Source organism: Primulina eburnea, chromosome 2, assembly GCF_022965805.1.
Source record: "Primulina eburnea isolate SZY01 chromosome 2, ASM2296580v1, whole genome shotgun sequence".
NCBI lineage: Eukaryota > Viridiplantae > Streptophyta > Magnoliopsida > Lamiales > Gesneriaceae > Primulina > Primulina eburnea.
This window is the reverse complement of record NC_133102.1, coordinates 44,221,179-44,487,088: the sequence shown is the minus strand read 5'-3', so window position 1 is coordinate 44,487,088 and position 265,910 is coordinate 44,221,179. Positions and strand designations below refer to the sequence as shown.

General features: G+C 34.7%; 30 protein-coding genes, 2 long non-coding RNA genes, 1 other non-coding gene and 2 pseudogenes across 55 annotated transcripts; 21 read left to right on the top strand and 14 right to left on the bottom strand.

Annotated features, from left to right (window-relative positions):
* The first annotated feature begins 7,825 nt into the window (after window positions 1-7,825).
* On the top strand, window positions 7,826-9,454 carry LOC140824777 (UDP-glycosyltransferase 83A1-like). Its single transcript, XM_073186329.1, has 2 exons — window positions 7,826-8,337; window positions 8,574-9,454. Exons 1-2 carry the CDS (start codon window positions 7,836-7,838, stop codon window positions 9,446-9,448), a joined length of 1,377 nt encoding a protein of 458 aa, XP_073042430.1. The 5' UTR covers window positions 7,826-7,835; the 3' UTR covers window positions 9,449-9,454.
* A 2,244-nt stretch (window positions 9,455-11,698) lies between these two features.
* Window positions 11,699-20,562, top strand: LOC140823541 (DNA (cytosine-5)-methyltransferase 1B-like). 2 transcript variants are annotated; one of them, XM_073184940.1, is made up of 14 exons: window positions 11,699-11,865; window positions 11,950-12,070; window positions 13,557-13,661; window positions 14,106-15,549; window positions 15,906-17,406; window positions 17,594-17,758; window positions 17,882-18,080; window positions 18,184-18,295; window positions 18,427-18,574; window positions 18,685-18,882; window positions 18,971-19,249; window positions 19,382-19,543; window positions 19,640-19,858; window positions 20,194-20,562. In XM_073184940.1, exons 3-14 carry the CDS (start codon window positions 13,559-13,561, stop codon window positions 20,326-20,328), a joined length of 4,665 nt encoding a protein of 1,554 aa, XP_073041041.1. In that variant the 5' UTR covers window positions 11,699-11,865; window positions 11,950-12,070; window positions 13,557-13,558; the 3' UTR covers window positions 20,329-20,562. The 2 variants fall into 2 exon arrangements, with proteins under 2 accessions (XP_073041041.1, XP_073041040.1); XM_073184939.1 differs by having other exon boundaries at window positions 11,700-11,865; window positions 14,100-15,549.
* Window positions 20,563-21,662: 1,100 nt separating this feature from the next.
* Window positions 21,663-24,107, top strand: LOC140823539 (uncharacterized). 2 transcript variants are annotated; one of them, XR_012116230.1, is made up of 4 exons: window positions 21,663-21,856; window positions 22,520-22,594; window positions 23,310-23,586; window positions 23,971-24,107. It is a non-coding gene; the product is annotated as an uncharacterized lncRNA (long non-coding RNA). The 2 variants fall into 2 exon arrangements; XR_012116229.1 differs by lacking the exon at window positions 23,971-24,107 and having other exon boundaries at window positions 21,675-21,856; window positions 23,310-23,876.
* Window positions 24,108-25,288: 1,181 nt separating this feature from the next.
* Window positions 25,289-27,977, top strand: LOC140823537 (uncharacterized). The gene is made up of 2 exons (XM_073184936.1): window positions 25,289-25,703; window positions 27,299-27,977. The coding sequence occupies exons 1-2, from the start codon at window positions 25,383-25,385 to the stop codon at window positions 27,833-27,835; spliced, it is 858 nt and encodes a 285-aa protein (XP_073041037.1). The 5' UTR covers window positions 25,289-25,382; the 3' UTR covers window positions 27,836-27,977.
* Window positions 27,978-30,108: 2,131 nt separating this feature from the next.
* On the bottom strand, window positions 30,109-32,861 carry LOC140823538 (pentatricopeptide repeat-containing protein At3g29290). 2 transcript variants are annotated; one of them, XM_073184938.1, is made up of 3 exons: window positions 32,730-32,861; window positions 30,833-32,589; window positions 30,109-30,551 (listed from the first exon to the last, which is right to left on the bottom strand). In XM_073184938.1, exons 2-3 carry the CDS (start codon window positions 32,513-32,515, stop codon window positions 30,390-30,392), a joined length of 1,845 nt encoding a protein of 614 aa, XP_073041039.1. In that variant the 5' UTR covers window positions 32,516-32,589; window positions 32,730-32,861; the 3' UTR covers window positions 30,109-30,389. The 2 variants fall into 2 exon arrangements, with proteins under 2 accessions (XP_073041039.1, XP_073041038.1); XM_073184937.1 differs by having other exon boundaries at window positions 30,833-32,858.
* Window positions 32,862-34,086: 1,225 nt separating this feature from the next.
* Window positions 34,087-36,641, top strand: LOC140824776 (uncharacterized). Its single transcript, XM_073186328.1, has 6 exons — window positions 34,087-34,210; window positions 34,343-34,462; window positions 35,401-35,474; window positions 35,583-35,662; window positions 36,036-36,187; window positions 36,499-36,641. Exons 1-6 carry the CDS (start codon window positions 34,207-34,209, stop codon window positions 36,576-36,578), a joined length of 510 nt encoding a protein of 169 aa, XP_073042429.1. The 5' UTR covers window positions 34,087-34,206; the 3' UTR covers window positions 36,579-36,641.
* A 493-nt stretch (window positions 36,642-37,134) lies between these two features.
* Window positions 37,135-39,797, bottom strand: LOC140823536 (uncharacterized). The gene has a single exon (XM_073184935.1). It carries the CDS (start codon window positions 38,843-38,845, stop codon window positions 37,493-37,495), a length of 1,353 nt encoding a protein of 450 aa, XP_073041036.1. The 5' UTR covers window positions 38,846-39,797; the 3' UTR covers window positions 37,135-37,492.
* A 701-nt stretch (window positions 39,798-40,498) lies between these two features.
* TRNAQ-UUG (transfer RNA glutamine (anticodon UUG)) lies at window positions 40,499-40,570 on the top strand. The gene has a single exon. It is a non-coding gene; the product is annotated as a tRNA-Gln (tRNA).
* Window positions 40,571-42,081: 1,511 nt separating this feature from the next.
* LOC140823535 (uncharacterized) lies at window positions 42,082-43,590 on the bottom strand. Its single transcript, XM_073184934.1, has 2 exons — window positions 43,337-43,590; window positions 42,082-43,059 (listed from the first exon to the last, which is right to left on the bottom strand). Exons 1-2 carry the CDS (start codon window positions 43,437-43,439, stop codon window positions 42,314-42,316), a joined length of 849 nt encoding a protein of 282 aa, XP_073041035.1. The 5' UTR covers window positions 43,440-43,590; the 3' UTR covers window positions 42,082-42,313.
* A 7,598-nt stretch (window positions 43,591-51,188) lies between these two features.
* Window positions 51,189-55,320, top strand: LOC140823534 (cyclin-dependent kinase C-2 C-like). 2 transcript variants are annotated; one of them, XM_073184933.1, is made up of 9 exons: window positions 51,191-52,042; window positions 52,137-52,421; window positions 52,585-52,902; window positions 52,975-53,202; window positions 53,284-53,381; window positions 53,584-53,692; window positions 53,771-54,262; window positions 54,568-54,700; window positions 54,856-55,320. In XM_073184933.1, the coding sequence occupies exons 1-9, from the start codon at window positions 51,533-51,535 to the stop codon at window positions 54,861-54,863; spliced, it is 2,181 nt and encodes a 726-aa protein (XP_073041034.1). In that variant the 5' UTR covers window positions 51,191-51,532; the 3' UTR covers window positions 54,864-55,320. The 2 variants fall into 2 exon arrangements, with proteins under 2 accessions (XP_073041032.1, XP_073041034.1); XM_073184931.1 differs by having other exon boundaries at window positions 51,189-52,042; window positions 53,584-54,262.
* Window positions 55,321-56,751: 1,431 nt separating this feature from the next.
* Window positions 56,752-61,982, bottom strand: LOC140823533 (uncharacterized). 7 transcript variants are annotated; one of them, XM_073184924.1, is made up of 11 exons: window positions 61,744-61,982; window positions 60,434-60,527; window positions 59,561-59,855; window positions 59,233-59,316; window positions 58,620-59,105; window positions 58,246-58,381; window positions 58,001-58,163; window positions 57,796-57,924; window positions 57,495-57,689; window positions 57,285-57,407; window positions 56,752-57,194 (listed from the first exon to the last, which is right to left on the bottom strand). In XM_073184924.1, exons 3-11 carry the CDS (start codon window positions 59,832-59,834, stop codon window positions 57,078-57,080), a joined length of 1,707 nt encoding a protein of 568 aa, XP_073041025.1. In that variant the 5' UTR covers window positions 59,835-59,855; window positions 60,434-60,527; window positions 61,744-61,982; the 3' UTR covers window positions 56,752-57,077. The 7 variants fall into 7 exon arrangements, with proteins under 7 accessions (XP_073041025.1, XP_073041029.1, XP_073041028.1 ...); XM_073184928.1 differs by having other exon boundaries at window positions 61,952-61,970; XM_073184927.1 differs by lacking the exon at window positions 61,744-61,982 and adding an exon at window positions 61,396-61,543.
* A 4,528-nt stretch (window positions 61,983-66,510) lies between these two features.
* Window positions 66,511-69,736, top strand: LOC140823532 (uncharacterized). Its single transcript, XM_073184923.1, has 3 exons — window positions 66,511-66,612; window positions 67,542-67,858; window positions 69,443-69,736. The coding sequence occupies exons 2-3, from the start codon at window positions 67,582-67,584 to the stop codon at window positions 69,520-69,522; spliced, it is 357 nt and encodes a 118-aa protein (XP_073041024.1). The 5' UTR covers window positions 66,511-66,612; window positions 67,542-67,581; the 3' UTR covers window positions 69,523-69,736.
* An 840-nt stretch (window positions 69,737-70,576) lies between these two features.
* LOC140823531 (SNF1-related protein kinase catalytic subunit alpha KIN10-like) lies at window positions 70,577-76,040 on the top strand. 3 transcript variants are annotated; one of them, XM_073184919.1, is made up of 11 exons: window positions 70,577-70,732; window positions 71,917-72,107; window positions 72,459-72,643; window positions 72,751-72,933; window positions 73,059-73,190; window positions 73,741-73,926; window positions 74,248-74,337; window positions 74,406-74,489; window positions 74,658-74,792; window positions 75,028-75,273; window positions 75,504-76,040. In XM_073184919.1, exons 2-11 carry the CDS (start codon window positions 71,921-71,923, stop codon window positions 75,615-75,617), a joined length of 1,542 nt encoding a protein of 513 aa, XP_073041020.1. In that variant the 5' UTR covers window positions 70,577-70,732; window positions 71,917-71,920; the 3' UTR covers window positions 75,618-76,040. The 3 variants fall into 3 exon arrangements, with proteins under 3 accessions (XP_073041020.1, XP_073041021.1, XP_073041022.1); XM_073184920.1 differs by lacking the exon at window positions 70,577-70,732 and adding an exon at window positions 71,018-71,210; XM_073184921.1 differs by lacking the exon at window positions 70,577-70,732 and having other exon boundaries at window positions 71,982-72,107; window positions 72,298-72,643.
* A 5,321-nt stretch (window positions 76,041-81,361) lies between these two features.
* Window positions 81,362-83,250, top strand: LOC140823530 (tetrahydroberberine oxidase-like). The gene has a single exon (XM_073184918.1). It carries the CDS (start codon window positions 81,457-81,459, stop codon window positions 83,062-83,064), a length of 1,608 nt encoding a protein of 535 aa, XP_073041019.1. The 5' UTR covers window positions 81,362-81,456; the 3' UTR covers window positions 83,065-83,250.
* A 5,120-nt stretch (window positions 83,251-88,370) lies between these two features.
* On the top strand, window positions 88,371-92,824 carry LOC140824775 (uncharacterized). Its single transcript, XM_073186327.1, has 15 exons — window positions 88,371-88,553; window positions 88,635-88,750; window positions 88,841-88,949; window positions 89,023-89,087; window positions 89,761-89,799; window positions 90,035-90,131; window positions 90,307-90,394; window positions 90,618-90,681; window positions 90,758-90,834; window positions 90,933-91,014; window positions 91,245-91,324; window positions 91,505-91,589; window positions 91,668-91,804; window positions 91,878-91,926; window positions 92,181-92,824. The coding sequence occupies exons 1-15, from the start codon at window positions 88,487-88,489 to the stop codon at window positions 92,538-92,540; spliced, it is 1,515 nt and encodes a 504-aa protein (XP_073042428.1). The 5' UTR covers window positions 88,371-88,486; the 3' UTR covers window positions 92,541-92,824.
* A 1,758-nt stretch (window positions 92,825-94,582) lies between these two features.
* Window positions 94,583-95,347, top strand: LOC140824774 (oleosin H1-like). The gene has a single exon (XM_073186326.1). It carries the CDS (start codon window positions 94,649-94,651, stop codon window positions 95,177-95,179), a length of 531 nt encoding a protein of 176 aa, XP_073042427.1. The 5' UTR covers window positions 94,583-94,648; the 3' UTR covers window positions 95,180-95,347.
* A 1,013-nt stretch (window positions 95,348-96,360) lies between these two features.
* On the bottom strand, window positions 96,361-102,467 carry LOC140823528 (zinc finger CCCH domain-containing protein 41-like). Of its 3 annotated transcripts, none has more exons than XM_073184916.1 (6): window positions 102,267-102,467; window positions 99,739-101,921; window positions 99,334-99,403; window positions 98,234-99,231; window positions 97,568-97,813; window positions 96,361-96,979 (listed from the first exon to the last, which is right to left on the bottom strand). In XM_073184916.1, exons 2-6 carry the CDS (start codon window positions 100,489-100,491, stop codon window positions 96,623-96,625), a joined length of 2,424 nt encoding a protein of 807 aa, XP_073041017.1. In that variant the 5' UTR covers window positions 100,492-101,921; window positions 102,267-102,467; the 3' UTR covers window positions 96,361-96,622. The 3 variants fall into 3 exon arrangements, with proteins under 3 accessions (XP_073041017.1, XP_073041016.1, XP_073041018.1); XM_073184915.1 differs by having other exon boundaries at window positions 99,739-100,624; XM_073184917.1 differs by having other exon boundaries at window positions 99,739-100,609.
* A 13,009-nt stretch (window positions 102,468-115,476) lies between these two features.
* Window positions 115,477-116,602, top strand: LOC140823527 (sirohydrochlorin ferrochelatase, chloroplastic-like). The gene is made up of 4 exons (XM_073184914.1): window positions 115,477-115,542; window positions 115,671-115,781; window positions 115,858-115,950; window positions 116,217-116,602. The coding sequence occupies exons 1-4, from the start codon at window positions 115,489-115,491 to the stop codon at window positions 116,319-116,321; spliced, it is 363 nt and encodes a 120-aa protein (XP_073041015.1). The 5' UTR covers window positions 115,477-115,488; the 3' UTR covers window positions 116,322-116,602.
* A 140-nt stretch (window positions 116,603-116,742) lies between these two features.
* LOC140823526 (pentatricopeptide repeat-containing protein At2g13600-like) lies at window positions 116,743-119,117 on the top strand. Its single transcript, XM_073184913.1, has one exon. It carries the CDS (start codon window positions 116,886-116,888, stop codon window positions 119,043-119,045), a length of 2,160 nt encoding a protein of 719 aa, XP_073041014.1. The 5' UTR covers window positions 116,743-116,885; the 3' UTR covers window positions 119,046-119,117.
* Window positions 119,118-121,162: 2,045 nt separating this feature from the next.
* LOC140823525 (isocitrate dehydrogenase [NADP]-like) lies at window positions 121,163-125,099 on the top strand. 2 transcript variants are annotated; one of them, XM_073184912.1, is made up of 16 exons: window positions 121,163-121,488; window positions 121,580-121,623; window positions 121,737-121,846; window positions 122,271-122,308; window positions 122,392-122,469; window positions 122,566-122,619; window positions 122,696-122,797; window positions 122,881-122,969; window positions 123,067-123,170; window positions 123,250-123,318; window positions 123,414-123,529; window positions 123,718-123,752; window positions 123,838-123,980; window positions 124,274-124,396; window positions 124,663-124,744; window positions 124,871-125,099. In XM_073184912.1, the coding sequence occupies exons 1-16, from the start codon at window positions 121,275-121,277 to the stop codon at window positions 124,874-124,876; spliced, it is 1,407 nt and encodes a 468-aa protein (XP_073041013.1). In that variant the 5' UTR covers window positions 121,163-121,274; the 3' UTR covers window positions 124,877-125,099. The 2 variants fall into 2 exon arrangements, with proteins under 2 accessions (XP_073041013.1, XP_073041012.1); XM_073184911.1 differs by having other exon boundaries at window positions 121,164-121,488; window positions 124,663-125,099.
* Window positions 125,100-125,965: 866 nt separating this feature from the next.
* LOC140823524 (ATP-dependent RNA helicase-like protein DB10) lies at window positions 125,966-132,832 on the bottom strand. The gene is made up of 9 exons (XM_073184910.1): window positions 132,667-132,832; window positions 131,558-131,895; window positions 130,565-130,705; window positions 129,121-129,189; window positions 128,115-128,384; window positions 127,454-127,804; window positions 127,035-127,312; window positions 126,459-126,821; window positions 125,966-126,377 (listed from the first exon to the last, which is right to left on the bottom strand). The coding sequence occupies exons 2-9, from the start codon at window positions 131,882-131,884 to the stop codon at window positions 126,257-126,259; spliced, it is 1,920 nt and encodes a 639-aa protein (XP_073041011.1). The 5' UTR covers window positions 131,885-131,895; window positions 132,667-132,832; the 3' UTR covers window positions 125,966-126,256.
* An 8,234-nt stretch (window positions 132,833-141,066) lies between these two features.
* LOC140824773 (uncharacterized) lies at window positions 141,067-142,207 on the bottom strand. Its single transcript, XM_073186324.1, has one exon. It carries the CDS (start codon window positions 141,762-141,764, stop codon window positions 141,258-141,260), a length of 507 nt encoding a protein of 168 aa, XP_073042425.1. The 5' UTR covers window positions 141,765-142,207; the 3' UTR covers window positions 141,067-141,257.
* A 2,709-nt stretch (window positions 142,208-144,916) lies between these two features.
* LOC140823523 (cinnamoyl-CoA reductase-like SNL6) lies at window positions 144,917-148,729 on the bottom strand. Its single transcript, XM_073184908.1, has 4 exons — window positions 148,327-148,729; window positions 147,022-147,203; window positions 145,830-146,024; window positions 144,917-145,589 (listed from the first exon to the last, which is right to left on the bottom strand). Exons 1-4 carry the CDS (start codon window positions 148,673-148,675, stop codon window positions 145,143-145,145), a joined length of 1,173 nt encoding a protein of 390 aa, XP_073041009.1. The 5' UTR covers window positions 148,676-148,729; the 3' UTR covers window positions 144,917-145,142.
* Window positions 148,730-151,971: 3,242 nt separating this feature from the next.
* On the bottom strand, window positions 151,972-168,433 carry LOC140823521 (serine/threonine-protein kinase BLUS1-like). 6 transcript variants are annotated; one of them, XM_073184903.1, is made up of 23 exons: window positions 168,096-168,432; window positions 167,672-167,853; window positions 166,334-166,454; window positions 165,982-166,155; window positions 165,157-165,411; window positions 164,124-164,248; window positions 163,965-164,009; window positions 163,796-163,877; window positions 163,640-163,708; window positions 163,393-163,563; window positions 163,249-163,314; window positions 162,882-162,950; window positions 162,645-162,788; window positions 162,411-162,484; window positions 159,893-160,156; window positions 158,959-159,050; window positions 158,793-158,869; window positions 153,214-153,336; window positions 153,096-153,138; window positions 152,880-152,926; window positions 152,668-152,729; window positions 152,536-152,587; window positions 151,972-152,348 (listed from the first exon to the last, which is right to left on the bottom strand). In XM_073184903.1, exons 4-23 carry the CDS (start codon window positions 166,147-166,149, stop codon window positions 152,295-152,297), a joined length of 2,082 nt encoding a protein of 693 aa, XP_073041004.1. In that variant the 5' UTR covers window positions 166,150-166,155; window positions 166,334-166,454; window positions 167,672-167,853; window positions 168,096-168,432; the 3' UTR covers window positions 151,972-152,294. The 6 variants fall into 6 exon arrangements, with proteins under 6 accessions (XP_073041004.1, XP_073041007.1, XP_073041006.1 ...); XM_073184906.1 differs by having other exon boundaries at window positions 159,893-159,971; window positions 160,050-160,156; window positions 165,982-166,454; window positions 168,096-168,430; XM_073184905.1 differs by lacking the exon at window positions 166,334-166,454.
* Window positions 168,434-175,684: 7,251 nt separating this feature from the next.
* LOC140823520 (probable phospholipid-transporting ATPase 8) lies at window positions 175,685-183,518 on the top strand. Its single transcript, XM_073184901.1, has 11 exons — window positions 175,685-176,693; window positions 177,771-179,131; window positions 180,143-180,253; window positions 180,353-180,629; window positions 180,801-180,889; window positions 180,997-181,105; window positions 181,179-181,388; window positions 181,509-181,634; window positions 182,161-182,259; window positions 182,513-182,704; window positions 182,790-183,518. Exons 1-11 carry the CDS (start codon window positions 176,301-176,303, stop codon window positions 183,378-183,380), a joined length of 3,558 nt encoding a protein of 1,185 aa, XP_073041002.1. The 5' UTR covers window positions 175,685-176,300; the 3' UTR covers window positions 183,381-183,518.
* A 14,359-nt stretch (window positions 183,519-197,877) lies between these two features.
* Window positions 197,878-205,121, top strand: LOC140823519 (homeobox-leucine zipper protein HAT5-like). Its single transcript, XM_073184900.1, has 3 exons — window positions 197,878-198,351; window positions 203,467-203,840; window positions 204,612-205,121. Exons 1-3 carry the CDS (start codon window positions 198,270-198,272, stop codon window positions 204,975-204,977), a joined length of 822 nt encoding a protein of 273 aa, XP_073041001.1. The 5' UTR covers window positions 197,878-198,269; the 3' UTR covers window positions 204,978-205,121.
* A 2,751-nt stretch (window positions 205,122-207,872) lies between these two features.
* Window positions 207,873-211,482, top strand: LOC140823518 (uncharacterized). The gene is made up of 7 exons (XM_073184899.1): window positions 207,873-208,155; window positions 208,249-208,329; window positions 208,425-208,601; window positions 209,728-209,898; window positions 210,010-210,222; window positions 210,313-210,401; window positions 210,642-211,482. Exons 1-7 carry the CDS (start codon window positions 208,071-208,073, stop codon window positions 211,353-211,355), a joined length of 1,530 nt encoding a protein of 509 aa, XP_073041000.1. The 5' UTR covers window positions 207,873-208,070; the 3' UTR covers window positions 211,356-211,482.
* A 2,640-nt stretch (window positions 211,483-214,122) lies between these two features.
* LOC140823517 (RING-H2 finger protein ATL46-like) lies at window positions 214,123-215,917 on the bottom strand. The gene has a single exon (XM_073184898.1). The coding sequence runs from the start codon at window positions 215,400-215,402 to the stop codon at window positions 214,266-214,268; it is 1,137 nt and encodes a 378-aa protein (XP_073040999.1). The 5' UTR covers window positions 215,403-215,917; the 3' UTR covers window positions 214,123-214,265.
* Window positions 215,918-221,789: 5,872 nt separating this feature from the next.
* LOC140823516 (ubiquitin-conjugating enzyme E2 5-like) lies at window positions 221,790-225,272 on the bottom strand. Of its 2 annotated transcripts, none has more exons than XM_073184895.1 (7): window positions 224,952-225,272; window positions 223,872-223,939; window positions 223,679-223,758; window positions 223,343-223,457; window positions 223,117-223,169; window positions 222,466-222,594; window positions 221,790-222,106 (listed from the first exon to the last, which is right to left on the bottom strand). In XM_073184895.1, exons 2-7 carry the CDS (start codon window positions 223,913-223,915, stop codon window positions 221,964-221,966), a joined length of 564 nt encoding a protein of 187 aa, XP_073040996.1. In that variant the 5' UTR covers window positions 223,916-223,939; window positions 224,952-225,272; the 3' UTR covers window positions 221,790-221,963. The 2 variants fall into 2 exon arrangements, with proteins under 2 accessions (XP_073040996.1, XP_073040997.1); XM_073184896.1 differs by having other exon boundaries at window positions 225,226-225,253.
* Window positions 225,273-225,403: 131 nt separating this feature from the next.
* Window positions 225,404-239,052, top strand: LOC140824354 (DNA repair protein UVH3-like; annotated as a pseudogene).
* Window positions 239,053-242,105: 3,053 nt separating this feature from the next.
* On the bottom strand, window positions 242,106-248,094 carry LOC140823515 (CRM-domain containing factor CFM2, chloroplastic). Its single transcript, XM_073184894.1, is given in 14 exon segments — window positions 242,106-242,625; window positions 242,704-242,834; window positions 243,028-243,244; window positions 243,353-243,595; window positions 244,067-244,171; window positions 244,270-244,326; window positions 244,415-244,474; window positions 244,861-245,153; window positions 245,264-245,420; window positions 245,504-245,815; window positions 245,939-246,069; window positions 246,401-246,458; window positions 246,460-246,930; window positions 247,327-248,094. Coding segments are annotated over 14 exon segments (3,171 nt in total). The 5' UTR covers window positions 248,023-248,094; the 3' UTR covers window positions 242,106-242,385.
* Window positions 248,095-250,729: 2,635 nt separating this feature from the next.
* Window positions 250,730-253,394, top strand: LOC140823513 (uncharacterized). Of its 2 annotated transcripts, none has more exons than XM_073184893.1 (9): window positions 250,730-250,935; window positions 251,097-251,266; window positions 251,426-251,488; window positions 251,642-251,661; window positions 251,731-251,775; window positions 252,041-252,108; window positions 252,242-252,372; window positions 252,493-252,581; window positions 253,064-253,394. In XM_073184893.1, exons 1-9 carry the CDS (start codon window positions 250,863-250,865, stop codon window positions 253,176-253,178), a joined length of 774 nt encoding a protein of 257 aa, XP_073040994.1. In that variant the 5' UTR covers window positions 250,730-250,862; the 3' UTR covers window positions 253,179-253,394. The 2 variants fall into 2 exon arrangements, with proteins under 2 accessions (XP_073040994.1, XP_073040993.1); XM_073184892.1 differs by having other exon boundaries at window positions 252,218-252,372.
* A 221-nt stretch (window positions 253,395-253,615) lies between these two features.
* On the bottom strand, window positions 253,616-255,570 carry LOC140824353 (type I inositol polyphosphate 5-phosphatase 4-like; annotated as a pseudogene).
* A 943-nt stretch (window positions 255,571-256,513) lies between these two features.
* LOC140824772 (uncharacterized) lies at window positions 256,514-257,950 on the bottom strand. The gene is made up of 3 exons (XR_012116456.1): window positions 257,817-257,950; window positions 257,232-257,291; window positions 256,514-256,712 (listed from the first exon to the last, which is right to left on the bottom strand). It is a non-coding gene; the product is annotated as an uncharacterized lncRNA (long non-coding RNA).
* Window positions 257,951-261,867: 3,917 nt separating this feature from the next.
* Window positions 261,868-264,290, top strand: LOC140823512 (inactive LRR receptor-like serine/threonine-protein kinase BIR2). Its single transcript, XM_073184891.1, has one exon. The coding sequence runs from the start codon at window positions 261,939-261,941 to the stop codon at window positions 263,739-263,741; it is 1,803 nt and encodes a 600-aa protein (XP_073040992.1). The 5' UTR covers window positions 261,868-261,938; the 3' UTR covers window positions 263,742-264,290.
* The last annotated feature ends 1,620 nt before the right edge of the window (window positions 264,291-265,910 follow it).

The window sequence follows — 265,910 nt, the reverse complement described above, 5'->3', positions numbered from 1 at the left end:
CGTGTTCACACGGTCCAGGGGTTCTATAAATAGAGCTCATTCTTTCATTCTGAAATTATCCCTTCTTCGAGTTTTCTCTCATCTTATAAGCATTTGAGTGCTTAGTTCTATAATATTTGTGAGGTGTTTGTTCTCCTGTATTAAGAGAGTGTGTGTTCTCTTTGGAAACACAGTGAGTGAGTTGTACACCACAAAATATTATAGTGGAAATTCTTTTCATCTTGCCCGTGGTTTTTACCCTAATAATTTTTAGGGGTTTTCCACGTAAATCTCGGTGTCCAGTTTATTCTTTATTTTCGGGTTTTACTATCTCAAATTCCGCACGTGGGACCAACAAGTGGTATCAGAGCCTTGGTTTAAAATTTCTTAAAATTCTGAGTATGCTCTGTGGTTGCAGCCTAGACTGATCTTCCACATCAGAAAAAGATTTTTTGAGATTTTTTATTTAAGGTGAGATTATTTTGTCCAGTCTATAAAATTGTTGTAGACATAATGGCGGGAAGGTACGAGATAACAAAGTTCAATGGAAGTAATTTTCTGTTGTGGAAAATAAAGATGCAAGCAATTTTAAGAAAAGAAAATTGTTTGGCGGCTATTGGAGATAGACCGGAGGAAATGGCGGACGATGTAAAGTGGAATGAGATGAGTGATAATGCTGTTGCCAATTTACACTTGGCTATAGCTGACGAAGTTTTGTCAAGTATCTCTGAGATAAAAACAGCCAAAGTTATCTGGGATACTCTGACAAAGATGTACGAGGTCAAGTCGCTACACAACATGATTTTCCTAAAGAGAAGGCTTTATACTCTTCGGATGGCGGAATCTTCATCGATGACCGACCATATCAACACACTAAATACTCTATTTGCCCAACTCACTTCCATGGGGCATAAAATAGGAGAAAATGAACGTGCGGAGCTTCTACTTCAAAGTCTACCAGATTCATACGATCAACTTATCATCAACATTACCAACAATATTCTTATGGGCTTTCTAAGATTCGACGATGTCTTAACTGCGGTTCTCGGAGAAGAAAGCCGGCGCAAGAATAAGGAAGATAGGTTGGTAACTTCGAAGCAGGCAGAGGCTTTACCGATGATAAGAGGAAGATTTATGGACCGTGACTCCAGTGGGAGCCAAAGGAGAGGTAGATCAAAGTCCAGAAGTAAGAAGAAAAATATTTACTGCTTTAAATGTGGCGGTAAAGGGCACTTCAAGAGAGAGTGTACGAGTATCGAGAAAAGCTCTCAAGGAAATGTGGCTAGTACTTCAGGCAGTGGTGAAATATTATTCAGCGAAGTAGCAACTGTTGCAGAAGGCAGACACAAATTTTGTGACACATGGATTATGGATTCAGGAGCGACGTGGCATATGACGTCTCGGAGAGAATGGTTTGATCATTATGAACCAGTCTCAGGAGGATCTGTATTCATGGGAAATGATCATGCCTTGGAAATCGCTGGGGTCGGTACTATCAAAATTAAAATGTTTGATGGCACCATTCGCACCATACAGGAGGTACGACATGTGAAAGGACTGACGAAAAATCTTTTGTCCTTGGGGCAATTGGATGACATCGGGTGCAAAACTCGTATCGAGAATGGGATCATGAAAATTGTGAAAGGCGCGCTTGTGGTTATGAAGGCGGAAAAGGTTGCTGCAAATCTGTATGTACTTTTGGGAGAAACACACAAAGAGGCGGAGCTAGCTGTTGCATCAAATGGTTCAGGAGAAGAATTAACAGTGTTATGGCATAGAAAGCTCGGGCATATGTCAGAACGGGGTTTGAAAATTCTCTCAGAACGGAAGCTGCTGCCGGGACTTACAAAAGTGTCGCTACCCTTTTGTGAGCACTGTGTTACCAGTAAACAACACAGATTAAAGTTTGGCACTTCTACTGCCAGGAGCAAAAGCATATTGGAGCTGATTCATTCGGATGTTTGGCAAGCACCGGTTGTATCCCTAGGAGGAGCGAGATACTTTGTCTCGTTTACTGATGATTTCTCTAGGAGATGTTGGGTGTATCCAATCAAGAAGAAATCAGATGCTTTCCAGATCTTCAAAGAATTCAAAGCGCGGGTTGAACTTGATTCTGAAAAGAAAATCAAGTGTCTGAGGACTGACAATGGAGGAGAATATACCAGTGATGAGTTTGATGCATTTTGTCAACATGAGGGCATCAAAAGACAGTTTACGGCGGCTTACACACCTCAACAGAATGGAGTGGCGGAGCGGATGAACAGAACCTTGTTGGACAGAACAAGAGCTATGTTGAGGACTGCAGGTCTAGAAAAATCATTTTGGGCGGAAGCAGTCAAAACCGCTTGTTATATTATCAATCGTTCTCCTTCAGTGGCGATTGATCTGAAGACTCCGATGGAGATGTGGACTGGGAAGCCGACAGATTATTCTCATTTGCATACATTTGGAAGTCCGGTGTACGTTCTGTACAATGAGCAAGAAAGATCGAAGTTGGATTCAAAATCCAGAAAATGTATCTTCTTGGGTTATGCTGATGGAGTAAAGGGGTTTCGCTTGTGGGATCCTACTGTTCACAAGCTTGTCATCAGCAGAGATGTTATCTTCGAGGAAGATAAAGTAAAGGGAGACAAAGGCACACAGAATTCAGAAACTACTATTTTTCAGGTAGAGAATAAGACAGACGAAGGTCAAGTTTCTTGTGAAGCAGTACCAGAGCACGAAGAACAAGAACATGTTGAGTCTGAGGTTTCCAATGTGAGGCAGTCAACTCGAGACAGAAGACCACCAGGTTGGCTTTCAGATTATGTCACTGAAAGCAACATTGCATATTGTCTATTATCAGAGGATGGTGAGCCATCGAGTTTCCACGAGGCTACTCAAAGCTCGGATGTATCCTTATGGATGATAGCAATGCAAGAAGAGTTGGAGGCTTTAGACAGGAATAAAACTTGGGATCTTGTTACACTACCACGAGGAAGGAAAGCCATTGGAAACAGATGGGTCTATAAGATCAAACGTGATGGCAATAACCAAGTGGAGCGGTATCGTGCTAGATTGGTGGTAAAAGGGTATGCTCAGAAAGAAGGCATTGACTTCAATGAGATATTTTCTCCTGTGGTTCGGCTTACAACAGTCAGAATAGTGTTGGCATTGTGTGCGGTGTCTGACCTACATCTAGAACAGCTAGATGTGAAAACAGCATTTCTTCATGGAGATCTTGAAGAAGAAATCTATATGCTCCAGCCAGAAGGTTTTGCGGAAAAAGGCAAAGAGAACTTGGTTTGCAGGTTGAAGAAATCTCTGTACGGTCTCAAACAGGCGCCGAGGTGTTGGTACAAGAGATTTGATTCCTATATCATGAGCCTTGGATACAACAGACTGAGTGCAGACCCTTGTACGTATTTCAAGAGGTCTGGTGATGATTATATCATTTTGCTGTTGTATGTGGACGACATGTTGGTAGCAGGCCCCAACAAAGATCAGGTCCAAGGATTGAAGGCAGAGTTGGCTAGGGAATTTGATATGAAGGACTTGGGACCAGCAAACAAGATTCTAGGGATGCAAGTTCACCGAGACAGAAGTAACAGAAAGATTTGGCTTTCCCAGAAAAATTATTTGAAGAAAATCTTGCAACGCTTCAACATGCAAGATAGTAAGCCAATTTCAACCCCTCTTCCTGTTAACTTCAAGTTATCCTCCGAGATGTGTCCTAGCAGTGAAGCAGAGAGGATGGAGATGTCTCGAGTACCGTATGCATCAGCAGTGGGAAGTTTGATGTTCGCTATGATCTGTACAAGACCGGACATTGCTCAAGCAGTGGGAGCAGTTAGTCGGTATATGGCGAATCCTGGACGAGAGCATTGGAGTACTGTTAAGAGGATCCTTCGATACATTAAGGGTACCTCGAATGCTGCATTATGTTATGGAGGATCAGATTTTACACTCAGGGGCTATGTCGATTCAGATTATGCAGGTGATCTTGATAAGAGGAAATCTACTACTGGTTATGTGTTTACGCTTGCAGGAGGAGCAGTAAGCTGGGTTTCAAAACTGCAGACAGTTGTGGCGTTATCTACAACAGAGGCAGAATACATGGCAGCTACTCAAGGTTGCAAGGAGGCAATATGGATTAAAAGGTTATTGGAGGAGATCGGACACAAACAAGAGAATGTTCCTTTGTTTTGTGACAGTCAGAGTGCCTTGCACATCGCAAGGAATCCAGCCTTTCATTCCAGGACTAAACACATTGGAGTACAATTTCACTTTGTGCGAGAAGTAGTAGAAGAAGGAAGCGTGGATATGCAGAAGATCCATACAAATGACAACATAGCTGATTTTCTGACCAAGCCAGTGAACACTGATAAGTTTGAGTGGTGTAGATTCTCAAGTGGTCTAGCGAAAACGTAAGCAGCAGGGAATGGCAAGATTGAAAGGATGTGTGGAGATGTGTTTGATTCTCAATCAAATCTCCAAGTGGGAGAAATGTCGACCAAGTGGCCAAGTGGGCATTTAATGTTGGTGCAGACTCTTTTGATTGGATGAGCCGAAGAATTTGAATTGCAAACGTGTGGTCTTCAAAATGAATTGGCAGGGAACGTGTTTAAAAAGAATACGCGTTTTTAACGCGTGTTCACACGGTCCAGGGGTTCTATAAATAGAGCTCATTCTTTCATTCTGAAATTATCCCTTCTTCGAGTTTTCTCTCATCTTATAAGCATTTGAGTGCTTAGTTCTATAATATTTGTGAGGTGTTTGTTCTCCTGTATTAAGAGAGTGTGTGTTCTCTTTGGAAACACAGTGAGTGAGTTGTACACCACAAAATATTATAGTGGAAATTCTTTTCATCTTGCCCGTGGTTTTTACCCTAATAATTTTTAGGGGTTTTCCACGTAAATCTCGGTGTCCAGTTTATTCTTTATTTTCGGGTTTTACTATCTCAAATTCCGCACGTGGGACCAACAGTGTTAGCATAACTAAAAGTCATTCACTTTGGGATGAACTTCTATAAGCATCATTGTTTCTCAAGCATGTGCATTTCATTTGATTCTCTTATTGCGGTTCACACAATTCTCCACATATAATATAATAGGTGTTATCTGCACAATTTCAACATTTTAAATCATAAAGTAGCTCAAACGTTATTATCTTATTGTTCTTCTAGTATGAATAATTATTAAATTTCAACGACCATCTTTTCAATAATTCCACTATATGCAATCAATGATAATCGAACATGTGACTTTGACTATGATACCAATTTTGTAATCAAGCACATACCATTTTATTAAAAATTGTAACTTGAGATAACAATACAACTCCGATATTTTGAACTTTACGCCATCTATTTTATCTCGTCAGATCATAAGGACGACTCACTTTGATTAATGCCAAAAAAATACTTGGAACTTTTATCATGTATATCCGACTCCAAAATCCAATCATATGTATATGTATATATGCATATAAAGTGGCACTTTGGTGATGAATGTACGGTTTTGTCCTCATTTTCTATCATTTAATAATTAATTTTATTGGCAATTTCAAGGCTTTCGAGGTTTCCATGTCATTTATAGCATAACTCATGAGTATTGATTCTTCTAATCATGAGTGTTGAAACATTTTCAAGAACCAGTTTCTATGCCAACACAACATCTACTTATCACATATCATTGTTGTTGTCGTTGTATAATATTAAGTAATATACGGTTCTCTAGCTAGGTAGAGACAATGGTAATTTGTTTAGAATAGTTTATACATTGATATGTCGAGGTCACGTAAACGAATCATAGGTATCACGTAAGCATCACAATGAACTAAAATTGTAAAAAAAAGGAAAAAGAAAGAAAGATAGAAGACCCAAAATGATATTCGACGACAGTGATTATCAGAAACTCAAATAAACGAATATATAAGATCAATATTACAATTTTCCCAAATAAATAATTCTCTTGCAAAAGGGTTTTATGAAATAAAAACAGATATGAAAAAATACATTTTTTTCATCAATTGTAATAATTCGATTAGATATTTTCACTCGATAAAACAAGTCTCTGATTGGGTTCAACTATGTGTTAAATTTGATGAGCATTAATTTACTCTTGGTGAGTCGTGATCTGATTGAGAATTGTTTATAATTAAATATACTAATGAGTGAAATTTAAGCTTGAAATATGAAGTTCAAACATCTTGATATTATTTTATATTAGTTATTATATTTGGGAATTAAATGTTGAAGTTGAAAAACCTGTAAATTATGACCACTTGACTGTTGATTCTCACATATAGACAAAAATAATATGTCTTTGACCCATAACCTTTACCAATAAAATTACCCAAAAAATGATTTAAAAAAAAACAAGGTTAGTTTAGAGTTGATTCGATATTTGATACTCCATCAATAATGATACCCCGGACTGGAGATGGGTTCGGCCACTATCGGAAGCCCAAAAAGATAAAGCCCACAGAGGTATTCAGAAAGTCCTAGAAGATTATCTTCATGACAGAGCTCTTCAGGAAGTCACTTCATTCACACGAAGTTTGGGGGAGGTCATCTAAACCGATCTCCCAAACGTCCATAATCTCTTCAATCAGAAAGAGGTGGCTGACCTCCCATCACGAGTCGAGCAAACCTCCCAGATTAGGGTAATGTGTTGATTGGAAATATCTGGGCCGAGCTCCCACATGTTCCAGACTATAGACGGACATAGTAGAGCTTCTACTCAAACATTAATGGGTAGTCCACATAAATAAATCCCAAAAAGATACAACCCACAAAGGTTCATCTAATCTTGTCCGAGATTCTGAGAATTTAGATCTGTCCAAATCAGGGCTTTGTTCTTATGCTATAAATACCAAGTTCCATTAATTGTTTATTCATTCATATACTCCTCACTCTACACACAAGTATTCTCTCTGTTTTCTATTCTTGACTTGAGCGTCGGAGGGGCTACGCCGAAACAACCTTCCGACCGCCTTTTAACATTCTCGTTTCTGCTTCCTGATTTCGAAGGTCCGATCCGAGCTCCCCAAATGAAGATCCGACCTTCCCAGCTATCATCCCGAATTTCAGTGATATCAAATAGTATTTGGATATCCTCCATATGTTGACCTTTTAGAATGGCTACAATATCATCAAGAAGTACATTGAAATTATAAAATTAGGAAAATTTATATGTACGTTGTCTTTTAAATGTCTCACATCAACTGAATTAAGTCATTAAATTTGTATAGATATATTTGTACCATCATCTACCTTGAACTAGTATTTTGGGTTGAGTTAGATCTAAATCCCAATATTAACACATATCCTTGTCTTTTAATAACAATTAAATATAAATATATAATCCGCATTTAAAAGAAAGTTACAAATTAAATCCAAATCGCATTTAAAAGAAAGTTATAAATTAAAGCTTAATCAATTTAATTTGCAGTTTTAGTCCACTGTCATTGCTAATTTTGTCATCATAGAACAAGTTATAGCTCCACATTGATCTAACCTCCAAGGAATTAAGATTTAACGCCCCGATCGAGATCCTGTAGGAGATTAAACAGACAACTGAAACCTTGATCATTCCAAGAACTAACAACAATACAACAGACAAACAAGTGAAATAATCGATCACAAAGATGCAACACCTTTAAAACAAAAGATGTAATACCAACAATCATATAAACGACGGAAATTATTCGATCGATTCCATCCTAGGCATCCTCGTTTAATTCCCTGAGAAAAACAACTGAAGTTCTTGATCCCAAACCATTCATTATTTTCGTCGCCCCGTGTATGCCGGCATGCACCTATTCTATAATTTAGATTACACGGATTCGAACACCTATATATCGATCAAGCACGAATGGTTTTCGAGCGAAAAATGGTGAAACCCCATGTTCTAGTTCTGCCATATCCAGCACAAGGCCATGTTATTCCTTTAATGGAGCTTTCCCAATGTTTAGCGAACGATGGCATCAAAGTCACGTTCGTGAACACAGAATTCTGTCACCAACGCGTAGTCAAATCTATGTCCAACAAAGGGAATCACATACATGAAACGATAGATTTGGTTTCGATCCCCGACGGGATGGAACCTTGGGAGGATAGGAGTGATCTTGGAAAGTTGACAGAAACTTCCGCGAAGGTGATGCCTGGAAATTTGGAGGCTTTGATCATGGAGATCAACGCAAAAGGAAGAGATGAAATCACATGTGTTGTTTCAGATTACTGGCTGGGTTGGTCTATGGAGGTGGCCGAGAGATTTGGAGTGAAGAGAGTCGGGTTCGTCCCTGCGTCTGTTGCAATGTCTGCGTTAAGCATGAATGTGCAAAAGCTGGTTGATGATGGGATAGTTGATAGTAACGGTAAGTCCATTACGTAGAATTTTGGCTCGAACTCGATTTGAAGTACAGATAATTACATATTTTTGCTAAATTTTGAACTCAAATTCCTAAATGTTTTCCATGATTCTAACTAATTAAGCTTATTTACGTTTGAAGATTTTTTAACTCAAATTACAGAGTAAATAAAAAATATTATTATTATTTAAGTTGCTGTTATTAACAAAGGAGAATTCGTTACAATATTGCATAATGTGCAGGAACACCCTTCAAGAAACAGGTAATTGAGTTAGCACCAGGCATGCCTGGAATCAACACAACGAACCTAGCATGGATGACCATCGGAGATTTCACCACACAAAAGATCATATTCCAGTTCATGAAAGATAACATCAAGTCGATAAATTTAGCAGAAAGGGTGATCTGTAACACATCCCATGAGCTCGAACCCGCAGCACTCGCCTATGTCCCGAATTGGTCGACCATAGGCCCTCTTCTCGCAAGCAAACGTCTCGGCAGCACGGTAGGTCATTTCTGGACCGAAGACTCCGCCTGTCTGGATTGGCTCGACGAACAGCCACCACGTTCCGTCATCTACGTTGCATTCGGGAGCTTCACCGTCTTCGATCAAACACAGTTCCAAGAACTGGCGCTTGGCCTCGAAGGCACCAACAGGCCATTCCTATGGGTCGTAAGGGAAGACACGGCTAAATCCTACCCGGAAGGATTTGAACAAAGAGTCGAGAATCGCGGGAAGATAGTTGGTTGGGCGCCTCAACAGAAGCTGCTGGCACATCCTTCTGTGTCATGCTTCGTGAGCCATTGTGGATGGAATTCGACGATAGAGGGCGTGAGCAACGGGGTGCGGTTCTTGTGCTGGCCGTACTTTGCAGATCAGTTCATCGATGAGAGCTACATCTGTGATTACTGGAGGGTTGGATTGAAACTAGATAAAGATGAAAGTGGGATTATCACACAAAAAGAGATTAAGAATAAGGTGGAGCAGCTTCTGAGTGATGAAATTATGAAGAGAAGGGCTTTTGAGCTTCAGAAAAAGGCTTTGGATTGTGTTGCAGAAGGGGGTAGCTCTCACAAGAATTTTCAAGATTTTGTGGATTGGATTAAAGGAAAGTGAAGCGATTCAGAAGATTTCAATGCGTTTCATGATATCGCAGTAAAAATTATAAGTTTCTTAAAATATTTTAAATCAAAGATAAGCAGCCAAACAATTTGGAGAACTGCGTGTTCATAATTTGTCAAATGGAGTTTGGTGATTATTCAAGTATCTATGCTGTTTCTTAGCTTTTGAAATAGTCCGCATCTTTTTTTTATATTAAGTTTTTAAAATTTAGTTTTGATACACTAACTTTTAAATTTTGATCTAAATATTGATGTGACATTAAATACATTATGTTGACAGGACTGATTTCACGAGGAAATATTGATAGATATTATGAATTTGAAGTAAATGGTTTTACACACAATAGTGGTCGCGGATGGTATTGGACTTTGTTTGGGTATAAAATCCTATTTTTTATTGAGCATAATATTCTTTAATGTATTTTTCAGAAAAGTTGATGTTTGTTTGAACTTTTATGATTTTAGAAAAAATTAAACCGAAAAGTAAAAATATATCATTTTAAGGTCTCTACCGTCTCTTTAGAATCACCTGAGGGTAATTTGAAATTGTTTCGTCCGAATATGAAATTGTTTGACTTTTTTTAAAAAATAATTCAAGAGATAAATATCAAAGTATTAGTTTTCACTGTAAATATAAACCAAATCGACATGTCTCACCAATAGATTAATGAGACGAGTTGACTTATTGTATGAGGAGATTTTGTGATTTTTTTAAAGTTTTTCTCAAATCGATCTGTCTCACAGATATAAATTAATGATACGAGTTGACTTGATTGTATTAGGAGATTTTGTGCTTTTATAAAAGTTTTTATTTTGGCTATGTCCTGATTTCATAATTGAGATGCTAGCATTTACATCTAAATATCTAATTCTAATTTGACTATGTGAGGCTCATATGAATTCCCCATGTCCGAAATAAATTTTGGAACTTTTGATTTTCTGTCGGTGTATTACTTTTTAGAGTGGGTCTCATGTGAGAACGTCTCACGGATTTTAATCTGTGAGACGGGTCAACCATAATAAAAAGTAATACTCTTGGCATAAAAAATAATAATTTTTCATAAATGACCCAAATAAAAGATCCGTCTCACAAATACGACCCGTGAGACCATCTCACACAAGTTTTTGCATTACTTTTATGCTAGTTTGAAATTTATATATCATGTGAAGAATTTTCTTGAATCTAAGTTAAAAAAGTTTTTATTGAATTTGAAAATTTTATTTTGGGTAAATTACATCATCTTTGATAAATATTAAAAAAAGTAGAGACCCATGTGCAAAATCAAAGTGCAAATTGCAGTATAGTCATTCGTTAGTTTTACAATTTCAAATTGCAATATGATATTTCGTTGATTTTTATAATTAGTAATTACGATATTACCTTTATTTGAATATAAATCAAATTAGTTTTAAAAATTGTATCAACGTGTATACCTATGCATTAATGTCATCTTAAAATGTGTGAGCATGATGGAGGAACATGTTTTAATTGGTAATCATTTTCTCGACGAATATTTTTTTGTGAGATTGATCGACTCAGTGCATATTAGAGCGGATAATAATAAAAAAATATTATTTTTTATGTGTCTCATCAGATAAAAAATATATTTTATAAAATTAACTAATGAAACAGTCTATCGAACTTTTGTATTGTTAAATATTTATATCATATCCTCTCTTATATTTTTAAATATTTAGTCACATTTGATTTTTAATTAATATATTTATCATCAACTGTAGCGATCCCACCATATATATAGATTGCAATTGCATATGTCATCAAGTATTTTGTTGTATTCTCTTTTATTTCATATCCTACAATTTTATGCTTTCATATAAGTCGAGGACATGTCAATAACTTATATGACATCAACGTCTCAAATTTAAGATAAAGTCTCACGTTCGTAACCAATTAATAATAAATTTAAGAACTATATGTTGGCGTGCTCAACACATTTTGACAGCTCTACGAATACATGATTTATCCAAGAAAAAAAGTGAATTAAACGTGACATGCAGTTGTGAATACAACGATAATAAATTAGATGATTATGATGGAAAATTTAAAGAATTTAATATAATTTATTTAGCTTTTAAAATTACCAAAAAGTGACGATTTGACTCTTTAATATTATAACCTGTAGTTTGTGAATTTTTGCAATAATGTGATAATTGATTAATATTTATTTATGCTTTGAAAACCATTGGAATAAATACCTATTCGAGTAAAATATATTTTACAAAGAAAACATAAATTCGGAGAAATCCCGCGATGGAAGATGCCGTTTGGTTTTTGGCGCTCATCCAAATTGCCTAAATTTTTCATTGCTTTTCAAAATCCTGACGCAAAAGCCCTTAAAAACCCACGAAAATTCATTTTTTTTTTCTAACAGGTGTTGGATTTTGGAACAGGTTCTTCTCTCTCCCACCTGTCGTCTCTTTGACAACCTACAATTTTTTTCCTGTTTTTCTAAATATTTTCATCGTCTATTGCAGCTTAGTAAGAAGATTTTTGTGCCCATTGTTTTGGCGAGAAATTGGTGCATTTTGGCCTCAGTTGTTTGATTAGACCGGAGGGGTTGAATCGGTATAACAAGCTATAGAAGGAGGTCTGGGGGTAAGATTTTGGGCATTTAATGTTTGCTGATTTTGGTTTAATTCTTTTGTGGGTTTAATGATTTCAGCATTTGATTTGAAAACAATCCATTGAAGATCTCGATCTATCACGCTTTGAATGATTCCGGATTACCTTGATACCCGAAGCTTGCGTTTTCTTAATTTTTTTTGGAGTGTGATGGTTGAATGAGGGCTCTACTTTAACAAATCTCTCTTTTTTGACGCATGACCATTCTCCATTAACGCCATCAATCTCCTTTATCTCTCTCTATGTTTCTTTTCTTGCTTTTATCTTTTAATTGATGCTGATTTGTCAAACCTTCTATAGAAGAACAAAAGATTTATCATTCCTGGAATATAAACCCATGTATGAAATCCATTGGAAGCATGGTTTGCTGGAATGTTGTGGCTCGAATTTAACGGTTTTAGTCGCGGGGAATACCGTTTTAGATCCAATTTAACGGTCCGGGCGCGCAAATTTTAAATAAAGAACTGAAGAAAATCAGAAATTTAGTATAATTCTTGGTCATTAAAAATTAATTCATCAATATATAATGTCTTCCAAAATATGTAATGTATACAACTCCTTCATACGGCGTATATCATCTAAAATCTAAAAATATTAAAACAAGAAGCTTCAAATTTTACCTATGTTCTATAGATCAATTCGTTAAATGTTTTAGCATGTTAACTTTATTTAGTCAAAAATATCAAACTTGATTAGAAAACAACGATAGTGGAAGTCTTGTGCAGAGTCAGTCCGAACCAAGAAAACAAGTGAAAGGATAATTGGAGGCGTTTCTCATCACCGTTTTTTGTTTGCTTGGTCCTAAAAAGTTTACAAATCTGTAAAAATCTTGCAAAATTAGTCTACAAGAATCAATAAAAATCTTTTACAACTCCGTGGGGATTTCCGTGGTTAGTTTAATGATTTACCATAGTTATTTGTTTTCAATTGTGTACCAGATCTTTTACTATGTAAGAATTGCTTAGTGAACTAACGGCCTATCATTTTGATAATCGTTATTCATTAATAGTTGGCAAAGTCGAGGTTATTGAATTGAGTATAACTATGCAGTAAAGTTTGATAGATATAAGTGTGGGTGGATAAATTCCTAAATTTTGCATTTTTACAAGGTTTAATGGGATGAATTATGACAAGGGTAAATTCTATGAACCAGTGCAAAAGATAAAAGACGTAGTTAAAGTGCACTTAATTTGTGGTTATCTTCCCTGGGAACACAATAGTTGGTTTACACACAGCGATAAGGTATTCCTGTGCACTTGCATCAGGACCAGTAAAAGCAACTTCTGGTTTTTTTATGTTGTTCAATTAGTTTGCTTAGAGTTTGAAATGTGAACCAATATTTTTTGTTGCATTGTTATTTGAACTTTTGAAATGAACAATTTGAACGTATCAAATTTCTAGAATCCTGACTGACAGCGTTGGGCTTTTGATAAATATTTTTAGTATTATATTTATGTAGCAATGGCCACGCAAACTCAAAAAGGAAGGCATGAGAATCAGTCAGATGATAGCCAACAAATTCAACGCCCCAAAAATCCACAATCCAGTAGGAAGTCGACTTCAAGTAAGCTCGTAACCTTATGAATTAGACATTTGCATAAAGTTGGTTATTTTAGCATGAAAACAAGTAGATGACTGGTTTTTAACTTTTTATTGCCAAAAATGTTATTCGTACTTTCCAATATATGGACCAGGCCGACCACCTCTATTTTCGCAGTTCTAGAGATATCTCAACTGTCTGTTGTACCTCATGCAACCTTAGTTTTAAGCATTAAGTGATATCAATTTTTTTTTCTTTATCGCATTTATTTCATTCAAACTCATTTTATGCTTTCAAATCTAGATTGATTCTGATGCCAGCTTTCTATTTTGTTAACTCACAGCTAAGTTGTTGAAATATTTCATGATTTATGTATATTTTTATCATTTGTGCCCAACTTTATTTGTGATTGATCTTGATACTGTTCACATAAGAAGAACACTAATGAAATCTTTTCTTTAGATAAAGTTAAAGTGGCAACCGAGCAAAAACAGAGAAAGAGGCCTGCCTCACAAGCCAATGATGATTCCATTGTTTTGCGAAAAATGCCAAAGCGATCTGCCGCATGTTCAGATTTCAAGGAGAAATCGCTTAACATAGCGGAAAAAGACTCCATAATTGAAACAAAAAAAGATGTTAGTGTTGAAGATGAGTTGTTGGCTGTTCGTCTGACAGTTGGACAAGAAAATGGCAGACCATGTAGGAGGCTCACTGATTTCATCTTTCATAATTCAGATGGGGTACCCCAACCTTTTGAAATGTTAGAAGTTGATGATATTTTTATCACCGGTCTCATCTTGCCGCTTGATGAAGGTGTTGACAAAGACAAAGCAAAAGGAATAAGATGCGATGGCTTTGGGCGCATTGAAGAATGGTCCATATCTGGTTATGAAGATGGGTTGCCAGTAATATGGATCTCCACGGAGATAGCTGATTATGACTGTCTTAAACCGTCTGGAAGCTTCAAGAAGTTCTATGACCATTTCTATGCCAAGGCTGTTGTCTGTGTTGAGGTTTACAAGAAATTGTCCAAATCTTCTGGAGGAGATCCCAATGTAAGCCTTGATGAATTGCTTGCTGGGGTTGTGCGTGCAATGAGTGGGATGAAATGCTTCCGTGGTGGTCTATCTATAAGGGATTTCATTGTTTCACAAGGAGACTTCATCTACAACCAACTTATAGGACTGGATCAGTCATCAAAAAGGACTGATAACCTATTTATTGAGCTCCCTGTCCTGTCTGCTTTAAAGGATGAATGCAGCAAGTTAGTAGATCTTGTCCAAGCTCAGCCTGGCTCATTGCCTGGGAGTCTTAGGATCGGTCCAAAATACGGAGATGAAAACAGCAAAAGCTTATCTGCTATTTATTGTCCATTGGAAGAAACTGAAGATTCAAAAATGGCAAGGCTATATCAGGATCAAGAGGTCTGGTGCTCAATGAAGCAAAAGAAAAGCCAGGGTTCTGCCTCCTTATCTAGCCAATACTACATTAAGATCAATGAGGATGAAATTGCCCATGACTATCCTTTACCTGCCTATTATAAGGCATGCAGTGAAGAAACTGATGAATATATAGTTTTTGATAGTGGTGCTGGTGTATATGATATAGATGACTTGCCCAAAAACAGGCTCCACAACTGGGCTTTGTACAATTCAGATGCTAGATTGGTTCCATTAGAGCTCCTACCAATGAAACCATGCTCTGAAATTGATGTGACCATATTTGGCTCAGGAGTAATGACTGTTGATGATGGATCTGGTTACAACTTGGATGGTGAATGTGCTCATTCTTCTAGTGGTTTGGTGGATTCTGAAATAGAAGGGATGCCAGTTTTCTTGAGCGAGATCAAGGACTGGGTGATCGAGTTTGGATCTGAGATGGTCTCTATTTTTATACGGACTGATATGTCCTGGTACGATCTCTCTCCCCTCCACCCCTCCACATCCAACCATCCATAACATTTGTGTGTAACATTGTGAGTGCAAAAACACTTGCATGCATCTGTTAACTATGCATTGTAATACTTGAACTGAAACACCAAACACTTTTGTTGTCATCGGCGTTTGGTTTAGACTGCGCGACGTAATTGTCCAAGATGTTTGTATCTTAAATAAATTAATAAAATCCATTAATACAGTGGATGCATTTTAGTGAAGGCATAGCTATACTGTTTTTTTTTTTTTTACTTGGAAAATTTAAAAATCATGAAGATTTTGAAACTCATGAAGCTTCTTCACTCATAACTGTTATCTTCCTTTAACTCTCCAGGTATAGGCTTGGAAAGCCCTCAAAACAATATGCTGCTTGGTACGAGCGGGTCTTGAAAACAGTAAGGGTTGCAGTTAGCATCCTTGCTATGCTAAAGGATGAGATTAGGCTGGCAAGGCTTCCTTTTAATGATGTTATCAAGAGAGTTTCAGATTTCACCAAAGATCATCCTGCCTTCATATCATCCAATAAGGAGGTGGTGGAAAGATATGTGGTTGTGCATGGTCAGATTATTCTGCAGCACTTTTTAGAATTTCCTGACAGAGATATAAAGAAGTGTGCATTTGTTATTGGCCTCGTCAAGAAGATGGAAGAGAGACATCATCGGAAATGGCTAGTCAGCAAGAAGAAGGTTGTGTTGAGGAATGGACAAAACTTGAATCCCAGATCTGCAATTGAGCCCGTTGTCTCCAAAAGAAAGCCCATGCAGGCAACAACAACCAGGCTAATCAATAGACTCTGGGGTGGTTATTATTCAAATCACTTACCCGAGGAATCAAATGAAGGAATCCATAGTGAAGTAAAAGAGGAAGATGAGATTGAAGAGCAAGAAGAAAATGAAGAGGATGATGCTCTTGAGGAGAAATTCGCATTTCAAGACAAAAGTCAGATACACGGTTCAGCACAACGGCAAACCAAGTCTTGTTCAGGTAGCAAGTTAGTGAAGTGGGATGGGAAGTCAGTGGGCCAATTACCAACCGGGGAGGTTTTATATAAAAGGGCCACAGTCCATGGATATGAAATCGAAGTTGGTGGGACTGTCCAAGTTGATGAACTAGGAAACGATCTGGCCATCTGTTTTATTGAGTACATGTTTGAAAAAATTGATGGAGACAAAATGTTTCATGGGAGGTTGATGCAACAAGGCTGTGAAACTGTGCTTGGAAACACTGCAAATGAAAGGGAGCTATTTTTGACGGAGCACTGTATGAACTATCAACTAGAAGAAGTCAAACATACTGTACATGTGAACATCGGATCAACGCCATGGGGTTATCAGCATAGAAAAGCAAACGCCAACACTGAAAAAATTAATAGGGCGCGAGCAGAAGAAAGGAAGAAGATGGGATTGCCCACTGAATATTACTGCAAAAGTTTGTATTCACCCAAGAGGGGTGCCTTCTTTACTCTTCCCTGTAAATCGATGGGGCTGGGGTCTGGCTCTTGCCAAGCATGCAAATCAAAGGAAGCTGATGTTGATAATGAGACGTTTATCCTGCATGATTCTATGAATGGTTTTATGTACCGAGGAAATAAATACTCAATTCTTGATTATGTCTATGTGAGTCCTAGTTACTTTTCAGCAGAAAAGGAAGGTGAAAGTTTCAAAAGTGGAAGAAATGTTGGATTAAGGGCCCATGTTGTTTGCCAGCTGCTTGAAATTTGCAAGCTTAAGAAGTCTCAGCCACGTGATGCCAGTTCAGTTCAGGTCAAAGTTAGAAGATTTTTCAGACCAGAGGACATATCAGTGGCAAAGGCTTACTCTTCAGATATTCGAGAGGTAATAGCTTGCATAACATTGAAAACAACATATCTACTCCAATATTATTCTCAATCGCATAATCCTTTTATATTTTTCATATTTATACTGGAATAAAGATTCATATCAGTAATGTGTTAGTTAATCTATTCTGAATTTGTATCTTATGATGGTTTTTTAAATCACTTTTTTCTGGAGAGTTTCTCAGCTCTACTACAGTGAGGAAATGCATACTGTACTGGTTGATGGGATTGAAGGTAAATGTGAGATCAGGAAAAGGAAAGACCTTCAAATTCAAGATGTCCCTTGCACCTTTGACCATGCTTTCTTCTGTGAATGTCTGTATGATCCCTCCAATGGATCAATCAAGCAAGTAATATTTTGCTTCTTTTCCAGTTACATTTATTCAAAATTGTTGGATGCAATAAAGTTAAACCGAGTGTGCCACCTCCTTATTGACGCTTTTTATTAAATGTTCTAATCTACTTCACTGCAGTTGCCATCTCATATGAAAATAAAATATTCATCTGGGAAGCCAAGTGACGATGCTACATACAGAAAGAAAGGAAAATTCAAGGAAGGAGAGGATGACTCAGAAGTTGGTAGACTAAAAGAAGAATCTCAGCGGAACCGCTTGACTTCATTAGATATATTTGCTGGATGTGGTGGCTTGTCTGAGGGATTGCAGCAATCAGGCACTACTTTCACTTGCTTTTGTTTTTGTGAACGTTTTCAAGTTTATAAGTTACTTGCATCTAGAAATCTGTCATTTGGGTTCTGATGCGTCTGATTTTTCAGGTGTCTCTTTTACTAAATGGGCTATTGAGTATGATGAAGCTGCTGGAGATGCGTTTAAACTGAATCACCCTGAGGCTTCAGTGTTTGTTAGCAACTGTAATGTAATCTTGAGGTATTTCTTTAAGAAGATTAAATACTGTATCACACTCGTACATGCATATACAAATGTGTGTGCACCAAACTATCTCTGACATGCCATCAACAGAACTGATATGATATTTACTGAAACCGTTTTATATACAGGGCTGTGATGCAGAAATGTGGTGATGCAGACGACTGCATTTCAACCCCTGAGGCCACTGAATTGGCTGCATCATTGAACCAGGAGGATGTTGATAATCTTCCACTGCCTGGGCAAGTTGATTTTATAAATGGAGGACCTCCTTGCCAGGTTGGTTAAGCAATATAATCTTTTCATTGTTGTTTAAACAATCTGCTGTTAGAATTTCCAAACAAATGAATTAATCACGTCACTAAAAGTGGACATAATTTCTCCTGTAGGGTTTTTCTGGAATGAACAGATTCAATCACAGTGCCTGGAGTAAAGTTCAATGTGAAATGATTTTAGCTTTTTTATCTTTCGCTGACTACTATCGACCAAAGTTTTTCCTTTTAGAGAACGTGCGGAATTTTGTGACTTTCAACCAAGGTCAGACATTCCGCTTAACTCTAGCTTCCCTTCTTGAGATGGGATATCAGGTACAACGTGTTACTTTTACTAGGAATATGAGGTTCTTGATTTATTATATCTGCTGAAGTATTGTGTGTATTTGTTGCTTATGGATAGGTGCGATTTGGTATCCTTGAAGCTGGTGCATTCGGAGTACCTCAGTCGAGGAAGAGGGCCTTCATATGGGCGGCCTCTCCTGAAGAGATGCTTCCCGAATGGCCGGAGCCAATGCATGTCTTTGCGGCACCAGAATTGAAAATCTCACTGTCAGGAAATTTGTATTACTCTGCTGTTAGGAGTACCGCAAGAGGAGCTCCTCTTCGTCCTCTTACTGTCAGAGATACAATTGGAGATCTCCCGCCAGTGGGCAATGGCGCATCTAACCCAAGCATAGAGGTACTAACGATGGAATCATCCAGAACAGAAAAAGCTGTATGATGTAATAGTATTGGCCAGATATTCCATAGATCATATATAACAAATTGAGCGCAATTAGCTAATTATATTTTCTCACACCTTGAAATGCAGTATCAAAGTGATCCTATGTCATGGTTCCAGAAGAAAATTCGTGGAAACATGGAGGTATTAAATGATCACATTGCAAAAGAGATGAATGAGCTTAACCTAATTAGGTGTCAGAGGATTCCCAGGCGTCCTGGTGCAGATTGGCGCGATCTTCCAGATGAAAAGGTATCATTTTAACTAATTGGTGTTGGATTGGATTTTAAATCTCCACCGTCTGTTCTAGTATTTTATCTGATAGTCTTGTCTTTCATTGCCTTACAGGTCAAATTATCTACTGGCCAAGTTGTCGATCTGATACCTTGGTGCTTACCAAATACTGCCAAGAGGCACAATCAGTGGAAGGGTCTTTTTGGAAGGTTGGATTGGGATGGAAACTTTCCAACTTCCATAACAGACCCTCAGCCAATGGGTAAAGTGGGAATGTGCTTTCATCCAGAGCAAGATAGGATTGTCACTGTTCGTGAATGCTCACGTTCTCAGGTAAAACTTCATTGGATGTTGACTCAACTCATTTATACTAATGAATACACCAAATTTATGCATGAAATGACCATCTATATAAGATAATTCAGTATTTATTCGATATTACGTTGTGGATAATTTGTTGATTGTATTATACTTGTGGGACGAAAGACTTAAGGGCTTAAACTATCGAATGGATCTAATTGTGTATCATGCATTTTTCCATATGCTAATTATTGCATGCTCCTTTAAAAGACAAACACTTGCTGGTAGAACACGTGAAATTTTGCTTTCTAGATAGTGATGAATATGGATATTGTTTGCTAAAACCAGATTGGACTTGTTTATTGCAGGGCTTTCCGGACAAGTATAAATTTTCTGGCGCTGTTCTTCACAAGCACAGGCAGATTGGGAATGCTGTTCCACCTCCTCTAGCATATGCACTGGGAAGAAAACTCAAGGAAGCTATTGAGAGAAAGTCATTGTAGCTAAACTTATTTGGTGATGTCGAGGTTAACTTTTTCCGACTCCCAAAGAATCAGAGAAAAGTTCGCCAAAGAATTACTTGTTGACCTGTCCCCTCCCATTCAGTTTACATTAAATTTGTATTCACTCTGATGGTTAACCAATCATCAAGATCGGAGAAATTGCTTTGGTCACTCAAAGTCTGTGTGAGTTTGATACTCTAATTTTGGGAGTAGTCAGCCCCTTCATTGACATTACTTGAGAGAGGATCACTGTATTCTAACTGAGAATTGGATGCAGGTGAACTCATGGGCAACTTAATCCCAATTTAGTCCAAATTTAATCTTAATATTTACTTGCTCGTAAAACCTCTAGTAGATATTTTTAAGAAAAATAAAATTTAGAGTATAAAACTTAGCAGGATATCATATTATTTCCAAGTTTAAATTGGTTCGAAAAATTTATCAATGGATTAGATTAAATTCAGATATCAGTTCACTCTTTTCTTTGTAAATATCAGTGGCTAAATATGCTATTTTGAATATTAAATACTTTTTTGGGTGCAGCGGTTTTTATCTTTGGGTAAATTTGTGAAAAATACGTTTGTCAATGTTTGCATTAAAATTCAGTGCATAATCACAATTTTTAAGAACTAGTATTTGACAATACTACAATTGTAATTTTAACTCCCTACAAATCAATTTACATTTTTTTCCTTTATTATTTAAATAAATGTATGATTTTATCCACAAAAATTATACATGTCTTCTCCATCTAAAATATAATTTTTAAAAAATATTGTTTCTCAATTATCATGAAATAACCATAAATACTTATTTTGACATACAAAGTATTTATTATGAGATTTCAGATACATGATTTCGCTCTTTTAGTACTCTAAATGTATAAGAAAATACTATATTTTCGAGTAATCACCACAAATTCAGTCATTGTTGGTCTTTTCATTAAAAGTGCATTAGGATGACTTATTCATGTTCTTTTATTTTAAAAAAATGGATTTTTGAATACTCTAAATGTGTAAAAAAATACTTGAGTTTCAAGTAATATTAAGTGAGTTTTCTGATCTAATCCATAACCCGAAATCATTCAGAACCCATGACCCGGGCCTCCCCAGTCCACATCACGCTCTTTTTCTCAGGCATGGAAAATTTTGGTCGTTTGATATTTCCGAATTGGTAGGACTGATGTCATGATGACATATGTCCTAGAATTTGAACGGCCCAAAACACTTCGAATTACGAAAAAGTAAACAATATGAGGCGCTTCGAGTTCCAAATATGTCTTTTCTTATCTCAGCACGATTTCTAATATGTATCCTGACCGTCCTTTTATCTTTAGATCAACGGCCGAGATCAATTTTCTTCACCTATGTGAAACAATGACCCTTCCCACCTATCACTTTTTCGCTCTCGTTTTCTCCGCAATCTTTCTCTGTACCTCCGGCTTACTGTGCTTCAGTTCAGGACTTCAGGTGTGTTGTTCTTCTCCTCTGACAACCGCTACTATCTCCTTCAGACCTTCAAACGACTGGTAAGTTTTTTTGTTCCTCACCATTTTTCCAAAATATGTCAGAATCTGAATTCTGAATGACTCTGTGGCATATAACTTTGTCAACATTACCATACATGATACATGCAATCCCGTAAATTCATTGTTCTTTTCTGTGTATAATGGATGAAGATTTCTTGTAATCTAAACTATCAATTATTAGGATTTCTGAACTTCTTATCCATGTTCTACGTGTTCCAAGTCTTTCAGTCACATACGAGTGCATATGTAAATATGAAGTCTTTACATACGAGTGCATCCATATTGTAGCAAAAGATATTTGCAGAATCACAATATTTTTTCTTTTAAATTGACTCAAATGCCGCTTGGTTTGAAAAACAAGATCAGTTTCCTTTAGGAGCAAAAGAATTCTCGTGCTTCTAAAAATTAGGAGGAACGAGAAACATTAATATTCAGTCATTCTCCTAGGAATACATTTTGTTGAGGATTTAGTGGCAGCTTTGTGTATGAAAAGAAACACACTTTGAGACGGATAATGAGATTTCTGGTGTTGTTGATATAAGGAAGAGAATTAGTACTTAAAACTTTCAACTGTGTACATCTACCATAAGATTTTTGATTGTACACTCACTTAAGATGCCAAAAGAAATGAATGACCTGTTTTTTCTCTATAATTGTCCTTAGGTCATTGGGGAGATTAGGAGTTGGTCATACAGTCTACATATCTGGTTTAAGCTCTTCGATGACACGTCGGAAAAGGTAATTGCGTACTGACTACATTTTGAGTCATGCAAGTACTGGAGCTGTTTAAGTGATTTTTTTTTCATTTTCTGGATTTCGTTGTTTTTTTCTTTTTGGTTTGCTCCATTTCAGAAGTTTCCATTATTCAAGATTTGTGCCATGACTAATTTTTTTATCAGGCTTGAATTAATATGGCATGAGAATGACACTGAAGCCTCAGTCATCAATACAAGTTGCTTTCTGGCTTTTCTTAATTCATTTTGTCTCCACAAATTATCGTGTCTCTCTGATTTATCTCTCCATGAGTGGTGCACAGGATTGTGACCTTCATTTGCATTTGGCATGAAGTAACATCGGCGAACATTAAAAAGTTCCTATTTTATTCTTCTAGGAGAATTTTGTTTCAATCACAGCAGTTTTCCAGATAGTTTCATATGACAATATTTTTCTCAGGAAGAATAAGGCTGAAAAACAAGTTTGTGGAATAAAGTTTAGTTTTGGTGGTGCTAGTTTAGGTTTCTTGGGTAATTTTGGAAGACTTAAAACATGCCGGTGATACTTTGTTTAGGTCTTGTATAATTTTTTTATGCATAATATTGATTTGGTCTAGGGGATTTACCTTTTTATTTTTAGTAATTCTATCCAATCTCATTAACTTTCCGGCATTCTGCCACTCTGATCTTGATGTGTAAGTAGAATTCAGAGCATTTTTATTTTCTTGATAACCACTCAGGTATGTGGAGTATGGATAGATCAAATTGAACATTGTCACATAAACACGAGATTTATACATGTCCCTTGCGGTCATCTTGTCGACTTGGCATCTGGTGTAGATCTTGAATGCAAATTCTGCTGCCATATTTGCAATGCTGAAGTACAACGAACCTTCCGTTTAAAAATCACTCTTGCAGATGATGCTGCAAAGTTATTTGCTTGGTGTGTTGGTAGGACTGCTGCTGAGTTGCTGCAGATAACTCCAGATGAGTTCTCAGTTCTATGACCTTCCTGATGTAATATCAAATAAATGTTTACACGTTTTCACCCTTCCTATAAAGGGAATAAGAGATACAAATGTTTACTATTAGGTGTAACGGAGGACAAGAAAACATAGTCAAAACAGTAACTTTTAACACAGTTTTTTGAATTTCAAGTACTTTATTTTAGTATCATGGAAAACCAAAGAATAAAGTCGACATTCAATTTATACCAACCTTTATTTCGCATTTTCTTTTGAGGCTACGTGATCGAAAAAGTGTTTTTCCAGTGTTTATTTTGTTATTTTGCTTTGATACAGAATCAGGTATGTGCATAGCATGTTTTGAATATGCCGTTTGACAAAACATCCCAGATGGATGCTCTTACTAAGAAATCTTTTGTTTTTCACTATCCTTCAGGAAGAACAAATTATGTATCCGTCTGCACTCGGACAGGAAAAGTTTATTATAACAGTCGTGAATTGTGCAAGGCAGCAGGGCTGCAATGCACCAGCTGAGCAAGACTCTGGCACGGTTTGGGAAGTCACTTGTGCAACGAAATGTGAATGAAAGATGCTTGTTTTACGAGGCAGTCCTGATGCTAATTTTTAAATCTAGGTACATGAATCAGCGTAGTCGGTCTAAAAGAAATGTGTAAGTATTTTGAAATCTTTTCCTTCACAATTTCTTTTTTGTAATGAATAATGTTATTGCATTCTGTTACCTTATAAACTCAAAGTTGAAGGGCATCTGCACGTTTCTTGCTTTTGTCATTTGTGTCTAGATATGCTACCGCAACAATATTGGTAAGAGCATGAACGTGACAGCCATTACATAGAGCATGAAAGTGACAGCCATTTCATAGATTGGGTTGATTTGTAGTATCGTCTCATAAAATTTATCAACGAGACGGTCTCATAACAGGTTATATTATATGTATCTATATATTATAAACAATATTCTGGAATGCCAAAAAGAAACTGCGCTTGTGACTTAAGCAGTCGGTAGTGGTGGTCCTGGTCATTGAAGATGTGGAGGGAAGGATTTTGCCATTTAGTACAATTTTACACCACAAAAGAACAAACAAATATCTCTATATAGTTTCCTGGCATGTTGCTCATCAAATTTCAAAGGATATTTTGCAATGTTAGTACAACTTTATGTTGTTGTTTCAATTTGTATACTTAGACTTTCTAGTAAAATTATGCATTTACGATTTTTGAAAATTTTGAAACTATCTCCAATTATCATGATCAATCAATAAATAGAAAATGGACGTTTTCAAGCCAAGAGAATTCAAGCACAAGCAAAATATCTACGGTGGGATGAGATGACGAATGAGATGGGATAAATCTTGAATTCATCAAGTAAATCCTTTTGCATATAGTATTTTCACTTTATTAAATGGAAAAATAGAATACAAGAAAGTATGATAGAATTAGAAAATATATTTATGATCAATTTTTTTAAAAACAAACAGAATAATAACAAAAACTTGTGTGAGACGGTCTCACGGGTCGTATTTGTGAGACGAATATCTAATTTGGATAATCCATAAAAAATATTACTTTTTATGCTAAGAATATAACTTTTTATTGTAGATATGAGTAGGGTTGATTGTCACACATGAGACTCACCTCCAGAATAATTCATAGTTGATTATTGAATTATTTTTTGTTAAATGAGTAATAAATAAATAAATCTGATTAGATAATAGAAAATATATATAAATTAAAATTTCCTCAAACTCCGTCGTTAACCTCGCACGGGGTTTCTATAGCAACCGCTACTCCACCGTCCCTCCGCTTCTCCACCGCCCTTCCATCCTACAAATGGGCTCAGCTTACCCTAATTCAGACCCATCATCTTCCCATTTATACAATACCGCCACCGGTTACGCTGCGTATTACACTCAAAACCCTAATTTTAATCAACACCAAACCAGCTTTTATCCCCAGATGCAGCCACCGGGTGCTGAAACGACCTCGTATGTTTCGCAGCCACCTATGGCTGCGGCTGCCGCGTACGCACCGGCGCAGCATGATCCCAATGTTGCTGTTGATGCTGCCGCCACGTCTTACTATGGAGATCAAAATGTTATCGTGCAGAATTGGATTGCTGCTCTTAAGCAAATGGCGGTTCCTTATGCTTCTGTACGTGGATTTTTGCGTTGCTTGATGTATCAGTTATGTTTTCTTGGAAAAAATTAACGTTGGAACTTCTTAATATACTGGATCGAGTAATATGTTTGGTCTCTTCTTAATCTTGGTGCATGCTTAGGTTTTAAAAGCTCAAGAATGCTGAAGCCAATTTAGAATGTAGTTGATTTGCATTCTCGCGTGAAGTAATCGTTTATAGGTAGGTGTGTGGGTGTTTGTCTCTGAGTACTAGTGTATTTCATATATGTCGGCTTTAAATTTAGCTAGATGCTAGATGTTCTTTGATGAGCGTTGATATGTTGAGCTAACACGAGAATTTAGAGCCTGAGGTACTTTTAGTTTTCTTGAATTCAACTTAAGACGCACATTGACAATTGAGGGATTGCCGTATTTATGAATTGCCGAAGCATTGGTCCCTGATGTTGTCTCTGATATACCGGTGAAATATTCCAGTTGCTTGGCTGAATGAATCTTCAAAAGTTCGGTTTGTTTGCAAATCTAGAAGAATTGCTTACGAGGTTGATAAAAAAACTCCTAATTTTATTCTTAACAAATCTCTTCTTTCAGAACTTCTGCAATCGGCATTTATATATGCATAGGCAACTTAAAAAAGGAATAATGGGTTAAGCTAGCTCATAAAAATTCTAATAAAAAATTATCTGAATAAAATAACCAAGTCCCATAAAAACTAATAATTGGTTGACTATGAAATTGAAATTTGTGATATTAGACTTTGATTATGCAGATCCACTCTTAAACTTCCGATCATGATCTTTACAATGTCGGCTTTCCTTCACAAATAAATTTATCTTGAATTGCATCTATTTTATCCAAATGATGAACACCAAAACCCTCGATTGGTCATTTAGTATTTTTGTTTGTGGATCATGGTGAGGGAGGATCACATCAAGAAGCCATGACATTGTTTACGTATACATGTTCTAATCTTTAATTTAGAAAGCAATGATACAATGCTCCAAAGATGTGAATACATTTGATGATAGGGTAAAAGTATTTACATAAGTGCAAAACATGTGTAGTGTACTAGATTTTTACTTGTTTGTAGATCGTTGTGAGGGAGGATCACATTAAGAAGCCATGGCTTAGTTTACATTTTCAGGTTCTAATTTAGAAAGCAATGATAAAATGCTCCAAAGATGTGCATACATTTGATCGTAGGGTAAAAATATTTAGATAAGTGCAAAAATGTGCAATGTAGTAGATTTTAAATTTGTAATCTTACAAGGCATTCCATGTATTGGAAAGTTGTTTTCTTTTATAATGGTTTGGAGCTTCTAATATGGCATTAAAAATGTGACTCATTAACGACCTAAGAGTGGTGTAACATGGTATTTTTTTTAATCGTGGATTGTTTGGTAATTTTGCTAATAGATAGGTGTAAAGGTATCGCCTAATGTAAGTGTAGGGGTTCAGAGGTAAGAGCAGAGTTTGTTTTTCTGTTGATATATTTTTCTGTATCTAATGTTCATGCAGTTTTTCATTGAGTAAAATTTGTGTTCCGAGGTTGAAGTAAGATATCATTCTTTCTTTTTTGGTTCTATTCTACTAAACTAGTGCCTTTTTTTTAGGGCATAACTGCAACTAATCCAGTCACTCAATCTAAAAAAAGCAATGCTTGGATAAAATACCCCAAGAAGACTAAGATTGTGCAATTTACATGGTGTGAAGTTTGCAAGATTGATTGTAACAGTAAGGGTGTTCTTGATCAACATAAATTGGGGAAAAAACACCAGAAAAATCTTGAAAAGTTAAGGGCAGCAACTACACCCGTCCATGTCAAGCATGCTGCTTCAGCATCTTTGCTTGCTCCTACAGTCGCCCCATCAGAAAAACCAGTAATTGGACCAGAAGAGAACCCAAACAAATCAAACGCTGCTAAGGGAGAAAATTCCGAGAAGAAAGCAGCTGAGAAAACTGAGGATTTGGAGACAAAGAAAAGAAAAGTTTTGGATGGAGGGGCAGCAGCTGCTGCTGTGCGCACATGCATCATTTGTAATGTGGTGTGCAATAGCGAGACGGTCTTCAGATATCATCTATCCGGTCAAAAACATGCTTCCATGATTAAGAAGTACGCATCCATGACAGGAGTTACTTTGGCAGTCTGAAAATGGGGATTTTTGTACATTTTTCTTTCTTTTTACTTTCAGTAACTGTTATAAGTTTATCTTGCCAAACAAAAAAAAAAGAATTGTTTTATGTTTATTTTGCATTCTGCTTTCCAGGGATATTAACGCTATTCGCTTTTCATGACCAGTTCTAAGTTAGAAATATTTAACCCTTACGTTCTGTTCTTGAATCTTATGAATCATCCTTTCTGAAAGGGATGTTTGTTTGAGTGCAAAATGGAGAGTAATAAAATCCTTTAAATGACATGATAGATACCAGAGGCATAACGGGCTGCACTGAAAAGAATCTTTGGCAGTATGTTTATATAAAGTTAAACGAGAACGAGGGTGACTCGGAACCTATCCTAATCCTAGTATGTGAGATAGTTATTTGCTGCTCCCCGCCAATTCTTGAAGGATAGAATATGTATTTGCAGTATTGCTGTTGATGGTATGCAGTTCATCGACTTAGCCGAAATGGCCTTGGCACTTTACTTTTTCTTGGATTATTCTTTTCTTGATAACATAATCAAATGACAACTTCTTACCTAGTCTTAATCAGTTTGCATATATTCCTTCTTATTTCTTGTTCTAAAAACACACTAATAAGTAATGAGTAGTGATTAAGAGTCAGATCCAATCACATGGAATTAAAATTATCCGACCATCTTCCTAAAAAAATTATTCAACCATCGTTCTTTATTTATAGCTCATATGACATCTATGTGTTTAAGATGAAGTATCGGAATCTAAATTAAATATTACTGAGCTAGACCTTTAGTTTCCGACGCATGGTCTGATTGCCACACCGTCAGGCTAACTTGGGTTTAGGCTACAGTCTTGTGGTCGTCAGTTGTTGGGAGGTCTTTCATTCCAAAAAATATTTTGTTTCACTCTTTCCTCAACTTATTATCTCTCTCTGAGACTTGTTCCCTCTTCAATTCATCGTTTTATAGATAGACATTTTTATTGAGAATACGGTCCCACATACTTAAAATATAACAAAATCCTCAACGGGGAAAAACCCATATGTCAAGGGATAATCACCTCGACCAAACATAATAACGACTATATGTCACCGTAAACAATCATGCCATGTGGATTCAGATGAACTTTTTGTGTGAACTTTTCAAATCTTTGAATGATTCATGCGTTATGGGCCTTTTTGGAATTACCTATTAAATTTAAAAACTCATTTACAAGCTTTTAAGTTCTTATTCCTTGCTAATGGGCATCAAATAAAATGTTTTGTTCTTAAACGCGCTTAACTATTGATATTTGAATTGATCATTACGCGTAACTTCCACTATTAGTGAATGAATCCAACTGTCAACCAAAATTTTAGACTTGACTGATTCTGAGGGTAAATCATGTCCCATATATGCACAGGGGAGAGGAGGAGTTAGATAGGTTTGTGGAAGAGACAATTGAAGATAATTGATGTTTTATTCTACATAGTTTCTGGAAAAGTTTTAAAGATGTCTTCTAGAGTAAAACATCAGCTTGCAATCAAGTTTAGGCTGAACGATGGATCGGATATTGGCCCGGAAAACTTTCCTTCGGTCACAAGTGTGGCCGCCTTGAAGAAGAATATCGTAGCTCAATGGCCTAAAGATTACAGAACTCTTGCTACCAACTACCAAATATGATCTTGTTTGCAATTGCACCTGCCCTTGAAGTTAACAATAAATATGCTGCACTTCTGATATTGGCTTTTGTACCACAGTAGCTGTATATAATCTTGTTTTACGTTCCTATTTCTTATATGGTACATTTTAACAAAGAAAGAAAACCACGTACAGTAAAAGACTTCAAGTTAATCAGCGGAGGAAGAATACTAGAGAACAGCAGGACTGTTGCGGAGTATTGCAGCCCATTGTGTGATATTCCAGGCGGAGTCATCACCATGCATGTTGTCGTTCAACCTACGCCAAACGAAAAAGGTATGAGTTTTACCTTGGCGCAGTTGCCCTTTTCCTTTCAATTTTTTTCTTTTTAGTCGTGTGATAATTCCATGTAACAGCAGGACAGAATAAATGCGTCTGTATAATATTATGAGATACAGCTTCAGATGAAAAATGGCCACTGTTTGCTGGCTGGGAAATTCTTGACTCCATTTGCAATATGAAACAACCAGATGAACGGTTCTCATCCCTTGTTTCCCTCTATCTTGGGCAAAGAAAAAATACAGGTGGTTGAAATCAGGGATTTTCCTGAACTTATAAGGATACACAATTAAGCAAATAGTTGTTAAAAATTATACCTTGTTGGAGCACACATACACCCATTGGTTTCACATCCATATACATATCTTGTGTTTGATACTACTGATTTCCTAGAAATTAGAATAATCCCCTCAATTCATTTTCTTTTTCCGGTTTAAGATTGAAATGAAAACAATTCCATACTTCAGAATCTGATTTATAACTTCAATATATACAGTGATAATGATTCTTGATATTATTGTCTGTGTGTTGGAAAGTTTTGGCATCTCATATGAATCTACATATCTCAGAGTAAATGAAAACTAACGGAACTAAGCTCTCCTTGCTGGTCAATCTTTAGGTAAATTTTGCAGCATTAAAGCCCGTGTCTTCCCATCTGTCTTGAGGCCAATATCACGCATTTGCATGTATAGTTTTCTAGCCATATCACCCTGGTTCCTCAAACACATACCCTGAACAGCAGCATTATAGAGAGATCCATCTGGTCTAGACTGCAGCACAACAAAAAAAATAAGAGTAAAAAACTAAATCTCCATGAAAATGAGAGCACTCCTCCATACATATAAATCAAGATTGTTGTTTGCCCTAGTGTGGTTTAGATCGCTCTTTATGATTTTCATGGGTATTCCCAGTGTATTTGTACTAGACATCTCTTTTACCTAATTTTAATGAATTTTCATTAAAAAAAAAAAGAAAAGAAAAAAATCGACAGATAAAAATGAATTTTCGAATAGAGGATCTTAGAAACACAAGGGACTGGTTGAAAGCATACATTTAGAATTTCTTCTACTTTACTCCAAAGCGAACCCCAGATAAAACTTCTTATTAGTGACAGCAAGGTGAATGTGTCGGGAGATATTGTTCGTTGGACCATACGTTCGTAGACTTGTAATGCAATCTCTGGCTTTCTCGCTCTCTCACAAGCTGCAATGACAAGGTTGTATGACATAACAGAAACAGGAAGCCCATAAGTTTCCATCTGCCAGAGTAGCTGCAGTGCTCTGTCCCATAGCCCAAGCCTCTGGCAGCACATCAATCCGGTGTTGTAAATGTGCAAATTTAGAACAGATTTATGCTCTTTTTGGATGCTTTCAAACAAGCGAAGAGCATCAGCATGTTGATTTGAGCAGTACAAAGCACCAAGAAGTGCATTCCATGAGTATGCATCAGGAACATAGCCTAACGATTTCATTAAACCATAGACCTTAAATGCTCCTTCACCCTTCCCAACTTTCCCTAGAGAGTTTATCAGAGCATTACACGATGTTAAACTTGGTTTCTGCCCATTGTTTATCATACTATGAAAGACACTCAGGGCCATTTCCCACTGCTCTTCTCTCACGCACGCTCCAATAATAGCTTCCAATGAATCTTTACATGGACTCAACCCATTTTGAACCATCTCTTTATATGCATCAAGAGCGAGCTCATTTTGACCAGAGCGAACAAATAAGCAAATCAGCAGGCGATAGGTAACAACTGTCCCTACACGGCAATTTTTCTGCAAAGTTCTCCACATTCTTTCAGCCTGAACCCAGTCGTTCACCTTTCCAAAAGCAGCTATCATTGTGTTATAGACAACCACATCCAAATATTTCTTGGTGTCATCCTCCCGTTCTGCTTCCTCAAACATAATTATAGCCGCATCACAGCTCCTGTAACTGGCAATTGCTTTTAACATCAAACTATAACTATGCCCACTGACAATCTCCTTTGCTTTCATAAATTCAAATATTTTTAAGGCATCATGAATTCTACCATTCCTCAAGAGACAAGAGAGAAGTGAATTACAGGCATGTAAATTAGGCAAGAGACCACAAAACTCCATTGATCTGTACAATGCTAACACACTTCTAGCTTTATTTGATCTGCTGAGTTTAATTATCCTTTCTGATAATATTTCTTCATTTCTTTCCTCCAAATAATGAATTTTATCGTGACCTGCATCTCTTGTTTTCCCAGGAACCATTGAAATGTCATCGATTTGGGGTTGATCTGCCAATTCTTTATCATCCAAACTACCCTGAATTGGCAGCATATGATGAGCAGAAACTTCAGCAAAATCTCCATTTTGAGGCAGAATCGATGCTTTAACCTCTTCGCAAACGGGCTCAAACTCAAGACTCGTAGCAACCTTACATGGGCTAAAGCAAGAACTATCAATTTCTACAGACTTAGATAACAAACCCACATCTGGCATCCTCCATTTTGCACTTCTAAACCATTTTCCCGAACCATCGGCCAAAGTTACCGCACTAATGCCAAAACATCGGCTGCTGCTGGTCCTTACTTTCGAATCCAATTTGAAAAACGCACGCCACTTAATAAACTGATGATGAACTCCAAAATCACGCCTTCTTAAACAGCGATAGAAGTGATTTTGCTGGTCGGTCTTATATAAAGAAACACTATTTGCTGGTGAACTCTTGGGTATCTCCATCATCATCAGCATCATATTAAAACCCAGAAAGCCCAAAAAATTGTATATTCACTCCCTCCGCCAAAACTATAAAAGTCGCTAAACGGCGCCTTAAACAAACCGAAATGGGTTTAGGTTAATTCACTAAAGAAATTTCAGACAAAGTTGGTTCTTAACTCCAAAACATTCAATATTTTAAGATTCCGCCATGGTCAGAAAGTTCAAAAACTGAACAAAATCGAATCCTCACCTCGATAGAATGGATGAAATTCCACGAGCAATCAAATTTTTGAGCAAAACACATTACGGATTCACGGGATGGGAATTAAGTTCGATGAAACAAACTGGTGAGGCTCACGGCTCACCTCGCACAGTTCTAAATAAATCTAGTAAAATACTCTTAAATTATTATTATTATTATTATTATTATTATTATTATTATTATTTTGGAAAACTAAAAAAAACCAAAGTTTATTTTCAATTAGGCATAGTATTAATTGCTATTTCTTTATAATTATTCCTTCATTTTTTTATATTCATAAGTAATATTATTATCCATATTACATATGATTTTCATTTATTATTCTATAAATTATTTCTTATTATAAATAATATTTATTCTTCTTCTTATTATTAAATTTTTATCATCATTTACTATTAATTTAGTCTTATTACTTATTTCATAATGTTATTAGTTTGGATCTTATTTTTCTTATTAGTATTAATTTATTCTTTGTTTATTCATCTTATTATTAATAATATATTTTTCTGACACGTTTATCTTCTTCAAATTGAACCTTTCTTTTTTAATCATTTAATGAAAATTTGATAATAAATTCAACATTATTCTTTCCCATCCATTTTTTAACCCAAAAAAAACTTATTTTGGCATCTTATTTCACTGTACTAATAATCTTTATTCCGTGAATTTGATCATATTTCTGGATAATTGATGATCAGAGCATTAGTGTTGATGATCAAATCTCATATGAAATAGTAAATAATCCTCAAGTAGATTTCGTTATCATGAACAAGTATTAATATGAAGGTTTATAACATGTTCTACCTCGTCCGTCGTCCGCAGGATCAACGATCAAGATTTGACCAGTTTCTTGTGAGATCCACATTTAGGTTAAATGGATTAATCTTGATTTGTTATGTAGCTGTTATTAATCAATTCATGACATATAACATGTGCTAAAGTGGAACAAGAGCACTACAATCCCTAGAATATTCTGAGATTTGATACATAATTTTGAATTTCTAGAAACATGAAGAGACATGAGATGTAAACATATCCTCAATTTATTATTTATGTAAGGAATGTCAGTAAAATATGATTTCAGGATGAAAATTGATTGCATAATTTTTTAGATAAAAAAATAATCCATAAATTTTGTTTATAAAATTATTTTCAATGTGTGTTTAAGAGAAAAAGATGAAAATTAAGCGGATAATTTTTGTAGAGAAAAAATAATAATCAATAGAATATTTTTCGATGTGCATTTACTATTGAAGAAAAAATTTCTTCTTCCCTTTATCTCAATATTAGCTCTATTTAAAAAATTTGTGCAAAATTTATAGTAAAGAACTAATTAAAGATCGAATATTTATCCCTTGCATATCTAAAATTAAACCCTCGTGTATTTGTCAATTCCACGCCATTGAAACAAAGAACCAACACCCTGTTGCTGCAACAATCCGGAAAAGATCACAAAAAACCTCGAATGGGTAAGTTTTTGTTCTGGAAAATGTCTACGTTTCTTGAATGCGGATGAAATAAGTTCCCTTCTTGTGTTCCCATGTCAAATCGATCCAGTTTTTGTGCTGTACTGCTTCAATCTTGATGCTTTGTCGTTACAGATGAAAATGGAGAAAATGTGATGGAAGGTGTGGCTTCAATGGCTCTTTTGCCTAATGGGTCTATTTCAGGCCATTTTATCCAGCTTCCCCAATCCATCTGCTATGGATTACATGGCACCGGTACTGTCTTATTCTTAAGCATTATTCAAAGGTGAAACATTTAGTCATGGCTCTATGTTTGTTCTGGTTTAGATGTTGAATGCGTTGCCTTGATCATCTTGATTTTTCTGTCCGGTTGTTGAAAGTTAACCAGGTTCTTAGTTGATGAATTTTATGGAGGGTGGCTTACTACACTCTGACTTCAGTTCTTTTTATTCAAGCGTCGCGCTTCGCTCGTCAGTTTGGTTTGTCTGCCCTTTTGTGTAGTTAAATGCTGTGTTAAGATTGGAACTTGGACCTAACTCAACCCCAAAAGCTAGCTCAAGGGGGGAGGATTGTCCAAGCCAATATATACAACTCGGCCTAATTATAGGCAGTCCAACACATAACGGTGGAACCCGGGCTCTGATACCATGTTAAGATTGGAACTTGGACCTAACTCAACCCCAAAAGCTAGCTGGGGAGGATTGTCCAAGCCAATATATACAACTCCCAAGTTATCTATCCAACCGATGTGGGACAATTAACATGCTGGGTTTGAATAAACTCATGTTGTACATGTTGAAGACTTGAAGCCGGAGGGGTGACGGTGGAAATAAATTCTCTTATTGGATGTTTTGTATCATATGAATGTTAACTGGCAATATAGTTATAACCTATGCCAGTTCATTTCCTCTAAAAAGTTTTTATTAACTTGTTTTTGACTCTCGAGAATCCTGTGGGAGTTTTGGTGGTGTATATCAATAGCATCAGCTTTTAGATGTGCTGCTTTCTTTGGAAAACCTATCTTAGACTATACATGGAAATTTCCCTGTGATGTAGACAGTGCATTTTCGCTAGTGTATACTCATGGTTTCTCGTTCTCAGCTATGTATCATATTCTTCATATACGCTAGTTTGCTTTTACAATGAGTTTATGTCGTTGTATATCTGACCATCTATGTTTCCATGGTAAAAAGAGATCGAATGTGAAAGGGAATGCAGCCGGGGAGAGGATTACCGTCTGATCAAGCTCACTATAACAGATTACAATGTAATCATCATTCTTCTCATGTGAAATTGTTTTCTTTTTCCTTCAATTTTTTCTGGCAACACTAGACTCATGTATACTGTTTATTCAATAATTTTTGCTACAATAAAGAACAGGAGTGAAAGGGATATAGTGGTGGAGTGCAGAGGACACGATGCAGCCAAGATTTGTAACGTTGACCATGCTCATGGGTAAGCCATCAAATAGTTTTGCTGCCTTTCTGGTGAAACTCCCAAGTGTTTTCAGAAAAGATGTACTTCCACTGTAATTAAAATCGTATTCATGCATAACGCTTCCACCAGATGTGGTTTAGTACCATCCTCCAGTTATACTATTATCCTTTTACGATAAGTGAGGAAGATGTGAAAAGTTTTCATATTGCTGTGATATATAATTGAAAGTTCTGTTTTGGCACGATAACTCGTGAGTCATGGTTCCAATAACTGCATAGAGAATAGAGATTGGACGCACCCGTTAATTTGGTAAGGGAAGACTCGCCCGTGAATTCGGCGAGGTTCCTTTGCCGTGTGTTGACTGATTCTCAGGCATTTCAATTTGTAATAGGTGGCAGGAGGACGTTATGGGAATGCTTGAAGAGAAGCATGCGAAATGCAAGGTTTCCATTTCTTTTGAATGTGAGACATTGAAAGCTGATGAAGCAGCCGAGGACCACATCAAGAAGTTCATGCCTAAGTTAGCTGGAATGGATGCTGTAGGTAATTTCAAGGTCTTCTATTTCTTCAGCTCATTTTATTCAAGGCTGTTTATTTTTGGACAACAAATACTAATTTGGAAAGAAGGATGAGGTAGCAACTGCTTGTTTTATCATCTTTTGGATGTTTAATAGCAATTCCTGGAAAAGTCCACGATATTAAATATCATATCTCAGAGCTTCCTCGGTGGGCTGAGTTTATCCTAAGTTCTGCATTTTTTGTTGGGATCTTGTGAATACATCTTTTTTTGACTTCACAAGCATGGATCGTTTGCTCGAATTACCACAGATTTTAACATCGCTTGGAATGTGCAGTAAACATTGGCAAAATGAGAATTGTGGGATTGGACTTTGAAGCAGAAGAGCAGCACGAGCATATTGAGAAGAACATATGAATTTGTTATGCTCACAACAATTCCACCTCGAGGAGTGTCTATGTAGTTGGATTAAAACTTATATAGAGTGCTTCTAATTAAAGTTCCATTGTAATTTACTATTTTACTTCTCTTTGGTTGTTGAGAATAAATGATACCTGTTTTTTTTTTTTTTTGGTAATTTGTGGTGGAAATTTGTACAGATGGTGGTAAAACATAAAACTGTTCGTAGTGGTCTAATGATGTGGTTTTTGTGTAGCGATACCAGGAAACATGAGAACAAACCGACTCCACGTATTAAAATATGAAGAATCATTCAAGTTTTTATGTAATTTGCTTTCTTGAGAGGTCTTGGTTAAATCCCACTCGCATGTGTTAGTATTTTTTTCTAATATAAACATAAACGCGTTGGGACCTGTCAAACCTCTTGTCACGGCACTTTCGGTGTTTCTTGAAAAATATATATATTGAGAGCAAATACAGTTTAAGCAAGGAAACTAAAAGATTTCAAATAGTAAAAAAATCCTTCTACCAAAATGCAGTATCCTCATGATTTAGAACATCAGCCCAGAAAGAAATAGCAACCGATAAGCCATTGTAACTATAATGGTTACAAAAAATTTCGTACCAAAAATCGTTTAGAAACTCGCTTGAAACATGTGTGTGTATCGGTGTCTGAACAACAGATTAAATACTTTAAATGTGTAATTTTGCAACTCAAGGATGACATCTCAACATGTCCAAACCTTGTCGTCCTCCCCTAGCAGTCTAAATAATTTGAGAAAGAAAGATCGAGCATACCCTGTAAACTTGTAGGCAGAAGCACACAAGGAGACGAGGTATACCAAGCTTTCCAAAACTGTACTCCATTTAACAATCCTACTTCATGTGCTTACACTATTCTCCTAAATTTACTTGAAACTGTGTATGAGAAGTTACTCGTCGGTCGACTTTACTCTGTGCGAAGATGGTTTACCATCTTGGAGAGAGATCACCGTTTCAAAAGCTCCCACCAACGCTTTAACCTTACTTTTCCTGCTCTCAACAAGTTTACTGGCTGTTTCTTCAATAACATTATTGAATAAACCTTGAGCATCTTTCCTACCCTGCACATCCCCGTGCTTTAAAACAACCTTTACAGAGGAAATTCCCACATTTGTTGTGTTATTTCTTGCCCCCTTAAATTTGAGTCTTCGAGGAATGTCGTTATCAGACTGAATGTCCGCCACCTTTCCACTCTTGAACTTTAATTTCACAGGCGAGCGATACTTATCATCAGAAACAATCATCCTACTCTTTCTCGGAGTCTTGACGGCATTCTGTATCAGAGAAGGTGCCTTGCCGGTCGTAACAAGTTTATTCTTGTCAAGGACAAACTTACGAGTCGCCCTATCAACATCTTTTGTATGAGTGGACAAAGGTGGTGCCTTTGCATTTGATCTCGTCTTGACGGCATGCAAGGTTTTCCCAGAAACCTGTTCGTTTATCGATGTCTTGGCGTTTGTCCTGTGTGTCTTATTTTGATGATTTGGAAGAGGCACCAGGTTTGTTGCTTTTCTTGACTGAGTGGATATTGTCTTGCTCAGAGAATTCTTGGAGTGCGCATTAGAACTAAGAGGTGCCGTTGCTTTCTGTGCAGATGTTTTGATTCCTGTTGCCCTTTTTACTGGCGTGACATCGCTGTTTCTCCTCAATGTTCCATAAATACCATCCGAAGAATCGGAAGGAGATTTCATTTTATCCTTGACTGATTTCAAATGCACGGTAGAATGTTTCTTTGTTAAACAACCTGTTTCTTTCTCAGTTGTCAACATTTCAGCATCACTCAAACAACCATGTTCTATTGGAATTTCGAAGTTTCTACTTGGCGACGATGTTTCCCTCTTGATAACTTCAGTGGGATCTGGTGAAGGGGTTTTCCTGCTGGGTGAAATCTTGTGCTTTGTCAAAGGAATCTTGTTGCCAGATGATGCCTTTTTCCTCGAGGAAACAGGATAACGATCCAAGGATGTCTTAAGTTTCGGTGAAACAAATTTAGTATCAGGAGAAGGCTGCAATCCAGGAGAGTTCTTTTTGCCAACACCATTTTGCTCAGTAGGTGAAATTTTTGCAATTCGGTTTCCTAGAGGGGTCCTAGTCTTTTCTTCATATGCATGCTTTCTTCCATATTTACATAATTCATGGCAAGAACCAGTGGAAGCTCTGGGATAATGGGGAATCTTTTTCCTATCCGCAGACTCCAATTTTTCAGTAGAATTACATCTAGAATCATCCCCCTTATGGTACATCCCTGTGGATCTCTCTCATGAGGGGAATCAGTAGAGTCTCCGTTATTCAGCAAATCCGAGTACTCTGCGGAGTTTTTTCCTGCATTCAGGGAATCCAGTTCATTTTTTTCAGGTGTTAGTAGCATAGAATCAGTACTTTCTTCAGCCATGACAGAAAATTGGATACCTCAAAGTCCTGGAAAAAAAGATGAATACTATGATCAATCATCTTGATGTCATTGGATAGACTGAGAGTGCGATTCGACTTCGAAGCATATGTACACATTTATGCAAATTTCATCTTCCCTATAAAAATTCTTGAGATTATGGCTAACCCATGTGACTTGATGCATTTTACATGATCGAAACTTGATGAAACTCGAAATCTATTTCAATGGAGAGCGACCATTTCTGCTCACCCCAAAGGGAGCACCAACAAAATCATGCCTGACTGAAATGGTTATGAATACTTTCCTACCCAAAATAATGATGAGAAATTCATTTCAATTACGAAATAAATAGCATTTCATAACAAGACTTGGCAAGTTATCTTCTGCAAGAAATCCAGAAACCTTCACCAATACCATAACACAAACTTCAGACCTCTTTCTTAAAATCTAATCAACAGATTGATCAAATGCATTGAAAGGCAAAAGGAAACCCAAATTCACGGGAAACCAATCTCCAAATCCATGAAAAAGCTTGCATAAAGAGATTACCAATCACCCACATGATCATAATCTTTGGGAAACCAAAAAAAGAAAAACCAATTCAGAACAAGGAAAAAGAACACCTAAAACAAAAAAACAATTTACACACAACAAAAGAACACAAAATAAAAAACAAGTTGTTCCTGAAACCAGAAAATCTTCGTTTTTATGTCCCTTTTCCATTAAGAACAAATGGATAAAGAATATAACGAGGAATTTTCAGGAAACAGGATGAATTCAAGGAAGCAAAGGAGTCGGAGAAAGAACCCCACCTCTCTCTAGCTGTCTATTTTTCCGGTTCACGGAGATCGTAAATAAGGTGACAGAAAGATCATGCAAATTGGTTTTTTTTTTTTTTAACAAGAAACAAGCTTTCCATCATTCAATGGAACAAAATAACATCGTACAGTAACCGATCTTCTAGAAATGATGGTGGCTCATGCCAAATAGATGGATTTTAAATGTAAACAACATTTTCTAGTTAGTAGATGAGCTAACTCATTTGCCTGTCTTCGAATCAAAGAAATAGAAAATTGACTATCCCGACTTATCAGCTCTCTACATCTTCCAATTATATCTCCAAACTCTGAAAAGTCATCTACATACATTTTAATTGCATCACCGACACTTTTACAATCAGTTTCAAAGATGACTCTATGTAAGCTCATTTGCGTAACCCGATTAATAGCTTCTAAAAGCCTATAGTTCTCCTTCTCGGATACTCGGCAAACCTTCTTTGAAGGCAGTTCTAGCGGCCACAAACTGCCCTTTATCATCGCGAATAACCATGCCAAAGCTTATTACTCTCTGATCCTTAAAGAAGGCTACATCAGCATTGCACTTTACAAACGTTGGTGGTGGTAATTTCCAGTGAACTTTGTCGTTCCCATTGAGAAAACAAAAAACAGATCAATTTTTTTGTCTGAGTTTCTTAAATAAATGTCTTAACACACAACCATAACATGGTTCTATGGTGTAGTGGTTAGCACTCTGGACTTTGAATCCAGCGACCTGGGTTCGACTCCCGGTAGGACCTTTTTATTTACCATTTTCTTCTGGGATCTCTTCAAGCCCGTGGGCTTATTAATCTCTCCAAAAGCCCAACATTTCCACTACCACGACCCATTTCAACTCGGGCCATTGTTTATGATATCTATATTTGGTTATACACCGTTTAAAAATTTAAGATGAAATTTGATGTGAATTGATTTAACTAATTATCACTTTTTTTTTCTAGATTTCATTGCATTTGAGTTGTAGAAAAAAATTAATTTTTTTATATTAATTTTGTACAACTTACTTTCATAGTCTACTTTTCAAATTTTATAAATATAAAATAATATTATTTTTAAATAAAATTTCAAAATTTTACTAAACACCAAAATGGGTTCTAAATCATTTCGATTGATCCCAAATCCATCCTAATTCACAATTTTTATTCAGCCAAACATAGTTGGATCAGGTTAGAATTAATTGATTTTGTTTATAAGAAACACCACATGTTAATTTCTATGGGAGATGTAATCACTTAAATAATCGCCTAATTAGTGAAAAATATTAAATAAATTAAATATAATCAATTAATTAATTATATAATATTCTAGAAATGTGCGGTTTTGGCAAAGTTGTAGCCACTTGTAATTTGTAATGTAGTTTGGCAACTCTTTCCGGAAGGAATAATTTGGTAACAATTTTGGCCTCGTTTGATTTGTTTGATTCTAGAAGAATGCAATTAGCCACCGGGCTTTATCTAGTTTTGTGCTACTTTTCTTCCCTCAATTATTTATTGACACTAGCCAATCACACGTACACTTTATGTGCGTGACATAAAATATATTTAACGAAAATTTATTCGTAAAACAGATCAATCATATCAATATTTATAATAAAAAATAATATTTTTCATTAATGATTCAAATAAAAAATCATGTCTCATAAAATAGATAAGTGAGACTGTCTCAGAAGAGTTTTTATGATATTTATATTGTTATATAATTTTGATATTCTACAAAGTTAAATATGACATGAGATGTAGTAAAATAGTTTTTTTACATTCTAAAATATGAACATTTCAAGCATACTCGACAAAATAAAATAGAGACAGATACGCACATATACATAAATATAAAGTAATTTAGGTACATTTTATCTTTTAGTACCATAAGACATGTTGCCCTGAAATTTGTATACAAGGATTTTTTTAAAAATAATTTTTTAATAATTTATTTTACATTTATGTGGTTATTTTAATTTATATATTTACTTAATCCAGTTTTACATTATATATATATATATATATATATATATATATATATATATATATATATATATATATATATATATATATTTGTTATTCTACTTATAAGTATATATATATATACATATCTCGAATAAAGTAAAAATATGTAAATATTAAATAATACACAAATTAATCAATAGTTATCAAAGTTTTAAAAAAAATTTGTATATTTAAATTATTTTAATAATATTTTCATACAACTTATTTTCTTCTTAATACATATTAATATTTTTAATGCACGACCAAAGTATACTTGTAGAGACATTCAGAATTCGCAAAGAAATTATATTTACTCAAAATTTTACATCAACAAGAGGGATTTTTCTCTATTCTGGCTCACCAAAAAATGCAAGCCTCATTTTACATTATATATATATATATATATATATATATATATATATATACTGACCTAAAATCTAAAGAAAAAAACTGTACACACACAAAAACCTTCTGCCTGCCAGGAAAAGTAGTAAAAAAAACCTAGCAAACTTTTCTATGGCCCATTAGCTCGTTAACTTCCTCCCAAAGACCAACATTGCCAGCACCACTCTGACCAATAACGCTTGGGCTGCAAGCAGATACAGCCCAATAACCAGCCCTAATCTCCTCTTCCAACTCTTCAGTCTCCCAAGCACAATACCCATCAAAGAACCTAAAATCCCCAACTTCACCCAAATCCCTTTTCGTTTCAATCACACAATCCAAACTTTCCATTGTCCCATAATACAATCCCTTCATTACTTCATCCAAAACCCCTCTTTGCTTCTGTTTGCCGTTTACCAAGAAAAGCCCCTCAAACAACGGGCCCCCAAAGTGAAGAGGCCCGTCCGGAACCGGGCCGGATATATTAGAGGCCCACGATTTCATCTCCTTGATGGACATGAATGATGGCCTGTTGAGTATGAGGCCCGTCAGGCCTGTTGGGCCGGCGGATAGCACCAAGATGACGGTTCTTTTGTATATGTGGTTTGTGTCGAGCTTCTCTGTGGCAATCAGTAAGCAGCCTTTCTCGAGCTTGGATATGGGGTGTGCCCATTTTCCCTCGACCGGGTCGGTTTGATCCATCGGAGTGAAAGGATCCGGATCCGCCAGCGGAGAAGGGCATTTCGGAGCTGTTAGGGTCCGTTCGCTGGCGACTAATCTCGCTCTAAATGCACGCCAGTCGGATTTGAGAAGTGACCCTTCTTCAGCTTGGAGCGATTCTGATTTTAAATTTGACTGGGAGCCTGAAATCAAGTAAAAATAAAATTGGGTAAATCTATCTGGATTTTGGTGGTGTAATCTGCTGTAAGTCTAAGTATATCATCCAAAAATCATCCAGAAAACAACATAGCAATTTCAAATACAGTTTCTCGTTCATAAAAAAAAAAATCAGTAGATCTTTGCAGCTTCTCCTTTAACGAAATTACCCTTTTTGTTAAAAATCATGAAAATGGTTTTGATTCAAAAGAAAGGTGACGGATCTGAGAGAAAATTGAAAGAACAAGAAGCCCAGAAACTTACATGATACGGAGAGTGGAACTCTGAGTCTCTGAGAATGAATCAAATTAGGTCTAGGCCTTGTAATCGTAGGAATCGCTACCTTCATTGGGTGAATAACTTCCATTGATTCGGTGAAGGATCTCGTTAGAAAACCAGTTTTGGAGTGGGTGCCGATCAAAGAGTAGTGGTGAGGCAGAGGATAGGAATACAAATGTTGTGTATAGAAATGGAGAATCTCAGCTAATTTATAAATGGGTGAAATGAGATGTAATGATATAAATCTGCATCTTGGGCCCCATCGAAATTCACCAGTAAAGATATAAAACTTTACATGATTTTTCCCGTTAGAAAAATCTGAAAATTATTATATATTATGTAAAATATATATATCAGTGTGCGCGCTTAAGTTTGAAATTCGATAAAAACGTCTTGAGATAAAAATGAAAAAAAATGGTTAAATTATAGTTTGATCGAATTAAACGTAATTAGATGTTTAATTAAGTATATTTAAACACAATTAATCACATCTATTTATTTTTAATTTTTTTATTTTGAATATATGTCTTTTTATTTTAAAATTTTAAATTAGGTTTATAATTTAGATGTTTATTTTTTAATTTTAATTATGATATAAGCATGTATGATAATTATTTGACAAATATTTAGCATTTTTTAACGTGTTCTAGTTGCAAAAAAAATAAAGATTATAATTTTAAGATTTTTATGCTTTTATAAATATGAGAATTAATGTATCAGACTTAAATTATCATATTTATGTATTATTTTATCTATTTATTAGTTTGAGATAATTATAATTAAACTAAAGATAAAAACGATTTTCACGTTTAAACATGTACTAATCTTGTTTAAGCTTGAAACTCGACATCCGTACTTCACGCTTTTTAGATCCGTACTTCACGCTTTTTAAAACTTTGATATATATAGATTTTTATACTATACTCACTCGTCATGAATATTTATATAAATCTGGATTGAGATAACCTCACATAGATCTAATAAGTAAACGTCTATCAAAAGTCTATATATCTATCTATAGATAAGTAGAAGAAACATCTAAAAATAAAATTTGAAATATTGATTTATGACATACTAAGTAAAACAAAAAAAAAAATATAGACTCGTGGGTTATTTTGTAATATTTGTTTTTTGAAGGAAATAAATTTCTAATAAAAATATTATTTTATATTTCAACTCTCAAATAAAAATAAGTCATAATTATTATTTCGTAATTTTAAGATCAAGGATATGGTAAGAGTCAATTTGTATTTTTTTTCCTTAAAATAAAAGGATATAATATATATCTTAAACTATTATTTGAGATTATTATATCTAATTTTATAACAAACTCATGTATTTAATATGTGAGTGAGTCTCATGTGAGACCGTCTCACGGGTCATAATCCGTGAGACCGTCTCACGGGTCATAATCCGTGAGACGGATCAACCCTACCCATATTCACAATAAAAAGTAATACTCTTTGCATAAAAAGTAATACTTTTTCATGGGTGACCCAAATAAAAGATCTGTCTCATAAATACGACCCGTGAGACCGTCTCACACAAGTTTTTGCCTTAATATGTCGTATCACATAATTTTTTTGGCAAAAACTTGTGTGAGACGGTCTCACGGGTCGTATTTGTGAGACGGATCTCTTATTTGGATCACCCATCGAAAAATATTACTTTTTATAAGAGTATTACATTTTATTGTGAATATGAGTAAGGTTGACCCGTCTCACAGATTATGATACGTGAAACGGTCTCACATAAAACTCACTCAATTTTTTTTAATGTTTTTAAGTAAAGAAGTATTTTTTTGCCCTTATTTGTCGGATCAACTTGGAATTAATGGCATTTGTTTAGGGATCACATGTTATTATTTATTCAATAAATAATTAAATGATTCTAGAATGATTGGTTTAATAATAATTTGTTTGGCTTTCTGGAAGGAATGAGTGGTTTGGGTAACATTTTTAAGCCACATATGAATTATGTTCGATTCTAGAATATTTTGGTTTGGCATACTTTCAGCCAGTCGTGCTTCGTTAGTTTTGTGCTGTGCGTGTCTTTTTGTAAGCCTCTTGTTTTCTAAAATAATTTTAATTTTAATTTTTTGTGTAGATGCCTAGATGGAGACAGGAATGCACCTAAAAAATAGTTGGTAGTACGTACACGTGCACGATCATATCTAGTAGAGTTTGATTTTTTTATTTTAATTAAAAATTATTAGTTAAAATTTCAATCCCAAGTCATGGTTGAGATATCGTACCAATGTGGAGATAGATATACGGATTCCATTGATTCTAACATGTGGTATCAGAGCCATGGTCTAGATCGAGCCGCGTGGGTAGAATCCTCGATACCTAAACGAAGGAGGTGAGGGCTCCTGGTAAAAATCCTTGATTAAACTCTCGGGGTGGTTTATGCTCCCAGTATTCATGTAAGGCGTACGCTCCAACGCAGTGAAGTGGAGTAACCTCGAATCCTCGATTGGAGGACGAATAAGGCTTGAGGGGAAGCTCGGACCATGAAGATAATAGTGGAACTTCGTTTGAGGGGAGGATTGTTGGGATGCAACCAAAGTCCCACATTGGAAGATCTAGAGAGATCATGAGTTAATAAAGATGGAATGATGTCTCAATTGATATGAGGCATTTTGAGTAGTTCCAAAAGCAAAATCATGATGGTTAAAACTCAAAGTGGACGATATCATATCAGTGTGGAGATATTCGTTATCTATTTGTCCTAACACCGAAGATTGCATAAGAGTCTGAATTTTAGATATGATATTTCTTTCCAAACGTAAATCATTTTTTGATTGAGTTACTGCCCGAACCGCTGCCAAGAGAGAATCTAGTTAAAAAAAAAATTGACATATATCGTTCAATTAGGTGGAGAAGTGATTGTTTAATATTGATATCCATAATCAAATATTGTATTAGTTTACTTAGAAATTTTAAGTTTTAATAAAATTTTACTTTTTTCTTACGAATAATATCTATATTACGTGTGTGTGTGTTTATATATATTAAAAATAGATATTAATATAGGCTTATAGTTTGTAAATAAAATACAATTTATTTAAAACAAAAACTCCTAATTTAATATTTTTTATTTGATCTCTAAATTTACGTACAAATTAGATACTCTTAGATTATAATAAAGACAATAAATTATTGCAGGCATGTTTTCACTTCTATATTTACATAAAAACATACACAACGGTGAAACTCACATTTTTCTGGTCGTACAACGACTCAATTGTCACGGTTCAGTGATCTTCTTAGTACGAAGAATTGTTACACGTCGATACATACATACAAACTTACCTTAGTTACATATATACAACTTCAATCTCTAATTTTTCATAAATGCTGAATTTTAAAAATCACTTTAAAATTTCATTCATAAAGCATATTAAACCTTAATAATTGAACAAACCTTAAGATTCCATCCCATTTGGAAACCAGAAAAAGGCCAAGTGCATTGTTTTCTTCAAATTTGAGTTTTCACACGCAAATGGACAACCTGTATCACACGTGGCATCCCGTGATTGGTGGTAGGGCCTTTCACAATGTGAACGGGAGATCTAAGAAGAATAAAAAACTGTTGAGAGTCTTGATATCCCCTTCGATGTGACCGTCGGTACAATTCAATATTCAAATCCGTATTGAATTTTTCTTCTCCTCCTAAAAAATTTACAACCAAAAAAAAGATATGGGCCAATCCAGATTTTTTTATTATTTTGATTTACTATTTTATTCTTATTTTTAAAAAAATATAATTTCATCATCTATATTTATCCACGGTAAAAATGTGTACGAGACAGTATCACAAATCATATTTTATAAGACAACTCTCGTATTTGAGTCATTCATGAAAAAATATTGTTTTTTATGCTAAGAATATAACTTTTTATTGTGAATATCAGTAATGTTCACCCGTCACACACAAAATTTACAAGACTGACTCACAAGAGACCTACTCATTTTTTTTAACATTTTATTTTATATCCCCTGGTTTCAACTTTTAAAAATAATAACTTTCATTTTAATTTTTTTTTAAGAAAACTACCTTATTATTTAATTCCTACTGAATCCATTTATCGTGTGTGCCATGATCAACCGCTGATTTCTATTGTTATTTTTTTTTTGTTTTTTTAAATGTGAATTTGTATTTGTGAAGAACATAATTAGTTGGAAAATGTGAGAGAATTAGAGATCGAGGCAACATGTCATGTCCACATGTTTGCATCATTTGGGTTGACCTCTATAATGCCAAAAAAATAAAAATAAAAATATAGTTAAAAGTAATAATATTCCTGATTTTAAATTCCACGAGTCTAGAAATTTAATTTAGAGATATTTGGCTAATTTCTCAACCTACAAAAAAAAAACGAGTTGATTTGTTTTGATAACTCAATTTAAAGCTTAATGAATTAAATCAATTTCTCTTTTATCTTTTTTTTTTAAAAAAAAATCAGAATTTATATAATTAAAAAAATTAAAATAAAATTGGATGTTATCTTATGGATAGAGTTTAGCCCAAAACAGACGTGTATCATTTAGCTATATATATATATATATAAAAAAAAACCTTGGGCAAGCATGGAAATGCGAAGCGGATAAGGACCATGTAAACGATCATCTTGCAGAAATGTACCAACCTTGAATAACATTGTTTAGGTAAATTAAATGTATTTATTCCGAATGTCAACTATCTTTCTTTTATAGGGAAATGTTTCCAATTATGGTAATATTCATATCCCGAAAAACAAAATTAGGTATATATATATAGAGAGAGACGGAGCCTCCGGGCGAGTGGTTGCGGCCGCCCCCCTTTAATTTGTCTTAGAAGAGGCGTTTGGGTACTGCACTCAACCAGTTGCCCACCTCATTTTTTCTTCTGATATCGTATTTGGGTTTTGTGCTTCTTGGGTCCATGAGATCTTACTTATGTTAGGACACCACCCTCATTTTATTTCAACGGGTAAGATTTTGTCACACATACAATTTTAAAAAAAATGGGTCCTATGTATGAATAGGCAAATCTTGACCATTCATCCTATCATGGGGCAATGTCCACATGAGTATGATGAAATAAACCTGCTTTTCTTTGGTGGAAATGAGAGGATTGTTCTTTTCAAGTTTCCTTTTTTGGGTTGTGCAAATTGGCCAGAAAATTGTTTTCATTGATAATAATAGAGGTTATATACCCAATCCAAAATGAGTTAAAAGAGGACTAATTTTGTATCATTATTTTTGTATATATAAAAATATATTGTCTCATAGGTTAATTTCGTGAGACGGATCGAACTCAACTCATAAAATATACACTATTTTTACTTTTTATCAGTATTTTGAAAAATGATGAACGGTAGACGAAAATCTACCAAGAGTCTTGGTTTGAAGTGGAAAGATGGGAACTTATTTTTATATATATATAAAAGAAACCTGCACGCGTTTAACTATAATAGAAGGACCAAGTAGAATAGGAAAAACCCAATGGACTCTAATATTAGGTCCAATGGGCATTTATATTTTAATTCTAAATGTTATATTTACTATCTTTAATATCTATATTCTATATTATTATATATTATTAAATTTGAGATTTTTAGAGTAACTAATTTTTTATGTCATAATCTATTTTGATAATTATATATATTGATAAATTGTTGATTTTAATGCAAGTCACGTGTAGTTTAATGGATAGAGTCTTTGTTTCTTAAGCATTATGTTGTACTTTTCTTTTTTCTATTTATTTTTTAATTTATATATCAAAATCACAGTGTAACCCCTCTTTATTTCTTATAATTATATTTTGATTCTCATTTAATATAAACCAAATAAATTATAAAAAATATTGTACAAGTATGCAACGCGTGCGTCGATTTATTAGTATATTATAAATGACGAAGGCGCAGAGTAACTGATATTTTTAATACGCAATTTCACGTGTTTCGGTGTGCACATGGTGAGACGATCTCACATATATTAATTCGTGATTTTTTTTTTTGTGAAAAATTCTAGATCATATTTTTCAATACGCGATTTCACGTGTTTCGGTGTGCACATGGTGGGCTTGTGAATGTTTTCCTTCTAAATTTTTTTGCTTGGGTAGTTTTTGCTTGTCAATGAAGTAGATGAGTGTGGTTGGACTTTTGGAGTATATTTTAAGAATTTCAAGTAATGTTTCCATAATTGAGTTCAAATCTTGAGTTGCGGCCTTTGCGAGAATTTGATATACTTTCTTGATTAATAGGAGCTGACCTAAGATCCTAAGGTGGGTATTTGATTGGAAAAGTGGGCGATTAAACGAAATTAAACAATGAAATTTAAATTATTCTAATTACTCAACTTGTACAATATGGAAGCTCTTTTTATGGGCTTTTTTTGAAAAAAATTATGTTTCTTTTCTTCTATCTTGAGATTACCAGTAGACTAGTTTGTTCTTTGAATCCGTTCTTTTTATATTGTTCTAAACCTCGTACATGTAAGTACATATTTTTCGAAGAATTGATGTTTGCCTTGGTGGCATGCTCATAGAAAAAAATCTTGTGACAACTTCTTGTTTATTGATATGTTTATGTCTGTCTTGTGGAATGGGTTTTTACTATTTTTACGGATGGATTCTGGTGGAGTTAACTCCTTTTTCTTTAATATTTGTTTCCCCGTTACCGATCAAAGAAGATGTTAGTTTACTGGTGCTAGTTTTACATGCAGTTTCTATTCGAATAAGATGAGATCGTGTGGGTTAGTATTGTCGAGGTAATCTATAAATTACAGAATCCATCATGCTGGTCTTGATCTTCCAGATCTATGTGCTCTTTCTTTGATAGAATCATTTAGTTTATCTTCAAAACTATTTTCTTAATGGGAGAGAGAATAGAGAAAGTGACAGCGCGAGATCCGAGGACCGTGACCCTTATATATAGATAATAACCTTTTCAGGAATGGGACTTTTGAGTTACTCTATAAGCGTTCGGTCGTGTTGCTGGATCGAGCCCCGACTGATGGATTTGCTAACATACCCTTCAGTTGAAGAGGTGATCAAGAAAAGGGTTGAAGTAAAAATTAAACGCGAACATAGGAGCAAGAGATGAATGTGAACCAATATATTAAATAAATCCAGCCCTGGTTGGTGAATTTGTTTGGGGACTGGATCATGCTATTGACAAAGGAAGTCCAGGTTGAATATCTACTGAGAAGACTTGACTGAACTCAAACTGATTGATTCGTTTTTCCAGATATTTAACCTTTTCAGGGTGTCTATGTTTTGTTTAGCAATACTACATACAAGACAATGTCATGCGAAAATAAAAAGGTTCTACTCTTATAAACTAACATCTTATGAAAAAAAATTAATTTGTATATCAAAATTAGTATTTTACATTATAGATATGAGTTGGATTGATTCATTTCATCATCTAGATATATAAGACGATGTCACAATAAACTTACTCAATAATTAATAATATATATGTTTTTATGGTCGGACCAGTATTCGAACATCCCAATAGATATAGGCAAAAACTTGTATGAGACGGTCTCACGGATCATATTTGTGAGACGGATCTTTTATTTGGGTCATTCATGAAAAAGTATTACTTTTTATGCTAAGAGTATTACTTTTTATTGTGAATATGGGTATGGTTGACCCGTCTCACAGATTAAGATCCGTGAGACGGTCTCACATGAGACATACTCATAGATATATGCATGTGTGATAAAAAAAAATTAAAGTTAAAATAAAAACCACTGCTCACATTTTGCTCTCTGTTTTCATTTCATCTTTGTTATTGTCATTGGACCGTTGAATGTCAATAAATCAAGAAACAAGCGCCAAAGAAACCGCGACCCAATCATCGTACACACGAAATGCAAATAATTTCTTCCCTTTGCGTCCGCATATCTCGCAACAGAAACATTCGCGGATGTGACAAAAAATAATGCAAGAAAATCTTCCGCTCTCCCTCTCTCTCTCCCCCCCACCCTTCCGCAAAATAGTTCTGTTCTTGAAGAATTTTTTCAGTTTTTTCTCTGAGCAAATTCTTTATCCAACGCAACCGCATTGATGCGGTTTTAGGGGGTGAAGCATTTCCATTCAACCCCGACAAAATTTGGCCCTTTTTTCCCATCAAGATCGGTTTGGATGTTAGCATTATCGGGTTCTTTTAATGGGTTTTAGTGGGTCATGGGTTGCGTTAGCTCCAAGAATATAAAGGCCGATTCTCCTGAATTTGATGATTCCGCCTCTGTCATCGCCGTAGTTGGATCGACTGCCCCGAGTCATAGGCCGGGACGGTTGAGTTCTTCTGGACCTTTACATGTCAAACCAGGATTTGGGCCTTTGGAGAAGATAAAGGAGGAGCCCGAGGAGGAGGAGGAGGAGGAGGAAGACGATGAGGAAGATGAGGATGAGGATGAGGATGAGGACGAGGATGAGGACGTGGTGGCGGATAACGCGGGGGAGGATGAAGAATCTGGGAACAAAAGACACGGTTTTCTGGATTCCTCAAGAAATTTGAAGGCATTAAGGAAAGGGTCCTCTGAAAAAAAAGTTGTTTTTAGCATTAAATTCGGAAGGTTGATAGAAGGCGAGCAAGTGGCTGCTGGATGGCCGGCATGGCTCTCGGCTGTGGCTGGTGAAGCCATTGAAGGATGGCTTCCTTTGAAATCGAACAAATTCGAAAGATTTGAAAAGGTAACGTAATAGCTCAGGCGACATATTTATATTCATGAAAGTTGGACATATTTCTGATCAGGGTTTGTATACTTTCTGGTTTCCCTATATGTAGATTGGACAAGGTACATACAGCAGTGTTTACCGAGCTCGTGATGTGGAGACTGGTAAGATCTTCGCACTTAAGAAAGTACGGTTCGACAATTTTCAACCTGAGAGTGTGAGATTCATGGCTCGAGAAATTACGATTCTACGCAAGCTTGATCATCCAAATATCATTAAGCTTGAGGGTGTCATTACTTCCCGGTTATCCTGTAGTATATATCTTGTTTTCGAATACATGGAACACGACCTTTCCGGGCTGCTGTCATGCCCTGACATAAAATTCTCTGATTCACAGGTTAGTTTGTAACATATTACCACTTGATTGTTTTTAAACTTAAGCAACTTTGGTTTTCAGAGTAAAACCGCGATTTTGTGCAATCGTGGATTGTTTTGGTGATCTTAAGATTATGAAGAAACACAATTCTGTCTTCTGATTGGAGTTTTTGTTCTGAGAGTAGATTAAGTGCTACATGAAACAACTGTTGAGTGGATTGGAGCATTGCCATTATCGAGCAGTGATGCATCGCGATATTAAAGTATCCAATATCTTGGTAAACAATGAAGGGATTCTGAAGATTGCTGATTTTGGTCTGGCAAATTTTCTGAGATCGAAAAACAAGCAACCCTTGACTAGTCGGGTGGTGACTCTATGGTACCGCCCACCTGAATTGCTTTTGGGCTCAACGAGTTACGGGGAATCAGTTGATCTGTGGAGCGTAGGCTGTGTTTTTGCTGAGCTTTTTCTTGGAAGGCCTCTCTTTAAGGGCAGGAACGAGGTTTGAATGTTCTCAATATGGAGTTCGATTCACTAGAAATTCAGGAAAGTGCTTAATCTTTTGCTTCTGCAGGTTGAGCAATTGCATAAAATCTTCAAACTTTGCGGATCTCCACCGGATGAGTACTGGAAAACATCAAGACTTCCTCTCGCACCGATGTTTAAACCCCAGCATCCTTACGAAAGTACACTTCGAGAAAGATGTAAAGAATTTCCAAAGAGTGCAGTTAGACTTATAGAGACATTTCTTTCAATTGAACCTTACAAGCGTGGAACTGCTACCTCTGCTCTTGATTCGGTGGTAAGATTTCCAATAAAGCAATTGAATAAGCTAACTTTATCACACAAAGTTCTTTATTTAGGCTTTATTACTTTTTCTCAGTATTTCAATACAAAACCTTATGCATGTGATCCATCAAGCCTGCCTAAGTTCCCACCAAACAAGGAGATTGATGCGAAACTCCGTGAAGAAGCACGAAGGTGAAAAATCTGTTTCGTTTTTCTGCACTTAAATATCTAGATTTGATTCGAGTACTATTTACAGGTGCGCGAAGATTAGTTTAACCAAAGTTTGAACAGTACTAATTGCACGAAAATGATAGACTAAATACTGCAACATTCTGCATAAGCCATTTACAGTGACCATTTTTAAATATCAAACTAAAATTTTGCCAATTGTCAGGAAGAAGACGGGTACCACTGCACGAATCTCAGCTGGTTCAAGAAATTCAAGAAGGGTCCGCAAAACTCTGCAAGAACCAAGTGATTTTTGCAGAGTTGTTCCGACCGAGGTTCTCTCGCTTTCTGAGCATGGCTTTTTCCGCACTTTTAGATGGTCATTTGTACTAACTTTTGTTCTTGTTTCAAAGGAGGTTGAGACCAACATGCACGGTGCTCGTGGAAGCCACGGTGGCAGCACAAATATACATCGTAGAAGAGGTGGAATCGATCCTAGGATGTCACTGAACATATCCTATGATACAAAATCAGAGGCCTTGTCTGAAGCTTCTCAGATGACACATCAATCTCAAGGATCCAGCATCCGTTCTGTACCTGTTGAAGCGACAGGATCCAGTGGTTTCACATGGGGCACTGGGCAAAAGCAGCAGGATGTATTTAAAAGATTATATAGCCAGCATACCAGTTCAAGAAGTAAAAAGTCCAACGCGTTAGAGCCATCCAGCGTACTTTATGCGCACAATTATTTGGAATCAGATACGCTAGATACCAATGAATTTTCAAGAAAATTTCACAATGATGCAGCAGGAAGGCTTCCATTGAATAGCGAAATAGTGCAAATTCATCATCATCGCGATTCCTTTGACCCGTCTGATAGCTGTGACCCACAGGAATTATCATTGGTAAGGCGATGGTATATGTAAATACAAGTAGATAGGCTTTCACTGTGTTTTTTGTGTCAGTCTTTTTTATGCAGACTTTTGTGGTGGAAGGTCCACAGGCGTGAGGGGTGGCGATCAACCCCTACACATGAAAATAAAAATCAAACCGTACATGTAAATTTCTATTAAGGAAATCCAGTTTTTTGGCCTGGCCAAAATATATGAAATTACCTCCCTCACTCCCTCCCTCAATTTGTGAATCCCATTGTCCAGAGACAACATACTCTTCTGACAGGACGAATCTAATTCTCCCTTAATCTTGACAGGACTATAATCATAACAAGAAGAAGAAAGGCAGGATTGGATATTCAGGGCCTTTGATTCATCAGTCTCAACAGATAGATTCAATACAGCATAGCCAAAATCGAGAAATTATTCATAGATCCCGGTTTTACAAAGGTGAGAAAGCTATGCCATCATGGCAGATCCGAAAATATATTAAGTTGCCCCCCTTGGTTAAATTGTTCTACTCCTACATGTCATTGCATCTAGTTAAACCGTAAAGCCGATTTTTCTTTCTCAATGTAATCTTCGTTCTGCTGTCTTTTCTGCAGATTTCTGATTCAAGGTTCCAAGAATGTATGGATAGAGGCTGCATGAGACTTCAATGAGTTAGAACTTCCCGGGGGGAGCTCCAACAACGGTGCTAGCTTCTCGAGCTTTTTTTCACTCAAATATTGAGTGTTGCACCAATTTTTGCTTGGATACCAAATCTAATTGCTCGAAAATTATTAGCTCGATCCGTGCTGGCCTGACATAAAAGAAAGTTAAACACGAATACAAATTGATCATTTGTGATAAACATTCAATATATTTGTAAAGCCCACGACTTTTACTCACTGTAAAAGAATACTACACTGACTTTGTTCATTTCTATACTTTTTTTTCCTTCCAATACCTTTGTTTATGTACACTGTGAAATACGGACGTTGTCTTTTCCATTTTCTAGTTGTTTAATATGGTAGAGTTCAGTTACCATTTTGTTAAAAAGCAATGGTTTTAACATGCAATTTTTATGATACTGTGACTTCTATGTTTTCCCTGTTCTTATATTTGTTCTGTGTATTACTTGCAACTTTCGACATTACTTTTTTTGCTTTGTCGAATCTTTCTTTCTAAGGATCGATGCAATAGAATAATGGTCTAAACGGGTTGTCTTGAATTTTGTTTATAAATCAACCACTAAAGATTTTAAATCACTGGTTAGAGAAGTGTTGCAATAACTCAAGTATTCCTGAATATTCTCACAAGTACACCGAGCAGAAAAGTAAATTGCAAAATTTAAGAAGGCACGAGAATCTTTGTAGTGCTTTGGACTTAAATTTTGGAAGTTTTCCACATAGTTTCATAACTACATGATTTTGATACTTTCTCGCTTCTTCACAGTCTATAAATTTAATTATCTTTCTATATTTTGTAATGACTCCCTAAACAAAATTAGTTATTCCGAATATTTTTTAAATTTTCAGTGCATGCAATCTATTAAGTTCGATAATACAACGATCAGAATTTTTTTCAATAGATTTCTATTTAATATGTTTCGATTCATTTTCGCAATAACAATTATAGTTACTATTATTTATTAGTTTATTTACTATAATGTTAATATGTAATTATTATAATTATATACATGATAGCTAATAATAATTATAGATGTCGATTTCTATAACGAAAATTATAAAATAATAATATTTATTATTACAATAATTATTATTATATAGCAGTAAATAAATCAATTATTCTTAATGTAATTATAACTATAAGTATAATAATAATTATACTTAATCACTGTATTTTGTTATCATAATAAATACATAAATAATAATAACTATTATATAATAATAAATATTATTATTAATATATTATATAACGTATATTATTATTATCACTACTAATTTTTATTACTATTATAGTTTTTGAAATTAACTTACATGGTATATTAATTATGCAAGGCTAGATTTGCCATATAATAAGATTTAAAAAGTTTTAAAAAGATTTTTTTCAATTTTTCAAAACAGCTTATAAGTTATCAAAATTATATTATCTTATAAGCTCTTTTTTTTTTAAAAAAAAAAAGATATAAGTTTTCAAACAACTTAGCTAAATCAAAGTCTAATTCAAGTCAATAAAATCGCTTTCATCTTACAAAATCTGTATATAAAATTATGTAACAACTTGTTTTCTTTGTAGTTATCTGCTGATTAACTGTTTTCTGTTCAAACTGGAAAAAAAAAATATTAATGCTTCCCTTTATGTTTAGAACGATTTAAATCAAGAAAGAGTCTGGCTAATAATTGATTGTTCAAAAAACTTCGTCATATTAAAAAAATGATACCATTTACAGTACTTATTATGAGTATTTTTATATTTATGTTATTTTCCTTTCATTCAAATGAAATTAATTATATATGATAACAAAATAATAACAGAAGTCATAAATATTAAGTTAATGCCCTTCAAGATGATACCAATTTTCATACATAACAAATGACATCCTTTTTCATAATAATTTTGTCTGCTGGAACAAGACAAGGAGAAGTATATGAAAAAAGTAACATACCATAATTATTACAAGATGTTAATTATCAGAGGGTACATTTTAGATGTTAAAAATGTGATTGAATCCAATCACAAAACAAGATTCTTTTTTATTTTGATAACTGGTTGCGGGATTGCTTGGACTTGGACAGGGAAGAGGAAGACCATGGTAGCCTGGAAATTTTCTCTAGCCTCAATTGAAGGCCAGATAATATGGGTACAGACAACCTCAGTCATCTCAGTCATCATCATCAAGACGTACAATGGTGGGTATTTGGCCATGATTAACAAAGTCGATCTTGTTCAATCTCAAACAGCAAAGGACTTTTTCGGGTAATTCTTCTGGTTTTTGTGCCTGTTTTTCAAGAAAATGGCTTCAGTAGCGATTCCAGGAAAAAAAGAAGAAGAGAGAAATGGGAATGAGTGCTGGTTCTATGTATTGAACCTGAATAGTCAATCCCAGATCGAGTATTCCATTCTTCAATCGCTCACGAAATGCATCAAGTCCCTTTCTTGCTATGAAGCTGAAGCGATGGATATCCAAATCGACCTCAAAGTAATTAGGACCCTGCGTAATACAGGAAGGCAAATATTGGTAACCACCATGTTACAAGTATTGATGATTGTCTTGCTTTCTTTAGAAGAATTTGGTCACCTGATAAAAGCCGTGTTGAGGACGAGAAAGAACAGGTTTCTCATTGTAAGCATTCAGAAGTTTTCTCTCTGTCGAATTTGATACAAGGTCTTCTGGATTAGCCACCCCAACCATGATTTTTAGCCTCTCTCTGAAGGGAACCATTGATTCTTTAGCAAAACCTTTAACCTTTTCCATATCATCATCAATCAATCTCTGCAGAATAAAAGCATTGATTTCACTAGAAGAATCAAACTCAATTAAAATGCAGGCCCTTGGGATTTTCTAGCATTGATTTCAGTGAATGAACCGATATAGTTACCTTGATACTGTCTTGAAACTGGGGAGATACGTCTGTCTCAAAACTTTCCGAAAGTTTAAAATACAGGACAAGGTTCAAGCCCTCTCCATCACCATCACCAAGAAACATGGGTGCCGGATAAGTGGGCAGCTGCATGATGAAATTTATATCAGATTAAATTGGTCTCAAGCAGAAATTTGAAAGTTTAAACCGGACATCAAATTACCTGAATGTTAACAATTAGAAGTGGAGGAATTTTCCCATCTGCTTTTAGAGAGGGTAACTCGAGATGCTGCGCAATGTGGTTAATTTTCCTTGGGGACGCGAACAAATCAACACCAATGGGCATGTAAGGACAAACATTTGGTGCAGGAGACTTCTTCTTATCTCTGCAATGCTTTAATTTGTCAAGAAATTGATAAAACCACTTGAAACTTTTTAGAGGCCAACAGATGGAAGAAAAAACCGTACTTGAAATAGTTGTCTCCACGGAGTTTAAAAGTCGAAGGCTCAATGTCAGCCCATGTTCCTGAAGTTGGCTTCACCTCAGAGCAACATGGAATCATTAGTCCCGCTCTTGGACGATAAAGGAACTTTGCTGCTGCACCTGGATATATCAAAGTTACTTTCAGGTTGAATAAGATCGATGATCTATTCAAAAGCAATTATGTGTAGAACTCAGTATTTGTTGCTACACCAATATCTATCATCGGTGGTAACTATACAATTCAAATCTTTTGAACTATATAGTAGTGCAACTATCACGGACATCACAGAGGATCACAGAGGATTGTTGTTATGTAGGATAATATTTTATCATGGTACAATAAATAAAAAGTACTCACGAAATTCATTCGTTTCTTCTCCATCAACAGATTTCCTCTTGAAGGATAGCCTGATGACAGTTGTCGATTTCTTTCTTTGAGATTGTGGTCCGGAACTCGAGGCAAGGTTGATCTTGTCATTAAAACTTACTGAGGGGACCAAGCGTGGAAAGACGGACTTCAACAAATCCTGTGGAGTTTTCTCGTCACCATAAATTTTGTCGTCTTTTATCCCGTTAAAACTCACAAAAGCCCGATCTAAGTTTTTCTTCTTCCTAGTGCCAGATTCTTCACTCTTCACAAAACCTACAAGTTCTTTTCCTTGTGTATTTACAAAAGTAAGTCCCTTCAAGTCCTTGACTCCATCATTGCTTAAGAACTTCTCGGTTTTACTTTCAACTTTCAGATATTTGTCATGGTATTCTTTGAAATTGCGCTTGTTATCCAAAAAGCATGATGAAGTTTCGTACTGCATAACTGGTACATTTGGAATGTAGGGGAAAAAATCTGCAGAACAAGGGAATACATAAATAGAATTACTTGAGAATGAACTTCAAAACAGACCGGCAAAAGATCTTGGACATGAACGCCAAAGCCTTTGGTTAACCAAATAAAAAGGTACCGGTTTTTTTACCTCCATGTACACTGCTAAAGTCATCATCTGAGTCAGACTCTAGTATGCTTAGTGTGTCGAACCAGGCATCGTCCTGGCTAACTCCTATAAAAGCACAACTATATCGGATCATTTTCAAGAAGGTAATCTATCTTTAGTCAAAGTAACTTGATAGTTCTTGTTGCTCAAGCTATTACTGGCTGACATAAATAAAACAAGAAGCTTGTATGACCAAAACGCGTGGAATATAAAAGAAACCTGATTTTTTCTTCTTTTTTTAGACTCTTGATGTCAATTGTTAGCATAGCCCTTTTTGTCAAAATAAAAAATTCAATAATCATGGACATACCATTAGCATCAATTTGACTATGGTGCCACTGCAACTGAGTGAGATGGAACGTGGAATTGGAGACCTCTGATCTTCTGCAGGTGGTAGTTGTGTGAACAAACTCACTCAGAGCAAAATCTGTCACCCGAGCTCCAGCATCACTAGCCCTTTTTCTGTTTCCATCCGGAACAGAATTGACATGATGCTTTTTGGAACGGCCATGATGCTTCTTCCTCACTTTGGTGATCTTCAATGGTTTACTAGTTGTAGCTGGTATTGATACGCAAGCACCCATTATGATAACTTGGTTCTAAATCTGTGTCAAACCATAAGCGGACTTTAATGATATATTATGTAACACAATATAGAACTCCATGTGCTTTCAGTGAAATAAAAGAAGTGCCAAAAATTGCACTTTTCAACTTCCAAGAAAGAATCAATTTCAACCATCAAAACCATTTCCTAAATTATAATTTCTATGTTTGGTCTACACTAGAATGAGAGAAACACTTTCTGTGTGGCATCAACCATTAGATACATGTAAACATGTGTGGGTTCTCCATGAAATACTATGAGGCGGCCGACACATATAACAATATATGCTACAAAATGAATTGTTTCTCTCGATTTAATACGAACTAAATCAGTATTTCTACTACCATCTTAAGAAAGGACATAACTTTCCATAATTTGCAAGATAAGATACATAAAGGTGGAAATGTCCAGTAGTACAGCTGCAGATAGAGCAATAATTATTGTTTCTTGTATTATTTGTTCCAACTTCGACAGCTATGAAATGAATATATATACACACACACACACACACACACACACACACATACTGACACTTAGGACTATTGTGATCATAGCTTAAAATGAGTTGAGCATTTTTACCAATAGTTGAACTTGTGGGTCCCCTTTCTTATGGTTACCACAATATTTTCAACACAAAGATCGATCAACTGTATGCATCACTTCCCCTTAGGACCTGTGTAGGTGTCAAGAGAGAGAAAAAAAGTTGGTTTCAGGAAGAGGTGAATATCAGTCACGAAATCCACATAACATCAGAATTCCAAATATGTTAAGAGGAAAACCACGGAGGATAAGGTTAAACATCTCTACATGATCACAGAAAACACAAAGAAAAGCTCGAAATTTTTTTCTAGAAAATTACTTGATTTTAACACACCATATTGTGCACAGCTTGTATTCTCTTGTAATTTGTTAGCCTTTTCTGACCTTAACAATGTGGATTCCATTCTACACGACTGGATGTGATGGGGCTTGAATTCGAGACCTCTACTTGATCGTACTTCATCAACAAGTTTAAACTATTAAAATAACATATTAATTGAGTTCCTAACACATACAACTTTTACAATTGCCTTTCCAATGTGTTCTAAAGTTCTAAAAAGTAAAAAAGAAAAAGGAGTGGGTGAAAATGACCTAGGAATGCCACTTTCTAAGATCAAAATAAGAATGAAAAAGATAACAAGACAATACAAACAAATAAAACTTCCCATATGGACTGGGTGGAGCCCGGGCTAGCGGCAAGCAATTACAGTCCACACCTCAAACGCAAAAATAATTAAATTTCAAAAGTAATTTTTCCAACATTGTGAGTTTGCCCATCCCCGATACCATACTCCCGCCCTCCCCGTTAGATTTCCTCATGCTAATCTTGATATGGATCCCTATCATATGATCAATACAAAGACAAACCACAAAAAGGCCCGAGAAAAAATTCTATGGGCTATGGTGTCCCCCTGTATAATGAATGCAATGCAGTACACACAATGATACAAACACAACAAAACTAATAGTCACCATCAAGAACGTATAAAATAGAAACCCACCAAATCATTCAAGAAACTGGAAATGTGAAGACAAATCCACAGCTCACACGCGACAAGAAGCGGAATACACAAATTGCTAAACAATGTCATCTCAAGAAATATATAAACCCAATTCAATAGCTGTAAATCACCAAGAAACGATAATTTTTTAAAAAAGCAAGTAAATCTATTAAATACCATCAAGAAAAGCATACACATTTTCTTGGGAACCCGTTAATAAAAAAGACAACATCAATCCAATCATCGATATCCATACGTAAACAAGATCACACATACGCGTGTAACCGAATACAATTCAAGGAAACGCGTACACACATAATGCATAAATACGCGTATTTATTTACGTACATTCAAATAGGAAACTGCGGAAAAAAGGGCTTCCTGGGCGTGCCCCCTCTCCCGGAAGGATACACAAAGATGAAGAGCAATTTACAGAGCTACGAGAGAGAGAGAGAGATGGGTCCGACGGTGTCGGATCCAAACAACAATTCGAATCCTTTTTTCGCTTTTTCTCCAATAACGACTGTTTCTCTTTATAGATTTTATGCGTTCTTACCAAATGTACAGAGAAACAGAGCAAGCAAATTCGGAGGTCCTTTTTGGCGTCATGCCCCCACTTTTTTCTCGTTGTCATCGTTAATTAATTATATAACATATTTGGAATGACAAAATAATTTTAATGTAATTTATATAATTTTATAATCAATTTTGTATTATAAATCTAACATTCAACTCGACGCATAAAAAATATTATTTTTTATGACAAAAATATATGATATCGCCTCACGAGAAACTGACTTCGATTTAAATTGATTTATTACCAAGATTATCATTAACAGAAAATTATGTGAATGAGAAAATGACATGATTATCCCGAATATTTGATATTTATAAATTTAATCAATATTTGGTTAAATAAAAATTATTAGACATTGAAAAATAAAATATATGCTTCACATGTCTCATTTATTTATTTTTATTTTTTCATTAATCAAAAAAATTATTGAAAACCATTTTATCGAGAAAATCATCATTTTACACTTATTTATTGAATATTTTATATGATATAAAAACTTGTTGTAAATAAATAATATATTAAATGAATATAGATAGAAAGATAAATAATAGATAAAATAATACTAAATATAAATATTGTATTATTATTTAAGATGGATGAAAAAAAAATTATATTTATATTTGAGCCAAATAAAATATATTTTAATTTTAAACAATGTTCATTCCCATGAGACTTGGTGTTATTTGCGTGTAATCAAAACCCCCATTATTTAAATGTACATTGACTTTGCCAGTTTGAATTGTTCGAAATGTCTTAATTTATTTCTTTCGAGAAAAGTTTTAATTTATCATTATTATTTGTTGTTCGTTTGAGAATCCAAAACATATGGAATTTCTAGGAATTTTCGATGGGAGAAGATATTTAAATGTACATTAACTGATGTAATAGGCTGCAAATCACGTTAGTCAAATAATGCAATATGATGTAAATCACGTTAGTCAGGTAAGAAACACTTGACGAGTCATGTGTAACAAGATCGCGAGCTAAAGTGTTTTTTGGGATAATTGAATTATTGACCAAACATCTACCTACTCCACCAACTCATACATACATTTGAGGCTTTATATCCAAATTCTTATTTGTTTATCTTTTGTTTTTGTAAAAACAAAAATTTTTTCAGAAATTAAATTTGGTATATATCATAGAGAAAATTTGTTCTTCATTTAATAGAGTGTTTTTTTTTTCCTTTTTTTTGGACAACATGGTATTTATTGATAGGGCATAATAATTATTCAAAGAGTTGGTCTCATGTGAGACCGTCTCACGGATCCTAATATGTAAGACGAGTCAACCCTACCAATATTCACAATAAAAAGTAATACTCTTAGCATAAAAAGTATTATTTTTGCACGGATGACCCAAATTAGATATCTGTCTCACAAATACGATCCGTAAAGCCGTCTCACATAAGATTTTGTCTTATTCAAATAGAATAACAATCAAAAATGATGTTTTGATGTATGATTTAAAAAAAGCTGAGTTATTTATGATTATCACAAGTTATAAGTTTTGATGAATCGATCAAATACTTTATTATAGTAAATTCATTCAAATACAAAAGAGTCTCAATCTTTTCCAAATTTAATTGTAATATTGTTCTAGTTTATCTAAATATAAAAAAATATTATTACATATCATAAATTTAAGAATAGCTAAGATTATCATATTTAAATTAATTATTAAAATCATATAAAAACAAACTATAATTGTAAAAAAAAAATTATTATAATTTATACATTTGTGTGCACTAATTTTTTTAACAAAAAATGTTTTGATACATAAGATTACATCGTGTACCAATCGGACAAGGATTAATAGATATATTGTGTCCGTAACTTGTTATTTAGTTCCTTAACAAATGACGAATTAATTTGCAATCGACGATCCCGGCGTGCAATAATATCAAAGCATATTATAAGATAGTGACAAATTATTGAAGTTGGTGGGACATAGACAGCTCGAGTGGGTGTCCAAATTAATTATTTAATTTGTATCTTTCTAGTGTCCGAACGAATAAAATAATAATAAATATATTAAACAAATACTTTATTGTTATTTTTTTAATAACATGAACATTTAATTATAATTGAATCTCGAATTCGAGACATGTTATCTCAAATGTAAGATCTTAGTTTCAGCCTTTCAGATCAGTTATCCATCGGCAATCACCTTAAATTTATTTAATAAAAATATAATGGGTTAAATCTCGGATTTTGTGATCTGGTAAGTCCATTAACCAAGAATCCTCGAAAACCGGAGAAACCAATCAAAATGAATAATGCCTCGTAGGGTTGTGTCCATATATATATATATAGATATATATATATATATATAGATAATTCTTATGAAACTTAAAATTGAATATATAAAAATCTCGCGAGACATGTAATTTATTTTGATCGTTCTTGAAAAAATATTATTTTTATGTCAAAAATATTTATTTTTGACAAAAGTTTATGTGAGACGGTCTCACGGATCGTATTTTGTGAGACGAATATCTTATTTAGGTCATCCATGAAAAAATATTACTTTTTATGTTAAAAGTATTATTTTTTATTGTGAATATCGATAGGATTGACCCGTATCACAGATAAAGATTCTTTAGACAGTATCACAAGAGACATATTCAATATTTTTTTATTTTAAATACGGATATAGTTGAATCGTTTTATAAATAAAGATTCGTATATCACAAAAAACACTCTTACTTCTACAACACAAGTCTCTTATCTAATCCGACTCTATGAAAGATATTATTTTTATATCAAAGTAATATTTTTTACTCTAAATATAAAACGTGTTAACCGATTTCAGAAATAAAAATACGTGAAATCGCTTTACACAATATCTACAAAACAAATGTATACACACATATATATATATATATATATATTGTTTTCATTTGTAGTTGTCAGTATTAGGGTTCTCGTAGATCTTTTAAAGCTGAAACTCGCTCGATTTTTTCATTATTAAAATCCGTGATACCGTGTCATAGAAGATCTATCTGACATATATAGTATATAAATAAGATGAGAATATTTCACCCTACTTTGTGGAGTACTGTCTCCATGAGAAGATCAAAAGTTCAATTTTAACCACATAATACGGGGTCCACCAATTTCTTTAAAATCAACTGTCCAAATCCTTTGGGACACTGTCCCACAGATAGCATCGAACTTTCCATTAAGATGTATATACACTTGCTTAGTATAATTATTGTGTTTGGTTTGATTAGGATTGTAATAATTCATTCCTACTGTTTTTATTTGTAGTTGGCAGTGTTGGGGGGTTCCTTTTTGCTGTTTAAAGGTGAAACTTCCTGCACTTTTGCCTTCTCAAGTACCCCAAACACATTCCAAATGTGTGTGTTATTTTGATGTCAAACGTTACAGAAAACACATTTTATGTGTACATATACACATTACATTGTAGAATTTACTAATTCAAATGTTAGAAATTACATATCAAAATGAATTAATGGAATCCTCATTATTCTTTAGCACGAAAACGATTAAGAGAGTGCCGATATTCTTTCCCAATGGAAACTTTTCTAAATTTAAATCAAAGGAAAAAATATTTGATTAAGGCCAATGGAAACTGAGTTTTCTGGTTTATTTCTGAGCTGATGAGGAAAGTTATACTTATATGTCTATGATTATTTTACGAGAGATCGAATGTGTATTTTAAAATGATAAAAACTTATGTGAGACGGTCTAATGGATCGTATTTTGTAATATATATATCTTATTCAGGTCATCCATGAAAAATATTAATTTTTATGCTTTGAATATTACTTTTTATTATAAATATCGGTAGAGTTGACACATCTCACAGATAAAGATTCGTGAAACCGTCTCTCAAAAGACTTACTCTTTTAAAACTTGTTCAAGAAGAACAAAATGGTACTAATGAATAGCTTGCGGATAACAAATTAAAAGTTATGTATAACAAAATATACATAACTCAAAATATCGTACAACTCGAGCAAAATATAAGATAAAACAAAGATTTGAAAATAATAGATGTCTTGCCCTATACAACAAATGTCGACCCAAAGTCTCTTCAACAAAAATTTACAATTCATTTAAGTTGTGTTTGATTGGATCGGTTTTGGTTATAATTTATTGTTAATAATAGAATAATAGATGAAATATAAACTTTATATATTATTTATTTAGACATTAGTTACACAAAATAGAATATATTTCAAATATCTTAATTACTAGGTGAACTTGAGATGTATATAATATTTAACATGAAACAATATGTAAATATAGAAGAGATGATTTGAAATTTATGATCTTATTTTCTAAAATAACATAAACATTTTTGAAATAAATGAATTTGATTTGTGAATACAATTGAAAGTTTCAGTTACAACTGAAGCAGAGGTAGCTGGCCCACGGGCCATGGTCTTTAAGAATGGCATTTTATTGGTTAAATGGATTGGGCCTCCGAATACAGAACTTAATTCAAGGCCCAAATGTTACTCATAAGATTCGGCCCATATATATTTGCTCCGACTGGATCGGCTAAAACACGCCGCTGTGCTAGTTTGCTCAACTTTGTCTGCGTGAGACGTCAACATTCTGCTCCTAGAGCTTGGCGGCGGCGGCGGCATTGGCATATCGTAATCTGAGGTTAGATTTATGCATGAACAATTGAATTTTCACGTCTATCGTTATTGTGATGTGTTGGAGATGCCTTCTGGATTTTGGATTCTGAAGCTTACTGGCTACTGATCGGGAATTGAATTGTCATGGTGGGAAAATTGACGATTTTTGTTTGGAGTTTCTGTTTAATTAACTTGATTCAGGATTTTGGGGGTGGAGGCGTGTGTGTTTCACAAATTCGGTGATATTCTGATTAACCTGCCTCTTCATTTGTTCGCTTTCACTACGATATTAGCTTTGAATTTGTTGAACATGTGTGCTTCGTATGGTTTTCCAGTGTCCTTTGTTGTTTTTGCTCGATAAAAAAAACATGATTTTTGTGTTGTATTGAGTTCGTATGATTGACATCAATGGGTGAATGTAGAAAGTCGGTTATTGACTTATTTCTGGCTCATTGGTATTGAGTTACTGATGTGCTTGCTTCATGGGACAGTTCTCTTCTGTTAGCACTCGAGGGGACACCACGCTCGTCACTTCTTGGGAATTTTTTTACTCGTTCAACCACTATATTTTTTTTAGCAACTCCGGAATTATACATGGTGATTGGTGATCCTGATCTGAAAAGTGTAATCATTGGTATTGAGAGCAGGTCTTGAATCTTTGCGGGAGTGATATTCACAAGTTGAACGAGATCTAAATGACTCTTCTTTCCATTTTCTTGGGAAAGGGGCTTCAATTGTTTTATCTTAAGTGTTGTTCTTGGGACCAATGTAGAAACCTTAGATCATGACTCTATTGATTTTGATGTCAGGACGTGCTATTCTTTTTTATTTTATTTTTGTTTTCAGGGATATCATTAATCTATTCAATACTTTTTATGTTATTTTTTTGTGGATGATGAGAAGTTAACAAAATTATTGATGTTGCTTTTTCTCTTTTGTGTGCTTATCCTGAAGCTGTGTTGCACAAACCTGTGGTGTTTCACAAACAGCTAGTATGGCTTCTAGACGAAATGTCAACTATAGTCGTCTTGCTGTGGATGAAGATGATTATTATGGTGATGGAAACAAAAGTCAACATGATCCTAGATTCAACTACACTCCAAAAACCTTCGATAAAATTCCTTGGAAGTCCATCATCCTTGCAGTTTTCCTGCTCCTCCTCGGATGTCTGCTTCTTTTGCTCTCAGTCTTCATCTTCACCGGTCACATGGAAGGGGAATCATCTCAAGGATATGGCCTCTTAGGACTCGGATTTCTTGCCTTCCTTCCGGGTATGTTAAGATCCTCTTTTTCATCGTTTAATACCTTTGTTTTGTCTAAAGGTTGGTTAGATTATCCTGTAATATAGATATAGTCTTCCTTACACTACAAAAAAAGTACGGGATTACCGTCGCTAAAACCGTCGCTAATCCCGTTTGGCGACGGTTGTAACGACGGTCAGTCAACCCGTGACCTGCTGCTCCGTCGCCAAAAAAAGTCGCGGTTTAAAACTCCCGTCAGTTATATAGCGACGGTTTTTATGAAGAACACCGTCTCTATATTGGCGACGGTTTTGAAAACCGTCGCAAATATAGCGACGGTGTTTATATAAACACCGTCGCTACTTTAAGCGACGGTTTTTTAAAAAACCGTCGCTATATTAAGCGACGGACATAAAAACTCCGTCGCCAATATAGAGACGGTGTTCTTCATAAAAACCGTCGCTAAATGGTACGGTGGTTTTTTAAAAATACCGCCGCTTAATAGCGACGGTATTTATCGTAGAAATCTTTATAACACGATGTTTATCCGTAAAAATTAGAAAAAACCTATACGCAAAACGTAAAATCATGTAGTAAAATTTCTGTGTAAAAAAAAAATTGAAACCTGATTTGTGCGAAGATTTGCAGCTCCCACGTAGTGTTCGAAGATCGGATCGATCAGCAAATCTACAAGATAAATACCAAAAAATGTTAGTACGAAATAAAAAAAACGAAACTTCGAAAAAATGGATAAGAGTTTAACATCTAACCTGATATAGACGAAATTGTTTAAGAAAATGATCGGGAAGGGCAGTATAAAAAGAAACATAGCGACGGTTTTAACAAAAGATCGGCGACGGTTCTATAAAAACCGTCGCTCTACGATCGGCGACGGGCTATCTTAAAACCGTCGCTATTATAACGACGGGTATAAACAAACCGTCGTTATATTAGCGACGGTGTATTAAAAACCGTTGCTTATCTATATAGGCGACCGTTTTATAAAAAACCGTCCCTATTTTTTAGCGACCGTGACACCTAACCCGTCGTTATACTATTGCGACTGTTTTATAAACCAGTCGCCATTTTTTAAATGGCGACGGGTATTTTACCCGTCGCATAAAATAACGACGGGTTTTTTAAACAGTCGTTATATTAGCGACGGTTTATCAAAAACGGCCGCTAAATAGCGACGGTGTAAATTTAACCGTCGCTATTTTAGCGACAGTTTTGAACTAAACCGTCGTTTAATTAAAATAGCAACGGTTTATTAAAAACCGTCGTTATATAGCGACGGTTTAGTTAAAGCCGTCGCTAAAATGGCGACGGTTTTCGGAAAACCGTCGCCATTTGGTCCGTTTTTTTGTAGTGTTACGTGAGTGCATGATCATCACTCTATCGAAAACCGTCGCCATTTGGTCCGTTTTTTTGTAGTGTTACGTGAGTGCATGATCATCACTCTATCGATGTTTGAACTCCCTTTTGATGAACATTACTTCCACGGGGTATCATGTACTCCTTTCCACGTTTTGATTAATGTATTATTCATCTTTACCACATCGGTTTATTTCGCAACTGCCAGCTTATATTTTACCTCTTACTTCACTATTGCAGGATTCTACGAGACTCGAATAGCATACTATTCATGGAGAGGTGCTCAAGGCTATCGCTTTTCATCAATTCCTGATTATTGAGCCTTCTGTCTCTTCATCCCCGTTTCGGCATCGTGTTTATCTTCCTTTTTGTGTCATGTGTGGCTTTTAGACATTCTTGTATAAAAAAAACCATGCAACATATTAAATTTTTCGACGAATGTAGGATTTTTTTTTAAAAAGTCTGTCTCGATGATGTATGTTGTAATGTGCATTTGTAGTTTTGTAGATTCAATTTTATCACCATTAGGATCTAGTTGGTTGAGATGTTTATTCACTTATAAAATTCGTAATTTTGCAATTCTACCATAATTTTAAAAGACTTTTGCAAATTTTTTTAAAACAATTCTAATTCCATCAAATTCATTTACAACCATCTCCATGAATTTCTGTTTGCTGGCCAAGAAGTATATGATGTATATCTGATTCCGGCGTTGCGTTGGTATGACAATAACAAAATAATTTTCCAATTAGAAAAAAAAACATATTTCAAATTACTATATTATTCATATTCCACAAAATAAATTATACATATATTTGATATATAGCGAACCTATTCCGGCAAAAGGTGAAAAGTTCACATATTACTTATACCAATTATAAATTTTTTAATATAATTGCATCATTATATTTTTACAAAAAATGACATATAGTTCAAACAATAAATACAAATTATAACAAAATATTTACAAATATTTTCAATATAATTAATAGTATTTTTTTATAAAAAAATATTAACATGACTTCAAAAATAATTTTAAGGTACACGAGTATCAGATATATGCAAATAATGAGTGGAATTCATTGTTAAAAAATTTAAAGGAAAAAATGGTTCCTATCAATAAAATAAAGTAATTGGCTTACTCAACCAAAAATAAACTATTATAAGATTTTTTTAAAAAGTCAGAAATAATATTTACAATGACATATATATTTTACTCAACCAAAAATATAATATAATAAGATTTTTTTTAAAAAAAGTCAGAAATAATATTTACAAATGTTATTTATATATATAGACATTGCGTGCTAAAAATATTAATTGTATTTAAATAAAGTATTCGTGAAAATAAAATAAAATAAATGATAAATTACTTCCACAACTCCGAGGTTGAGGAAAAAATATTTTAAAGAAAATAATAAGAACTACGGCGCCTAGCTTTCTCTCAACATCAGCAAAGAAATTCCCCTTTCTTTCCCCGCATTGGAGGAATCCATCAACCACGAACTGAATCGGATTTTCTCGAAATCTGTGAGTTCAAATTTTCTTTTTTTACCTTTTATATTTGAAATTCCCCTTAGCTATGCAGTGGGTTTCTGTTAGTTAGTCCGTACTTCAACTGGGCCCCTTTGCTTTGTTTCAGTGTGTGTTCCTTGCTGATATTTTGTGAATCTTTTTTCGGGCAGGCTTTGAATTTATTCAATTTCTTTTACTTTAATTGTTGGTGGGTCAGAAGTTTAAATTTTGATGTTTGTCGTTTTCCAATTAATTTTTTAGATCTGGGACGGGAAATTTTCAAGCTAAAGTAGGTGTACATTTGTTTTTTGAGGGGAATTGTAGTTTAATTGTCAAGATTCGAGCCTTTAAGGGTGAAATGATAAAGTATTTGATGTAGATTTGAATAAAATTGGGATATTCCGATGAACTCCGTTTTGTGATGTTTACTTGGTGAATTTGGCATCGATAGCTTGGTTTCGCTATAAAACAGCTGCGTTTTACATGTTACAGAGTGTGTTCCTTGCTTGTATTTGCGAATCCTTTTTTGGGCAGGCTCGGAATTTATCGAAATTGTGTTTACCATGCTTGTTGATGGTTATGAACTTTAAATTTTGTTGTTCTGTAGTTTTTCCCTTGAATTTTTTAGATCTGGGATGGGAAATAGTTGCAAGTTAAAGTATGAGGGGAATTGTAGTTTAATTATCAAGATTCAGGCCTCTGGGGTAGAAGTAAAGTATTTTTTTAATAGACTTGGGATATTCTGATGCTCTAGTTTTTTTTTTTTTGGTGATGTTTACTTAGTGAATTTGGCATCAGTAGCTTGATTTCGTTTTAAATTAGTATGCTTAATGTGTTTTTCTTTAAAAACTATTTTGTGTTTTAAGTTGTTTAGATGATGTCTTAAATTTGATCATTTAGGATAAAAGTTTGAATCTTGATGCATGTTGGAGGATTTGTAGGACATTTTTTTTCAAAATTTAACCTCGGTGGCATATACTGGCTTGTGAATCGGATTTAAGTTTTTAGCTAATAAATTACTATTTAAGGTTTTTATTTTACTCGTTAAAACATGTTTTTTCTTCCCAAGGCACATATGGATCATGTAGTGTGTTTCACAATTTCGCTAAACACATTTTCAATTGAAGGGTAAAATAGACAGGCGACAGCCAAATAACATGTTTGTGCTGGTTTATATCTCACATTTTTCACATGTTCAGGAATATGGATGGATCAATCCAAGAAGGTAGTAGCGTAGATTCTTTCTTGCAGAACTACAAACTTGGGAAAACTCTTGGGATCGGCTCATTTGGTAAAGTTAAAATTGCTGAACATACTTTGACAAGGCACCGAGTTGCTGTCAAGATCCTCAACCGTAAGAAAATAAAGAGCATGGATATGGAAGAAAAAGGTTGGTCTAATCGTTTAAGCAGAGTATATACGCTTTACCTTCTGGTAATGGCATGACAAAGTCTAGGGCAACTTGCATCTCGTAGAAGTTAGCTTGGTCATTTATAATTCAATGGTTTCAAGATAAATCAGTTTTCTTGGCTATAATATTCTGCAGATCTGAACCGAAATACCGATTCTTCATTTTGCAGAAACAGATTATATTGTGGAGAACTTTTTTAACAAGCTGCAGTTATATACTTATATTCTTCTTGTTTTGAAATGCTATAACGTCTAAGAATTCCAATTTTTGTTGTACCAAGCTCAGTTGCTGACCTTATCAACTTCTTAATGTCGATTTGTCTTTCCATAGTTAGAAGAGAGATCAAAATTTTAAGATTGTTCATGCATCCCCACATTATACGTCTATATGAGGTTGTGGAAACACATTCGGACATATATGTTGTGATGGAGTATGTCAAGTCTGGGGAGTTGTTTGATTATATTGTGGAGAAAGGCAGGCTAAATGAGGAGGAAGCTCGCACCTTCTTTCAGCAGGTAGGATGCCTCTTCTGTGTAGAAATTCTTAATATCTTTTGCTTAATGTGTGAATCAATGCTTTTATATGGTGTTTAGAAACTTTGACAATATACTAATGATTGCAGATAATATCTGGAGTTGAGTACTGCCACAGAAATATGGTTGTTCATAGAGATCTTAAGCCAGAGAACTTACTTTTGGATTCTAAACGCAATGTCAAGATAGCTGATTTTGGTTTGAGTAATATTATGCGTGATGGCCATTTTCTGAAAACAAGCTGTGGAAGCCCCAACTATGCTGCTCCTGAGGTACTAAATAAAATGTATTGGTGGCTATCATGAATTAAAAATTTCCTTTTGATCACTAAAAAATGCATATTGAGGTCATTTTTAGAGGAGGATGGAAAGTGGGTGGTTATGATATTTGTTCACAGGTTATATCTGGGAAGTTATATGCGGGGCCAGAGGTGGATGTTTGGAGTTGTGGTGTCATCCTATATGCACTTCTCTGTGGCACCCTTCCTTTTGATGATGAAAACATTCCTAACCTTTTCAAGAAAATAAAGGTTTGTTCACACAACTCTTTATGTCAACTTTGTTCAAGATTATTGTGTTTATATTGGACCCTTGTCGAAATTCTTGTTCGATTCCTGCAAGACGAGGTGATAAAGTTGACCAAGATATTGTTTATCACAATTATTTTGACTATTTCTTTATCTAAAACAGTTCAAGCCTTCACAGGTGTGAATATGCTAGTTTGAGCTGATTTCTAGAGTGCACAAAACAGGTTGCCATCACCCCAACCTTAAAAAATGCTCTGGGTCCGAATTTCCAATTCACTATTATAGGATTCACAGTTTGATACCAATTAGCATAAAATGTAAAATGTGGTTTCTTTACTTCAGTAGTAAACTTCACAATTTTTCTCAATCAGTGAAATGATTTATAAGAATTAGACCTCAACTCCAACTGTCAACTCATCAGTCTCCTTGATGGTTTGATTTCTAATAGTGCAAAGACTATCTCTAGCTGTCTAATATCTATAATTGTGAAGTGATGTGTAATTATTAATATTATGTTCTAAAGTAACTCTCACATTCTTCGAATTGTTTGTAGGGTGGAATATATACCCTTCCCAGCCATTTATCTGCTGGTGCAAGAGATTTGATTCCAAGAATGCTTATAGTCGACCCTATGAAGCGGATGACTATACCTGATATTCGTGCACACCCCTGGTTCCAAGCTCACCTGCCACGTTATTTGGCTGTGCCACCACCAGATACGGCACAGCAAGCTAAAAAGGTTAATGGAATTTGCAGTGCTTATATTTTTCTTTTGCTCGTTGAAGTTTCGGCATCATCTAATTTATAGTCTTGTCATTCAAAGAACTGGCTTAACATAAAGAGATGTAACTTGTATTTCCGGTATCCATTCGACTTCTGCATCTTGCATGTGTGTCTCGTTGTTCTCTGGTGCAAGGGGTTCACTGACCCTTGTTTAGTAGTTTGTTTTCCTTGTTACTTTGATGAATCCATGGGATTGTTTGTATGTCTGGTGCCATGCATTGAAATTCTAGCTGGAAAAACCTCTTTTTAATAACTCAAGGATTTTTATCACTTGCAGATTGACGAAGAGATTCTTCAGGAAGTAACCAAGATGGGATTTGACCGGAATGCCCTCGTTGATTCGCTTCGAAACAGGGTTCAAAATGAGGTGAATTTCAGGACACTATCACCTCACCTATTGAGGTTGAAATTTTCTGATGTCTTGCCATATTTTAGGGTACTGTAACATACTATCTGCTGTTAGACAACCGGTGTCGAGCTTTCAGTGGCTACCTTGGAGCTGAGTTCCAAGAAACCCTGGTATGCTTTTCAATTTTATGCCAATGTTATGAAGTTTGACCTGTTTCTGATCTATGTTTTTCATTTTTCTTTTTCTGAAATCCATAATCTTGGTGGATGATATTTTATAACATTCTCGGATTTCAGTTTACCTGAATATTTTTGTATGATCACACCTGATTTCTATAGGAATTTGGGAATAATCGGATGAATCCTAGTGACACCATACCGTCTCCTCTCGGGCAACGGCTATCAGGAATCGACTATCAGCAATTAGGAGGAAGGCAGTTTCCTGCCGATAAAAGATGGGCGCTTGGACTCCAGGTTAGTTGGCATCTCTATAATTCATCCCTGTCTTTGGGGGATATTCACGAAGCTTTCTTGCCTGAAAGAAAACGGGTTAATAGCATAAGAGCAGGTGATTGTCTTAGTTCATTCTCACTCTTTTTCTTTTTTGTCGGGAGAAGAATCTTTGGTTGTGACATTCCCCCATATACTGTGCATTTGATTGTATTTTTATATTTCATGATATTTGTTGAGCTTTGGATTTTTCCTACAGTCTCGAGCCCATCCTCGTGAGATTATGACTGAAGTTCTCAAAGCTCTGCAAGAATTGAATGTTTACTGGAAAAAGATTGGACCTTACAACATGAAGTGTAGGTGGATTCCAAGCAGTCCTGGTCGCCACGAAGGAATGATTAACGATTCCATGCACGACAATAATTATTTTGGTGACGATTCAGCTATTATAGAGAATGATGGTGCTGTTAGGTCGGCGGCCAATGTCGTCAAGTTTGAAGTTCAGGTGATGATTTTTCACTTTTTTTACACGATTTATTTATGTTGGAATCATAATGCTGAAGTAGCCTTAAAAGAAACCTACCGTTCACCAATGTATAAAATCTTTAGATTTGATTTGTTTGCATGCATATATAAACAAGTAGAACTTGTTAAACCATTACATAAAACTGGCGCCTTTTCATGTCGACTGTATGTCAAAGATCGGCGTTCAACTTCTCAAATATTCTTTTACAGCTTTACAAAACTCGGGAAGACAAGTACTTGCTGGATCTGCAGAGAGTTCATGGGCCGCAGTTTCTGTTTCTTGATCTCTGTGCCGCGTTCCTTGCTCAGCTTCGCGTCCTTTAAAGTTAGATCGCCAGCTCCATCAAACTCTATCGTGGAGGGTGTAGTTGATGCTGTATATAGTTATTACCACCACCTAAGTCCTGAAGTCGTCGCCTAAAAGATGAACGTCGTCCACCGCCTGTAATTTTTTATCCACTCTCTAGGAGTTGGCTTCTGCAACGACACATTCTCGATTCTTAATCTCAACTCTTCTTCTCTTATTTCATTTATCCATTGTAAAGACCAAAGAGATGCAGGAATTTCCACCCTTTTCTTTTGGAACACATAATTTAATCTAAGCTCATCTTCATACGCAAGTATATGCGGCTGACATCAGTGCTGTGCCGAAGGGTTTGGTGGAACTCATCTGTTCATTAACACAAAATTCAGTGTAAACTATTCCAGATGTAAGAAATATCTTGTGGATAATCTGCCATTGAATTTGATTTTCCTCCATAATTTTTCATTCTCCTTCTCAACTTAACACCTGGGATTAGAGGTGCAAGATGAGTTGAGTTACTCGCGAGTTGTTTACTCAAGCTCGATTAATAGTAGCTTATTGGTTTTGCTATCTAATTTGTTCTCAAGTTTGAATCCGATCAACTAAAAGTCAATTTCTTTGGATGTACTCAACTTGAAAATTCATCATAAACTTGAAAAAACTGTTACAAAATTAGTTTTTGGCATTATTGTTGGGTTTAGAAACTTTAAACAAAGATATTTTGATGATAACAAAATTTGTTATTGTGTTTTTAAATATATATATACTCAAAGTGTGAATTTTTTAACTCAAGATGAAAGTTGAAACTCGAATTTAACCAATCTGAGAATCTGACGAGCTGCAGTATTTTGATGATATAACATAGCTCGGAGATGCAAATGTACATCTGCCAAAACCTTGAACAGAAAATTCAGTTTGTCCGGTTATTGAGACTATAGAGACAATTAAAATGGGGAACATAAAATTCAGTTTGTGACAAATCGTATCTTATGTTAGTTGGATTGCTTTGAATGTTATCTATGTAAACTGATGGTTGCAAGATCAAACTGATTGCAACAAAACAACAATCAGTTGGACTTAAGCTGTTTCGGTATTTTGACCAGCTCGTTTATCCAAATAGAAAGATTCAACATGTTTAACGAAGCTAGTACAATTATATACAAATCATATTCATAAGTCGAAATCTGAATTAATGTTTAAGATGCTGATAAATGATGATGAATCTACTAGTTTTGCACAGCTGATTTCGTAAAACTCGTCAGTTTGGTTCAGTCTAGTTGATGAGCTCAACTGAATGATCAATCTAGCTGATGAGCCTAGCTGACAGCGGACCTTAAAATCAGTCAGGCTCAGGAAAAGCATCCAGCAATGCGGAAATGACCGTTTAATGTCATAAATGTTCAGAATCTTTCCAGACGATCATATTTTTGTGTCTACATGAAGAAATTAGCTAGAGATACATTTGACATAGACAGCCTACATGAAGAAATTAGCTAGAGATACATTTGATATACTTACACTGTAAAAATCCTCACACACAATGATTCACGTATATACATGAGAGTTGAACTTCAAAGCTTGGATCATGTATGAATGAATATTCACACAAAGATATTAAAGATTGTTATTGAAATCTTGACATAAGATACGTTATACATTATACAGATTGTGAGGTTATACATAAGATACTTTATATTCAACTTCCATATCTTTAAATGATTTACCAAAATGTTTAATCAATTTATTCGAAAAATAATTTTGGGTGTCCTAGCTGGTTTGAAATTCAAACTAGATTTAATTATTATGTTCAATATTTAAAGAACCGAGCTAATAATTGTTCATATTGGGTAGAACAATCAAACTATGGCGCTTGGCCCGCTATGCAGTTTATAAGATTTGAGTTGAACCGTTACCACCAGCTATATGTTTTTTGTAAAAAAACGAATGTTTGGTATTACAATTATATTTATGGATAAATTAAAAGGCAAAGGCCTAATTTCGACATATTTTTTAAAATTTAGGAACCAAAAACGTTAACTCGAAACAATTAGGGATCATAAACATTTTAGTTTCGTCCATCCTTTAGTATATTAAAATGACCATTGGAGGAAAACAAAAATGATTTCATAACCTAAAGTTCATGCCATCAAATCCCTTTGCTCCAAATTATCCTCCTCTCTAACAACTAAGTTCAAGATTTTCCAATTGGTGAGCATAAATTAACTTGATGCATGCATAAACACGTACTTAATGAACATTATCCAAATTACAAGTCATATTATCAAACAACGGAAATATCTAATACTGTAATTATCATACAACTCCATCGAGCGGTTAACTCGATGTTGTGCTTCGTGTTGTGCTCGATTCGACACCTCAACAAGTGAGCGGGATCGAAAACTCCAAACTTACTTCCGAAGTTCCGAACTTTTCAGTGGTTACAAACCCGACTTCAGTAATTCCAAACTAACTGCTGATTAATAACTCCAAATTTTTTAAATCATGATGCATTAATCCAATTTTAAAAAATTTAATTTATTCACAATCAAAACTTGGGTTATTACAACTGACTTAAACTAACTCACGTAGCAAAGGTGGGTTTTTGCCCGAACGAATTCAACAAGCTTGTCCAATACTAGGGACAATAATGTAACGAGTTTGAAACGGGGTAGATCAATCTCAGGACCCCACCCCCAAAGGAAAAATGGGACACTGTCCCATCTAGCATCAAAACCCAGCGGGTCCGGTTCGGATTGGACTCCCAAAATATAAATATTTTTTTGAGCATAATATAAATATTTTCAGGCTCAAAATAAATCAGATGCTAGGTAAGATCGTTCAATAACGATTCGACCAAGTAGTTTTGGAACAAAGGCTGCTAACAAGTAAACAACTAATTTGACGAATGTTTCTATAATATATTTAATTTTCTATAATATATATATATATTATATAATATTAGATTTGGGAACAAAGGGCCGCTACAAAGTGATTCCCACGACATTAGGTTCAAATCACATTTGTGACCCTGGTCTATCTCGAACCAAGCTGGAAGGCTAACACGGGCCTAAGTATTCTTTTATAAAATCAGGTTCGGGTGTATAAATCAGATATTCAATATATTATTTTTGAACAGTATCTTTAACTGCTCTCTACTTATATTATCATTCTCTGACTTGAGCGTCGAATGGGCTACGTTGGGACACCTCCGGCCCCCTTGTAATGGTCTTATTCGTGATTTCAAGCTCAGAGCAATTTCAAAACCTACGTATGGACTTAATAACACTTGCAGGAATCAACCTTAAATTTCTCGTGAGTATCACAAGTAATAACTAATTTGACGAATTATATATATATATATATGATTTAAATAATATTTGTCTAAGGTTAAACATTATTTAACATACTATACTATATAAATAAACAGGGAGGGTTGTTGCGGTTCCACTAAAACCCGGGATTTGTCCCAAACCCACTTCCTAGAACCTGTTGACTTGGTCTAGACCCAAAATTTAGAAACTTCGCGTAAGCTACCACAAGTTACTAAGAACATAGTCTCTCGTCGAATCACAAGATGTTTAGAAATTTACACTCACTTGTGGTAATATTAAAAACCATTAATTTCTCAAAACGAGAGTGTTGGAGCTCTATGCCCCAGGCTTAATGCGTGTTTGACTTTTCGTTGTATCAATTTATTTCATGTTTGTCTCCTTCTATTAATGAATACAAATATTTTATATCTGGATTTACTCTCAATGATTGTGTTTTCTTGTTCATCAATTATTTGCACTCAATTATTTATTTTCATTTCTGGTGATTTCATTACTATTTTGTTTTTTTTAATACTGTTCTATTATTGTTTGAGCAAAATTTAATTTATATTTGTACAAAAATTGGCAAAACTTAACATCTCAATAAATAAATTATTTTGGTAAAAGTTTATCCATCATTTTATACTCCATTACAAGTTTAATTCATACATATAATAGTAAATATAACAAAAAAAAAAATTGCGTCATATTTATCGTCTTTAATTGCTACAATACTTTAATTTATACATATAATTCTTATTCTTATTTTTTTTTTGAATTTTCGGAAAATATAATCCACTATCAACTTCATCATTCGTAATATGAATACACTAAGGGTGTGTTTGATACAAATGATGAGATAAATAAATGATTAATTATGTTATATATAACAAGTTGATATATTATTAATCAAAAATTATGTGATACTATTAAGATTGTTTAGTTCAACATTTTGAATATGTAATTAGCTTTTAAATATTAATAATTTACTATTATAAATTTGCTAAGTTTACTTATTTGTTGCACACATCTGGAAGCAATGCATAATATTAGATTAAAATAATAATAATGTTAATAATAAAGATATTAATAATCTTTGAATTAAAACTTGTAAATATCATAAAATTAAATATAATAAAATAAAAATATTATTGGTATGCATGACCAACATTAAAATTTAGTTTTTATTATTTTATTAAAATATCTACAAATAAATTATTTTTTCAAAATAAAAAAATATCTTTATATTTTTTAAAGTTTAAATCAAATTAAATATTAATGATATATATTAAATATCAGGATCGACATCTAACGTACAACACTCTAAAATAAACTTTTTATCCAATAAATAGCTTTAACGCTTTAAGAAATTAGAGGAGAAAATGGTAATTTATTGAGTTTTGATAGTGTATTTCACTTGATTTGTTAGATTAATAATCAAATAATTATCCACAAAATTGGATCTTAAATCGAGTCAAAATAAATATTAAATTAAAACATCTTAAAATTCTAACCAAACATTGAATAAGTGTGACTACTAATATATTCTTATTTAATCAACTCAAGCAAACACACCCTAAAAGAAATAACAAGAGCGATGGATGTATCTTTGAACACCATCAACTATTAATCAGTAATAGCTCATAAATATCATAAACCTGGAAACCCGTATTTTAAAATTGACTAATAAAACGATCTGACGCTACCATATAGTTTTACACCAAACAGTCAATATCTAGAAACGTGTTCAGTAGTTGGTCATGGCACGCTTTTTATTATTAGTGCTATACGTATTTTTAAATTTTACTTTTCAATTATTACATGATGATTATTTAACGACATGTGAACTTTGCATTAATATATTCATTTAAATTTATTTTGTTAAAACTATTCTAAATCCTTGAAATTCGTGAAACAAATTTCAAAACATGAATAATAATAATAATAATAATAATAATAATAATAATATGCGAATCCTCGTCGAATCATTTGACCAAATCAAGTAAGTTGATGAAAAATAAAATATAGTATCGAATATTTCGCCAGTGATAATAAGTACAAATTTCAATGCAAGAAAAAAATAAATGTCGACCTTTAGGATTTGAAAATCCATAAATATATTTTAGAGGAAGGTTCATTATGGCCTTCGTTTCTTTCTAAATGTCTAAAATATTCGGCAGAAAAACCGTATGTTAAAAATGACAAAAATGAAACAGTCTCTCAAGTTGTATTTTTTGAGACGAGTTTCTTATTTAGATCATCAATTAGAAAATATTATTTTTTATGCTAAGAGTATTACTTTTTATTGTGAATATCGGTAAGATTGACTCGTCTCACAAGAGACATACTCGTTAAAAAATTATGCAATATGTCGTATTTTCCCTGATTTAAGGGGGTTTTTGTAAATAGTTTTAAAACCACGAATGTCAATTATTTTTTTCGGATAGTTTTTATTAGTGGACACAAAATGAATACATTTTGTCACTTCGCACTGCTATAAATTGAGGGGAATTCTTAGCTTGTTCTCATACACAAACATCTCAAAATCATGAAGTTTCTAAGCATTTTGGTACCCTTTCTTGTTATCTTTTCGTGTTCACTTGTTGTTTCTGCCGAAGAGCATTACCGTAGTTTTCTTGAATGTCTGGCACATAAATCCAACGACGACTCCTCGTTCTTTGACGATGTTTACACCCCAAGCAACTCCTCCTACACGTCCATTCTGAGGTTCTCCATCCAGAACCTTAGATTCGAGACACCGTCTACTCCGAAACCGTTGGTGATCATAACACCACAGCAAGAATCACAAATCCCACCGGTCATTTGCTGTGCCAGAGAGAATGGAATGGAAATTAGAACCCGAAGTGGCGGCCACGACTATGAGGGACTTTCTTTCGTGTCCAAAGTCCCTTTCGTGATCCTTGATTTGATCAAGTTCAGTGAAGTAAGTGTTGATGCTGAGTCGAAAACTGCTTGGGTCCAATCTGGAGCAACTCTGGGCATTCTATATTATAGAATCGCAGAGAAAAGCCAAACCTTAGGGTTCCCCGCCGGTGTGTGCACGACCATTGGCGTTGGTGGACACCTAAGTGGAGGAGGATACGGCATGTTGATGAGGAAGTATGGCCTCGCCGCTGATAATGTCGTTGATGCAAGAATAGTAGACGCCAACGGTAGAATTCTAGATAGAGAATCCATGGGTGAAGATCTTTTCTGGGCCATTAGAGGTGGTGGAGGCGCAAGTTTTGGTGTAATTCTTGCATGGAAAGTACAATTAGTGGATGTTCCCGAAAACGTCACTGTTTTTTCTGTTGACAGAACTTTGGAGCAGAATGCAACTCAACTCGTCCATAAGTGGCAATATATTGCTCATAAATTTGAGAAGGAATTACTCATCAGAGTCATCTTAACTAGGACGAACGCCAACCAAGGTGGTAGAAACTACACGATTCGGGCTACGTTTAATTCTCTTTTTGTTGGTGGAATTGATAGGTTGCTTACAATTATGCAAAAAAGTTTCCCTGAATTGGGTTTGGCGAGGGAAGACTGCACCCCAATGAGTTGGATTCAATCGATCCTTTATTTCAATGGGATTCGGATAGATTCACGTGAGATCCTACTCGACAGGAAGCAACCTAGTGTTCGATACTTCAAAGCAAAATCAGACTATGTGCAGAATCCTATCCCTGAAAATGGCCTTGAAGGGATCTGGAGATTGTTTTACGAAGCTGAAGCAAACGAGGCAGTCATTATCTTTACCCCTTATGGCGGAAGAATGGATGAAATCCCCTCATCCGAGATTCCATTTCCTCATAGAGCTGGTAATTTATACAAAATCCAGCATTTGGTGTTTTGGGAAGCGGCAGAAGCACAAGATTCAGATAGTTACATAAGCTGGATCAGAAGACTTTACAGTTACATGACTCCTTATGTTTCGAAATTACCTAGGGCGGCATACGTCAATTACAGGGATCTTGATATTGGAGCCAATAGAGATCATGGAGCCACAAGTTATCCACAAGCCAGAATATGGGGTTTCAAGTATTTCAAAACCAATTTCGACAGGTTGGTTCGAGTGAAAACCGTCGTCGATCCTGAGAATTTCTTCAAGAATGAACAAAGCATTCCTTCACTTCTCTGGCAGCGGAAAGATTAGATTGTGGGAAATAAGATATGTTTTTTATGTACTACATTAATAATCGTTGCATGGCTTGTTTATGAATAAATGCTGGGGAGAAAATTATTCACTAACCTGATTTGGTAATGATCCCAGCACGCCTTCAATAGATTCATTTCTCTTGGTGCAAAATGAACAAACTAGAACATAATCAGCTTCATTTCATATGAAAGAAAGCCCCAAATATTATGCATTATTCATTCATCAACATTGGTTCGTACTAACTCATGTAGTGATTATACACAACTATGGCGAACATTGGTAGAAATCTGTTGGTACGACGTCCTGCAAGAATATTAACATCCTCGGAGGGTGCTCCTATGTTACAGCAAACACATATACATGTTATCACCTTTCTTCCAAAACCCAGAGATAGTTTTCCGTGATGGAAAGAAAATCCAGAGTAACTAACAGATGAAGATAATCAAAGGAAACATTACGAATAAAATCGACATCATTTTCATCAAATAAGGAATATACGATGGCAAACACATGTGTTGTTCTCCAGTTGATCCTCTTAATTTTGCAATAAATCTTCAAGATCATACAGCAACACATGCATCTTCCCCACATTGAAAACAATACATTTTTGTATTAGAAAAATAAAGAAATTTTATAAAATGTTTATTTTTAATTAGGTTGATATGATCAATTTATTTGTTGTTTTTTCCTAAATAACCGATTAATTCTCTTTTCAAATAAAAATCGCACGACAAACCCAACCGAATTTCTAATTACTTTAAATTTTAAAGCCCTTTTACTACAAGCCGAGAAAGTAAGGGCTCGAATTTTGAGTAAGTCTTTTGAGACGGTCTAACATACATAAACTGCTTGAATGGATTCATACATGGGATGAGATAATATTTTTGGCAAAAAATTCATCTCACAATATCGACACCCGTGAGACAGTGTCGGGTTAGTCTATGCAACACCAATTGTTTCGTCCTCTATTCTAATATCATTAGATATCGTATCGTGAGTTTTTCGCATTTTTATGGAAGTTAAGTTATGATCCAAGAACTACCATCTCACAATATCATAATGATAGAAATAATTCAGTTGTTGCATAAATAATCTGACAGTATCATAGTAATTTTGTGATTAATTTATTTTAGGAATAACCATGAATCGACCATCGTTGCTTAGCCGGAAAATTTTATGTCAAAACCAACAAAATAACACAATCTCAATAAATACAAAGTCGTATATGCCAAAACCATGATACCTAACATTCTTTTTTCACAAATAAACTCAAACTCATGTAAAATGCACATCATAACTCGATTTATGAATATAAATTTTTCAAAAATAGTGTGTTAAAACTGGAAATCTGACCAACGAATTCAGAAAAATACACCTACAAACTGAAACCACCAGTATTTTAGAACAATATGTATTTTAATGCTTTTGGGGCCCATAATTCAGAAGCCCTACACCATGTTGTATCAACACAGGCAGATTTTATATTGCTACAAGGTGGTATAGTGCTCCAGAATTGTGGGCGGATTAACAAATTCGTCGAGCAAAGAAAATCGATATGACATTCTGTTGAATAGAAGAAATTTCAAGAAACCAGATATTTAAATCAGCAGATAACTTACATGGGCTCATCAAGAATCTTCAAAAAAATATTCTTCGAGTTTCTAGCTCCGATCCCACCAATCAGCATATTTGCGAGACATTTTCAAGAGAAAGAATTGAATCATGAAATCAACGGAAAGGGTTTTAAGGGAAGAGAACAACCTTCCCATCTTCGTCTCTGGTTTTTTATTCTACGAGAAAACCCAATTTATAGGCTAAAACAAACTTTTTTCCCCCGAATTACTCCTTCCCCATAATGTGAAATTACTAAAATATTTTTTTTTACCTTGACTATTAATTTTTTAAATAATCATAAATTTTCCAACTTATATTTAAACCCTTCTTGAATTATTTATGTTTTTTAAAATGAAATGAACCCATTTTACATGGTGTATTAGAATATAAAAAATTCATTTTTTCCGATTTGTATATGCTAATTTCCTTTTAATATCATGTTCAATCCTATTTATATATACTAATTTAATTTAACTTCTCTTAAAAATATGGTTGATTGTGTAAATGAGTGATAAAAAAAATTAATAAACATAGATTGATGGATCGGTCAGGACATTTTTTAAGGTGCTTCTAATACAATATTCTCAATGAGCTGCAATAGCTCGTGTTATAAGAATGTAAATACCGATTATTAGATCGAGATTTATTTTAAATCAAACGAAAAATACTTGAAATAATTATTCGTTAAGAAAGCTAATCAGTTTAAAACATTTAACTTGTGTAAACTGAATAACTGAAATAAGGGGATCAGTTCTTGCTTATATCATTTCAGTTATGGTGAGAACTGAACTGATAACAGCTCGAACTGATCAAATCAGTTTTAAAATCAGAGTTAAGCAGTTAAATATATAATATACGTTTATGGATGTTCGGAGATTTCAATTGCTCCTACGTCATCTCTTCTACCACAGCGGGTAGATTCCACTAGAAGGCTTTGATTTATACAAAGATTTATACAAACTCACTCAGCTTAGGACTTACCCTACTGTATAACTGAAATCCTAGTCTAGACTGAAGGCAGCACCTTCCAGCCAACACTTGTTTAACGTCTATGTGTCAAATACTACATACACAAGTTTATTTTTTTTGTACAAGACTCACTTAACTTATCAGTATGCTCAATTTTCTGTATGTGTGAGTGATTGTGTGTGTGGTGTGTGAGAACTGAACTATGAATACAACATGAAAATGTTATCACACATTGAGAATTTTTCTTCTAGACTAAGCAGTTGGCATGTTATTTTTCTCTTCTTTCGACACTCACACACTTGTATTGATAATCTTGGTCTGGTATTTATAGAGGTAATGAGATCGTACACCAAGACACATCAAATATGTTCGTTGCAATTTGAATTCGTTCCTCGAAATGTGTCTGTATTTTCCGACCGTCATTCTGGAACGTTTTGGCTTTAGCCATTGCTGCAACACCTATTATTGTCCTTTGACTGGACAAAGCTTTTCCTTAGTGCGCATAGCTGGATTCCATTGAATAAGCTTGTCGTGTTCTGTAAATTGATCGATTCTTAACTAATGTTCTGAACCGGTCAATTGAACTGATCTTGAACTGGTTTGGTAAAATCAGTTGGTTCGTCAGCTGAAATGATTCCGCTGCTTCAGTTGAACTGGTCAGTTGAACTCTTTATCAGCTATTCGGGCTTCTGAAGATCTTCTGCTGAACTGTCTATCAGCTCGACAATCAGTTGAATTGGTGTTTTGATATTTCAGCTGAACTGGTTTAGTTTGGGCGATCAGTTGGCGCTTTCAGTTTGCGTCTCGATAGCTTCAGTTTTGGCTCGATAACTGATCAGTTCGAATCCTGATCGGTGCGCACTTAGGTAAAATCATTAGAAATAAAATAAAAAATTCTGTGAACATCAAAATCAAGATTGTGAACATGAAATGTTCTAATACAGATAAATTATGTAGTGTGATTGATGAATATGTCAAATGATTTAGATAAATATGAACAATGAACAATCAACATATAAAACAATAACTTATACATTAGATACATGAAATACTGATTTTTAAATCGTATAATATAGTTTATGATAGAAAGAGGGTGCAAATTAACAAATACATCAAGATAATCAAGGCAAATCAACAAACCTGACATGTGGTCAACCGTTCTGGCACAAAACATGACCGTAACCAACTTAAGGCGGGACAATTACCGTTTTAGTTTTAAAAATCTAGATAGTCGTCAAGTTGGAAGGGTCGAACTCAGCGAGTTGGATTTGTTTAATTTTTTAAAATTGTACGGTCAATCAATCACAATAAACAGATCAAGTGTTCATTGGAGATCAACGGTCACAGTCAAATGGTAATTTATCAATCCGACGGTTTTGAACTGTTGGGTCGACCGTTGTTTGAGTTATATTTTTTTTAAAAAAAATGAACGACCACGATTTTGTGGTTATTGACGATCAACGATCACGATGATGTGACGGTTGTGCAAAGGTCGCCTGTTTGGTCGAATTGGACTCGGACCGACGGGTCTGCCATTGAAATATTTTTCCTCGAATTAAACCGTGTAAATATCTCCACCCTTTCATTTTTTCTCAATCAACGTTCAATTTCTGATTTTCAATTCAAGATTTATTTCTTAATTCTCAAAAATCAGTTTGTCGATTATTGTCGATTAACCAATGTTTTTTTTTTGTTTGATTTATTACATTATGTATTTGCCTACATTGAACCAATATCATGAGTTCACACTCAGAAATAAAGAAAAGCAAATATTGTGGATTATGTATTTGATATACTTGGAGGACAACACACAAATAAATGTTGATATACTCGAATCTGAGATGGAGTCAGTACACCAATGTGTCCACGAAGAACCGAGCGACGAACCTAGCTCCAGGTTTACAGAATACAGGGAAAAAAAATAAAATAGGTTAACGCATAGCACCATGTCGTAAAGTAAAAAACACAAGAACACTGAAATTCGTACCACAAAGACCAATTGAAAAACCAGATCAGAAGAAATCATTAACGTACCAGCTCATTCTTAGCAGATCTGGTGTGGAGATATCTTGTGATAGGTTCTGTTGACAATAAGCTTGAAGCCTAAGAGACGATATGTATTTGGAGAAAGCAAATCTACGAAAGTGAGCTCCAGGGTTCTACCAGAAGTATATATTAAATGGTTAGAAGGGGTAATGTGATAATTTCTCGGGGTAATCACAAATTTCTAATGCAAAACTTGTGTGAGACGGTCTCACGGGTCGTATTTGTGAGACGGATCTCTTATTTGGGTCACTCATGAAAAATTATTGTTTTTTATGCTAAGAGTATTACTTTTTATTATGAGTATGAGTAGGGTCGACCCGTCTCACGGATTATGATCCGTGAGACGGTCTCACATGAGACTAACTCAATTTCTAATCATCACATAAATCATACCAAACAATATAACAAATTTATCTCATCTTTTCATTATCCTTACTTTATCACTAGAACTTGATAAGTATTATTAATCTCATCACACGTACCAAACACAGCCTTACTTTAAAATTAGCTATTCAATATAAATCACTGGATAGTTTTTTTAGTCAGAAGTACTTTGAGATATTGGGAGTTTATACTTTGGCCCCGTCAATCAATATAATGCACTTTGACCCCGTCAATCAATATAATGCGTACGAGGAGCCAAATTTTTTTGAATTTCCCGGCTCGCACAAGCACAATATGTATCGCGCCAAATCGAAACCTATGCCCAGGTCTCCCGCCATCGCGGAGCAAACCTTCATCAACGTGAATGTGCGAGGGTTTACAGAAGTAATCCACACACAGCGCGGATATGGAGATCTCCAAACCTAAATCATTCTTCCAAGACATCAGATCCAGAGAAATCAATGGATTTCGAGGTGACCTTTTAATATTTCTTCGGAAATTCAGTGCCATAGATGGGCGTGAAGTTTTCCGTGTTTAACATTTGTAACTTGCAGTAAGAAAGCGTCCCTATGTGGGCAGCAGCGATTTACAAGATCTCGAATCAATCGGAGCTGTGGCAGTCGAGCACCTCGGTGAACCCTCTCCTCCGATGGCCTTGTCGTTCTGCAAGGTTGATTTTGTAGGATTCTTGTAGTAATTGCATGCACGTTTGTTCTTTTTGCGGAATTTTGTTGTGACGTTGTATTACTGTGTGCTACAGACGAGTAGAAATGCTCATATTCTAGCTCTAACCGATGAACGAGGTTATGTCAACCTACTTCATACTCGAGGCAAATTTTCGGATTTATCCTCATTATATGAGAACGCAGGCAAGTTAAAGTGTGGATAGAACATTAGTGGCGTGATAAGGTTTCGGTTTTTGATTCCCCTGTTTTTCTGCAGAAAAATCCAAGGTTTGCGAATGGGTTGCCCATGATAATGCCATATTTGATGTATGCTGGATCAAGGTGCCTGCCTACTCACTTCTGCATTTGCCCAACTATTTATTCTGTTATTCTTACATCATTTAAATGTTCACCACTATAATGAAAGAGTTCAAGTAGATCATGTACAACATTAAGCCATGAAGCAAAGTATATTCAGCCCTTTAAGCTCTCATACAATCTTATGTATGAAGAAAAATATATTCAATCCTTTAAGTTCTCTTGTAAATAAACTCCTAATTGTGCGTTTGTATGATCAATCAATTTGAAGATATCAAAATGACCACGTTTGTATGGACATCTGATTTTAAAATTCAAACTAGAAAGACTATATGGTACTTCTATTTGTTCAGATCTCTACAAGAACGCTTCCAAAGAAGGGACAGACCCATACAGTCTAGAAACATTAATTTGAAGTTTTGGGCATTAGAATAGTATTATGTTATGTGAACATAAGATTGCAGGACACCAATACAGCAAGTGAAGTGATTCCCTGAATAAATCTAAAAGTTGCCTTCAGCTGGGCGGCTTCATATTGATGATTGACAACAATTAGAAGATAATTTATTGCCATAATTGAAGTATTAAATAAGATCTTGAACAAAAGAAGCTAGCTTATCTCTGTAGTTCTTCATATCTGGATATTAACTGGCATAGATTCCTTCAGAGTAGTGAATTATTGCTTGATTTTCTCCAGGAGGATACAAATATCGTAACTGCTTCAGGAGATCAAAGTGTGAGTCACCAATCTCTTGTGAATTCTATTATCATTTGATCCTTATTCCATAATAGATGGTTTTAATATATAATGTAAAGCTTTAGCGCCCTTCATATGTAGTTAATCCTGAAAAAATGCACTAATTTTGTCTCCATCCTCACAAGTCTGTTCAAAGACTGAAGAAAAAGAGCTCTCTATATTTTTATGGTTACTTGAATTGATTATCGTGGCACAAAATTTGCCTTTTGAGCAGATTAAAGTTTGGGATGCACAAGATAAAAAATGCATTAGAGCATTGATGGGGCACACTGGAAGCATAAAGTCAATTAGTTGTCATCCTACTAATCATGGTAAATTCATGGTCATACGGTCCTGCCTCATGCTTTAGTTTTGTAGAATCTCTTCATCTCTCCTTTTTTTTTTCCCTATCTGACATTTAATTGTTTAATATAAACAATGGCAGTTTGCACTCAGTTTCATGCGTTCAATTTCACTGGATTATCCATTTAATTTTCTGTTCAACAGATATTGTTGTATCTGGTTCAAGAGATGGGTCATTTGCTCTATGGGACATCAGGTCCTCCAAAAACACTCATCAGAATTTTCGCATGTGGTAATTCTCAGCATCTTTTCATCCAGCCGAATAAAATAGAAACACTTGAACAGTATATTGTTCTTTTTTGCTTATCTATGTATTCCAGTATGCAACTCGTGATTAACATATAAAATAATTCATTGTTGGTCTAAGATCGGGTTCACAATGAAATTTCATTACTAATATGATGTCAATGGAATAAACTTGAGCCTTTAGTTTTACTACCCCGAATTATTTGCAGGCCCACTTCTGTAGTTCATGAGGCTCATATTTCTCCTGGTAGAAGACGACGTAGGCGCACAAAGGTAGGTTTGCTTATTCATTGCTCTGTTTGTTCTCATGTTCTACCTTTTCGTCATCTGGAGTAAGTTTTTTTGCCAGGCTGAGTCTATGAGCATCACATCAGTTCTTTTCCTCAAGGATGAAGTTTCTGTTGCTACTGCTGGAGCAGTTGACAGGTACATGAGGTTTTTGATGATTCATAACCATTTGGTTTTGTGTGTTTGGAGCTTTATATTAACGACAGTGTCTTTCTCAATTTCCCTAAAACACTCAGCGTTGTTAAATTCTGGGACACCAGGCATCTTAAAGCTCCAATTACTCATGCATGCCCTAAGCTGGAATCATTAAGTGAGAGGGTAAGGTCTTTCTCTACATACTGAGTAACTTCATTTTTTCTGTCTTGAACTTTACAGTATTTGCACTGAAGTAGTATAAAATAGATGATTCTCTGCGGCAGTTCAGATATTTATTTGGATTTCCAAAATGTGCCTCATTTGAAATGCCATAAATATCTCCCATTTATCTTGTAGTTCCTAAAGATTAAATTCACAATGAATTTCAGAGTAATCAAACTATTCTTTTGCAGGGAAGACGTTCGAGTGGCATTTCTAGCTTGTCTCAAGATTTAAATGGAGTGTTCATTACAGCCTCATGCATGGATCACAGGTGGAAAAAGCAAGAATTCTCGAAGAATGTCTTCATTTCACAAGCACCGCCTCTAGAATGATATCATACACTGCCATATAAACATCCTGCATGAAAATAAATCTCGAGTTTCATTTATCGTTTCTTGATGTGACCGCACATTCTTGTTGTATTCAGCAATGCTGCCTTTTGTTATTGCAGGATATACCTATATAATGTACTCCAACTTGAAAAGGGACCAATAAGAGCTTTCTCTGGAGGTAGAATCGAATCATTTTTCGTAAAGGTACAATTATTTAAACATTTTGGCTTTAAACTCAGTTGTTGATACTTGACAAAAATATGACAATTACTCTTATTACAGGCTGCAATCAGTCCCAATGCAGCTCACATTCTCAGTGGTTCTAGTGATGGTAATGCCTATGTATGGCAAGTGAATAATCCTCATCTGGATCCTATCATTTTGAAAAGCCACGATGGAGAAGTCACAGCAGTGGACTGGTAAGATTTAGAATAAAGATTTTTGCGTGCTACGGCGAAAATCTAACTTCTAATCGTAATTTACTCCCGCTAGGTGTCCTTCCGAGACGGGGAAAGTAGCTACTTGCTCAGATGATTTCACTGTAAGCTATACAATTATTCGATCTATTTTATGTTATTCTTAAAATTCTCGCCACCAACATAGAGGTGAACCAGACTACCAGAGGGGGAAGGTCATTGGCCTTCTTCCCGGTTGATTAAAATCTTGGGTCACCCCAGTAAAGATATACTAGATTCTGACATTGCATTCACAGCATACTGTTTTTTATTTAAATGTTGGTGAGAGCAACCTCAAGCATTCTTGAAACATGCATCTAAGTTTCCAAAAATCTGTTAGGTTCGTTTTTGGAACATTCCGAGCAGTTGTTACTCAAACACACGATCTCCTTCATCAAGTCGAAAGAGGATCATGGCATTTCCGAGCATGAAACAGAGAAAATTGTTTGTGGCCGATCAATACGAAAGAGACTGTAGACTCTCAGATGAAAGACGCCATGTCAACTCACCCGCAGCTGCACTCATTCTGCCTGAGGTCTGCACCCCAAAATCCCATATGAAACCATTTTCTTTGAGCTTTGAGGTAAAAGAACATTTAGAAAAAAACCCCGAAACCGACACAAATAGCCCTTCATCTGTTCTTAATCCTCCATCTTCATTGAAGAGAAAGACAATCCGAGATTACTTTTCTGTTTCCTGATAAAGTGTTCTTTTTTTAGATGAATTTTAACTGTTGTATAGTTTATGCCTCTGTTTCTGTTGCTGTATGTGCTGGCACTCTGCGGCAGGCTTGATCGATAGAGTGATTAGATATACTTGGGATGAAATCACATTTTTGTCGAGCATTATCTCTGAAAGATTATGTATTTTTTTTTATTTAACAGAAGATGTTCATTCCCTTCTGTCTGAAAATAGGATGCATGCATGGAAACTCTAGTTTAGGCAGTTTTAGAATTGATGAAGGTTTTGCATTCTTTGCCAATTCCAAATGGATTTATCTCAGTAAATGTTGTGAAGCGTGGCAAAGTTCGAACGTGAAAAACATATTAAACTTTCAATATAATTTTAATTATCTTGAGCTAATGGATAGATAAGATACCGTAAAAAAAGAAAAATCTAAGCTAATTGTATAATTTGATATTGGGGTTAAGTGAATGAGATTGGGTTTTCTGTGAAGAATTTGAGATGGTTTGAAACAATCTAAACAGTGTAATATCATAATTTTTGTAGGGACTTGGACACTAACTCATTTCTTAATCATCATTGGGATTAAATAGATCAATTACACAAATTTGGTCGATTTTTTTTTTTAAATGCACTAATGTACAAATTGTTACAACATGAGATAATCCACCTTATTTAATTTACAAGATCAAGTTTAATATCTACAACATGATCTAAGGTACAAACTCATTCAAAACAAAATCGTAACAAACTAGTGTTCATTAACTATCTCAAGTATTGAACAACTAGCTCTACTTCTAGGTCTGGATCTCCACTCTAATCTCGTTCTTTCATCCTCTTCTCGACCTTATCCTATCCCACCTGTTGTCATGCACACATACAAACACAACAATAGCCGGATAACTCCGGTGAGAAATATAATTCCCAGTATAAACAACGTATACATGCATTTCATATAAGCATATACAAAGGCATAACTATTTATCAAATAACATGTATCATAATCTGAGAACATGAATCGATATAAAACTGTAAATCAAACTCTTAAACTCTTAGTCTTTGACTCAACTCTTATCTAGTCTAGGGATCTCGGTTTGAATAAAGCACGTCTCGCGCATATGCGCGTTCAACACCGGCGCATATGCGCGAGACTCTCTGTCTCGACAATTTCAAATACACCAGCTCGCGCATATGCGCGTCCAATGTTCGCGCATATGCGCGAGACCTACTGTCTCCGCGCTTAAACATTACACTTGCTCGCGCATATGCGCGCCTCTTCTCGCGCATATGCACGAGATCTTCTGCTTTCGCGTTTGTCTGTTCACGCATATGCGCGCCTCGTCTCGCGCATATGCGCGAAGTGTTCTGCCCTCACACATATAACATGCTTTCCTCTTGTCTCCCTCGGGCTTTCATAATCACATCAAATAATTATCCTCAGATTAAATGAATACTCTCGAGCATTACAATTTCAATGGTGATTTAAAAGTAAGTGTTTTCTCTCTCATTTAGCGCATTTGATATCTTTTTTCCTCCTTTTTTTTTACCAAGCTGCATTTTGTTTTGGTGTATTCTGAAAATAAACATTCGCACAGAAACTCTACATAATTGAATGGTTTCGTTAAATATGCATAAATTGACATAGTTTGTGATTTCTATCCTATAATGATTTTATAATTTATAGTGATTGATACAGAACACACACTATTGTTTATATGCATGTGTCGTGTTTGTATAGAATATTATTTTCAGAGTAAAATTCATTTTCGACTTGAAATTAAAATATTTATAGAACATTTTAGAAATTATTGAAAATCATAATTTGTTTAATTTTAAAATTATATCTTCGAAGTAACATTTTTTTGTTTGAAAATTTAAGCTTAGTTTGTTTGGAAAATGCCAAAAGAAGATTCAACCCATACCATAGCATGTGATGAATAAAAACAAAAAATACACAAGAAACTCAGGGGTGGCAACGTATCACGCAACATGTAATCCATGCAAGCCCTCGGCTCAACACGTTTCAATCCCCTTCTTCCATAAATCCTCGCTCCCAACTCCTCACCTCTATCCATTCACTCATTCATTCCACTCCTCTGGATTCTTCATTTCTCCATAATTGTCATGGCAGATCGTGATCGTGATCGTGGTCAACAGTACCAACTCTATCCCCAGCAGCAGCAGCAGCAGCGCTACGAAGGCGGCCTCAAGAATATCCTACCACAAAAGGGCCCCACCGCCTCCCAAGTGATCGCCATAGTCACCCTCCTTCCAGTAAGCGGGACCCTCCTCGCCCTCGCGGGGATCACACTCGCCGGATCTCTCATCGGCCTCGCCGTCGCCACCCCGGTATTCCTCATCTTCAGCCCAGTTCTGGTTCCCGCCGCCATACTCATAGCCGGGGCAGTGACCGCGTTCTTGACATCCGGTGCATTTGGGCTCACAGGACTCTCGTCACTCTCATGGGTCTTGAATTCGTTCCGCCAGGCCACTGGCCGTGAGCCGCTGGACTATGCGAAGCGGCGGGTGCAGGAAGCAACGGCTCAAGTGGGAGATAAAACGAGGCAAGCGGGAGAAACAATCAAGGCTAAAGGTCAGGAAGGAGGGCGAGAAGCTGGCCCAACTGTGGGTGCCGGTGCCGGTCGACCTGCTTGAACCAACCGGGCTCGTAGTAGTAATAATAATAATAATAATAATAACACAGAAGTGTGTGTGTGTGTTTTGTTGAGTGTATCTCTGCTTGTTTGTTGGTAAATGTGATTGAAGAACATTTGCTTTGTAGCTCCAACTGATATCCCATTCATCCAAGTTCTATTTCGTTTCGTTTTGTTCAAGTGTTTGGAATTTGGAAAGAAACTAATAAAGATTATGGAAATTTGGAGAAATATTAAGGATGTGTTTGGATTTATGAATTTTAAATTTATTAATTTTAATATTTCAAATATATTTTCTTTGTTTTAAAGAAATTCATCTATTTCTAGTTTCATATTAATTAAGTTAATAATAAAGATATTTGAAATTTATTTTATTTGTTTAACTAACTGTTAAATAATTAAAGTTGATTATATCAGATTATTCGTTATAAAGAGCGTAATAGTGAGTCTCATGTGAGATCGTCTGGTCAACTTTACCTATATTTACAATAAAAAGTAATATTTTTAATATAAAAAATAACATTTTTTCGTGGATGACCTAAATAAGAGATTTAAACACGATCAGACTGTCTCACACAAATTTTTGTCTTAATCATAAACAATATTAGTTGTAGTTTGCGAGCACTACTATGAATATGAAATAATATTACATAATGATATTATATTTACGACAAACTAGGTTTTAACTTTTAACTACCTATTTTCGGTACAAAATTTACCCGAGATATTATTAAAAAAAAATAAAAAAAAAACCAAAAAATATAATTTCATAGTTTCTCAATTTATTTTTTATTTTATATAAATATCATAAATAATTAAATATATGTAAAAAATTGAAAAATATGATATAAATTGTTGCTATAATTTTTTTATTAGAATTTGTTGAAATAACCAAAGAAACTTAAAATATGAAATTAAAAAACTAAAAAAATCATAATTAATTGATATTCAATTGTCACTAGGATTATTATTATTGACAATGAATGAGAGTAAATAATTTCTCAATTACGATTTTTTTTCCAATTTTTGACCAAAACATCCATGTAATAGATTACCCTACAAACAGGTTGATAAGGAGAATTAAACTCGTGATTATTTAATCACGATTTATATATTCTATCGTATATTCTCAACTCGTCATATATTCAAACAAAATACGTCGACAAAAAGAATTAACCTTCTAACCATTTGACCTCGTGTTCATATATTCTATCAACTCTCGTATAGCTGCAGAAGCAGAAAAAAGACGTAAAACAAAACATACAAAAAAATGTGCATGTATTGAATAAAAAACAACCGAATCACTATCTCTATACACATATACTAATTTCACATCAAAATTTTCTCTATGTACCACCGCCTCAAGAATTTCAAGAAAACATGTAGTTATTTTGGTTAAAATCGAGGTTAAGCAGACGTCGAATGTTTACTCGAATAAGCAGATTCAACACCACTTCTGGCTGTTAACGTTTTCTGGTTCACCATTTTCTGAGGCAGCAGAATTCTGAGAATGAATGGCTGCAGTTACTTCGGGCCTTTTCAGATGAGATGAAGGATTACCAGGGGCATCACCTTCTTTGGCAGAAGTATTAGATTTGAACCATGTGAACTGCAAAGGGTAGCCTTTCCAGGACTTACCATTCACGAATGCTTTCTCAGCTGATCGACGAGTTGCAAAAGAGATTCGAGCTGAAACACCACGGGCTGATGGAGCATCATCACCCTCTTTGGGCTGCGATTCTTCCAATTCCACAGAAGAAAGATCGCCATAAGTATTGAAATGTTCTTCCAGAGAAGCAGCCTAAAAAGACAGATTTATAAATGACTATAAGCTGGAACAATGACAAGGAAATGCAGGTCTAACCAAAAAGAAAATACACAACCAAAGCACTGTATTCAGCACAGTTCTTGTCTTCTTGAAGATAATTATCATACAATTCTAAGTTCTAAACTCGTTTGGTAAGTTACATTGATCTCTTTCTTCTCCACTCTCTCTGCATCTCCAAAATGATAACAAAGGCAATCGCGTTTTTTTGGACCAACGAGTGTTACAGAGGCGGAGATAAGGCAGGGAGCTCTACCGGTCACTGGTCTTATGATCTTGGAAGGAGACAACAAGGGTTCCTTTGGGTTAAAGGATTTGAACTCGTTAGAATGGTTTTGAATTCCATGAATTTGAAATTTCTCACCTCACTATGAGCTTGGACATGAGTAATTATAATAGAATTCAAATTCTCCACTAATGGGAAATTCATATATCAAATCCTTCTCTCTCAAATTCAGATCACTCGATCCAATGCAGTTTAAAAGTTCAAAAGCAACACATTTACATGTACTAGCCAGTAAAATAATCCAAGAAAGAGAAACAGACGAGAATGATAGGATTTACATTTGTCAGGCCGGCAGGCAATGGTGAGACAATTTTGAAAGCCGTAGGGCGATTGTCAAGTTTGAATCTGTTTGCTACAAAAGGTGCCCAGGGATGACTTGAAGGTCTCAAGCTCAAACGTTCACGTGCAACTGCAGTCGAAGTTGAAGAAGAATGTGGCAAAGCATGTTCAGCCGGTTCAACATTCTCAGCAACTGTGTTAATTCTTGGCGATGATATAGCAGTTTCCGCTTTTGAAGTTGTAGACTGCAAAACATAAAATTGTTAATTTTTGGTGATGATACAGCAGTTTCCGCTTTTGAAGCTGTAGACTGCAAAACATAAAAGTTTTAGGGAGCAATAACTTATTCTTGGAGTCACATGCTCTACAATTTTCACCATGATTAAGTTCCGCCACGGAGTTTTACAGACAAATACAAAAATAAGTGTATTTATAACTTTGCAAGTAATACTGGGGCGACAACATGTCCATTTACAATCACAACAACCAGAGAATATAAGAATATTAAATATACAATCACACACAAACTTTAGCCACACGATACATGTTTACTATTTAGAAATAATTTACGCAAGGAAAAGGATAAATAACAAGGCAAGGATCCAAAAACTTCTTCAAAACATTTTATTGTATCATGGCCTGGATGAAGAAATGTGGCTGCTTACTTGTTTATCAAGTTTGTCTAACTGGAGCCGGAATTCATTTCGTTTCTGATCAAGCATCTCCTGCTTTTTACGAAGTTCTTCCTTTAAAAGTTCCAAGTCCTCCAGCTTCTTTTGTTGTATAGAACAGGTTTTGGGACCATTATAGCTGACAGGCCTAGGATGATCATAGACTGTCACTTGAGAAACAGACATGTGGATGCTACCATCCTTGATACCTGCAGAATAAGGATATTCTTCCCGCTTGTCAGAAGGGTAGGAAAAATCAGGACCAATCGTCACTCCAAGAGGAGTTGTTGACAATCCAACACTGTTTATTGTATCATTCGGAATGTTATCTCGATTTGCCCACTGGAGTTTGATGAAACGATTCCCAATTACAGCATCAGGTGCCTTCAAGGCAGCTTCTGCTTCTTCTGTTTTTGAAAATTGAACAAAAGCCCGTTTACTATGCATTGGAATATAAATGTCAATGATCTCACCGAATTTCCGGAAATGGGTGAGAAGAGATTCCCTTTTGTTGTCTTTCCAGGGAATTCCATTGACAAACAGAGTACAAACTGCCTTATGTGATGGTTTTTGGGCGTCACGAGCAAAATTACCATATGGTTTAAGAGGCACTTCTTTAACTTGTGGACATTCATCAGTTACCTTGACCTGCTTCTCCCATGGAGAAACACCTTGAAGATCTGCGTTTAGTGCCTCCTTTTCTTCAGAATCCTTTTTCTTCTTCACCCCTAATCTATTTTTTGAGATACCTATTCTCCTCCACACCGATGTACTTAGAGATCCAGAAGCAGTGGCACTTCTGACTGGACGCTCATCAAATCCTTCACATGGTTCAATGTGTGGCCTATCAGCAGGGTACATATCCAGGAAAGGCTCTGTTTTATCAGCATTGAATTGATTAAGTGATGGGAGTGATGAAGTTGCAGGGTTATCACTTGTCCATAAAGGCTGATCAGGATCATACACATCAGATCCCCCTACCAACGAATCACCTGCAAAACCACATGTAAGGCCCAAACCATCTTGATTTGATTCAGGCTTGCTACTTGTATTCACAAAAGAATCTGAAGAAGCAGCAGTTACAGGTAAAGTACCTTGTCCAGAATAAGTCCCCAGAAGCTCCGAACCAGGAACTGAAACAGGGAGATTGAACTGAGAAAGGCTCTGCAATTTTAAAAACAATTGTTAGTGAAGCAGTTCAGACATGTCAAGCCCATATAAAATATGAGGAACAGCATGAACCATTTTGGATATAAAAGATCATGGGCATTGAGACAGACAAATTAAAGAATTATCACTAATTAGAAGTGGCAAATTCTACCCATGTATACAACCAGTGAGCACACATACTATGTTCCTGAACACAGACATTTGAAACACCGTAATCGAGTAATCAACTCTTGAATAATAAGTAAAATTTCCAAAAATTGCATCAAGCATTTCAAAAGTTGAAGTGAATTCCCTGTAATAAACATTAAACAACTGGATGGTACACACACCTGAACATCATCAATAATGATACGATTAACACCATGCTCCATTGGGCATAAGTTCCCTCTCAAGCAAAACCCAAGCTCCTCAAAGTCTCTACAATGTTTCCGTGGAATGCCAATATTCACACAAGGACTAATGGATGGCCTGAGAGCCGCTTGCAAGCCACATGAATGAAGTGCATCCAACCCACCATTAGGTGCACCTGCAAGCAATCCAAATGCATTCCAAGACAAACTCTGTGCATTAGCGATGTTTGTCATCCCCCTACCTGCAACCAGACCAGAAGGAACAGCTCCTAGTGGAAACATATGAGATGTAAGATCCACTGAGCCAAGCCTATAATCATGTGGGACCCATGCCCCGAATTCTTTTCCCCTACTTCTAACAGTGTGAGCTTCACGAGGAAGTGGCTGATTTTTACTTATTCTTTGATTTAAATCCATGTGAGCTCTGGAAAATGAGGCCTGATTTGGACATCTCCTCTCAAACCTTGACAGCAACTCTCTCCCTGAAGTCATGTCATTGCCCTTGTCACAATAACCATTTTGAAAAGGCTTACCCCTTTTTCTACAAGGCCTAGTAAAAAAATGATCAAGAGAATCCCCATCTAAAGATTGAGAATGTGCTGCCCGTTTACGATGTTTATGGTTCCGCTCAACATCCTCACCTTCACCTCCACTGGTTTCTTTCTTCCCAGTATCACTGAGTACATCAGAAGCCAAAATTCCTAAGTTTTGAGAAGAAACTCTCGCTTCCATGAAATCCTTTCGATGAGTATAATGTATTATTGATGTGTCGTAGCAAAGTTTATATACTTATTTCTATGAGGAACGGGAGAGTTAATTAACTTGCATAGTTGACTAGAATGGTGGTCACCTGAAAGATGTAAGCCTAAATAGAAAGGCGGTTAGATCCACAGTCGGATATGAGTAAAAAATATATGATTAAGCAGTTACTAATTTCGTCAACAGTAACAAATAAATAAATAATGGAAAACTATTACTATAGTCTATGACAAGAAAATCTTGTTAACATCGTGAATTAACAAGTAACATTCAAAATTTATTGGTATTCAAAAAGTTATAAGCTGAGAATGCGTAAGCACAAAGACGAGTTATACATAAGCTCTCAATATAACTGCAAACTTTGCAAAACAATAACACAAGACAAAAAGATAGAGAGGACTAAAAAGAAGAACTGGATCACGAATATACCGGGATTGTTAGTGGCAGAATCTCATCGAGATCTGAAATGATTTCCCCCCCCCTCATATTCAGTTAAGTTCAAGCTCACTATTTATTAGAATTTCAATTCAATATATTTCAAAACATCACGCCCTTTTGGTTACTACCCCCTTTTGGTTACTACCAAATCAGGAAGTCTATAGGAGCAGAATCTCACCAAGATCTGAAATGATATTTTTTCTCGTATTAAGTTAAGCTCAAGCCAGCTATTTACTAGAATTTGATTCAATCTATTTCAAAACATTGCGCTCTTTCATTTATACCAAATCAGGAAATCTATCAGAAAAACCTTTTCTTTTTGACAATTTCGGAATATCGGGATATGCTTGATTGCCACACTCGAAAGCAACAGAGTAGGTTTCTGTGGCATATCAATAGTTAAGAACAGACATATGTATTTGCTTCAGATCTATGTTTGGCATCGATACGCTACTACAGTAATTCAGACGAACCAAGTAATTGATTTCAAGCACATGCTAAAGCGTGGCAATGGATAAGTAAAAACAACATTAAAATTAATTTCTCTCATCATTAAATTTTGTGAAATGGAAAATTAATCGAAGAATCTCAAAATCTTCTTCAATCATTATTCCATGCGTAAGTCTACTCAAGTTGGATACTTGAAAAGAGCTCGAAGGAGAACTCTCTTGTCAGTTGCTCTCCTTGAATGATCTGTCTTTACTCCATTTACTGTTATGGCTTAAATTATATTTGAATTATTTAGATGGTCTAATTATAGGACTATCGATACCGTTAACATGCATAACACAGAGAGTTCAAAATAAATGACATATGATGTAACTCATACCCGACATATAGCTTTCTAGAATCAGTCTTTAAAACACAAAATCCAAGCTCAATTCTTTCGAAAAGCAGTTGCACCTCGACCAAATCCGTTCTTGTACAGCAGAAAATTTGTAGGAGGTAAAAACAAGCGTGCAAAACTACATTACAGAAGATTATGCTGAGAAAACTATTTATATTGATCCCTGGCTGTCCAGCATTGCATAATCACAACCAAACTCAATCAAGAATAAAGTGAAGCCCGAAATTCAACAAAACTTGGGAAACTTCTCTATTAACAATCCACAACAACAACAGAAACACATATCTCACTATAGTTTTGATTTGACAATCCAATCACAGCAAAAAGAAATAAACAAATAGATAAATAATCGTATAAACCCACCATAATCAAGAACCAAGCTGATCACCGCAATAAAAACTCATACGAAAAACCATCATTCACACCAAAAACGTTCTAAAATCGAGATAGATAAAAGCAAAACCTGACAAAATCTGAATTGGGTCCTAAGGTTTCGATCCCTTTGTTTCGTCTAACTGTACAATGCAAAGAAGTTTGTTTCACCTACGATGTGTGCGTATTATAAATACGCACGTTTTGCCAGTTTTTCTATTCTTAAAAATATCTGAAATACCAAGGGAAAAAAATGCAGAGCCCTGTGGGATAGGAGGGTTTACAAGAGAAATTTGGTAGCAAGTACCAATTATGGGATTAAGCAAAAACTTTATGAGATTGTCTTATTATTCATATTTTTTGACACAAATATTTTATTTGGATCATTCATAAAAAATAATATATTTTTATAGTAAATATCGGTACGATTGACTCGTCTCAGAGATAAAAATTCATAAGACCGTCTCATAAAGGTCAATACCTACTCAGCTACTCTTATGATCATTATTATAATTTAAAAATTATGATTATTATTCTCAGCATATACCTAAAATCGCCACATCTCTAGTTTATAAAGCAGAATAATACTAGAAAAAAATAAAAATAAAATTCTCATGTCAAATTTTTTTTTTAGTCTGTCGATAATATTATCATTTTGTCAATGTCTAAAAAATTCTTTATTACTGTAATTATAATTATTGCTTTTCCAGTGTGAAGCAATATTGATAATAAAATTAGATCAAAATGTTACCTTCGTTTTATGAGGTAGACTAGTAATCCAGCGCGTGTTTTACTAACATCCGAAGAAAAATAGATGATGTCAGTTATTAAAAAAAACATGGAACTAAATTAAATTTAACGTTTGAGGTAGTAGTACATATTCTTCATATGAATCACATGCTTTTTCTGTAATTCCAACCATTGTTATATGATTTCAAGCAATCATATAGGGATTCAACGACACACTTTGACAAATAATTAACACATGGTTTGAGTTAATAAAAAATGATTGGTTTGATTATGTAAACAATGATATTTTATTTTTTGTTTTCTTTCTTAAACTTCACATATAAATTACTCATATTCTTCATTTCAAAATCACATCAAAACACAAAATGTGGAACCTTGACCCGTTACAATAAAATTGTGGGGACCCGGACGCTAATCATCTTCTTAATCATCGTTGGGATTTAATTATCAGTTCTGATAAACAGGGTCTAAAATTTTTTTTTTAAAATGCGGAACATAGTGAAATCAAACTCATATACATATCAGTATAAAATACAATACGAGTCTTGTACTGCATGCATTCAAAATAAACTAAGGTTTAACAACTAATGTCAAGTGTTCAACCCTATCTCTAATCCAAGTCCGGAGCCTCCACTCTAATCACGATCTCTCCTCATCTCCTGGACCCTGATCCTGTCCCACCTGTTGTCAAGTACACATACAGACAAGACAACAGCCGGATAATTCCGGTGAGAATATAATCCCAGTATAAATCAATGAAACATGCAATCATATAAACAATATAAAGCATGTAATCAGGTAACATGAATATGTATCAAAATCTGAAACATAATTAATAGCAATCCGTCGACATAATTCTACACTTCAGACTAGACTCAATCCTAGTCTAGAGATCCCGGTTTCCAGATGTGGTGTTCCTATATCGAATTCCGTAATAGAAGGAACCGTATTCCTATTACTCGATATAACCAATATCCTGGTATTCCTATATCGAATTCCGTAATAGACGAATTCCCATTTCCTATTACTCGATATAACCAAACATCCGGTGTCCTGACCTATCCGTCATGGACTGCAGTTCTATCTTTAATAACCTATCTTGAGACATCGTGCAATGTGCCGTGGCGATACCACCACTATCCGGCACTTCTGTCACAAGATAAATCGTCTACTACCTGTCATCTAAAATCAAGAGAACAAGTATATCATCAATTCAATGCAAATATCAATGCAATAAAGTAAAGTATGTGATTTAGGGAAACCCAAGTCCAAACCGACTCAAGTCCATCTCCCAATACCACATTGACTTATACCTTTGTCTTCTCCGTCTGACGAAGACGATGATCTGTCCATATCAAATCTGAAATGACAATAACAAATACACTGTATCAATGTGTAACTCAATTCAAAATCTGTTCTGATCATACTCAACTCAGTATATAATCTGATCAATATCTGAGCAAGATACAATTTGATTCATAACAACAATATCCCGATATAATCGAAATCATAACTGAATCTGATCAATCTGAATCAACTGATGTTTCGACGGCACAATAACACAGTCTTGTCACCCCGTCAATCTCAACATCACAGATATCATTTCTAAATGCGTTATCAATACCATATCATCATTCTTCTAATTCTAGTATGTCAATATCTATTGAATTCACTCAGGATCTGTTGAAATTCATAAAACAGACATACAGTATAATTTCTTCGATCTGACTTCACATATATACTGAATAGTCTATTCAGAACATATCAGAATAATCAACTCTCTATTCTTGAATCAAGAACAATACAATTCCAGTGTTTAATCTCAGATAATATCTTCTGAAATTCATAACAATTGTATAAACAGTCTGTTCTTAAATCTGACTTCGATTATACAATACCTACTGTAGCAGAAACACCATATCTGAATCATATTCAATTCTGACAATATGATATTTCTAAAATATCTCAAAACGTAACGAAACTTACGTCCTTGTGTAGCTCGTGTCGAGAGGAACACGATACTGCTTTCGGATTCGAATTCTGATACACGGATTCTTCGAAATCACAAATCTAAAAGGCGTAAGGATTTTTCTCTCAACAGCTCGGCCCTTTCTGAAGTTTCTGAGGAATTAAGTGTCATTCGCTTATATATATACTGCATGCATAAAGGAAAACGTGGCACGCCTCTTCGTGCAGCACGTCGCACCGCGGGTGCGGTCATACATGCACCGCGGGTGCGCTCATGCCATGTCTATCACTACATTTCTCGGCAGCTCAGACCGCGGGTGCGCTTCCTACAAGACCGTGGGTGCGGTGTCATTAGCGCAGGTGCGCTCCGTCTAATACCGCGGGTGCGGTGTGGCTACGGGATCACCTTCGAAATTTCTTCACATGCACCGCGGGTGCGGTTGTGCTGGCACCGCGGGTGTGGTCTTACAAACTTCTAAATTTCTAATTTTTGATCTTTGCAACACCTTATAATCTTGTCTTTTCTTCCCTCAATGCATGTCATGCATTCTCATATCTTCCGAGTCTCACGTTAACGAAGATTAATAATCTTGGTTTATCAATTCGATAATTCTCGGGCATTACATTTCTCCCCCTCTTAGATCTGAGTTCGTCCTCGAACTCATAAGTAATCAATTCAGATATATCAGGAGAAGTGTATACGAGCGTTTAACTTGAAACTCAATCCCTGATTCCAATCTAGAATAAGAATTCACTAAGTATATCATCATAATACTTTTCCAATTCTTTCTGACAGAATCAATCTTATCTTATTGGCTATACAACATCCGTATATGCCAATCCACAGCTTATAACATATCAGTACTATAAGTTGTTATCAATTCTGTTTATCCTAATCAAGGACATATGAAATCTTCAGTTTCAAATATCAATCGTCATCATCCGACGTTGGTTTCTTCAATCTGTTCATTCTGAACTTATCTTAATAGCTATCGTCATGCAGTAAGTCATACAGTGACAATAAATCATCTCAATTAGTGCTAACATCCAGCACTAAAGTTCTACCAATGTCTTCTAATATCTGGATAGTAAACTCTGACTATCTATCAGTCAGTGAATCATCTGCGACATAATTTATGGGGTAATCTGCCATAAGTGCAAAATAAATCAAAAATCACAATCTGATATAATCTACTTCAACATTCTGTTTAATCTGACCTTTTCTTGACATCGATCTTGTCATTTGGTCATGTTTGTACATCATCTTGTACAAACTAATAGATATAGATTGAACAATCTGTCAATCATAATCATATTATATCACAATCTGGAAAATATTGGGATAATCTCATTACGAAATTCATCGAAATATACTCCTCATGTCGAATCAGAAATATACTAAGTCTGTAATAACTCTTCTGATTTCTCTCTTTCTGTCTTCTCTGTTAGCGATTCAGACATATCAGTACAATTTCTGCCAACATTTCTGTACAAATTCTGTTATAACTGATTTAATCTATCTATATCATACCTGTCTGTTCGAATCTCATACATTCTCAGTCAGCAAAATGAACACTGAATCCACTACAATGCATTTCTGACACGGTCTGTAATTTCAGATTCAAACTATTCGGTATAAACAAATCAGTTAATAATAAAATTTAAAGAAAAATACCTACCTGGTATTCGGCTCTGATTATAAATATCAATTCTGTTATACAATTCTGAAACACTCTGACACATTCTGATCTCATTTCTGAACTGCTGTAATTCTTTAAATTAACTCTGATACAATTGAACTGTATATAATCTCAACGGTTCACAACAATCTGTATCATATACGGATTCAAAACAACAGTAATATCCAATCAGATACGAAATAGCAGTAACCTATACAGATCTAGTGAGTTCAAGGAACTCATAAACGGTAATCTCTGGCAATAAGATTGCTTCTGTTTAATCAAACATGTCTTCATGTCATTCTGATCAACTGTTATATCTCATCTGCAAATAAAATATGATCCCCCAAAACAATATAAAATATCTCAAATACTGATTTAGAACAATAACAATACCCAGCAGATATAAAGCAACAGTCGAATAAAATAATCTGCCCAATCAGAAAAATTACATTTCTGAAATTTCTGATATTTCTGAACATTCTGGTCTTTCTGACATCAGTCTCGTTCTCAGTTACTGATCTCTGTCTCAACTGTATCAAAATCTATCTGTATACTAACTTCAGATATCGCATATTCTGAATACAATCTGTTTCAAGCGGAATTCTTATCTGAATAATTTCTGTATACAATACTCACAATTCTCAGAATATTCAACAAAATCTTTAAATATTCAGTATAATTTCCAACTACTCGAGTCAATCAACCAGACACTGCAAATATATCCATATATCATAGATATAACGAGTATAAATCTTCAGAATATCTCTAAACATACTGAGACATGCCAAAGAGAAACATTACTCCAATGTAACTCATGTTCTGTATTCTGCTGTTAATCTTTCAAATCGTTCAATTCGTTCTGTATCATTCTTGATATTCAATATCATTCTGTACTGAATCTACCATACTATCAATATCTGATCTTAATTCAATTCTGCAATCTATCTTTCTGATATAAAGCAATCTGAAATCTTATCTGGCAATATCAGCCAACTCGTACAATACTGGCAGATCTGCCAATATTAGGCTCGATTTCAGTATATCTACTGAATACATAAGGATACCATCTGTTCCTTTCTGTATCAATCGAGTCATAAACAACACAGATATCAAAGGAATTCGAATCTAGAATCCTTACTGTGAATCTCTACTCATCAGCCCTATCTTGTCTGACTCTTACCATTTCTGGAAAAATTCTACAATATGTCTGTACTTATTCAGCATATGCTTATCAATAATGCGTTCAAATCAGGAACACAAGTACATCATAAGCTATTTCTATTTCATTCTCATCTTACTGTAGTATACAATATATACAGAAATCTCTGATATCAACACTTCCTCAACAAGCAAGGACATCAATACTACAGTACATACAAACCCAACAGATACATCATATCTCCATGCAACTCAGTCAAAGATATTCTTAACAAATGCATTAGTATATATCAATACATATGCAATAGAATCATAAAGACTAGTACCGGTTGTGAATTCTGAATCTGTGGTTTCAAGTGAACTCTGTTCCCTACGATCTTCGGGAACGCTTCTGGGGACAAACTTTAGCAAAGTGTCCCGGCTGTCCACAAATATTGCATCTACCAGTTACTCCCTGGCATTGTTCAGTGGAATGTCTTCCTCCGCAACTTCTGCAATACACTCCAGTATAACTAGGACCAGAAACACTAGAGCTAGATGAATCGGTTCCTAGCTTCTTGAATGGCTTCTTTCGAGCTTTCAGCACATCTTGCTTCCCACTCGTACTGCCGTGATCATATCGAAGAGGGGATTGCTGTGTCTGAAGTGGCTTCACACACAACCTTGTCAATTGTCTAATCAGACTCGTCTCAGCTCTCTTCGCTCTACTCAGGATGTCAGCAAAATGGTAAGGTCGCTGCAAATTCATAAATGCAACTACCTCTGAGTTCAACCCTCTGATGAACTGATTTACTATAGCTTCATCATTTCCAGCTAAATGAGGAGCAAAATGCAGTAGAGTAGAGAATTTAGCAATATATTGGTCAATATTCAGCGGCCCTTGGCTCAAATTCTCAAACTCTAATTTCTTGTCCTCTCGGTACGAAGCTGAGAAAAATCTTCGATAGAATTCAGTTTTGAATATTTCCCACGACATCACTGTACCTCTCTGTGCCCACATTCTTCTACTGGTATTCCACCAACTCCTGGCGGCTTCTCGTAACTGATAAGGCACCATTTGAACCCTCTGTTCATCTGTACAGTCGAGTAAATCGAACAAGATTTCTATATCATCAAACCAGTTCTGACAATCTTCAGATGTCTCGGTACCATTCAGAACCGGTGGCTGTAATAACTCAAATTCCTTCATCTTTTCTTCTAACTGAGTTTCTGATACATCTCTCTGTTCAGACGAAGTACTGCCCTTTTCTGAAATTCTTCGAGGCGGTATATCTGAATATCAAACAGATTAGTACACCATCTATACAATCTGTCTCAGCCCTCCTCTGATCATATACCTCTGATTCAGACTCGGTTCTGATCCAGGCTTAGTAATTACATGCTGCAAACAACTCAGATAACAAGCAACATGTAATAGGGAAAGCAATAAATCATGCTAGCACACACAATGTAGTCAACATTGAAATAAATCTCATGCTAGCAATCACATGCAAGGACAAAAAATTCAATCTACCCCGGTCATTCTCTGCTGTCTCAGTCTGAAGAATCTATCAACTCTGATTATCTCAATCTAAAGGATCTATTGTTCTGATAATCTAAGTCTAAAGGAACTATCAGCTCTGATACCACCTGTTGTGGGGACCCGGACGCTAATCATCTTCTTAATCATCGTTGGGATTTAATTATCAGTTCTGATAAACAGGGTCTAAAAATTTTTTTTTAAAAATGCGGAACATAGTGAAATCAAACTCATATACATATCAGTATAAAATACAATACGAGTCTTGTACTGCATGCATTCAAAATAAACTAAGGTTTAACAACTAATGTAAAGTGTTCAACCCTATCTCTAATCCAAGTCCGGAGCCTCCACTCTAATCACGATCTCTCCTCATCTCCTGGACCCTGATCCTGTCCCACCTGTTGTCAAGTACACATACAGACAAGACAACAGCCGGATAATTCCGGTGAGAATATAATCCCAGTATAAATCAATGAAACATGCAATCATATAAACAATATAAAGCATGTAATCAGGTAACATGAATATGTATCAAAATCTGAAACATAATTAATAGCAATCCGTCGACATAATTCTACACTTCAGACTAGACTCAATCCTAGTCTAGAGATCCCGGTTTCCAGATGTGGTGTTCCTATATCGAATTCCGTAATAGAAGGAACCGTATTCCTATTACTCGATATAACCAATATCCTGGTATTCCTATATCGAATTCCGTAATAGACGAATTCCCATTTCCTATTACTCGATATAACCAAACATCCGGTGTCCTGACCTATCCGTCATGGACTGCAGTTCTATCTTTAATAACCTATCTTGAGACATCGTGCAATGTGCCGTGGCGATACCACCACTATCCGGCACTTCTGTCACAAGATAAATCGTCTACTACCTGTCATCTAAAATCAAGAGAACAAGTATATCATCAATTCAATGCAAATATCAATGCAATAAAGTAAAGTATGTGTTAGGGAAACCCAAGTCCAAACCGACTCAAGTCCATCTCCCAATACCACATTGACTTATACCTTTGTCTTCTCCGTCTGACGAAGACGATGATCTGTCCATATCAAATCTGAAATGACAATAACAAATACACTGTATCAATGTGTAACTCAATTCAAAATCTGTTCTGATCATACTCAACTCAGTATATAATCTGATCAATATCTGAGCAAGATACAATTTGATTCATAACAACAATATCCCGATATAATCGAAATCATAACTGAATCTGATCAATCTGAATCAACTGATGTTTCGACGGCACAATAACACAGTCTTGTCACCCCGTCAATCTCAACATCACAGATATCATTTCTAAATGCGTTATCAATACCATATCATCATTCTTCTAATTCTAGTATGTCAATATCTATTGAATTCACTCAGGATCTGTTGAAATTCATAAAACAGACATACAGTATAATTTCTTCGATCTGACTTCACATATATACTGAATAGTCTATTCAGAACATATCAGAATAATCAACTCTCTATTCTTGAATCAAGAACAATACAATTCCAGTGTTTAATCTCAGATAATACCTTCTGAAATTCATAACAATTGTATAAACAGTCTGTTCTTAAATCTGACTTCGATTATACAATACCTACTGTAGCAGAAACACCATATCTGAATCATATTCAATTCTGACAATATGATATTTCTAAAATATCTCAAAACGTAACGAAACTTACGTCTTTGTGTAGCTCGTGTCGAGAGGAACACGATACTGCTTTCGGATTCGAATTCTGATACACGGATTCTTCGAAATCACAAATCTAAAAGGCGTAAGGATTTTTCTCTCAACAGTTCGGCCCTTTCTGAAGTTTCTGAGGAATTACGTGTCATTCGCTTATATATATACTGCATGCATAAAGGAAAACGTGGCACGTCTATTCGTGCAGCACGTCGCACCGCGGGTGCGGTCATACATGCACCGCGGGTGCGCTCATGCCATGTCTATCACTACATTTCTCGGCAGCTCAGACCGCGGGTGCGCTTCCTACAAGACCGCGGGTGCGGTCTTACAAACTTCTAAATTTCTAATTTTTGATCTTTGCAACACCTTATAATCTTGTCTTTTCTTCCCTCAATGCATGTCATGCATTCTCATATCTTCCGAGTCTCACGTTAACGAAGATTAATAATCTTGGTTTATCAATTCGATAATTCTCGGGCATTACAAAAATACAGCGGAATTTAGAATTTTCAATTGAAGGATGGAAGGATTACAATTTCATAACATAAATTCATTTACAAAATTTTTTTAACCAAAATAAATACATGATCATTCAAATGACATAACAAAAATACAAAATATCATTCATATGATCATGTCCAAAAATGTCATCCTTCCAACTTCGTATGCATATGACTTCGGGCCACAATCACTGTCCTGGTCCGTCGCTCTTAGCTGCATCACATGAAATAACTGAAATGAGTATAAAACTCAGCAAGTGGAACTCTTACATAGCAATGAACATAGCATAATCTGTAAAACATGACTTTAAAACATTGAATAACATCAATCTATGAATCATAAATAACATAGCAATAACAATAACAATGAGATGATATTTCTCTTTTCTCTGGTATGGATTGATATCAATAGTAACTCTGTCTGTGGTGCTCGTATCCCATCGATATAAATCGACAACTCTGAGGGATATAAGCCTATGGTCGTTGATCAACTAATTGCATGCAATCTCTGACTATATATCTATCAATCCATAAAACATTTAAACTCTTTCTCTTTGGCATTTAAACAACACTTTGCAATCACTTGCTCTTTTGTATTCCCTTTTCAATACAATTGAGACATACAATGCCTCCAATAGATATACAAGTGAATCAATACATAATTATGAAGCCAATGAAGGGAATAACACATTAAAACCTTTGAAATACAATACATATACATCATGTGAGCACAAGGGATGAAATTCCACTTACAAACCACAAGAACATCTCAATCTAAGCTCTTGATACACCACCTACAACAATAATCCATAAATAACACCATCATCAACTCAATAATCAAGAACCCATGCCAATTAATCCATAAATCCAACATAAACATCAAACCCAAATCATCTCTTCTCCAAAACCAAGAAATAATACAACCAAAAGCTTACCTTAACTTCTTAGAGCAACCAAGAACCTCGATCTCAACTCGAAAATCCAACTAGAAGCTTGAATCAAAGATAGGAGGAAGCAAAAGAAATGAGGGAAAACCCTTGTCTACCAAGAGAGAATTCGAAATGGAGAAGAAGGAAAAGGGAAAAAGTGAAGTCAACTCATCCAAAAAGCACTTTAAATCTCGACCATACCTCTACTGTTCATCACCGCGGGTGCGCTACTCTTTGTACCGCGGGTGCGGTAAGCTCACGGCACACCACCAATAATTCTGAAATCGATGACCGCGGGTGCGGTCCTGCAATTACCGCGGGTGCGGTACTAACATCACCGCGGGTGCGGTGAAGCTACGGGAAAAACACCAAAATCCAACAATTACGACCGCGGGTGCGGTCCTTACACTGAGTGCTGGTGCGGTGCTGCCACGGCAGAAACAAAATCTCAAGCAACTAAAATCTAACCAAAACTCTGAAACGAAATAACCAACACCAACTAACAACATCAAAACCACCAAGCAACTATAACCAGTCATACTATAACCCATAAACACAACTCTTAACATCACTACTAAACTCAAACTTAATCAATAAATCCATAACATACGAAAACTTAAACCGTACCGTACACCGGGCTCGGCTATTACACAAAATCCTATCATCTATAATAATAAGTGTAGAAGTGAGATAAAAGATTTAATGTGAGATTTCCTAAGGAGTGTATATCTTTGGAAAAATATGATTAGTGAAGAGAAATTGACTATTAAAGTCAGACTGTTCTGACTGAAATATTTTGTTTTTCCAGTTCTCTTGTTTACTTTGCTATTAATAAAAATTGATATCCCTGAGAGATTTAGAGTGTATGCAGCTCAATCTTAAGATGAACCATTATAAATATTGATGTTCTATCTTATTCATTGTTGATATTACTTATTGTTTTTCTCGTTCTCTTGTTTACTTTGCTATTAATAAAAATTGATATCCCTGAGAGATTTAGAGTGTATGCAGCTCAATCTTGAGATGAACCATTATAAATATTGATGTTCTATCTTATTCATTGTTGATATTACTTATAATGTTCTGCTACAATGTTACCTCATTTATTTATCTGATACATTAATCAGTAGCAGTCCGGCTCCGTCTCTCGTTAATTATGTCTCACAATAACCACAATTGGGCTTTAATGGAAGAATAATCAAGAAATGAGGTGCTCAAATCCAGCTACCAAACGAACTCCTTAGCAAAACCAAATCTCCAACGTGAAAACCCACCACAGAAACAAACAGGTTCCACCATAAGGCAAGTTTGGATGATGAAGATTTTGCCTAAAAAAAAAAGATCAGTATACACAGGATCGGGTGGTGGAGCCTCTGGATGCAAAGAATGTTGTGGAATCGTTTGGAAATGAATCGTTAGTGAAAATTGTTGCTCTTCGACAATCCACTTTACAATAATTTTGTGTGACGTTGCAATTCATGATAATTGAATATGTAATCTTGATTCGATATCAAAGATAAATACATGTATTTATCGCTTTAATAGGAAGTAGAAACGATACAATTCAAATATTTAAATCAAATTGAAATTTAAACACCATGTCTTGATTGTTATATGCTTACATTGTATTGCATAAAATCGTTGGATTATGTTGACTTCAGTTGATGTCCACTTGTCTAAGTTTTTCGTTATGCATGGGTGTGTAAAAACGCAGAATATGAAATGCCAAATTCGGCGCGATATAGAATCATTGAATCATGTTGACTTCAGTTGATGTCCACTTGTCCAAGTTTTTCATTGTGCGCAGGGTGTAAAAACGCAGAATTTGAAATGCCAAATTCGGCGCAAATTATTTCTATTCGAGTTTGATCTCGATTCGAAATCAAAAAATTTTAAATTTGTTTTTAGTTCGAGTGCGGCTCTAAAGATTCGAACAAGTTCGCGAATTATTGTTCGAAAAATTCTAAATTTATTTATTTAATACATAATTATATTGTATTAATAAAATATTAATAATTTCAACTCGCAAACCTGCTCGATTCTCCCCTAGTCGTGAACTACACCACGGTGCTGGGTCTCGTTACGTTGTGCCTTTCTCATGTTTAGTAATTACTATAGATTATTTGCTTTGAATTTTCAACGTTGAAATTAGGTCTATAAATTCAACGAAATCATTGAAAGGAGTTCCGGAGAATCGACAATGGAAGCAGCAGCATCGTCGGCACTCGTTTTCCCGAGGTTAATTCACTGCTCTTCGATTTTTTATTCGTTCTTTAACATATTTGCACTGCCACATTGTTTAGGGTACTTCAGACGTCTACCACATTCATACTCTAATCCCCATTTTCTACGAAATTAAATGCGGACATAGTGAAATTGGGAGAGTCCAGATTAGGACTCTTCGTGGTTTTGTGAAATTGCGTCTAGATGCATTGAAAAGAGAGAAATTACGATCGGGATTATGTTTGGCCACTGCAAATGGTGGCTTCAGGAAGGCGCTGAATGGAGTTGCTGAAGGTGACGGAGTGATAATTGTTGATCATGGCTCGCGTCGGGACGAATCCAATCTTATGCTAAGTAAGCTTCTTCTTTATTTTTCTTCGTGATTTAGTACCGTCGGTTGTGAATGTGAGTTTAGCAATTTAGATTCTGATCCTTTGTTCATGGAACGGTTTAAAAATTGGCGAACAACTAGTGAAAACTAATTATGTCACCATGAAGTCAGGAATCATGCTGATTTGTGTCATATTGGGATATGAAGACGAAGCACAAGGGGTCGAGCGTGGTTTGGAAGTAACAATTTAGAGACTTTGTGACAAAGGCAATTTTTCATGATTATTTCTTAAGACTTTTTGATTTAGAGGTTGGTGTTGTTTCAACTGTATGTTTAGCTCAAGTAAAATGGCTTTTTATCTTTCATATTTTAGTTCATCACAACTTCTGGAGACATAATAGGGAAATTGCACTTCACTCGATTTGTATCCCTATTTTTTTACTAACTGGTTATTGGAAGTAACTAATTGGTTATTGGTTATTGGAAGTAGCTTGTCTTAGTAATTTAATTTAACTCTATTCCATTTTTACAGGCGAGTTTGTGGATGGATATGTTCAGAGAGAGAACCAAATATCCTATTGTGGAGCCTGCTCACATGGTATAAATTTCACTATACTTAATTAAGCGAAAGATTGTAAACTGCAAAAGAATTTTCCATATATGAATAAATGATGGCAGTAAAACTTTGTGTTTCAGTTCCTAATAATTTATTATTTTACAAATTAGGAACTTGCTGAGCCATCTATCAAAGATGCCTTTGATTTATGCATTCAACAAGGAGCGAAACGTGTTATAGTGAGTCCATTTTTCTTGTCTCCTGGAAGACATTGGAACAAGGTAACTATATACTGGTTTTTGATACCATCATATGCATTGAAACCAAGTAGTTGAACCTGACTATGGGATTTGACAGGATATTCCATTTCTAACGGCGGAAGCTGCAAAGGAGCATCCGGGGGTATCATACATTGTTACTGCTCCACTCGGTCTCCACGAACTGCTCGTGGTAGGATTCTTGGTTTTTCTTGTTTGTGTTCAATGTATTCACCTTAATTAGATTGTATTTGTATCTAGTACTTCGTCAGAGTGTAAATTTTCCTCTCGAAGCTGGCAATAAGTATGTGCCACAGTGCATAAAAACCTTGCACAAAATGGATTTTTTTGCCATGTTCAGCTCCACATCTGAATCCTTTCGCTTGCATTTTCCCTCAAACCTCCCGACGACAGGTTATATTATCAGTATAATGGCCTTATGAGACCTCTGTATTACAGGATGTCGTAAATGACAGAATAAACCATTGCTTGAGCCATGTTGCTGGCGTCGCGGATGAGTGCCGGGTTTGTGCAGGAACAGGAAAGTGCCGGTTGTATAATTAGTATAGCCAGTGGCTTAGAAAGTCGAGAAGGCGAAATATCACTGGGCTAGTGGTGCATTTAAATTCGTGATGGCATAACTCAATCGTCCGTGAGCTCGAATGAAGGCAAAATTTTCAGCGGTACCACAGTGGTCCTTCTATATCGTGTAAAAACGTGCCAGACCAAATATATGTTACACATAATATAATGAGTTTTTGATAGGTTCCAGTCAAAGCCTAAGATTAAAGTACGAAGTAAACAATTTCTCTTCGGGTGAGAACAAACCACAATTGCTTGAGAAATTTCTCTGCTGTCATCTTTATTCAATCGAGGAGTTTGAATACAAAATATTTCTTAATCGCTCATCTAATTTTTATCACTAAGCATTTACTAATAAGTTAATTTAGTCTATCCAAACAAGAGAATTTTGAAATCAGTCGACACAAACACAACTCTAGGGTGACGAGGAAATCAGCTGGGTTGATTTTTTTGTCATTTTCAGACATGGGAGATGCATGCAAAATCGTGTAATTTTGCATTGCTACAATCTCAACGTGGAGTGAGTATAAGCTGCCTATCTTCAGCATGACAGGTCTTTTGAAAACAGGAAAAAGGCTCAAAGCCTACGTAAGCAAATGCATTTCTCAGCTGCAGCATTTGACAGAAGAGAGGTTAATCAATCATGGAAATGCCCTCCATGGTCACTTGATCAAAATGGGCCTCGCATCCCAGAAATACATTGCGGTAAAGTTGCTGATCATGTATTTAGACTGGAGAAAATCATTCGAAATAGACCGGATGTTGAAGGAGTTTAATGGGTTCAATTTAGTCGTTCATAACTGTTTGATCAACGGGAATCTCGAGTGGGGTGATATTAATGAAGCGTGCCGGTTGTTCGATGAAATGCCTGAGAGAAACGAGGTCTCCTGGACTGCCTTGATTTCGGGATTACTGAAGCATGGATATGTTGATGAAGCTATGTGGTATTTTGGGAGAAACCCTTTTCTGAATGTGTTTTCATGGACTGCAGCAATCAGTGGATTTGTTCAAAATAGGTTGAGTTTTCAAGCAATTGAGCTGTACAAGAAAATGCTTCGATCTGGGGTTTTGCCTAATGAAGTTACGTTTACTTCTGTTATTAGGACTTGTGGAGAGTTGGGCGATTTTGAATTAGGAAAATGTGTTCTAGGGACGACTGTTAAGATTGGTTTTGAGAATTATTTATCCGTTCGCAACTCTTTGATCACTTTTTATTTGAGGTTAGGTGAAGTTGACTTGGCAAGGAGAGCTTTTGACCGGATGGAGGAAAGGGACGTGATTTCATGGACCTCCATACTTGACATGTATGTTGAAATGGGCGATTTAAGTGGGGCTCGCCGAATTTTTTATGAGATTCCCGAGAAAAATGATATTTCTTGGAGCGCAATGATCGCAAGGTTCAGTCAGCATGGCGATGCAGAAGAGGCATTGAGTCTATTTAGACAGATGATACATCATTCGTTTAAACCAAATGTGTCGTGCTATTCTAGTGTGATTAATGCATTAGCAAGCCTGGAGGCTTTACAGGCGGGGAGGAATATCCATGCTCATGTGTTGAAAATGGGTATGGACGTGAATATATTTGTTGGCAGCGCACTTGTTGATTTATACAGTAAATGTGGAAATACAAAAGCCGGGCGCTTGATGTTCGACTCACTTTCCGAAAAAAACACCGTCTGTTGGAATTCGATGGTCTCTGGTTATAGTTTAAATGGCCAACTTGCCGAAGCAAAAATGCTCTTCGATCAGATACCTAACAAGAATAGCATCTCTTGGAACTCTTTGATAGCTGGTTACGTAGAAACTGAGAATTTCGTTGAAACATTTGAAGTGTTCAATGAGATGATTTTGTCCGGAGAACAGCCGAGCAAATCTACTTTTTCAAGTGTTTTGAAAGCTTGTGCAAGCTTAGCTTCGTTAGAGAAAGGCAGGTATGCCCATGGAAAAGCTGTAAAACTCGGGTTCCAGCAAGATGTTTATGTGGACACTGCTCTATTAGACATGTACGCTAAATCTGGAAGCATAGAGTGTTCTAAAAAGATCTTTGCTCGAATGAAAATGAAGAACGAGGTAGCCTGGACTGCTATGATACAAGGGCTTGCAGAAAATGGATTTGCAGAAGAATCACTCGCCCTGTTCCTGGAAATAGAAGAAACCTCATGTGTTGCTCCAAATGAATTAATGCTGTTGTCAGTCCTATTTGCTTGCTCTCACTGTGGTTTAATCGACAAAGGTCTTGACTATTTCTATTCTATGGAGAAGATTTACGGGATAAAACCAAACGAGAGACACTACACGAGCGTGGTGGACATGTTGGCTCGGTCAGGACGACTTTCTGAAGCAGAGGAGTTCATCGAAAATATGCATTGTGCCCCTGAAGGGAACGTTTTAGCTGCCCTTCTGAGTGGCTGTAGGATGTTTGGAGACGAGAACTTGGCAGATTTAACGGGTAAAAAGATGTCGACCATGGTGGAAACCAAGGCTGGAGGATATGTGTTGATGTCGAATATTTATGCTTCTAGTGGGAGATGGATGGATGTTTTGAGTACAAGAAGATTGATGGATGAGAAAGGAGTGAAGAAGAGTGGGGGTTGTAGTTGGATTGAGGTTAGGAATGGAGTGCATGTATTTTATTCACGCGATGACACACATCCTCAATCTGCTCAAATTCATGGGCTGTTACATTTACTCAATTTACAAACATGAACTTATCAAGCTTTTGTCATTTTCATTTACGTATAGTTGGAGAAAACGTGTTGTTTATACAAAAATTAACTATAAATTCATATATTTGAGGCGGTCGTAGTTTATTTACTGAGACGGTCTCACGGGTCGTATTTTGTGAGACATATCTCTTATTTGAGTCATCCATGAAAAAATTATTATTTTTTATGCTAAGAATATTACTTTTTATTGTGAATATCGATAAGATTGACACGTCTCACAGGTAAAGAGTCGTGAGACCGTCTCACAAGAAACTTACTCTCGTTTATTTGTGTTAAATTGAACAGAAATGTGATTGTTTATCTTGAATGGAAATTTGAGTAAGATGTAGATGAATATTTAATTAAATTTGTGATATATTTTGCCTTTAAAAAAATTGTAATATACTTTGCCTTTAGAGAAAAGATAAGAGATGATTTTCGAAATTTTAAAAAAGGTGCTGTGTTTAACCATTAAACCTAGTGAACTATTATATAAGTAATGCGATGGTAATATTATTTTTTATTTCACTAGATACTCAATTTTATGTTTAATTTAATAATAATTGAAAACTGATTAAATTTGAGAAAGGAGTAAAAAAAATATAAAAAAATTAGAGAAGAAAAAATAGGATAATTATTAATTTGAAATTTAACTTAGAAAAAGATGAATTAAATTTTTGAGAGAAGAAATTTTGTTTCACACTCCAAAACTGTTACTATGAGGTGTATTTAAGTTTGTAAACGAATCGAGCCGGTTTACAAATTTTTTGAGTCGAAATTGAACATATTCAAATTTCGAGTCGAACTCGAGCTAAAATTATTTTGTTCGATAGTTCATAAGTTGCTCGTGAGCCTTAATATTTTATTAGTATAACATAATTATATATCAAATATTCATACATTTCGAAATTTTTGGACGATTCGAGCTTTTGAATATTACTTCTCGAACATTACTATCCGAACAATAGTTAAAATAGCTCATGAATAGATTAGAAGATTTCGAGTCGAACCCTAACTCAAATTTTTTTCGAATCGAACTCGAGCAAAAAATTTAAAAAATCCGAGTTTCGAATTAAGCTCGAACTTGATTATACTTAATTTTAGTCGAATTCGAGCTTTACATTTTTTTTAATATCGATTCGGTTCGTTTAAACTATAATGTGTAAACTATTACATATTAATATAGATACTATATATTATATATTCATTTCTTGAATTTGTTTTAAATAATAGATAAGCTCTTTACATATTATAATCTATCTTAATAGGTTACTAAGATATTATTTTAAAAATAAATTGTTAGAATATTTATTTTGTTTTAAGATAATAGAGATGAAAAATATTCATACGTTCAAGGAGTGTGTGTCATTATTAAAACAAAACGATTCTTGATTTTTGGCTTTAAAAATTATTACAAGATTTTATTTTTATCATAAGACCAAGAAGATGTAATATTAATAAAATAATGAAAATATTACCAAAAGAATCGAACTCTTAATCACTAATCAATCGCTTACATTTTCCACTAATTTTGACAATCATTTGGAGCCCCAGTATGGTGGATTTTAGAATATTAATCATTCGACCTATTCGGAGATATTATCATCGACATAAATTTAGTTATACATGTTATACAATTACAAGTTTCGACCTATTCGGAGATATTATCATCGACATAAATTTAGTTATACATGTTATACAATTACAAGTTATCAAATATATTATTTCCACATTTTGATGCACCTTCTAAGAAATTATTTAAGCTTATAAACTTAACCAAAACCATCTTCAATATAGGATGAACAATCGGTATATATTGTGTAATAAATATTCGACTTTTAAATTATTTTTAATAAACTTTAGAATTATAGTAGAAAATTGGCAAAAATTTGTGTGAGACGGTTTTACGGGTCGTATTTGTGAGACGGATCTCTTATTTGAGTCAATCATGAAAAATATTACTTTTTATGCTAAGAGTATTACTTTTTATTGTGAATATGAGTAGGGTTGACCCGTTTCACAGATTATGCTCCGTGAGACGGTCTCACATGAGTCCCACACTAGAAAATTTATATATTTTTTCCTTATAATAATAAAAAAAAATTGCTGCCTTGACTTGAAAATTGTCTGTAATTAGTTTGGCATTCCGCTGTGGTTAAAAGAAGGGAAGTCTCCAGCAGCTTAAACCCCGCGAACTCCCTATAAAAGCCAAACGTCACCGCCGTCCGCCATGATATTGGCAACTGCAACTCTATCGTCTCCGCCATTTCTCGCTTGCAGAAACCGCCTAAGCTCGCTAATCTTTTCGAATCCGAGACTTTCCGCTGGAATGTCGTTCAAGGACCCCCGTGCTGTCTTCACTCGCCTCCCGAACGCCTCAGTTCGCTATTTTTCGGCCGCTGTCAGTAAAATCCAAGTTCAGAACCCTATCGTCGAAATGGACGGTAATTTTTCGATTATTGCAATCTATTCACCGATACTATTGGATATTATTGATGATTGATTGATGTATTTTTTCATTGTTTTGTTGTTTAGGCGATGAGATGACGCGAGTCATCTGGAAAACGATCAAAGATAAGGTATGAATTGCAGCACTGCTTTGTATTTGGTGTTTTGCATTTATTTTTGTGTTTCTCGTTTTTATGTTTAGTTCTGGCTATAACGAGTAGTTGTTTGATGTTGATTATCACAGTTGATATTTCCGTATCTGGAACTGGATATAAAGTATTTCGATTTAGGTATATTGAATCGCGATGCGACGGATGACAAAGTTACTGTGGAGAGTGCTGAAGCTGCTCTTAAGTGAGTCTGTTTATATTCTTAATTTTTAGTCGGGAGTTCAATTTTTTGGAGCATCTTATGTTTATCACATTTTCAGTTTGTATTAGTTAAGTCAATGAAATATGTGGAGATTAGGTTAAAATTGAGCTGTAATTTTATTTTTCTATATGTTGAGTGTGAGTTTTATTGTTTATCATAGTCGTACACTATTTTTTAATGATCTCAAGGACCGCAACATTGGAGGCGTCATATCTATGAATAGTACTGTAGTCATGAAGGAAGAAGCGACCAATCAAAGATTCCAGAGTGACTGGAAGCTTCATGTTATGAGATCCATTAGATAAACAGTTGCTTGTCGCACTTTTAAGGATTTTATATTGGATTATAGTACAGATGAATTTCGCTATGCGAACACAACTTGAGTGCTTTTATGTTTTGTCTTTAGGTACAACGTTGCCGTAAAATGTGCTACGATCACTCCAGGTTAGCTATTCTATTACATATTCTATGCATTAACCTACATGTTTTATGGCGATTTTAAAGTACAAAGGTTTGACGACTTTCAGATGAGACCAGAGTCGAGGAATTTGGACTGAAAGATATGTGGAGAAGTCCCAATGGAACAATCAGAAATGTATTAAATGGTCTGGATGTAAAACATACTGTTATGTTCTCCATTATCAAGGCATTATTATTTCTTGTCCTTACTGACTTAGAATGTTCCTGATGCCTTTATCTAGGAACCGTTTTCCGCGAGCCTATTTTGTGCAAAAACATTCCTAGAATTGTTCCTGGTAAGATATTTCTTCTTATTCCATGAGTAAAAGTGTAAGATTTTGAACTGTTGTGATACTGTTACCCATTTTGCAGGTTGGAATAAACCCATTTGTATTGGTAGACATGCCTTTGGTGATCAATATCGTGCTACTGACACAGTCATTAGAGGTCCTGGAAAGCTTAAAATGGTTTTTGGTGAGATGATAATGCAATATTTCTATCAAATACTGAATTTCAGAATGAGTGGTGACATTGAAACTCTTCTGTTTGGTTATTAGTGCCAGAAAATGGTGATGTACCGCTAGAGCTGGATGTACATGACTTCAAAGGTCCCGGAGTTGCCCTTTCTATGTTTAATGTTGACCAGGTACGTCTTTTTGTTGATTTCCTTGAAAAATGCTACCTTTTCATGAGGGCCGTATGCAAATTTTTTCCACCTTATAATGTCTTTGATTAACTTTCAGTCTATTCGAGCATTTGCTGAATCATCATTTGTAATGGCCTTGGGGAAAAAGTGGCCTCTCTACTTGAGTACAAAAAATACCATCCTTAAGAAGTATGATGGCAGGTATTTGAAGATCATAGCATACTGTTCAACTTTTTCACTTGTAAAGAGTCTGGATTTGCTTAACATTTTGACATATCAGGTTCAAGGATATATTTCAGGAGGTATATCAAGAAAAGTGGAAGGAAAAATTTGAAGAGCATTCTATATGGTTTCTTTCTCTCTCTTTTAGGGTAGTCACTGGCTTAACTTCATTGTTCTCTGTATTATTATTATTTAATTAACAAAGACTTTACTCTTTGATAGGTATGAACACCGATTGATTGATGACATGGTCGCTTATGCAATGAAGAGTGAAGGTGGATATGTTTGGGCTTGTAAAAATTATGATGGAGATGTCCAAAGTGATTTGCTTGCCCAAGGTGATTTTCATCTTGAAAAAGAATAAATTCTTATTATTTTGCCATGTTTCCAATGTGGTTTGAATCAAAGGTCACTGAAAAAAATAGGTCCCTCAATTCATATTATTTTGCCATGTTTCCAATGTGGTTTAAAGATGCATAGAATATCATAATATTGGAAGAATTACTGACGTCCATTTACTTTGCAGGATTTGGTTCATTAGGACTTATGACTTCTGTTTTGGTTAGTTCTGATTTGGCACAAGTTGTAGTACCTCATGAAATCTGTTTGGTTCATGGATTGGGTGATCTATCTTTCTGCCTTGCAGCTCTCTGGTGATGGTAAAACTTTAGAAGCAGAGGCTGCTCATGGGACTGTGACCCGGCATTTTAGGTTGCATCAAAAAGGTCAAGAAACCAGTACAAATAGCATCGCATCCATATTTGCCTGGACACGAGGATTAGAACATCGGTTAGTTTAGCTCTGGATATTAGTAGTTTATTGGGTGTGGGATCCCTGTTTTTGAGCTCATAAAACCTTGTCAATCTGCCATGGCTTAATTATTTTTCTATTCAGCCAGAGTCTTGACGCTTGCAGTTGGATGCAATTATTTGTTTCTGTTCTGCTTTACTTGTGATTAAACTCTGAAACCAGGTTTAAAACGTGAAAAACATTATAGGAAGCATGTGATAGAAAAAGCCTCATGTATTTTATAATTCAGTTACTGAACTAAATATGGTTTTGCATTTCTACATCTCTCCCAGTGCCAAGCTCGATGGCGATGAGAAGCTGTTGAATTTTGCTCACAAGTTAGAAGCAGCATGCGTTGAGACAGTGGAATCTGGAAAGATGACTAAAGATCTCGCCATTTTGACTCATGGGCCAAAGTAAGTGGCTGTTTTTCAATGTTAATAACATACTCATCTAATGATTGACAGAAAGTTGCTATAAACGAAATCTTGAAAGGTATTTTTTCTCTGTGTTAATAGTGTTTTCAGTAATGTTATATTACGGATTCCACTGTCAACTGTGGCACTCATGTTGTTGCGACAGAAAGTAAATGCAGTTGCATAATACTTTACTAATAATATACTACTTCTGTTGAGAAATAATATATCTTGTTACGGTGCCTCATGTTCTGATTTTTGTTCAGGGTGTCAAGAGACATGTACTTGAACACTGAAGAGTTCATTGATTCTGTCGCGCACAGTCTCAACTCAAAGCTTCATGATATGGTACCCGTTTAAAACATCGGTTTTAGTTATGAGCATGTATCCTATTTAGCGAGCCGATAGAGAGAGGTGGGGTTGGTGTTTATAATTCCTGCTTGGTTCTGAGAGAGGTGGATCTTACTCTTGTAGCTTTGACCTTCGGCTTCTTTAACCACGATGGTGTGTATCCGACGAACTTCAGTGAAATTCTACATTCACCTAGGTATAAAGGCTTTGATAGATCCAACTACTGTGTAGCCAATCAAGTGGGTGAGAACAAGATGAAGATTTTGTTGGATAAAAATTTGATGATTTGATGTGTGTGTGTGTGTGTGTGTGTATTTCCTACTAATGATCTTAACTGCATTTGAAAATTTTATTGACGTGTGAAGGGGAAAAGTAAATTGACTTGTAGCTTTGTTAATGCATTTTTCAAAAACAATTGTGTGCAATTGTGCCTTGGTCGTGTTATCTCAGCCACTCAGAGAATGGGAGAGGACCGCAGGCTAAATTCGAAACAGTCAAAACCAGGCGATGGCTGAATATTTACTATTGATTTCTTAATTCTTTTTTCGGAAATAAATATAAAATAAAAACTTATGTTTCATTGCTTTTATATTAAAAAAATATATTTGGGTTATGAATTATTATTATTTAACCAAGGGGTTAGAACCCATGACTGGGAGAGGTGATGCCACTTGATTGAGATTAGTCATTGGTGTTTCGATTTTAATTATATCTCATCCAAACTTGAGTTTCTAATTCTGCTGCTGATACGAGAATTATTAGACTCGATGAACGAAATCCTTCGGTGATAATTCATATGGATCGCAACTAATTTGTTTCAAAACAGCTTAAACTATACAATCCCTATAGATCTTTAAATTTATTGCCTAAAAGTGACGATGACAGTAAAGACAAATAATATAATAACTTTCTCAAAAATGAGATTGAAGACTCAAGGCATAACGCTAGAGTTGCGAACCCAGTCAAAACCAAACTCAAGAGGAGTCTTAACCAAGCTGGCTCCCAAACAGCTCGGCTCGGGTTGAAATCCTTGTTTTTTTTAAATGAACATTCTCATTAAAATTGGGTAAAAATTTGGAGTACAGAAAAAGACTGGCATCCTAAATGGGTTGAAATCCTTGTTGGTGTTACAAATGTTGCAACAGAACAGAGCATCAGCCACAACTTACGCATACGTATATGTCACTTTTTTGGGGTCAATTTTCTCAACACACACTGAGAAACAACACTACACATTTTTATATGAGAAATCGCACAATATTTGTCCACCTCCTGTCTCTATGGTAAGCAAGTGTACAACAAATGATTAATAGTAATGTTTTCGAGTTGAAGTTGATTAAAGTAATCGAACACAAATACTTTGCAGCTACGAAATGCATCTATGATCCACCCCCAACTGTATTCAGCCCCATCTATCAATATCACTGACGTGCTATCAAGCCCTCTTCTGGTTTCTGGTGACACCTCACCTTCCCTCCCTTTCTCTGTGAATGGGGAGGTTTAATACTCTCACTCCCATCTTGACTTCCGGTTTGGGGATCTACTGCGACTTCTGCCTCTTCTATTTTCATCAGCCATTTTGCCATTAATTTGAGAGCTCTTGTATTGATGGCTCCCAGCGGCACCAGTTCTGTTGATTATATCAACAGCTATCATATCACAAGTTCAACATACATGACCAAGATTAAATGAACCATTCAATTATACATACCTATCACGTCTGTGGTCAGAGTCACGACCACCACCACTGTTATCCATCAATACTGACATTCCAAAAGAACTCTTCGCCCCGTTTCGTTCACCAAAGGTAGAATCATTAACCCTTCTAAGGCCTGAACCAAACTGGTGCCTGGATTTTCCTGCTGCACCACCCCGTGAAGTGGCCATATCACGAATTTCAACTGAGACATGTTGATTTGCTCCTTCCAAAAGCTTGACTAAAGCAGCCGCATGCTTAGCATCATCGCTACAGAAAAAAGTATAAGCCACTCCAGTGGCACCTGCCCGCCCAGTTCTTCCTATTCTGTGAACATAGTCCTCTATTCCATTCGGGAAGTCATAATTTATCACCATCCTGTGACAATAAATTTCAGGAAGGACCTAATTTCAAACTTTTCCAAAATCCACAAAATATTCTTCTGTATCTTAGTTGATTAATTTTTGTTGTCTATATTATTATTAATTATAAACAAATTATTATTATTCAAATAACATCCCAAAAAACCACATACTTGTATTGTGTTTATTGCCCAAAAATCATTATAAGATCAATTTAACAGCCACCTACTTGATATCCTTGATGTCCAGGCCACGGGCAGCGACATCAGTGGCTACAAGCACTGGGGTTCGTCCTGTGCGAAACTGAGTCAAGACATGATCCCTCTCAGCCTGAGATTTGTCTCCATGTATTGCCGCAGCTACAAATTGTTGGGCTAGAGCACCAGCAAGTTGGTTGCACTTTTTCTTTGTAGAACAGAAAATAATAACCTTCGATCCTGGTTCTTGAGATCTTAGTATCTGTTCTAGGCGCCTCAACTTATGCCCTGATGACAGAACTTCAACATGCTGTGGCAGACACATAAAATACATCAATATTCCAATACGTAACAAAAAATTGCAACTAAAAAGAAAATAGTAATCATAAAGTTCTACTTGGTCAAAAAGGAAACTAATAGTATGGAGATTACAAATCAGTCAAATATGGACCTGTGTTATTGCACTGTTTGCAGCAAGTTCGTCGACGCTGCCAATGTTAACCTGAATAGGGTTAACCAATAGATTAGCAGCAATTCTGCGCACCTCCTTTGGCCATGTAGCAGTGTACATCAGGGTTTGCCTCTGAGAAGGAACTTCCTTCACAATTTTCCTTATCTGGGGTTCAAATCCCATGTCCAGCATTCGGTCTGCCTCATCTAACACCAAATATGAAACTTGACGAAGACTAATTTTTCTCGATTCCAAAATATCATTCAAACGACCAGGAGTAGCGACCACGATATCTACGCCCCTGAATAGGTCTCTCAGCTGAGGGCCTTTTTGTGCGCCTCCATATAAGCACTTAACAAGTCAAAAATCAAAACTAAAATCAGCAACAAACTCAAGGAACGCTGGTCTCTAAAATAATATGCGGGCATTGAGAGTCAGGAGACAAAAGGTCTCACTTTTCAAACGATGGGAACTTCGTGGATAAATGGCAAGGAAATAGGAATATACAGGTAAAATAATATGGACAAATAAATCATACAAATTTATATGCCACCTCAAATAGTAAAGTTAGATGCACATCGTAGCAATCGACCACATACTAGTAAGACACTCATTCTAACTGAACAGAAGTCAATAAGAAAATCCAGCATCAAACACATACTGTGCAAGTTATCTTAGATGATCTTCCAAACTTCACAGCTTCATCTAGTATCTGAGTTGCCAACTCTCTTGTTGGAGACAACACCAAAACTGTTGGTCCTAATACAGGATTGTTACGCATTTGCTTCAGATGAATAAAACCTGGAATCAAGTAACCCAAAGTTTTTCCCGAGCCTGTCTTGGCAATGGCTACAATATCACGACCTTGCAGAGCAATAGGCCATGTCTGTGCCTGGATGGGAGTCGGCACAGAAAAACCAGCATGTCGTACCTGAAAAATGAACGAAGGGGAGGGAAGATTCCCATAATCAGATGAGTTTCCTTAAATCTTCTGACTGGTTTCATTTGAATTTAAACAAGGGGCCGAGGAAAGAAGAAGCATCATCTGTCAGAAAAGACATGCACTGCTTGCTGGTACCAACAAGAATATGACGCATCTTCTCTTCGTACCAAGGGCAGACAGAATCATTTCCAACAGAAGTCACAGCGATACTCGGGTGATTCAAAAGCCCTTGTAAAAATTGGACAAACTATAGGGGTGCACCAAATCACAGGTACTACTTCAAATGTACGGATTAGTTTCATTTGGACTTATGCAACTGGCCAAGGCAAGAAGAAGCGTCATTCCTCGGTGTAGAAATGCAATGCTTTCTGATGCCAACAAGAAAAGCAGGACACTTCTTCTCTCTTCAGACCAGGGGGCAGAAGTCCCAGCCAAGTTTGGATGATTCGGAACGCCCTTCACAAAAACTTGTCCACCGATAAGGGAGCTCCAAACACATGCAACCCCCGACAGGACGGCACAGTGTACGACATTTGGCTCCTACCTGGAGCCAATATCGCACCTGCGACAACAAAAAGGACAGATGGTTCAAGTAAGGTTTGTTATTCTCCACAATGGAACTCCGGTAGGCACTGAACCTTACAAAAAATTACTTGACTCATGGTTAAGACTTCAATTTTTTCTGGCCATCGAAAGATCTCAAAGATAAAAAATAAATCCATACCTCCCTTAAAATCTCAGGAGGAAAACCAGTGGCTTCAAAAGTGGTGAAAGGTTGGATTTCCAGATCTCCCTAGTAAATTGAAGGGTCAATCATATACAACTTACAAAAATATTATTTTTCACACGGATAATGTAAAGAAACTTAAATATGCATATGCTAGACATGCAGAGGTATCAGAACAAGACAAAGCAGAAATCGAAATTTAACAAGAATAGAATGCCATAATTCAAAATTATTACAACTGGTGATGTTGATCTAGATCTAAAATAACATCATTTTTAAGAAAACTGATCCTGATATCAGGATGTTTCACTTTTTTAAAAAACAATTGCACTCATGCAAATGACAAATCCATATCCACGTGTTAGAAACCAACAGCTCAATCAATCGGCTATCTTGGTTGGCCATAATCCTAATTTGACTCAGTAGCTCAAAAAACCTCATTATAATGCCTAGATTGGGTATGGTAGAATTGGTTGAAAATTGAACGAACATTCACAAACTTGTTCCGAAAAACATGGACGGTATGTTTGGACACAAGAATGCACATTCCCTCCCTGTTTAGATAATTATGTTCCTTCATTTCTTTCTTTGACAGTACAATCCTTGATTATATCATCTTTATAATATATAATAATAATTAATAGCAGTAATAATTATAGTAACAATAATAATTATAAAATAATATAATAATTATTATTATAGTAACAGTAATACTAACAAGCTACAATAATCATAACTATAATGATGATAACCTTCAATTAGTCTATGGAGTCATTGTAGAGAATCATGATCATAATAATAACAAAAAAATCATAATGATAATAATAATTATTATTTTTATAATAAAAAACAAAATAATCATACAGTTAAAATGTTATTAATAATAAATATAATATACTGATAATAATAATCAAAATAATAATAATAATAATACTAATAAATTTCTTGAATATTTTTATTTTCATTTTTTAACTACACTCTGATTTGATCATTAACAACATTTCCATTTATCCATACCATGTAGTTGTTTAAAATACCAGTACAATAAGTATATCCCATTCCTTTCTTGAGGCAAGGTTTCTCCCGCTCCTTCCTCACCCACGTTACATCACAAAACTGATTCCATTTTCACCTTATTCCACTCCTATATACCAATCCAGGCCTAGGTGTCAAAAAGTTCTCAAATTCTAAATTGACTCGACGGTCAAAAAACAATCTAAGCTTCGAAAGCCATTTATCAAATTTAAATTGCCGCAAAATTGGTCTTCAAATTCAATTACATAACTGAGGCTCTCCATCATCAACTAAGCAAGACATCCATTTAGCTAAAGTCAGAGTCAGAATAAATGTAGGCCCTTTTAAAATTTTAGATTTATATGATTAGATTTTAAAAAAAATGTCTCTATAAGAGAATTATGCAAAGAGAGTCATAGATGCTTACAGTAACTGTAATTTCATGTTGGATGCGAAAAGACTCAGCAGACAAACTGCCATCAGCACCATTAGAAGTATATGATCCATGTCCAGCATTGGTTTTCCCATTTGACGAATTTTGCAAATAATCGGATCTGATCCTGGCAGTCTAACATAGATAGGAAAACACAATGAGTTTATCCAACAAAGCAAATTAGTTTCATAAAAGAAAAAACAAACTTCAAGATAACTTATTTTTTTGTCAACCGAATACACAGATAGATCACCAGCATCAAGTCAAAATTACAGGGTCTTTGAGTAAGCATGGCTCATGTATTGTAAAAATGAATAATCATCCTAACTACATTAAACTAAAAAGGGCAGCAGCAGAATTGGAAAGAGTGAACAAGTGCTTTCATTTTTCACTTTACAAAATGGAATTTTTAGAATTAACCCATTAACTGAAGCTAATGACAAGATATATTCTCATCATAGTCAACCCAATAAGGCAGGAATTAAGGTTTTAAAAATTGATCAGGCCAGATTATACAAAAAAAAATGTTCAGTTTCGCTGGTAAAAAAATACCATATGAAAATAAAGTGCTGATCCTTCTGTGACTAAAACCAATCTATTTCTACCAAGAAAGACAATTAGAAAATAAAAACAGATGGTATTCTTTGAATTCAGAATGATTAGTAAACCATCATCAAAGAAAAAACAGGTCTATCAATGTCATCATGTTAATTAATCAGAATAAAAAGTAGAGATAGCTGAATATTAGACACTTCACGAATCACGACGTTTATATAGCACCGAAAAAGTCTGAAAACGTGACCATAGAAAATAATGGAGCACTAAAAATGTGAGTGACTAAACCTATCTTGGACGTATAGACTAATGCCATACCCCACCAAACAGGACAACCCCACAACCCCACCTAAACAAGAGGGTCCGAAATACTAGTTACCAAACAAGGCATGTAATGATGTAAAGCATTCAAAAGATAACCACTTCATATACCTGATAACTTCCAGAGCCGGTGGCATTTTTTACTGGACCATTCCCACCATTGCCAACTTTGATATATTTACCATCAGCAGCATCCCCATTATTGTGATTGCCATGGGACGACTTTTGAACCGATGAACTCAAAGATTTGTGAGGTGGAACAGAACTTGCCAGCGAAGGAGCTACAGGTCTCTCATACTGAGTTACATCAGTCTCTGGATTCCAAAAGTAAACATAACCTGTACTGCCATCAACCAAACCTATCCATGGTTTTGGGAGAGTGGGATCTTCTGGTGCATATCGTATACCAGTTGATGAGGCAGTTGCAGCGGCGACCATATCAAAGTATCCTTTAAAATCAACAAATGCAGATACTCAGGAATTAAGGGTAGAAAAAAAGAGAAAAGCTGACCCCTATCCTCCATGGGTTAAATTATATGATATATTACTCAAATTAGTACTCATTCCTATATTCTAGACTCGCTCTATAGTAAAAGAAACAAAAAAACCCACAGATGTGAAGGAAACATCAAATACATACATAGCACATAAACACAATGGCGAACGAGAGAACTCAATTAATTACGAAATCTATAAATAACAGACAGTTAATTACCGAACCCAAAAGCTATGCAGTGGTGGTCAGTGGTCACCAAAATATCTTAAGAACAGAACCAAAACAAGATCATATCATAGAGGCATTCGTGTCTGCTCAGATAATCAAATAACTTATACAGTCAACATTTATCCGGGTATAAATCATAAAGATATACAGAAGTATTAGCATCAGCACAACTAATTAAAACATAAATTACGGAAAACGCCGATTTCATGCAATTATAACATATATAACCCGCCGTAACACAAAAATTGCAGATCGAACCAATAAAAAAACCAGAGCAACAGGAACAAAACACGGAAAAACAGCGAAGGAATATCCCAAAAATCAAAATAAAACACGCGGCATGTTCTCTTTTAGAAAGGACCTTAAAAATCCTGATCCGAAACCCTAAATATCTGATTGCGCAAATATCCAATAAATCAACATACGCACATACTCGGATCTAGAAAAAGAACAGAACCAATCTAGAGTGTCTCAACTTGTAAGCGAGAAACCGTACCGCGTCGGTTTTACAATATGAACGGAGGAAACAGGCGCTCCTTTTCAATCCTACAAGATTTTCAATCGTGAATCGTGCGCGAGAGAGAGAGAGAGAGAAAAGGGGAGAAACAGCCTCGCTTCCCAGAATCGAGAAACCTAGGCAAACAAAGAGGGCTTATTCTATGGTTGATCTGGGTATTTATATTACAAGGTCGGGCCATCAGAGACGCGTGGTTGGTTTATTCTTACGGCATCTTTGGAGTGCAATTGCCCACGCAAGGATAAAACATTTTTTCCAAACATTTACAAAATAACACGTTTAGTCCTTTAAATTTAAATAATACAACGCCATTAATTTCATAGATAAATAAATGGCAAAAACTTATATGAGACAGTCTTACGGGTCATATTTGTGAGACGGATCTTCTATTTGGGTCATCCATGAAAAATATTACTTTTTATGCTAAGAGCATTACTTTTCATTGTGAATATGGCGTCTCACAGATTAAGATCCGTGAGACAGTCTCACATGAGACCCACTCTAAATAAATATAATTGTAATGACTAATTTATAATATTCATTAAATTTTAGGGACACAAAAATAACAAAAAAAATTAGTAAATAGAAATATTATGGAAAGTTGAAAATATAAATATTCTTATTTTTTTGATAATTTTCTTATATAAAAAAGAGTGGGTCTCATGTGAGACGGGTCAAATTCATTGATATTCACGATAAAAATTAATATTTTTAGCATAAAAAGTAATATTTTTTCATGGATGACCCAAATAAAAGATATGTCTCACAAATACGATCTGTGAGACCGTCTCACACAAGTTTTTGTCACAAAGAGTAGGTCTTTTGTGAGACGGTCTCACGAATCTTTATCCGTGAGACGAGTCAACTCTATCGATATTCACAATAAAAAGTAATTTATGATCCAAATAAAATATATGTCTCATAAAATACGATCCGTGAAACCGTCTTATATATTTGATGTATATATGTGTGTGACTACGAAATTTTTTATTGATTACCAAACGACACCAAAGACTGATAATTTAAACGCGTTGATATTTTGTCGTTTCCTAAATCGTTGCATCTTTCCACGGATAAAAATTAGTTGAGCCAAAACTGTACATTCAATGAATGGTTTCGTTCTATTGGGCCATTTTGCCTATATATTTTTCTCTCTGGTCTATTCAGCACATTTCTTAATTCCAAAGGCCCAAGCTGAAATTTCCCACCATGTCTCTGATAATTAAAGTTAGAAAACTTCTCCTTTCTCACATTTCCTCTTCAATGGTAATCTGAAGTATTTGCATTTTATCACTTATTTCTCAATTGAATAAACTCTATGAGTTAGAACAAATCTCCAGTTCTTTGAAAATGTTGCTTGAGCAAGAGGTCCACCAATCTCTTCACTATTTTTTTAAGGATATGTCGATTCTTTGACTTGTGCAATACAAATTTCTCTCCATGTAATTATAAATGACGATTTTTTTGGATGTTGTGGTTCATTGACCTTGGGAACATAGTCATCCAACCTACTTGTTCCCTGGCCTAGAATCTAACAATCCTCTCCAAAGAGATCCCACGTTCCCTCAACTCAAACCGCTTAGCCGGTTACTGCTGTTGTCATATTTCAGACATGTCAAAAATGATCCCTTGAAAAGTAGTTGATCTCTCAACTTTATAGTCCATGATCCCCCATAATATTGATGGTTTCTTGGCCCAGAAAAATTATGTAAATTTTTTAAAATTATATACTCTTATAACATATTGTCATAAATGTAGTAGTTTTACTCACATTTAATATATTTGTTTAACTTAAATAATATAACTTGATTTCATTCATATGTTCTTCGAATCGGATCTATAATAAAACTCATCATTTGATTCAATAGTAGGTCTTTTGTGAGATGGTCTCACGAATATTTATCTGTGAGACGAATCTTTATCTGCTAGACGTGTCAACCCTACCGATATTCACAATATAAAATAATACTTTTTCATAAATGATCCAAATAAGATATTTGTCTCATAAAATACGAACCGTGGAACATCTCACACAAGTTTTTTCTCTGATCCAAACATATCCCAAAAGAAAACAAACGCTTGTTATCCAACCCAACACCCAGGTAACTTATCCAAACCCACTCCAAATACTATCTGGATCCATTTTCACCACTGGAGCCGAACCGACAGGCTTCTGCCAAATGGACAGCGGGCTCAGGATCGGGTTTGAATTTGGGTCAAATAGAATATGCCCGGATGCAGTAGAAGCTGGCCCGGCTAATAAAGCCTCTACCGAGCTTAATGCCTTGAGTAGAATACAATAATTTTTTCAAAGGTTGGCCTGGGAAAGAGATCAAAACCATGATTAACCAATTTCAATGCTGGATAAAATGGGATTTTTTTTATTACAATAATTTAATATTTGTTAATAAAATAAAAATATTGAAAATTTTATATCAGTCACTAGCCAATTCAAAATTCTTTATGTTAAAAAATTGTGGGATCCTTCATTTCCCTAAATAGAAATTTTGTGCGCTTAGTCCTAACTTTATTAAAATTATAAAATAAAAAAAACAAATATATTTTTTTAGGCTATAATCTCGGTTAAACATGCTTAACTAAGTCTGTGTTATTTAGAGAATGTTTGAGAGAGTTTTTGTTTATTTTAAAGTGATTTTTCTAGAGATTTTTTGAAAGTAAATAAGAATCAAAAGTCGGGAGTGTTTGAAATAAAATATCTAAACTAATGTAAAATAAAGTTTGATTGTTTGGAGAAAAATGACTTTCAAATTTTTTTTTGGTAAAATGACAACAATATATATGCTTAACATACATAAATTGTCTTTTTATTTATCTAAAATTTTATATTCACAACGTGAACAGTGTATTTATATAATTATTATTAAATATAAAATATTTTTTATCAAATTAATTATATTTTTATAACCTGAATTCTTGAAAATTTATATAATTTAATAAAAATAAAAAATGAAAATATTTGTATGAATGGCCAGGTAAAAAAATTAATCAGTAAATTATAAAAAACATTAATTTTTAAAATATAAAATGTTTGCGATAAAATATAATTTTGAATTTAATGGATTTCATTCGAAATTTTTAAAAACTCAGATATAAATAAAATTTAATATTCTAACAAATCCATAAAAATATTTATAAAAATTAAGAGTAATTGTGGAATATTTTTTAAGATTTCAAATGTCAAATTGTAATTTTAAACCATTAACAAAAAAACAGAAACAAAAAAGCAACTCAATCTTTTTTCAAACTTTTGGTTAAAAGTTATGCAGGCTCAAGCCGAAGTTGTTTTTCACAAACACTCCAAAACACTTCTACCCAGCTAGAATTCAGAAAATACTTCTTAGAAGCTCTCTCAAACGCTCTTTTATGCTTGACGTCGATGCTTCACCAACCTTCTTGCTTTTGTAGAAAAACGAGTACATGTAACAATGTGGATTGTTTCAAATTCTACCAATTGATATAAGCTTGGTACTTCAAAAAAAAAGTACCAAAACCGTTTCATCAAAGTTTTTCCAGGATGTTAATTTATTGTTACAACTTTAATTTTAAAGCGATGAATATTTTTTTTTATTTTTAATTTTTTTTTTTTGAAGGGGGAGTATTCATTTGAGTCTTTATTTCTCAGCATCTGTTAGATTTCCGTAATTGGAAAAATTAATTTTAATTTTTTTTGTATTGTGAGATATCCATAAATTGTGCTAACCTGCGTGCCCCAAATGGGATTGCTCATTTATGGGAATTTCACGGATTGGGCGTGCAACGTGAGAAATGTACAATGTACCCAAGCATGACTTCATCATCCCCAACTTCTATATCATTAATAATGCATGCAAGAGGGCCTAAAGGTGTAGTTGAGATGGAAGGCTATGACATATAACTTTCAAGAGGTTTAGGCCATTTTCGACGGCCTGAGAGAAGTCGTGCCCAATATCTAGGTAACCCCGATAGGTCATCTTAATGGACAGGGTATCATCTCATTCATCTAAATCCATCAGGTCATCTAGAGATTCACATTAGGGTTGATTTAACTAGAATCGCTGTGAGGTCATCCGAGATATCAACACAGTCGACTTCTTATATCATGATTTTATCGAGTCACTCACCTACTGATCAAATCCGATCTCCCACCAAGTATCATGATTTTCATCAACATCACTTACCAATGATTTGAAAACAAAACTCATGTTTTGGATTCTAATTAGTTGCTAGTAACACAATCATCTTGTAGGATTAAACATAAACCAAAATATATAACAAGTGATAATGTTACAAGTTAGATATTTCAATTTGTACAGAATATCAAGTGCTACAAATTTGACAATTATTGCTAGGTAATATAGTTATTGTGTTTATAATTGGTGATAATTATATATTTCAAATATGTAATTGTAAAGCATATCAACTGTTATGATCCAAACACCCTTTTAGTTGGGCAATTATTGTTCTCTGATATATTGGATAACGACGTATATGAAAAAAATATGAAGGATCAAATTTGGTAGACTCAAGTTCGATTTCGATTCAAATCTCAAAAATTTAGTGTTTTTTGCTTGAATTTGGTTAGAATGAAACTTCAAATTCGAGTTCGGCTCGAAATATTTGAACATATTCGCGATCTACTCGAAATAAAGACTCAAAATTTTTTTATTAAGTATATAATTACATTTTACGAATAAAATATTAAAGATTGCAACTGGCTCCTAAACTATCGAATAAAATAATTTGAGTTTGATTTGGCAAAAATTTAGAACATGTTTGAGTTCAGCTGAAATTCAATAATTTCAAATGTGCATCAAATATAATCAAGTAAGCTCGAAAAATTGAATTTGGTCGAACCGATTTCTTTGCACCTCTAGGAGCAATAATCGTCCCTAATGCGAAAGCGATTGAGATCAATGTTCTAAAAGGAGCCATCGCCTAAGTGATGGGTTGTCGCTCACCTCCTAGATTTTTAGAAGTCGCGTAATGTAATATACATGATTTTTTTTTAAAACTTAATTTTGTAAAAAAAAAATTCTTTATATATTTTTCAATCAATTTGTATTGTATAAAAATGAAGAATATGCCACCGTTTTTGAATTTAAATATGATAAAAGATATATTATTTGAGAAATACGGAGATAAACAAGAAAATCATTTATTTAAGTAAAAAAAAATGGTATAAACGTTGTCAAAGCGGCTGCCTAAATACCCATACGGTAGACAATAGGCGGTGAGTATCTGTCCACCTACCGTTTTTTAATACATTGATCGATATGTATCTCATAAATATTTAAAATATCTAATTTGTGTAATTATTACATATTTAAACTTTTAAGCAAAAAGCCCAGTTTGAGTTTAGGGAAAAAAATATTTCTGTCATGCATGTTTATTTATATGTGGTTTTGGTATACTATTTATAAATTTTATTATTATCCTTATATATTCTCATTCTCTTTTAATTTAAGTCATTTTTTTTTATCGGAATTGTTAATGTAATGACACACGTCAACGTTTCATTTGTATCCGTTTACAATTTGTATAGAGTAAAAATAAAGAAACATTGTGGTATGGTTATTGAGTAATAATAAAGAAAATCCCCAAAAACATACCAAAAAAAAATTGTCTAGATGTCGTCCAAACGGCTGCCTAAATACCTAGACGGTAGACAATAGGGATTATTTCACACGCCTGAAGGGGTACATCCAAGTGCCAAAATTTTTTCTGGTCCAATTTTTTTTTTTAATTTTTTTATTCCCCATGATATGAATCTCAACCCTTGATCTTGGGTGTGGGCACTGCCCCCACACCCAGGATCGAACCTTCCAGACAATAGGCGGTAGGTAGTTGTCCACCTACAGCTTTTTAAAATATTGATCGAGAAAATATCATAAATATTTAAAATATCTAATTTGTATAAGACAAAAATTTGTGTGAGACGGTCTCATGAGTCGTATTTGTTAGCCGGATATCTTCTTTAAGTTATCTATGAAAAAATATTATTTTTTATGCTAAGAGTATTACTTTTTATTGTGAATATGGGTAGGGTTGACCCGCTCACAGATTATGATCTGTAATACGGTCTCACATGAGACCCACTCTTTGTATAATTATTGTCAATCACATATTTCAAATTTTAATCAACAAGCCCAATTTGAGATTAGGAAAAATTAAATTTTTGTCATTTATATATTCTCATTTTCTTGCGATTTAATTAATTTTTTTTATCAGAATTGTTAATGTAATGACACAAATCAACGTCTCATTTGCGTCAAGATAGAAAAATATCTAAAATTTAAATATTTAAAAAAAAACAAAAATAATATAATAAATTTAAAATGTGACAACATACAAAATAATTACAAAATATCAATTTACTACGAAAACAAAACTGCCCTTTTCCCTTGCAAATTACAAGTTTTCCGCAGAAAAAATAATGCTGAAATGATTGGGGTAAAAGATGGAAGGTGACAACACCACATAATCGGTGCTTTTGCACATTTACATTAATTAATTAATTCCCAAGAAACAAATTCCCCTTAATGCGGTGCTTCCCACCAAGCCACGAATAGAACCGTACCATTTATTTATTCAATTTTAATTTTCTTTTAAAAAATATTATTTTTTTGATAATTTTCTTCTGAAAATAAATTAGGTCAGACTCAATAAAAGAACTGTATCTATTTTTATTATAATTATATTATTATTATTATTTCGAAGTGGCTTTTTAGTTCGCAATAAGTCACCAACAGTAGGAGTGAATAGATTAATCAACGGATGCTATTAAAAAATAAATAACAAAATATAATAGGAGAGTTGTAGATTTTTAATTTTTTCACCCCCAAGTTTTATATATTTTTAAATATCCGGAGAATTATAATTGCGATGCAGTAAATTTACATTTTTGGATTAAATGATTGGATTTTGAAGAATGAATTTGATTTAAATTAATCACTCAAACAATTATATATAATGTACTGTATCTTTTAAATTTCAATATCAAAATTAAATTTTACAATATCCATTTTAAATTAATGTTAAAGCTTCATTTAAGTAAGAGTTAAAAGATGTTTAATTGATAACTAGTAAACGTGGCACACATAAATTCTTGGTAGAAATTTTATATCTTTTGTTCTTGTTATTGGACCTATTATTTAGAACAACTTCTATCGAGTCTTCCCTTATGAATAAGATAAATTCATATATGAAAGAAGTTGACAATAAGTTATTCTATAGAGTTCAATAACATCCGAGCTCATTAATTTACCCCATCAATCTGAATGAACAGTCTCAACTCAGGAATAAGAACCGGTAATAGACACAAAACCATCCATTTTGGGTCTATATTTGTTCGAACTTGACTGCATACGATTCCATTGCGTGTGCTCGGGTTTTTGGATTATAACTAGAACTTTCCATTTTCTGAAAAAACACACTTTTTTGCAAGAGTGAGTCTCATGTGAGATCGTCTCACGAATCTTAATTTGTGAGACGGGTCAACCCTACTCATATTCACAATAAAAAGTAATACTTTTAGCATAAAAAATAATACTTTTTCATGGATAACCCAAATAAGAGATCCGTCTCACAAATACGACCCGTGAGACCGTCTCACACAAGTTTTTGCATTCTTGCAATTACAAGGTTTATTCGAATATGAAATCGAATATATATTGAATAAATATTATGTCTAATGTAAAATATATTTTCAAAGTATTTGATTGGGTAAACATTCCATAAAACTAAAGAAACATAATATATATTTATATTATTATAAATAAGTGTTTAGTTAGATTCGAGAATATTATTTAGAATATTTTCTTAATTAGATGCATTAAAAAACGTCAAGAATTCCAAATTACCTATATCACCTTCACCAAATAAGAGTTTTTTGGGCTACTCGAAGTTAAGATATCTAAATAAATTTTGCATTTGTACCAAGTATTTGATTTCGGGGATTTCAAAAAAATTAATATTTGAAATTACATCGTTGTTTCAAGTATTTCAATCCAAATACATCATATATCGTCCTACATTGCATTTTCGAAAAGATGCACTTGGGAAAATATTTCGCATCCATCCAAATATAAACAAATGATAATTTTGCATTGATGTGAAATTTTAAATGTATCACTTAATCAATGAATTTACTTGACTTTTCATTTTGAGCCTTTTATCTTAGTCATTTAAAAAAAAAAGATTTAAAATTTGGAGTAGATGAATTTGAAATCTTCCCATGTAACAAAATGCCATCAAAATCTTTATTTTTTAAGGTAGATTTCTTTATACAATTGTGAAAATAATATTGGAGTATTTATTATTCATGCATGCATTAATTTGTGTCATGAAAAATAAACCCTATGCAAGTCATTTTCCCCTATGCCAAGAAAGTGACAAATTTATTCATCAAAATACTTCACATACAAAGAGCAATCCATCCAACTTCCAAGCCCAAGGGGTAAAATGGACACTTACACTCACCCTTGAAGCCAAAAAAAATGACCAAGTACCAAATTTTGCCTAGGTTTCGACATAAAAACTGATTAAAGGAACTTGAATTCCCTCTTCTGCCCCTACCCATTCAAAATATTTCCACTAAAAGAAACCCTACCAAAGGCCAAATGACCAACCTCGTACAGCTCCAACCAGATCTCCTCTGCCGAGAAAACTGCGCCAAGATTGTCCATTGCCTCTTCTTCCCAAACAATTCCCGATGTACGTTCATTAACCCTCTCTTTTCTTGAAATCCCGTCAGTTGCACCCCCGCCGCATCGCCTCTCCTTGTCCATTAACTTCCGGATCTTCTCCTTCTTCCGCCGGCGGATGCATCTACGCGCCACCGCCCACGGGAGCTTCAGGAATGTCAGCGTCAGCAGGTTCACCACCGCGCAGGGGCAGCAGCAGAGGGCCACGCAGTCGGCTATCACCCACGCGGTGCAAGATTCGCATGACTCCCCGGTGCACGCGACCAAATCTCCCTCGTCATCCTCCACCATGTGCCGTCCTCGGCGGTGGCGGAGGCTTCTGCCCACGGCGGCGCTCGGAGAAGACGAAGCTGGAGATGAGTTTTGATCGTCCATTGATATTTTTATATATGCTTCAGAATGTACTCGATCTAAATAACTTTCCTGCGAAAAGCACCAGAACCAAAAACCCTTTTCCTCTGAATTCCTGATCAATCAAAAGAAAACATGTTAATTCTTCATCGATTAACAATGGAGGATTGTGATGATCGCAGAAGGGTGGCCAATGATTCCCTTTTCTACGACCAAATTAGTGAAAAAGTGAGGAAAACGATGGGATTTATTGGGTTTTTGAACGGAGTGAAGGATTCAATAAATACTACTCGTACGTACGAAATGTGGAGTTGTTTTTTTCGAAATATTGGAGTTTTTCAACGTAATTATTCTTGTAAAATTCCAAAGAAATGCATCTGTTCATGTATTTAGTGCTGCGAAGGTTGACATTTTTGCTGAAAAGAGAGCACGGAAACCATTAAGACCACGCGCACAAAATCCCCCGTGGAGTACACTCCAACAGAAGGTATTGTACGTTTTGGCAGTAATAAATAGACATAAACATGAGAAATACTATAAAATAGCCTCTTCTTGCATCTTTTGTTGTCTTGTTTTGTATTGATACAATTTGGATAAATATTATAAATATCTCGTCCTTGAGAAAAATAAAATTAATTTCATAAAAAAATTTGTGTGAACGATCTCATGGATCGTATTTTGTGAAACAGATATATTATTTGGGTCATTCATAAAAAATATAACTTTTTATGCTAAGATATTACTTTTTATTGTGAATATCAATAAGATTTATCCGTCTCACAGAAAAAGATTCAGTGAGACTGTCTCACAAGAGACATACTCTCTTAAAATAAGTATGTTTGAGATTTTGATTCTATAATTAGTTATATTATAATTTGGGACGACCGTGAAATTTTGGTTTCTCTTGCATTTTTAGTCTTTTTTACCGAAGTATTTATGATGTCGCGTTAATTAGTTGAAATTTGGTCATGGTTTAAGAGTTTGGCTTCTTTCAACATTTTACATTTTTAATCCTTTTTTATTTAAGTTTTTATGAATAATGATATTATACACTGTCAGCGACAATATCGATGTCCCTCTTGAGGAGGGCAAGGGAGGATCTTCATCATTACCTTCCGTGTCGTATCGGATCGGAAATAAAAAAATATTAACAATTCAAATTAAAGAAATAATGTTGTTATATTAAGACCAATTTTGAAGAAAAAAAGATTATTTTTAATTGAATCTCGAAAAAAAAAAAAACAAGTCAATTCAAGCTCGGATTTATGTCTGATTTGGAATTAGTAAATAATATAACTCAACTCGAAATTAATTTCCAATTAATGGGAGTGAATTGCTAATTTTCACTCTTAAAAATTACTGATAATTTATTGACCAACATAGAACAAAATGCAAAAGCATTCGACGACGCGATTACGCTATTATTCTATATAAATGGACGTAATTATTTATTGTAGTTTAACTTATCGATACGAAATGAGTTTTTAATTTCTTCTTCCGAGACAGAATTTTTCAATAAAATTATCAAATATAATCACGCCTTAATTCACAAGATGTTGAATTTACTAGTATATTATTATCTCCTCCAATCCCCTTTTAGTGGCCTTTCAACGATACAAGAGTTTGTCCTTTTTTTTTATATGGCATGAAAGATCATGTCACATTAAAATAATTGTACTTAATGTGATGTTTTAATAATATAAAGAATAATGCTAAATGTACAACAACAAAAATATCGTACAACGATATTTACAACAATTAAATCGTGAGATTTTGTTATTATATAATTTCATAAGATGTTGATAAATGAAATTTTTGTATTAGATTTTTTATGTCGTAAAAATTATTGTACAAATTTGAATGATACACTGCGAACTGAATAATCAATTTGAAAAAAAGTTCTTACACCTAAAAGGTAATTGATATTTTAAAATTATAAGTTGTCTAGTAAGATTTGTTGAATTGATGTGGAGAATGGCAAAAAAATATGAAAATGTAATATAATAAAATAAAATAACAAGTTCCAAAGAGAGCATGGGGATTCCACATGTGATGTTACCTATAATTAATCTTCAATTATGGCTTTATGGGTCCATTCCTGGCTGGCCAGACGTCACACACACTCACCTGACCATGGCCTGATATCAAGACAAAAAAGGTTATATTTAACTATTTAACTCTTAATTAATTAGGTCATTGAGAGAGTGTGTGCAATTTTTTTTTTGTTTTAAAAAAGTAATTAGATTTGGAAAAAATCAGTTTTGTGTATTTTTGAAACTCAGTTTATAAGTTGGTTTCTGTTTAATTTAATTGAAATATAAAAGTTGATCATATGATTTTAATAAAAAAGTTAGTATAATAATCATCTGTTTATCAAACACTAGCAACTTCTGATTTTCAGTTCTGTTTTCAAATACGACCAACTTTTTATGTTTCTTCGCTTCTTCGTAATCTATAAATTTAGTCAATTTTACGAAAAATATAGTGTTTTGCTAACACCTTAACTAATTTTAGATATAAGCTTATTTCATTACATCATATGCACAACTTTGAAATCAACTTTGATAGAGTTGAGATTCTTAAATGCAAGTACAAGTGTCTTGTGAGACAGTCTCGTAGATATATTTTTATAAAACGAGTTAACTCGATTCAATACTTAAATTAAAAAATAATATTTTTAGTATAAAAAATCATACTTTTAAAAGAATCAGGTCGGGTTGGATCGAAAGAACTTCTGGTGCATCATTTATACGTTCGATACATTTACCGAGCTTCATTCATGTAATTGGTCGCTATATATATATACGCTAATTGTCGAAGCACATGCAGAAATTAACGATAAATTTACAGATAGAAATTTGAATTGTGGTTATTTTATTTGGGTGTGAAATTGAAAATAAAGAGTTGTAGTTTAATTTTGATGAAAAATTGAATAAGAAGTGAATTAAAATTAAATTAAATTTATAATACATTTTGCATTCAAGAAAATTTATGAGGGATATTTTTTGAAATTTTAAAAATGTTTAACTCACAAATCAAAATTTAGTCAGTTGAAGGTAATTTTAATTAACAGTATATATCTTCCAAAACCTTTTTGCTTTCAATGGACTTCTAGCTCCTTTTACCCAAGCCCAAAACTTTGTGCATAATATCAATAATCTTTGTCAAAAAAAGCATTTGAAGCTGACTTAAAGCTGTAATCTCATAAACAAACATTATCGTTTATTTGGAATCTCATTCTCCTAACATAACATCTTCTAATAAATGTTCGTCACTTGCTCATGTCTAAAAATGCTTGATCAAATATGGTATTCGCCATCGATGGAATAAGCGCAGTAGATGACGCTATATCATGCACCTTTCAAAAGATCAAGAAAAACTCAGAATCCTAACCTCTATGACTTATTCATCATTGCATCTTCGTGTTCTCGACATCAAGTTAACAAGCCTTCCATTTGAAAGTTCAAAACAAGCTCCATTGCTAGAAGAGGCACCACCTGCAATCGAGCTCATGTTTAAGCCCGTTTCTCGAGCCAGCTCTTCTATCCCATCTATGTTGTCTAGTACTTGATCAAAGCAAATATATCTCCCACATGCTGCTTTTTTCATTTCTTGAAATACTCTTACGTGCGCCTTAGCTAATCTGTTAATGTCGACAGTAGCTAGCAATCCCTTGGTATACATTTCTTGGATTCCTTTGAGATAAGCAAGTGTGGGGGTAGGATTTCGATGGAAGAATTTGGGACCCGTGATAAGTCCCGGGCAAATGGTGGCTAGTTTCAAGTTATGCTCCTTTGCAATCTCCCAAGCAGCCTTTTCTGCTCTTAATTTCCCCAGAGCATACCAGAGCTGTATTGTTTAGAAACAAAATGCTTGATAGTTAAACAAGTAATTTCTTATTCGGAAATGTGTTGATGATTAAAACTAGTGGTAGTGTTGTAATCTCAGAATTAAAAAATGTGTGAAATTTTACGTGTAGTTTTTCACAAATTTTAAGTTTAAATCCACACTATAGATCTACTCGTCCATATCGGTCCATAATGGAGAACTCAAATTGAGAGGGAGGAGCCATTAATGATTTGGGAGTACCTTCTTTTTCATGCAAACAGATTCATCACTCCAGCATTTGTGATCGATTCGGTTAAAAGATTCATCCCAAGAATCATCTTTCCAGATGCAGGTCAAAAGAGAGGAAGTTAGTACACAATGTCTAACAGAAGGCGAAATCCCACACGCCTTTATGACGTTATTGCTTGCATTCACTTCAATATTGGACATTATTTTCTACAAAGAACAAAAGAGGGTTCAAGTAAGATTTTGAACAGTTTCTTCAACTGGTTATTTACCTGACAGGCTTGTATTGGCTAAAAACTTGATTGCTACTCGCTATAACCATTTCCCAGGACATATTCAAAAAGTACAAATAAAACAACCATATGGGCAGGTGCAGAAACTTGAAATTCCAACAATTTTTTTTTCTCCACGTGCTACCCTGATATGATCCTTGGAAAACCAATTACACTACCATCAGGGTACTGTGATTAACACTTGATTGGTTAAACTAACGAATAAATGTTCGATTTCTTGCCTATTTACATAGATAGTGAAAACAGACAGCATCATTATCAACTTCAATCTTATCAATAAATTAACATAAGTATGCAATTTAAATCTGATGCTTTTGGTCTAGTCAAGAACTGTACTAGTGCTTAAGCCAACTTGATTGTTCAGGTCTAGTTTTTGCTTTTATTTTTTGTCATCTTATCATCCTTCAATAATTAAAATTTATACATTTTAATTGATCTATACGGCGCTATCTAGTTGCATTAATACTTGCATGACATAACCACACAAGTGGTTATCTAAACATGCATCTCATTTTCGATCTTGCCATCGATCACTTCCCACTAGAGGAATATATCTAAAAAGTGTCGGTTGACACAAGAAATGCTCAACAAACCAAATCATCACTTAATTCATACTATGTCGAAGAAAAACTTGATAGTTCAGGAGTTAAATCTGAAGCTGAAGATTTTGCCGAAGTTCCATATTATAAACGTTGCTTGGTTAACTATAGTCATTTTAGACGTGCCTCATGAGCCCTCGGGGATTCTCACGAAAGTAGAGTACTGTGCATGACAAATGCAACTTTCACAAGCTTATTATACGAGAGTCAAGATTAACAGGGGAAATGAGTGGACAGACTCTGGTAAATAAGATGTGCATTAGTGTGAGGAAGGGAATGAAGAGAAGTTTGAATATGAAATAGAAAGCAACTCACAGTATAGCCGGATAAACCAGCAGGGTCAACAAAACCAGCGGTATGAAACACACCACGACAACCATCAAATGCCTCGGTTAGGCTTTCAACATCAGTAAGCTTGGCCGTGACTACTTCAACGATGTTGTTGATTAGTCTCATTTCACCGGAATTTTCCATTTCCTTCAGCTTTTCAACGTCTTCTGCTTTTTCCATTCAACGCCATTAAATTAAATTCACAGGCCAACCGTAAAAACAGACTCGAACACAGAACATACATGAAGATAATGGCATGAAGATTTTTTGTATGCGATAACCTATGAAACTAAAAATTAAGATGTAAAGTCCGTTTTTTTTTAAAACAAGAAACACATGAAAAGATGAAAATTAGTGCTATTTTCTGTTACTTGCATGCTAACTCAGTGGTGCCATCCCCAAACATGTCATGTGCATTCCAGGAAACATATATAAAATGAGTGGTTTTCAACACGTGGGCTGTTAATTAGGACGCATGAAAAGAAACTCCCATCATTTTTGGTGAAATGCATTTTAACCTCGTGTTCACAGGAAATTAATGGCAAGCACCTCCATTTTATGCAAAAGTGACTAATAACTACATGAAAATTAAACCTGAAAATTAACTTCCAAAATTTCCAAATGGTTGAAAATAATGCTCACGACAGTTTTAAAAACATTAACTATAGTCGGTTATTTTACCAGTTTAACTGCGGTATAAATTTATAAATAAGATTTTTGAGCAATAGGGAAGAAGATTCATCACTCTGTAAAGTAATCTAACACGAGGATGTTATTCCAGAAGGACATAAATATATATAAACTGGTGGGCACATATTATTATGAAATGATTGAAACAGCATGAAAAAGTTGGATGAAAAAACTATAAATTAATGAACAAGTGGGCATTTATCACGCAAGACGGCCATAGCATGTGGAGCACCAGAAACTGAAAATTTTCAGTTGACGGGCGAAAAGCTTTTCACAAGTAGCAAGTACAACGGGAAATTCAACTGGAATTTGTACCAGTAAATGAAAAGATCTATCACCAGTTTAACAATGGAACATCGAGAAACCAAATCTTGGATCAATCATCGGCACTAAAAACACGGGCGGAAATCACAAGAAGGAATCCCAAAAAAGCAAAAAGGGGGACCGGGGGTGATTGCCAGAATTATCGCGCAAAACTGGCCTAAAATTCAAACTACTACTAAAAGTCTGGAAATCAACAGCTTGATTCATCTGCAACACGCGGTAAACAGATGGAACCAACTATAAGCAAAAAAAAAGCTCAAGAAAAGCATAATTTACCTTCGTTATCAACGATAATCCTCACGGAGTACCCATCAACCAGGAGCTGGTTCACTATAGCGATGCCAAGATAGGATACGCCACTAGTGACACAGACCAGCTTGTCCAGTAATACGTCGTCGCCCGAAGCTCCCTCCAACGCATTTTCTCTGTCCTTAAGCCCATTCTCGTCCTTCCGGCCGTGCACGGCTGCGCAAGACAACAGCATCCGCCGGAACTCCTGAAGCTCCGCCTTCTGGGTCTCCTCCAACCGCACAAAACCCATTTCCAGAATCACAATGATTATTGTCACTTGTGATTTACGTGTGGGTTTTATTGGATTTTGGATGGAGAAATTAGCGGAGATCATCAATTTAGCGCCGCTTGCTTTACTAGCTCTTGAGCTTGGTTAGCTTCATTGATATTTAAAGAATAGCTTTCGATAATTATATATAATTAATTAAAAAGCTTTTAATAATATTAAGTTATGTATCATAAAATAATATTTACATTTTGTAATTTTCAAATTTTAATAAATTGAATATCGTGCGATTAAAGAGAATTTTGATCGTGTGTTTTTAGCAAATGTTAAAAAGAAAATATTTTTTTCCCACCAAATCCGAAATATCAAATGCACATTTTTTTTAAAAAAATTAAACAGATATCTTAAATCTAAACTTTTTATAAATGCTGCACAAACATCTCCTGCACCAGTTGCAATCTGACAAGCTGAAATATTTTGATGATATCTCATATACAAGTGATCAAAATAATTAACAGTCAAAACAAATATAAATAAAATCCAATTTTACTACAAATCATATATCAGATCGACTAAACTAGTATGGATGTTATCTAGGCGCTGCTGATTGTTATATATGTGTCATCCAGCTTGATATTTCAGCGTCCGTTTAACATAGATAACTTTCAAACTAGTCTAACCGGCCTGAAATATAAATTGTATCAAATATATTTTTCTTTCTAATTGTTTTACCCATTGATCATTTGGTCAATGTCTATGAGATATCATTAAAATACTTCAATTCGTAACTGGTGTAGAGAATGTTCATATAATTTTTATAAAATGTTAAAGTCCAATATACTTATTTAAATTTTCTTAAAAAAAGCGTGAATTTATGATATTTTAAAGGGAGATTTGTAATATTCCGTCTTAGGTGTCTGAACGTTTAGATAACATGTTAGACATAGTGAAAAGTCGATTATACAAACCATTTAAATTAAGGAAAAAATAATTGTTTTGAAGAGTTATAATACCTCGATGTTCTTGATTGAATTTTTTTAGATCACACACAAGCAATATAAAATAAAGTGAGGAAAATAATTTGTATCGCCCTTATTGAGACCATCTATTCTAATTAATTCGCGCGTATTATCTTAAACAAACATGATCGATAAACTTAAATAACAGAAGCATAACATGACTTAAATAGGTTATACAACCAATTGAAACTGAAAATACAAATATCAAATCTTAGACAATCATATCGAATCGTTTAACATAAACAACAGAACAAAATAATCACTAAATAAATCTCTTACTGAACCTTGATCACTGTTAACCACTGTCATGTTTTCATGGACCGTAAAACATGAGATATGTCATATGGAATGAGGCGATTAAGATGTAAGTAAGGACATGAGCGACAAATCGCCCGATTCATAATGCATGAGTATACAAACTTATATACAATGCATGAAACATGTACAATATATGAGATCAATATGAAATATCATACCGAGTTTAGAGACATCTAAGTGTATAATCTCCGATATGTTCAAAGCAAAGATTGGCTCTCACAATCAATATTAAGACGTAGACCCGAAATATCTCGAGTCAACAGAACCTGCTCGACCCGTCGACTACTGTGACTCTCGATGCCCACCCGTCCACGAAAGAGAAGGGATGAGCAACTTCCTACAAAGGTGATAATGCAATGCATCATACCATCATGACATGAACATGCATCATAAATCATGTATAATAAATAAAGATTCGTGAGACCGTCTCACAAGAGACATACTCTAATTTAAATATAATAGCTTATAAAAGACTGAAATTTTGATCTAATTCTTAATGCTCCGACTTTTAAATTTAGGATGTCCTTAATAATTATAGCATATTTTCTCATCAATTCCAAATATATATTTTTATTTATCTTTGTACAACTTTTTATATAAATTAAAAATATTATTAAAATAACCAATCATACAAACAAATTTTCTATTTTATATTTATTTAACGAATGTCCTGGTCATACTTTTACAGAACAATCAACTGCATAAACCCAAAATTATTGAAATTAAATGCATGGGTCCCCGATTATTTTGGCTTTGATCAAGCAAATCGAAATAGCTTGGAAGCCGTGATTGATCCGGCTGGCTTGTAGGCATCGGCTCGGCTTGAAAGGTCAATGTGTGGAACGGCAGGTGCGCTGCGCGCAACGTACACCGCAACCGAATAAGGTAGATGAGAGGGAGATATTAATAAACCTATAGCTAACCACGTGAGCCTGTTGGATACCACTAATAGTTAACTTTATATATTTAAAGAGCAATTCTTTTGTAAGACGGTCTCACGAATTTTTATTTGTGAAACCGATCAATCATGCCGTATTCACAATAAAAATTTATATTTTTTTATGGATGACCCAAATAAGATATATGTCTCACAAAATACGACTCGTGAGACCGTCTCATACAAATTTTTGTCATATTTAAAATATGGTAAATTCTCGATTATTGTCCGAGATATTTTTCAATTCAGGTCCAAATAATAAAAATTGACAGATTTAATTTATCATAAAACGACAAATATAGATAATCAAAATTACTAATTTTTCAAAAAAAATCCCACCCAATAAAAACACTTTACGTTTCTCTCAACCTTGTAATTCTACACCTAAAATTTGCATGATAGGGACTCCCAACATATATTTAAAGAAAACGACCCAATAAATATTCATTTCAGAGGCTAATTATGAATTATTTATTGTAAAGATTGAAATTTATTTCAGTTAACCTCAAAAACTAATTCAAAGAGATAATTGTCCAAATCCATATATACAACTCTTATGCATTTTATCCAATCAATTTGAAACAACTAACACACCTACTCATGCCAGAAATGAACATATGGAGCGTGGATTTTACAAATGAATAAACTAGAACTTGAGCTCTTAAACATAACTCAACCCCAATAGCTAGGACATGAAAAAATAAATATGTTAAAGATGTTTCGCATCGGTTGGGTATAATGATTTACCTTCATTATATTTTAATTTTCCATATTTTGTATTACTAATATATATGCACGCATAGCCTATCCAAAGGTATTAGCATATATAAACCATCACATCCAGATATATAACTAATTCGATTTCTCTATGACGAAGCACAATAAAACCAAATTTAATACATCATTTTAAAATTAAATGGCTGATATTAGAAAGCACACCAGTCAACCTACCGAGAAAAAAAAAACCCAGGATACATGGGGGTTGTGTACGAGCAACCTGCATACTTTTTCAATAGAACGAAAACTCGGAATTTTTGAAGTTACTCGTCTTCAATTTACATATAAAAAATGTTTCAATGTATTTACAAGCACAGAAACCGAGTTTTGAATTGATCCACACTGTACAAGAATAAACCATGAAATATGGATACATTGGCTTTGGACGCATGCTGTCCGGTGGCGATCATGTTACTTGGATACATCAATAAATTTAAGAAATGGCAGCTCAGAAAATGGACAGCTGCCTTACTGCGCACATATTATACACAACTATTTCTGGAAACAATACAAATATGCTCAAAAAACTCAATCCCGCTTAATAGATATGTGTTCGGAGAAACAGGCTCACACTGGAGAAGAGAAATTAGAAATGAATACTGATTTAGCTAAATATTCACGATATCTGGTACTTCGTCCTCGAACGTTTTATCCCGTTTCTTTTTTCAGGGATTTGTCATTCTCGAATCTTATCGTCTTTTTTGAGCAAAAAATTTAGTTTTTTTTCCAGCTGCAAGCCAAAGAGATGGTTTGTCTCACTTGAATGCAGGAAGTAAATATTATCTCGTCTTTCTGCAGTATGTTTCAACTCGCAAAACATGATAATATAAAGAAATGTAAAGAAACCGAAGATATAAATTATGCCATTAAGGAATATTGAGTGGAACGATATTCTACGTGAGGCAATTAAGACATACCTGAGAATTTCTAGTCTTCAGCCTCTGAAGTTCTTCAACCTTACTTCCAATACTGCGGTTTGAAACTTGTTCAAACACAATAGGGGAAAAAGACAAGAAGCTCGGAACACGGAGAAGAGTTTCACCGCATACCTTTGTTGCATTTGAATCACTTGAGCCTGCAATTCTCGCTCCTTTGCTGAAGTGGGGATAGCCTGCAAAATAACCAGAAAAAACTGTGAGCGTGGAACGCGAGAAGGCAACAAGGATAATGTCTTGGAAAAAACAATGTATGAGGTTCATTATAACATTGAAATGATAATTCTATTAATTGAAGTTTTGTTTAAAAACACAAGAAACAATACCAGTGGTAGATCATTCATTCCAGCCTCTGAATTCTCAGCAGGATTAACTGCACATAGGAAAAACCAAAGGCCGTGTCACAAAATCGAGGAGGGGAAACTTTAGAGCTTTAGATATACAGTGTGGATGAAAAATAAGTGGCAAAGGATTAGCTAGATGCAACTAAATAATAAAAGGGGAATGAAAACACAAACATGCCAGACATTGAGTACAATTACCTGACGTTTGCTCCAAGAACTTGATTAATTTAATTATCCCTTCCTGCCAAGACGAATGGACACAAATCAGTAATATCTAATAAGAACAAGTGCCATACAATTGAGAAGAGAATCTTACTCTTTGCATGGTGTTCTGTTGCAGGATGCCTTGTAAAGACGGCAGAACTGAAGCAGCAGTAACACTAGGAACTATTTGGCTTGAAGATGCCCCAAAGTGTGGGTTATTGGAGCATATAAGACCCTACATATAAGAAAGGAAGGCAATGGTTACAAAGCCATTGCCTAAAAGATTATTGCTAAGTTTTATGTACGCGTTATTTGATTCAGTATTACCAAGGCAATTTTCCATAGAATAAGGGATTATCTAGCAGAAATGTAAATCATGCAGTGTTAAATGCTATACTACAAGGCCCAAGTCACAGCTGAAACACCAAGTCAGGAATTCTATTATTTGCTCAATTAACAATCACTTTGTCAGATGTAACTAATACATTGGTCCACTGCATACTAAATACGTGATAATACATGGCACCTTTAATACTAGAACCTGTAATGCATATTCCGTGAGTTAATATTTTCTAGACAACCATTTGAACTTATTATTTACAGCTTAAGTTTAAAATGCCAGACAAGAATTTACAAGCTCCTCTATTGATAGTAAATGCAATTAGTTGATCAGTATAAATTTGGAAGCATGCAGCGATATCCAGTAATTATCCAACAGATGAATGTGATGACATAAGAGTCCACTCATAAAGATATAGCAATGCTCAGGCCTAGGATGTCAATCAGTCCAATCCACAAGAAATGAGAACCATACTCCATAAAGAGTTTATTATGGGTCCAAGTACAAGATTTCATAGACATGGATGTTAAGGCAACATAAGAATACAAATTGCTATAGAAAAGGACAACCTTTCGCATTAGAAAGGGCAAAACTGCAGATTCTAAAACATCTAATTTTCAGCACATGTGGCGGTTACTGAGATACTTTTGGAATTCAATTTCTAGTCACCATGTTAAAATGATGGGGAAAAGAGCCCATTATGTGGACACATCAAAATTATAGAAAACATATCTCCAACAAAGATCTCCAACAAAGACAAAAACTTGTGAAGGACGACGAAGAGACAGTGTAACATCTGACTTCCTACTCTAGCCCTAAAATCTAGGCTTGCCCTCTCCCAAAACAAAATCAAATATATACTTTATTTCGTCAAAACAATCTCCAAATAAATTTCCCCATAACATTTATTCCAAAACACCCAAAATAAAACTGTAGGAAAATCAGGAATAAAAACAGAGATTAGTGGGATATGATTTGCAAAATATTGATGAGATTAGGAGTGAAAAGGTAAAGTTATTCTTGATGGGCGATCTTTATTTGTTTCTTTGCTCTTTATTTGTTTCTGATTTTTAGGAAAGATTTGTACCAAATAAACGTATTCATACCTCCTCAGAATAATATAATTTATCGGGTCTATTACTGTAAACTTTTATGGTATCAGAGCAGGTTCTGTCATGGCAGACAGGACCAAAATCACCGATACTGATTCTTCTTCTGCAAATAAAACCTACACTACCATACCCGAGGCTTCTTCTTCTTTAAACCACACAATTACAAGCCACAAATTAAATGGGTCCAATTATTTACAATGGTCACAGTCAGTCAAACTCTTTATCTCAGGACGAGGCAAGTTTGGATCTCTCTCTGGAGCCACGATGAAACCCGATCCAAAGGAAGGTAATGTGAAAATTTGGGAGGCCAAAAACTATACGATAATGTCGTGGCTTATCAATTCAATGGAGCTAGGAAAAACTTATCCTTTCTTAGCCTCGGTCAAAGATATATGGGAACCAGTTAAAGAAACCTATTCGGATTTGAGCAACTCGGCTCAATCGTTCAAGATCAAGTTAAAATTGAGGGAGACCAAACAGGGCTATAATACCGTAACTCAGTATTATAATGTTTTGAAAAATCTTTGGCAGGAATGTGATATGTTCATGGATTTTGAGTGGACTTGCTCCACCGACAGTGTGAACTACAAGAAGATGCTCGAGAAAGAACATGTATTTGAATTTTTGGCAGGTCTTAATAAGAATTTGGATGAGGTTCGTGGAAGAATTCTTGGCTGTGAACCCTTCCAAGCACCAGATAAGTTTTTTCGGAAGTTCGCCAAGAAGAAACAAGATGAGTTGTAATGTTGAGAGACACTACTAGCCCAATTTTGGGTGGTCCAGTATCAGAAAATTCTGCCCTTATGACCAGGGGCTCGGACGAGGTACAATCTAGTCAACAAACAAAAATGGAAAACCTTGGTGTGATGTCCTTCAAAAAATTTGGCACACTAGGAAGAAGTGCTGGAAGATACATGGAAAGCCCACCGAGATGAAGGAAACGAGCCAAATCCAAAAGGCAGAGGGCTAGTATTAGTAATGGCAGATGAATCATCAACCACACCGAAACAAACAGATTCAAATCTATTCACTGAAGAACAGCTAGACCAACTGTATCAGATGTCCGGTTCATAGTGATCTATGGGGACCTTCTAGAGCTACAAATATATCGGTAGGTGGACTTTTAAGAATTTTTTTCAAATGATTAAAACTCAATTTCAAACAACAATTAAGATGATTCGAAGTGACAATGGCCGAGAATACTTTAATGTTGTTCTTGGAAACTTTTTGACAGAAAATGGGATAATACATATACATCAAAGCTCTTGTAGAAATACTCCAACACAAAATGGAACTGCCAAACGGAAAAATAGGCATATACTAGATGTTGCTAGGGAAATTATGTTTCACTCCAATGTACCAAATTTTTTTTGGGGGGATTCAATACTGACTGCCACTTTTTTTAATAAACAGGATGCCATCTATCTAAAGTATTAAAATATCAAAGTTCTCTGGGTGGTGTTCTTCAAAATTCATCAGAATCGTTTTCAACACATTTACCTCTTAGAAAATTCGGTTGCACTAGTTTTGTACATGTACATGCACACGAAAGAGGTAAGTTTGATCCTAGGGCTGTAAAATGCATTTTTTTAGGGTATTCACCAACAAAAAAAAGATATAAATGCTTTGATCCAAAAAGAAAAAAAACGTTTGTAAGTGCTGATGTAACATTCTTTGAAAAACAAGATTTTTATCCCAAAACTTCAATTCAGGAGAGAGAGAAACGGAAGATCAGTTTTGGTATATGACACAAACACCACCATCAAACTTTGAAGAAAATAATTCTGACTCTAATGAATCTGTTCAACCTAGTGGCATTCCTGTGGTTCCTATGCATGATACACATTCACGAGAAGCAGGGGGAGTAGTTGACAGATTGAAGAACCAATCGGAGCTTTGAGTGTACAGAAGGAGGAAGCTGGGTGAAGCACAGGAAAATTCAGCACAGCAACAGGGCCAATCTGCCAAACCAATTGCAGGTCCAATTCCATCTGATCAACATCAAAACCTGTCCAATTCAGGTATGATTCCGAGTTCTCAGGGTCAAATTTATGATGACATTTCTAATCCTTCACCTAATCATATTCCAGATGTGTCTCATTCTCTTGTCTTAGAACCGGATGATTTAGATATTCCAATAGCCCATAGGAAACGCACCCGGAGTTGTACTAAACACCTCATTTCTAAATTGTGTCAAACACCAACTTGTCAACCAAATTCCGAGCTTTTGTTGCAAGTTAACTGAGGAGAAATATCGAACACGATACACGAGGCACTAACTATTCCAAAGTGGAGAGAGATGATATTTGAAATGAGAGCTCTTAAAAAAATGAGACTTGGGAGTTGGTATCAAAACCAGAAATAAAACAAACAGTTGGTTGTAGGTGGATTCCATATAGAAGTAAAAAAATGAGACTTGGGAGTTGGTATCAAAACCAGAAAATAAAACAAACAGTTGGTTGTAGGTGGATTCCATATAGAAGTACAAGGCTAGGTTAGTAGCTAGGGGTTTTACACAAACCTATGATATAGATTATAAGGAAACATTTGCTCCAGTTGCAAAACTCAATACCATTAGGATTCTGTTATCACTAGCTGCTAATCTAGACTGGCCATTACCAATGGGCGTGAACGCCTTCTTAAATGGTGAATTGGAGGAAGAAGTTTACATTGATATTCCACCTGGTTTTGAAGATGAGCCAGTCAATGGAAAGGTGTGCAAAGTTAGAAAATCGTTATATGGCCTTAGACAACCACCTAGAGCTTGGTTCGAAAGATTTGCTAGGTTCATGAAGAGCCATAGCTATAATCAAGGGCAGTCAGACCACACCTTGTTTTATCGACATTCTGTGAATCAAGTGACCATTCTTATTGTTTATGTGGATGATATAGTTTTAACAGGAAATGATAATGAAAAGGTAGCACAGGTTCAAATGTTACTTGCTGCGGAATTTGAACTCAAAGACCTCGGGCAGCTTCGTTACTTCCTTGGGATGGAAGTGGCTTGGCCCAAGAAGGTAATAGTGATGTCTCAACGCAAGTACGGGCTTGATCTGTCGAAAGAAACCGGATTATTAGGCTGCAGACCAGCCAATACCCCTATCGATCCAAATATCAAGCTTGACAACAATATAGAAGACAACCCGGTTGATAGAGGCCGATATCAAAGACTTGTTGGTCAGCTCATTTACCATGTACATACCAGACCAGATATCTCCTTTGCTGTGGGATTAGTGAGTAAGTTCATGCACAAACCACAGCAAGTTCACTATGATGCAGTCTTGAGGATTCTTCGCTACCTAAAACGTTGTCCTGGCCGTGGCTTGTTCTTCAGCAAGAATGAAAGTAGAAATATGCAGGTTTACACAGACTCGGACTGGGCAGGAAGCATCAGTTATAGAAGATCCACAACCGGCTATTGTTCCTTTGTGTGGGCCAATCTTGTAACATGAAAGAGAAAAAAACAAGATGTCTGTTTCAAGAAGTAGTGCTGAGGCAGAGTTTAGAGCGATAGCTCAAGGCATGTGCGAGTTGTTATAGATTAAAAAAGTGTTGAATGAACTGAAAATGGAATTTGAAGAACCAATGAAGCTCGTGTGACAATAAGGAGGCGATTAGCAGTGCTCGGAACCCAGTACAACATGATATAACAATACATCTTGAGATTGATGGTCATTTCATAAGGGAAAAGCTAGATAATCGTCAAATTTGTATGACGTTCGTGCCTTCAAATCAGTAACGAGTAGATTTATCGACAAAAGGATTGTTCTTTCCAAATTTTCATAATTTAATTAGCAAGCTAAACTTGTTAGATGTTTACAAGTTAGCTTGAGGGGGAGTCTAGGAAAATCAGGAATAAAATCAGAGAGATTAGTGGGATATGATTCGTAAAATATTGATGAGATTAGGAAGATTTGATCTTTATTTGTTTTTTTTATGTTTAGGAGTTTTTTAGGAAAGATATGTACCAGATAAATGTATTTATACCTCCTCAGAATAATATAAATTTATTGGGTCTATTACCATAAACTTTTAAAAACCAAACAATGCCAAAGTACACGAATTTTTGAAACTTGTCAACTTCAAATTAAATGAACGAACAATGACGCTCCGAGTAAGAGAAGATACATATCACCGTCTAATCAGCACAGGAAGCTGTACTATGTCATTGCATTTCACCATAATCGAATAAAAAAATAATAATGCAGTTGCTGTTACAGTTACTAACTTAATCTATACCTTTGGACTCAGATCCGCCGAAGTGACTTTAAAGCGTCCCTTCCGTTCGACAACAGCACCTTCAGATGCCTCCTCCACTGAATGCATGTTTAAACACATAGAACATAGATATCACTGCAGAAAAAACTTGCACATGTCTACACAGGACAATGTTTAAATGCATTACCTGTAACAGAATTACTGACATCTTTCTTTTGACGACACTGCAAAGGACCAGTATAGTTCCGGTCATTCAGATATCTTGGTTGCACATATTCCCTTCACATTTATAGGAAAAGATTCAATACTCTCAGAAAAAGTAGCTAAAATGCCAAAAGCCAGAAGCAAGTCAAAGTATAGGATATGCATTATAAATAGTCAATAGAGGACAAGATGATTAAGCCTCCAGTGAACTTCAAAGCACAGTATACAACACTATAAAGGCCATTCAGTACACATGTTGCCACTGTCAAAATTTAAGCTCTTATGAAAAAAAATTTCCTTGATTTCAGGGCCAATAAAAACATCTGTAACACACCATCAGATTTAGAGACATAAATCGACGAATATTAGAGTTTACAAATTTAATCAGCATGCTTCTGCAGTATATCTGTTGAACATTTTAGAACTGAAAATCTAATGCTGAAATTCCCATAATCATAATAATATTTTCTCTGACAAAAACCTTTTTTTTAAGAAGACAAAAAGGAAAACCCAAATCTTTCACTCGCACTATTAACCCGTGCCCTTTGAACATATCCTTTTCTCACGCCTTATAAGGAAAAAACAAGAGGAAGAATCACGCAAGGACATTTATGATAGAAAATTTGTTAGTCAAAGTTAAATTTAGGTAAAACTGAATGAATCACAAGTAGAAAATGTAAAACCCGCAACTTCTATTAGTGAACATTCAAACTCTATATATTAGCAACCACACCCGTGCTCTTTATGAATGAATCACAAGTAGAAAATGTAAAACCCGCAACTTCTATTAGTGAACATTCAAACTCTATACATTAGCAACCACAACTGTGCTCTTTATCATTCAACTACCAACACGCGTGCATTTAACTTCTCAAAATAAAATTTTGTATTCTACACCGTAGTTAAGAGTATTATACCTGTCTCCATTAACAGCCAACTTCTTAGGAGATGAAATATAGTCCTGTAATGGTGAGCCACTCAAATATTTTTTAAGCCCTGCATTGAAAGAATGCCGCACAGAACCACTTAGGCCAATGTCATCACCATCAAATCTCCCTGACTCTTGCTCAGTACCTGTCGAAGGTTGCTGCTGAATTTGTAACTCAGAATCTAAACGGGCAGAATCTCTTGAACTTGGACTGCCAGCACCAATGTCATCCTCACACACATCAAAGCAACCTCTGCATTTAGCAGAAGTTTCCCATCAGTTAAACCTTTCAAAGGTGCATTTGCAGAGTCATTTCCTAAACTCACACTTGTATAACCAAAGTGCAAAATAACACTAAGATTGTGTTCATATTGAAAGATTTAAAATGAGTGGATTTCAAATTTATCACTCAAATAAGCATGAGAACATTTTCTTTTTATTTCTGTTTATATATATATATATAACTCACACTTGTATAACCAAAGTGCAAAATAACACTAATATTGTGTTCATATTGAAAGATTTAAAATGAGTGGATTTCAAATTTATCACTCAAATAAGCATGAGAACATTTTCTTTTTATTTCTGTTTATATATATATGAAACCCTGTCCCCGCCTTTACCCTCTGCCCTAGACTTTCCTTCCCTCAACAGTAGGTAAGAGTTTTAATTTGCCTCAATTCATCCGACTTTCTTATTTTGTTATTAATTTTTATTATTCATAGTTTCTTTTCATTTATTGATTTTCAGTTCTCTCGACAATATCGAATCAGATAATACAACATTTGAATTTTTAGGATCCGAAAGTGTTGCATAATTCGAAGCAATATTCTTTCGATTTGGTGGAATGGTTGTACTTGATATTATCAATTAAACTGAAAATCATAAATAAAAAAATAGTAAACAAAAACTATAAACAGTAAAAATTACTAAGAAAATAAGAAGACCTTATGAACTAATAGGCCAATTAAACTCATACCATACTGAGGCAAAGAAGAGGTGTAGAGGCGAGCGCTGAGGACAGTGCTGAGGCAATGTCATAGTTTCATCTAGTCGTTATTTTAATAAAAAGAGGCAAAGGGCAATTTCTGCCTCTATTAGAAATAGTTCTTTTTTAAAAAAAAAAGGTCCACAGGCTTATTCTCTGAATCGTGCTTCAGCACGTCTGGATGCAGAACACAAAGAGTGGAACAAGTGGCGCACCGTCGAGAGTGGAGAGCACTTAAGCCCACGCTATGTGCACTTTTTGACAACTATGACATCAAGTGATTAAAATAATGATGTTTATGATTTCATGTATCATATTTTATTTTTATCACATTTTAAAAGAATTTTAATTTTCTTTTTACGGTTTTCTTAGAATATTTTATTTGTAATACTTTATTTCTGTAAAATGCGCGCTTCGCTTTGCGCTCAAATCCCAAGATACACGAGAGCTTTAATGCGCATAGAGCTTTTATTTTTTGAGTAACCTAGGTATCTGGTTTTCACCCGACTAATCCTAAAGAGGATGACCTTCCCTCCTAGTTAACCCTCCAGGTAAATTCGAACGTGTTTGAAGCATTGTACACATTTGAAACTACTCTCATTTAATTTTGATCTTTATGGCTTAAGTCGCCTTTGGGATTTGAACTTGTGACCCTCATGTTATCCTCCAAACGCACACCTAAGTCACGCTTTTGGTGTTCGTATCGCTCTTATAGTTATATGTTACATGTGCACCCAATACAATTATACACGCATAAACATGAGTCCTTGTCTTTTTTTTAATAAGAAATGATATTTTATTATAATAGGAAAATTGATGTTAGATGTTACAAAAGACAGATAAGTTATCCACAATTACTTAAAAGATAAAAGACGCTCCGTTACTTCAATAACAAATAAAACTTCAATCCTAATTAGATCTGAAATCGAGAAATGCTTAAAATCTGTGTGTTTCCTTGCCTTCTAGCAAATGTGCTTATATAGGCCTCAATCATATCCAGAACCTACTCACGCAGACGACAAATAGAGGTGATGTTGTCAAGCTCATCAAATCAAGGCTATGAAGGATGAACAAATAGAAAGAAATTCCTTCACAAACCATTTGGCCTATGATATAATGACCGAGAGAATTAAAACAGAAAATGAGTCTAAAATCTTTATTCGTTCCAGTTCAAAAAATAAATAACTCGTAATTCTGGAGTTCTATTTCAAACATGTAACAGAGTGGATGAGAGAGGTAAGACACTAATAATCGGAAGAGAAAAGTTGAAACAATGAGGATTTTTCAAACTTCGTAACATAATGAAGAATTGATTTTCAGTCTGATATCATTTCGAAAGAACCTTTTTCTTTTGAGAGAACACAAGTATCAAATCACTCTTGCTATATTGAAAGTAAAATTTATGCAGATTATATAATTTTGGATCTCTCAAAGATGGGCATAACAACTGACGAGCTAATCAATTATTGGCAGAAATAAAAAAGCATAAACCAGTAACATAGATAGATTGATATCATACTTCAGTGCCTGAAGAGGTTTACTAGGAAAGGCAGTGAGTGAATTCTCCAAATCATGAATATCATTGAGCTCATCCTAGGAAAAAATAAAAAACAGACTGAACACATCAGAAGAAAAAATTGAAGGGGTATAACAAGAAACATGCAAAAAGTATTAAAATAATGACAAAGCCAAAAATAAAAAGAAAAAATAGAAAAACAGGGAAGATGGCAACTATAGCAAGTAGCGACTCTACCTCCAATTGAGGGTCTATATTTGAATGATTAGCTTGCTGTGGAGAAGACTTCCTCTCCACAAGAAAACCAACATCATCGTGCATGTCCAAGAACTTCCCACTCACACTTGAATCTTCAAAATTTGAAATCAGATCATCTTGTATCTGCATGAAACACAAAGGAGAAAGACCTGATTGACACTAGCACTTATAAGAACTGAACCCATTTCACCAACTGATAGTGGACTGATCGCATACAAGGGCAGCTTGATTCTTCAAGTCTTCCAGATTGAAATTCCAGGCACTGATTCCTCGAATGTACTCTTGCTGCAACACAGCAGAGGCTCATCATTGAGGTTGAATGGAATCTTCAAAACTCATGTATAACAACATTCATATACAAAGACAAACCAACTCATCCAAAATCACATCATATCCACATCCGACATTTGGACATGACAAGACACACATTTACTCCTCGGCCACATGTTTGACATTCCAATATCAGTCCATATAATTAATAGAAGATAAGGCACTAACGTGTCTGAAACTTCTATCGTGTATATTAGTTGTATTTGAGTTTAACTAGTTATATCAGATTCGTCTGATATGGCAAGCATCTCACCTGTGATAGTTGTTCTTTGTTCTCGTATAATGCCTTATTTTGAATTAGAATGTCTGCCTCCTTTGCCTGAAATGGCAAGTTTCTCACGTAAATACCTTTAGCTTCGAAATGAATAAAATAAAATAAAATGTTAGTTCATCTCACCTTAAGCATCCTAAAACGTTCACCAAGAGGTGGCATTCCATCAATGATAGTTCGGGCAAGATAATCACTCGAGCGTGCATTTTTAAAAAAGGCATGTTTCAAAAGCTTTTCTGAAGAGGGACGTTTTTTAGGATCCTTGACCAAACAAGCTGCAACCATTTCTTTGAAAGACTGCAAGAAGTTGTATTGTAAGGACTTACAATAACACAAATATTCAGAGGCAAAACTTCTAAACAACAAAATAAACCTTCGAAAATCTTTTGTCTCTTTCATAGTCCAGGCCTGGTGGTGCGTTTTGTAGGGTCATTAGAAGAACCTGAAAAAATGAGGAAGTTCAGACCTACAATATCCTAAACATTTAGAGGCAAACACAGATTATGAACAGAATGATGGCATTATCGACCTTCATTGGTGGGTACTTAGAGAATGGTGCGTGACCATGAGCAAGTTCAAGTGCTGTTATTCCTAATGACCAGATATCGGCTCTGTTAACACAAATATAAATTGAGAATAATGAGAAGGGTACATGGATTTTATAATATCTGCATCGAAAATTAGCAGGAGATACTCACTTAAAGTCATATCCATGTAATTGCTGCATTACTTCAGGAGCCATCCTGTATCATAAGTTTATTTTAAACCAAAAGGTTATTCGAGGCCAATATAAACGGAAACATCAAACATGTTACAAATAGCAATCATGTGACATCCCTTTACAGTAGCTAACATACCAGCACGGAGTTCCAACAAAAGTATTTCTAGAACGCTGACGATCACCGGTATCAAACATGCAAGCAGCAACACCAAAGTCTGCTAATTTAACAGCACCATTAGTATCAATCAGTATGTTCCCTGCCTGCAATAAAAGTTTCAAAAAAGGGAATTTTAGAAACAGCTGGTCGGAGGAGCACCATATACCAATCTATAGCACCTGAAACACATGTTAACTTCCAGCATAAATGTCATGAAGAAAATAAAAACTCCCAGAGCCAAACAGGTATATGATATTACAAAAGGAAGCTCAACATTTATTAAGAGAACCACGCCCAAAGCCACATAGATAAATAAGGAAGCTCAAATGTTCAGAGATCAAATCAGAATATCAGTGAGAAATATAATTTGAATCGGAACACGTTTCTACCCAAACACAATGGATTTAAGGTATGATTGTTTTATGGTCCTGAGTTATGGATGGTGCGTTAATGGGTTATGGGATGAGGGGTTTGAAGCTCATTGAAGAGATGACCTCATGAGTTACAATCTCGTTGACGAATTGAGTCTCATTAAAGAGAACCTCGCAATCTAGTGATAAACACTTTCGAGTTGCTTTATTTCATTCCCATGACTTCCTTAAAAACAAAAAGTCCTCTAAAATGATAAAGATAAATCTGTAAAAATTGCAGAGTAATTTCATAATCTAATCCACAACGATAAGAAATTTTTTTTGGAAATAACTAAACTAAATTTGTGAATAACTTCCTATTATAATCCTTAATAATGATAAGGATTATCATTTAAACAACTAAATTAAAAGATAATAATAAAATTCTATGAAGATAAAATTAATAATGATAAGGAGTATCATTTATTTTGAAATAACTAAATTAAAACTTCCATTGAGTGAATCATGTTTTTAGACAAGTTCCTCTGGTCTGGCCTGACCTTCGGTTGGATTCGTTGCAATATCATTGGGTTGTTCTTGGGTCGTAATGCCCTAAACAGATTGCTTAAAAAAAATTAAAGAACCATCTGAAAAACATGTACCTTCACATCTCTATGGATATGCCCGTCAGAGTGAAGATAAACAAGAGCTTTGACGACCTCGCGTAACAAGGTAGCAATTACTGGCTCCTCAAAACCTTCTGGATAAGCTGATTTAATTATATGAAGGCAAGATCCCGCGGCCATGTATGGCATTACAACCCATAGGCAATGACCAGTGGTGAAGGAGCAGTGAGCCCGTAACACATTTGGATGGTCAATCAGGGTCATTGTCTGTACTTCACGTCTGATGCCATCCTGTTGATATGGAAATGCAACAAAAAAACAATAAAAGATCGAATTAAAGACCCCTGCAACATTTGCAATAGTCACCTTTTTTATGAAATATGGAAAATTATGAACTACACTCATAGTTATGAGTAACACATAGTTATGTATATCACACATTTTCATGGCACCTGATATTTTCTAAATGTTTATTATGGCCAAATAAAATCTGTATTGTGACTGTTTATTGACCTTATATCAGTGATGTGACTGATACGGATTTCTTCATATCCGAAGAGAGACACATCTCCAATAATCAGAAAACAGAATGATTTCCAGAAATGTGTTTTCCGCAATGCATGTTCTCCTATTCAAGCTTCTCAATATTTTTATGGTACAAAATACTCCACCAAATATGCACTCTACCAATATGAGTAAAGTCATACATTGGCTGAAAATGTGTGGAAGGATTCAACAGGTGACTTTTGCCACAATACGAGTGATAAAGACATTAAATTGATACCCAATTTCAAAGAAAAATATATATATACACCAAAATGATGGAATTGTCTAAAATAGACTCAAAAAAAGATGGCATACCAAGTCATTATTGCACTTCTCGAGATCAAGAACCTTGATTGCAACTATCTCATTAAGAGGCACACAACGAGCTTTGTAGACAGTAGCACTGACACCTTCTCCAACTTCCTCATTTAACTCATAATCATCAGCAGTAAGTGGAAATTTTTTTGGTAAGGCTTGTGCCATGACTTTCTACACGAGGAAAACTTCAAAATGAAAATAGTGTACTTCCAAAAAGAAACAGAATTGGACAAATCAACCTACAAAGTTTCCAAGTCTCAAGCAAATCCTCCCTTGATAGAAGTAGATCACTAGATGTTACATAGTGCAACTGAGCACTATGAAGGAGATTATTTATCCAGTCACTGACCAATATCTTAAGTTACACAAAAATGTACTCTGAACATCTCATTGTTCCAAATTCCAGAAGATCGTTGTTCAATAAGATAAAAACAACCACGTGATGGATTAGGTGACAGCTGATGATAAACCTGTCGTGCAAAATGAAATAATCAATACATATTAGAGATTAATTAAAATGTGCAAATGGGAAAAAAGATAGCATAGACACGTGTTAATTGGATAGCATACATGCATCGTACTATTATCATCTGGTGCTGCCAATGAATGGAGGTACATAATTTCCAGTGTGAAGGCACTCGTGATTCGCCCACTAAATGTTTTTATGAATTTGACTAGAAATCCCAATTTCAATACAACTTGTCTTAACCCAAATCTGTACAGTTATACTCTGAAACTTTACAATCTTCTACTCTAAAAAGGAATCATCAAATACCATAATTTGCTAGTAGAAGTAGGTAACTGGGATTGTTGTATTATGAATGCTTGCATTCATACCAAAGAGAAGGGGACATGTGATGTTGAAACTAACATAGAGAGGTTTTGGACCAGATATTAGGACTGAATGTTCTCATCTCGTGTCTACAGATTATCATCAGAGAAAAATTAATATAAAAATTAAAATAATGTATTCGGAGATGAAGATTGGATTGTTGCCTCATACTAACTATTAGATTGTGCTTTGTCAAGACCTGGATACTTCTATGTCATATTATGATGCCCTTGATCTATTTCTCCACCATAAAATATCCATTACCCACTCCAGCCCAAAAAAATTGATTTCTTTATACATTCCCGCCACAATTACATGAATTTTTTTTCCATGCAAACGGAGATAAAGCAACGAATGTGAACAATACACATATGCATTACCAAGATAAACGATTCATATAATGGCGTCATGACAAAACGAATAAACATCCTGTAACAATGTGCAACATTAAAGGATTGGCTAATCAACAAGAGACGAACACCTATTTCATTCAATCAAAGAGCTTCTGGCCCTGTAGTCAATCCAGCCAATTGATGTAGATTATTGATCAAACAAGATTTGCAAAATTAATATACATCAGTTGGCTGGATTGACTACATGGCCAGAAGATATATATATATATATATATATATATATATATATATATATATATATATATATATATATATATATATATATATATATATATATATATATATATATATATATATATATAATATTCGACCATCTCAGCTCAGAACGAGACAAAACAAAAAATGACACCCGCAAAAACAACTAAAATCCTGATCGCAATTCATGCGTCCCCAATATAAATTTGGCACAGCTCCCATATGGAAGATGTTAATGTCGACTTACCTAGGGCTTTTGACACCAGAGAACTTCCGGAGGATCAAGAGGCGCAAAACCACGCTGTTCTGCGGGTACTGATAAATCTTTCGTACTACTAGTCCACCACAGACAAATATCAATAATGTAGTTAGATATAGCTATTCGCCTGCAGGCCGTGCGGGAGGAATCTTCACCCTTAAATTATACTGCTGAATAAAAACAATAATTTATTTTTCCCTTCGACTTTTCAATTTAATTTACTTAAACAGAACTTGGAGAATTCGTGAATTAAAAAATTCACATGAATCAACATTGATGTACGCGAAGATGAAATTCAACGATTGATTAAGAGAAAACACAGAATGTGGAGTTACTGAAAAAATTCTAACCCAAAAGTCTTAGAATTTATCTACAATAAGTCTACAACATTTCTTTCCATTCAATTTTTTACCTGAGTATTTCCTCTGAAGAACATCGATTTAACGATTGAGCGTTATGCAGAAACATCCCCAAGATCCATAGATTAACTGGTGAGAGTGACGGCTTCGGCTGGGTTTATTCTTCGATCTGCTGAAAATCTCCCACTCCTGAAGATAAATACTGAGTAAAAGCATCAAAGTTTGGATGGGTGACAATTGCAGGAACTGAGTTACAAAGCCGAAGACTGGTAAACGTTTGCGGGCGGGCGGGCGGGCGTGGCGTGGCGTGGCGTGGCGTATTTATTACTGTGGTTGAAGCGGAAGGGATGGTGGTCAGTTTAGGGATATTTTGGGCGTATCAGCTCTCCGCCTGATTTTTTTTCGTCAATTACGATAATAAGTAATAATTTTAATATAAAAATTATTATTTTTATGAGTTACTAAATTCGTAATTTTTAAAAATTTATGTGAGACGGTTTTACATGTCGTATTTTGTGAGACGGATCTTTTATTTGGGTCGTCTATTAAAAAATATTATTTTTTATGCTAATAATATTATTTTTTATTGTGAATATGGGTAGGGTTGACCCGTCTCATAAATAAAGATTAATGAGACCGTCTCACAAAAAACCCACTCAATTCATAAATACGTCTCACCAAAATATTTACGCAGGAAGAATAACCTAAATTTTCGGTTTGGTCGATTTGCTATGGTTTAATGTAGCCCGGACAGTTCTTAGAAGAAAAATGACAAGTTGACCAATATGGTGAGCAATTATTGTCTTTTTGGTTGGTTCATTTTTTATAAAACCTTAATCGAACAAACCCTCAGTTTTACTGAATAATAAACTAAATCAAACCATTAACAATGAAAGGCTTCCTGTTTGATTTGATTTTTTTTCTTAATTAGTTTGGATTCTTTTTAATATATTTAAAATTTTTGAGCTGACTATTATAAATAAACAATGTTTGATAATATGATCGAATGTTTGATGTTTTACTAAAAATTGGAGATAATGATAATGGCGTAATTCCGATCTTTTTAAGCCACACAACTTTCCAAACCATGTTTCAATTGTTCTTTCAGCAAATAGATTTGTTTCTTAACACAATATATGTTCATAGAGGACATTACAAGTTTAGTATAAAAAAGTATAAATTATCAAAATGATTTTTTTAGCTTCAAAAGAGGCTCCACGGTGTTGTCATCTATACCAATAAATATCACTTAAAAATCTTGAAGAGAAAAAAAAATGCATCTAACAAATAAATTTGAAAAAATAAAAAAAGTAAGTTTTAAATAAAATCTATTGCATGATTATTATATTTACAAAATCAGTTTGCTTCGGTTTGATTTTAGATTTTTAAAATAAAAACATTGAGTTAGATATTCATTTCAACTTTTTTTAACACACTTGGTCTAATTATCCTTAAATGTACTTATTAAACAATTCGAACCAAAAATAATATCTTGAAGATAAATTAATTACCAAGCCATGTTTTTGGTCAATTATGAATGCAATTGGTTCAAAATTGGATTAGAAATGAAGAAAGTTTAATCTCCATTGCTAACTTTTGGTTTAATGTTTTTTTTAAAAATAAAATTATTATGGAAACAAAGAAGCGTTGCTAGGTTGAAACATGTTTCTCCATTGTGGAACCTCTTGGGCCGGGCCGTACCCATTTGAATGGCTGTCTAACATATCTGCAATATTTTGCATAAAAACTGATATTTTTTAATAAGCAAAAATTTATGTGAGACGGTCTCATGAGACGGTCTCACGGATCGTATTTTGTGAGACGGGTCTCTATTTGGGTCATCCATGAAAAAGTATTACTTTTTATGCTAAGAGTATTATTTTTTATTGTGAATATGAGTAGTGTTGACTCGTCTCACAGATTAAAATCCATGAGACAGTCTCACATAAGACTCACTCTTTTTAATGAGTCGAATCGAGTAAAAGATTTGTCTTACAAAATTGATCAGTGAGACGGTCACATAAAATTTGTGTCTGTATATTTCATAAGAAAATTTGAATATTTGTTTGTATCCAAATATTAGTGTAGATGACTTGCCCAGATTTTGGAAAATTTTGGAGATCTTTTCTAAGACGTAAACTGAAAGTTTTCAAAATAGTAATAATAATAAGCTCTTTTTTTGTGGGATAAGAATTAATAATAATGCAAACAGTATATTTTGTGGGGATAAATTTTGGATGTGATAGAATTTATAAGGATATTTTGTTCTTTTGTTTTTTTTATTGGGAATTCACAGTTGTTGTCTATTGGTGTGCACTAGATATCTCATCGAATTAAACACACTAGCATGCAAATCACGTCAACCAGGTAAATCTGATTGGATAAGTGGTGTGTGACAAACTCATATAATACAATGTTGATATGGAACAACTTTTAAAATTGTTCTCTTAACTCTTTTAAAAATAATTTACTTGATCTTTTTCGTAATCCATCAATTAACTATTACAAGATGTTTTAAAGAGTTAAACATCCTCTTCATTCGTCATGATCAGACCATTCAAAAAATTACACTTAATAATTTAGTCCAAGAGATCCGCTACTCATATTCAGGGGTTGAGAAAAATACCAAATTTTCGATATATCGAAGTTATCATATCGAAATATATCGAATTGATCGAAATTTTTGATACGGTATGGTACCGATACCGAAATATTCGGTATGATAACGGTATGAAATTTGAAATTTTAGGTATATGTCGAAATACAGAAATAATATATATAAATTAAAAAATATATAATATTTTTAAATAACGAAGTTATTTTTTTAGAAAATATAAGGTATTTTTTGGTATAAAATGATATATATCGATACCGTATCAAAATAAAAAATTTAATTTCTGTTTAGGCTCATCATGTTGGAATAGTCCAAATCAAATTTCACTAAAGCAACTCGATTCATATTTGAAAATTTAAACTGTTAAGAAATCTTATTTATGTCGTCTAACCTTACAGCTAGCTAGAGGATTGGTTATTGGGTATCGACTTGTTAAAAAAGCTGACAAGGATTCAGAAATCACATGACCTCAGACATTATTGCAAAGATAGCGGATGAAGAAATCGACATGTTGCGGTTGATGTTTATTGGTGTTCATTAATATCTTGAATATAAAGACACATATTGTTGTTGGTGTTTATTGTTTTGATAGATTTGTTTTGTATATAACTTTCTTGGTCTCCTTGACTGTCTTATGGAATTTGATTATTATTGATGATCACTGGTTTTGAAATTACAAAAATATGAATTTTTTTTATATATAATTTCGGTATGATGATATTTTACGGATATCGTACTGAAACTTCAGCATACCGAAAATTTGGTACGGTAACGATATCATTTTTCTCATACCGATATTTTTGGTATGATATACGGTATCTAAAATTTCCCATACCGCTTACCTCTACTCATATTTACTCTACGGTTGTCAATGGACAATATATTTGAGATTATGGATTTCAAATTCATTGGTTGGTTTGAACGGTTTGAATGAACAAACCAACCAATGAATACACTCAAATCCATTCCATCCTCAGTCCTCTCAAGTCAAATACATCGGTTCAATCGCATCATTCATGTTTCAATCTTCCGACCTTTTGACCAAAATCCATCTCGTTGAACTCGTTCGATTAGTTCAATTATCCAAATTGGACTTCGGATGTACTTGTACATTTATTATCACATATTATTATTAGTATTAATGGTTCAATATACCATATCATATTAAATTAAATTAATTTTAATAAAAATATAATTTAATGTGTAGTAATAATAAATTTTCCTTTGAATTGGTAGTAGATTTCTTATTTGTTACATTTATATCACCATAAAAATTAAGATATTTTTTAAAGGACAAGATTTAAGAAAATTTGTTGTCGTTCGAAGAAATAAAATATTTATTTATTATAGATATTTCTCAATAATCACGATTACAAATACTACATATTCAATGTGACTTGTCTAAATTTCAACCCATACACATCATTTACTTCACCTTATGGGTTCGACTTGTTAAACTCATTAGACAAGTACACAAACAATGTGTTTTTAATAATATTTAATTTTTAACCAACACTGTCACACCAAATTTTAAAAATCAAAGATTTTCATTATAAAATCAACACGATCAAATTATCTACAACGATTCGATTTTCATTATAAAATCAACATGAACCAAATTATCAACCCATACACATCCCTTATTTCACCTTACGGTTTTACTCTACAACGATTCGACTTTTCGGTTTTGCATATTTTTAGTCCAAAACCAAACCATTTTATTACGGTTCAGTAATAAAGACCAGTTTATACGACCGGTTATATACAATTAGCTAAAATCTGCTAAGAAATAAAATTATATGTCATTTTATGCCTTTAAAATCTAAATCATAATATTTTTTAAACATTTAATTTGTGAGACTTAATTTTATATATATACAAGAAAAAAAACGTCGACTGATGAGTGGTGAGAAATACGAGAAAACGATCAGATTGAAGATTGATAGTTAATGATACTAAGTTCCTAAATCTTAATAGGCCCATTATACATAATAAGTCTTATACTTAACAGTTAACAATAATATGATGCATTATACATAAAAAACCCTATACTTAACAATAATATGTCAGGTTCGGTTATTCGATTTTTTTGGGGATTAAAACAGAAAACCGAACTGAAAAACCAAATTTCATAAATTTTAAAACCACAACCGACCGAAAAAACGATAAAATCGAACCATTTAAACCGAATTATTCGGTTCAGTCGGTTTTTTCGATTTTTCGAGTTTTATGCCCACTCCTGATCACAATTCATTAACTCAAAACCCATCTTGATATAAACAACAAATATGTGTTAATCGATCCACAATCATTTACCTATCCAAACTCGTCCTGACCATATCGTTTACGGGTCGGGTAACATACCCGTTCCATCAAAACTCATAGCCATCCTACTCTCAAAGCAACTTATTTTTGTACCCTTTTTTGTCATTTAATCGGTTTTCAAAAATATATGTTTTTAATAATTTTATTAATAAAATTACCATAAAATGATGCCAAAAGGCCGTAGAGTATTATTTTTCCAATATGGGCCCACCAACAACGACACCTTTGGCCCATATTACCACGTGCCACTAAAACAATTGCATTTTGGTCCACCCATCTCTCTATCCCGCCTTATCCCATATTTAGCACGTTTTTCTATCTTATATTCTTACGTGAATTATATGTTATTTATGTATTAAGCACAAAATTCGAATATTATAGCATTTTTTCGATCAATATGTAAATTACGTTTAAATTTTTTTACACCAAAAGGTCCAATTCAAGTTCCAATTCGAGAATTTAGATAAAACCTAAACGGAATTATTCCGATTTTGTGTGAGGTGGAAATTTAAAGACGATAATGAAATATGAACTTTAGACGTTTATAGTAACATGAGATAAGATTGGGTGAGATTCCGTTAACAAAAGCTTAATATTTGATCTTCTATAATTATATAAACAGTTCGAATTAGGTTAGTGATGTCTTGTCTATGACTTTATATATGTTTAAATCTGGCACATTAATTACTCGTGATTTATGTGAGTGTTCATCTGAGTTTATAAGCTCTTGATAAAATTTATAAAACTATTTAAATATTTTCAATATCTGAAATGGTGTTTGTTACTTTTTTAAAAATAATTTTAAAATAAGATAACAAAGTTTGTAATATGTTATAAAAAACTTCATCTAGTTTAATTTCCCCAATTTTTCTTATATATATTTTTTGTACAAAAACTTGTGTGAGACGGTATCACGGGTCGTATTTGTGAAACGAATCTCTTATTTGGGTCACCCATGAAAAAGTATTATTTTTTATGCTAAGAGTATTACTTTTTATTGTGAATATGGATAGGGTTGACCCGTCTAACAGATTATGATCCGTTAGACGGTCTCACACGAGACTCACTCTATATGTGTGTGTGGATTTTTATCCGTATGATTGGTCGATCTGATCTATAATTAATAAAAATAAATTTTTTAAATGACATGAATTGGATCAGATATCCATCTTACAAGAATATATATATATATATATATATATATATATATATATATATATATATATATATATATATATAATATTAAAATATGTTCAATATATTTACAAAGATCTTACAATACACCGAAATCTTTATCTTTATATGTAATATTCGAACAACCTATTGTTCAATAGTTGAAACTTTATAAAACTATTTAAATATTTTCAATATCTAAATGGTGCTTATTATTTTTTAAAAAAGTTTAAAATAAGATAGCAAAGTTTGTAATATGTTTTAAAAACCACATCGCATACTAGTATAAATTTCCCAATTTTTTTATTTTATTATTCTTAAATATCAAACCATTTATGCAATTCAATTACACACACATATATCTACACATATATCTAGAAGGTATCTTATGAGACAGCTTTATAGATTTTATCTGTGAAATGAGTTGACATGAATCATAATTAATTAAAATAATACAATTAATTAAAATAATACTTTTGATAATAAAACAATTTTTTTAATTATATGAATATGTATCACAAGAATTTTTGTGTATGTATATAATAAAATATGTTCAAATATTTACAAAGATATTATATTAAAAATAAATTTTTTAAATGACATGAATTGGATCAGATATCCATCTTACAAGAATATATATATATATATATATTAAAAATAAAAATAAATTTTTTAAATGACATGAATTGGATCAGATATCCATCTTACAAGAATATATATATATATATATATATATATATATATAATATTAAAATATGTTCAATATATTTACAAAGATCTTACAATACACCAAAATCTTTATCTTTATATGTAATATTCGAACAACCTATTGTTCAATAGTTGAAACTTTATAAAACTATTTAAATATTTTCAATATCTAAATGGTGCTTATTATTTTTAAAAAAGTTTAAAATAAGATAGCAAAGTTTGTAATATGTTTTAAAAACCACATCGCATACTAGTATAAATTTCCCAATTTTTTTATTTTATTATTCTTAAATATCAAACCATTCATGCAATTCAATTACACAAACATATATCTACACATATATCTAGAAGGTATCTTATGAGACAGCTTTATAGATTTTATCTGTGAAATGAGTTGACATGAATCATAATTAATTAAAATAATACAATTAATTAAAATAATACTTTTGATAAAAAAACAATTTTTTTAATTATATGAATATGTATCACAAGAATTTTTGTGTATGTATATAATAAAATATGTTCAAAATATTTACAAAGATATTATATTAAAATATAAAAGTTTATAAATTAATTTAAAATAAATTAGGGAGACAATCTATCATACTATTGAATTTTAAAATAAAATAAAAAATCATATTCCACGAGCCTAATTATACAAGGAGGAGACTAGAAGTTTCACGTGATCTGTATTATTAGTCTGATTAATGAAATAAAAAAAAATGGATGAATTGATTAATTAAAAAGTAAATATTTACAAAAAAAAATTATTTATAATAAAAAACTATTTTCGATATTTTTAAATGTCAGTTTTTGCGTCAATTAAACCAACAGTGAGTCTACCCATTCACCCATCAGTCTTCTGTTTCTGTGCACTTGAAAAGTTGCTGAATTAATCACTGCTTCGCCTTCGAGCAGATGCTATAATTCTACCTGTTTTGTTTTCACACTATCGGATTGCTGTTTCCTTATCGTTTACTCAGAATCCATGCACGAATTTCGTGTATTTTGTAGCGCATGCTCGTGATCCAATGGCGGAAGCAAGAGATCTCTGGAGCCTTGCTGAAAGAGTAAAGTGTTTAGGGAGGAGAAAGCTTGAGTTATAGGGCTCTGTGGGTTTTCTACGCAGCTCAGCTTTGTTCGCATTTATTTGTTTGGCTTCTTGTTCGTTTGCCTTCATTTATCTCCCGGAGCTCCAACTGCAATGGGATTATTTTTTTCGGTTGTAAAAGAATGCTTAACATATGCCATGCATCGGTAATGGAGGAGCTGCTGATTGAACGTCACTGTAGTTAATGTGGATTTGTTGGCAGTGTTGTGGCATTTATTGTTGTATTGACTTGAAGTGATCATCATCATTATTTTTTTTTTACCTTTTTTTTCTGGGTTTTAGAGGATTTGGGGGTGGAGGTGAAGTAGGTGGTGTGACTTGAGGAAAATGGTTGGTGGTAGAGGAAAAGGGATTCGTTTTACCAGGCTTTATTCGTTTTCATGTCTCAAATCTAAGTTTAGAGATGAGCATAGTCAAATTGGGGAAAAGGGTTACTCCAGGATTGTGTATTGCAATGATCCTGATAATCCAGAGCATCTCCAGCTTAGGTACGGGAGCAATTATGTTTCTACGACAAAATACACCGCCTTTAATTTTATTCCTAAATCATTGTTTGAGCAGTTTAGGAGGGTCGCAAACATATATTTTCTTGTTGTAGCTTGTGTATCTTTTAGTCCCTTAGCACCTTACAGCGCTACAAGTGTTCTTGCACCTTTGGTCGTTGTAATTGGAGCGACAATGGCGAAAGAAGCCTTGGAAGATTGGAGGCGTAGGAAACAGGTATATGTACATTTTAATTATTTTTTATATTCTGAGGACGTTGAAGGTTTTGGTTTTTGATTTTTTCACATGCATGCTTTCTTAAATATTTATCTTTTCATATGAGATGATGCGAAGGAGTCTTAATATATATTTATGGGAATGCATGAACCATATAACTAGAAGTGTCTGGAATGTAGTCAAGACAAGATCAAGGAATTTGGCCTGAGAAATTGGATACTTGATGTAATACCCTTGGTATTACACTTTTATTGGTAAATGTTAAAATGAAGATAATGTCGGTGTCAGATGAAGCCTACAAGAAATGACTCTTTAGTAACTGCATATTTAAAGATAATTAAGAGTAACTTGTACGCATTATAAGTTTTTATTTTTGATTTATAACGGGGTTTTGACATAAATTTTGTGCATCTTCGAATTGATTTGTTTTCCATTTTTCAGTATCGTTCTTATCATCTATTCGTGGTGGTATGTCTCGGCTTCTTCCTCTTGCATAAAACTGTTACACTTCAATATCTGTAATAAAATTGTGATACTGATGTTGAAGCACCTTTCCGGTTTTACAATTTTCAAAACTGTTTATATTTACAATCTTTTTTTTAATGCTGAAGTAAAGTAGCCTTTGTTTTCCAAAAAAGTTACATTATTTTATCCTAATCGACATTTACTTTTTGTAGAAAATCAGTTGCACTCATTGAGCTAAAAAACTGTGAAGATGAAAAGGTTCAATTTAGTGATTTTATCAGTGCTTTTACTAGTTATTGAGTAAGTTACATGCACGGGCTTGCAGCTCCTTGATCATGCATTTCTGCTCGTTAAAATTCAAATTGTGTGGCTCGCAGTAAACAAATGCTGTAACTGAGGAAGTTAAGATATCCCAAATCGTTTGATCATCATGCTACTTTTCACACTGTTCTAGACTTGGATTCATTTAAAAAATTCTTTGTTGGTGGCTGATTTATGATGAAAATTCTGCAGCTCAGTTTCATTTTATTAGAGATTTTGACGTAATGGTTGCTGCATCGTTCTCCCACTTATATTTTCAATTTATCTAAGTGCAAATAATTATATTTTTAGGATATAGAGGCCAACAACCGCAAGGTCAAAGTTTACGATAGAAGCAATACTTTACAAGATACCAGATGGAAGAATTTACGAGTTGGCGATCTTGTAAAGGTGTACAAGGATGAATATTTCCCTGCAGATCTGCTTCTTATTTCATCAAGCTATGAGGACGGGATTTGTTATGTTGAAACTACGAACTTAGATGGAGAGACTAATCTCAAGGTGAAGCATGCTCTTGATGTTACATCCTTGTTGCGTGATGATGACTACTATAAAAAATTCAAGGCAATTATCAAGTGTGAGGACCCAAATGAGGATCTTTACTCATTCATTGGAACCATGTGGTATGATGGTCTGCAGTATCCCCTTTCTCTGCAACAGATTCTCCTGCGAGATTCTAAACTTCGAAATACTGAGTACGTATATGGGGTGGTTGTGTTTACTGGTCATGACACGAAAGTGATGCAGAATGCTACAGATCCTCCTTCTAAGAGGAGTAAGATTGAGAGAAAAATGGATAAGATAGTGTACATTCTTTTTACTTTATTGATCTCAGTGTCTTTTATGGGGTCTTTCTTTTTTGGAATCACAACCAAGAATGACATTCATGACGGAAAAGTGCAGAGATGGTATCTCCAACCAGAACATACCACCGTGTTTTATGATCCGAAACGAGCGGCACTGGCTGCTTTTTTTCATTTCTTGACTGGGCTTATGTTGTATGGATATCTGATACCAATATCCCTGTATGTATCTATTGAGATGGTAAAAGTTTTACAGGGCATATTTATAAATCAGGATCAAGATATGTATTATGATGAAACCGAAAACCCAGCGCATGCAAGGACTTCTAATTTGAATGAGGAGCTTGGACAGGTAGATACGATCCTTTCTGATAAAACGGGTACTTTGACATGCAACTCAATGGATTTTGTTAAATGCTCAATAGCTGGCACAGCATATGGCCATGGTGTGACAGAGGTAGAAAGAGCCCTAGCTAAGAGAAAAGTTGATGCACATCATAACATTGTGAATATTTCCTCCAATATACAATTGTCTACTGATGACGTCACAGAATTGGGAAAATCAATCAAAGGTTTTAATTTCAAAGACAGTCGCATTATGAATGGTGGATGGGTTAATGAAACTCACGCAGATGTGATACAGAAGTTCTTTAGAGTGCTAGCACTCTGCCATACAGCCATTCCCGAGGTGAATCAAGAAACTGGTGAAATTGATTACGAAGCTGAGTCGCCAGATGAAGCTGCCTTTGTTATTGCCGCTAGGGAGCTTGGCTTTGAGTTCTTTGAAAGAACACAAACTAGTATCTCTTTGCATGAACTAGATTATGGAAAAGGCAGAAAAACTGACAGGTGCGTCTTTTTGCTTGTTCAGATACTCATTTGAATTCCTTGAAGGTGTAAGCTATGTAAGCAGATCATTTTTCTTCACCTTTTACAGCAAGTTATGGGTCTCAGTTATACACAAGATTCACTTACCAAATAATGAAGATTAAGAGCTAATAGTAGCCATATGTATTCGTGTTGTAGGAATGTTTCACAATGGAGGGAAGGATTTCATTTCCTAGTGTAATAAACCAATCAAGAAACTGGGAGTTGGACGAGTGCTTCAGAGTAGCATTAGTTTTGTTAACTAAGTAGTTAAAATGTTAAAGGTTCAAAATTTTGGGACCTGTGGCTGTCAAGATTCGTATAATTCTCGCGGTGTTCATAAGATAGTAACTACTGTTACATTCAGAACATCAAGATGAATGAGGAATTGGAAATTGGCTATATCATGTTCTGGCCAAATTACTTAGTTCTGGCATAGGGGTCCGAGACTCACAATTAGGGGGCCGATACTAGCATTTTCAGAAATATCAAACATGAAAATTCAACTTTTTTCCCGATTTGGGGAGGACCACCACCCACGTTTTCTCTGTACGGTGGGTGGTCCCCTAGTGTCCTGGGATGTGTGTCTTCAACCAATGTGGTCTTGAGCCTAAAAATCTAAGCCAATAATGAAACTGAGGTGTTAACCAAGTGTTACAGACATCAAGATAAACGAGGACCCTGCCATTTTCGTTTGGCAAGCGCTCATGGAAACTGGCTAAATGATCTTCTGGCCAAATTGCTTAATTCTGTGTCTTCCAGGATTCGGAATGGGGGGAGAAACTTAGGATTTCTTCAAGTTTTTTTTCCAACTCAATGTGGTCTTGGGCCTAGAAATTGAAGATACGGTCAATAAATAATTTATTCGGCAACGGTAGATCACACACACACACACATATAATCTTTTCTGACAATATTAGTTTATAAATTAGTTTGAACTGCCTTCTTGTTTCATTTTTGATGAGTTTATCTGGATTTATGTGTTATTTCCAGATCATACAAACTTCTTCATGTCTTGGAGTTCAGTAGCGCCAGGAAAAGGATGTCTGTGATAGTTAAGAATGCTGAAAATCAGTTGCTGCTCCTCTCCAAGGGTGCAGACAGGTATTTTCTCTCATAAGAACAATGCTTTCGAGTCATGTCTTGTTTAGAATTTGGAATGACAGCCTTTAAATATTTACATCTACTCTGGTATTTTATCAGTGCAATGCTCGAACGGCTCTCTAGAAAAGCAAAAGATTTTGAAGCTAAAACAAGGGAACATATAAAAGGATATGCTGAAGCAGGTTTACGAACTCTAGTAGTTGCATACCGTGAACTTAGTGAAGATGTTTTTAGATCATGGGAAGAAGAGCTTCTGAATGCCAAGGCATCTGTAAATGCTGATAGAGGTGCTTTGGTGGATGCAGCCGCTGATAAGATTGAAAGAGACTTGATTCTCCTTGGAGCTACTGCTGTCGAGGACAAGCTACAAAAGGGGGTCAATATCGAATTTAATTTGGATAGTTCTTTTTTTAAAAAATAAATTTGAAGTAATTTTCACGGTTTGATTTGAAATTCATTTAGCATTAAGTGGAGGCTCTTATATTTTTCGGTTATAAATATTCATTAATACTGTTAACGAATTATCTTTTTCTTCTATGCAATGTAGGTTCCAGAATGCATCAACAAACTTGCAAATGCTGGAATCAAGATTTGGGTCATAACAGGGGACAAGATGGAGACAGCGATAAATATTGGGTCAGTGACCACCTCGATTACTTGAATTGTTTGCTTCCTCCTTTCTCGCTGCTTCACCTATGATAATCGGGCATTGTCTGATCTCTATATTACTTCCTTTCCTGTAGATATGCTTGTGGCTTACTGAGAGAGGACATGAAGCAGATCGTGATCACTTTAGACTCCCCAGAAAGTAGCGATCTTGAAAAACGAGGGGAAAAGAATGATGATACGAAGGTAGTGGTTGTATTTTTTTACTTCATGATGCTGATTTTAATATTACATCTTTTAATGGGTCTGGTTATCCCAGGCTTCGAGTGAAAGCATTACAGATCAAATTAGGAAAGGAAAATCTCAGCTATGTTCATCTGGAGGCAGTTTGACTTCCTTTGGTTTGATAATTGATGGCAAGTCATTGTCTTTTGCTCTCAGCACGAATCTGGAGGGGGCATTTCTGGATCTGGCGGTTAATTGTGCATCTGTTATATGTTGTCGCTCCACACCTAAACAGAAAGCTCTCGTATGTGTCTTTGTTGTGCTAATTAGTACTTACTGTAAAGGTTTTGTCCTTTTATATAATTCAATATAGTAGATCTGGTTACAGCAAATTAAAGTAACACTGCTGTTAGAAGATATTCAGGTTACGAGGTTGGTTAAAAAGGGTACGGGTAAAACAACACTAGCAATTGGTGATGGGGCAAATGATGTAGGCATGCTTCAAGAAGCTGATATTGGTGTTGGCATCAGTGGCGTTGAAGGAATGCAGGTAATATCCGCTTCTATTTTTATTGTCAACATTGCCATTTGGTAGTCCTAGTCAATGAAAGATGCTATCCTGCTTATGTTTGCGTGTAATTAACGTAGTGTTTTGTTGTGCGTGAATACATTCAGGTTTTACTGGTTAAAAATAATTACTGAATTTGCATTTCAATATTGACATGTTTGGTTTCCTTTCATATACGGCGTCGATGTGTCGTATCAACTTGTATATTTTTTCTTGTTTGGAGTTGGGACCTACCTCTTGTTTCAAGTTAGGGATACTGAAGTAATATGTGCAGGTTCGCTTGGTTTCCTTTAGGAACTAGAGCTGGATATTCTGAACTATGGTACTTTTTTAAGAATAAAGTTGAAAACAATCTTTCTGTCTCCTGGTCTACTTACTTTCTCACCCGCTTTTTTAATCTCTGATTGGAGGAACAATTTTTAGCATTGTGTACACGTAAGGAGAATATATTGTCCATTAAATAAACAAGGAAAAATTCGTCTGATGTTTATATAAATTTGTAATTTAGGCTGCCATGTCGAGTGATTTTACAGTAGCGCAGTTCCGTTTTCTGGAACGCCTATTGTTGGTTCATGGCCACTGGTGCTACAGACGAATATCTATGATGGTACGGAAATTTTCTTGTTTATTTACTAGTCATGATATTAAATTTTTAGCTGTGTCTGTGGATCTTAGAATTAGAATTGAAAAGGACTCGTGAAATTTAGGGGTGTTTATTTCTTGTGTGCTCTTTTCCTAAAATCACTAGCATAACCCACCACAAATAAAATATGCCTGTGATTCTGTGGGACAAAAAGCATTATCAGTATTTGTTTTCACTGACGACTTTTGTAATTCTCCTATTCCGTCGGTGAATGCAGATATGTTACTTCTTTTACAAGAACATTGCCTTTGGGTTCACCCTATTTTGGTTTGAGGCTCGTGCTTCCTTCTCAGGCCAACCTGCCTATAATGATTGGTACATGTCATTCTACAACGTGTTCTTCACTTCACTCCCTGTGATTGCTCTTGGTGTTTTTGACCAGGATGTCTCCGCACGACTCTGTCTGAAGGTAAACGAGCTAAAATAAACGCTACAAAATATTACCGTGGCTAAGATTAAGAAAACAATAAATACCCATTCACATGTTTGAACAGCATCCTCGATTATACGAAGAGGGAGTTCATGATATTCTCTTCAGTTGGCCGCGCATACTTGGTTGGATGCTAAATGGTATCATTAGTTCCATGATTATCTTCTTCTTCACAACTAACTCTATCCTACATCAAGCCTTTCGTAGAGATGGCAGCGTTGTTGATTTTGAAGTTCTCGGTGTTCTTATGTATACATGTGTGGTTTGGACGGTGAACTGTCAAATGGCCCTATCTATCAACTACTTTACATGGATTCAACACTTCTTCATCTGGGGCAGCATTGCCTTTTGGTACATTTTTTTAGTTATATATGGTTCGCTTTCGCCTGTAGTATCTACGACTGCATTCCAAGTTCTCGTTGAAGCTTGTGCCCCGAGTCCGTTCTACTGGCTGGCGACCCTTCTTGTTGTTATTTCTACTCTGTTACCATATATATTGTACAGGACTTTACAGGTTGAGTTTAATCCTATGATACATGACATAATTCAAAGGAGTGGATTGGGAGGGTCCGGAATTGAATCGTCTGACTCGGGAAAGATGGGTGGTGTAAAAGATAAATCAAGATATCAAGATTCATTGTTAGTTAAACAGTAAATCTTAATCTTGTGTATGTGATAACTCTTTGGATGTTGGTGGGATGACAACTTTTGGAGGTCATACTCACGAGCATGCAATTCCTTTTGTAAATCTGAAGTTATCCGTTAATGGTTTGAAAATTTATTGTATCAGAAACCACTTGGCAGGCACATTTAGTATTCACCAAAAACGAATTGATTTTTGGCTTTTAACTTTTTAAAAAGTCAATTTGTTTTTGTTTTTTTAAATTCAGATTCTTTGTTGACTTTTGTTTAATTTAATTGAAACCAACTAATGGTGGGATGTTAGATTTTTTGTGATACCCTATAATTAGATATATACTAATATAAAATTTAATTACTATATAATGCTAATAATTAAAAAAAATTAAAATAACTAAGTGAAATATATAAGCATATGGTATGTATATATATGTATACACATAGTCTATGTATATATCATCATCATATTTATTTAACTAGCACACCACTTTTTTTTTGTCCAGCCGAGACCATTCACCTAAATAATTTCAATAGTTTCATAGCGTAATTTTCGAGTTTAAATGGTCGGTCTAGAATAAGAAAATACTAGTGAGAGAATGAGTTTTTAAAAATAGATTATGTGATAATCTAATCCTATATAATTAATTATGTTAGCCTAAAAAAGATAAATTTATTACCACAGACATTGAGGAAAATAAGGTAGGCAAAAAATGATTCTCAAAATTAAGGAAGTCAAATAAGTGTAAAACTAATAACATCATTTAAACTATGAATATAAGATATACAAAATTATATCTGAATCTTCAACGGATGATTCTACCTGACCCGGGCCACCACCATATCCACCGTTTGGATCCTGCATCAATAACAGATGAAACGTGAACAAAAGCAATTTAGTGAAATCATCATCCATGAAAAATATGTCTCATGTGAAACCGTCTCACGGATTTTAATGTGTGAGATAATCACAAACCATCTATTAGTTAAACTGATGTGTTTGTTTTATGATTTTCATTCTTCTTTTCATGATGAAAGTCAGCACTTGACCACTTATTATTTCTGTATTATAACAGGCTAACAGCAGAAATCCTTTTCTTTTCTTCAAATAGCAATTCATCTATTAGTTAAACTGATGTGTTTGTTTTATGATTTTATTTTGATATATTCGAAATCTCTCAAGTGCAATGCGAAAAAACTTGTGTACAGGAGATATCTTGAATATTTTGAACCACGATTTAGAAATACCAAATATTCTCTCAATATCATTCTTCAAAGATGTATGATGAAGATTGAACTACTCTTTCGCATCTTCAAGGTGAAGATTTTGACCCGTGTTGAAGATGATAACATACTCCTCGAAAAATAGCAAAATATTAACGTCGATTTAGATATCCAGCCTCCACTAAAAAATATTTACCTACCAAACTATATTTGTAGACTTAAACAATTAATGAATACTATATTTGAAAATTACAAAAATATAAATAATTAAATAACATGCAGGGAAAAAGCAATATCATATGGTATTTTGATTCTATTATTTCTTGATAAAATATACGTCAACACGTATGAATCATGAGAAGATCCCTCCTATCTGCTGAGTACATATATGAAATTTAAGTCGAAGTTAAAAACTGCTAAAATATTTTGAGAAATTGTTCCACGAGAATTACGATAACTTTTAGTAGTATCATGCCTAGCCGGAATATGAATGTGAGCTCAAACGCAAGCATGCAATAATAATAAGAAAAACAAAAACAATAATAATAACAATGATCGTAAATTTTTGTGTGTTCTCTTATTCTTAATTTCTGGTACTCTGCAATCCACGTTTGGCAGTTGAATGCAGAAAATCACAAAATTTTACGCAAAGAAATAAACAGCCGACTTCGAACGATACCCGGAGCGATCGTCAGAGTCCTCTTCTGATGTCGTCTTTTGTTGTTCTTCCTCAGGTGATGGTGATGGTGGTTGATATTGCCAGATAGCCGGAGACTTGAACTCAAAGAAATCATCAATCTCCTCCAACTTTCTCATGATCTCCTCCGACACCGTACGTGGAGTTTTTGGTGTCGCAGGTGGCGGTGGCGGTGCATGTGACTTTGCCTGAACGCTGCCATCCACGAAGGAGAGAAACATCCTCAGGGTCAGACTGGTTAATGCCTATGTAAGTTTAATCTTCAGCCACTATTTTACTTAAAAATTGCAATATCTCAGTCTGTTATTTATTAACAATTCTTTTGGATTTTAATATTTGATTTAAACTTTTAACCAAAACATGGATGAAGAAAAAAAAAAAGAAAAGAGGATTCTGCCCGAAAATTTAGGGGGAAAATCGAGATAAGATCGTGGCTGAGTGAATACTGTTTGTCTTTTCTACTCGAGCAGATTGAAATAATCCATATTCCAAATTAATAGGTAAGTGAATTTGCTACTGAATTTTTTTAATGCATGCGGTTGATGATTAAAAGGGGTGTATTCAATATAGGAGATTTATTGATTTTTAATAACTTTTATAGATTTTAAAAGTCATTCAATTAAGACTTTTACATATTCCATAGAAGTCTAGGGGTATTCAAAATAGACTTTCATAGAGTTTTAAAAAGTCAAGTGGTATTCAATATTGATTTTTAAAAACTCTAATTTTCAATAGACTTTTAATAACTTCATGAAATTCATTAACATACAAACATTAAAGTTTCAGGTACAACTATAAATTATCAAAAATTGTATTTAGTTCAACCCAAAGATTTGGATGGATTTTTAAAAATTTTAACTCATGCACAAGCTATTTATTTCTTTATCTATCACTTATCATCACCTCTATTCTTATCTCCTCTCATCTATCTCTATCATTCTCTCAAATTTTTGAAGTGTGTCTCTCTATGTATTTTCATCTTTACTTTTCAAATTTATTATTTTTTAGCTGATTGTTCATTTAATAATTTTTTATTTTAATATCGTAGGAAATTTTGAATTCTAGAATTGATTTTATGATTTTTAATTCATTCTTTATACAAATAATGTAATATTCAATAATAATAAAAGACGATCAAAAAAATATTGCTTAATTCTTAATAATTGAATAACCTCGCAACAACAATGATTTTTTAAATTCTTTTAGTATTTTCAATTAATATATAAGCTATGATATTTTTATACAAAATCATATCCACAAAATGCTAAAAATATTCTTTTCACACGTATATTATCAATTCAAAAACAAGATTACAGATTAGTCAATTGATGAATTTTAAAAAATTTACAAACATGCATATAAACTCACATATATACATATGTAAAGATTAAATGATTTAATTTTAAATAAGTATATTTATTTATTAATATAAATATTGAAAAACTATTTCAAACTGAATATGTTATATATGTCAATTAATTATTGGGTCAAATAAATTAATAAAAAGTAACATGTTATAATTAAGTACAAAATTTATAAAATTCTAAAAAAAAACCAACAAAACTATATAAAAATCTTGCAAAAAAAATCTACATTAATCCATATAAATCTGTTTATAAATATGTGAGAACATATTCCACAAAAGTCAATAAAAATCTATCAAATCCACAAAACTCTATCATTTAAACAATTCATTAAAAGTCATCAAAACTCTGAATTGAATACATCCCACTTATTAATTTTCCCTCATATTCGATTTAAATACGAGAAAAAAAATTATATAGAATGTTATCCTTATTTTTCAATTTATCATCTTATTTTACGTGGTTCACGCTCCTCCGTGGCCATGGACTCTTAGCCCAAATCTGTTCTTTAACATTAAGTCCCTAATTTTATAGCTTCGCTCCCATGACTCGATTGGGCCAAGATCACTATAAACGACGTCGTTAAAATCTCAGCTTTCGCATTAAGAACTGAAACATTTCTCTAAAAAAAGTACAGAATATTACTGATAATGTTGAATTTTCGCTATTTATCTTATAATAATATTAATAATAAATAAAAACATGAATAAACTCATATTTATGTCATTTAAAATTAACAAAAAAACTCATATGAAATCATCTCACACGTCAATTTTGTGATACAAATATCTTCGCATATGTATGTAATATTCCATGTCATATCAGCAAAAACTTCGATCAAAACAACTTAAAAATACAAAATGAAACCAAATTGTTGCAGTTGTACTACAACTAAGTGTAAGACTAACTAGAATAATAAGGTAGTATTTGCAAGAGTTTATTTTAAGTACTTCCAAATTTTCAACCAATTAAATGCTTGAAAAATTTATGTAGAAACACACACACACACACACACACACACACACATATATATATATATATATATATATATATATATATATATATATATATATATATATATAAAAGTTAAATTATATAAAAGTTAAATTAGTGGTCGTATAGAAAATGACATAACTAAGCCAAAAAAAAAAAAAGAAGAGGTTGCTACTTGCTAGCTAGGCAAAGCATCTCCACTTCACAAAGGGAAAGAAGGAAGCAGTACAAAAGCTACTTGCCAACCTACAAAAGCAACCATTATATTGTTCCTTCTCAGGTGTTTTCAGGAGAGGGGCGGTTTCACAATTTTAAACGATGTGACGCTTAGATTATTGAAAATATATTCATTAAAATTCAAAAGTACATTTAATTTCTTAACACATAACTAATTTTATATTTGATAGTGCACCAGAAACCCCATACAATTCGATTTTTATATTATTTTCCAACTATAAAACTAATGAAATCATAAATCATGATCTTTCGTGAGACGAGTCAATATGTTGATATTTATAACAAAATATAATATTTTTAGCAAAAAAATAGTTTTTTTTTTATGAGTGACTTAAATAAAATATTTGTCTTGCAAAATTGATTTATGAGATCGTCTCGCTGGAGTTGTTGTGATAAGAAATTGAACACACACACACACAAAAGCAATTCGTCTACTTATCTGAAATGTTTATTTCATGCATCAATTGCGTTTTATATATTTTAAATATGATGTTTTTAATATACACGAAAATTCATTTCATGCACCAATTGCGTTTTATATATTTTAAATATTTTTGATGGAATAATTAAATTTTGGTGATTTAACAAACTGAGTCAAGCTAGATAATGAGCTAAACTGAACATGAGAAAAATTAAAAGTATTTTAAGACAAAATGTGTTTGAAGCTTAACTGATATTTAGGTTTACCGAACTGATAGCTGAAGACCAACTGGAATGAAATATATTTGAGTGAATGAAGAAACATTATATGAAAAATCAATTAGACTAGTCAGAATTACAAAGTTGAATTATTGGATAAAGTCTTCCGTACCAATAGTCTCGAAATTGTCAGAAATATACGAACACTACCTACAATGTGCGTAATGTCAGAAGTGACAGTGACATGAAAAAGACGAGATTAACGATTACTATATTTGAAACATATATAATATTTGATTTTACTGACAGTTAGATCCAAATTTATAAATATAGTAACTTATAAATTAGTTAGACTCTCTGGAATCATCGCATAAGTCAAATATTCAAACTTTCAATATCTCAACTGGTTTCAAGATTTCTTAGCACACACTTAGGTAATATCATATCGTGGGTAGAAGAACATTTGCATGCATTGTGCATAAAAAGGACATATCTAACATCGTGGGTAGAAGAACAGTCCTTTTTCTTAAAAAATAAAATAAAATTAGACGTACTTTCTCAAGAAATTGACAAATTTTGCGATATATATATATATATATATATATATATATATATATATATATATATATATATATTTAAATCATTATATAAAGCATGTGGGTGACTTAAAAGAAATGTGCAATTGTTAGTAAAAATAGCCCGTGCATGCACTTACATTGTGCTAGTTCAACTCGAGTGTGCACGCATCCTAAATTTTGTCCCCTGTTCTCTTTAATTAATAATAATTAAAAAAAATTTAAAGGCAAACCGATACTTTTTTTTCTTCTTTTAAATCTTTATTATATTAAAGAATATCGAGAGAAATGCAAAATATTAATTAATTAATAGCCTTTTCCATGTCTATTAATTGATATAATTATTATTTAATACCTTTTTATGAGATGATTTTACGAATCTATTATGTGAGGTGAGTTTGATTCATACTTAAAGTGAAAACAATATTTTTATCATAAAAAATAATTTTTTTTTCATGAATCGAGTCGGTTTGGAGATTTGTTTTATAAATTTGATAAAATCATTTCACAAGAAATTTTATTTTATTTTATTAGAGGATAAAGTAACTTTTGTCTTATAAATTGACATAAATTGAATTAAAACCAAAATTTAACTTAATCTGAGTAACAAAATCAATTTAAGCTTGTTTACTAAAATCGACACGTGTCCACACATTTTAGTTCGTAATAATAAATGCTGACAAATTAATATATTTTTAAATATTTATTAAAAATTAAATATTAACAATTTGTAAATTGTAATGGCCTTGGGTATGGCATAAATAAAGAGTTAAAGACAAAAAATAATGGGTTGTCCCATGATTCCATTAATCCCCAATTAATGAGTAATATTAACGATGCTTTATTATCACTCATCTTTTTGCCTAAAAAAGATTCTTTGGTTACCTATATGTCTATAGTAACTTAGTAGGTTAATCGTGAGACAGTCTTACGTATTTATATTTATGAGATGAGTAGACTTGTTTGTTATTACAATGAGAACTAATATTTTTGCCATAAAAAATGATATTTTTCACTGTTAGAGTCGGGTTTGGAGATGCGTCTCACAAAATTAATCTACGAGACCATCTTATGGGTGTTTTGTGATATCTTTTTGGGATAATCGAGAACAAATTACTTAAATTATTATAGAATAAAATTTTATTTGTTAGAATACTACTTCAAAAAATTGTATGAACCAAAACTTAAATATCCTAAAATTTTTGTTTAAAATGATATAGGAAAAATTAACAAGAAATTCAATTTACAATTTACTAAATTTGACACCAAATACATCGTTGGTGAAAAACTCGTGTTTTCCTTAACGCTGCGTTTGGTTGATAGGATTAATCACTCGTTTGGTACGTTTTTTATTTAACCAGATCAATCCCTCCTATGAATGATTAGGTTATATTAGGTAGGTTAAAATAATACCTCATCACCCCTAGGATTATTTATCTCACTCTTAATCCATCTTATTTTTCCAATTTTACCATTCTCCTAAATCCAAACTCCCCACCACTTCCTTCCACCGACCACCCACCGCCGCCAGCAACCGCCGCCCGCCGACATCCGCCGCCGACAACCGCCCACCGCCGCTTCCGCTTCCGCTTCCGGCCGACCGTCGCCGCCGATTCCGTCCGACCATCGCCAGCCGCCGCTTCCGGCCGACCACCGACCTGCCGCCGACCGTCGGACCGGGCCATCGCCGGAGTAAAGAAAAAAAAAAAGAAAAGGGCAACTTCGTCTTTTTATCAAAAAATTCAAAATTATCTCATACTTAAAAATCATACTAAACATAATACTATTTTACATCATATATTATAATTCTATCACAATCATTTTCTTTATCATTTACATACTAATCATTAGTTTATTTAATCCTTCCAACCAAACGTAGTCTTAAATATATAATTAAGAGATGAATATATAAAACTTATTATAGATTGGATTGAATCGGATTTTTATATACCTCCTATTTATATAGAATGTATTTGATGTTTCTAAGCAAGCTTAGGAAACCGGATCGGTTAATTTCAGTTTTTTTCCGACTAAGTGACTATTAAAAAACTCGATTCTACACGAGTTATATATTTGTATTCCAACAAACAATTGAATTATTATTATTTTTTTTAAAAAAAATAAGCAATAAAGAAAGCACCATATGGATTTTGTTGTTTTAACAAATGGATGGAATGTAAAATTGCTTGAGAAATAAAAAAACAAAAAAGGAACAGAGCACCATTTGGATTTTTTTGTTGGCAAAAACTTGTGTGAGACGGTCTCACGGGTCATATTTGTAAGACGGATCTCTTATTTGGGCCACCCATGAAAAAATATTACTTTTTATGCTAAGAGTATTACTTTTTATTATGAATATGGGTAGGGTTGACTCGTCTAACAGATTATGATCCGTGAGACGGTCTCACATGAGACTCACTCTTTCTTGTTTTAACAAATCGATCGGTTGTAAAATTGCTTGAGAAATATTTCTTTGCCTTTCCACAGAAAAAATTTCTTACATGTATCAATCGTACCAATTTGAAATTCTACTTATATTGACTTCAATCACAAATTAATCAAATAAAAAACATTATTGGGTGAATTCTTTTCCTTGAAAAAATACTGGATTTATATGATATCGTTTGATGTTATGAATGAGATGAATAATAAATGCGATAAAATAGTGATAAAGTAGGAAATGAATAATGTATATATATTAAAAATATATTGTTTGATATATTTTAAATCAACCTGATTATTTGTTCTAATTGTTTTATAATATCTTAAACGTCTTTCAAAATCTAAATCAACCATAATTGTCAATGATATAATAGTAAAACTTCATTCATGTAGTACTTATCATATGTTCATCATGTGAGTGAAAAAAGATATCTAATGCAACTTACATATGGTTTCATCACGAGCCAATTGATGCAATTGAGATGACTAAAAAATAAGATAAACATGAGATAGATAACGTCCATCTTCATCAAGTGCATCAAACAGTATTGACAGACAAACAAAAACTTGTGTGAGACGATCTCTCGGTTGTATTTTGTGATATAAATCTCTTATTTATTTGAGTCATCCATGAAAAAATATTACTTTTTATGCTATGAGTATTATTTTTTATTGTGAATATCGGTAAGGTTGACCCGTCTCACAGATAAAGATTCGTGAGATCGTCTCACAAGAGACCTACTCTGGCAAAAATGCATGTGAAGAATGATAGCTACATCTCATTATATTTCAAACTAGTTCGACAATAAATAATTATTAGATAAAAGAATCAGTTTCTAGTTGATTTCAAATCAATGGATATAAGTATTATTTTTTATAATTTTTTTAAAATTAATCAATATTTTTCAAATTTATTTCACCGATGATCTAAGAACCAATTTCGCTGGCCATGTTTTTATCAGTTGATACAATTCGAATATAAAAAGAAAAAATTACATTTTTGGTTATACAACTTATATATCTATATATTTTTTAATTTTTAATAATATTATCGATCAATTCATAATTTTATTTCAATTACTTTTATTTTTATAATATTTTTTATCTGAGTTTTCACGTGATATTAGATATATAAGAAATGTTTGTCGTGACGTCAATATTATTCATTCTCATTATTTTTGCTGTTACATCAGTTATTTGACAAAAATGATTAAAAATTTAAAAATATAAATTAATAGATTAAAATCACATCAGACATTGCATCGTTTTTTTTTTTGGGAGAATTGGAGAAAAATCCCCATCCAGAAACTGAAATTTGTGTTCAGTACCTATGTCAGAATTTTTTTAACTGCACTCCCTCACAAACAAAAAACTTTATTATACGGTATCTGTGAAAAAAAAATTCGTATTTAGCGACGGTTTTAAAAACACCGTCGCTATTTACATATAGCGACGGATATACAACCGTCGCAGAAGTTTTTGAGCTGCACTTCCTGAGACATCAAAATAAAAAAAAAATTCGTATTTCGCGACAGTTTATAAACAACCGTCGCTAACTAAATTTAGCGACGGATATCAAACACCGTCGCTAAGTTTAAAAATGCGACGGTTTTATTTACGTCGGTCATAGCAACGGTTTAAACAAAAACCGTCGCTATTTTGTCCATTTTTTAAAATTTTTCTCTTACACGATTGTGTACATAAATTGAGAGTTTGAGCATATATTCTGAGATGAGCTACTAACAAAAAATGCAAACTCATGTCTCGATTTAATGAAGTAAGAATTGAGAAATCAACCTTTTACCGTGGTTTTAATCCACCTAACACAAGTCAGTAGCATAATAATTTCCAGCACAAAATAGGTTAATTCAATGAGAATTTGAGCACTATTGAGCACATAAATTGGGAATTTGAGCATATATTCCAAGGAGAACTACTAGCATAAAAAATCAAACTCATATATCAATTTATTGAGTAAGAGTTAGGAAATCAACTACTTACCATGATTTTAATATACCTAACCAGAGTTGATAACATAATAATACTCAGCACAAAATAGGTTAATTTCATCACACAAACACAAAAATTTTAGTATATATCGTACTCTATTACATACATAAATTGAGAATTTGATTGCGAGGGACCACTAGCATAAAAAAGTAAACTCATATATCAATTTATTGAGTAAGAGTTGGGAAACTAACTCCTTACCATGATTTTAATCTACATAACAAAAGTCAATATCATAATAATATTCAGCACAAAATAGACTAATTTCACCATACAACCAAAACAATTTCAGTATATTTCATATTATATTAGGTACACAAATTGGGAATTTTTGAGCATAAATTTTGAGGGAAACCACTAACATAAAAATGCAAACTCGTGTCTCAATTTAATGAGTAAGAGTTGAAAAACAACTCATTACCTTGAATTTAAGCTATTTAACAAAAATAAATATCATAATAATATTCAGAACAAAATAAGTTGATTCAAGTATACAACCACAACAATTTCAGTACATTTCGTACTCTATTGGGTACATAAATTGAAAATTTGAGCATATATTACAAGGGGAACCAGTAGCATAAAAAAGCAAACTCGTGTCTCGGTCTATTGATTAAGATTTGAGAAGTCAACTCATTACCATGATTTTAATCAACGAACAAAAGTCAATATCATAATAATATTTAGCACAAAATAGGGTAATTCCACCATACAACCACAACAATTTCAATATTTTTTTATGTATTATATTGGGTATATGAATTGAGAATTTGAGCATAAATTTTTAGAGAAACCATTGGCATAAAAATGCAAATTCATGCCTCAATCTTAATGGGTAAGAGTTGAGAAACCAACCTTTTACCATGATTTTAGTCCACCTAACACAACAATTTCAATATACAACCACAACAATTTAAGCATATTTCGTACTCTATTGTGTACATAAATTGAGAATTTGAGCATATATTCTGAGAGAAACTACTAACAAAAAAAATGCAAACTCATGTCTCGATTTAATGAAGTAAGAGTTCGGAAATAAACTCTTTACCATGGTTTTAATCCACCTAACACAAGTCAGTAGCATAATAATTTACAGCACAAAATAGGTTAATTCAAGCATACAGTCACAATAATTTCAGTATATTTCATACACTATTAAGCACATAAATTGGGAATTTGAGCATATATTCAAAGGAGAACTACTAGCATAAAAAATCAAATCATATATCAATTTATTGAGTAAGAGTTAGGAAACCAACTACTTACCATGATTTAATATACCTAACAAAAGTTGATATCATAATAATACTCATCACAAAATAGGTTAATTTCATCACACAAACACAACAATTTTAGTATCTATCGTATTCTATTACATACATAAATTGAGAATTTGATTCCGAGGGGGACCACTAGCATAAAAAGTAAACTCATATATCAATTTATTGAGTAAGAGTTGGGAAACCAACTCCTTACCATGATTTTAATCTACATAACAAAAGTCAATATCATAATAATATTCAGCACAAAATAGGGTAATTTCACTATACAACCAAAACAATTTCAGTATATTTCATATTATATTAGGTACACAAATTGAGAATTTGAGCATAAATTTCGAGAGAAACCAATAACATTACTCGTGTCTCAATTTAATGAGTAAGAGTTGAGAAACAACTCATTACCATGATTTGAAGCTATTTAACAAAAGTCAATATCATAATAATATTCAGAACAAAATAAGTTGATTCAAGTATACAACCACAACAATTTCAGTATATTTCGTACTCTATTTGGTACATAAATTGAGAATTTGAGCATATATTCCAAGGAGAACTACTAGCATAAAAAATCAAACCCATATCTCAATTTATTGAGTAAGATTTAGGAAACCAACTACTTACCATGATTTTAATATACCTAACAAAAGTTGATATCATAATAATACTCAACACAAAATAGGTTAATTTCATCACACAAACACAACAATTTTAATATATATCGTACTCTATTACATACATAAATTGAGAATTTGATTCCGAGGGGGACCACTAGCATAAAAAAGTAAACTCATATATCAATTTATTGAGTAACAGTTGAGAAGTCAACTCATTACCATGATTTTAATCAACGAACAAAAGTCGATATCATAATAATATTTAGCACAAAATAGGATAAAACCACCACACAACCACAACAATTTCAATATTTTTTTATGTATTATATTGGGTACATGAATGAAGAATTTGAGCATAAATTTTTAGAGAAACCACTAGCATAAAAATGCAAATTCATGCCTCAATTTTAATGAGTAAGAGTTGAGAAACCAACTTTTTACCATGATTTTAGTCCACCTAACACAACATTTTCAGTATACAACCACAACAATTTAAGTATATTTTATACTCTATTGTGTACATAAATTGAGAATCTGAGCATATATTCTGAGAAGAACTACTAACAAAAAAATACAAACTCATGTCTCGATTTAATGAAATAAGAGTTGGGAAATCAACTCTTTACCATGGTTTTAATCCACCTAACACAAGTCAGTAGCATAATAATTTCCAGCACAAAATAGGTTAATTCAAGCATACAATCACAATAATTTCAGTATATTTCATACACTATTGAGCACATAAATTGGGAATTTGAGCATATATTCCAAAGAAAACTACTAGCATAAAAAATCAAACTCATATCTCAATTTATTGAGTAAGAGTTAGGAAACCAACTACTTACCATGATTTTAATATATCTAACAAAAGTTGATATCATAATAATACTCAACACAAAATAGGTTAATTTCATCACCGAAACACAACAATTTTAGTATATATCGTACTCTATTACATATACATAAATTGAAATTTTGATTCCGAGGGAGACCACTAGCATAAAAAAGTAAACGCATATATCAATTTATTGAGTAAGAGTTGGGAAACCAACTCCTTACCATGATTTTAATCTACATAACAAAAGTCAATATCATAATAATATTCAGCACAAAATAGGGTAATTTCACTATCAACCAAAATAATTTTAGTATATTTCATATTATATTAGGTACACAAATTGGGAGTTTGAGCATAAATTTCAAGGGAAACCTCTAACATATATTACCGTGATTTTGGTCTACAAAATACAAGGCCATATAAAAGACACAAAATATAATAATTCAGGCATAATATCTCGAAAATATGGTATAATTTGGTTACAAATGAGAATATAACATGAGAATTTGAGCATAAATATGTCCTGAACCGTTCATAGTAGTCTAATATCTCGCCGGATTTTAATTAGCGACTGTTTAATAAATCGTCGCTACAATTAGCGACGATAGGTTCATGAGTTCCGTCGCTAATTTTAGCGATAGTTAATTCGTGATTTTTGTCACTAATATTTTCAATAAAAAAATTATTTTTAATAATTTAATAAATCTAAAAAAAATTACAATTCGAATTGGCTAACAATATTAATCATCTTAACTAACACTTAAAAAATTTACTAGAAAATTAAAGCGAAAAAATTTACCCTAAATCGAAACACTTAAAAAATTTACCAGAAAATTAAAGCGAAAATATTTACCCTAAATCGAAACTAAAATCGTGTAAGAAGAAAAATTTTAAGTGTTGTGAAGTGGTAAAATCGTGTGGGAGAGAAGAGTGTGTGGTAAAATGGATCAAATAGCGACAGTTTTTGTTTAAACCGTCGCTATTACCGACGGCAATACAAACCGTCGCTATTAGCGACGGCAATACAAACCGTCGCATTGTTAAATGTAGCGACGGTTGTATTTTTAAAACCGTCGCTACATACGAATTTTTTTTTCACAGCTTCCGTGCAATAAAGTTTTTGATTTGTGAGGGAGTGCAGTTAAAAAAATTCTGACATAGGTACTGAACACAAATTTCAGCTTCTGGATGGAGATTTTTCTCCGATTCTCCCGTTTTTTAATTTAAAAAATTGGTTATTGTGAGAAATAGAAAATGGACATGGTGTAAACTGGAAATTGGATTGCGACCGATAATTCCCCGACAGCAGGGCATGGGAACACTTTCAGAATTTCTTTTTCCATTATTGATCTGATCTGGCGCTGTCCATTAGGCATTTCCTGATATTTTTCAACGGTCCAGATTCTTTCCACGTAAGCACAACCTCCCCGCTCGCACCCCCTAGCGCAAGTTAGTCAACCTCGCTTAACAAAACCCATAATCCACCCCGAATGTCCCATCCATCCCTCACCAGTGATTGCGACACTCCAAAGTCCACTGTTGTCTAAAATAGTAATTTCACGACATAAAAACCAGTATATAACCTTACAGCCTCATCCCATAGAACTTTAGCACCAAATTAGCCGAAGGGAGATAGATTATATTACCAAATTACCCCTCTCCGGAATCTCTGGTTCGAATCCATTTCCTCCGCCGTCGATCGGAATTCGATAGCATCAGTTCTCCCAGCCTGATCTGGGACAAGTTTTGCTTCGCATGATGGGATTTTGCGTCTTCCCGCTGGAGACTCCGGCGAGGTTGCTGTGGAGCACCAGCTTCTTTCGCCACAAAGTCATGTTATTCTAATATCCTCAAAAGAACCCTCTCCAAATCTCCGAATAAAAATCATATCATATATATATCTTAAATAATCTCCGGGGAACTTTGTTTGTGTGTGTGAATATATTGAGCAGGACGACGTTGTGTTAGATCGCCGGAGATCTGAGGAAAAAAATGGAATCTGATCGTATTTTCTTCGACCCCTCGTGCCACGGCAACATGCTTTTTCTTGGAAATGGTGACTCCATTTTCCGAGGTACAAATTTGTTGGTCCCACGTGCGGAATTTGAGATAATAAAACCCGAAAATAAAGAATAAACTGGACACCGAGATTTACGTGGAAAACCCCTAAAAATTATTAGGGTAAAAACCACGGGCAAGATGAAAAGAATTTCCACTATAATATTTTGTGATGTACAACTCACTCACTGTGTTTCCAAAGAGAACACACACTCTCTTAATACAGGAGAACAAAACACCTCACAAATATTATAGAACTAAGCACTCAAATGCTTATAAGATGAGAGAAAACTCGAAGAAGGGATAATTTCAGAATGAAGGAGGGAGCTCTATTTATAGAGCCCCTGGACCGTGTGAACACGCGTTAAAAACGCGTCCGATAAATTGCATCGAAATTTCCTTTTGTTCAATAGATGCCGCCCACGTTTTTTTTGCCCACTCCCAACATTCATTTAATGCATTCACATTGCCTACATTTCTCCCACTTGGAGATTTGATTGAGAATCAAACACATCTCCACACATCCTTTCAATCTTGTCATTCCCTTGCTGCTTACGTTTCCGTTAGACCACTGGAAGATCTACACCACTCAAACTTATCAGTGTTTACTGGCTTGGTCAGATAATCAGCTATGTTTTCTTTCCTATGGATCTTCTGCATATCCACGCTTCCTTCTTCTACTACTTCCCGCACAAAATGAAATTGTACTCCAATGTGTTTCGTCCTGGAATGAAAGGCTGGATTCCTTGCGATGTGCAAGGCACTCTGACTGTCACAAAACAAATGAACATTCTCTTGTTTGTGCCCGATCTCCTCCAATAACCTTTTAATCCATATTGTCTCCTTGCAAGCTTGAGTAGCTGCCATGTATTCTGCCTCTGTTGTAGATAACGCCACAACTGTCTGCAGTTTTGAAACCCAGCTTACTGCTCCTCCTGCAAGTGTAAACACATAACCAGTAGTAGATTTCCTTTTATCAGGATCACCTGCATAATCTGAATCGACATAGCCCCTGAGTGTAAAATCTGATCCTCCATAACATAATGCAGCATTCGAGGTACCCTTAATGTATCGAAGGATCCTCTTAACAGTGCTCCAATGCTCTCGTCCAGGATTCGCCATATACCGACTAACTGCTCCCACTGCTTGAGCAATGTCCGGTCTTGTACAGATCATAGCGAACATCAAACTTCCCACTGCTGATGCATACGGTACTCGAAACATCTCCATCCTCTCTGCTTCACTGCTAGGACACATCTCGGAGGATAACTTGAAGTTAACAGGAAGAGGGGTTGAAATTAGCTTACTATCTTGCATGTTGAAGCGTTGCAAGACTTTCTTCAAATAATTTTTCTGGGAAAGCCAAATCTTTCTGTTACTTCTGTCTCGATGAACTTGCATCCCTAGAATCTTGTTTGCTGGTCCCAAGTCCTTCATATCAAATTCCCTAGCCAACTGTGCCTTCAATCCTTGGACCTGATCTTTGTTGGGGCCTGCTACCAACATGTCGTCCACATACAACAGCAAAATAATATAATCATCACCAGACCTCTTGAAATACGTACAAGGGTCTGCACTCAGTCTGTTGTATCCAAGGCTCGTGATATAGGAATCAAATCTCTTGTACCAACACCTCGGCGCCTGTTTGAGACCGTACAGAGATTTCTTCAACCTGCAAACCAAGTTCTCTTTGCCTTTTTCCGCAAAACCTTCTGGCTGGAGCATATAGATTTCTTCTTCAAGATCTCCATGAAGAAACGCCGTTTTTACATCTAGCTGTTCTAGATGTAGGTCAAACACCGCACACAATGCCAACACTACTCTGACTGTTGTAAGCCGAACCACAGGAGAAAATATCTCATTGAAGTCAATACCTTCTTTCTGAGCATACCCTTTTACTACCAATCTAGCACGATACCGTTCCACTTGATTATTGCCATCTCGCTTGATCTTATAGACCCATCTGTTACCGATGGCTTTCCTCCCTCGTGGTAGTGTAACAAGATCCCAAGTTTTATTCCTGTCTAATGCCTCCAATTCTTCTTGCATTGCTATCATCCACAAAGATACATCCGAGCTTTGAGTAGCCTCGTGGAAACTCGATGGCTCACCATCTTCTGATAATAGACAATATGCAATGTTGCTTTCAGTGACATAATCTGAAAGCCAACCTGGTGGTCTTCTGTCTCGAGTTGACTGCCTCACATTGGAAACCTCAGACTCAACTTGTACTTGTTCTTCGTGCTCTGGTAGTGCTTCACAAGAAACTTGACCTTCGTCTGTCTTATTCTCCACCTGAAATATAGTAGTTTCTGAATTCTGTGTGCCTTTGTCTCCCTTTATTTTATCTTCCTCGAAGATAACATCCCTGCTGATGACAAGCTTGTGAACAGTAGGATCCCACAAGCGAAACCCCTTTACTCCATCAGCATAGCCCAAGAAGATACATTTTCTGGATTTCGAATCCAACTTCGATCTTTCTTGCTCATTGTACAGAACGTACACCGGACTTCCAAATGTATGCAAATGAGAATAATCTGTCGGCTTCCCGGTCCACATCTCCATCGGAGTCTTCAGATCAATCGCCACTGAAGGAGAACGATTGATAATATAACAAGCGGTTTTGACTGCCTCCGCCCAAAATGACTTTTCTAGACCCGCAGTTCTCAACATAGCTCTTGTTCTGTCCAACAAGGTCCTGTTCATCCGCTCCGCCACTCCATTCTGTTGAGGTGTGTAAGCCGTCGTGAACTGTCTCTTGATGCCCTCATGTTGACAAAATGCATCAAACTCGTCACTGGTATATTCTCCTCCATTGTCAGTCCTCAGACACTTGATTTTCTTTTCTGAATCAAGTTCAACCCGCGCTTTGAAATCTTTGAAGATCTGGAAAACATCTGATTTCTTCTTGATCGGATACACCCAACATCTCCTAGAGAAATCATCAATGAACGAGACAAAGTATCTCGCTCCTCCTAGGGATACAACCGGTGCTTGCCAAACATCCGAATGAATCAGCTCCAATATGCTTTTGCTCCTGGCAGTGGAAGTGCCAAACTTTAATCTGTGTTGTTTACTGGTAACACAATGCTCACAAAAGGGTAGTGACACTTTTGTAAGTCCCGGCAGCAGCTTCCGTTCTGAGAGAATTTTCAAACCCCGTTCTGACATATGCCCGAGCTTTCTATGCCATAACACTGTTAATTCTTCTCCTGAACCAATTGATGCAACAGCTAATTCTGCCTCTTTGTGTGTTTCTCCCAAAAGTACATACAGATTTGCAGCAACCTTTTCCGCCTTCATAACCACAAGCGCGCCTTTCACAATTTTCATGATCCCGTTCTCGATCCGAGTTTTGCACCCGATGTCATCCAATTGCCCCAAGGACAAAAGATTTTTCGTCAGTCCTTTCACATGTCGTACCTCCTGTATGGTGCGAATGGTGCCATCAAACATTTTAATTTTGATAGTACCGACCCCAGCGATTTCCAAGGCATGATCATTTCCCATGAATACAGATCCTCCTGAGACTGGTTCATAATGATCAAACCATTCTCTCCGAGACGTCATGTGCCACGTCGCTCCTGAATCCATTATCCATGTGTCACAAAATTTGTGCCTGCCTTCCGCAACTGTTGCTGCTTCGCTGAATAATATTTCACCACTGCCTGAAGTACTGGCCACATTTCCTTGAGAACTTTTATCGATACTCGTACACTCTTTCTTGAAGTGCCCTTTACCGCCACATTTAAAGCAGTAAATATTTTTCTTCTTACTTCTCGACTTTGATCTACCTCGTCTTTGGCTCCCACTGGAGTCACGGTCCATGAATCTTCCTCTTATCATCGGCAAAGCCTCTGCCTGCTTCGAAGTTACCAACCTGTCTTCCTTATTCTTGCGCCGGCTTTCTTCTCCGAGAACCGCAGTTAAGACATCGTCGAATCTTAGAAAGCCCATAAGAATATTGTTGGTAATGTTGATGATAAGTTGATCGTATGAATCTGGTAGACTTTGAAGTAGAAGCTCCGCACGTTCATTTTCCCCTATTTTATGCCCCATGGAAGTGAGTTGGGCAAATAGAGTATTTAGTGTGTTGATATGGTCGGTCATCGATGAAGATTCCGCCATCCGAAGAGTATAAAGCCTTCTCTTTAGGAAAATCATATTGTGTATGGACTTGACCTCGTACATCTTTGTCAGAGTATCCCAGATAACTTTGGCTGTTTTTATCTCAGAGATACTTGACAAAACTTCGTCTGCAATAGCCAAGTGTAAATTGGCAACAGCATTATCATTCATCTCATTCCACTTTCCATCATCCGTAATCTCCACCGGTCTATCTCCAATAGCCGCCAAGCAATTCTCCTTTCTTAAAACTGCTTGTATCTTTATTTTCCACAACATAAAATTGCTTCCGTTGAACTTTGCTATCTCGTACCTTCCCGCCATTATGCCTACAACAATTTTAATAGACCGGACAAAATAATCCCGCCTTAAATAAAAAATCTCAAAAAATCTTTTCTGATGTGGAAGATCAGTCTAGGCTGCAACCACAGAGCATACTCAGAATTTTAAGAAATTTTAAACCAAGGCTCTGATACCACTTGTTGGTCCCACGTGCGGAATTTGAGATAATAAAACCCGAAAATAAAGAATAAACTGGACACCGAGATTTACGTGGAAAACCCCTAAAAATTATTAGGGTAAAAACCACGGGCAAGATGAAAAGAATTTCCACTATAATATTTTGTGATGTACAACTCACTCACTGTGTTTCCAAAGAGAACACACACTCTCTTAATACAGGAGAACAAAACACCTCACAAATATTATAGAACTAAGCACTCAAATGCTTATAAGATGAGAGAAAACTCGAAGAAGGGATAATTTCAGAATGAAGGAGGGAGCTCTATTTATAGAGCCCCTGGACCGTGTGAACACGCGTTAAAAACGCGTCCGATAAATTGCATCGAAATTTCCTTTTGTTCAATAGATGCCGCCCACGTTTTTTTTGCCCACTCCCAACATTCATTTAATGCATTCACATTGCCTACAAAATTCAATCATAATTTGACTCCTCTTCCCCATGTTACACTCTCGTATATTGACACTAGTTTTCGATCCATACTAGGAGGAAGATCAGTGATGAACATGGAGGGAACCTCGAGAAGGCGGCCCTTTTTCAGCACGTCAGAGGAGCTATACGACGAAGAGTATTACGACGAGCAGTTGCCGGGGAAGAAGCGCCGGCTGACTCCTGAGCAGGTGCACTCGCTGGAGAAGAGCTTCGAGGTTGAGAACAAACTGGAGCCGGAGCGGAAGACTCAGCTGGCGAAGAAGCTGGGGTTGCAGCCGAGGCAGGTAGCGGTTTGGTTCCAGAACCGCCGCGCACGGTGGAAGACTAAACAGCTTGAGAGGGATTTCGATCAGCTCAAATCCTCTTACGACTCACTCGTCTTCGATTATGAATCCATTTCCAAGGAAAATGACAAACTCAAAGCTGAGGTAACTTTATTTGAATCACAAGTTCCTAGCTTTTACTTCATTTCGAACAACATCGTTGCAAAAAGAGATTCAACGAATGCTATAAATTATTATAATATATCAAGAGATCATTCAAATATAATTTGGATCTTTGCGAAACTGTCGCATGGAGCCTTCCGTTACAGTTCCCGGGATAGTTAAAATTCAGAAAATTTTTGGGAAAAAATTTTCAAAAGCCCATCTACGATAAGGTTCACGATATGATATATCAAGAGATCATTCATATATAATTTGGATATGTTGTGTACTTTGTACATCAGAGATGATGAGCTCGTTTCATCTGATAATTTTTTAAATTTATTTGACATTATGTAAGGTTTACGATATGATCAGTTTATCGTCTTGTGTAAGAAATGTACAAGACTAAAAACATGGCAAGATGATCCAAATTCTTTATATTGACGCGGTTTCACAATTGATAAAGACATGTTTGGCTGAGTCCAAAGAATAAGATGCCTTTCTTTGATATCGATTCATCCATCAATTTTTATCCTTTCATAGATTACAATAGCATCGATCCTACCCCCCCCCCCCCCCCCCCCACTAATTTAAATAACGATGAAATTTCAGTTCTTAAAAGCAAATATACCTTCCCGGTCTCTAGAATTTGACAGATGATTTACTTAAATTCAAAATTTAAAATTTATCTCCTTATTTATTGTACTGTGTCAAGTTATGATCGTCAAAATAGTAGACATTTTACATATTACAAGGATGATCCCTCCGATGCAGCTTCTTTCCTTGACGGAGAAGGCGAAAGCTGAAGAAAAGCCGGTCGGAGAATCACCGGCACATCATGCATCGAATCCAGTCCCGACAGTCGCACTGTCGTGCCTCCAGCTCACTATGAAGGTGGAAGATCCGCAAAGCATCGGCAGCGATGGCGGCGCTGTGGTGGACGACGACGGCCCTCAGCTGCTCGACAGCGGCGACTCCTGCTTCCCCTGCAGTCATTACCCCGATTGCGTGGTGGCTGCCGAGGAGGACGATGGCAGCGACAATGGCGGCAGCTATTTCGAATTCGTTTTCCCCGCGGCGGAGCACCACCACCAAGAGGATGTGGATGTGGAGCCGATCGGCTCGTTTATCTGGACTTAATTTAGAATATGCATGGCATTGTTATATATTCTCATGATTAGTTAATAAAATAATTTAAGTTCCTTTTTTGCTGGTAATGTGCTAACGAATGTATGATATATGTTGTATTCTATAATCTAAAGGGGTCTTTGACATCTTTATCTATGAGACATGTCAATCTTATCGATATTCACAATAAAAAATAGTATTCTTAGCATAAAAAGTAATAATTTTTCATGGATGACTCAAATAAGAGATCTATCTCGCAAAATACGACCCGTGAGATCGGCTCACGCAAATTTTTGTCATTTTTGTTAAATACTAACAAACCAAAAAACGAGAGCTTTTAAAACTGTTTTTTTGAAGTGAACGGCAGAAACTTATGATTTTATATATTACCCAATTTCATATCGATTTATAGATGGGCCGTGAATTAGATGGGTGCAATTGGACTGACGTATGTGATATCCAATTATCATGGCCAACCCAAATTTACGAAGTAATGATTGGTCTGGATTAAAAATAATTATATTTAAGGAAGTTTGTAGGAGAGAATGCTAGTCGTTTTATCAAAAATTTTGATTGATGGTGATATTGTAACTTAAATATTTTAAATTATACAATTATTCAATCACTCTGTTTCGATTGCTCTATCGAACAAGAGCAATTATCGCATTCCTTAAATCTCTATTAATAATTGCATTTATTGCAGTCAAATAAGGATTGAATACGTGACATTGGCTCTAATATCACTTAAATGACTGATTGATTGTCGTTTTTTCAAAAGTTATGGCCGGTGGTAATGACGCAATTCAAAACTTTTATATAGTACAACAACTCTAACACCACGTTTCGATTGATTTATGAAACACAGACAATTATTACACATCAACAATATTATTTAAAATTTGAATTCCAAACAAAATCAAATTGGATGAACAAATCCAAATATATTGAAAGAATAGTAGAAATTACGTCAAACAGTCTTATGCTGATTTATTATTATTAATTTCTTTATTTTATGCTAATCCACTCGGAAGTGGATTAGTTAACATTCCACCCATTTACACTTTCTTGGCACGTAAGCATCTTACAGAAAATGCCAATTTACTAATCTTCCTTTTTGTTAATCACCAATTTGCACTCAAATTTAAATCAATTCTTTTTTCAAATTATTTATCAAGTTGCCATCAAAATAAATTGAATATTTTTCACTTTATTTACACATTTGTCATCAAAATTTAATTGACTATTTTAAAATTTAGTGGACTATTTTTATTCATTATGTTTAAAATTTAAACATATTAATTATTTATGAGTTGATTTGCGACTCATAATTTACATCATTTACGTTAGTTATATCACGGGTATCACATGGTCTCACACGTCCTATCCTATCGAAGAGCTGAAAATCGCCAACCAAACCCAAGGTTGCTGTTTAGGCAGACCGACCCAAATAAAGTAAAAAAAAAAAGGAAAAGAAAAAATCATTATAATTAATTAACATTTCATTTCATTTCACAAGTATTTATAAAAATATTAATAAAATTCTATTATTGATTTCACACGTCTGCATTATATACAAAGTAATTAATACAAAAAATTCACAACTTTCATTAAAAAAAATACATATATCACCATAAATTGATAACATAAATTTTTTCCCCAAGCCTTGGGTCGGGTTGGCCCATCTAGGTCCGTGATTAAACGAGTTAAAAAAATTTCAACCAACCCACTTAAATTAAATTGTGTAACGAGACGGACATACATGATGTACCCAACTCAATTGACAGCTCTAACCAAGATAAAAAAAGTCAATTTAATGAGAGAAGATTGTTATCCTCTTTTACGCGTCATCTCAAATGTTATAAATATTTTTGATATAACAATTTTTTTATAATAATATTTGAAAATTAAATATATTTATTATATTATATCAATAATATTTATAATTATTTATACAACGAATATTTTCTGAAAACAAACATGCTTTGACACAAGTACAATGAAATCTTAACGAACCAAGCCTGATATCTCCAGAGAGCAAGCATTTGTGTGTAATCCCATCAACTTTCGACTGTTACATTAATGTCTCGAGTTGCCCTTTTGTTTTGTATTGTTTACTACCATGGAGACAACAAAAGCAGCAGACATCTGTTATCTGCTTTAAATATTTTAGTTAGCAGTACTAAAATCACTGTCCCATCTTCCCTTTCTTTAATCCTTCCCTTTGTCACACACATCCCTTCACTTTCACTCCCATGTATATATATACATATTTACCATTTTTACAAAAAAAAGTTAATATAAGATAAAAAAGTATAAATTTATAAATCGAGGGATCTTTTTGATATATCATTAAAAAATGGATCAAAATGATTTAGCTTGATGTATAATTTATGTTGCATTATTAAATTAAGTTTTCTAGAAATGTATATATAGATTTTGAAGATATTTTAAATTTAAATTTTGGAGTGGAAGTATACCAAAGGTGGATCTAAACAGCTAAAATTGATGGATTTAGATCCTCTGTTGTATTGAAAACATAGCACCGAGTGCAGGGGTGGAGGTAAAACCTCTTGTACCTAGGCTTTAGTCCGGGTGGTCCAATTTTTTTAAAAAAAATTATATGTAAATTTTTGGATAAATTTGATATTAGTCCGGATAGATCAATTTAAAATATTAAAAGATGTTAGAGTTTAAAATTCTAGTCTGGTAACGTCAGATTCCTGGCTCCGCCACTGAGTCCGAGTGATGTGCACTTTTTACACTAAATGATCACATGATCATTTCGCTTAATCTGACAAATTTTTAAATTTATTTGATATGATGTGATGTCCACAAGATGATCATTTGATAAAGTGCACGACAGTTGATGTTGTATTTCACACATAGCAAGGATCCAAATCCAAAATTGTTACCTCATGTTGTTACTCTCATTTATTACTTGTGATAAGTGTGATTGCATTTTCTACACACGAAAAGGATAACTTGACATTTAATTGTAGGGAAATTCCATAGCCTCTATGCTTCATTTCTCTCACGCAAATAATGTGGAGCTGAAACAGGTAAATTCTTGAATTCTCTGTTCCTTTTTGGTCGAAGACAACAACAATGTGCAAGAATCGGATCGTTCTTCTCGCCATTCTCGTGACTCTTCTTGTCGGGTGTTCTTCAGTTTCTGCATCGCCTGTTACAAGTGAGTGTATAGACCAAACATCCTTGTTCTTTGAGGTTTATATGCTCGCATTTTCTTTCATTCTTGAATCTTACTTTCTACGCTTTGTTTCAGAAATCGTAGGTGGGGTTGTCACAAATGTTGCTTCCGCCGTTTTCAAGTGGTTGTGGTCACTAAAATCAACCACCAAGACAGGTACACAGACCGTGTAATGAAACCCATATTTCAAGATTACCTTTTTCACATTTTTTGTGTGTGTGTTAATCGGTTGATGGGTTTTGTGATTTCAGCTGTTTCGAGTCGTTCTATGATGAAATTCGAAAGTGGGTATATTGTCGAGACTGTGTTCGATGGAAGTAAGCTTGGGATCGAACCACACTCGGTCGTGGTGTCTGCGTTTGGGGAGCTTCTGGTTTTGGACTCTGAGAACAGCAATATTTACAAGATCTCAGCTCCTTTGTCCAGATGTGCGTTGCTCTTCTTTTGTTCTCGAATTATATGTTGAAAATTTTGAAAATGTTGTTTAAGTAAGCCGCCTTTGCAACCAAAGTTCTGATCTTTGAAACTACATGGCATGAATTTGAACTAACAGGTTTTATGTATTTATTATTATTATTCTTATTATTGTTTTAATGGAATTCTTTCCTTGGAGATTACTCCTAATATCTGATATCTTTTACGAGTACTTTTGGAGCAAAGCTGACGCCAGCATTTCTCCTTGAGCGAAAATTTTGTGCCCAGTCTACTAGTTCAGCTAAATCCTATTTCCTTTGAATTTGATTGCCGGGTTCGAACTGGTCAAGAAAGAAGGGGTGCTAGCACCAGAGTAAAAAATTTTGATTTCTTACATGTAGATTTTATGAAAAAAAGTATTTCATCCCGGAGGATTCTCCTAGGTCCGTCCACCTATATTTGTGGCTTAATTTTCTCAATATACGAAGTTAGTGTCTCCGCTGTTCTGTGTTTGATCTTGCACCGGAGGACACAGCACTTCGTTTTTAAGCACCGTAGATCTTTGTGTCTGGGAAGATTTGATTCTCCTCTACAAAATTTGTTAGTTTCTGATACTTTTCTTCTATGACCAAGTTCCTTAATGGTGGGGTGGGCAACTCAACTGCTTTATTCCCTTTTAGATTCCCATGGATTTTAGCTTTACCAGTACAAAGCTTATTATTCTGCATAAGTCACAGGGAAAAGTTCCTCAGAGTGTGCCTTACTTTTGTAAAGTCCGTAAACTTCTAATGTAAGCGAAATTCTAGTCATATTTAGTACGGACAGACTAGGGAGTGTTTTTTTTTTAAAAAATGATTGTACGTTATTATTTTCGGGTAATGCTCCGCTCCCAAAAAAAATAGAAATTTTACAATATATCACTGGGATATTGTGTTAGATGATGTCAAGAAATATTCAGGGTTGAAGGGGATAGAATAGAATGATGGCAAGTGCATAAATTTAAGCTTTGGTTTAAACCCTTTAGTCCTTCACAAAGACTGTACATGGAAGGAAAAAGACTAGGTAAGTTGGGAAAAGAAACAAGATGATCAGTAATCAGTGCCATGTGATTTCACATCGAGAAAAATGTTTGAGCTGCAGATAGTAGACCTAAGCTGCTTATCGGATCGTCGGAAGGTTACACGGGACATGTAGATGGAAAGCTAAGAGAAGCAAGAATGTACCATCCAAAAGGGCTTACTGTGGACGACTCAGGGAATATATATGTTGCAGATACTATGAATATGGCGATCCGCAAAATTAGCGACACAGGTGAATTATTCTAGTGCCGCCCTTGCCTTGGCTAGAGAATTAGTCAAATAAATGCCTTAAAAATTCTTTGGCACACGGCTTTTGCTTGAACATAAATGTCATCTTTTGCAGGAGTCGTTACAATTGCTGGTGGGAGATTGAGCCGAGGAGGAGGGCACATTGATGGACCGAGCGAAGATGCCAAGTTTTCAAATGATTTTGACTTGGTCTATGTTGGAAGTAGCTGCTCCCTATTGGTAATAGACAGAGGGAATCAAGCGATTCGAGAGATCCAACTCCATGAAGACGATTGTTCTACCCAGTATGAAGGCAATTTATATTTAGGTGAAAGGAAATTCTATAGATATATATCATCTCCTTCATATTGTATTTCTTTGGTGCTTATCAAATGTTGTAATGTGAATATCCTTACAGGCATAGCCGTGCTCGCGGCGGCTGTTTTCTTCGGTTACATGTTGGCCTTGTTACAGGGTCGGATTTCCACGATGCTTTCATACGACGATGTAAGTAGTAGGTCTTGTACAAAAATTCTAACAGAATCATGATAATTATAACTAGCAGGTTTTACACAGAGTCTCGTGCATATCTCTAAGTATCTTTCAGACATTTTCAAATTCAGCTCGAGTTCGAAAGTTTTAAATCTGCATGCATGATTTAGACTTTATTAGAGCCACTTTATTTCTTTACAAATCTGATAATAGAGTGATATTCCATTCTCTCTTTACCAATCACTTTTATTGAAGGAGCCGAAGGCTTATGTCAGAGACATGCCGCCAGCTCCATATCACAGGCCCCCTCCTAAGTCCATTCGGCCTCCCTTGATTCCATTGGAAGACAACAAATACGAACAACAACAAGACGAGGGCTTCTTCACTTCATTAGGACGACTAATTTCCAACACGGGCTCGTCTTTCTTTGAAATATTTGGCGGATTATTCTCTGGTATCAAAAGAAAGTCTTCCTATCACCCCATGCAACAACAGCAACAGCAACATCAACACCCTTCAAAACATGGGAACACCTGGCCGTTGCAAGAAAGCTTCATGATCCCACAAGAAGATGAGCCCCCACCAATTGACTCGAGAGAACCAACCCCACGCAAAAGCTACCCATTTATGACTAAGGACACAGAAAATACTCGGCACCAATCCATGCAAAGCAAATCTTACAATCACGATGGATGGAATGGAGATTTTCGCCGGCAACCACCATATCAAATGCAGCAACTGCAACATCACCAGTTTCATCAGAAGCATAACTTGTCGAGCCCCCAAACTTATTACGAGCATGAAAACTGCGAGACAAATGAGATAGTATTCGGGGCCGTCCAAGAACAGATTGGACGACACGAGGCAATGGTGATAAAGGCTGTTGACTATGCCGAACCCTCAAGTTACAATGGTCAGAATATAAGATCAAGATACAACTGCATGAGCTACTCCTCCTACGGCTACTAATGTTTTACACATTAAAATATTTCCTAGGATTTAATGTATAAAATACGATGTATGATGTTTGATTCACTTTATTTTTTTTTCCAAGCCTGCTAGTTATGATCCAAATGGAGCCTCAAAAATCAAAAGGTAACTCAATTTCTCAAATATATTCCATCTGCCCAAGAAAATGAATTCTATATTACTTATTATTTTGATTTAATTTCCCTGTTCATTATGGAGTTCAAATTACTCTAATATCTACTAAGATCAAACTTATAAGAAAAACTTTATCAATAGCTGTTTTTTATATTCGCAAGACTCGAAAGTCGAATCCTATCTGAACCAGCTGATGATAGAAGTCTTCTACAAATTTTATAGCTAGCCATGTCACGCTCCCACATATATTTCATGGACATTTATATTTATATATGACAAAAACTAATGTGAGACGGTCTTACAAGTCATATTTTGTGAGACGAATATCTTATTTGGGTCATCCATGAAAAATATTACTTTTTATGTTAAAAGTGTTATTTTTTATTGTGAATATTAGTATGGTTGACCCGTGTCAGATAAAGATTCGTAAGACCGTCTCACAAGAAACCTACTTTTTATATATTATAATTTCATTAAATAATTCAAAATTTAAAGTTTTCAATACTTTTAGTTCAAAAATATAGAGAATATGATTAACTAGATAAGCATCTTAGATATAAATGTTGAGATTTTTAGTGATTCATTTTGTGACATCCATGATGAATTTTTAAGAAAATATGCTAACCAACTTAAAAAAATAATATTTTTTCATTTAAAAAAATAATATAAAGCCTTATTTTAGTAGATTTATAATTTACTTAAACCTTTTATATTTCATCATTTTAAGAAAAAAAAATCAAATACACACACATTATCATTACAAATTGCGTATTTAAAATAGTTGCATAATTGATATCCAAATAATAAAAAAATAATCACAAATCCTAAAAAACAACTGTGCAAATACTCAATGCACGAATATATTATGTGCTATTTATCATACAAATAAATTGATAAAATTTTAACAGCTTATACATTTTCACCGGAAAATAGGATTTTGGTCCTATAAATTGACATGTTTTTTTTTTTAATTTTAGTATTCAACATATTTTGGTATTTTAAGGCTCAGTTAAGAAGTTGGAATGGAAAAGAAAGGATGAAAAAATAAAAGAAGAAAAGGGAAATGAAGATGAGAAAAATGGTGTACTTTTTAATTTGGGAGCTGGAGAAAAAAAAAGAAAGGAAATAAGTTTTATTTAATTGAAAACAAATTTTTTAATTGTGTTTCCTTCCATTTTTCCTTCCTTGAAAAACTCCCAAACAAAATATTTTTTTTAAAAAATTCACCGATAGAGTAGGTCTCTTGTGAGACGGTCTCACGAATCTTTATCCGTGAGACGGGTCAACCCTACCGATATTCACAATAAAAAATAATATTTTTTCATGGATGACCAAATAAGAGATCATTCTCACAAAATACGACCCGTGAGATCGTTTCACACAAGTTTTTATCTCACCCAATATCTTTTCTTTTCTTTCCATTTTCAAGCTCCTAAATGAAGCGTAAAACCAACAGATATTTTTTATTTGATATCAATTGATATCGGCCAATTCTATCCTACTCCGGGAGATTTACTCCCTTTATTTTTTTTTCTTACACATGTCTTTTTTTTAATTATTATTATTAAATTTCACACTATTTTAACCAAAAATCAACCAAACTAATTTCGTTTCATGTATATAACATGTGTTATAATATTATTATTATTATTCTCAAATCTTAAAACTTAATATTTATATTTAAAAATTACGTGAAATTTTTATTTGATAGTAAAATTTTTATGTTTGAGGTTTGAGATTTTTATTTTTATTATTTTTATTTTTGTGTTAGAATCGTATAAATTATAAAAAATCAATATTTTAAAATTTAATTATTATAAGAAATTCTATGTTCTACCCATTTATAAACGCTAATAAAATTATTGTAGCTATTTTTAAATGCTAGACATATATATTATTTAGTGACAGGGAGTAAATCTCCCGGAGTAGGATAGAATTGGCGATTGATATCGATGTTTTTTGACGTAGATAATAGTACATGTATTAAAATCTACCTAAATCCAACACAATTTCAATTCTGAATTTTTTTATAACAGGATATGATTCCGCAGTTTCAATTTGGGATTCTTATTTTTAGTAACCAATTCGAACTAAGTTCTCTACTCCAATTCCGGTTTTGGAACCAAAATGGAACACGATTTCAATTCTATTCTTTTTTTTATAGAGAAAATCGTGGTTGTGTTTGCCTCTTTTGGTTCAACCCGTAAAGTTGCTGATACGGCAGCATTTAAGCACCAAATAACCACTTGGCACATCTTGAAAACAAAACTCAGTCTTCATAAAGAAATACACAAAAAATTTGGAGGTTTTTATTTTATTGACAAAAACTTGTGTGAAACGGTCTCACAGATCGTATTTTGTGAGACGAATATCTTATTTGAGTTATCCATGAAAAATTATTAATTTTTATACTAAGAGTATTACTTTTTATTGTGAATATCGATAGGGATGACTCGTCTCACAGATAAAGATTCGTGAGACCGTAACCTACACTATTTTATTTAAGCCCTCAGTGATCTAACTGCCTAGATCAGGCCAATCCTCGTGTTTCGATTTCGAAGTTCCCAAGATTCTCTACCAAATCTTGATCTAGTTATGAAATTGAATTTTCTTGACAAGATAACAGCAGATGAAAAAAAGAAGAATTAACATAAGAGTGCTCTTGCTTGAATCGTTTAAAGATCCAACCTTTTACATTTCATTCACTATGTTTTCCTCCAACACTATGGCTAACCGATTGGCGTTTGATCAAGAAATATGGAAGCTAAATACCTTTCAAACGGCTTCTGTTCTACGAATCCATGGTAAGTCTTTGTTTAGGGAAGATGGATGATCCAAAGGGGTAGCAGATGAACTTCCGAGTTTCCCCGTTTTTGACCACAACCAAATCTTGGAAACAGAATAGCTATCTTTCTTTGTACCTATAGTTATTTTCTTCCCTTCTGTACTCTCCTCGGCTGAAGGATTACCTGTTTGATCCATCCGTTTGCCGATCTTCGCGTTAGGGACCATTCGATCTTGGCTCAACGACACCGTAAGATTCACATCACCAAGCAGGTATTGATACGAACCCATTGAGTAACACCTTCTAGCATCCAATTTACTACTACTTGTTTCACCTCCTAAGTCCCCATCCACATTGTCAATTCTTTTAAACTTACCAAGCCGAACCGGGAAAACCCCCTTTTCTTTAGCAACTTCCTCAATTTCCACCCTCTTCCGGATGATAGGGAACGCGTTTTCTCTATAACCATGATATCCATCTTCTTCCCTAAAATCATCTAATTCGAACGCCTGGTTTTCAATGGAGAAATCCGGATCGAAGAGGGTTCCCCTGCAGAGAGGGCACGTCGAATTTGACATCAGCCAAGTATCAATGCATTTGATATGAAAGGCATGACTACACATCGGAAGCAATCTTAACTGGTCCATCTCCAAGAATTCGCACAGGCAAACGGCACAATCAAACGGCTCCTTTGGACCCACGATCTCCTTATACGAAAACACGGGCAGCGCATCAATAAAAGCTTGATCTAGACCAGAGTCATGTAAATGAAAGAGCTGTTGCAGCTGTCTCTCAAGGGTATCAGATGTTGAAGCCTCTAAATTTCTATCAGAATCAGAGGATGATTGGTTCTTGGCGAGAAATCTAACAAGCAAGTGTAGAAGCCCAGCTATGAAAAAAAGAACTGCCAAAATGACAATGATAAATAGAACAGCAGGGTTAATTTTAGAGGCAGATGAAGACGGAGGAGGGCTCGATTCATCATGGAAATTACTGCCAACACCCAATGAAGAAGAAGAAGGTGGATATGTCAAAATCCCATCTTTTTGGTAAATTCGACGCTGAATCCAAGAAATTTTCAAACGGGCATGCCCAGAAGACCATTTCTGCACTCGCAGTCCCTCCATTGGACCAATCAATTTAACAAACAACTGGAACTCTGCCCACCCATTTTCTGAACAAGAAACCAAAAAGGCATCCACTTTCTTTATCCTCTTCCATTCACTAAAGCCAAGAATCAAACACCAACCACTTCGATACGAAACACCCCCCAAACACACAACACCCACAAAAAAATAAGACAGGTTCAAAATCTTTACCCCACGCAATCGTAAAAAAAGAAAGTGTGTGACATCAGGGGCTAATAAAGAACAATTTATGTTCTTTTCAGATTGAAAATACCTACTCACTGATTGCTCGACGATCGTAAGAAAAAGATGGGGACACGAGGAAACTTTAAAGATTGAGTATTTTACCAACCTTGTTATTGAGTGGACCAGTTTCTTGAATTTGCAGAATAACCTAAAGACACAGCTTTTGGTTGGAATCTTACAGCCATATCATCATATATAATATTGCAGGCGATCGAGAAAAAGTTTTGAAGGGAAAATTTGGTTTCAAAACGTATATTTTTAAATTATACTCATATATATATATATATATATATATATACTCATATATATATATATATATATATATATATATATATATATAAGGCATACAGCCAAGATTTCAGTTTCACCAAGTATCAATCAATCTATTTAATCGTAGTGTTTATTTTCTACAAAAAAATCATAGTTATTTTATTCGAAAAAATAGTCATAATCGTAAAGTAAAGGGATGCATTTAGACATTCTTGACTTTATAATCAGAAAAATTAGAGGGTGCTTGAATTTTTTTGCAAATATTAATTACTCACAAAGAGTAACGTGGATGTATAACCCGAAAGAGAATGGGTGTACTACTTTCATAGGTGATATATGTAATGGAGAATCAATTTGAAGCAATAGATATGGCGGCCACATTAATGATGAATGCCAAATTATTGCTAATATTACATTGTGTTTTTTTTTTCTTTTTTCTTTCTTTTTCTTTTTTTATGTGGAGCAGTCTTCTTCCTACGAATCTTTATCTGTGTGATAGTTCAATCATATCAATATTCACAATAAAAAGTAATATTTTTTTTATAGATGATCCATACAAGAGATCTGTCTCAGAAAATACGGTATGTGAGACCGTCTCACACAAATTTTTGTTTTTGTTTTATTTAACTAATTAAATTTTTTAATGTTTTTCTTACTTTTTAAGATATAAAATAAAACAATCAAAATAAATAATATATTTAAAATATATGACAAAATTATCTTCACAGGATTTGTTTTATTATTTAGCACGTAAAAATCAAGAAAAAATTCAAAATAAAATATCACTATTTTTAAAAATTAATAATGAATCCATTCAAATTAAGTCTTTTATGAAACACTCTCACGTATATATATGTGTGAGAAAGATTGAATCGGTATATATTAAAGACGAAAAATAATACTTTGACATAAAAAATATATTTTTCTATAAATTAGGTCAAATATGAGATATATCTTACGAAATTGACACTTAAGACATCTCATAAATTTTATTGTGATCCGTCAAAATGGGAAAAAAAAAAATCAAATTATTAGTTGAGATTAGTTCATACTAGCAATGTGACAAAAGTAAATTTATATTCCTAGTTAAAATTGTGTGATCAATGTAAAAAATAAACTAATAAAAAAATGAAATAAAATTCTGACAAATTATTTTTTGGCAAAAACTTGTGTGAGACGGTCTCACGGGTCGTATTTGTGAGACGGATCTCTTATTTGGGTCACCCATGAAAAAGTATTACTTTTTATGCTAAAAGTATTACTTTTTATTGTGAATATGAGTAGGGTTGACCCGTCTCACAGATTATGATCCGTGAGACGGTCTCACGTAAGACACACTCTAATTTTTTTATTAAATTTTAAGTAAAACCATTATAGTAAATAATATAATTTAATTTTTTGTAGGTTTTGGAAATCAACTAAATGTCATGGATAGATAATCTTGATAATAATAATTAAATAAATAAAAAGCAAAAAGATATGACGCAATTAATATTTTTTGGAACTTAAATACTGTTTGAGTGAGTCTCATGTGAGACCATCTCACGGGTCATAATCCGTGAGACGGGTCAACCCTACCCATATTCACAATAAAAAGTAATACTCTTAGCATAAAAAGTAATACTTTTTCATGGGTGACCCAAATAAGAGATCCGTCTCACAAATTTGACCCGTGAGACCGTCTCACACAAGTTTTTGCCATAATGTTTTGTGTTTCATAAATTATATATATTAAATACTACTACGGTGGAACAATTTAAATTTTTTTATTATAAATTAATATTTTGGAAATATCTGATTTAATTTTGGTTTTCTGCTTATAAAAAATATATATTATAAATATTTTTTTAAAACAATCATAAATAAATAATTATTTTCGGTGAAACGCACGCGTCTCCGAAGAGCGTGAAACGAAGCGAAGTCCCTGTCGTATTTCAAAAGACAGTGAGCCCGAGATACAGTTGCGGCCCACTGAATGGGGCTGAAATTACGCACCTAATTTTTTAGAAATTAATTTTGTTTCAAGAACAAAATTATAATATAGTATATGGTATATTTTTGTTTAATACATACACAATATTATTCTTTTATTTTTAAAATACAAATATGATTTCGTTTCAGATTACAAAAATATAATATAACTGTCTGTATTATTGTTGAGACTTGAATGTTGACCCGATACTTGCTTATCTCGGACAAAGAGAGTACAAAAAACAACTAAATCTATCTAAATAAATTAGGAAACTCAAACATTACCTTTGAACAAAGTATTATATAGTAACTTTTATGTTAAACATTAATGTATATACACGTGTATGGGTGAACATAAAATCGGTTAAGAGTAGATCTCTCATGAGACGGTCGCACGAATTTTTATCTGTGAGACGGGTCAACTTTACCGATATTCACAATAAAAAGTAATACTCTTAGCATAAAAAATAATATTTTTTATGGATAACCCAAATAAAAAATATGTCTCACAAAATACTACCTGTGTGACCGTCTTACACAAGTTTTTGCATCGATTAAACCGAATTAATCGACAATTCAGTTTTAATTTTTAAAAAATATTAAAATTTAATCTATATGAAGTGCCGAGTTTACTAATCTATGTTATCTATTAAGGTCGAGGGCTTATAATAACTAGCTTTAATCATAAATTTTTTTATTAACAAAAAATACATATCATATTATACAACCCTATTTTACTAAATTTGTATCTCATCTATAACTATAATATTCTAATAAAATATTGCTTTGTATATATCTATACTTTTGAATTTTTAAATTATCATATAATCTATGACATAAAAAATTTTAATTTTTTATTTAATATAATTTATAAATTTATCTATATTTTTCATAAAAAAAAATTAATTCGTACGTACGGTTCGTATGTCAAAAGGCTATAATCTTATCTTATATTATATGTTTTTACTATTATATAATACTAAACATCTAATAACAACCACTTAAGGTTTAATGTGTCAACGTGACATCAAAATTTATTAACAATTTTACTTATACAAAATATTTGTTATGTACGTTGATGATACAAGCTTATTAGTAAGGCAAAAACTTGTGTGAGACAGATCTCTTATTTGAATTATCCATAAAAAAATATTACTTTTTATGTTAAAAATATTACCATTTATTGTGAATATCAGTTTGGTTCACAGATAAAGATTCGTGAGATCGTCTGACAAGAGATATACTCTATTAGTAATATCTATTTTATCTCTTTCTTATCATTTTTTCTCCATCTTATCTATATGTTTTATCATAAAACTCGCATAAATTTTAGACACTAATTATTTTTTAAAAATTAAAATATTTGGAGAAGTGTAAATCTAATTCTATGATTCTCTCTATTTTATCACTTTTAGTTTTTAAAAGTATTTTAGGCAAGAAAATCTATTTCGATGATTCTCTAAATCCTAAAACAAATAGAGGTCTAATCCTCAAACACAAATTAAGGTAGAAGGACCCCAAGGGCTAGTTTATAAATACGCGCCACCCCACCAAAATTTGCAACAAAATCTCGATTTCTATCTTTGTTCACGATCTTCATCACACAATCCTTTGATTTGTTCTTGAAATCTTGAAGAACATCATGGATCCATATTTCTATGAGTTTCAACAAGAATTGGTGGTGTCGGACCCGATATCGTTCATCGAAGCAACGCCTGCTAAGAAATCTCGACATGATCAAATAACTTTCAACTTTTCTTGCAAACAAAAACATAAGCGTTGGATCACAACCCAAGATTCCACGGAGTTACACCTCCTCGAAGATCTGGAGTCCCCGGCGGTCGTGAAATCGATGACCTACAGCGTTCAAAGAATCAACACGCGCCGGAAATTTATACTGCGGGCTGCAGTTTTCAAAGGGCTGGAAGGTTTCCCATTATCGTTTTTGGAGCGTCAAGATTTGTCTCAGGTAGCATTAAATACTGCATGGGACATTCTCGTCGAGTCCAGCACTCGTCACCACCACCACCATCATCTGAGAATTGGTTTTGATTTGATGCTGGTTCATGATTTCGCTATCGACGAAAGTCGTTACATCGATTGGACGAGCGAAGAGGCCGTGGAAGCTGCTTTGATTCCGGCCACAGATGCATCCATCGAATCTTTGCGGAGCAAGACGATAGAATACTCGAATGAAATTCATGGGAGTTGTGTGGTTTGTTTGGAAGAATTCGAAGCCGGTTGCGACAATGTAGTAACAATGCCGTGTTCGCATATATTTCACGGGGAGTGCATCAAAAAATGGCTCGGAAGATGTCATTGTTGTCCTGTTTGCCGCTACGAGATGCCCACGGATTAACTAGCAAGTAGGACGCATATATGGTTCAGTTGTAGTCCAAATCTTTTACGTTATACAACTATTCAAACGTCACATTCTCTTTCGCATAGAAGAGAATTTAGCACAAGATCTTAGTTCCGATATTAATTAGTAAAATCGAGTTTTTATAGTTGTATAAAAACTCATAGTTGGTGATAATTGTACAAATCGATTATTATGTCATAGTTTGATCACTTCTTAATGGGAGTAATTATTATTCGTATACATAAAACAACTGTAAAACCACATTTTCACTCACACAAAATAATTTAGATTTGGAAAAAAATTGGTTTTTCAATTTCAGTTAATTAAGCCGAAATCGTAATAACAATTCAAAATGTGTCTATATTAATTAATGACCTGTTATGCTTCTGCTCACTTGACATATTCCAACTGGGTCAAATATTATTTATAATAATGTTGTTTTGATAAAAAAAAAAAAGTATAATAAAAAATCGTTTGTTTATAATGTGAGATTTACCAACAATTATAAATTTTATTAAAACAAAGAACATTCCTTTCTAAAATCAAAGTCTTAAACTCGATTATTGAAAAAAGTGTAAGTATCCGAGAGAAATATTGTTTTGGTACAATAATCGTGTTTTCTGAATAGACAATCAAAATACAACGATTGAACTACTACACAATTTAAAAGATCAATCCCTCGATTCTACAAAATTTATTTCAATTTTTACTTGCTTGTAGTTGTGGTAAGAAACGAGCCGTTCAGATGCTAAGTATGAGAAAATGCAATAGCTAGTCCTGAAAAAATAATAAGGATAACAACATAATACATATAATTATGTAGTTTCACTATTGTTAGGACCGAGGTAGAGTTTAAACTTCAAAGAAAGATGAATAAATTTTTTAAGATATTTTGTGATTAAAGAACTACAATAGTTCGTTCTTGAAATGTTCTAAAATAAATTGAGCACCGAAAAATTAAATAAAATTTGGTTCTAAAACCATGCAGAAAAAACTCAAAATAATCTCTCTAAAAACCGACTAAACATTTTGAAAAACATGCAAGTTGAAATTATAAGAATGATGTGATTGAAACATTTTATCATACATTTTGTATTCAATATTTTGATAATTGGAAAACACATAAAATTCAATTATGCCTACAAAAACTAGTAGCAAAAATAAGTAAATGCGATAAATAAATATTAAGGAATTTGTTTATGAATGTTAAGATATTAACAACTCACGTTACCACCTTTTACCGGCCAAACTTCATGGGTTCTTCTAAGAAAAGGGGACAAAAGGTCTCCCTGCCTCAATCTTCTATACTCTTATTAAATATGTTAAAAACACACCAACTAATTTTGCTATAATCAAAATCAAGATTGATAACGTTGCCGCAACCCAACAACTATGCTCTAATAAATATAAATAAATTGAATAAAAATAAAACTAGTTAACTACATATTTATTTTTATTTTATAAAAATACTTGCTATACATAAAAAGAAATACCTCCCGGTATACAAGTTAAAATAATGTCCATCAAACAATACAAGAGGATGACATGGTTTTGGATTAATATGAATGTAAAACCATTTTCTTCATCTGCTTTACATCACAAAGACCAACACATACAAGAATTTTCCATAATAATTGCAGCTCCTAAATTACAAAAATAAACATAAAAATGATACAAAACATATTTTTAAAAATGGATCCCTTGCAACTTGACTAAGGATCCGCACGTCCTGCGATTTGATCGTCATCGCTATCAGTCCGGCCATCACTGAATGCCTCATCCTCGCTTACTTCGTCGCTCTCTTCCGTTAAAGTGTTTACGATGTGTTCTTTCTTTGCATAACGCTCACAGTACTCTGCACAGGCACATATAATCTTGGTCGTCGGATTATTTTTATTTATTTATACATTCTTCGACTTCTTTATTTACTCAGGAACCTTAATCCCTTGCATACGGCAATACTTAAATGCTGAGTAGATCATTTATACGCATAATCTTAAAGGTGCATAAAACGTTGGAAAATTTAGGAGGTCGTATACTTGCATATCAAAATATTAGTCAAACAAAGATGTAATAGCTATGTTTTCACGAACTGTATGCACACAGAGAAAATGTAAAGGCGAGACAGCAACCAACCAACCTTATTATTATCTTCTCGTATTAGTGCGATTTGAAACTATGGATTCATAAGAAAAGAAGAATGAATCGAATCACCTTTCACTTTTTGATCGTATTGCACCTTGTCTTTCATCATGAGAGACGCCGCGTCCCCATTCAGAGGGTCAGATGGGTTCGGATAGAGCAAAAGCTGTGGCAGGAAGACCTCAAACACATTCAAGAGATCTGCACAAAAAATTATAGGATTCTTGATAGCCCAGTTGCTAGAGCCTAGAAATTCAATTTTTGGGTTTTATGTTTTTTCATGTAGTTTAAAATATTAAATTATAAACCAAAAGCTAGTTCTATCTGGAAAAAAGGATACCTGCGCATGGGGATGTCCCCTTTTAGGGAATCGAATATGGAAAATTTTTTACTATCGAAGTAAGTATGGGTCGGATAGCCAAAATAACGCAGATGCGGATATCTCCATTTAATGGAAGTAATATAAATCGGAAAATATAATATCAAACTAAGTTGGATAGAACAGCGAAAATAGCACATGGACTGGACTTCTACTTAATGTCATTCATGTTAGGGTCTAGAATGGATAAATCACGATACCTACAAAGTACCTACTTCTTAAAGGATAATGAGACATGATAAAGCCGGATTGAGTAGAGCATGCCATATTTTTTATTACGAGTTACATGTGTAGAATGAAGATACATAAAATGCGATTCCTTTTTCTGGGAACTCTCAACTTACCAAACATTGGACTCCATGACTGGTTAATGACATCCAAGCACACAGAACCGGACCTATCACAGAAAAAATTGGATTTCATTAGCACCATAAACTAAGCAACACCTGAAACAAAGGAAAGCTATTGTAAACCAAGCATTAGAATGTACAAGAAACATTAGGATACTGAAGAAACCTCCATAAATTTATTTGCCAATACCTACCATACGAAAAAGAAAAATAGACTCACAGCTCATCGACATTTGGGTGGAAAATTTTGTTGAGAAACCCAATGGAAGGAGATTTGTAAGGATAAGCATCAGGAAGTTCAACACGAACTTTCCAAACTCCGCCTTCGTAAGGACCTGCAATAAAGTAGCAATAATATCACATCCATTTGTGGAGCTAATGTGCCATAAGCCCACGGGCAGAGCCCAAACTCAAAAGATTTATCCTATCAGGTGATAGGTTTGAAATTTAGAAACCATTCCATAATCCCAAGGAACTGATGCGGGCTCGCTACAGCTCATATTAAGAGGGTAAGCGGTAACCATATAATGGACCTATAAAGCCAAGGTAACATTACTTTCTTTCGGACCGTGAAATTCCACATTGAACTCATTGATTCCATCATTTATAGGTTCAACACTGTAGTCACTCATCATTCTACAGCCAGAAAGTAAACAAACACAGAAGTATTAAAAGAATGCTTATCATACTCAGAAAATAACATGAAAGGTCAAAATATTATTAGAGAAGGAGATCGAGGAAGCCCTTACAGTTTCATGACATCCATGTCCCGCCTTTTGCTTGGAGAAGACATTTTGTAGAATTACCTGTTCCCAGCCTATAGAGGAACACGACGAAAACAAAATCATTTGCTTATTTCGAAACATAGAAAAAATACTTAATAGAGGAACCAAGATCACAAGGGTACAATTATCCGACATAAAATTATTCATATCGTCTCCTTAATATATCTGTCATTTCATTAACTTAAAAGGAAATAAATTATCCCTTAGTAAAGGCCATGCTGGACAAACCATATGTTCTTAGATTTCATTGAAGTAATAACATAGGCCATTTGAAAATAAACTAAGAGAGCCGAAACATTTAAGTAAATGGCTATTAACCAATGCTCTCTCACAACACAGATTGTTTTCCACATTTCAAACTCAACAGGGGAACTTCACAAGCAAATGATTTGTTTTTGCTACAGTTACTCTTTTTAAAACAACATTTTCATAAATGATAATGATTCCACTCTTTTAACTATGTAGTTTTCACGCATCGTTGCTGGGTTTCCCCTATTTCAAACTCTTCTCATTATATCGTGAAGTCTGATCTTATAAACTATTCTGCTAACCATAAAAGGTTGAAAACACAACAGAGTCCTAGTATGATGAATGAAATATTCATCATTCTAATTTCCAGAACTAATTTAGGCACACCGCACTGACGATCCGTGCAGGAAAAACATCATGTGAAATCGATAGCTCCTAATTTAGGTCCAACTGATACTCCAATTGGTAAACTTTTGTTTTCACCCTATCCTCCTCCTCTTGGTTCATGAAAACTAATATGAAATCTGTATAAACAATCTGTGGGACATAAGCAATCATAAAACTAGGCAAACACATATTCAAGCACCAACCAAGAATCCAACCTCCAATGCATAGAGAAAAAATATTCAATCCAGAAAATAACAAACATCCCACTAATCAAAATACAAATCAAGAATCAGCAAATCACAAAAAAACCAAAATCACCCACTTCAAAACCTAAAACGAAAACCCAGATAATTTCTTCACAAAAAAACAGGAAAAAAGAAGCAAGATTAGCATCATCTATCAACTCACGCCCAAAACGATCCAATCTCGATCACTAGATCAATAGCCCACAAGACTGTATGTGTCTATATATATATATTTCTGTTCAGTGGGATGTGGACGTATGGAAGATAAGAAACCATAAAGCGGCGAGGAAAGTAAACGAATTTTAGGTGTCGAAATGCTAGTATAGAATCCTTATGTTGGTCTCAAAGATTTTGGTTTCAGGTTTGCACGTGGCTTCGCTTTAGCGACGCATATGAAAACTTGGCTAAACGTGGGAAAAAGACAAGGCGTTGGTCACCTCCGCCTTTCCCTCTGCACCGCACAATGTGGCTCCGTTTTCGCATTTTTCAGACGGTAATTTTTGTTTATTTACAGACATGGTAATAAATCAAATCTTTGGCCCGTATGTTGGGCTTGGCTTAATTGTTTTGCAATTTGGGCTTGGCCCATTTTATGATCGACGACGTCGTTTAACGAAAGTGTCAGTTTCGTGTCTGCATGTTGGCGGTAATAACTAACCAGACAACCACGCCACCACGCAATTACCATTTCTTCAGCGCAATGAGCGAAGTGAAGCAGAGCCGAGGGAATGGGAGTCCACGGCCTCTGGGAGTTTCTGGCGCCAGTTGGCTGCCGCGTCTCTGTAGAAACCCTCACCGGAAAGAAACTCGCCATCAGTACGTAAAAGCGCTGACCTTAATGTCTCTCTTGTACGTATCCCCATTGTTCGCTATTACTTCTTGTGTGTGTTAGATGCGAGCATATGGATGATACAGTTTATGAAGGCGATGAGATACGAGAAGGGAGAGATCGGAATGCTCACGTTTTGGGATTTTTCCGTCGGATTTGCAAGAAGCCAGTTTTTGTGTTTGATGGTGGAACCCCAGCTTTCAAGCGCCGTACAGTCATAGCACGACGCCGCCAGCGTGAGAATGCCCAGGCTAAGATCAGAAAGACGGCGGAGAAATTACTGCGAAATCACGTGAATGCTTTAAATAGACGCTCTTTGGGCAAGCTTACATTTTTAGACAAATAACAAATAAAATTTTATTTTTAATTGGAATCTCAAAATCTTCGATTTGATTTTCTTCATCGCTCTTGATAGGTCAAGGCAATGAGGCTGAAAGAACTGGAAGCTGATCTTGAAAATCAGAGACAGAAGAATGATGTCAAAGGAAAGAAGGCCATCATAGATGAACCGAACACACAGAAAGTAAATGATGAGGTGCCCAAAATTTGGATTCGGGTAGAGCTGGATGAAATGTGAGATTCTTTATGGATTTGCACTTGATTGTTGTTTTAGAGTTAATTGTATTTTTAACTTCTGTCGTGTATTGATTAAGGTTGGTAGCATCTCTTGCCGCGGAAGGAAATGAGGATTTTACTGCTGACGCACCCAGATCAGGTGCAGCTAGGATTCCGGGTGACAAAATTTACGAAGATGAAGAAAATGATGATGAAGAGATGATACTGGTGAGGTTATATTTTGTAATTCCACCCACTCTAGGCCTGCAAGAGCAGTTGTGCGCGTATAAGAGAAGAGGAGGAGGAGGGCAGGGCATAGCTAGTTTTCTTCGTGTTTCTATCTAGCTGTCTTCCTGTATTTCTTGCAGCCGGAGATGCATGGGATAGTCGACCCTGCTGTATTGGCGGCTTTACCTCCATCTATGCAACTCGATCTCCTTGTTCAGGTAAAATTTATTTTCCCATTTAATGTTCTTGTTGGAGCTGTTTGTGGCCCTTATCTAACCTGTTTATCTCCTGTTTGTAGATGTGAGAGAGACTGATGGCTGAGAACAGACAGAAGTATCAAAAGCTGAAAAAGGTACGGTAACAGAGATTGTTATGGACAAAATCCTACATTTAGGAATTCTTTTGTTCCTTTTACATGTATGTACATTTTCTTTTGCAAGACAATGTCCACTAGCGTTAGAAATGGCATCGATGAAAACATAGAGCGGCCCATGGTGGTGGTTTTTTGTGGTTTAGTTTTGGTTTTGTATTGATTGAAGCATGGTGAGGCCAAAATGTACTTATTAGAAAGCGTTGTTCATTTGTCCACTGTTGATAATCAGGTATTAGCTTGTTTAGGTTCCCGCAAGGTTTTCAGAACTCCAAATACAGTCATATCACAAGACTATGGCTTTTCAGCGTGAGATTGATGGGGTGCAAAAGTCTGCTGGCGTGCAAACTTCAAGGATCGCCTCCGAAGCCAACAAAGAGTTTATTTTCTCATCGTCACTGACTGGAGACAAACAGTAAGTAAATATTTTAATGTTTCTTAGAATGATGGACTTCTATTCTTATTTATGAAAACTTATCATTTATTCTTTATTGTTTCTTGCAATGATGGATATTTTTTCTTGTTGATGCAATTTTTTTCATTTATGGTGGAGTTTAATTGATATCCTCCTGATGCATCCTGTCTTGTATGGTTGTCTGATTAAATATTCTGCTAGATTGTATCAGAGTTCTTACATCTGCTGGACAAGATAGTAGTGGCAGTGGACAAAATCAAAACTTGCCTGTGAAATCTTTTAACGGACCTGTCAATGAGGTCAGGTCAATTACTAAATCTGATGCACTGAATGGACTGACTGAGGATCAAACTAGGAATGCACTGGATCATGATGTCAACTCCTATTTGGACGAGAGAGGTCCTCTTCGAGTTAGTAGAGTAAGAGCAATGGGAATTTGCATGACTCGAGATCTGCAAAGGAATTTAGATCTGATGAAGGAGATTGTGCAAGAGAAAGAAGATGCAAATCAGGAAAGGTTTAATGGAACTACCTCAGCTAAAACACTGGATGATGTCTTTAGTAATGCCCTTGAGATAATCCAGCATCATGAAGTTGAGAATCAGAACAATGATGGAATGAACAATAAGGATAACGAAACAGAAGATAATTATGAAAAAATTGGAACCATGGAGATTTCTTTCGAAGATACTGGTCATAATCATGGCCATGATGATGATATATTTGCTAGTCTTGTCGGAAACCCATCTGTTGTTGATTTGACCATTGAGAATCAGAACAATGATGGAATGAACAATAAGGATAACGAAACAGAAGATAATTATGAAAAAAATTGGAACCATGGAGATTTCTTTCGAAGATACTGGTCATAATCATGGCCATGATGATGATGATGATATATTTGCTAGTCTTGTCGGAAACCCATCTGTTGTTGATTGACCATTGAGAATCAGAACAATGATAGAATGAACAATAAGGATAACGAAACAGAAGATAATTATGAAAAAATTGGAACCATGGAGATTTCTTTCGAAGATACTGGTCATAATCATGGCCATGATGATGATATATTTTCTAGTCTTGTCGGAAACCCATCTGATGTTGATTTTACCACAGATTATTCCGTCTCATTGAAACAATCCTTTGATTCTGATTCAGCTTTTGAGTGGGAGGTAGGAGTCATTGAAGACAAGAAATATTGTTCCCAGGCTGAAACTAAGCTATCCTTCATGGACGAGGGTACCAGTAATGACGTCGATGTTGAGTGGGAGGAAGGATTTCAAGGTATTCAAATGAACTCATCATCCTTTCCAGATGAAATTCCCCAAACTATTAGAAAAGGTGCTTTGGTAGAGGAAGCTGAGTTTCAAGAAACAATTAGGAAAAGTCTTGACGATCTGATAGGTGATAGAGCTTTGAATAATCCACGTGAAGATCAAGAACAAGGAAGATCTGAGCAAATGGTTGATGGGGACAATACTTGGAGATCTGTTCTTGAAGCAAAAGGACCTCAGATTGAATGCCCAGCTAGGAATACAATCCAACCAATTGAATCTACCCAGCCATATGATATTGCGGAGCAAATCCTAACAAAAGCGAAAGCCGTCAAAATCAAAAGCTTTTGAATCAAGACATGCATGCCAGTGGAGCTTTGTCTGGAGAATTATTTGTGGCATCAGACACTCTGCCTGAAGAAAAGGATTTGTGCAGAACTTAAAAGCAGATAATTGATACCTATAGTATGGGTGGTAATGAACATGAGATGAACAAACCAGTGGATACTTGTGGGGGAGAGCTTGCACATAATAGAGATAGTTCTTTGATGAGTTTTTCCTTCACCGATTCTAATCCTGAAAATCTGCATGATCCTGATCTTATTGATGCTCAACATGGCATGTCTCATGCGGCAGCAGATGAGCCCTTCCACAGGACTGAAAAATCGGCAAGGATTTCTGCTAGTAATTCTATGACTGATGCAGATTGTACAAAAGAGTTGACCAAGGAAGATATAATTCTTGGCTTAACAATTGAAAATGACATACCTGGGAGGAACCCTTCCTCTATAGATATTTTCGAACGTTAAGTTGAGGAGATTGATTTGCAGGAGGAAATGACGTTTCTCCATCAAGAGCGTGAAGAACTTGGAATTGAACAATGGAAACTTGAGAGAAATGCCGAATCCGTGAGCAGCGAAATGTTTGCCGAATGCCAGGTTTTTTTTCCAAACTAAAGATGAAGTTGATAATGAAATTTAGACATAACTTCATGATGATGAAACATGACAATTGTTGCATTTACGGGCAAAATTAGCCAAACTTAAGAAATCCATCTAAATACCTTAAACTTACATGCTTCTTTTAGGCCATGAATGAACTTCGGTTGTCATCTCAAGGACTGGCGATTGGGTACTTTGAAGCTTTGCAAATTGTCCATATTCCCATTCTTTAAAGCCATTACATCTTTGTTAGTTAGCACTTTACTGTGATGCCGTGAACAGTGGGACTTATGACTTAACTAAGCAGATGATTTGTGAATTTTAGGAGTTGCTTCAAATGTTTGGCTTACCATATATTATAGTGTCAATGGAAGCTGAAGCTCAATGTGCATACATGGAATTTTGTAACTTTGTCGATGGGGTGGTTACTGATGACTCTGATGCATTCTTGTTTGGAGCACAAAGCGTGTACAAGAACATCTTTGATGATCACAGATACGTAGAGACGTATCTTTTGAAGGTGGTTTTTTCCCTCAAATGCCTATTATACTGTGAACCAGCTATTTGTGATGTAGTGCTACTTGTATAATCTAGCTTGACCTGATGATGATTATTACACAGTTGTTTTATATTCTATATTTATTATGTACTATACGGAATATCCATGTCATTGAGATCTTACCCTTTTATTGAGAAATATAAACCTTTTTACTACAGTGGTTGATCTTGGTGTTGTTTTATTATTTTTCAGGACATTGAGAATGAGCTTGGACTAAATAGAAAAAAATTAATCAAGATGGCCCTCCTTCTCGAGAGTGATTACACTGAAGGTGTTAGGTAATCTTCGTCATCCAAGTCTACAGAGCCCTTCTTTGTAGATACACTCATGAGCATCCTATGATTGATTCAAAAACCCTTGTTGAAAATGAACTATGTCAAATTCTACTTGTTGCTTATTAATCTCTCAAAATGTGACAGCGGCATTGCATTGTTAATGCCACGGAAGTCGTAAATGCATTTCCTCAGAAAAATGGCCTTCATAATTTTGGGAGTGGATTGAGTCACCTGATCCTGCCATTCTTTCCCATGGAAGTCTTAAATGCATTTCCTGAGAAAAATGGCCTTCATGAATTTTGGGAGTGGATTGAGTCACCTGATCCTGCCATTCTTGGAAATTTTGATGGACAAGGAGGAGGGAAATCAAAAGGCAAAGGGTCAAAAGACCATGATATACTGAAGGGTTCTTCGGGTAGTAATGCCGAAGAGAGGTATTGTGATCAAAACAACATCAAAATGATGAAGCACATTTTCATGGATAAGCATGTAACACATTTTTTTTAATCACATTTATCCTTTCAAATGTTACTGTGATGTTGATTCTTCTCACTTATATTCCCATATTAAAGATCAGTGAACTTTTGATATACAGAGAAATGTCAGCAAAAACTGGCACATTTCTTTTTCTTTTCCTTGTGATGCTGTGATTTCAGCATAGACTTCTCCACAAGTGGATAAGTCCAATGAACTGTTTTCATGGGGAAAGCTGGATCTGTTTGCTCTTCGCAAGTTAGTTTATGCCCTCATTTGCTTGTGTTGTTTCCCCTTGAATGCTTGGAATTGTTGCCTTGATATTTTATTTGACTTTATGCATGCTTGTATTTGTTCTGGGTTATGCTATAGGAGTTGTGCTCCTACTACATCATGTACTTTTCTCGGTCGTTGTATAATTCAGTAATAATTTTAACATGAAAAGATAACTATGTTGTTTGCTATGTTACTTTAATTAACAGAATATGTAATAGATACCTGACAAGCAAAATGAGTTGAGCAGGGTTTGCAGTTAGAGAAATTTTTGAAATGCTCTCCCTCTTTTTTCCTTCTTTGGCTCCTTGGCTCAACCTTCCTTCATCAGTTTCATATTCCGAGATCTGCTGACCGTTCGCTTCCACATTCACCGTCGCCGGTCGCTGGCGACCAGGCTTCTTTCTTCATCTTTTTCGCATTTTCCCCTTTTTCCGCTTCTCCGAGAGCATTTCAGTCCCTTACCCTTTTCAGTTCTCTTCAGGCAGCTTCCGGTATTCACTCCCACATTCTCAGGCGTCGCTGGTTCTGTTCTGTTTCCGCCTTATATCGTCATTAGAGATACCGTCATGTACGCATTTAGAAACGTAAATCTTCGGGGTCAGTCATACAAACCTGGGTTATCTGTTAGGGATGAGACGATTAGGATTGAATTTAAAACGTTCACCTTGAGATTGGGTACTAACGGCAGCTCGATATGGTGGTCGGAAAAAACAAGGACATCATGCTACATGCTGGATTTCAACCGCGGCGAGGCTTGTTGGATTAATCTTACGTTCAGAGATTACATTTATTCACCCCAATCAGGATCTTCCTTTCGACGTTACAGAGGCATTAATTCAGTGTTCACAATGCAGAGCTTTGAAAACAAACGAGGAAGATATTTAGAACTGTCTAAATTCAATAAACAAGGTAAAAAGCTAACTACTATTGTGCCTAGCGGACTTAACGCTATTGGGTGGATTAAGATATCCAGTGCAGTGGACAAGCTGATATCGGGGAATTATCAGAGGGAATCAACTCAACAGATGCCATCTCATGGAAGAATTCAACTCAGGTCTACAGAAATACATCGGGATAAGGGTTTCGGGGATAGGAGAAGCAAATGAGGATCTATGCCATCGACGGATGAGAGCAACAAGCTGCGGGTAAACAGGAAATGGAGTGAATCTATTATCATCACCAGAGGCAGTGTATCTTGTTCATGGGAGCTTATTGAAGGAGTTCTTGGGAAAGCAACGAATAGAAAGATAGAGCTCTTTCCTTTTCAAGCCAATAAAGCTCTTTGGTGGCCCTCAAACCAGGATGAGTTTTCATTCTATATCAACTTAAAGAAAGGCTTCTTTAACTTTGGGGTATCCTTAGAGTTTGAAGAATGGTCCAAAGACATCAATACTTTGGATTCGGTGGAAAGTTGTTGCAACAGCTGGATATGGATTCATGGATTACCTTGGGAATTTTGGACGACTACTACATTTAAAACTATTGGCGATCTTTGCGGGGGACTGTTGGCCATTAGTCCAGATACTTTACACTTCAGGAAGCTCGAGGCAGCGAAGATCAAGGTCAAGGGAACGGAAGGAGGTTTCATTAAAACAAAGATGAACATTCATTGGAAGGGAGAGCTATAGAATTCAGAATCAAAGTAGAAACTTTCGATCCTCAGAGTTACGAGAAATATGAAAAGCAAACCTATGCTCAAGCAGTTGTGAATGGAAAGAAGATATTGGCGGGCTGGGGAAACAAAAACATCTACAACACTTTAGCAAGGGAGGAGGAAATCTTATTCAGTTACAACAAAGGAAAATCAGTACAGGTCCGTCCATGTTCAAGATTCGGCAGGATCCAAAGAATTATGCGGATCACACAATGGGGAGCGAAGATTGGATGGGAGTCAGAGACCAGAAGCATCAGGACAAATACTAAAGAATTCTGAGAGGAAGGTTGAATCTTCGAAAAAGTCGACTGATGCAAAGGTGATGAAAATCTTGAGGAACATTGATCCCAAGCATCCATCAGATTTTACAAGTTCATCAGTTGGATCCATGAATAGCAAGCAGAATCAGGTTCAAGGTAATCAGGAAGTTAATGGCAGAGACATCTCCTCAACGAAACAGCTTTGGAAAACATACTGCCGAAGATGCAAAAGTGTGGGAGCTGAAGAAAAGCCTTCAAGAGAAAAAGGGGATTACAATATTCATGACAGTGGGTTGCTCATCAACGAAGGAGAGGTCGAGATGGAAAATTTAGAAGAGGTTGAGCTTGAAGATTCTCAAGATGAATTGAGAGAATTGGAGAGTGATTCAGCCGATTCAGAAAGCGTTGGCTACATCGGTTCTGAAACTTCTGAGAAGGCTGAAGATGAAGTCCTAGCTTTGGATGGTTTGTTCTCGCCAATAACGAATACAAAATCTATAACAAACGCTGAATCTCGAGAAAATTCAAAACCGATTGTGGGACAGGTACTTAACGGATTCCGCTCATCCTTTTTAAATCATTCTTTCTCGTTAAATTTGATTTTACCGTCCTCTTTCAATGTCTTGGGTATGTCTAGTGGTTTTTTAGGAAGAGGGTTAAGTGTAGTTGATGAAAAGCCTTGTAATGAGAGAGATATATCACCAAGAAAGGTGGAGGAGGTCAAGGAAACAATTGTACAGCAAGGGTCAGGGGTGGGCTTAAATGACAGCAATGCAACTAAGGATAAGGGTATAAACAATCCGTTGAAGAGGGAGTTGTACAGATTACAGTGTGGTATTAGTTATGACAGAGGTTCCAATTCGAGGGGTCCCAATCCGTTTACATGAAGATTTGTGCATGGAATATAAGAGGTGGGGGTGCGGCGAGGAAAAGAGTTTTGGTTCGGTCAATAATTCAAAATGAAAAGGCAGACATTGTGGTCCTCTTGGAAACAAAACGAGAAAAAATAGAGGAAAATTTTGTTGCAAGTGTGTGGAAATGATTTGTCGATTGGGTTTGTTTACCATCGGTTGGTAGGTCAGGGGGAATATTAGTCACGTGGGATCCACGCGTGGTGCAAGTAAATGATAATCTGATTGGGGAATTCTCGGTCTCCATTGAGATTAAAGGGAGCGACAACAGTTATTGGTGGTTCTCAGCCATCTACGGGCCCGTGAAACCGAGATTGAGAGAGTTATTTTGGGATGAATTAGCGAGGTTGAAGGTAATCTGTAGGGAGGCTTGGTGTCTTGGGGGTGATTTCAATGTTGTGCGGAATTTGGGAGAGAAACTTAATAGCCAATCCTCAACTATTAGCATGTCCTGTTTTGATACTTTACTGGACGAATTGGAGCTCTTTGACCCACCACTTCTGAATGCTAAATTCACTTGGTCCAATTTTAGATTGGTGCCTATTTGTAGTCGGTTGGACAGATTCATGTTTTCTGCGGGATGGAGAAACTTATTCCCATCTTTCAGACAAACCGTGCTTCCAAGACTTACATCTGACCACTGCCCTGTCTTGCTTGACACATCAAAGTTGAGATGGGGTCCAGCTCCTTTCAGATTTGAAAATGTTTGGTTGACACATCACACATTCAAAGACCGAGTGCGGACATGGTGGAACAAAGGGAATTTCCAGGGATGGGAAGGGTACAAATTTATGCATAAGCTGAAAATGATCAAAAAAGATGTATCGGATTGGAACAAAGAAGTGTATGGTGATGTCCGTGTCAGATTATACGAGCTGAACAACAAAATTAGGCAGTTGGATGAGATTGAAGCTGCTGGACACTGGTCAGAGTCGCTGAATATAGAGAGAAGGGATGTGAGGTGGGAATTGGAAAAAATATCATTTGCAAAATTTCAGATGCAAAGCCAAAAAGCAAAAATAAAATGGTTACAAAAAGGGGATCAAAACACAAAGTTCTTCCACGCTTTGTTGAATAGCAGAAGGAATAAAGCACTGATTGAAAGAGTGGAATTGGACGATGGACGAGTTGTTACTGAGGAAAAAGAAATTGAGCATGAAATTATCAATTTCTACAGAAACTTGTTTACTAAGGCAGTGAGAGCAGAGTGGGGGGTTCGACCGAGTTGGGGAGGGGTTTTAATGGGTTGGATTGGTCACCGATTCAGAGAGTAGATGCAGAGGATTTGGAAAATATGTTTGAGGAGGAAGAGATTAAAAAGGCCGTGTTTGATTGTGATGGGACAAAAGCGCCGGGGCCGGATGGATTCACTTTGGCATTCTTTCAAAAAAATTGGGATACATTGCGAGGGGATCTCTTAAAGGTATTCTCTGAATTTTATGAGGATGGGATTGTAAATGGAATTACAAACGAAACCTACATCTGCCTCATCCCAAAGAAAAATGATGCACGCAAGATAACCGAGTTTCGACCGATTAGCTTGGTGACAAGTTTGTATAAGATTTTGTCGAAGGTGTTGGTTAACAGATTGAAAAAGGCTTTGGGTAACACGATTGCGGAGAACCAGTGTGCATTTATTAAGGGTAGACAGATATTGGATTGTTGCCTCATTGCGAATGAGATCGTGGAAGAGCATCGCAGCAAGAAAAAAAAAGGATGGGTACTGAAAATTGATTTGGAAAAGGCTTATGACAGGGTAGACTGGCAATTTTTAGACGAGGTGCTGAAAAATAAAGGATTCGGTGAGAGATGGTGGAGGTGGATTAGAGGATGTGTTTCTAACGTGTGTTTCTCAATATTTTTAAATGGAAAAACTTGTGGGAAAATAAGAGGAGAAAGAGGTCTAAGACAAGGCGATCCTTTATCACCATTCCTATTCAATTTAGTAGTGGATGTGCTGGGGAGAATGGTGGATAAGGCATTGCATGCCAACGAGCTGAGGGGGCTGGATATAGGAAAAGAAAAGCTAAAAATCACACACCTACAATTTGCTGATGATGCTCTATTTTTCGTGAAGTCTAAGTTAGATGTGATGAAACTGCTGGATATACTCAAACAGTTTGCCAATCATTCAGGGCTGAAAATCAATATGGGGAAGAGTGTTGTGTTGGGATTGAATTATCCAGAAGAAGAGGTGGATGCAATGGCAATCGCTTTCGGGGGCAAAAAAGAATCGTGGCCCATCAAATACTTGGGGTTACCATTGGGAGGGAATCCCACTAAGACTGAATTTTGGGAACCAGTCATTTCGAAGATGGCTAAGAAATTAGCTAGTTGGAAAAAATCGTTCCTATCTAGAGGTGGCCGCTTAATTTTGATAAGAGCTGTACTATGTGCGATGCCCTCCTATTTCATGTCCCTTTTCAGAGTTCCTAACAAAGAGGCTGCAAAAATGGAAAAAATTATGAGAGATTTCTTGTGGGATGGTGAAGAAGGGGAGAAACATTGCCACGTTGTCAATTGGAAACAAGCGTGCAAACCTAAGGAAAAAGGTGGCTTGGGTATAGGGAATATTTGCCTTAGAAATAAGGCTCTTCTTGGTAAATGGTGGTGGAGATGTTCGGTGGAGAGGCGGACGCTGTGGAAAAAAGTCATCCAAAGCATTTACGGACTACAGGAAAACGAATGGGACTTGGGGTTGGCGGAGAGTAAGACATTTAGGAGTCCTTGGAAGTTTATATCTCGATATTTTAAGGCTTTTCATCAACTTATTAGGGTGGTGCCTAAACAGGGTAACATTATTCGTTTTTGGGAGGATGTCTGGGAGGGAGGGGAGTCGTTTGCTTCTAGATTTCCTGCTTTGTTCCGTGTTTCAACTTCAAGGAACAAACCTATTTGTCATTTTATTCAACTAGTTAATTCGGGTGTTTCTTCTTCTTTCACTTGGGATTTGAGGTTCAGGAGAAATTTATCAGAGGAAGAGTTAGGAGAGTTCACCACCCTATTAAGGATCTTAGAGGGAGTTAGTTTGCAGTTGGGTTCGCAGGATGAAAGAGTTTGGTTGGGTGATTCGTCAGGGCTTTTCTCTGTTAAATCTTTTTATAATTCTTTCTTTCCCTCTTCTACTTTTCCTCATTTCGATTGCTTCCATATAATCTGGAGAGTGCATGTCCCGCAAAAGGTTAAAATTTTCTCGTGGATTGTGGCGTTGGGAAAGCTGCCTACGTGTGATCGAGTGCAAAAAAGGTGGAGGGGCTGCGTCCTAAGGCCTCAGTGGTGTTGTTTGTGCAGACAAGATGAAGAGCATCAGGACCATATCTTACTGCATTGCTCATATTCCAGAAGCATTTGGATTAAAGTGCAAAGAGAAATGGGAGTTCAATGGGCCCTCCCTAACCAGGCTGATGAGTTTTTTAAGTCGGATTTTGAATGCCCAGTGGCACCGAAATATAAACAATTCTGGTATATGATCATCCATGGAGTACTATGGTCCCTATGGTTGGAAAGGAATAGAAGAATCTTTGAAGATGCACATGAATCAGCTGATCAGATATGGGAGAAGATTAGATTCAGAATTGCGTCTTGGACTACCAGCTTTAAAGATTTTGGGCACTTATCTATTTCGGATTTAATTAGGGATTGGCAATTTTTATTGACGGGATAATAGTTCTTTAAGACAATAGTCCAGCTCAGTAGGGCTATTATGTAATTTCGGGGATTACTCATCCGCTTTCTCTTGTAACTTTTACCTATTATAATATAAATTAGTCTTTTATCAAAAAAAAAAAAAATAGATACCTGACAAGCTGTTCACGTGCAGATTGTGTTGGGAGAAGTTTGGGTGGGGCAGTTCAAAAGCGGGTGGCTTGCTGCTACCAGTTTTAAAGGAGTACAACAAGCATGAGGTTGGTGCCTGGTCACTAAATTCGAAAATTTAGCAAATTTTCGTGGTATTATTGCTGTAATTGTAGTTGGCATGATCTGATACACCTTTTTGTTTCATTTCAACCTTGAGAATCTTTGATACCAAATAAGATGCTTAGGTTAGGTGACAAATATCAAAAGCCTTACATGTTTTGAGACCATTCATTCAAGATGATGTGTTGCTTTAAGATGGGATCAGGGCTGAGGGTCGTTGATTTTGCCTCTCTTGTGTTAATATTATGGAGATTGTTTGAGAAGAAGAGAGCTTAAGCTGACATAGTTTTTGTTTGTCTTGTTTATTCTGTACAGACACAGTTGCGAATGGAAGTATATTATACATTCAATGAAAGATTTGCAAATATTAGAAGCAAGAGGATAAGAACATGTACTGATCAGTTGTGGCATTGTTTGATTTGCAGGATTATGGATGGATAGTTTTTAAATGCACTGTCGTCCAACGTTTATCTCAATTGACAAGAGGCCCAAATCAAACAATCGGCCCATTTGACATGAGTGTTCAAAAAGAGAACAAATCCTTCAATGCCTATGTGATGATTCATCTCACAACTACGGAATGAGTGGTGATATGCATAATATTGGAACCTAAATCCTGATGATTCATATAGCTCCGAGAAGAAAATATGTTCATTAGAATTAAAAGAAATAGTTTTTTGTGTGTCTAGGATTGAACCACTTTAAGACAAGAAAATGTGTGTATAGGATTAATGTCCCTGTTTGCACTTTTACTTGGCAAATTATTTTGGAGCATATGCTGCAGTCATGGTATACTTGTGAACTTCAACTTTATTTGAACTTTTATATCCAGTTCGCATATCATTTTAATGATTTATTTGCATTGTTAATCCCCCAATAACAGAACTCGATTGAAGTTCATCTTAGAAAATTTCTCGACACAACGACACTTGAAGCTAAAGATAGTGTTGGCATTAGGGAATGATGTTTGATCTAGTTTAATGTCTTGTAAAGTTAATACCTTATCTAGATTGGAAAACGATATTTTATTGGGCTGTATGGAAACTGCCCAAGGTGGATGAGTTTTTGGTAATTGCATTTTCATTTATTTGGTTTTTCCTGAGGGTTAATTTGTTTTATTGTGCATAATTCTGTTACTGATTGACCAGCTAACCGTTTTGGTGAAATCTGTGGAATATGTGTGTGTTCCTAGGCCATTGAATGCATCTCTGTTATTGTTTTATTATTATTATTATTATTATTAGGGTTTATAGTTGGATAAATGACCAGTTTAGTGGTGCTGAGTGATGCTTCAAAAATTCTAGTGCAGTTGGCAGACTCTTGTATTTGCAGCGTACTTGTCTCTTTTGTTAATACTAGAAAAATGCACGTGCGTTGCACGTAAAAACTAAACTACTGAAAATATATGTACGAAATTTGGATAATATTTATTTGAATTAAAACATGGCTAATAATATTTCTCAACTGAAACAAACCAAGCCATATAAAATAAAAAAATCATGACCATAGACGGTAGATGAATCAGAGAAATTATCTTATCCACTCGATACACTTTCCAATATGCTTCTTGGTTGATTTTGACAACTCAACAAATGACAAATTGTAAAACAAAAAAATAATATAATAGTAAGCTCACAAATGAAAGTCATATATTTAATAGATTAATTAATAGATAATATATTATTTAGTAATATGTATTTAGCATCATATATTGAAAATTGATTAAATAACTTAAATGTTTGCAATGAAATCACTTACATGCAAACATTTTCTCTCAATCACATATTTTTGTTGATATATAAGTAATCTATATATATCTACATTCTAAATAGGAAAAATATGTTTTATACGATGTTAATATTTATTAATAATTTAATTTTATTCAATCACACCCATCTCTATTTGTTTTCTCATTATTACCTTAATGTTCGTAATATTAACAATTTATTTAAATTTATAACATTAACATAGTGATTTTCTGTGAATTTGATGTCAATGTAAATATTAAAGTAAATAATTTTAAATTTAAAAATAAAAATATATTAATGATTATTATTAAATTAATAGATGAAAAAAACAAAATAAAATAAATATGTATCTATGATAGTGCTTTTATGTGAATTTGATGTCAATGTAAATATTAAAGTAATTAATTTTAAATTTAAAAATAAAAATATATTAATGATTATTATTAAATGAATAGATGAAAAACAAACAAAAAATAAACATGTATTTATGATAGTGATTTTCTGTGAATTTGATGTCAATGTAAATATCAAAGTAATTAATTTTAAATTTAAAAATAAAAATGTACTAATGAAATGATTATTATTAAAAGAATATATGGGAAAAAAATATTTATTAATGATTATTATTAAATGAAGGTAAGAATATTTATATAAATTATTATTATTATTAGATGAAGATAAGGATATTTATGTAAATTCACAATTCACATTCATATATATAGATTTGTATATAGATATAGATATAGATTAAACCTCGACATATAAATTTATAATTTCTTATTTTATGTTTTGTTAAATATAAATTTTTTTGTATTATTTGTAAAAACTAAGATTATGAAAAATATAAGTAATACATAAATTGTAAAAATAAGTTCGAAACCTATAAATTTTTTTGTATTTTTTGTAAAAAACTAAGATTATGAAAAATATAATTAATACATAAATTGTAAAAATAAGTTCGAAACCTCTATTAGCATAATTTTTTATATTATTTATTTTAATAAAAGAATGTATAACACTATTACTATTATTTGTAAGGTATTTTCACAAAACCAATTCATTTTATAGATAATATTATTAACAAATATTTTGATATTATTTGTAGTCATGCCATGAAAGTGAGTGAAAGAGTAATAAATAATAATTAGTCAATGGACTAATAATAATTGATTAATAATAATTAACTAATTACATAAAAGAAGACAAAGTGTCATTAGAGTACAATTTTAATGAGAATAATAGAGGAAATTCACAATTCAATCTGTATATTTATATAAATATAGATATAGATATAGATTTGTTTTGGCATCTCGCAAGATATTGGCATTAGTTTGGGTCTCTTTCAACAGACCTTTTTACCTATTCAATGTTATTTGAGATGTTCAATGATTTGGCAATGTGTTCGTCATTAATTTCATTTTATAAATATTTTTCAAATTAACAAATTGCTCACTTACTACGTCCTTTTACTGTATGCGAGCGACGAGTTCTCATGAAAAATTGATTTGACATGACAGGTTATACCCAAGTAAAATTATTATTCTTCCTTTCGCAAAAGTGAATTTCACAATTATAATATTATCTTGATTTTATCGTATAAATCAAACTAATTATAAAAAATGATTAAATCTGAAAAAGTTAAAAATAAAAGATTGTATAAAGATAGCTCTCTTGAGACACTGGTGAATGTTTCATTAATTGTTCGTCGTGAATGTATTTCTCTATGACGTAGAGAAAAAGTTGATTTGATCTCATAGAAGCTTGTGATATGAGGGGCAAACACTTGGGGTCTTCAGAAATAAGATCAAACCGAACCAAACTATTAAATCAAATTAAATCTCATGATTTGAATTGATTTTCATTCAGTTACAGTTTGGATTGGTTTTAAAATCAACCAAACCAAAACAAATAGTTGATTCAAGTTTTAGATAAAAAAGAAAAAAAATCAAACCAAACCAATTACATCAACATAAAAAATTATGTAATAAATATTTCTTGTATATAAATTTTTTGCTTGATTTTTAGTTTGTGTTTTATTATTGAGTGAGTCTCATGTGAGACCGTCTCACGGATACTAATCTGTGAGACGGGTCAACCCTACCCATATTCACAATAAAAAATAGTACTCTTAGCATAAAAAACAATACTTTTTCATGGATGACCCAAATAAGAGATCCGTCTCACAAGTACGACCCGTGAGACCGTCTCACACAAGTTTTTGCCTTTATTATTAGTGAGCTTTGTAACAATCTAATTATATTAATAAATTTTTTTATATAAATTTTAACCAACCAAAATTTATGACTTTATTATTTTATTAAAAATTCATAGTTTAATTTAATTTGAATTTTTTTAAACCAATATAAAATAATTTGGTTTAAATTTTTATGTAAAAAATGAACCAAACCGTAGTTGAACACCCTTAATAAACATCACTTGCTCAAAACTATCAAAGAATACTTCATAGAACAAGGAAAATTCTGAAATCCGTCCCAGATAGTTGGCTTTTGGTACCTAAATCGTCAAATTGTCCGGATAGCAAATATTTGTCCGTGTCATACGCAGAGCAAGAGGCCATTGACAAAGCCTATACACATACTTTGTATAATTCAAACTCCCAGGGGAGGCACTAATCCTTCAAGATAATGTAGTCTTTATGTGATACAATAATGGTCCACACATTCTACTGAATCAATCACCATACCCGTATTTCCTCGAATTTGATTCGAATTTAAGGTTCTATACCTCCTGCTCGATTCATGGGCAGAAAGTGACTCTTGGTTCAACCATTGCATTGCCACTAAGAAGATATCAGTGGCTATGTAAGCCGGGAATTTGACTCTGTTAAGCATTTTATACCTCAATTCAACTCCATGCCCCTGAATAATTACTAACTGGCAGCACCATCCATTAGCCACTCCCCCCATCATCTGCCGCCTCCGAAGATAACTTCAATCCACATTCCATCCTAATTGCTGACAGGAGCTCAGGAGATACAAGTCCTCGGTCCTTTCGCACGACATTCACTCTATAATTTTTCGAGTCTAATTTGGTGTTTTCACCATCTTGGATAGGTTCAACTTCTCCTCGAGGCTTATAAAGTATGACTTTGCTAGGTTCTTGTGAAACAAGAACAGATCCCGTTGCTTGCTGAGAGAATAAGATGGAAATGAAAATCTTTGATTCTATGATTTAATCAAGAGGTGGAAAAAGTTCCCACTTACAGACCTCTAAACTGTGGACCACCTCCCGTATTGATGTTCCATCGGCTCTACCTTTGATACTAACTATGGCAAGAGAATGCTTCTTGAAATGAGTGTTGATTGTTCTAGCGATTCCAGACATGATATTGCGTTTCCCTGATAAATGATAAATAATAAATTAGCTCGAATTAAAGGTAACATAAAAATTAAGGCAGATTATATGCACTGGATTCAAACCAACTGAGGTCTGGCATACAGAAGTCCATATGAAGTTGTGCCACATTATAGGCGGTAAACTGCAATACAGCATAAAATAAAACGTTTCAAATTGTGTAAAACATCAGATTACCTATGGCCAGCACAGGTCGGTTTTTCATTCTGAGGGCCTGCTTTCTTAGAATAAGCCTCTCTCTGTTAGAAAGTTGTGTAGCCCTGTAAAATGCGGACTCATTTTGTGTTGCTTTCCCAGCTGAGTGCTCTAAATTAGCCTTTGAGTGGTCAATTTTAGAATCACGAAACTGAGGCTGAATTAAAGTGGTGGCTGAAGTATTAACCTGATCCTGTGACTAAATATAACAATGATGCATCAATCATTGTAGAGTAAAGTTTTTGCATCAAAAGTGAAAATGTATGTGCACATAAATCACACCACCCAAACTTTTTCTTGAATTTACCTCCCGACGAAGTGAAAAATCAATGCGTCGCTCAGCAATTTTCAAAGAATCTTGAATATCTTTAGGGACGGATACAGGTGGAGGCTCTTCCCTTGGCATGTCACATGCATCTTTGCCATCAATGTTGGAATGTAAAATATCTCTTGTTAAGTCCAGTCGGCCAACACTTACAGAACACTTTGAACTAGGCACAAAGTCCTCTCGTCCCGCAGAATTTGTATCAGTTTCTTGGTTTTCCATGATCTTCAACAATGAAGGGAAAATGAGATTGAGATACGGTTTAGCTTTGTGAAGGTACTTTACAATTTCAAATAAAATAAATGGATCATGTTTCCAGCAGCGTGGAGCAGAAAAAAAGAGGAAAAATATGAAATAGTCAATCAAGTTTCATCAATACACTTGTGTGTCCCACAAACAAGATTGATAGCTCACAACTATTATTATGCCAAGGATTTGTATCAGCCTCTCTTACATGCGCACCCACAAACGCAGGAGTGAGAGAAGAGGTTCATTGTATGCATGGTGTAAATAAAGGGCATTAAAGAGCATGAGGGACCCGGAGTCTAAGAACAAGGTGCAAGGACTTTTTCAGGTCAAATTTAAAAATTGTGAAGGGATAATTATATGAGACCAATCATTAGCCCACCTTTTTAGCAAGATGAACCACATGGATTAACGTTAATAGAGCCAGAGTCATAAAATGCTCATTATTACCTCCTCCACAAGATCTTCATAATGAGACTGCTCTTCACTGTTGAGATCTTTCTCAAATGATTTATCTACGTTCATATAAATCTCACCAGTCTCCTGCTCTTTAACCTGGATGATGACAACACAAGCTCAGCGTAGTTTAGATGATGAAATATCCTACTCGCTATAAAATAAAGATGGAGGATCTACTATCAAATGTGACTTACAAAGCCAAGTTTTAAATCTTTGGCCAACAGCAGATTGTTGGTATCTTTGTCTTTAGCCTGAAACAAAATATTCAAAATCACCGATACATCTAATTGATAGAATTAATGCCTGGAAATGAATAACTTTGGAACAAAATCTACCTACCATTTTAAGCTTCAATTCGTTAATGTTCTTGGTGAGCTCCAAAACATGCAGTTTCAAGGACTGCATTGATGAAAACATATGCAAAGACCATTTTGGTCACTAATCAGTTCCTTGAAATGACAGAAAAAGTAAGGGAAAGATGTAAAAAAGGGAAAACTGAATAAAGAAAACAAAAGGAACAAAACATTCAATCCAAGTACATGAGACGAGGATGTATTTCAATTTCGCAAAAGTTAGATAGGTCATTGGTTCATATGAAATGAGCCATACCCAATCCTGAGTCCTGAATCATATGACAATTCTTAAGTATACTTCACTAGGTACAACTTATTTCACTATTTGTACCAGAATTGCATTTCAAAACCAAAAACTAGAGGATGTGGAACGTAAAACTAGATATCCAGATTCATAAATAAGAAAGCAAAAGCCTTGTCCAATTACCACACCTGACGACGCTGAGCCTCTAGTGAACGTTTCAATGCTTCTCTTTTACTTAGAAGTGTCCGCGGCCTTAAAGTAGCCGGGCGTTGATAGTTCTTCCCACGGTAAATGATGATTGCATAACCTTTAGTGTCTCCCTCAACTGCTACCAATATTCCACCACTTTCAGCCTCTAAAGTCTGTGCTACTTGATGTACTTCTTCAATGCTCCTCCTGCCAATAAGTATCTTTACCAATTCCCGATATTTCCAATGAAGATGCATGTTCTCAACTGTTCCATCAAAAACTCCTCGCCGGCCTACGAATGGAAAGAGAAAATTTTACTTTATCATCGATGCCACTTCATTTTAGATTGAATCGGCCTTTCATCCATGATCTACTTTCTTGCTTGCTCGATAAAATACTTACCCAATAGGAGGAAAGGTCCCATTTTAAGCCCAATTCTCCTCAGCATATACCTTTCTTCTTCAGTTATACCCTCCTTGTCTGCTTCCGGTGGTTGAGAGATTTCTTCCTTTCCCAACTCTTCTAAAAGCTTTTCAGCCCTGGATTTTTTGGCTAATGCCTACAGTGATAACATTAACATTAGGAATGCATGGAATAATTGGGGAAATATTTGAATGACTAGGGTATTTCACCAAGGCCTACAATGTCCAACTTTGCACCAGTTCTCCAAATCGCTGCCTCTGAGAATCTTAGTTTCCTTGGTTCAGAGGGGCCATGACATTTCTGGTCTTGTTGTTCATTAAGTTCAACTCCAGGAGAATATTCATTGGGCACATGTGCATTTTCCTTTGTATTCATTATTGCGTTTTTATCTGTCCCCGGTTGTGAAACAGCCAACCTGCCTTGCCTTCGCCCTTCTATTGCTGAAGAGACTGCAACCGGTAAAAAATCCTTTCCTCGGTAGAGAGAAATAAATTCTCTGTCCCTTGACAGCAATGTCCCTCCAGTAAGCCCCTGCAATAGTTCACTTTCGAGTTAATAGATGTCTATGAAACTAAACCAAAAGGTTACAGAGTTAACACAGACCAACGAATGAGAGCTTAGTAACCATCACGTTACAGAATTTGAATTACAAACCTTTAGCTCTTCAGCCATCAATTCACTATTTGTATTCTGAACGCCTCTCTTGATAGCAATTTTCGCAATTTCACATTTCTCCCAGAGCTTAACAATGGAAGCTGCCAATCCTTGAAGTTTCCTATTCCTGCCTGCAGTAAGAACTAAGTGAAGAACTCACAGGTACCAGTTAGAAAAAAAGGTAATCACATTCTGGAATGACCAAGGCCATATATTTTCACTCTTATATACTTATTCCAACAAATTTAAAGAGCATTCTTTTTCTCCGCACCTGCTATGATCCATGGAGGATACAATATATGTGTGATCAATTCGTGTCACATTTCAGTCAGTCAAATATAGACTTCACTAATCCAACCCCACTAATATAAAGTGAAATGACATAGAATCAGTGCAACAAGTAATGTGGTCGTTTCATTATTTAGCAGCAATTGATCTCAGTCTGGGGAAAAATATTCTAACCTAACGCAAAATGACATGGTAAAGGCAGACCAAGTCTGCGTAATGTAGTCATCTCATCAGTTTGTAAGTTTCGGTTTCACTCCATATGGAAGTAGACGGAATGGCCTCCTGTATCCAGGGACTATTGCTGGCAAAAGATCAGCATCTACAGGTAGAGGATCATAGCCCCACCAATCAGTAAACCGTGGACCAAGCCCTTCAAGAAGCTTCTCAGCTTCCTCGGTAAGAAGTGCCTCGCCAGGAAGCTGGAAACGAACTCTATCTGGCAAACCCACTCCTTGAACGAGTGGTGGACGAGAGACGCGCATGCAAGAATTATGTACAGGAGATTCCACAGCTTTGTTGCCTTGTGAAGACATCCCTATTTCACCATTTACTCCTTCATCGGTCTTTATATCAGGAGAAGATCCGGAAGAAGAGTCATCTGACGAATTATTGTCAGCAAAGAAGTAAGGATACTTGTATTCAGCTCCTCTATACAGTATTATGTTACTCCCAGATCTCCAAATAACTAAACCTCCAGTTTTTCTCTGAAAACACAATACCAATTAATTTGACGAGAGAGAAAAATATTGGACAAAATTGGCCACACCAGGCAGGCTAGGCATGATTCGTGAACTAACTGTAATAAGTAACTATTAATCTCGAATAGAACTCTTATATGACTCGAATATCCTTCAGATATCATGAGCAACAACAATCTCCATTTATTGGTCGAATCTCCCTGTTCGTACATTATAATGAATAATGATCAACAAGATTTCATATTCATATCTCATGTGTAGTTTTCTTACTCTTTTCTTTATTTACCACTTACCAAACATTGCTACTGCATTGAAACAGTTCGATCAAAGTCCCATTTTTATATATTGTAAACAAATAATGTATCGTTTATTCAGATCCTTAACATTTTAAACGCCGCTTACCTCCAACAAATCATGAGTCCTCTTCATGTTCAACTTGCATATATCCTCACACGCGATCCTCACAATCTCGTACCTTCTCCATCGTTCATGAATCCCATTCACAATCCCCTCAGTTATCCCAGCTTTTCCAACTTTCAGCTTCTTCTTCAAACCGATCCCAAGACTCGTCAGCCTCTTTATCTCATCCACCGGCAACGTTAGCTCCGCTAGCGTTGGAGCTCTCTCCTTCTTTTGGTTCCTCAACCTCTCATCCTCCTTCTCCTTCAAAACTACACGCCTTAACTCGTGAAACTTCTGTATAGCATCCCCCGAGCCAGGTTCCGGCACTGGGTTTCCGGGCATGCTCCAACTTGGGTCGAGCGTGTGCCCCACCCGATGCTTGGGCAAATGGGATCGTAATGGGACAAATATCTCACCAGGAGAAGGAGAAACCGGACAGGAACTTGGTGTTTCTTCTGGATTTTCATTATTGATTCCTACTTCCAAGTAGCCGAGGCTGCGGAGCTTCTCCGCGATGCGCTGAATGGCCGACTGCGGAAGTGTTTGGGTGTCCGCAGCGAGGGCGGCGGATACTCCAACCGGAGTTCGCTGTTGGCCAGGTGAAAGCGGCAATTTCGAACACCCAAATACCGAAATCGAGAAAGAGGGGAAGTACAGGGGAAAATTTCTATTGCAATTGCAGGATGAAATCATCATATTAGTGATAAAATTTAAGGAAAGTGAGGTTGAGGCTTCATCTGTGAAGAGAAGGGACGCATTATCCAACGGCCGTATCTTTGTACTAAGCTTATATATAGTCTAATATAATAAATTGGTAAACAATGAAAAATCATGTTATTTGATTTTTAAATATTGACACAATGAAAAATCATATTATTTGATTTTTAAATATTGACATGATACTTCAAAATAATATAATAATTATTATATAAAATAATATTTTAGAATATGTGAGAGTGATTCAATTGTTTTTTGCGAGAAAGACTCGTGGCGTGAATTTGGTTGATTAGATTAATTGGTTTGAAAGCCTTTTATCACTAGGTTGACAAAAACTTGTGTGAAACGGTCTCACGGGTCGAATTTGTGAGACGTATCTCTTATTTGGGTCATCGATGAAAAGTATAATTTTTTATGCTAAGAGTATTACTTTTTATTGTGAATATGGATAGGGTTGACCTGTCTCACATATTAGTACCGTGAGACGGTCTAACATGATTGTCGTACATGTATTTGATTTGCTTCTCTTTAGTATTGGGTTGTTAACTTGGAGAATGTAGGATCAGCAGCTTAAGGAATTTGATAACTGGACCTAGAAAGACCGCAAAACATGCCTGCACGACTGTATAAATAAAAGGTGTTGGCAATATATCGGCATCTGGCTACTTCGAGTGGGCATCGAGGCCCCCGTCTGGCATGTTTCTTGGATACACCCCAAGTTGGGTTGTTCAATTCTTGCTTCTTGTTATTATGATGGAAAAGTTGTTGTCTGGAAGGAAGGTAGTGAGAATGAGTGGTCACAGTTCCATGTCTTCGAGCACAAATCATCAGTCAATTCTATTGAGTGGGCACCTCACGAGCTGGGACTCTGTTTGGCTTGTGGTTCTTCTGATGGTAACATCTCAGTATACACAGCTAAATCAGACGGTGGCTAGGAAACCGTTGGGGTGACATCTGTTTCTTGGGCACCTTCAATGGCTCCTGGTCCATTAGTTGGATCGGGGAGACTGGATCCTGTTCAGAAGCTGGCTTCCGGTGGTTGCGATAACACAGTGAAGGTCTGGAAGTTATACAACGGAAATTGAACCGCTTCCCAGTGTAAGAAAAAAAAATGACTCATATTATAACAAGAATAAATGTGTAGAAATGACGACGGACATTACCTACAATTTTTTATAAAATATGTGTACGACGCCTCAACTTTGAAATATTGAGACGTGCATGCGTCTCTTCTTTTGACAAAAAGGCTACTGCAATCACTATTTGATGGTATGAAAGGCTTATAAATATCGGTGATTGAGGTACCTAAGCACACACATCATAAGAATAAAAATACACCATTTACAGAGAATGTTGAGTGCTTAGAAGGTTTCAATAGGAGGAAATCAGAAAAATTACAAATCATTCAATGTCTGGAGGTAACGCTCGATCTATTTCCACATATTGTTTATCATGTTTATAAATGTGTAGAAACATGAATTTTTGAGAAACACTCTAAAATTTTGTATCAGAGTTGTGATACATTTTTCTTGAAAATATTTGTTTTCATTTTTCGAAAATCGGATTTCATGAACTTTTGGACAAATTTATTTCTGAAATTTTCCGTAACAAACATGTAACATGAAGATGGGATAATATAATATTAAGAAACTTACTTGAGAATTTTCTGCACTTTGAAGTCTTGAAAATTAAATAGAATTTCTGAATTTGAAAAATAAAATAAGAATTTTGTAGAGCAAAATATTTTCGAAAAACTTGCAGAAGAAAGCTTGAAGAAAGTGATTATGGCAATTGAATGAAATGTTTGTATTCAATCATTCAACTAGACATGCATTGTATTGAATTTAAAAATATGACCCACAATAGAAGACATAATTGACGCCTTTCGGTCAATTATTTATTATTATTATTTTTTAATAATAATAATAATAATAAATAAATAAGTAAATAAATAAATAATTTGGAAATAAATTTTAATATATCCAAGTTCAATGCAATTTCTAATACTTGTTTATAAATTAATTTTGCATGTTAAATTATGTGATATAGTTTGGGTATTTATTTGATAAGAACATACAAATTTAATATTATGTTTGCATTTATTTTTGAAGTTTTTTAAATATAAATTGTATTGAAAATATTTAGGTAAATCAAGATTCACGTTACGTTCGAAAAAATCGAAAATTTAAACCTAAAAACCAAACAACGAACCTTGTAATTTAGATATAAATGTTAAAACCGAAGTTTATTTGATTTGGTTTAGATTATATATGTCAAAACCGAAAAAACGAAATTTCATTAAATTATTAATTTTGTTTATATTATATATTTTGATATAATATTTAGTAAATGAATAATCATTTTGAATAATTTTTAGTTGTTTGTTATTTGTTTAATTAATTTATAATTTATATTTAAATATTTTATAAAAAATCATGTAAAAAGTTAATATATTAAATTTTAAAATATATTTATATGATTAATTTAAATAATTATATCAAAATTGAATTAACCGACTGAAATAACCGAATCATTTTGGTAGAAAATCGAACCGAAGAAAAATTGTTCAGATATCAGATTATATATTTTTTAAAATCGGAAAAATCGAAATAAAAAATTAAAAACCAACCGAACCCATTGAACACCCTCGATATAATCCAAGCAAAGCCTGAAACTGATTATTGAATTTTAACAGTTGATTTTACGTAGATTAAAACAAGAGATCAAGATTCGTTCGTCCACAGTCGTATAACTGCCGCGATAAATATATTTCAAGCCAAATTTCTGATATACTTGGAACCGAGTTCGGGAAGGGGAAAATGGCGGGAAGTGATTCACAGAGACAATTTTTATCCCTAATCCGCGATTTCGCTGCCGAGAAATCTCAAGGAGGTAACTTTAAACAATGAAAAAAAATTCGGTCTTCCGCTGTTTCTCCAGATTAATTTCTGGATATTAGTCTTCCTAAGCAAATCGGTTGAGAGAATACAGTTGTTTCGATGATCGAAATGAAATGTACTCATTATTTTCATGCTTTTGGTGTATGTTTTCAGAGCGTAGAATTGTGAGCCAGAAGAAACGAATTGAAGAACTACAGTCCGAATTAGAAGCTGCGAGTACAGACCTGGGAGAAGCGAAGCGGGAGAGGGAGACTACAGAACAAGAGCTCAAGGGGTACGAAGTTGAATTATCGATGAATCAGGTTTCGATTCAAACTCTAGAGGTTCGTGATAATGCTGGAATATTCAATAACTCAAAAAATGAAAATTATTTGCCATATTATTCCAAAAATATCATAACTATTTGCGACAAAAGTAGAATTCGCCGCCTTTACGTGGCATGGATGAATACGTGATCAATCGTGCTCATGTTGTGCTTTCAGTCGAGGAACGCACTGGCAAGCAAGGAGATATCAAAACTCGGATCTGAACTGGAGGCTCTCAAGGTCTACTGGAGCTGTATTTGAATGAAAATATGAGCCTCATCTTTCTTACACGTTTCAATTTATGTACATTAGTATACTCACTGAGACTGATTGAGTTTCGAATTCATGTGTTTGATCTTTGTTCTCGGGGAACTATGCTTCACTGACTTGCAGAGCGAAGAAAACTCCTTGAGGTACATATTTATGTGTTATACGTCTCATGTACATCAAATCATTTAAAATGCTTCCATTTGTTTTGGCAGAGATGGCTTTATTTCAAAAATGTTTGAGCTGAATGCACAAATAAGGTTTGTTTGCTTAACATTGTTATCCAGTGGTTTTATTTGGCTTCAAACGAAGACATTCCCCCAAATCTGCTCCATGTTAATCTATTTGGCAGTTTTCTTTCTTTTTCTGCTCTAAATTTGTTTTGCACAAAGTTTAAGGCCAGTTTTATGCTTTGTTGTGTTACTGAAATATTTAATATGATAATATATTGTGAAAGTAGCTTGATTAACTTGATACTATACTGAAAAATGTGTGAGAATGCTGAGATTAATTTCTGGGTCGCAGGAAATCTCAACAATTACGAGATTCCATTTTCAATGCTGAGAATTTGTGTGAGGCAAAATCAACCGGTGGTATGTTTAATGTAGTTCAAATTAAGCCCGTGCAAGTAGTTTTGGGCCTGGATATTAAGTACGATATGTCAAAACTTTAATTTTATATGTTTCTCTGTCGTTGCTAAAGATATTTTGAATTCATACAAAGCAGTATCCTTACCTGCTCATGTTGGAGATTCTCCAAGGGGCAGAAGTGATATTGAGGATAAACTTGCCCTAATAATCTCTCAAACCGATGAGAACGAACAACAGCATAAAGCTGAACAAGTTATGCATGAACAGGTGAGTACTTCACTTCCAGTTGATTATCTGGGCATCGTCGATAAATTTTCCTGCCATCCGATGGATCAGTAAGGTTATAGTATTTCTGGATAAACTGAATGATTTCTGAGCCTTCTGCAGGTCCAACAAGAGCTTATTAAATTGGAAAAGAAAGCATCACTCATGGAGTCAATTATGGCCGAGAGCATGGAACTTCAGGAGCTGAGTAAATATCCTTAGACTTTCTCTGGTAATTGGCTAATTGCAATCATCCTTGGCTGTAAAATCGGGATTCTAAAGGGAAATCCTGACAGAGGATAAACATGTAGACAGATTGTTTTGGAAAATATAAAATACACACAAGTCGTAGTAGCATAATTTGCGTAATATTTGAAGTTATGGGATTTGTATGAATTATTCTATCTTTACTTCACCACGACGATACAAATAGGTTGTCATACCAATCTTGGCCGGTAGTGGGTCCTTTAAAGAAAAGAAGAATGCCGGAGTTTCAGAAAAGAGACGCGAGAAAAAATAACTATTTATGATTTATCTGTTACTAGCCCTTTGTGTTATGAATTGATTTTGGTGATTTTTGACACACGTCATTCTACTCGATCATTAGTCTTCATACTTGAGTCAGAATGAAAGACTTGGCATGAGAATCAGCATGTTATATTCTTCATTGCTATTTTGCCTTGACTAGTAGTAAGCAGATGCTGGAACTGGAAGAGAAATGTGCGTCTCTTGGCGATGAGCTGCAGAGAAGGTTTTTCTGTCCGCGTTGTCATAAAGATAATTCAGAGAAAATGAGTGAAATTCTTTAGATGAGCGCTGAAAGCTAGCATCTGTAAGTGGTTTCATTTCGATGTTTGACATGTTGATATTTTTGTGGTTTTATCAGATGTTGATATACTGTTTTAGAGAACACTAAAACGTTTCTATGCCTTAACTACTGTACTTCTGCAATCAGATGGAAGACCACATTGTATAAGTGAGATTTTTACCATTCAATACTTGCATGCACTTGTTTTTCCTTTGGATATCATGATGCCTATAAAAAGGTGTGGGTTAATCTACTTCTCTCACAATCAACAGTGACCTGTATGAATTTTCTTTGTTTGTGTCAATGTCTGTCATTAGATAAACCCATGCGCCTTCACCATCTCACGAAGATTCAATTTCTTTCATGATTAATGGCACAAAGTTTATGCGGATGCACGTGCTTTTATGCTAGTATGAAATATAAGTACATATGGTTTCCTTCATAAACGTGAGTCAGACTAGTTTACTTACAGTTTTAGTGGACCGTTGGATTGTGTTGGCAGATTTTGCTAACTTAAATCTGGGTAGAGAAAAGTGCTGGGACAGGCCAATGATCAGAAAACTTGCTTTCACTGCGGAAATAAGAAATTTGCCTCACCCCTATACCATTCCATAGAATCCTGTCACACCTGCAGATGTGCATTGTTAAAAGTACTAGACGCCGAATTGCACAGTTGTCCCAAGCTATTCTCAGAACATCATGTCTTCACAAGAAACTTCAATTTGAAACCCCTAAAGTCAAAAAGACACGATAAATACCCACATTCAAAATATTTGAATGTTATGTAAAAATGATGGATAAATGTACCATGCTGGAGTTCTTTGCTTCTCTCCGGCTCTATATGGAATTCCACCTGAATACCTATTGCAGTTAGGGGAAGAATACTTATAAGTAGGTGCAAATTCTTTATCTCCTTCCTCCCATCCCTGGAATACACCTCCATTTTCTTGTTCCCTCCGCAGCTGATCAAACTTCTGCAGCTCCCTCCAGTTTGCTTGTTGTATCAACTCCCTTGCTAAGTTGTCTTCTAGGTATAGTCTGTAGTTGAGATCTCCGAACCAGAATATCTGACTGTTCTAGAACATGCACATTTTATCATTTGTAATGAATGACAATCGTCCTATTAAGTTACTCTATACGTCCACAATTAGATAACATATGCCTATTGTATCTGTTGCCTCTTAAAGATGATAGCAAAGTGCTAGGGATCTCATGGCAATCTAATAAAAAATTTAGGGAACCACGACACATAACTTTTCTGTGTGATTTATCACGTTTGAATTTCAACTTACTCGTGCCTTAAGATTGTAAGTGGATGATGTCCATCTCCATCGTCATGGATTCTTGGGAAAGTGTCCTCCTAAAAATCTTCTGACACTTGGCGGTTCCTTCGTCCTTCATCACCTTTCTTTTCACCAGAAGCCAAGTGCGCAGCTATGAAGCAAAATCTAGTTCCACTAATAGACAAGCTAACGGAAACTGATCCTTTGTTTCTCAAATACCCCATGATATCACAAGCCACAGAGCAAATTTTCACACCCATTGCATCTCTTCAGCAATTCTCTTCTCATCCAAACACTTGTAAAGACACCAACCATCTTCTTGCTTGCTATTAAGGTGTACCTGCTAAATCGTTTTTGCTTTCCGAATTCAATCCCTGGCAAATATTTTCCTGGAAGTTCTGTTTGTTTGCTAACACTTGGACTCCTTTCAGAGTGAGACAGGCTTTCATAATGATAATCCTCATTTTTTATGGGATGTATAATTGGTGTTGACCACGGGCATCCATATTTATCGTCAAGAGTTTTGCCAATAAGTAGATTCCAGTTTGTAGCTTCTGTTGGATCTTCCGCTCCAATAACTGTTTTAGCTGTTAGAGGCACGATTTCTTGAAATCTATTATAGGATTAAGAATCTTGGTCTCAGAGAAACGACGTTGAAAAAAATCATTGACAGTTCGATTTCGCGTACCCAAGAACATAGATATCTGCTGCGTCCTTGAGATTCAGCCATTCATCACATCTACAGCCAAACTCCCCGTAGGAGACCTTCCCGCTACATTCCAAGTACCCACAAATACCCTGAAATACACAACGTAACACACCAAGGAATGTATCGATTATAAAACAAACATATATATCAACATTGAGGAGCACCCGCAAAATTAAATTATATGATCTCAAATTTATATTTAAAAAAATATGATTTGTCCACATAAAATAGATCAAATCATGGTATCATACCATGTCATCCTGACAATAAGATATTACAACTGTGTCGTACCTCAGTTCAATATTTTTTGCATTGCCGGGATCAGTCTCAGGAAACTCAAACGACATATCATCCATGAAATCCTCGTCTTCTTCACCGCTATCTGCATTTTCAATATCCATTTCATTTATTAACAAAGAAATATCAGGAGAGAAATCGGACAAGGAAAGAAAGACGGAATTATTATCTATATGCCTGAGATTTCATTATATATATATACTAGGAATATACACGTGCGATGCACGTAGATGACTAACGATGAAAAACATAATCACGAGAATTAGATAATGTTTAAAGTCATTTGAATAACATCATGTTTATAAGTATTTATCAATCTAAATATATCAAAACACAATACATAAAAATACGTCATGACAATAAATCATATATATTCACTTATTTATATGACATCCGCGACATAATACAGCTCTCTTAAATGATAAATCAGCAAAAATATCTTTCATTCAAATATCATTCAAAATGAAAAAACAACAATAATAAAAAATTAACAGAATAGTGAATTTTACCAAAACTAAATTATACTTAAATAGAGTACACATAGACAAACGTCAAATAAAATTCTCTTAATTTACTAAATTATCATAATAATGTGAAAATAAAATCATTAAACTTGTTATTAAGGTAAATATCGCTTTTTCTTTTGCTAACTTTTAACACATTGCGGATTTTATTTAATTTCTAATTTTTTTAGAATACATATTATAGATAATTAATTTTATATCCGAATCAATCACTTATAAATTAATATCGGTGATGAATAATTTAGGAGAAATAACATTTAACATAATATCACTCAAATAAATATATATAGTAAAAAACATATATAAATAAAATAATATGTAATACTCATTTAAAAATTTTATATGTAAAATTGTAATATATAACAAATAATAATAAACTATCAATATAATTCATATTTATTATAAGGATTATATTGATTAAATTTTTAAAAAATATATATATGTGGCGCCCCAAACCTCGCCACGTAATCATGCAACATGTGACGTCATATGCTAAAAAAATTTCCTTTCGACGACGTAATAATATAATGCATATACGACAAAAATAGTGCAATCACCACACTATCTGCGTCAATGCAGTAGAAACAGTATAATAAATACACACATACAACTCAAATAAGACAATAAACCATATTGTCTCTATCTACTATGAACTACAGGACTGTTTGACTAGACACACCTAGTCCTTCACCACTATCAGGTCTCATGCATAGTCCTGTAACCTGCCCAACAGAAACAGCCCCCAAAGGGTGAGCATATACAACAATAATCATCGTAATACATAACAGTTATATTAACAACATAAGATATAACTAAAATGATAACAGAAATACCCCCTTTGCCGTTTCTGGACAATCAGCCATCAACAACCTCAACAACATCACAATGCAACAACATCGACGATACGTCGCACCCCAACACCGGCGACAGCAATATCGTCGAACGAACAACAACATCGACGATACGTCGCACCCCAACACCGGCGACAGCAATATCGTCGAACGAATAACATCAACGATACGTCGCACCCCAACTCCGGCGACTGCAATATCGTTGAACGAACAACATCAATGTGACAACATCAACGAGAAGTCTCCCAACAACGATAGTCAACAATATCAACAATAATAAACAACAACTATAATATCAAATCACCCAATTCCGATGATTTATCATCGTTCAACGCAATAGTATTCATCAATACTAACAATAACAACATATGCTCGTACGTCAACACGTACCTGATAATCGAGTATATATAAATCCTGGCTATTTCTTTGATCCTGAGGCTTGTGATGTATCTAAATAATTCAACAACAATATCAGATCATTGTCACCGTATCAACACAATCATAACAGCCTCAATATACAACATCAAATAGCCCAACAACAATTAATTCAACAAAATATAAAACTCGATTATAAATCCGTATTGTTCAACAATTTAATAATCTGGTGTATTTAATTCACAATACTACCATCAAATACACCCTAATTAATTAACTTCAAATAATAGGCTATTTTACAACATCCGTCAAATTACGAAAACTTTATATCAACGTGTAGCATATTCTTCGTAGACTCCAAATATATAATCAGAATTAATAACAACTAACAAACAACTCTCCAATCTCAATCCAACGATAAAAAATCCCTAATTATAACAAATTAGGAATAATTCAAAATAACACCACTATAATCTTCTCTACTTCGTTAAAATCATACACTACTCAATAATATTCAATTTCAGTATGATTTAACAATTTATCGGATTTATTCCAGAAATCGACGAATTTCAAACATCACCAAAACTACAAAATTTATACCTCAAATCGAAGACCTCGTGTCAACGATCCCAGAACTGAAGTCGGTTCGTCGATTGGATAAACCGATAAGTCGCACGATTGAAAAGAAAAATCAGAACTGTATTTGACTCACTCTCTCACCTCACGTCTCTTGCCTCTGTTACGTTCGGTGGAGAAATCAATTCCACCGATCACACTTAAAATTTATTTTTTTTTTATTTTTTTTTAATATTATATTATATTATATTAATAAAATAATATAATATAATATATATTATTTAACATTTTAACATCGGTATATTTCTTTGGACCAGTCAAACGATCAAATTTTCCAAAACTCAAAACATGAAACTTATATTATTGAGTTTTCTACGTTATATCCAAATTTCAAATCATTTAAACTTCATATGACCAAACTATGTCATATTTCTCTCTTTAAAAATCATTACTTATTTAGTAATCTCACATTACTAAATCAACAAATTGTAATATTTACTTCAGGCATTACATATATTTTTTTAAAGACTATATCATAAATTAAGTTTAAATTTTTTTTTTTTAAAAAAAAAAAGAAGAATGATGTATTAATGTCCAGATATATTTAATATGGACAATGAATCACAAAAATTGACTAAGAAATATAAATAAATAATTTTTTTACATAAAATTTAGAAAATAGAGATGAATGTTAATTAATGTCCAAATCTATCTAAGATGAAGAATATATCACAAAAAAAAACCCTTAAAAAGAAATAATAATTTAACTTACTAACTTAAATGAACAAAGAAATGTAAAAAATAATTTTTTAAATAAAATTTAAGAAATAAAGATAAATGTGTATTAATGTCCAAATTCATTTAAGATGGACAATGAATTACAAAAAAAAAAAAAAAAACCTTAAGATAACCTAATAATTTAATTGACCAACTTAAATGAACAAAGACATATAAGAAAATTCACAATTGAACTGGTATATTTATATGCATCTTAGATATATTGGGAATCCGAGGGTCTAGCTTTATGCATGTGATATTATTGACTCGCTATCCAAGTCTCATTCCTCTTGTATTAATCAAGGCCTTGTTGATTAATGTTTGACATACTATTCACATTTTAAACAAGAACTGTTTGTAAAACCTTTTGGGAACCTCGATATCTAACCTTAACAATGTCAGAAAATTTGACTGGTGTGGATGAAAATCGTGGTTTGAATTTGAAATTATTGAAATTGAATTAATGTACGAATCAATAACCCCTTTGTAATTAGTGAATAATCTTTTAATTTACCTTTATGTGATCATCACGTTTGTGCATAAATGCCATGAGCAGGGGGAGTGGGTCTTTACTCTTTAGTGTCTCTGAACATGGATGCTAGCTATATATCTTGGATTTCTTGATTCAATAATGATATAACATTTAAAGGTAAGAATTTTGCTGTAAATCTCATCATTAATACCATTAGGAATAGGTAATATAAAAGGCAAGAAGTACTCAATCCAATGTAAGATAGAGTGGAACTCAACATTGAACTGTTGTATGATTTATTATACTGAAGTTGTACGACAAATATAGAGATCAACTAATATGTAGTCTTTGAACTGTTGTATGATTCATTATATTGAAGTTGAATAACTATAAATTTTAGTAAAACGAGAAGTATTTGATTATACAATTATTGTTATCAGAACGATAAAAGTATTCGATTATCATATGTTGTATGAAACACATTTATTGGGGATAGGGGATGTTACGCTCTGTTAAATGTGATATTTGTCGTTTAAAATTTAACTGGATATAGAAGAAAACAAAATCATAATGAAAGAGACCTTTATTTTCTTGAGTAGGTCTCTTGTGAGACGGTTTTACGAATTTTTATATGTGAGACGAATCAATCTTACCAATATTCACAATATAAAGTAATACTCTTAGCATAAAAAGTGAGATTTTTTCATGGATGGTCCAAATAAGATATCACACTCACAAAATACGATCCATGAGACCGTCTCACATAAGTTTTTGATTATTTTCTTTTTAAAAAAAAGTGTTTTGAGATGCATCAAATTGCGGTGAGCTTAAAGAATAGAATCTTAGATATATTTTTTAACCATCATTGTCTTGATGTTCTTGAAATTAATATTTGATTTTTTTTTTTTTGGATTCATTTTTCTAAATAATTTTTTTCGAAGTTTTATGTGGATAAATATTTTAATATTTCTACTCTGGTAAAAATTGTAAAATATGATTCAATATTTTATTGTTTAGAAATGTCTTTAAAATAAATAATAAAATAAAAAGTTAGATGAGATATTATAAAATTGGATTTTTATTTGTGACATGGAATTTCATGTAATTGAGAAAAAATAACTTTGAAAAATTAATAAAACATAAACCATCTCTTTTTTTCTGGATGAAATTTATTATCAAGAAATAAAACAAACATGTTATGCGTAAGCTTAGATTGATAAACAAGAATAAAATAAATTAGGAATGAAATCGATTTTAAAATGAAATGTATTGAGTTTGTCAAATATGATACATTAATGTGTTTATCGATAAACTTATTTAATACATACTAAAAAATAATAAATACATATTTCATAGTCATACAAAATTCAGATAAAAATAATCATAGACTGATAGACATGGTCCTTCAATAAATGAAAAAATAAAGTTTGAATAAACATAGGTGAAGGACTTTAAGCACCCTATAATTCTTATTCCACTTTCTTCGACACAATTCCCGTTAAAAAAGGTCAGGCAACCACAACATATTAACTAGCAAATAAGAGAGAAATTCTAAAAAAATTAGGAAGACTCAAAATTACTCCAAAACCTCTGACCATAAAAAATGCAAAGCCTACTAATTGATTTGAAAATTTCCCAATTCTGATCATTTATATTGATACTAATAAGAGTCCGAGATATGGATTATCCGAAAAACTAAATGAATAGCCCAAATTAGAGTCAATATACATATTACTTCTTTATCAGCCGGGCATGGGATTACCCGAGTTATTTTCTACCCAGACAGTCAGGAGCCCGGGCTCTCGTGCAATCTCCCGGGAGCTTTTACCTGGGCTACCTCGAGAAGTGTGTCACATTGGAGTATACCAGTATGAGCTACCTAGTGCTTAACAATCATTTCTGTCAGAACAACATGAGTTTGACGTGTCAGAGAAGTCATCGGAAGCAGGGTATGGACAACTGTCTTACCATACTTAGCAGGTGGGCACTGAAAATAAGGTAATCATGGGATTTCTTCTTATAAATAGCAGGTATCAATCTCATTTACGGATTCAGGAACTTTAAATTCTCAAGCATTCACGTATATTCACACATATACAAGCCATTTAATCTTTCTTCTTTACTTGCTGACTTAAGCATCAGAGTAGATATGCTAGACACTCTTCCGACGTCCATTCACGAGTTCATTTCATTGTTTGCAGGTTGCGGTGGAAGCCCGAGATATACCTTCCTCACCGCTATATCTTCCTTGTTTATCTCCCTAAAACATCATATATACTAGTGCACCGACGCACACACTGCGTGCTTGTATAATATTTTTTTACAATTCATTTGATTTATATTTAAATGGGGATTAAAATATGACCGTAATTTTGATATATAAATTAAAAAATAAAATAATAAAAAAATGACATCACCAAGAATTGAACTTATAATCTAAAACCTAAAAAACAATGTCTCTATCCGCTAAACAACATATAACTTATATTAAAATTTTAGCATTTTATTAATATATATAATTATTAAAACAGACCATGACACCAAAATTAGTTACTCTAAGTGTCTCAAACTTAATCAAATAGTATATATATATATTAAATAAATTTTAACAAAAGAAGAATATGTAAACTATATTAAAACAGTTAAATATCGGATTGATGACTTATTTAACTGATTTTTAAAAAGAAGTATGGTGGGATGCGGAAAAAAAAAATTGATTAAAGATAGTATATGTGCGACATGTGAACGTGATGGACCAAACCCATGGTCCAACTTAAAAAAAAAGTGCAGTAAATTATTTTTTAGTTATCAGTTTCAAACATCAAAATCAAATCCAGCAAACCAAAGAATGCTTCTACATTTCCCACAACTCTAACCGCAACCGCCAACCAGAAGCAATGGATCTTCTCCTCAACAGATCCATATCCATCCTGCTTTTGATGCTGTTCTCCAGCTGGGTTTTCGCGGAAGATGATGTGAAGTGCCTGCAAGAAGTGAAGAGTTCATTGACTGACCCGGAGGGCAAGCTCAGTTCGTGGAATTTCGCTAATTCTACGGTTGGGTATATTTGTTGGTTCGTCGGTCTTTCGTGCTGGAACGACCGCGAGAATCGTCTTATCAGTATGCAGCTCCGGGATTTTAGTCTCACTGGAAACATCCCAGATGCTCTGCGGTACTGTCAAAGTCTTCAGACGCTGGATCTCTCGGGTAATGGACTCTCCGGTTCGGTCCCATCTCAAATCTGCACTTGGTTGCCTTATCTCGTGACTTTGGATCTGTCCCGGAATGATTTTACGGGTCAAATCCCTGTTGATATTACTAACTGTTCGTATTTGAATAATTTGATCTTAGACGACAATAAATTGTCTGGGAGCATTCCTTTACAGTTTTCGTCTTTGGGGAGGTTGAAAAGGTTCTCTGTCGCGAATAATGATTTGTCTGGGAGAGTGCCTTTGTTTAGCTATGCTTTGGAGCCGGATTATGATGGAAATGGTGGGCTTTGCGGAGGTCCGTTGGGTAAGTGCGGTGGCTTGAGTAAGAAAAGTTTGGCGATAATTATTGGTGCCGGGGTTTTTGGTGCTGCCGCTTCTTTGTTATTGGGATTTGGTTTGTGGTGGTGGTACTATACCAAGTCGAGTAGGAGGAGAAAGGGCGGGGATGGAATGGGAGGAAGAGATTATGGGAGTAATTGGTCTGAAAAATTGAGGTCTCACAGGCTTACTCAGGTTGTGTTGTTCCAGAAACCGCTTGTAAAGGTTAAGTTGGTGGATTTGTTGGCTGCCACGTATAATTTTAGCGAGAAAAATATCATAATCACGAGTAGGACGGGGACAACATACAAGGCAGTTTTGCCAGATGGGTCAGCACTTGCGATTAAACGGCTTTGTGCTGGTAAAATGGGGGAGAAGCAGTTTAGGATGGAGATGAATAGATTAGGGCAGCTAAGGCACCCAAATTTGGTTCCGTTGTTGGGGTTTTGCTTGGTTGAGGAGGAGAAACTCTTGGTTTATAAGCATTTGTCGAATGGAACTTTGGGCTCTCTGTTGAATGGCAATCCCGGTGTTCTTGATTGGGGAACCAGGTTTAAGATTGCATTGGGGGCAGCAAGAGGACTTTCTTGGCTTCACCATGGTTGCCATCCTCCCATCGTGCACCAGAATATTAGCTCTAGCGTCTTTCTGCTTGATGAGGATTTTGATGCTAGGATAATGGACTTTGGTTTGGCAAGACTTGTAACTTCTTCGGAGTCTAACGAGGGTCGTTATGTCGTTGGGGATTTGGGTGAAATTGGGTATGTTGCTCCGGAATACTCGAGCACAATGATTGCTTCTCTGAAAGGGGATGTTTATAGTTTTGGAGTGGTACTTCTTGAGTTGGCAACGGGACAAAAGCCACTTGATGTTAGCATGGCTGATGAAGGGTTTAAGGGTAATCTGGTGGATTGGGTGAATCAGCTCTCTTCGTCTGGTAGAATTAAAGACACTATCGATAAGATACTGTGTGGTCGGGGTGACGATGAGGAGATCGTGCGATTCTTGAAAATCGCTTGTAATTGTGTGCTTTCTCGGCCAAAGGATAGGTGGTCTATGTACCAGGTTTATGAATCACTTAAGGGCATGGCCGAAGAAAGGGGTTTCTCGGAACAGTATGATGACTTTCCTCTACTTTTTGGGAAACAAGAGTCCGCCTCTCCCATTTAGCTTGGGAAACCTAGTATGAGATGTATGGCTAATGATTATTGCACATATTTATGCGGCCTGGGGTAAATTCTCACGAGCAAAGTGTGCTGTTGCCGTTTCGATTTATATTCCATAACACACGATATCAGCTGAATATATCTGTATAAATAGGTATGCTTGAATTTATTGCAAGAAAAAGGTACCCTTTGGTTCTTGGTAGACGTTCCTCTTTGCTGCTGGTGCCTTTGTTAAAGATTTGGTGGTTGAATACTTTTAGTGCATTATAAATTTGTCACCGCTCACAATGCTTCCAAGTTTTATTGTATGTGAGGTGAAGTGAGAAGAAATGTTGGAACTAGTTGTATTGGTTGAGCCATTTTGGGAAGTGAAGTTGAGAAATCATTGGTTTCATTCATGGTCTCTTGTCTCCAACCATTCTTGTTTGGTTGTTTTCTCTTCTTTGTTTCAACCGTTGTCACTTGTGGAGAATCAGTAGATTTGCCTCCATTAATGCAAGTTGTGTGCCAACAAACAGCATTGGAGAAAGTTCGGTTTTGCTTCCTTCGGGTGGTCTTTTTTTTGTTTGATTATGGTTCGAAATGATTTTAACAAAATTTGATTCCTTTGAATTGGTATAGTAAGTATATCGGTTGTTCTTGGTATATGATTTTACTTGGCAAGGTGAAAGATTTTCTCATTTCTACAATATATATAGATAGAAACACTTTGTTTTCTAAAATAAACGTGACAACTTCACTTCATAAAAGAAATCAGAAATAGAAGGTGCCAGCCACGTCCATGTAACGGAGGGCAGCAAATCCCAACCTTTCATATTAAATTATTGAGATATGTATATTGGATGGACATTTTTCATTTTCAATAGTAAAAAATGACTTATGTATATTTTGATTGACATTTTTCATTTTCAATAGTAAAAAATGCCCTGACCAAATATTTATTTATTTATTTTTTATTTTTGAGAAATAGTTTTTCGGTATACTAACTTGTTCAATTTTAGGTTTTAGTCAATCAAGTTTCAAAATTTGGTTTTGATACATTAACTTTTAATTTTTGGTTATTTTTGTTTAATTGTGTATATGACACTAATAAATACTAATATGGAATCGAACGCTATATTGAAAATTATTGATTTGTCAAATGTCACGTCATTAATTGAACTAAAAAAAATTAATGTACCAAACTATACGTTGAAAATTTAATGGACTAAAACCTAAAATTGACAACTTGATCGACAAAATAATCATTTTCCCTAATAATTAGTGAGGTTAATTTATGTGAGATGCGACTGGTCGCTTCGGTTACTCACTCATCACCTTCAAAATGAAAGTGGAGTAAAGAAATGACTAAATAAATCTGGCCCATAAGTTTGTCAAACTCGTAATATATTCACAAATTCGAAACCGGGGCTGGGCCCTCTTTGATTAATTCTAGTAGTACGTAGCGAGGCTGAAGCCTGCAGCAGTATCCTTGAGCTCGCTATGGGATACCGGATGCGCACACTCCTTCACCGACGAATCCGAGCTGCAAGTAAGTTTTATCGTATATGATAAAAGTATTAGTAAAATCGTGTTTTCATCGGGAAAATTATATTTTTAGTTATATAACTTTTTCATTTTTTTTCTCATGTTATAATTTAAAGTATTAATCTGCTGATGTGCATTTTTTCTTAGTCATCTTTTACGAAAGTGCTGACGTGTGCTGACATGGCAACAATAAACAAATGTGCACTTACTCAACGATAAAATTGAAGGAAAAATGTAAGTTAGTAGATTAAAACTGTAAAACGAAACAAAAAATAATAAAAGAACGTGTGACAAAATATAAACCATGTTCGATCATACCTTGATTCACATGCCTCTTTCGTCTCGATATATGATTGACATCTTCAGCTGCAGTGTCAAATTTCAGGCCTTCATAATTTACTGTGGCAACGTCCCTTTCTTGTTTCCGATTTGACACATCCACTTGTGCATGGAATGGTACTGTAAAATTATTGCCGCTCACAATATCTGGGCAAATGTTCCATTCCATAAATGGTCTGGTCATGTTCTCGAGAGACTCCAAGGTAGAACTCATGATTTTCATTCGAGAAAATTTGGTTATCTGCGAAAGGTGATATCTCATTCCCACTTAACTGTGGTACATCAATGCTAGAACAAATTGTCGGCA

Bases quoted from the DNA above. Each gene is read 5' to 3' on its own strand.
- LOC140824777 (XM_073186329.1), top strand. From the start codon at position 7,836: ATGGTTTTCGAGCGAAAAATGGTGAAACCCCATGTTCTAGTTCTGCCA. The intron at 8,338-8,573 runs GTAAGTCCATTA...CATAATGTGCAG, and splicing joins TGGGATAGTTGATAGTAACG to GAACACCCTTCAAGAAACAG.
- LOC140823541 (XM_073184939.1), top strand. From the start codon at position 13,559: ATGGCCACGCAAACTCAAAAAGGAAGGCATGAGAATCAGTCAGATGAT. The intron at 18,081-18,183 runs GCACTACTTTCA...CTGATTTTTCAG, and splicing joins TGAGGGATTGCAGCAATCAG to GTGTCTCTTTTACTAAATGG. The intron at 19,250-19,381 runs GTACTAACGATG...CTTGAAATGCAG, and splicing joins CATCTAACCCAAGCATAGAG to TATCAAAGTGATCCTATGTC.
- LOC140823537 (XM_073184936.1), top strand. From the start codon at position 25,383: ATGGGCTCAGCTTACCCTAATTCAGACCCATCATCTTCCCATTTATAC. The intron at 25,704-27,298 runs GTACGTGGATTT...CCTTTTTTTTAG, and splicing joins TGGCGGTTCCTTATGCTTCT to GGCATAACTGCAACTAATCC.
- LOC140823538 (XM_073184938.1), bottom strand. From the start codon at position 32,515: ATGATGCTGATGATGATGGAGATACCCAAGAGTTCACCAGCAAATAGT. The intron at 30,552-30,832 runs GTATGCTTTCAA...GTTGTGCTGCAG, and splicing joins AAGTAGAAGAAATTCTAAAT to TCTAGACCAGATGGATCTCT.
- LOC140824776 (XM_073186328.1), top strand. The intron at 34,463-35,400 runs GTACTGTCTTAT...CATGGTAAAAAG, and splicing joins CTATGGATTACATGGCACCG to AGATCGAATGTGAAAGGGAA. The intron at 36,188-36,498 runs GTAATTTCAAGG...TGGAATGTGCAG, and splicing joins AGCTGGAATGGATGCTGTAG to TAAACATTGGCAAAATGAGA.
- LOC140823536 (XM_073184935.1), bottom strand. From the start codon at position 38,845: ATGTACCATAAGGGGGATGATTCTAGATGTAATTCTACTGAAAAATTG.
- LOC140823535 (XM_073184934.1), bottom strand. From the start codon at position 43,439: ATGGAAGTTATTCACCCAATGAAGGTAGCGATTCCTACGATTACAAGG. The intron at 43,060-43,336 runs GTAAGTTTCTGG...ACTTGATTTCAG, and splicing joins AGTTCCACTCTCCGTATCAT to GCTCCCAGTCAAATTTAAAA.
- LOC140823534 (XM_073184931.1), top strand. From the start codon at position 51,533: ATGGGTTGCGTTAGCTCCAAGAATATAAAGGCCGATTCTCCTGAATTT. The intron at 52,043-52,136 runs GTAACGTAATAG...CCCTATATGTAG, and splicing joins AATTCGAAAGATTTGAAAAG to ATTGGACAAGGTACATACAG. The intron at 52,903-52,974 runs GTTTGAATGTTC...TTGCTTCTGCAG, and splicing joins TCTTTAAGGGCAGGAACGAG to GTTGAGCAATTGCATAAAAT.
- LOC140823533 (XM_073184924.1), bottom strand. From the start codon at position 59,834: ATGGGTGCTTGCGTATCAATACCAGCTACAACTAGTAAACCATTGAAG. The intron at 59,317-59,560 runs GTATGTCCATGA...GTGCTTTTATAG, and splicing joins TAGTCAAATTGATGCTAATG to GAGTTAGCCAGGACGATGCC. The intron at 58,164-58,245 runs GTACGGTTTTTT...AAAGCATTGCAG, and splicing joins CGTGGAGACAACTATTTCAA to AGATAAGAAGAAGTCTCCTG.
- LOC140823532 (XM_073184923.1), top strand. From the start codon at position 67,582: ATGGCTTCTAGACGAAATGTCAACTATAGTCGTCTTGCTGTGGATGAA. The intron at 67,859-69,442 runs GTATGTTAAGAT...TCACTATTGCAG, and splicing joins ATTTCTTGCCTTCCTTCCGG to GATTCTACGAGACTCGAATA.
- LOC140823531 (XM_073184919.1), top strand. From the start codon at position 71,921: ATGGATGGATCAATCCAAGAAGGTAGTAGCGTAGATTCTTTCTTGCAG. The intron at 72,108-72,458 runs GTTGGTCTAATC...GTCTTTCCATAG, and splicing joins CATGGATATGGAAGAAAAAG to TTAGAAGAGAGATCAAAATT. The intron at 73,191-73,740 runs GTTTGTTCACAC...AATTGTTTGTAG, and splicing joins ACCTTTTCAAGAAAATAAAG to GGTGGAATATATACCCTTCC.
- LOC140823530 (XM_073184918.1), top strand. From the start codon at position 81,457: ATGAAGTTTCTAAGCATTTTGGTACCCTTTCTTGTTATCTTTTCGTGT.
- LOC140824775 (XM_073186327.1), top strand. From the start codon at position 88,487: ATGGAGATCTCCAAACCTAAATCATTCTTCCAAGACATCAGATCCAGA. The intron at 90,835-90,932 runs GTACATGAGGTT...TAAAACACTCAG, and splicing joins ACTGCTGGAGCAGTTGACAG to CGTTGTTAAATTCTGGGACA. The intron at 91,590-91,667 runs GTACAATTATTT...CTCTTATTACAG, and splicing joins TCGAATCATTTTTCGTAAAG to GCTGCAATCAGTCCCAATGC.
- LOC140824774 (XM_073186326.1), top strand. From the start codon at position 94,649: ATGGCAGATCGTGATCGTGATCGTGGTCAACAGTACCAACTCTATCCC.
- LOC140823528 (XM_073184916.1), bottom strand. From the start codon at position 100,491: ATGGAAGCGAGAGTTTCTTCTCAAAACTTAGGAATTTTGGCTTCTGAT. The intron at 97,814-98,233 runs GTAAGCAGCCAC...TATGTTTTGCAG, and splicing joins TAGACAAACTTGATAAACAA to TCTACAACTTCAAAAGCGGA. The intron at 96,980-97,567 runs GTAAATCCTATC...CTGTCTTTTTAG, and splicing joins TGCCTGCCGGCCTGACAAAT to GCTGCTTCTCTGGAAGAACA.
- LOC140823527 (XM_073184914.1), top strand. From the start codon at position 115,489: ATGGATATGTTCAGAGAGAGAACCAAATATCCTATTGTGGAGCCTGCT. The intron at 115,543-115,670 runs GTATAAATTTCA...TTTACAAATTAG, and splicing joins TTGTGGAGCCTGCTCACATG to GAACTTGCTGAGCCATCTAT. The intron at 115,951-116,216 runs GTAGGATTCTTG...TCTGTATTACAG, and splicing joins GTCTCCACGAACTGCTCGTG to GATGTCGTAAATGACAGAAT.
- LOC140823526 (XM_073184913.1), top strand. From the start codon at position 116,886: ATGACAGGTCTTTTGAAAACAGGAAAAAGGCTCAAAGCCTACGTAAGC.
- LOC140823525 (XM_073184911.1), top strand. From the start codon at position 121,275: ATGATATTGGCAACTGCAACTCTATCGTCTCCGCCATTTCTCGCTTGC. The intron at 121,847-122,270 runs GTGAGTCTGTTT...TTTTGTCTTTAG, and splicing joins AGTGCTGAAGCTGCTCTTAA to GTACAACGTTGCCGTAAAAT. The intron at 123,981-124,273 runs GTTAGTTTAGCT...CATCTCTCCCAG, and splicing joins ACACGAGGATTAGAACATCG to TGCCAAGCTCGATGGCGATG.
- LOC140823524 (XM_073184910.1), bottom strand. From the start codon at position 131,884: ATGGTCGCCGCTGCAACTGCCTCATCAACTGGTATACGATATGCACCA. The intron at 128,385-129,120 runs GTATGGATTTAT...TTCATTTTTCAG, and splicing joins CTCCTGAGATTTTAAGGGAG to GTACGACATGCTGGTTTTTC. The intron at 126,822-127,034 runs GTAGGTGGCTGT...TTATTGTCACAG, and splicing joins CTGGACATCAAGGATATCAA to GATGGTGATAAATTATGACT.
- LOC140824773 (XM_073186324.1), bottom strand. From the start codon at position 141,764: ATGGACGATCAAAACTCATCTCCAGCTTCGTCTTCTCCGAGCGCCGCC.
- LOC140823523 (XM_073184908.1), bottom strand. From the start codon at position 148,675: ATGATCTCCGCTAATTTCTCCATCCAAAATCCAATAAAACCCACACGT. The intron at 147,204-148,326 runs GTAAATTATGCT...TGGAAAAAGCAG, and splicing joins GATTATCGTTGATAACGAAG to AAGACGTTGAAAAGCTGAAG. The intron at 145,590-145,829 runs GTACTCCCAAAT...TAAACAATACAG, and splicing joins CTGTTTGCATGAAAAAGAAG to CTCTGGTATGCTCTGGGGAA.
- LOC140823521 (XM_073184903.1), bottom strand. From the start codon at position 166,149: ATGGCACAAGCCTTACCAAAAAAATTTCCACTTACTGCTGATGATTAT. The intron at 164,010-164,123 runs GTATGTTAGCTA...CTTATGATACAG, and splicing joins TTTGTTGGAACTCCGTGCTG to GATGGCTCCTGAAGTAATGC. The intron at 162,485-162,644 runs GTAGAGTCGCTA...ATTTTTTCCTAG, and splicing joins ATATAGACCCTCAATTGGAG to GATGAGCTCAATGATATTCA.
- LOC140823520 (XM_073184901.1), top strand. From the start codon at position 176,301: ATGGTTGGTGGTAGAGGAAAAGGGATTCGTTTTACCAGGCTTTATTCG. The intron at 181,389-181,508 runs GTATGTGTCTTT...GAAGATATTCAG, and splicing joins CACCTAAACAGAAAGCTCTC to GTTACGAGGTTGGTTAAAAA. The intron at 181,635-182,160 runs GTAATATCCGCT...TTTGTAATTTAG, and splicing joins GTGGCGTTGAAGGAATGCAG to GCTGCCATGTCGAGTGATTT.
- LOC140823519 (XM_073184900.1), top strand. From the start codon at position 198,270: ATGGAATCTGATCGTATTTTCTTCGACCCCTCGTGCCACGGCAACATG. The intron at 198,352-203,466 runs GTACAAATTTGT...GATCCATACTAG, and splicing joins TGGTGACTCCATTTTCCGAG to GAGGAAGATCAGTGATGAAC. The intron at 203,841-204,611 runs GTAACTTTATTT...CCTCCGATGCAG, and splicing joins ATGACAAACTCAAAGCTGAG to CTTCTTTCCTTGACGGAGAA.
- LOC140823518 (XM_073184899.1), top strand. From the start codon at position 208,071: ATGTGCAAGAATCGGATCGTTCTTCTCGCCATTCTCGTGACTCTTCTT. The intron at 208,330-208,424 runs GTACACAGACCG...TTGTGATTTCAG, and splicing joins AAAATCAACCACCAAGACAG to CTGTTTCGAGTCGTTCTATG. The intron at 210,223-210,312 runs GTGAAAGGAAAT...ATATCCTTACAG, and splicing joins TGAAGGCAATTTATATTTAG to GCATAGCCGTGCTCGCGGCG.
- LOC140823517 (XM_073184898.1), bottom strand. From the start codon at position 215,402: ATGGAGGGACTGCGAGTGCAGAAATGGTCTTCTGGGCATGCCCGTTTG.
- LOC140823516 (XM_073184895.1), bottom strand. From the start codon at position 223,915: ATGTCTTCTCCAAGCAAAAGGCGGGACATGGATGTCATGAAACT. The intron at 223,458-223,678 runs GTAATGTTACCT...ACTTTATTGCAG, and splicing joins ATTTCACGGTCCGAAAGAAA to GTCCTTACGAAGGCGGAGTT. The intron at 222,107-222,465 runs GTGATTCGATTC...GTGCCTGTGCAG, and splicing joins ATACGATCAAAAAGTGAAAG to AGTACTGTGAGCGTTATGCA.
- LOC140823513 (XM_073184892.1), top strand. From the start codon at position 250,863: ATGGCGGGAAGTGATTCACAGAGACAATTTTTATCCCTAATCCGCGAT. The intron at 250,936-251,096 runs GTAACTTTAAAC...GTATGTTTTCAG, and splicing joins TGCCGAGAAATCTCAAGGAG to AGCGTAGAATTGTGAGCCAG. The intron at 251,776-252,040 runs GTTTGTTTGCTT...TCTGGGTCGCAG, and splicing joins GAGCTGAATGCACAAATAAG to GAAATCTCAACAATTACGAG.
- LOC140823512 (XM_073184891.1), top strand. From the start codon at position 261,939: ATGGATCTTCTCCTCAACAGATCCATATCCATCCTGCTTTTGATGCTG.